This window comes from Eptesicus fuscus, chromosome 7 (assembly GCF_027574615.1).
Source record: "Eptesicus fuscus isolate TK198812 chromosome 7, DD_ASM_mEF_20220401, whole genome shotgun sequence".
Taxonomy (NCBI): Eukaryota; Metazoa; Chordata; class Mammalia; order Chiroptera; family Vespertilionidae; genus Eptesicus; species Eptesicus fuscus.
The window spans coordinates 16,409,405-16,659,501 of record NC_072479.1 but is presented as its reverse complement, the minus strand read 5'-3'; the positions used below and the strand labels follow the sequence as shown (position 1 = coordinate 16,659,501).

At 41.8% G+C, this 250,097-nt stretch overlaps 2 protein-coding genes, 2 non-coding genes and 4 pseudogenes across 7 annotated transcripts; 5 read left to right on the top strand and 3 right to left on the bottom strand.

Annotated features, from left to right (window-relative positions):
- Positions 1 to 31,580: 31,580 nt before the first annotated feature.
- LOC103303664 (40S ribosomal protein S26-like) lies at positions 31,581 to 33,040 on the bottom strand (annotated as a pseudogene).
- A 3,846-nt stretch (positions 33,041 to 36,886) lies between these two features.
- On the top strand, positions 36,887 to 40,572 carry LOC129149898 (60S ribosomal protein L36a-like; annotated as a pseudogene).
- Positions 40,573 to 47,508: 6,936 nt separating this feature from the next.
- Positions 47,509 to 151,210, bottom strand: KDM5A (lysine demethylase 5A). 4 transcript variants are annotated; one of them, XM_054718771.1, is made up of 28 exons: positions 150,662 to 151,209; positions 147,913 to 147,990; positions 146,667 to 146,789; positions 137,382 to 137,552; positions 135,050 to 135,184; positions 123,545 to 123,650; positions 122,313 to 122,404; positions 121,564 to 121,722; positions 119,448 to 119,567; positions 118,374 to 118,532; positions 111,595 to 111,776; positions 109,114 to 109,276; positions 107,913 to 108,032; positions 106,169 to 106,363; positions 98,009 to 98,190; positions 97,519 to 97,643; positions 96,919 to 97,069; positions 95,478 to 95,592; positions 92,234 to 92,589; positions 88,575 to 88,713; positions 85,537 to 85,716; positions 78,183 to 78,344; positions 74,556 to 75,107; positions 74,040 to 74,183; positions 65,965 to 66,124; positions 63,889 to 64,109; positions 58,586 to 58,996; positions 47,509 to 49,118 (listed from the first exon to the last, which is right to left on the bottom strand). In XM_054718771.1, the coding sequence occupies exons 1-28, from the start codon at positions 150,824 to 150,826 to the stop codon at positions 48,912 to 48,914; spliced, it is 5,073 nt and encodes a 1,690-aa protein (XP_054574746.1). In that variant the 5' UTR covers positions 150,827 to 151,209; the 3' UTR covers positions 47,509 to 48,911. The 4 variants fall into 4 exon arrangements, with proteins under 4 accessions (XP_054574746.1, XP_054574748.1, XP_054574747.1 ...); XM_054718773.1 differs by lacking the exon at positions 85,537 to 85,716 and having other exon boundaries at positions 150,662 to 151,210; XM_054718772.1 differs by lacking the exon at positions 135,050 to 135,184 and having other exon boundaries at positions 150,662 to 151,208.
- On the bottom strand, positions 146,071 to 146,214 carry LOC114229323 (small nucleolar RNA SNORA29). The gene has a single exon (XR_003615412.1). It is a non-coding gene; the product is annotated as a small nucleolar RNA SNORA29 (small nucleolar RNA).
- A 14,468-nt stretch (positions 151,211 to 165,678) lies between the features above and the next one.
- LOC114229322 (U6 spliceosomal RNA) lies at positions 165,679 to 165,781 on the top strand. The gene has a single exon (XR_003615411.2). It is a non-coding gene; the product is annotated as a U6 spliceosomal RNA (small nuclear RNA).
- A 15,382-nt stretch (positions 165,782 to 181,163) lies between these two features.
- Positions 181,164 to 219,856, top strand: CCDC77 (coiled-coil domain containing 77). The gene is made up of 11 exons (XM_054719709.1): positions 181,164 to 181,201; positions 183,164 to 183,407; positions 186,556 to 186,698; positions 198,196 to 198,292; positions 199,609 to 199,681; positions 203,608 to 203,699; positions 205,440 to 205,588; positions 212,753 to 212,972; positions 217,717 to 217,842; positions 217,941 to 218,093; positions 218,975 to 219,856. The coding sequence occupies exons 1-11, from the start codon at positions 181,164 to 181,166 to the stop codon at positions 219,119 to 219,121; spliced, it is 1,482 nt and encodes a 493-aa protein (XP_054575684.1). The 3' UTR covers positions 219,122 to 219,856.
- A 2,185-nt stretch (positions 219,857 to 222,041) lies between these two features.
- On the top strand, positions 222,042 to 222,388 carry LOC114226987 (hypoxia-inducible lipid droplet-associated protein-like; annotated as a pseudogene).
- Positions 222,389 to 232,395: 10,007 nt separating this feature from the next.
- On the top strand, positions 232,396 to 242,262 carry LOC103303667 (translationally-controlled tumor protein-like; annotated as a pseudogene).
- Positions 242,263 to 250,097: the final 7,835 nt, after the last annotated feature.

The window sequence follows — 250,097 nt, the reverse complement described above, 5'->3', positions numbered from 1 at the left end:
CCTTCTTGGACAAGAGGTGAGTAATGAAATGACAAGAAAAATATTACTTTCACTGAAAATTTCATCAGACCTGAAGAATATTTTTTCAAAATCTAATGAGAAGGCTCTCTTTCCTATCAGCATGTGTTCTACAATCCTCCCTCATTACTCTGCCCTCCCTGTCAAGGGAGGAAAATCATATCTTTTTTCTTTAACTCCAGAAAGTTAATTGTCACTCTTTTCCAGTTGTATCCAGTTTCTTCTGATCCCTATTTCCCTGATTTCTTGTCTGATTCCCAGAGTACAGAGAGGAAAGCTTGCAGCATTTATGTAACTAGTCTCAGCAGGAGGGCTTGGCTGATTAACAGTGATCAGGGGCTCTGAGTGAATGGAGAAATTCTCCACAGGGCTCCTACATCCCGACACTGTAGCCCGGAGCTATTGTGAGGGATTAGGGCAGGAAGACAATATCTAAAAAGAGTAATTTCAATCTTTGAAGAAAAAAAAAAAGCTCCCTGGGTGACTCTAATGAGCAGCTAAAGTTAAAAGCCCTGAAGCCTAGCTGCTCTTGCTGCTGCTATCTTGTTTTTCATGCCATCCTCAGGGAAGATGTACTGCACTGATCTTGTATTTGACACTCATTTATTTTTTTAAAGGATTTTTTAAAGTAATTTTTAGAGAGAGGAAGGGAGAGGGAGAGAGAGAGAAGTATCAATGTGACAGCAAAACATCAATGGACTCCTACTGGGGATGGAGCCCACAACCCGGGCACGTGCCCTGTCTGGGAATCGAACCAGCACCCTTCCAGTGCACAGGACAATGCCCAACCAGCCTAGCCACACCAGCCAGGCTTGACACTCTTTTATTTTTTTAAATATATTTTTATTGATTTGGGAGAGGGAGAGAGAGATAGAAACATCAATGATGAGGGAGAATCATTGATTGGCGGCCTCCTGCACGCCACCTACTGGGGATCGAGCTGGCAATCCAAGCATGTGCCCTTGACCGGAATCGAACCTGGGACTCTTCAGTCTGCACCCATGCTCTATCCACTGAGCCAAATCAGCTAGGGCAGGCTTGACACTCTTTTAAAAGCCACCCTCGGCCTTTCTTCTCCAAGATAAATAATCACAAATCCTTTCATCTTCCTTAAACATTCTTATTTATTACCCCACCCACGGTGTCACTGCTCTTCCTTGGATGCTCTCCAAGTTCTTAACATCCCGTCAAGCTGGAGTGTCCAGAACGTCATGGCTCGTCCTTTGATTGGCTAGTCTTGTGTTTGTGTCAACAATAGCTCTGCATTGCTGACCGAATTCTTGGTTTCCACCAATCAAGAAATTCAGCAATTGAGGGATTCTACATACTCACTAGCCAACTAAGAAACAAAAGCCTAACGAAGCAACTATTGTAGACAAAGAAGCATCGAACAGACCGGCCAACCTGGGGGGGAGGGGTGGTAAGAGATCAACCAAAGGACTTGTATGCGTGCATATAAGCATAGCTCATGGACACAGACAATAGTGGGGTGAGGGCATGTGCTGGGGGGTGAGAACAGCCTGGGAGAGGTCAATGGGAGAAAAAGGAGACATATGTAATTCTTTAAACAATAAAGAATTTAAATTTAAAAGAAAGAAGAAGCAACTATTGTAATAGGGTGGTCTGCTAGGTGACCATTGCAGGGGGGAGGGAGGCAAAAAGAGAGGGCATGAAGGGAGAATGAGGCTAGTGCAAAGTTCAATGTGATGGGGAGGAAAATGGATAGCTGGGGAGGGGGACTCCATAATTCTAGTCCTGGATAGGACCCTAATCAATACACAATTCACCTCTCTAGTCCTCAGCGTTTCATGTGTAAAATAAGAGGGTAAGACTGGATATCTCTTAGATTTCGCTTCAGCTCTGAATCTCCCACAGCTGTTCTCAGGCTCTAATAGCGAAAAACAGTCCGTCTGATCATTCCCCTTCCACTGGATCTGCCCATGATTCTCCCTCCCAGCAGCTATAGTCATTCCAAGAATTACTATTTCCCAATTTGGATGGTGATTACAGTCCAGACCAGGCATCCTCAAACGGCCCGCGGGCCACATGCGGTGTTTTTGCCGTTTTGTTTTTTCACTTCAAAATAAGATATGTGCAGTGTGCATAGGAATTTGTTCATAGTTTTTTTTTAAACTATAGTCCGGCCCTCCAACGGTCTGAGGGACAGTGAACTGGCCCCCTGTTTAAAAAGTTTGAGGACCCCTGGTCCAGACCTAGCCCCACCGGTATGGACGCTTCTTTAGGACAGTACAGTGCCATCCCCTGAATAGAGGGAAAAGCCTCGAGAGCTCAGTCCACTCAGCGGGGACCGGAAACATTAAAAGGAGTGAAAGATATTTTCCTCAGTCTCCAAACACCAGAGCTTGTCAAGAAACAAAATTCAACTGAGTACATTTCAAGATCTAATTGGCTTTATTCAAAAATCCATGAATGAGGCAGCATTTCATCGAGCAAGTAGAAAGGAGCTCCCAGGAGCTACACAAAATGAAAGTTAGTCCCCCTCCCCTCTGAAAGATGAAACAGAGGGCCGGAGCCATATACCCTAAACCCCCAATTCCTAATTCCCTAGGCCCCTAACCATGTACCTTACATGAAACCACCAATCAGCATGTGCTGAGTGCCCTAAGCCCCGTCCCCTCTTTTCCTCCTCTTAAAAGGCACTCTCTCTCTCAAGCTCTCTCTCTCTCTCCCTTTCCTCCTCTGGAAGGCGGCGGCAGGGTGATCGCCAATAAAGCCTGTGTCCTGGTATCCCATGGTCTCCGGCCCTCTGTTTCATCTTTCATCATGGTGCTGAACCTGGGTGAGCATGGACTATCCTCGAACCTAGCCCCGAGCTTCTGACTCCTGCTCTGGCTCTGCTCGGCGGCATGGTTCTGAGTCGATTGGCCTGCTCAGAACACTCCTCAAACCCTGCCGTGCCAGGACACGTGGGAATCTCATCACTTCCTTCTAACCGGTAGGCTTCAGGGATTTTCCCAACCACCCCCCACTCCCGGTTCCCTTGACCTGGAAAGGCCTCAGAGTTTCCCGTACACGGCTCTACGTTCTACGTTCTACGTTCTACGTTCTACGTTCTACGTTCTACTTTCTACGAAAGCCCAGGTACCTGGCCGGGAAAACTCTGTTCTACTCCACGGGAAAGGTTCAGGGTGACGACCTTGCAACCTTCTCCTGTCCTTTTTTCTACAGGTTGGCAGAGGGAAAAGAAGGACGCTTCTTATTCCTTCCCCAACTTCTCGGTGGCCTTTCCCTCCGGTCAAGGGAACCTCTCAATCCAAACCCTCTCGTAACTTCAAAGAAGCTCTACCTGGCCACAATATAAACTTAACAGTCTCTCTGTGGCCTGAAAATTCCAATTTCCTCCTAGATCTAGATGATTTTTGCCACCAGATTGGGAAGCGTTCGAGATTCCTACGAACAGGCTTTCCCCTCCCCACCCACCCTCCCGCTCTCCCCACTTGCTTTATTCCTCGTGTTCCACTCATCAGATCCTCCTCTGGAAGTCCTCTTTGTCCTCTCAAACCCCTTTCTCTGTCTTCTGACTCTTTCAACCCAGCGGATCGTTTCTCTCCACGTGTCTCAATCTTGCCACCTCCTTACAATCCTAAACCTGTCCCTCTCTGCCTAGGCACTTTTTTTCCCAGGTCAACGCTGCTGGAGTGGAGTGCTGGAGTCCTTGGAGGACTCCGGAGTACGTTTAACTTTTTTTTTCCCTTTACACACACTGGTCCAGCCCACTGACCAGCGGCAGGCAGCGGCAGCAGTGGAGGCGGCGGCATTTACAGGCCCTTCCTCTCCCTCAGGGTATTCGCTTCCTGAGTCTCCATGCAAAGCCCCTCCTGGTCCCGCCCTCATGGGAGGCAGGATGGGGCATTTCTACCTCTGAGAATTCTAACACCACCCCAGCCTTCCCCTGTACTCTTCGCCTTATCTCTGCTCCCGTGGCCTCCAGCAAACAAATTCACAGGTGGCTGGCCATTTCCCTTCTCACTCTCTGACCTTTCTCAAATTGAAAAATGTCTAGACTCTTTCTCTTCAGACCCTCTTAACCAGCAGCCGCCTTCTCCCCAGTCCCGGAGCCCAAATCCTGAGAACCTGAGCTCTAAAACAGCCTTTCCCATCTAACACTCATTCTCAGGCCCAAAGACTGCCTTCCTCAACAGATTCTTTTACTCTCGCGTCCACTCTACCCCCGAGAGAGGCAGCAGGAACTAGGGCATATTCTGAATCCATGTCCCATTCTCTATGTCCAGCCTCACAGATTGAGAGGCATCTCAGGTTTCTTTTTCCACTGACCTGGCCACCTTTACTCCCCGACATACGCCGCAACTGCAGGTCCACAAACCCCTCAAAAAGACCTCGTTAACCTGACCTTTAAGGTCTTTAATAATAGAGACAAGGAGACCCAAATCCAAAATCAAAGACGAGATCAGCCAAGGCTGAGGCCCAGTAGGGGGCCTTCCAGCTCCTAGCCACCACTCTCACGAACCCCAAACGGAGTGCCGGCCCTCCAACCGAGGGTAAGTCAAGGGCTAAGCCTCCTCCGGGCCCATGCCTCAACTGCAGCAAGGAAGGACACTGAGCCAAGTCCTGCTCAAACCCGAGACCCCCACCTGGGCCCTGCCCAAGGTGCAGAAGGGAAGGCCACTGGAACTCAGACTGTAGTCTGGCTCCTCCGGTTCTGGCCTCAGCCAGTCCAGCAGGCCACCCTCTGGATCCGGTTTGGAGCTCCCAGACCTCCTGGGACTGACCACTGAAGAAGCTGCCCAGGCCCCGACAGGGCCCCACAGACTTACATCACCAGGACAGAGCCTCGGGTAACGACTGTGGTGGCAGGTAAGCCGATCTCCTTTTAATTGACCCTAGGGCCTCTTATTCTGCCCTCTCTGAATTGGCTAGGACCCTTGTCCACTCCTCAGTCTCTATTATGGGGGTTGATGGATTAGTCTCACAGCCATTAGCCACCTCATGTCTACACAGCATCTTACTCCCAAACCACAGTCACCTACCTCAGTTTTACTCTCTTACCCCAAAAGGCCAAGCCATTCCTGGGACTGTAAACAACTTATCTCCTTATCTCCTCTATGATCATTATCTGTAGGAAGAATGTGGCCATTTGGGACTGAAGCAGCTAGAAGCCTGGCTAGCCTGGGAACAGGCTTTGGAGCCTGATCCCTCCCCCACCCCTGCCTTTTAGAAATACTCAATAGAAGGTCTGAGGCATGGTTATGCATTTTTGAAGGACATAGAAGGAAGGTTTGAAGGCTAATTTGAAATTGTGAAGGTTTTGTGAAGGTTGTGCATGTGATGAGATGGAACAGAGAAAAGTAGAAAGAAAGAAAGTTACTCTAAGCAAGAAAGTGAGGCTTCAGTCTCCAAGCCTGGCAGGACAAGGTTGCTGGATACTTCTTAAGCTAAACCAGAATATTCAGTGTTTAACCTCTTATCCAACCATCCAGGTCCCTGGCTCTCACTACTCCTTTCCTTCCCTTTCCCTCCCACTTTCACTGCAATACAATCTCAATCACTCATCTGTCACCCCTTATTGGCAGCGCCATGGTGACTACTCTCTCAGCTTGGAGTGCGGAACTAGAAAAAGGAATCTCATCCCTTTAGCCCACCTCTTCTCCCTACACCTTTCAGCTTGTCTCCATGATAGGGATTTTTCTTCCTCTGTGAGGAAAACACATATATCTGTCTCCCCATCAGCTGGACAGGAACCTGTATTCTCATCTATCTCTATGCAGCCCCCAATAATCAGTCTTTACCTGTCCCCGTAACCCATCTTGTCTGACACAAAAGAGGAGTCCAGATCATCCCTCTCCTCCTAACCCTCAGCATCACAGCAGGAGTTGGAACTGCCACAGGGAGCTTAACCACTACTCTACCTACTTTGAAACCCTGTCTCAGGACCTACAAGAAACATGTGAATGCCCAGCAAGGGGCAAAACTGGGAAAGCAAGAACCTCACTCCCAGGGTAACCTATTCTCCCCTTTCATATCACTAGTGAGGTAACTGAGACCCTACTCTTTTCCCCCTAAAAATAACATCTAGGTCTCAGTTATATTTCAGGCCCAGAAAAGCAGCAAAACCAGACAAGTGGCACTGTGACAGCCTCGGGACCAGCTTCTACCTCTCAAGTGACTCAACAGGATTGCTCCAAGACTTCACCAACCAGTCTCTTGGGGAAATTATGCTGCTGCACTCCTCGTCCAGCCTCCCATCATTAGGCCAACTGGTGTCTATTCCTTTAATTTTGCTCTTTAGCCCCCTTTCTCATGCGCCGTTTTCTAGTCTTTTGCAGAACAGAATGCAGGTGTTCGCCAACCAGAAGGTGGGAGAGATCTATCTGGCACTGAATTCAGAACCTAACACCAGAATCCTTGAGACCCCGGGTAGACGACCCTAACGACGCCCCCTCTCAGCAGGAAGTAGCTATGGAAGATGGACCTTCACCCCCTGACCCTGCCCAGACTCTCAATTTTTTTTAATATTAGCAAAAGCCTGGAATGATAGATCCTCCCTTCCCCCAACTGATGGACAGAGTATGACGTAAACTCCACCTGTAGCCGGACATTCCTGAACACCTTATATGGACTGTACACTGAACCACCAATCAGCACCTGCCATATACCCTAAACCCCCAATTCCTAAATCCCTAGGCCCCTAACCATGTACCTTACATGAAACCACCAATCAGCATGTGCTGAGTGCCCTAAGCCCCGTCCCCTCTTTTCCTCCTCTTAAAAGGCACTCTCTCTCTCAAGCTCTCTCTCTCTCTCTTCCCTTTCCCCTCTGGAAGGCGGCGGCAGGGTGATCGCCAATAAAGCCTGTGTCCTGGTATCCCATGGTCTCCGGCCCTCTGTTTCATCTTTCACCCTCCCCTCCTCCTCTCTCAGGGGGAATGTACCTCGTTTTGCGTTCTGCGGAGGGAGCTACCTTCACCCTCCCCAACTGGCGGAAGAACCCTAAGTCCCTGAGAGGGTCCGCCCCCCTGCGTGCAGGGGAGGCTGCGCCCCACGCCACTCTGGAACCCCGGGCCCCCAGAGGTGTCCTAAAACCCCCGCAGTGGGAACCCAGGGCTACTTTGAATCCCCGCGCCCCCGAATCGGGGCATAAGCCCCCGCGCTTGGGAGAGAAACCACCTCGCTACGGCTACGACCCGGGACTCCCACACGCCGGGGCCCACGCCCGCCTGCCCCCTAGGGGGAGAGCCCGGTGCCCGCTCTTGGGAGGGTGCTCTGGGGAGCTGGCTCTGTCCTGTCCACTTGGTGAGGGGCCTCCCTTTCCGCTCTAAGGAGGGAATCCCAGGCCCCTTGGGAGGTGCCCTTTTCCCTCCCTTCAAACCTGAGGCTGTGGGAAGGGGCAGGGGGAAGGCTCAGCCCCGGGGAATAGGCCTGAGAGCTGGGGCAGCAGCTTTTGGGGCACCGGGAGGCCTCCGCCAGCATTTGCCCCCATCCCAGCCTGAACACCACCATCGCCACCCCCATCTCGTTGCGGAAGCTAAGCAGGGTCGGGCCCGGTGGGAGCTGGATGGGAGACCGCCTGGGAACACCGTGCTGCAGGCTTTGCCTCTCCTCTTTTGGTCACCACACCAGCCAGGCCAAACACATACAAAAGCACACCCCACGGAACAAGGGTGCCCTGTGTGTCTTTCCTTCTGCAGGATTCCTCCTGCCCCTCAGCAGTGGTCCCGACTCCCACGCAAAAGTAAAGACCCCCTTGCACTTTGGACAATCCCGTTACCAGAGGGGGAGCCTTTTCTCCCCAGCGCAGGGCGAGAGACTCCGGTGCTAAAACTTGATGCCCTGTGGAGTGAGTTCCCTATGCTGCCGTGGAACCCAGGACCCCAAAAGTAAAGCTCTGCTCCTGCACTGGAGAGGGGGCCATGGGGCTGTGGAGACAACACCTAGATCCGGAAGAGCTTCTGACTCCAGAAATAGGGGAGGATCCCCCGTTTACCCCACTGAAATGGAAATCACAGGCCAGGCATGTACCCTCCTCCAGCCTTATTGACACAAAGGAGTTAGGGTCAAGTGATTGAATCGCTGCCCCTCCCCAGGGGAACTGACTTTTCAGGCCATTTCGCTGTGGACATTCCCTTTTGCTGAGACCACATTCCATTATCTCTCCCCTCCCAACCTGCACAGAGAATTCTCCGCCCAGAGAAAGCCCGCCTAGAGTCCTTTAAAAACCTCTGCCTCCCGTCTTTGGGAGCTGGCATCATTTGGGGGCTCAGCCCATCTGGTACCCAGATGACCTCATAAATTCATAATTCTTCAACCCTTTTGGCTTCGTGCATTCTTCCTTCGGCGACCCTAACAGTGGTCCTAGGAAGCCAGAGGGGAGTGCAGAAAGAAAACAGCAAGCCACTCCGTGTTGCTGAGCCTGGGGGCCAGGTGTGGGTTCTTTGGGTACACAAACTGCTGACAAAAGCTCATTATGTTTGGACCTGGCTAGTACGTGGAGGGGAATTTTCTGAGAATACCAGGCACTGAAAGTTTCCTCTCCCTCTCTATTTCCCTAAGTTGCAAAGCTCTTAAATGAAAGGGTTTTCAAGGCAGAAAGGGGTAGAGGAAAATAGAAGTCTCCAACTAAGAGTGGATTATTTCAGGCAAGGTCATCTTTCTGTTTAAGGAATGGGAGGGCTCTGCCGATTACCTGACTAGAGTCGGAAATGGGCTGCTGTGATCCATCTCCCGCATGGTCGGCTTTTGATGGAAACGGTTGCTGAATTTCCCCAGGGCAAACAGAATGTAGGGAGGAGGGAGGAGGATGTAAGAACAAGGAACTGTGGACGTGGGCCAGCATCATGGTGGAAACCCCCAGGCGCCTGCCTCAGCTAGACAGGGGGAGGTGGAGGCAACTAAAAAGGGCCTCAGCCCAATTTTTTTTTGAATGGCCTGATGGGAGACAGCAAGATCTAGGCGACCTATGAGGAAACAGGTGACCCCATAGTGCTCAGCCAATGAGGAACCAGAGGAGGGGCTGAATAAATGGGCTGTGTTTCCTGCTCCAGGTGTGTCTGTACACCCTTTCTGGAGAAAGTATTATAAGTCTCATTTTCGCCATGCTTCTGTCTCCCAGTCTGTTATTGAGTTCGGACAGGTGAGCATTTCTCACGCTAGCACCATTAGTAGGTAGCTAGATATTAATAAAGGAAGGGAGCAAAGGAAATTGGACATTATTAAGCCTAATAAACTGGGAAGCTGAATCCAATATTGGGCCTGCTTCACTAGGAAACTACAGCTTCACACACGCCACAGGGAACCACCGGTCCATTCCAGCAGATGACTGCAGGGAGGAACAGAACGATAAAGGGGGCGTTCTGCTGGAAGCATGCCCAGTAGAAGCCAAGATGTTGGTGACGGAGGCCTGTCTGTCTAGCCTCAGAGAAGGATGGGGTTGGGTAAGGGACATAGAACACCAGCCCCCCGACCCCCACGCCCAGATATAGGAAATAGATTGGTTAGGGGGTGGACCCATCAGAAGTCTGGGAAAGACTGGAAAATCGATTGGTTAGTTTGAAAGGGTGCCTGGTCCTTCCCAAGCCCGAGGTAATATAACTCAAGCTTAACAAAGTGCTTTGTTCCTGTGTTTTCTCTCCATAGCAACCATGCGGTTCCAGCAGAGGTAGGGACTCCGAGTGCAACTCCAGCACTGGCCGGAGCACAGCTGGGAACAGACTATGCTAGCCAGATGGGGACAGACATGAACTAAGCTTCGACATGGCACAGAACTTTTGGATACTGGCCTTTGTACTGGGCCTGATGAAGACAAGGCTGAGCTTCTTTCACACAAGACAGAGCTAAGACACCAGAGCTGAACTCGGGACAGTCCTTTGTGTTTGCTCTGGCTTCTTGAATAAATCTTACAACTGCAGCACAACCTCCCATTCATGGGGCCCTGGAATGCTTTCCTTGCGACTGTCTGAAAGGACACCATTCCCCCGGGATTTGGGGACTGGAACACGCGGGGTTCCCCTGGGCAGGATGGCTTCCCCGGATTCTTTGTTCGTTGGAGTCGAAGAATGAAACCACAGACGGAAGATGGTATAGCAAAGGTGGAAACTTATTGAAGAACAAGCACAGACTCCCACATGGGGAAGGGGAAAGAATATCACAACACAGACTCCCATGTGGGGAGGGGGAAAGAGTCCCACCAAGTTCCTTTTTCCCCTGTTTATAAAGGCTGCAGTTTTTGTGCCTCAATATCCCCTCTGATTGTCCACTATTCTCCTTTGATTTGGTCACTATAGCAACTCCTGAGCTCAAAGGTCAAACCTCACATGGGACATGTGAGGCCCTCCTTCTTTAAATATAGACCTTTGGTTACTCCCAGTTCCCTTGTCTTATGGAAATGTGACTGCTGCCTATCCCTTGTCTTATGGAAATGTAACTTCTGCCTCCCCCAATTCCCTTGCCTTATGGAAATGTAACTTTTTGCAGCTTGGCAGGCTGTGCTTTTTTCCATGGACCCCCTTAATTTTAAAAATTCCCTAAACCTCCCTATTTCACCCCTAAAAAATGCCTATTTCAACTGACAACAGTGCTGATGCGGTAATTCCAGGTTGACTGCTTAAAGGTCACATTCCTGAAAGAGTGAAACTGCAGGTAGGTTAGTTAGTAGGTCTTGGTTTACTGACATGGAGCTTAGCACAAGTGGCTCCATTTTAGGCCTGTTGTTTCTTTTTTAATAAGCTCTAAGTAATAATGAACAGAATTATTTAATGCTCATCTCTTCATCAACAACCATACCTACCAAAAGTTAGCACAATGTAAAGTCATCAATATTAGCAGGTATGGCATAAGCTAGACACTTTAACATACATTCTCTTATTTAGTCTTCATTGACAAACCAAGAAGATTAACATTATTCCTATTTTGCAGGTAAGAAACTAAGCTTCAAAGGGAAGTAAATTGCCCAAGATTCCAAAGCTACTAAGTAACAAACTAGGATTTGAATTTGGGTCTGTAACGGATCCTTCTGCTTCACCCAGCAGAGGTAGGTATGTCATGAAGTTAATGAAGGTTGAGTGTCAGGGCCTGCCGGGGTGATATCCAGCATCTAGAAGGGTTCAGGAATCTGGAGAAGGTGCTATGGCGTAAATTAATAAAGAGACTAGAAATATAACATAAATTTGTAATCCATGGGGGAGCCAGAGGAGGGCTTAGCTTCAGTAACCAAGTTCTCTGAGTCTCTGGACCCCTAGCTCTTTATTAACACAAATTGCCCTAAAGCAAAGCAGGTATACATATCAAAGGTTAAGGTTTAGTATACAGTAGGCATTGTTAGATTGGGAGAATTACCTTTGGCTGTTACTGTTTGGCCAGCAGGAGGCAATAACATGTAGATTAAAATGCCCTCAGCTGTCTGGTAGCAGGTAATAATATATGCAAATCTTTAGGTTTGGGGAAATGCCTTCTGCCATTCCAGTAGGTAATAACATGTATCTTCCGCCCTGCTGAAGCCTCAAGGTTCCATCACCCTTTTGATGAAACTTCCTGCATTTATGACATGCTGGAATTAGCCTCCGGCAAGGGCCCCTCACTTGCATGGGTACCTTCCAATCCCCTGTGCCTAAGTTTTTCAATTCTTATTTTTGCACTATTTTTCATAAAGAAGTCCCCCACTACTGTCTAAACTTCAGGTCCTGCAAAACCTAGATCCACCCACTCCTGAACACAACTTCCAAAGTGAACATAAACACTATCTTGTTTCGTAATTTCAGTCTGCGGACATTTTTAAAACATGAATGCAAAAGGAATCCTTGCTAGCTTTCTGCCCTGGGAACCTCTGCTGCTACTTTCAAATGGTTTTACCTTGTCCATGTGAACATGGGTAGCTGACTATTCACTCTCTTCCCACGTTTGCTTTGTACCCACCATAACTTCTCCCATGACCCACTGTGGATTTCCTCTCTCCCAGGAGCATGCTGCTCCATTCTGGTTTTCATAGATCTCTATTCTGCACCTAATCTTTGTGGTGGAGTCTGTCCTGTCCCTCCTGCTGCCTCTTGCATGGTCTGCTCTTTGGACCAGAACCTGCAGCACTTTGGTAGTGAACTCAGCTGCTTTTTGTGTTACTTTTAGATTACTTTGAGCTAAAGGCAATGTTTGCTTCAGGCTTCAGAGAAACTTCTGTCCCACCCCTCCACCCCCTTAACTACCTGGAAGAATTTGAATGAAAGGCCTTGCACATAACAAATTATCAGAGATACCGTAACTTCTTTTGACCTATCTACAGAGCAGGGCAAACTTCTATTTACTAAAATATCTACTCTTCTTATTATCCTGCAATGACCTTTTGAAGCCCCCACGGCACCTTCCCTCATCCATAGCTCAGCATGTCTTATATACCTCAGTCCCTCTTTCTACCTCTGAATTTCTCATGTATGTGGAGTCTCTGATTCTTTCATGTATGTGGGTTCCCATGTGCATGCTATTAAATTTGATTTCCTCTTGTCAATCTGCCTCCTGTTGATTTGATTATCTAGCCATCCAATAAGAACCAGAGAAGGAAAAGGGGAATTTTCTTCCTTCACCATAGTAGCCATATAGCAATGTTTATTCATCACTTGGAAAAGAATGACTTGAAAAGGGTAGAGGAAGAGAGGGAGCATTATATACCTCAATTTCTGATAGATAGGCCCTAATACCAGAATTCTTCACATTTCATTCCAGCTTCATCTATAACCCCATCAAAATATTTTAACACTATCTTTAACCTATTGTTTCTTTTCTTCATCTTCACCTTAGTTTTCAAATTCCTGTTTAAATTCCTGATTAAAATAAATTTCCCTCTTTCTTCTGCTCTCTGCCAATGAGAGAGAGTGCAGGGAAAAAAACTTTGGAAAAACACAGTTTAGCAGAGAAATACCTTGGAAATGGAAATTTCATATGACCTCCCTCTGCCTGTCCACTCATCTCCCATAGTCTTAATACCTCCCACACAATTGCAGCCATCTCACAGATAGAAAAATCTCTGCTTGGTAAACAAATATGTATTGTACAATGGCAGCTGAATTAGTAATATTAGAAAAAAAATAAGATAGAACTAGGCTATTTCTATAATGTTTCCCAGACACATTTTTTTATGCAAGCATTAGCCATCTTTTAGGAGTGGTTTAGATATTATCCTATTGGCAGCAGAGGCATGAAAAAGATGACATTAGGATGCCTGGAAATCTTAGGGCTATGTAATTCAAAGATATGATTTAGGATATATCTCTCTATATATAAAAGCCTAAGTGACCAGCCAACCAGTCAACTGTTCGACCAACCAACCAGTAGCTATGATGTGCACTGACCACCAGGGGGCAGACACTCAACGCAGGAGCTGCCAAGCTGTGGTGACTTGGCAGCTGTGGTTCTCAGGTGATGCACCCAGAACCAGAGAGGCGGGAACTCGATTCCAGGGTGCATCACTCGAGAACCACCCTCTCGCAATCCAGGACCCCTCAGGGGATGTTAGAGAGCCGGTTTTGGCCCAATCCTTCAGGCCGGGCTGAGGGACCCCCACTGGTACATGAATCTGTGCACTGGGCCTCTAGTATATATATATATAAAAGCCTAGGTGGTGCCCTAACCAGTTTGGCTCAGTGGATAGAGCGTCGGCCTGCAGACTCAAGCATCCCAGGTTCGATTCTGGTCAAGGGCATGTATCTTGGTTACAGGCACATCCCCAGTAAGGGGTGTGCGGGAGGCAGCTGATTGATGTTTCTCTCTCATCGATGTTTCTGACTCTCTCTCCCTCTCCCTTTCTCTCTGTAAAAAATCAATAAAATATATTTTTAAAAGAAAAGCCCAAGTGGTTCTCGCACCCTTGTGCATGACATAGTCACAAGATGGCCGCCACAAGATGGCCGTGTGCACAGTGGAGGCAGAGCCCAGCAGCTACTCCACGCAGTGAGGCCTGAGGGTCCCACGGCTCCATGTGGTGCAGAGGAGGCGGGTCCTGGCAGAGGAGGCAGGTCGCAGCAGGGGAGGGCAGTTGGGAGTGATCGGGCTGGCAGGGGAGGGCAGTTAGGGGTCAATCAGGCCGGCAGGGGAGCAGTTAGGGGGTGATCAGACTGGCAGGCAGAAGCGGTTAGGGGCAATCAGGCAGGCAGGAAGGCAGGCAGGCAGGCGAGCGGTTAAGAACCAGTAGTCCCGGATTGTGAGAAGGATGTTTGACTAAACCGGCAGTCGGACATCCCCCTAGGGGTCCCAGATTGGAGAGGGTGCAGGCTGGGCTGAGGGACACCCCCCCATGCACGAATTTTGTGCACCAAGCCTCTAGTATATAGATAGATAGATAGATAGATAGATAGATAGATAGATAGAGATAGAGATATGTAAAATCTTCATAGAACCTAAAGCTATAGAATATTAAATATATCTCATAAAAGAACTGCAAAACCAACACACAAAGCCACCACTGATTCATGCTCTTGCTGAGGTATGAACAAATCTATAGGCAGTGGATATATAGGAATTGGCTATCAGTAAGAGAGATAGCAGTCTTATTACCCTAGAAAAGAATTATTAGTTTACAAACTTAAGATGAGATACTTTAAAACTCTGAATTCTAGCCCAGCCAGACTTCAGGGGCTGAGTATTAACCTGTGAACCAGAAGGTCATGGTTTGATTCCTGGTCAGGGCACATGCCCAGGTTTCTGGCTCGATCCTCTCGCATGCCTGAGGCAGCCAATCAATTATTCTCTCTCATCATTGATATTTCTATCACTCTCTCCCTCTCCCTTTCTCTCTGAAATCAATAAATATATGTATTTTTTTAAAACTCCGAACTCTGCTTCCAGTTTTTTCTCTTGTCTTCTCTCCTTTTGTATCACATATAAAGAAATCAATTCACTGAACTCCCAATTTAAATTCCTAGGAATAAAATAGAGATTCTCAAGGTATATGGGAAAGATAATTTCAAGGATGAGGAAATCCTCACATTCCATATCTATGAATGAAAATTGGGACTGGGAAATGTAGCAATTTTGCTGACAGCCCCCAAAAGCATGAGGCTTCAGAAAAAAAAATGTACAGAGAGAAAACAAATTTGCAAAGACTCTTAACTATGTATATTGAGAATCTTATGAATTGAAAAATTCAAGATCTGATTCCTTCATCCAGATTGTAGTTTAAATATTAAAAAGAATGCTTTGCATAGGCATTAAAAAATGTGAACAGGCTTCCAGTCAAAAGAGTGGCATAGGTAAATGCAATACTCGCCTTCTCTCACAACCACATCAAAATTACAACTAAACTACAGAACAGTCACCATTCAGAACCACCTGGAATCTAACTGAAATGAAGTCCTACTGTCCTACATAATTAAAGCCTAATATGCAAATTGTTCCCTTGACCAGAGTTTGACTGGGAGTTTGACCAGGGGGCAGGGCCAGCTGGCCAACCATGGGAAGGAAGGCCCCAGCGGGCAGCAGGCAGCTGCTGGGAGAAGGGAGGCCCTGGCCAGCAGCCGGCAGCCGCTAGGGACCCTACCCATGCATGAATTTCGTGCACTGGGCCTCTAGTTAAATATATAAAGAAGCCACATAGAGACTTGTAGGAGGGGCAGAGATGTGAAACAGGCTAGTCCCAAACCCATATATGGCACATAAAAATTGGGATAGATATCTCAACTGCAGAGGTCCCCCCTTAGGAGAGAGGGTTCCCCAACCCAGGGTTTCAGTGCCAGGAAGAGAAGTCTCCATAACTTATGCCTATGAAAACCAGGGGGGATTGTGGCTGAGTGAGACTAAAGGCTGCTACAGTCCTAGGCGTTCCTCTTACAGGGCCCATGCCTGAACTCACTCCCTCTGAGTTTCTGAGCTGGAGCAGTAGCTCAGAAGGCACCAGGGACTTATGGGGAGTATCTGGCATCAGTGTGAGAGTTGGAGGGGCAACTTTCTCCCAGGCTGAAGTGCTGGCAGAGGCCACTGTTCCTTTACAGAGACGCCCAGTCCCCTCACAGAGTTGGCAGGTGGGTGCCATTATCTGAGTCTCCATCAACCTAACTTACACTGTTCACCTTGCCCTGGTGATTCCCTGAGACCCCCCACCCCACCCAGCTTGTGGGCCCACCCAAGTTGTTTCCAGTGGCTTTTCCAACAAATGCCATCTTGCCTCATGCTTCAGACTTTCCTAAAATCTCTCAAGCAAGGAGCATCTGGCCTCTGCATGCCCCTTACCTCTCACTAAGTGGCCCTGTAACTGCGCAGAAACTTTATTTTCTTTAATTTGATTTTTTATTTACTTACTTACTTGCTTGCTTACTTATTTTTCCTTTGACTCAAACTGGCCTCACCCAGCATTCTGACTCACCCACCTCTCCCCCCTTGCTTAATCATTAAGCCCTCAGGACAATGAGATTCTGGTCAGCATCCAGCTGTCTTAGAAACAAGGTCCTGGGTATATTGACTATTGAGAAAGAGTTTTCAATCAAACTAAACATAATATATTGGCCTCACTTGTATGTTAGCTCTGGACCCAGGCAAGTGGAACAATCCCACAGAACAAATCTTTGAGAAATTGGACAAAATAACTCCATGGTTGAATCAGGACCAAATGCAAAGATCAATTACCCTGTATCCTAGCACCAACAAATCAGTGGAGATCATGACCCTAATTCTATTCACTGTGATTAATGAATTTTTTCCCTATATAATCCATCCCCTGGAATCCATTGGGGAGCCAGGTTTTTAAGCATCAGCTACCTGTGGCTCTGGGTATGGCATCATCTCCTTAACAAATCCTTACTTCCTGGGCTTCAAACACCTATTCATGTCTTACTGGGCTATTTTTAAAAATAATTCTTTATTGTTGAAAGTATTACATATGTCCCTCTTTTTCATCCCTGTCCCCAGCCCCAGGCCTTCAGCACCATATTGTCTGTGTCCATGGGTTATGCATATATGCATACAAGGTCTTTAATTGATTACCTCCCTCCCCCCCCCCCCCCCCGCCGCCTTCCCTCTGAGATTCCGCACTCTGTTCCATGCTTCCATGTCTCTAGGTCCACTTTGTTTATCAGTTTATTTTGTTACTTAGATTCCACATATGAGTGCGATCATGTGATACTTGTCTTTCTCTGACTGACTTATTGTACTTAGCATGATATTCTTCCGGTCCCTCCATGCTGTCTCAAAGGGTAAGAGATTCTTCTTTTTTACTGCTGCATAGTATTCCATGGTGTAAATGTACCATAGCTTTTTTATCCACTCATCTACTGATGGGCACTTGCGCTATTTCCAGATCTTAACTATTGTAAATTGTGCTGCTATGAACATAAGGGTGCATACATTCTTTCTGATTGGTGCTTCAGGTTTCTTAGGATATATTCCTAGAAGTGGGATCACTGGGTCAAATGGCAATTCCATATTCAATTTTTTGAGGAAACGCCATACTGTTTTCCATAATGGTTGCACCAATCTGCATTCCCACCACCAGTGTACTAGGCTTCCCTTCTTTCCACATCCTCACCAGCACTTTTCATTTGTTGAATTGTTGATGATAGCTATTCTGACAGGTGTGAGGTGATACCTCATTGTCATTTTAAGTTGTGTCTCTCTGATGATCAGTGACTGTGAGCATTTTTTCATATGTCTCTTGGCCTTCTGTATGCCCTCTTTGGAGAAGTGCCTATTTAGGTCCTTTGCCCATTTTTAATTGGATTGTTTGTCTTCCTTTTGTTAAGTTGTATGAGTTCATTATATATTTTTGGACATCAACCCTTTATCAGATGTATCATTGCCAAATATGTTCTCCCATACAGTGGGTTCTCTTTTCATTTTATTCATGGTTTCTTTTGCTGTGCAGAAGTTTTTTATTTTGATGTAGTCCCATTTGTTTGTTTTCTCCTTAGTTTCCTTTGCCTTAGGAGAATATCTGTAAACATATTGCTACAAGAGATGTCTGAGATTTTGCTGCCTATGGTTTCTTCTAGGACAGTGATGGCGAACCTATGACACGCGTGTCAGCACTGACATGCGTAGCCATTTCTGATGACACGCAGCCGCTGAGGCGGCCGCATGCCAAGGATGAAACATTTGCTGCTCCTGGGGATGAAACATTTGTGAAATAATGTTTTTTCCTCAAAGTGACACACTACCCGAGTTATGCTCAGTTTTTTGGCGAAGTTTGACACACCAAGCTCAAAAGGTTGCCCATCACTGTTCTAGGATTTTCATGGTTTCACCACTTACATTTTGAGTTTATTCTTGTGTATGGTATAAGTTGGTAGTCTAGTTTCATTTTTTTTGCATGTATCTGTCCAATTTTCCCAACACCATTTATTGAAGAGACTCTCTTGCCTCCTTTGTCAAATATTAATTGAGCATAATGGCTTGGGTCAATTTCTGGGTTCTCTGTTCTGTTCCACTTATCTATATGCCTGTTCTTGTGCCAGTACCAGGCTGTTTTGGTTAAGGTGGCTTCGTAGTATAATTTGAAATCTGCTATTGTGATTCTTCCAACTTTGTTTTCCTTTCTCAATATTCCTGCAGCTATTCAGGGTCTTCTTTATTATTTATTTGTTTGTTTGTTTGTTTGTTTGTTTGTTATTTATTTATTGTTTAAAGTATTACACATCTCCTTTTTTCCCCGATTAACTCCCCCCCAGCCACTCCCACCCCCAAGGGCAAGCCCCCACCACCCTAGTGTTCATGCTAAGTGTTCACCCATTGTTCATGCTAATATGCATGCACGGGGTCTTTTTTTATTCCATATAAATTTTTGGAGTATTTGCTCTAGCTCTGTGAAATATGCCGTTGGTATTTTAATGGGGATTGCCTTGAATCTGTAGATTGCCTTTGGTAGTATGGACATTTTAATGATGTTGATTCTACCATTCCATGAACACAATATATTCTTCCACTTGTTTATATCTTCTTTTATCTCTTTTTTCAACATCCTGTAGTTTTCTGAGTACAGGTCTTTTGCCTCCTTGGTTAGGTTTATTCCTAAGTATCTTAATTTTTTGTTGCAATGGTAAATGGGATTGTTTGTTTAGTTTCTCTTTCTGAGAATTCATTATTGGTATATAAAAAGGCCACCAATTTTTAGGTGTTGATTTTGTATCCTGCTACATTGCCAAATTTATTTATTAAATCTAGTAGTTTTTTGCTGGAGTCTTTGGGGTTTTCTATGCACAATGTCATGTCATCTGCAAATAATGAGAGGTTTGCTTCCTCCTTTCCAATTTGGATGCCTTTTATTTCTTCTTCTTGTCTGATCACTGTGGCTAGGACTTCCAGTACTATGTTGAATAAGAGTAGTGAAAGCAGACATTCCTGTCTTGTTCCTGTTTAAGGGGAAATGGTTTTAGTTTTTGCCCATTGAGAATGATGCTGGCTGTAAGTTTGTCATATATGGCCTTTATTATGTTGAGATATGCTCCCTCTATTCCCACTTTGCTGAGAGTTTTTATCAAAAATGGGTGTTGGGTTTTGTTGAATGCTTTTTTTTGCATCTATTGATATAAGCATTGATTTTTGTCTTTCAATTTGTTTATGTGATGTATCACGTTTATTGATTTGAAAATATTGTATCAGCCTTGCATCCCTGGAATAAATCCCACTGGGTCATGGTGTATGATCTTTTTTGATATATTGCTGCTTCTGATTTGCTCATATTTTGTTGAGGATTTTAGCATCTATTTTCATCAGGGATATTGGCCTGTAATTCTCTTTCTTTGTAGTGTCTTTATCTGATTTTGGAATTAGGATAATGCTGGCCTCATAAAAAGCGTTTGGAAGTGTTCCTTCCTCTTGGATTTTCTGAAATAGTTTGAGGAGCATAGGTGTTAGTTCTTTGAATATTTGGTAAGATTCCCCCGTGAAGCCCTCCGGACCAGGGCTTTTGTTTGCTGTGAGTTTTTGTTTGTTTGTTTGTTTGTTTGTTTGTTTGTTTTACTGCTTCTATTTCATCAGTTGTTATTGGCCTATTTAGGTTTTCTGATTCCTCCTGATTCAGTTTTGGAAGATTGTATTTTTCTAGGAATTTGTCCATTTCATCCACATTGTCCAGCTTGTTGGCATATTGTTGTTCATAGCATTTTCTTACAATCTTTGTATTTCTGTGGTGTCAGTAGTTACTTTTCCACTTTCATTTCTGATTTTATTTATTTGGGTCTTCTCTCTTTGTTGCTTGATGAGTCTGGCTAATGGTTCATCAATTTTATTTATCCTCTCAAAGAACCAGCTCTTGATTTCATTAATTTTTTTTTTGTCTCTATGTTATTTATTTCTGCTCTAATCTTTATTATTTCTTCCTTCTACTTACTCTGGGCTTTTCTTGTGTTCTCTTTCTAGTTCTTTATGTTGTAGGGTTACATAGTTTATAGTTGATTTTGTTTGTTTGTTTTTGTTTTTTTTGAGGTAGGCCTGTAGCGCTATGAACTTCCCTCTCAGGACTGCTTTTGCTACGTCCCAGAGATTTTGGGTTGTTGTGTGTTCATTTTCATTTGTTTCCAGGAAGATTTTGATTTTTTTTCTTGATCTCATTGGTAACCCATTCATTTTTTAATAAGATGTTATTTTATCTCCATGTGTTTGAATGTTTGGGGGTATTTTTACTGTAGTTGACTTCTAATACCCACTATAGTCTGAGAAGATGCTTGATATGATTTCAGTCTTTCTTGAAGTTGTAGAGACTTGTTTTGTGTCCTAACATGTGGTCTGTCTTTGTGAATGATCCATGTGCACTTGAGAAGAATGTACCATATTTTTCCATGTGTAAGATGCTATTTTCTTCTAAAATTGTTAGACTGAAAATCGAGGGGCATCTTATACACGGAAGTCAGCCAAGGAGGAAGCCTCATGGGTGCAAAGCTGCCCACACCTTGTCAAATAGGCTTCCTCCAATCACAAGCCTTATTGTTACTGACGTCAGCCGATGCCATAATTGGAGGCGGAAGTGGAGAGTGTGCAGATGCAACAGGGACCTGAGTGTTCTGAGCCCATAAAGATGTCAAAAAATAAAAATACCTGTAAGCAATTGTCTTACTCTGCAAAATTCAAACTGAATGTAACCAGCTATGCAAAAGAGCATGGAAATAGAGCTCCAGAGAGATAATTTGGAACTCCTCCCACTGAGTGTATGATCAGATAGTAGAGAAAACAGGAAGAACAACTGCTTAAGATGCCAAAAAAGAAGAAGCCCTTAAGAGGAAAACCAGCAAAATGGGCAAACTTGGAGCAGAGGCTTAAGACTTGGATTATGGAGCAGTGCCAGAGTGGCTTATGTGTGTCAGCCAAGCTTACTCAATGTCAGGCAAGAATGTTTGCAAGTGAAATGAACATTATTGATTTTACAGGAAAGGCAAAATGGTGCTTCAATTTCATGAGGGGAGAAGGGTTGGCCATGAGAACACGAACAAAGTTAGCTCAGAAAATGCCACCAGTTTATGAGGATGATCTTACATATATAGTGACCCAGAAGACAGCAGTGATACAATAGAAGTTGAAGAAATTGATATGTCTGGAACTAATAGTGATGAAGAAGAGATCAGTGATGCAACAGAGGCTGAATAAAGTGATATGCTGCATAATATCGTAGTACTGGTATGGAAACATTACCCATGGTAATTATGAAATAAAAATGTGTTCTATTTTATGTTTAAAATATTGATTTCTTAGAGAGGAACCAAGATGGCGGCATAGTTAAACAACTAATCTGCTGCCTCACACAACAATTTCAAAAATACAGCTAAAAGACAAAAACGTCTACCACCCAGAACCACGGGAAAGCTGGCTGAGTGGAAGATTTACAACTAAGAAGAGAAAGAAGCACAATCGCTGAAAAACTGAGGTACGGAGGCACGCGAATGGGGCCGGCGGCGGGCGGCTGGGTGCGCGGCTTCTCTTCAACCCGCAGGGAGACAAGCTCCCGATCACTCTGAAATCCAGTTTCTGGGGACACTCGGGGGACCCAGGCACCTACGGGGAGAAGCTGGACTCTCGGCCATCGGGTCGGAAAGTGAGAGTGACTTTTTTGCAGTGGTGCGCCCAGCAATCATTGTTTACTGCGCTGGAGCGCGGGGCGCAGGGACTTGGAAACGGGAAAGGCAGAGACGGCTAACGGCAGCCATCGCCGTTGGCCACGCCCCAGCCTAGTGACGCCCTGAGACCCCACCCAGCCCTGAGGCCCCGCCCTGAGGCCCCGCCCCACACATTCTACAAACCCGCCCCGGCTCCACACAGCGGCTTTTGCATATAAATGGCCTGTTCTGGAGCAGCTTAACCAACTGCAGCTCCAGTCAGACTGCTCCAAAACCGCCCAAGCAAAGGAGGAGAAAACTAGCCCTTGCTGTAGCTCCTGCTGGGGGACACACAGTATACAAGGGTACACCAAGAGTGTCCACCTCAAGTAACTGGGAGGCTGACCCGTTGAACCAATAGGACACCTAGTACACAAAACTACCCTACCAACTTAGGGAAGCAGAGAATATGAGAAGGCAAGGAAACAGATCACAAACCAAAGAAATGAAGGAGAACAAACGACTGGACATAGAGTTCAAAACCACGGTTATAAGGTTTTTCAAGAATTTCATGGAAAAGGCCGATAAATTCCATGAGGACCAACTAGAAATTAAACATACACTGACTGAGATAAAAAATATTATACAGAGACCCAAAAGCAGACTAGAGGATTGCAAGAATCAACTCAAAGATTTGGAATACAAAGAGGCCAAGGACACTCTTCCAGAGAAGCATGAAGAGAAGAGAATTCAGAAAGTTGAAGATAGTATAAGAAGCCTCTGGGACAACTTCAAGCGAACCAACATCAGAATTATGGGGGTACCAGAAGAAGAGAGAGAGCAAGATGCTGAAAACCTATTTGAAGAAATAATGAACGAAAACTTCCCCCACCTGATGAAAGAAATAGACTTACAAGTCCAGGAAGCACACAGAACCCCAAACAAAAGGAATCCAAAGAGGACCACACCAAGACACATCATAATTAAAATGCCAAGAGCAAAAGACAAAGAGAGAATCTTACAAGCAGCAAGAGAAAAACAGTTAGTTACCTACAAGGGATCTCCCATACGATTATCAGCTAATTTCTCAACAGAAACCATGCAGGCCAGACGGGAGTGGCAAGAAATATTCAAAGTGATGAATAGCAGGAACCTACAACCAAGACTACTCTACCCAGCAAAGTTATCATTCAGAATTGAAGGACAGATAAAGACCTTCACAGATAAGAAAAAGCTAAAGGAGTTCATCACCACCAAACCAGCATTATATGAAATGCTGAAAGGTATTCTTTAAAAAGAGGAAAAAGAAGAAGAAAGATAAAAATTATGAACAACAAATACATATCTATCAACAAGTGAATCTAAAAGTCAAGTGAATTAAAAATCTGAGGAACAGAATAAACTGGTGAACTTAATAGAATCAGGCATAGAATGGGAGTGGATTGATAATTCTCAGGGGGAAAGGGGTGTCTGTGTGGGGAGTATGGGAAGAAACTGGACAAAAATCATACACCTATGGATAAGGACAGCGGGGGGGGGGGAGGTAAGAGAAGAGGGGGGGGTAGGAACTGGGTGGTGGGGAGATATGTGGGGAAAAAGGAGAAACAATTGTAATCTGAACAATAAAGATTCATTAAAAAAATAAAAATAATAAAATAAAATAAAATAAAATATTGATTTCTTAATTTGGGGCTGGAAAAGTGGGGGGCGTCTTATACATGGGGGTGTCATATACATGGAAAAATACGTGTATATTCTGCTGCATTGGGGTGAAATGTTCTAGAAATGTCAATGAAATCCATCTGATTCAGTGTGTCCTTTAGAGTCACTGTTTCCTTGTTATGTTTTTGTCTGAAAGATTTATCCAGTAAAGTCAGCAGGGTGTTAAAGTCTCCTACTATGACTGTATTGTTATCAATCTCTCCCTTAAAGTCCTCTAGAAGTTCTTTAAATATAGTGAGGTGCTCTTATATTGGGTGCATATATGTTTACCAGGGTTATATCCTCTTGTTGGATCGATCCCTTTAGTATTATGTAGTGACCTTTGTTGTCTCTTATGATGTAAAGGAATACATCAGCAGATGTATTTAGCCTTTTTTGTCTGGGAAGTTCTTTATTTGACCATCTATTTTGAATGATAGCCTTGCTGGATATAGTAAGGTGACCAGAGTTGATATGCGAAGTTTGAGACATGCATGGCGTGTGGAAAAGGTCTGTCACTTCATTTTGAAGTCCATTTTGTCAGATATGAGTATTACTACTCATTCTTTCATTTGCATGGAACATTTTTTTCCATCCCTTCACTCTCATCCTGTGTCTTTTGTTCTGAGATGAGTTTCTTGTAGACAGCATATAGTTGGGTCACATTTTTGAATCCATTCAGCTACCCATACCAGTTAATTACCACATGTCCAAAACGGAAACCATCCCCACATGCCACGATATTTTGAATTTAATTTAAAAAATCATCTGACTCTGGAGTTAAATAAAGGATGTCATCTTCTTCTTCTTGCGAGTTGCTTGGATCAATTATTTCTTCATCTGATGCCATTTATGGGGAATGAATTTTATTTGCACAATATAATATACTAGAGGCCCGGTGCATGAAATTCGTGCATGGGGGGGGGGGTGTCCCTCAGCCCAGCCTGCACCCTCTCCAATCTGGGACCCCTTGAGGGATGTCCGACTGCCTGTTTAGGCCTGATCCCGGTAGGATCAGGCCTAAACAGGCAGTCGGACATCCCTCTCACAATCCAGGACTGCTGGCTCCCAACTGCTCGCCTGCCTGCCAGCCTAATTGCCCCTAACTGCCCTCTCCTTCAAGCCTGGTCACCCCTAACTGCCCTCCCCTGAAGGCCTGGTCACCTCTAACTGCCCTCCCCTACAGGCATGGTCCCTCCCAACTGCCCTCCCCTGCTGGCCATCTTGTGGCAGCCATCTTGTGTCCACATGGGGGGAGCCATATTGTGTGTTGGAGTGATGGTCCATTTGCATATTACTCTTTTATTAGATAGGATAGAAGCCTGGTGCATGGGTTGGGGCCGGCTGGTTTGCCCTGAAGGGTGTCCCGGATTAGGGTGGGGGTTCCCTTGAGGCATGGGGCAGCCTGAGCAAGGGGCCGGTGGTGGTTTGCAGGCCAGCCACATCTCCCGGTGACCCAAGCAGAGGCCCTGGTATCTGGGATTTATTTATCTTCTATAATTGAAACTTTGTAGCCTTGAGCAGAGGCCAGGACCAGCCAGGGAGGGTGGGAAGCTTGGCTTCCTCAATCGCTGGAGGCAACCCAAGCCTCCTGCTTGCTCCAGCTCCATGGCCACCACCATATTTGTTGGGTTAATTTGCATGCTTGCTCCTGATTGGCTGGTGGGCGTGGCTGGTGGGCGTAGTGGAGGTACGGTCAATTTGCATGTTTCTCTTTTATTAGATAGGATTACAATGATAAATTCAATAATAAAGTAATGATAATTTTAAATTCCATGGCAATATCAACAAAAGCAAGCACGAAATAAAAATAAACTATTGACACGAAAAGCCTCAAAAATACTAAATTTTGTTGATGCTCCAAAGATGAAATCTGTAAAAAAATAATGAAGAATGCACACCATGTTTACCATTTTAGGCATGAAATTCATGATAACACAAACAAATCTCAAGTGTCGCAGTGTTTATCTCTCATGCGTCTGAGTGGCAGCCCTATATATCAATATTGGAATTTCTTCCATATGCACTGGAATATTTATGAATTTAAGTTACCATAATTTTCTTTACAAACTCAGAGATGTCACTAACAGGTCTGATTTTAAAATTAGGTGACCAGAGATAAGCAAGGTTTGCGACTAAGACATGCATGGCGTGTGGGGAAGGTCTGCTGCTTGCGTCTATAGATGCTTATGGTGTACAAAGGGTTAATTCATTTACTTTTAGGGTTATTAATAGATACTGTACTTATTTATTGCAATTTTAATTCTTATGCCTAGTTGTTTTTTTTCTCTGTTTTTTCTTCTCATTACAGCATTCCCTTTAGCATTTCCTGTAATGCTGTCTTGGTGGTGATGTATTCCTTTAGCCTTTTTTGTCTGAGAAGTTCTTTATTTGACTGTCTATTTTGAATGATAGCCTTGCTGGATATAGTAATCTTGGATTCAGATCCTTGCTTTCCATTACCTTGAGTACTTTATGCCATTCCCTTCTGGCCTGTAGAGTTTCTGATGAGAAATCAGGTGTCAGCCTTATGAGAGCTCCTTTGTAGGTAACAGTTTGCTTTTCTCTTGCTGCCTTTAAGATTCTCTCTTTGTTTTTAATTTTTGGCATTTTGATTATGATGTGTCTGGGCGTGGGCCTGTTTGGAGTCTTCTTGCTTGGGGTTCTCTGTGCCTCCTGAACTTGTGTGACTTTTTCCTTTACCAGATTAGGGAAGCTTCCTTTTTCTTTCTTTCTTTCTTTCTTTCTTTCTTTCTTTCTTTCTTTCTTTCTTTCTTTCTTTCTTTCTTTCTTTCTTTCTTTCTTTCTTTCTTTCTTCTTTCTTTCTTTCTTTCTCTCTCTTTTTCTTTCTTTCTTTCTTTCTTTCTTTCATTTACCTAAATTCTTCATTGTTTAAAGTATTACATAAGTCTCCTTTTTTCCTCATTGACCTCTCCCCGGCTGCTCCCCCCAACCCCCCAGCACATGCCCTCACCCCCATACTGTCTGAGTCCATTGCCATTATTTCTTCAAATACGTTCCCTATCCCTTTCTCCTTTCTGCCTCTTCTGGCACACCTGCTATTCTGATATTGTTAAGTTTCACATTGTCCCACAGCTCCCTTAAGCTGTCCTCCTGTTTTTTAATTGCTATTTTTCTTTTTGGTTCTCTGATTGATTTTTTCAACCCTGGCTTCTAATTCGATCCTCAGCTTCCCCTAATCTGCTGTGTATTCCTTCCAATGTGTTATATATTTGTGCTATGTCATTCTTTATTTCTGTTTTCATAGTTAACTATATCTTTTATCATACTGTTGAGCATCTTTACCATCATTTCTCTGAACTCTGTTTCAGATAAATATCTTATCTCTGCTTCATTTATCTCTTCTTCTGGTGAATTTTCTTGTTCTTTCATTTGTGGGTTGTTTCTTTGTCTCATTTTGGCTGCCTATTTGGATTTGTGACTATGTATTAGGTAAATCCTCTATGCCTCTCAATCTCTAGTGCAAGACAATGTCAAATGCTGTTTCTGATTAATTAGATTGAGCAAAGACTCAAAGTCTCCAGAGACCACCTCTACCTATAGAATGATAGGATTCTGACTTGAATTGCCCCCAGGCAATCATCCTCATATGTGATGAGAGTCTTTTTTCAACAGGGTGGGGCAATTGCTTCTGCCTGCAGGCTAATTGTTACTTTTAGTCTCTTAAGTGGCCTCAGGGCAAGGTATTTTCTAATAGGGGAGTCAACTGTCTTCTCCCCAGGCAAGGCAAATGTCTGTGTGGGAAAGATGTCCTCCCCTGTGAGAGAGAATAACTCATCCCAGGAAATTTAGGGTGTCTGCCTTCTAAGCTCTATCCCCCGAGTCCCCAGCCCTGGGTTCTGCTCATGCAGCTCCAGTACATTCTTCCCTCCCTCTGCTGGAGCACAGGTGAATGGCTCCACAGGGAATTTTTGCATTGGCCCTTTAAGAGGATGTCCAAATTTTCAGCTGTTACTCCTAGGCAGGCAGCAACCCCGCTGCTTTTCATAGCCAGATGTTATGTGGGTACCCTTCTCAGTTCTGGTGCTCTCTACTAGGGGTGGGCAGCTTGAGGATTAGATTCCAGAGTTCCCAATGGCATCCCCCAACAGCTGAGATATCTCTCTGGAACTTTAGTTGCTGTCTGTGGGCACCCGGCCAGCCCCTTCACACCTCTATCCCTCCTACCAGTCTCTGTGCAGTCTCCACTTTCCATCCTAGGGTATCAGGGTTCTCTCTAGCGAGTCTCTCTTATTGATCTTTGATGCACACAGGCAAATAGACCCCTTCAGTCCAGTAACAGACCCTGGCCTGGGACTAGCAACATCAACCTTGGTTCACAGGTGGGCCTTTCCTGGGCAACGCCAAGCCCAGCACAAGTAGCAGCCATCTTCATATCACTTTGTAGCTCATGGTAGGTGACTCCGGGCAGAACAGGGGTTGTGAATGACCTTGGCCTGTACCTTCTGGGAGGCCCCAGAGCCAGCGCACCTGACAGGCAGTTTCAGACTGTGTGAAAGTACCAACAAACACCTCCACAAGTGACACACTCAAGGGTTGGATTCAATGAGCACCAGAGCCCTGCTGAAGTAAGTCCTGCTCTGTGAGGTGGGCCCCTGTGCAGTTGATCCTCCATGGTGGTCACAGCCAGTCCTTGCTGCCAATCAGCCTGGGGAGTAAATCCATCTTGTGGATGTGCCAACAGCAATCAAGGCTCAGTTATTACAGGAGGGTGTACACAGCCCACATGGGTGGTGGGGGTGCACCTGGAGTGCCCAGCTCAGGTGAATGGGTAGCTGTGCCACTAGAACCTACAGAACACCTACTACATTAGGTCACTCTAGGATACATAGACCATGCCCAGGATACATAGCAGCTCCACCTAGTTCATAGAAACATAGGGAGGCTGCCAAAATAAGGTGACAAAGAAACATGTCCCAAATGAAATAACAGAACAAAACTCTAGATAAAAGAACTAAACCAAATGGAGAATAGCAATCTACTAGATGCAGAGTTCAAAACACTAGTTATAAGGAAGCTCAATGAACTCAGGAGTAGAGTAGATGAACTTAGTGAGAGCTTTAACAGCATAAAAAGGGACATGAAAATCAGAAAAAAGAACTAGTCAGAAATGAAGGATACACTAACTGAAATGAAGAATAATTTACAGGGAATTAACAGTAGAGTAGATGAAGCTGAGAAAAAAATCAGTGATTTTGATTATAAGGAAGAAAAAACACCCAATCAGAACAGAAAAAGAAAAAAGAATCCAAAAAAGTGAGGGTAGTACAAGAAGTCTCTGGGAAACTTCAAGAATATCAATATTCACATCATGGGGATGATGGTAGAAGAGAGAGAGCAAGAAATTGAAAACCTATTTGAAAAAAAATAATGACAGAAAAGTTTCCTAACCTGGTGAAGAAAATAGACATACTAGTCCAAGAAGTACAGAGAGTGCAAAACAAGATGCCCCAAAGAGGCTCACACCAAAACACATCATAATTAAAATGCAGAAGATTAACGACAAGGAAAACCTTAAAAGCAGCAAGAGAAAAGCAGTTAGTTACTTATAAGGGAGCTCCCCTAAGACAGTCAGAGTTTCTCAGACAAGAAAAAAACTAAAGGAGTTTATCACCACCAAATTAATATTATAGGACTTGTTAAAGGGTCTTCTTTAAAAAAAAAAAAAAAGAAGAAGAAGAAGAAGAAGAAGAAGGGGAAAAAAGACTTAAAATATGAAAAATAAAATGGCAATATATACATATTTATCAACCATTGAACCTACAAAACAAGCAAACCAGCAGAACAGAAACAGACTCAAAAATACAGAGAACATTTTCACAGTTGCCAGGAGGGAGGAAGGTTAGATCTTTATAATAATCGTTTTCATTGTGTTAGATCCTGAAAATATAAAGGCAATGATTATAATACAGTCCAGTGGTTCTCACTCTTTAGTATGCATCCCAATCACCTAGAGCTGTGGTCGGCAAACTGTGGCTCGTGAGCCACATGAGGCTCTTTGGCCCCTCGAGTGTGGCTCTTCCACAAAATACCACAGCCTGGGCGAGTCTATTTTGAAGAATTGGCGTTAGAAGAAGTTTAAGTTTAAAAAATTTGGCTCTCAAAAAGAAATTTCAATCGTTGTACTGCTGATATTTAGCTCTGTTGACTAATGCATTTGCTGACCACTGACCTAGAGGGCTTGTTAAAATACAGGTTGTTGGCTCTGTCCCAAAGATTCTGATTCAGGATGTCTCCGGTAGGGCACAAGAATTTGCATTTCTAACAATTCCTAGATACTACTGATGCTGCTAATCCAGAGACTATGCTTTGAGAACCATTGTACAATCTAACTGATATCAGAGCTCCATGAAAGAGCATCTAAATAAGATTAGGCATAATCTGAATGTTTTGGGGAAGAGCTTTGGGGATCAGCTGACTTGTGAAGAATGAAGAGATAGTAAGGAAAAAGTAGGTGATGACATGGCAATCCAAACAGAGAATAATAAATTGAGAGGGACAACAATGTACAGATGATGTATTGTAGAACTGTATACCTGAAACCTATGTAATTTTATTAACCAGGCCTGCAGACCTGGAAAGGGATAAATCCAAACATCAGATATGTTCAGGTGAACAAGTTTCAGTTTTTCTGTTTCAAACCCATGCTTCATAGACTCAGAGCACCCTGTTCTCAACATCCTGGGTGTGGAGACTCTCTGGACATTCAAAACACCGTTCCCATCTCCCTGTACATGGATGGAGTTATCTAGACTGATTTTACCCGAAAAAGGATCCTAGGGGAAGAGGAAAGAAAGAGGCGCCAGAAATAACTCTTTCCCAGATGCTGTTGACCTGAGGGGATGTGGAAGTTGAATTCTCTCAGGAGTGGGAATGCCTAGACCCTGCTCAGAGGGGCTTGGCCAGGGACATGATGTTGCAGAACTACAGGAACCTGCTCTTTCCGGGTGAGGGTAATGTCTTTCCAGAAATCAATATCTCTATTAAATGTGTGACCAAGGAATTATCATCAAACAGAATATTAACAAAAGAGAAATAGTCCAAACATTGATCATGGAAAGACACAAAATTATGACATCAAGAATTTTTATTTCAGGAAAGTCCAGTAAAATACGTATGAGTTTGAGTCAGTGTGGATATGATGAAATAAGTTACAAAGGTATGAGTACATTCCATAAGAAAAATCATAATAGAAAAAAGAAAAATCATAATGGAAAAAATTAAAATCATAATGGAAAAAAGAAAAAGAAAAATCATAATGGAAGAAGAGATCAATAGTGTAAAAACTCCTGGAATAATTTTCCTCTAAATTAGAGTGCTTCATTAAGGAAAAATACTTACCAACATTACAAATATAAGTCACATAAAAGGATTTGTTAAAGCTAAAGAATAATCAATGCAGGAAACAAGTATATAAAATGTTCTGAAAATAGGGCCTGGTTGCTCAGTGGTTAAAGCGTCAACCCATGCCCCCGAAGGGTCACGAGTTTGATTCCCAGCCAAGGGCACATACCTGAGTTACGGGTTCGATCTCCAGCACCGGTTGGGGCATGTGCAGGAAGCAACCAATCGATGTTTCTCTCTCTCTCTTCAAATTGAAGAGAAAATTTATGAAAGTAATCAAGTTGAGAAGTTTATTAACAATAGTTGTTCTGCTTCACCACTTCAAAAAATTCCTCCTAGTGTCAACATCAACATTTGTAATAAATCTGGGGAAATTTTTATACATCCTTATTACTCAGCATCAGAAAATGCATATTAGTGAAAAATCTTACAAATGTAATGTTTATGGGAAGGCTATTTTTTAAAAGTACAATTTCCATTTATTTTCCCCCCAGAGAACTTTTCTTCAGTCCTTAAGGACTTAGCTCCTTACATGGGCTTTGGTGGAGGTTGTGGGGCAGCACTCACAGGTCTAAATTGGGGTGGGGGTGTTCGGTCCTTCCAGGCTTCATGAGAATGATTCCTGACTACCTTGCTGTGAATGGCACAGCTCACACAGTAACGTAGTTTCACATACACCTTGGGAAGCACATAGGCGTCGAAGACACTGGCTTCAGAAATGTCCCTAATGGCTGCAGTCTCTACTGTGTTTCAAATGACAAACTTCTTAGTGGCCTTGTCTTTGGGCATGCATTGGGTGCAGTTGGTGCAACAAATAGGCTGCACATGGCCTCAGCCTTTTTTGGCACGACTGTTATTCCTTCTTTTCTTGGTCTTCTTGGAAACGAAGACCCACGAGCTATAGGAAAGCTTTTAGAGAAAGCTCAAACCTGATTAGTCATCAGAGAATTTATTCCTGGCAGACATCTTATAAATATAACGAGTGTAGAAAATTTTTCACCCAATTTGCAAACCTAACTAAGTATCAGAGCATCCATACCAGAAAGAAACCATATAAATGTAATATATATGGCAAGGGCTGTAGTAAAAATTCAAATATGACAAGTCATCAGAAATTTATACTATTGAGAAAACTTACAAGTGTAATGAGTGGACAAAGCCTTTTCTGAGCATTCAGGCCTTGTGGAACATAAGAGAATCCATAGTGGAGAGAAACCTAATAAATGTAAGGAGTGTGGGAACATTTTTAGAGGAAACTGAAATCTCACTAATCATCAGAAAATTCATTCTGTGCAGGGACTTTATATATGTAACTAGAGGCCTGGTGCACGAAATCTGTGCACGGGGGGGGGGGGGGGTGTCCCTCAGCCCAGCCTGATCTCGCCCCCAACTGCCCTCCCCTGCCAGCCTGATCTCGCCCCCAACTGCCCTCCTCTGCCAGCCAATTTGGTTCTGATTGGTCGATTTCTATGCCAGTCAGTGTCAAAAGCTCCGCCTCCTAGGCAGCCATTGGCTCCTCACAGTTCACCCAGATTTGGTTCTGATTGGTAGGTTTCTATGCCAGTCAGCATCTCTGGGCCTATCAACGGGGCCTGATCAGAAAGGCGAGGCTGATCAGCAGCCCCAGTGGAGGCCTGGAGAGAAATGGAGGCACGGCTGCTGGCCAAGCCTGGAAAGAAAGAGAGAGGCAAGTGCTGATCAACAGCTGCCACAGAGGCTATGGATCAGACCCTGCTTCTCTCTTCAGGCCTCTCTCCGGGCCTGATTTGCAGACCCCTCAGCAGTCAGTGCTGGGTCACTGTGCCTGCAGCCATAGCAGTCAATGCTGGGTCGCCGTGGCAACCCAGCACTGACTGCAGGACTGACTTCCAGTTGGTCGAGCCTCCGGTCATTGTGGATGTGATGGACCCAGGGTTTTTATATATTAGGATGAGTGTGACAAATCTTCTAACTGCAACTCACACCACACTAGACACTAGAGAATTCATACCGGAGAGAACCCATATAAATGTAATGTATGTAGCAAGTGGATGGTAGTAGAGAGAAATCTCACAAATGTAATGTGTATGGCAAAGCCTTTCAAGTGTGTTCAATTCTTAGTTGACAACAAATAATCAATACTGAACAGAAACTGTGTAAAAGTCCTGTATTTGTCAAAGCCTCTAACCAGGCGCACACTTAACTTGATATCAGAATATACATCTTTGAAAGAAAATACAAACATATAATGGGTACCGCAAGCTTTTATCCAAAACCGTGCCTGATGTAATGTTAAAATGCCTACTGGAGAGAAAACTTATTAATATTAATGTAAGGAATATGTTAAGCTTTTATCAAATGTTGATACCTTTGGGGGTCATGAGAGATTTCATATTGGGGAGAAAACATACTAATGTATCAAATGCGGCAAGACCAAGTGATAAACTGTTTCTCACAACAGATTACCCTTCAAATAATTATTAGCACTAGAGAAAATCTAATGCTCTCAGTTCTCAAAGACTATTCAAATTCTGTATTGTCATTAAAATAAAAATCATGAAACATATAATGGCTGTCAGAGTTGCAAGGATACTGTGGAAAGGTCCCATTCCTTTTGTTTTATTAAATTTTCATTTAATAGTTTAAGGTTTCTTTAAATAGCTACATTGCTATTTGATAATTTTCAACTTGAAGTTTTATGACTTTATTACAATTCTTTCATGTCACCATAAAGGCACATGGGGAGGGTTTACTAAGATGAAAGGACATACTTTATCAGGTGAGGTTCATTGATGTCCAAAGTTTTCTGGAAGAATAAAAACACTGAATTTGTGCCCTAGCCAGCTTGGCTCAGTGAATAGAGCATCAGCCTATGGACTCAAGGACCCTGGGTTTGATTCTGGTTAAGGGTATATGCCTGGGTGGTGGGCTCGATCCCCAGTAGGGAGCGTGCAAGAGGCAGCCAATCAATGATTCTCTCTCATCATTGATGTTTCTATCTCTCTCTCCCTCTCCTTTCCTGTCTGAAATCAATATAAAATAAAAAACACTGAATTTGTGATAGAATACGCTATAAATTTGAATGAGAACCTGATAGGAGACTGTTAGTACTCAAATAATAAAAAATTAAGTTCAAATTTTTAATTAAATTTTTTTATTGATTTCAGAGTGAAGAAGGTACAGGAAGAGAGGAATAGAAACATCAATGATGAGAGAGAACCATTGATCAGCTGCCTCCTGCATGCCCTCTACTGTGGATCAGCCCCGCAATCCAGGGATGTGCCCTGACCAGGAATAAAACCACAACCTCCTGGTCTATGGGTTAACATTCAACCACTGAGCCACACCAGTTGGGCTAAGTCAGACTTAAAAAATTTATTAACCAATGTTACCCCAATAAATTCAATGAAAAAATAAAATAAAAAATAAGAAAAAACAATACCAAGGGAGGAACAAAGGCATGAAACATCATTCAAGTTATTTATTGAACGTTTACTATATGCAGGGTATTGTTTTAGTTGCTGGGTATAGAGGGCATCCAAAGAGGGTATATAGAAAAGGGTCTCTGATGACACCATTTAAAAAAGGTAAACAGAAAAGGAGACTGATTAAAGAGCAGCAAAAGGGAAGAAAAATTAGGAAAAAGTACTGGCCAAGAAGCCAATGGAGTTTTTAAAAGGGAGAGAACAATAGTGTCAAATGCTGAAAAGAAGAACTGAATTATCCATTGGATTTAGCAATATGTAGTTAGCAGATGATTCTAGTAAGTAATTTCAAAGGAATGTTGAGGGCAGAATCAAGATTACAATGACTAAGGAGTGATTTGAAAGCAGAGAAAACGAATGGGGCTTGACGACCAAGGAAATTAGAAAGAGAGCAGAAGACAGATTCAAGGGAGAATATTAATATAGGAGACTCTAGCATAATTATATACTAAATGACTTAGAGATGAGACACTAAAGATAAAGAAGAGAGTGATCAGATGATGGAACAGGTCTCTAAGGAGTGAAGATGGACAAGACTCACTGATTTGCTCATTCATCTATACATTCATAGTGTTGGCCAGAAAACAGATACTTGAGACAGTTGAGGATGCTGATGGTAGAGGTGACTGAGGAAGCTTAGAGCTCTCCTGTAAGCTTCAATTTCTCTAGTGTTAAAAGGGGAGGCATCTGCTGAAGGAAAAGAGGTGGTAGCATAGGGGTTTGACAACAGATGAGTCTTAAATAGCCTTTAAGAATGGAAGAAGTTTTTGGAGCATTGGGGCTGCTAAACTGCTTCTCAAAGTCAATTTGTGGTGCTACCAATCAGTAGATTCAGCAGCCCATGAGAGCAAAGAAAGAAGATGGCTAAAATGATCTAGGGACAAGGTTCTGCAGGGTAGGGAAACAATAGACCATGAGTGAGTCTATGCTAAATGGAGAAGGGGTGAAGCCAGAGTGAACTGACAGATTGGGAGAAAAAAAGCAATTAAGTGGAGGTTTCTTGAGGTCAGAGTAAATATACTGAGAGGAAAGGCTCAAAGGACATTTAAAAACCATAGTAGTATGAATGGGATCTTAAAATTTAACATTTCAAAATTAAGTTTTTGAGAGTCAATGTTATGTCCTTGAAAGTGGTTGGCTAACTGGTATGAAAATGATTATTGAAAGTGGAGGTCCAGAAACTGTAAGGTCATTCATGACCAATAATATGACCCAGAATGATGGAAGGCCTAGGGGTAGACAGGCCATGAACCATCAAAGTCCTCAGTGAATGCCATGAGATGGCAGTGATGAGGATACATGGTACAGCTGAATAACAGAGGCCTCAAAGTGTGGCCATGAAAATCAGGAATATAGGGGCAACAGACTCTATAATCCACCTACTCACACCTTGTAGTAGTGAAGTGAGAAAACAAGCACCCTAGACTTGAAAAAATCCTAAGAGAAGTGTGGCTTAGAGCCAGAGATTACAGTTAATGAAAAAAAAGAAAAGTTTATTTATAAAAGAATAGGGAAGTGAGGTCTTCATAATGCAAAAAATTGGGCAGGGGCAGGGGGGCAGCAATGAGAAAATAAAGTGAAGACAGCAGGTTATGACACTGGAATATGAGGGGAGGGCTGGTCAGTAGACATGTTTCTACTTTAGATGGTAGCAATGAATTACAGGGATGAGAAGCAAAGTGAATTAAACCATCCTCATTGCTCCAATTGAAACTCTGGAGTGAATTTCTATTACAAAACAAACAGAAGCACTGAGCATTGACCAAGGCTATGGCTTGAATTGTTATTCCAGATTCCAAATAGAACACTAGTGTTAATCTGTTTGGGGGTCTCAACAAAGCTTAGCCCCAAGTAGAGAGGATGGTAGGGTTAGGCCAGGAAGACTAAAGTTGCCCAGGTCCAAGTGGCCTACCTGTTTCAGTAGGGTGTATCCTAGTATAAGCATGGGCCTATGCTATGAGTAGGGAAAAGGTTAGAAAGGCCAGGTCAATTCAGGAGGAAGTGTCTGAAAATGTGTCTGATACCCTCACCTTACCTTCAGAGTTCAGCATAGAATAGAATGGCAAGATGCGGGTTTGGGGGCACACATGAAACTGCTTCATGAACTGCACAATTCAGACACAAGTGAAGGTAAAACTATGGGTAATCTATAATATGAATTTGTTAATGACAAATACTTAAAATTTTTTCTAAAAAGAGACTAGATGTTCAATTATAGGATGTATGTTCCCTCCTCAGAAGTACTGAATAGATTTTTCTATCATTAAATGGGGACTTAGACTACATGTCTAAAATCCACTTATATCTTACTCTTTAAATTCTATAAAGTTTTATTTAAGAATATCCTTCTTTCCCTGCCAATAGCGCTCGCAAACATGGTGAATGTTCCTAAAACCCGCCGAACTTTCTGTAAGTAGTATGGCAAGCATCAACACCACAAAGTAACACTGTACAAGAAGGGCAGGGATTCTCTGTATGCGAAGGGAAAGTGGCATTATGACAGGAAGATGAGTGGCTATGGTGGGCAGACTAAGCCGATTTTCCGAAAAAAGGCTAAAACGACAAAGAAGATTGTGCTGAGGCTTGAATGCATTGAGCCCAACTGCAGATCTAAGAGAATACTGGCTATTAAGAGATGCAAGCATTTTGTTGTTGTTTTTTAAAATTTCTTTATTGATTAAGGTGTCACATATTTGTCCTCATCCCCCCATCCCCATCCCACACCCCTCCCCACAAATGCCCCCACCCCCCTGTTGTCCTTCATCATTGGTTAGGCTCGTATGCATGCACACAAGTCCTTTGGTTGATCTCTCCCCCCTACCCCCACCCTCCCCTACCCTCCCTCTGAGGCCCAACAGTCCGATCGATGCCTCCTTGTTTCTGGGTCTATCCTTGTTCATCAGTCTATGTTGTTCATCATTTCCCCTAGATGAGTGAGGTCATGTGTTACTAGAAATATACTTATAAGAACCGAATGTGAGACGAGCAATAATAGTTATGCTGACAGGCAAATGAATCAGTCTGTAGTGAGTTTCTTTCTGGACCAACAGTTCTTTTGAGACCCAATTTCAATGTCCACCAGTTCCTTATGTGTACATGTCGGCACTGACTTTTCAGTTCTGGATGGTGGACAAATGGTGGTAATGCAGGTCCAACTCCCTCTGGTTTGGTCTCGCCCGGACCCAGGGGCGTGGCCTCACCCGGTCCCAGGGGCGCGCGGCCTCACCTGGATTCAGGGGTGCACGGAATCCCCCGGACCCAGGGGCGCGCAGTTTCACTCGGACCTGGGGGCGTGCGGCCTCACCCGGGCCTGGGGGCGCGCAGCCTCACCCGGACCCGGGGGCGCGTGGCATCTCCCGGACCCATGGGCACGCGTCCTCACCTGAGCCCGGGACCCAGCCTCACCCGGACCCAGGGGCACGTGTCCTCACCCGGGCCGGGACCCAGCCTCACCCGGACCCAGGGGCGCGTGGCCTCTACTGGACCCAGGGGCGCGGCCTCACCCGGACCCGGGACCCAGCCTCACCCGGACCCAGGGGTGCGTGGCCTCACCCGGACCCGGGACCCAGCCTCACCCGGACCCAGGGGCACTGCCTCACCCGGACCTGGGACCTAGCCTCACCCGGACCCAGGGGCACATGGCTTCACCCGGACCCAGGGGTGCGTGGCCTCGCCCGGACCCAGGACCCAGCCTCACTCAGACCCAGGGGCGTGCGGCCTCACCCGGATCCAGGGGCGCGTGGCCTCGCCCGGACCCAGGGGTGCTCAGCCTCACCTGGACCCGGGACTCAGCCTCACCCTGGCCTTGGTCCCAGCCTCGCCCGGACCCAGGGGCGCGCGGCCTCACCAGACCCGGGACCCAGCCTCATCCAGACCCAGGGGCGCATGGCCTCTCCCGGACCCAGGGGCTCGCAGCCTCACCCGGACCCGGGACTCAGCCTCACCCTGGCCCGGGTCCCAGCCTCGCCCAGACCCAGGGGCGCATGGCCTCACCCGGACCCAGGACCCAGCAGGGCTTCGTCTTCTTGATCCCAATTCCTGTCGGTCAATTCCTTCTCAGCAATTCCTCCTGCCATTTTCTCAAAGTTCTGGGGCGGCTGCCGCGGAACCCGCTGAGCGGCGGGCTCGGCAAGGCTCCGGTGTGCCCGGTGCGCAGCGGCGGGCTGGTCCGAGGTCGCTGCGACAGCGCTCGGGTCTGCAGCAGTGGCCGGTCGCCGGGCATGCGCACCTGGCCGCTTCCGGGGCGCAGAGATTCTCGAATGACTCGGAGGTCAGCAAGAGCGGAGTCTCCCACCCTATGTCCCCCAGGGGCTCGTCTGTCCGTGCTTGGCAGCGAGCGGAGCCGTCCCCTCAGCTGGAGACCGCCGGGGGAACCGCACCGAGCACGTTCCAGGCCGCCATTGTGTCTCCAGAGCCATAGTTCTTAAAGAGTGATCTTTGGCTCACCGGCATCAGCATCATCCCGCATCCCCCTCTCTTTTATTCTAGTTGTAGAGCATCTGCTCAGCCAGCCCTCCAGTGGTTCTAGATGGTGTCTGCTGTTTTCCAGTTGTAGTTTCAAAATTGTTGTGGTAGGCAACAATCAGGCGTCTGCCATATGCCACCATCTTGGTCCTCCAGAAGATTCTTAAGTAACCTTATAAATGTGGTTCTGAACACTGTGTCGTCCATGAGTTTACTTTCCTTCATCCCTTCTATTCGTGACCTGCTTCGGTGTCTCCACATTTTGGCTGCCTCCCTATGTTAATGGAGTGGCTTTCTGTGGTCAGTGACCTATAGGGGCCGGTAGCTCAGCTTCCCCAATCTCCCTAGGTGGTCGCTCTTGGTACCCCCCTTTGTGGGCTGAGTGCAAAGTCTTGGTGATGTTAAGCCTTGATTGCTGTTGGTACACTGGAAGGATTTGACCTCCAGGCCAATTGGCTGTGAGGATCAGCTGTGTCTACGACAGGAGACAGCCTTATTCAACTAGACTTGCAAAATTGTAAAAGCCTCTGTGCTCAGCTTGGATGGAGCAGAGTTTCAGGGTGGAGCCTACAGCCTTGGCTACCCATCAGCCCCGCCCTATGAGGTTTCTGGGTCTCAGTGTCCCTCTGTACTCCCTGCAAGCACCTCTGAGAGAAAGGCGCCCTGGAGTTTTGCCCACTGCCAAACAGTCTAGTCTCTCCCCCAATGAATCTAGATTCCCAGATTCTTGCCCGGAACTGCGTTTCACTGTAGTCGGAACTGGGGCTCAGCGCAGTCTGGAGATTTTGTCTCCTTCCCACCAGGGCAATTCAGCGGCACAGCCAACAGTCCGTCCTCTGCGCGCATTCCCGTGCGCGCCTCTGGTGCTCTGCCTTTCGCCGCTCCTCTGCGTTTCCGCCTTACAGCCCAGATTCCCCCAGTATGAGCCTGGGTCCCCAGGGTCTCGCCCGGGAACTGGGGTTCAGTGCAGTTGGAACTGGGGTTCAGCGCAGTTGGAACTGGGGTTCAGCGCAGTCCAGAGCTTTTGTCTCCTTCCCGCTAGGGCAATTCAGCGGCACAGGCAACAGTCCGTCCTCTGCGCGCATTCACGTACGCGCCTCCGGAGCTCTGCCTTTCGCCGCTCCTCTGCATTTCTGCCTTACAGCCCAGATTCCCCCAGTATGAGCCTGGCTTCCCAGAGTCTCGCCCGGAACTGGGGTTCAGTGCAGTCGGAGCTAGGGTTCAGCGCAATCTGGAACTATTATCTCCTTCCTGCTAGAGAACGCTGGTCAGGCACTCAGCCGCCCCGTCCTCTCCGGCTCCGTCCTCCCCGCACGCGCGCGTGCCTGTGTCTCCGCCCATGTTTCCATAGCTCAGGCATTTACGGCTCCTCTGATTTTCCTTGTGGTTTTCTCTTTTATTTGTGGGCGTTTCAGTCAGCCAGCCTTCTGTGGTTCTGGATGATGTCCGTTTTGACTTTTAGTTGTATTTTTCAAATTGTTGTGCCAGGCTGCAGGTTAGGTGTTTACCTATGCTGCCATCTTGGTTTCTCCCAATGCAAGCATTTTGAACTTGGAGGAGATAAGAGAAAGGGCCAAGTGATCCAGTTCTAAGCTTCGTATTTTGTTTTATTGTATGACAATAAAATCTTGATATGTTAACTTCAAAAAATCCTTAAAATTCATCTATATTTTACCCTCTTTTAAGGAGAGGGGCTGTAATTTAAATGTCTTTGTATCCATATATAACCCCCAGATGGTAAAAAAATGACTCAAAAAAGCTAAGTAACTAACGTAAGGTAATAAAAGAATTATAAAAACCAGATTACTTGATTCCTAAATCGTGTTCTTTACCTGAAGTCCTCATCTGGGCTTCTGAAGTAAGTTTGTTGGGTGTTTTGTTTATTTTTTTAAATAAATCTTTATTGTTCAGAGTACAGTTGTTCCTCTTTTTTCCCTCCATAGTTCCCCTCCACCCGGTTCCCACCCGTCCTCATCCATAGGTGTACAATTTTTGTCGTCTCTTCACGCACCCCCCACACCCTCTTCCCCCTGAGAATTGTCAGTCCACTCCCTTTCTATGCCCCTGATTCTATTATATTCACCAGTTTATTCTGTTCATCAGATTTTTTATTCACTTAATTTTTACATTCACTTGTTGATAGATATGTATTTGTTGTCACTTTGTTGTTCATAATTTTTATCTTTACCTTTTTCTTCCTCTTCCTCTTCTTAAAGAATACCCTTCAGCATTTCATATAGTACTGGTTTGGCAGTGATGAACTCCTTTAGCTTTTTCTTATCTGTGAAGCTCTTTATCTGACCTTCAATTCTGAATGATAGCTTTGATGGGTAATCTTGGTTGTAGTTTCTTGCTATTCATCACTTTGAATATTTCTTGCCACTCCCTTCTGACCTGCATAGTTTCTGTTGAGAAATCAGCTGACAGTTATATGAGTACTCCCTTGTAGGTAACTGTTTTTCTCTTGCTGCTTTTAAGATTCTATCTTTGTCTTTTGCCCTTGGCATTTTAATTATGTGTCTTGGTGTGGTCCTCTTTGGAATCCTTTTGTTTGGGGTTCTCTGCGCTTCCTGGACTTGTAAGTCTATTTCTTTCACCAGGTAGAGGAAGTTTTCTGTCATTATTTCTTCAAATAGGTTTTCAGTATCTTGCTCTCTTCTTCTGGCACCCCCATAATTCTGATGTTGGTACGCTTGAAGTTGTCCCAGAGGCTCCTTACACTATCTTCATATTTTTGGATTCTTTTTTTCTATTTGCTTTCCCGGTTGGGTGTTTTTTTGCTTCTTCGTATTTCAAATCTTTGACTTGATTCTTGGGAACCTCTAGTCTACTCTTGGATCTCTGTATATTATTCTTTATTTCAGTCAGTGTATGCTTAATTTCTAGTTGGTCCTTTTTCATATACTTGAGGGTCTCACTAAATTTCTCAAAGGTTTCTAGAAGATTCTTGAGTAACCTTATAACCATGGTTTTGAACTCTATATCCAGTAGTTTGCACAGTCTTGTTGTAGTTAAGCCTTGATTGCTGTTTGTATCACTGGGAGGAACTGATCTCCAGGCTAATTGGCTGTGAAGATCAGTTGTGTCTACTATGGGAGAACTTTTGTGCTGAAGACACCCTTATGGGGCAAGACTTGCTTCAGTGGGCTTTGGTGCTCACTGAGTCTGCCCCCCTGAGTGTATCTCTTATGGATGTGAAGTGTCGTAATCTGGATGGTCTCACTCTGACCACTGGGTACACTGGCTCTTGGATCTCCAAGGAGGTGCAAAGTCAGCCACTGCCTGAGGCCACCCAGCAGGAGCTACAGAGAGATCTGCAGATTCCTCCTCTTTGGGGTTTGGAGGTGCCCAGATGAGGCCCAGCTGTGAAGCAATGCAAGCTGCTGTCCAGCCTTGGGCCTTCTTTTGGAGGCTCTGGGACTCCTGACCCAGCTGCAGTTCGTTAGGTTTTAGATTGCAAAAGGCCAGGCCCTTCATATGCAAAAGCCTCTATGCGCAGCTTGGGTGGGGTTGGGGTCTCAGGAAATCACAAGGGCGGAGCAAACAGCAATGGCTGTCAGCCCTGCCCTGAAGAGGTTCCCGGGTCTCTGTGTCCCACGGCACCGTGCAGGAACAATGATTGCTGCAAGCACCTCTGAGAGAAAGCCGCCCTCATGTTCCAACAGGATGCCAGACAGTCGTTTCTCCCTGTATGAGTCTGGGTCCCCAGTCTCGCCCGGGACTGGAGTTCAGAGCAGTCGGGAGCTTGTATCTCCCTCCCGACTGAAAAAGACAACAGCGTACTCAGTTGCCAGCCCTTTTCCGCGCGCGCCTCCGTACCTCCGAACCTCCTCCCAGTCTGTGTGCTTTTCTCTTTCCTTCTAGTTGTATAAATTCCACTCAGCCAGCCTTCCCGTGGTTTTGAATGATGTCTGTTTTGTCTTTTAGATGTAGTTTTGATGTGGTTGTGTGAGACAGCAAGTTCAGGTGTTTACCTATGCCATCTTGGTTCCTCTCCTGTTGTTTTATTTTTTACTACAGAAAATTCTGACTTCTTTCCTATGTCCCTTACAACTAACTCATCAGGGTCCCTTAATACAAGCTTTCAGCCAGCATCACAAGCCATCCTTAAAAGCTTCTCGTGGTGGTGCCTTTCTTTCCCATTAACAAGATATACATACTACCTAGCTCCAAAGACAAGGTTAGAGAAAAATCCTTGCCTAGTAATTTCATGGAATTACTATATGGAAATATTAAGCTCTAAAAATCACTCTTAAGTTTATTCACAATATAGTATTTGGCTATATTCTTTATATTGTTCTCAGTGGTTGAGAGTCGACCCATGAACCAGGAGGTCACTATTTGATTCTCTCGGTCAGGGCACATGCCCAGGTTGCAGGCTCGATCCCCAGTAGATGTGCAGGAGGCAGCTGATCAGTTTCTCTCTCTCCCTCTCCCTTCCTCTCTCTGAAATCAATTAAAAAAGAGTATTAAAAATACAAATCGCTTCTCAAACAGTCTTCTGGAACAAATTAAGTTTGAGAACTGAGGTTCTACTTGTACTCTGTGTGATATACAGCATATACTATATTCTTACAATAAAACAAGCTATAGCCGAAACCGGTTTGGCTCAGTGGATAAGCGTCGGCCTGCGGACTCAAGGGTCCCGGGTTCGATCCGGTCAAGGGCATGTACCTTGGTTGCGGGCAATCCCCAGTAGGGGGTGTGCAAGAGGCAGCTGATCGATGTTTCTAACTCTCTATTCCTCTCTCTTCCTCTCTGTAAAAAACAATAAAATGTATTTTTTTTAAAAAAACAAGCTATAGGAAAGAAACAATTAAGAAAATGTAAGGAAAATACATGTATAATACTTTTTGAAAAAAAATCTGTGTATAAGTGCACCTGTACAGTTCAAACCCGTGTTGTTCAGTGGTCAACTGTATTTCATTTTCCAAATTACTGGTTTGTTGCAAATGAGTAAATTGCTCAAGAATCAAAGGTGGGGAAATATCTGTTGGGCATCACTAGATTCTTGCTGAAAATAGGTGAAATCTTCAGGAATCACTTTTCCAATTTCATACTTTTTGAGAACACTATTCTCAGCAATGCAGTAGGTTAAACACACTACTGATCAAATTATTTTAAGGCCAGTTCTTTATTTTATAGAGAGCAAATACAGTATTAGAAACTGCTTTGGCACAGGTTAAAAGTGGCTCTCATATACTTGCTAGTATTCCCCAGGATCACTAATAACTCACTGCCAAAATTTACCTTCACTCAGTTACCAGAGTTGCCACCAATGTAAATGACGAAGTAGGGGGGAACCTGAGCACACATAAAAATGTTCTTTATTTTTTGGATGTAATGCAAATAACCATATCTAATATTCTTTCAGAAAACAAAAAATGCAAAACATGCTCAAAAAACAAGAAATCAGGTTAGACTTTTCATAAGGCACCACCAAAAACCCTAGCAAATTAGAATCATATTATACTTAAGTGTCTCACTAGCAAATAAATAAATATGTAAGGAAATAACCAACAGAGGGTCTTGAGGTTTACAAAACACATTCCTGCTTAGACATTTTTGAGTGCTGCAAAGGTAATAATAAGTAGGATACATCTTTAAAAATCCATCCTAACCTTTCCTAGTGCACATCATTCATTGCATAGTGGTGACTGGATATGATCCAAGCCAAGAGAAGACTGCAATTCCAAAATAGATTAACATTCATCCTTTCCTTCCCATGCTATAAATACCAGTTGGCACATCCATATCAAAAAAGTAATTATATACTTTAATTAAAAAATAACATGGAGGGCAGCAAATCATTTACCTGCTTTTTAAAATTTATACTTAAGGACTTACTGCAAAATCAACTTACTACACACCTAAACCCTTTATTGAACCTGTTTATATGTGGGACTTTAACAGCTTACTTTTTCCACAATTTACAAATTCCACTCCAAAACTGTCACTTTCTCCTTTAAAAAGTAGATAATCTCACCCTTTAAAATGGAAGGGCTTTCTGAACTTTTCCTTCCATCCTCCTATTTTAAGTACTTGCTAATGTCCACACAAATGATTATAGAATCAAAATATTGACAAGCAGGAAGTTTCTTTTACGTGCACTCAATTGCACTCAAACTAAAAAAATGAAAAACAAATAATTTCTTAGATACTTGCTAAAGACGAAAGCAAAGAACAGAAGTGAAGTACAGGAAAATTTGTTCTAATATTACAAGACTGTTAGCCTTTGCTAGAGTTTTGATTAAAGTATATTATGGTGAATCAGATTTAATGTTTGCTGCCTTTTCAATTATTCAAAGTATGATATACAGTAATTTGTAATTTTATTGAGGCACAAACTTGACTCATGCAGTGCAAAAGCTGGTTTGCAGCAATTTAGGGAGCCTAGCATCTACATCTCAACATGGCTTTGTTGCAGTAACTATCACAGTAAAATACACATTTGTGACAGCAAAATGCCCCTTGTTCCCCCAAGAAAGCTACTACCGATATATTAGTTGTACTTGTAAACTTAGCAGTTTGCATAGTTCTAATTACCCACCCTTTGAGACTGATAGGACCTAGTGCCGGAAGCTAATTCCAGCATGTCATAAATGCAAGAAGTTTCATCAAAAGGTTGATGGAAACTTGAGGCTTCTATATTCAGCAGGGCTGAGTACATGTTATTACCTACTGGAATGGCTGAAGGGCATTTCCCCACACCTAAAGATTTGCATATATTATTGCCTGTTACCAGACAGCTGAGGGCATTTAATCTACCTTTGTGCTGAACACCTGAACGGCTGAAGGCAGTTCCCCCAAAACTGACAATGCCTCTGTATACTAAACCTTAACCTTTGATATGTATATCTACCTTGCCTTAGGACAATTTGTGTTAATAAATAGCAAGGGGTCCTGAGACAGACAGAACTTGGTTCTTACAGCTAAGTCCTCTGACTCCCCCATGGAGTATAAATTTATATTTCTAGTCTCTTTATTAATTTACAGCAACCTAGCATTTCTTCATTTTTCGTTCTATAACCTTTCTAAAATAGCTTATAATGAAGGTAGTAGGAAATATCTTTGAAAGGATTAACATGTAAGTTAAAATACCTATGGTGAGGAATTACAACTTTGAGGAGATAGAAGGGGAAACATTTTAAGTTTTAAAATAAAAATGTTTTAATACCACAGAATGGGATAAGTTGTAAGTGTAATTTCTTCTAACTGAAAACAATGTCTTGTGTTAGAGCATCAGCATTTCTTTAAGTAGATGAATCTTAGTCCATTAATTCCGAATTGATTTGTGTATGTTCATATCTCTCCCCCCCCTCTCTCTCAAAAACTAATTTCATCTGTTCTTCTCAGCCTTGGTCTAAATCTATGGTCAAGAGTCAGACCAAATCCTCTGTGATTTTCAAATACAGAAAATCCTACAGTATAGATTAATTGATATATCTAAGTTTCAAAATGTCAGAAGAAAAAGAGGAAGCTATTTATTCATGATTGGAGACTGCCCTGCATTTTTCTCCCAGGTTCCTAGCAGGCAAATGCCATATTCAGAAAATAAAGCATTCCTTAAACAGCCACCTATATCCATTTATCATACTCCAAGAAGCAAAGCACCTTAGCTATCTTTCTTAGCATCCTCATGGGCTGAGTGGTTAATGGGTGACTAGGAAGGAAAAAATAGAGTATTTTAAAATGTGTTCCAAGACCGCCATCACATAAAATTGCATTCAATTTTTAACCCTCGAGTATCTGATTACTTTTACAAAGACCAAAAGGCAAAAAATACTGTGCTTTCTTCTGTAACATTGACCAAATGAAAAAATTCTTAATATCTTTATATAGTTTGGCAAAATGAAACTGGTTATCTTGCAATATCCACTGAAATCTTAAATCATTCACACACCTGAGATGAGATTCTCAAGACACATGCACAGCAACACTTATGAACCTCTCAACACGTCAAAACACTCAACATGTGACTCAAAAATAGGTAGCCTCAAACAGAGAACACATTTATAAAAACTGGATTTTATAGAAAAGCTTTTTGTGTTTCTTTTGTGTGTGTGTGTTTTAAATAAGATGGCTTTTGAGTTAAATCTCATACCCACTTAAACTGTGACTGGACAGTACATTTTACTTCTAGTTACTAGAAGACATTTCTTTCAAACAAATTGGGATAAAAGGGAAAGGAGACTAGAAGCTATTCTTAGGTCTACCCTGCTCCTGCCCTCTTTAAAAGTAAAACTGATTAAGTCAAAACAAGATGTTTAAACCAAATTAAAGGGACACAGGACAGTAAAGACAAAACACTATTTTTAGTTTGCTTGTTTTTTCTTTAAAAAAAAAAAATTAGTCCCCTTCTAATAAGTTTCCATACAGCTTACCTAACACCTTAACAAGAAAAGAGAACACAACAGGAAGGAAGAGGGAACAGCACCATAGTTTCAAACATTCACATACAAAAACAAAACAGCCATCACAGATACAGTAAGACCAAGTTTCCCAAAAGACAGGGACAAGTCCCAATGCACAAAGGAAATATAATTATTTATTTGAACAAAAACAAGATGGAAGATCTGGTTAGGCTAGGATGGACAAGGAAGTGCTAACTCCTTGTACTACACGGAGGAATGGGACTTCTTTATGAAAAAGCAAAAAAGAGTAAGCAAGCCCCCAAAAGGATTTCTGACACAGGAACTCTGTCATATGCTGCTGGTAACAGTAAATATATATATATTTATATATTCATATATGTATATTAAAAAAAGGAAAAATAATCTATTTTTAGAACAGTCAGTAGTCAGAGACATTTAGAAAAAAGTAAAAACAAGTCCTTTTTTTTTTAAAAAAAATGGATTTACTAAAACAACTTCATCACCCAGAGGTCCTACAATCCCACATCCTCTGATGAAGCCATGGTGTTATTCAACAGCATCTGGTGTGGACCACAATCAGAAATTGTCAGTATTGGAAACAGCAGACATTGGCATCGGGGCTGCAAGGCAAAATGTTGTTATTTGCTGGTCTTGTTCATGGCCATGCCTGAAGCCTGGTGGTATCTAGTATACTTGTGAATGAAGATTTCCCCCAAAAGCATGCATCTCTGTGGCTCAGTAAAACATTAACTTGTCTTCTTTTCTTTTGCTGAAGCCTGGATCCATGGACCTGCTCTGCTCTAAAATGTAGACCCAAGACAGCAAGACTTCTCTAAGCAAAAAAAGGCTCCTTGCCTTGAAATAAGAAAAGCTCTTCTTCCCTGAATACAATCTAGTCAGATTTCTGAACTACAAGACATCCTCCTTGGGAAGCTAAGGTGACCTGCCTCTCATTTGGGGTTTTCTTCTTGGTACAAACAAGCACAAGTAGTTGAGGTCTAGACTGTGCTACTATCCCATGACTTCTAACAGGAGTTAACTCTGGCCCTTTTCCTCTCCTAATTGTATTTGTAGGGCACTAAATGCCAAGTAATAGTGGAGAAAGTGGTACTCTGACTCCTTTGTAACTATCCTAACAAAGGAGAGACACATAATCAGCACCTCAGATGGTGCTGCCTCTAGGTGATAAACCTCTAACTAATACCAACTGGCCATAAGACACATCTTGCATTCCCTGATGGCACACCAATGTATTAAACCCAACCAACCACCCTGGAGGTCAATCAAATGTCTGGCCTTAATGTAACAAACCATACTCAACAGACATGAACTGAAACATTGGCTGCTGTACCAAAGAAGACACCCTCTGCACAGACGTGTTGATAGAGAATGTAGATCACACAGTCCATGCAAAGAGGAAGTCAACTGCAAGGACTTTCTCTGAAGGCCATTCGTCTTTGGAAGCAACACTGTGAGTGGATCTAAACCACTCAATTTTATGACTAAGATCTTAATGTGGTCCATTTTCCCCATGTCCCAAACTAACTTAGTATATGCTAACTGGTCTCCTTAAGATCCTCCATCGGTAGTTTGTAGCTCATTATGAAGGAAGGAGCTGGTGCTTGACCTGGGCTATCTGGCCCCTGCTTCTTTGCACAGTTTATACAGATGTAATCTTCATTTTCAGCCATTTCTGGAGATACTCCCACACAAACTTGATGAAACCACTCATCACAGCCACCATCACATTGTACCCAGTCTACCTGTAGGAGACAAGATTGAGAAATGTTTAGGTTATATAATCATTAAGCCTAAAATAAAGCAAACCAAAGACCTTTCTTGTTTAAATTACAGCGACAATTGGGATGTCCAGAGACAGACAATGACTTCTTATGGGGTTCTTTTTTAAAGAAAGGAGGTGGGAAGCTAATACCTCAAAAATATATTTTACCATAGTATGTCCACAAAATTAGGCCTGTTAGGTACTCCATTACCTCATAAATACCCGACACTCCTTGGAAGGCAGAAACATGAGAAAAACTTGACAAAAAAGGAACTAATAGAGCAGCCAAGTAGTTTTAGCTGATATTAACAATTTCTAGGCAATGCAATTATCAATCAAGAAAGGAAGAGTACAATGTGAAGGCAATCCTGTGTATTAGCTTTATTTCAAAGAGATAAGCCAAAGTACTAAGAGCATTAAATACCTTTTTAGAAAAGCAGTCACATAGGCCACTTTTAAAACTAATATTTTTTATTCTTCTCTTCTTCTGTTATAAATACAACTCCCTATAAAAAGTTAGCAAATATCAGATAAATACAAATTAACCAATTAAAACAGTCAAAGACACAGGTCAATAGATCACTCTGGAATTAAAATTAAAGTCTGGATAACTGTTAGGTCATTGGCAAATGCCAGGCAAACTTGGACCCTTCAGAGAATCTATATATCTATATATATAAAAGGGTCCCCTCAGAAGTTCAACCGGGAGACCAGGAATTCAATTGCTTGCTATGATGTGCACTGACCACCAGGGCACAGTGTGAAACGAAGCAAGACCCCAGCCAGCAGCTGGCAGCTGGGCAAAGGAGGCCACAGCCGGCAGCCAGAAGGCCCCAATTAGCTCTGATTACTGACCAGGCCTAGGGACCCCTACCCGTGCACAAATTTCATGCACCGGGCCTTCTAGTATTGTGATAATAGTAGGATATTAGAAAGGCACTATCATTTGGTGACTTTAATTAAGCCTTGGACCTAGAATTAAAAATAAGGTGATTTTGGCTTTTTATATTTGGAGGGTGACTGTGGTAGTTTTTAAAGCTGATTCCATGGCAGATGCAGTACACACTACAAAAGTTGATCATTTCACTTGGCAACATAGGAAGCCACTTAAAACAATGAGCTTTGGCCCTAGCTGGTTTGGCTCAGTGGATAGAGCATCGGCCTGGGGACTGAAGGGTCCCGGGTTCGATTCCAGTCAAGGGCACATGCCTGGGTTGTGGGCTCGATCCCCAGTAGGAGGCATGCAGGAGGCAGCCAATCAATGATTCCCTCTCATCACTGATGTTTCTATCTCTCTCTCCTTCTCCCTTCCTCTCTGAAATCAATAAAGACATATATATATTTTTTTTTTAAATGGACTTTGCCTGATACCAGAGCAAAGTAAGGCATATGAAGAGATTAAATAAGTACCTCAATACAGCTTATGAAAAAGAACAGAGGAAGGTTTTGGCTAGGTAAAGGAGTTTCAAGGAAAGTGAGCAGTTTTCAAAATTAGTTTCCATGTACTATAAAAAAAAATATATCAAAACTATGATAGTCATGTTAGTAGTTTTAGGGTTTTAATAAAGGGTGGGAGAAATTATTTAAAATATTTTTTTAAGAGAGTGGAGGGGAGGGAGTAGGGGGAGAGAGAGAAACATCGATGTGAGAGAGACCCATCGATTCGTTGCCTCCCACATGTGCTCTGACCAGGGCTGGGGATCAAGCCTGCAACCGAGGAATGTGCCCTTGACCAGGAATCGAATTTAAGATCTTTGGTCCACGAGCTGACACTAACCACTGAGAAAAACCATCCAGGGCTCAAAATAATCTTTCTGCTTTCATTGTTCCTATTTTAGACTTTTAGAGCTTAGTAAACTATGTTGTGTAGTGTAAAGATTACTGAATTCAGTCAGAAGTTCTGAGATGCATAATTTGAGGCAAGTCATTTAATCTCATTAAGGCTCAATTTCCTCATGGGTAAAAATGGAGATTACATCTTCTTTATAGAATATTTTAAAAATCAAATGAAATAATGTATAGCAAAACACCTACTTATTGCCTGGGATCCTGGAGGCACTTTTTAATATCAGTTTCATGGCTCTACTCATTATCCTACCTTTCACAAAACCACTGCATCTTGAAATAACTGCCTGCAGCAGCACACCTTAAAATGTGTAGACCACTTGCATCAAAATCACCTGTTGTGTTTTGTTAAAAGTGTAGCTGAAACCCATCCCAAACCCACAAACTCAGAATATCTTGGGTACCAACCAGAAGACAACATTTTCAATCAGCCCCTAGGGAATTCTTACATAATCTAAATTTGATGATCAGCGGCACTTTGTGACACAGCTTTCTGTAAATTAGAGCAACTTAACAATTCCTTCCTAAAATAAATTCTGGGTTTTTTTCTGTAATTGTTTGTATAATATTAGCTTCAGAAGCCGGAAATAAAGAAAATAATTGATCAAAATGTTCCTATTGTGGCAAAATATATCAGAGATAGAAAAGGGAGATGATGACTTCTGTGCAACAAAATATAAATAAAGGTCCTGCAAGCAAGTGAAGGTTTATAAAGTGCTAATTTAGTAGTAGGTGAACTCAGGATAATTGTTTTGGCTATTTGGAGCTGGTATAGGTAATTGGAAAGATAAATTGTGTTTCTTTGGGCTACCCAGATTTGAGATATTATGCCACCCTGAGCAAATAGATAACTCTTACTTCTATCTCCAAACCTCTTAATCCAGTCTAGTCCCATTCATGATAATCCATAGGATGAGAAAGTTGCCAATTTATCCATATTTGCTAAGAAAAGTGGTCTCATGTCTTTTAAAACCTAGTTCTGCACTACATTCACTGGCTTCCAGTTTCCCAAAATTAAATCTATCATCTCTCCCAAATAAGAAAAACATTTTCCCTTTGTAATTTTGGCTAGAGGCCCATTCCTAGGCCTACCTCTTCCGCCAAATTCCAAGAGTATATAAGTTTTCTTAAGATATTCATTAGTACACAGATGCTCTCCCAGGCTACACGTTATATTAGCAATTTACCCTGGTAATCTAGCAGGGAAAAAAACAGTCCTTTTTTCACTAATACCTTTTTATCACGTTCATCTACTAACAATCAAAATCCATTTGTATGAAAAGGCCCACAGGATCATAAAGCAAACTCAAGTTTGGAATGTCAACAGAATCTACAAATGATTTTGACACATGGGGATAGACTATGTAGTAGTCTGAAAACTCAAGAACACAAAATTTGGCTAACTATATACTAAGTTCTCATAGTCATTTCCCCTTTCATTACTTCTGGAGAATGCATTTATCAAATTACAAAAATAATTACTTAAAAACTTCATAGCTATGAGCTGTTTAAGTATTAATAGGATATTTAACATTACAGAACAAATAGGTTATTGGATTTGGATTTTTGGAAATGTGTGTTTAAAAGAGAAATATATTAAATAGACAAAATAATGTAAGTTTGAGAAATCAAGATGGCGGCATAGGTAAACACCTAAACTGCTGCCTTGCACAACAATATCAAAATTACAACTGAAAGACAAAACGGACACCATCCAGAACCACAGGAAAGCTGGCTGAGTGGAAATTCTACAACTAGAAGGAAAGAGGAAAGCACATTGAGACTCAGAGGAGCTGCAAAAGGCTGAGGTACAGAGGCACGTGCGTGCGTGGAGAGGATGGGCGGCTGAGTGCACGGGCGACTGAGTGTGCAGCTGGCTTTCTAAAGCAGGAGGGAGAAGGAAGCTCCCGACTGCGCTGAACTCTAGTCCCGGGTGAGTCTCAGGGAATCCAGACTCATTCCGGGGGAATCTGAACTGTCAGGAAAAGAGAAAGCACACTGAGACTCAGGGGAGCTGTGGAAGGCAGAGGTCTGGAGGCCAGCGCGCGCAGAGAGGACTCACTGCTGAGTGCACGGGTGGCTGAGTGCGCGGCTGGCTTTCTAAAGCAGGAGGGAGACGGAAGCTCCCGACTTCACTGAACTCCAGTTCCGGGAGAGTTTCTGGGAACCCAGACTCATTTGGGGAGAAACTGGACTGTCTGGCAGCGGGCGAAACTCGAGGGCAACTTGCTCTCAGAGGCGCTTGCAGCGATTACCGAGGGACACTGAGACCCAGGGGCCTCATAGGGCAGGGCTGACGGGAAGCCAAGGCTGTCTGCTCCACCCTGAGACTCCTCCCCATCCAAGCTGAACACAGAGGCTTTTGCAGTTTTGCAAGTCTTGTCTCATAAGGCTGTCTCCAGCACAGAAGTTCTCCCAGTGTAGATACAGCTGATCCTCACAGCCAATTGCCCTGGAGGTCAATTCCTCCCAGTGATACCAACAACAATCAAGACTTAACCATAGCAAGGCTGTGCAAACAGTCCACAAAGGGGTGCACCAAAAGTGCCCACCTCAGGTAACTGGGGGAGGCTGAGCCACTGGGCCCTATAGGACACCTACCACACAAAGCTACTCTACCAACTCAGGGAAGCAGCGAAAATGAGGAGACAAAGAAACATGTCATGAATGAAAGAAATGGAGGAAAGCAAACGACTGGATATAGAGTTCAAAACCACGGTTATAAGGTTTTTCAAGAATTTCCTAGAAAAGGCCGATAAACTTAGCGAGACCCTTGAGGATATGAAAAAGGACCAACTAGAAATTAAACATACACTGCCTGAAATAAAAAATATAATACAGACACCTAACAGCAGACTAGAAGACCACAAGAATCAAGTCAAAGATTTGAAATACAAAGAAGCAAAAAACACCCAACCAGAAAAGAAAAAAGAATCCAAAAATATGAAGATAGTGTAAGGAGCCTCTGGGACAACCTCAAGCGTACCAACATCTGAATTATGGGGGTGCCAGAAGAAGAGAGAGAACAAGATACTGAAAACCTATTTGAAGAAATAATGACAGAAAACTTCCCCCACCTGGTGAAAGAAATAGACTTACAAGTCCAGGAAGTGCAGAGAAGCCCAAACAAAAGGAATCCAAAGAGGACCACACCAAGACACATCATAATTAAAATGCCAAGAGCAAAAGACAAAGAGAGAATATTAAAAGCAGCAAGAGAAAAACAGTTAATTACCTACAAGGGAGCACCCATACGATTGTCAGCTGATTTCTCAACAGAAACTATGCAGGCCAGACGGGAGTGGCAAGAAATATTCAAAGTGCTGAATAGCAAGAACCTACAACCAAGATTACTCTACCCAGCAAAGCTATCATTCAGAATTGAAGGGCACATAAAGAGCTTCACAGATAAGAAAAAGCTAAAGGAGTTCATCACCACCAAACCAGTATTTCAGAAATGCTGAAAGGTATTCTTTAAGAAGAGGAAGAAGAAAAAGGTAAAGATAAAAATTATGAACAACAAATACATGTCTATCAACAAGTGAATCTAAAAATCAAGTGAATAAAAAATCTGATGAACAGAATAAACTGGTGAATAGAATAGAATAAGGGGCATAAAAAGGGAGTGGACTGACAATTCTCGGGGGGAAAAGGGTGTGGGGGGTGAGGGATGAGACTGGACTAAAATCGTATACCTATGGATGAGGACAGTGGGGGGGAGGTAAGGGCAGAGAGTGGGGTGGGAACCGGATGGAGGGGAGCTATGTGGGGGAAAAAAGAGGAACAATTTTAATAATCTGAACAATAAAGATTTATTAAATTAAAAAAAAATAATGTAAGTTTGACACTTCATGTTTTGCTATATGGATACATATTTACACTTAAGAAAAAATATTTGGCATATTATAATTTGTTCATTTTTTAGAGCATATTACTCCAATGGGAAGGGGGTGGGGTGCGTGCCTGGTGATGTAGTAATATTCTTAGCTCAGTTACCCAACTGAGCTTTTGTTATTTTGGCATTCAATCTGTTTTGTACCAAAGTTCCTTGCAAAAATCAGATTTGAAAAAAATTTTAAATCCTCTTAATTAAGTACAACATAACATATGTTCATCACACTTGTATATAATTTTTTGGTGCACTGAGCATTAAATGACTGGATCCTCTCAGTCTGCCAAAGATTGATGAGTTTCCCAAGACATAATTTCAGTGCTAAACTAGGAAAGTTGCAAGTTAAGTTAGAACATGATGGGACAAAGGTTTTTTAATAATCTATTCTGATATTTTCCCTTTCTCTTTCTAAAACATCTTAAAATTGAGGCTAGGTAACCTTTCAATGTTTTCTCAATCTGCACATTTGGGGGGAAAAGTAATAATTATTGCTTAGAAAAAATTGTATTGTAAATATACACTTACCTAAATATAAACAAACCCTGTTATTTTTTTACTGCATGATATTTTAAAGAAGACAGACTTCCCTAAAAACCATTCTTTTCTTGTTATCCATTTGTTCTGAAGATACATTAATTTGGTCCTAGAGAAACACTATACTCCAAATTGAGAACGTTGTAAAATTCTTTACACAGCTTGTAAAGAAATGTACCTTTTATGTATTAAAACTGGTATTAAGCCCTGGTCAGTTTTGCCCAGTTCTTAGATCATTTGCCCACAGACCAAAGGGTTCCGAGTTCGATTCCTCATCAAGGACATGTACCTTGGTTGCAGGTTGGATCCCTGCTCTGGTCAGGGTGCATGCGGGAGGCAACCAGTCAATGTCTCTCTCACATCATCTATTGTTTTTCTCTCTCTCTCTCCCACTCCTCCCTCCCTTCCAATCTCTCTCTCAAGATCAATGGAAAAAATATCCAAGGGTGAGGATTAATTAAAAAAAAAAAAAAAGCTGATATCAGGAACAAACTTGAAGAATCACAAAAATTGCACAACAGCAAGGATAGGCAAAATATTTAAAATCTGAAATAATGTTTAAAATTAAACACATTACAGAAATACAATATTTACTGTTTCTTTTATGTAAGGCACACACTGTTCACCTTTGTATATGTTTTAACAGTTTAAAATAGATATTTTTGCTCAGCGGCGTGGCTCAGTGGTGGTCAGGGCATACACTCGGGTTGTGGGCTCGATCCCCAGTGTGGGGCGTTCAGGAGGCAGCTGATCAATGATTCTCTCTCATTATTGATGCTTCTATCACTCCTTTCCCTCTCCCTTCCTCTCTGAAATCAATAAAAAATAAAATAAAATAGACATTTTCTCTGAATATTAAATCTCCTTTTACTCCATCATAATGTACGTAACTTTCCTATAATGTTAGGAGCAAATCTTAGGGCTCACTTAATAATAATGATCACATCTTTTTTACTTTTTTAAATCCAAACCCGAGGATATGTTTGTGTGTGTGTGTATATGTGTGTTTAATTGATTTTAGAGAGAGAGGAAAGGGGAGAGAGAGAAACATCAATGTGAGAAACATTGATTGGTTGCCTCCTGCATGTACTGACTGGGGATTAAACCCCGCAACCTGAGTATGTGCTCTGACTAGGAACCAAACCCACCACCTTTTGGTGTACAGGATGTTGTTCCAACCAACTAAATCAACCAGCCAGGGCAATAATGATCACATCTTAACATTTACATTGCATTTTTGGTTAACAAGTACTTTCATAGGGATTACCTCACCTATTCTCTTATAACCCTGAGAATAAGCAAGTTAATTAAAAAATTTTATGCTCTAGCTGGTGTGGCTCAGTTGGTTGGGCGTCTTCCTGTGCACCAAAAGGTTGCCAGTTCAATTCCTGGTCAGGGCACATACCCAGGTTGCAGGCTAGATCCCCGGAAGCCGATGGATGTTTCTCTCTCTCCCTCTCCTTTCCTCTCTCCCTAAAAATCTATTTTTTAAAAAGTATTAAAATTTTTTTATAACAGATGCAAAAAAAAAAAAAAAAAAAAAAAACCTGTGTGCAGTGTTTACATGCTACAGGAAGATAACAGATAACAATAGATGAACTAAGCCATATTTAAAATGCTGAGCAGAGAGAAAAGAGATTATTAAATGAAAAGGAGGAAAAAAAAGAGAGGGTAAAAGATTCATGATAGATTTAAACACTGTAAGGATAACAGGAAAGCTTGAAAAAGAAATACCATATTTTGGTGACTGCCATACAATTAAAGAGAAAGAAAAAAAAGTTTTTGCCAACACTGAGCTGCTAATACCCAAAGAGAAACAGCCTTTCAGCAGCCTCTTTAATAAACAAATTCAGATGAGGATAAGTTCAAAATAAAAGATAAAAACAATGCACACATATATAATGTACCTATCAAAATGTTTATAGTATATAAAAATGCTTATGAAATTAATAAAGATACAAAAGTGAATACAGTATAACATGCTATAAAATAAACTATATAAAAAGGATTAGAAGGAAACAAAAATTTTTATAGTTACTATCTTTGGAAAGTCAGACTATGGGCTATGTGTTTTACTATATAAAACTTTAATAAGTATAATTTAAATATAAATGTTATTGAGTTTTGAAATGTGTTTTTGTATTTACATCTCAATTAATGGTGGGGTAAGGATTTTAGTGGAGAGAACCTGCTCTGTGGGGACAGGTAACCAATGTTCTACTTTTAATTTTGCCACTAATTAGGTCTGTGACATTGGTCAACATCATTTATCTTCACTGAGTTCTGGTTTCATTGTTTATAAAATAAAGAATCCCAGGTACAGTGACCTCTTCAAGCTCTAACACTGATGCAGTTGTATTTACTCTGTTCATATATTCAAATTGAAGAGCTATTAAAATTCTAAATACCAAGTGGTGTAATGAACATAAAATTAGAACTATGAATTTACTAATTATCTTGATGGGAACCCATACAGATGCCTCTAGTCATTTTATGAACTGAGATTTTTCATAAAGTCCATTGCTCTTCCTCAGAACATCAATATTACTTAAAGAATGGCCAATACACATAATTATTATACTTAAAACTTAGGACTAAAATTTTTTAAACATTATCTTTAAAGGTCTTAATTATTTTTTTACAAGGGACTTCAAAGAATCATATTCCACTGAGGGGAGAACAATAGGCCTGAGTATAGATAAGACACAGACCAAAAAGAGAAGACTTAACCCCTAAGCTTTATGTCGTTAGAACAAATCCTAAAGCAATTTGCCAGAACTCTTAGAATACTGGCTCAGGATTTTCTCAGGCCACTGTGGCTAACTAACAAGATATTTAGTTCTCCGAGTCACCCGATAGGGAAGGCATAAGACTATTTTGAACTTTTTATGCCAATTGCATATGAAATGTATTGCTGCTCTGGGTAATCAATAGCTCCCCTCTACTCTTCTCATTATGTTCACTAAATATATGATTTTTAAAACACAACATTTCTTCTACTAATCACATTGATCTAAGAGCCTCATAATTCAAAACACTTTACAGAAACTATAGAAAACATTTTGTTGGAAGTCCCAAACCATGGGATCAAAAACACTCTCATTATATCAAACATGTCTCCACGCCTGCTGCTCTTTGTCCCCTCTCACACTTAACTACACCCCATTAGAACTCACCTTATCCTTGCAAGGCCTTTGACAGTTTTGTGCTGCACACACGGCATTCTCATCATCAGATTCCTCTGCTCCTGACCAGTCATACTTTGAGGGGATGTCCAGCACTTTTCTTTCTCTCTTCCTCTCAGTATTCTCTTTCACAAGTTCAACTTTGGCTGCAGCAGCCTTCTCCTTCTTTTTCTTTCTCTCTTCTTCTTTTGCTAGTTTCTTGGCCAGTTTGTTCAGCTCCTTTGCTTTTTCTGCACTTAATTTTAATTTCTTCTTTTTAGGTTTATCCATTTTCTTTAACTCTTTGGACTTCTGTTTTCCTTCTCCAAAAAGTTGTTCTACCTTTTCTAGCTTTCGTTTCCTTTTCTTCTCTGAAGAGTCCTTTCCTTTTATTTTTAATGGTTTCTCCTCCATGCTGTCATCCTTCAAAAATATAAAATTAGAAACACTTTTTAAGCAAGACATTTAAAAACAGTTTGTTCTCTTATTTGAGGTATCTTGAAGTGTCAAATACATAGACAAATAGATAGTAGAGGTTACGGGGGGAGAAAGAAATGGGATTTATTGTTTAATGGGTACAGTTTCTGTTTGGGCTATTTAAAAAGTTCTGGAAATAGTGGTGATCATTGCACAACATTGTGAAGGTAATTAATACAACTGAATTGTATATTTAAAAAGTTAAAATGGTAAATTTTGTGTAGTGTACACTATACTACAATAAATATTCTAGATATTTAAAAATCACTTGAAGAAGGCAAATGTAATATTCACTGAAGATAATCAATAGCAAAAAATAATGGCAAGCCCTAAATAAAATATTTCACTTATTTTTAACTTGCTAAGGGAAAAAAACCTCATTGTTAGCATCCTATATAATAAAAGCCTAATATGCAAATCGACTGAACAGTGGAACAACCGGTAGCTATGATGCGCACTGACCACCTAGGGGGCAGATGCTCAACACAGGAGCTGCCCCCAGCCCACAGGCCTCAGGCCAGCCAAGGTGGGTGCCAACAGGAGCCCCCAATCACTCCGCAGATCAAATCTGATCGCCGGCCAGGCCTAGAGACCCTACCCGGGCACAAATTTCGTGCACTGGGCCTCTAGTATATTAATATAACCTGTAGCATCCATTTGAGATGAAATCATACACAGAAAGCTAAATGTACTAAATGTACATTAAATTATATAATAACGTTTTTGGTTTTCATTTACTACTACAATAGTTCTTCATTAATTCAATAAATTCTAGGTGGTTAAGAAGTTATTAGAAATGTTATCAAAACATACAAAATTGTATCATGATCTCAATACAAAAGGTATGTAGTGACTTTAGCAAGAGCTAGAAAATAGTTGATATGACAAAGCAAAAAACGTATTTTTCTTTTCAACTTCTGAATATTGTTGCTCTTATGTGCCAATGCAATAAATGTTAAAATTTTAATAGTAAAGGTATGTCTAGTAACAGGAAGAACAAGGAGGGAGGCTGAAAAAAAATGAAAATACTGATAATTACCTAGGAAATAACACTTGAGCTAAGAAGCATATGATTTCTTTTATATGTGGGATATAAACTGAAACTCACAGACACAGACAAACAACAGCATGGTGGTTACCAAAGGGAAGGGTTGGGTGATAGGGGAGTAGTAAAGGATAAAGGATAGAGAATTTTTCCACAAATTCAAGACTGGAAAATCTTTGATAAGAACCTAAAAATCTTCAGAATCCAAAAAACAACAACAACCCACTGTATTATAAATGTCTAAGTCTATCACATTTTGACAAAATTTTTAACCTCTGAATACTTTATATTTCCTTACATGTAAAATAAAAGGATCAGATGAGATAATGAAGGTGAAGAAAGTGTTCTATAGACTGGAAAACATTATATTAGGCTACACCTGGGATCTGACTTCCAAACAAAAATCAAACTAAATTATAATGATTAGCAAATTATAATATGCTAAGTGAATCTGTATCAACTATTGGTGACACTGCACCATTCCATTACATGAAAACAAATAATGAAAAGAATATTAGAAATCAAATGCCAGAGTTAGAAACCAGGTCCCTCTGCTTTTACTACATGTGTGACCTTAGGCAAGTTTCCACCTCTCGGATCCTAAATTTCTTCACATGCAGAAGGGCAAAATACTTGCTCTATCTATCCTTTTCACTCTCCCTTTCAGGATTATGGTGAGGATCAAATGAGATCATGGATGTATAAACACTGAATATGTTATAAATTGTTGTGCAAGTATAATATACGAATGTGGACTCTCCCTCTACACTTCTATATAACCATTTCATTAGGAACCTTCATTTAAAAAAATAATTTTTTAAGTCGTAACTAATTTTTATGTTTCAATTACAGTTAATGTACAATATTAGTTTTAGGTGTAAAACCCAGCAATTAGATATTTATATAACTTATGAAGTGATCACTCCAAAGTGATCATCTGACACCACACATAGTAATTATATTTTTTACTATATACTCTATGCTGTACTTTATATCCCCATGGACTTTCTGTAACTACCAATTCATACTTCTTAATCACTTCACCCCTTTCACCCCCAAACCTTTTCCATCTAGCAACCATCAAAACGTTCTCTGTATCTATGGGTCTTTTCTGTTCTGCATGTTCATTTATTTTGTTTTTTAGATTCCACATATAAGTGAAATCATATGGCATTTGTCTTTCTCTGTCTGATTATTTCACACAGCACAGCACCTTCCAGGTCCATCCATGTTGTTGCAGATGGTAAGATTTCATTTTTTCTTTTTTTATGGCTTAGTCATTTTCCACTGTATATATGCACCATATCATTATTCATTCTTCTATTGATGGACACTTAGGTTGTTTCTATTATCTTGGCTACGGATAATGCTACAATTAACATACGAATGCATGTCTTTTCAATTTGGTGTTTTGAGTTTCTTCAGATAAATACCCAGAATTGAAATAGCTGGGTCCTACTTTGTCTCTATATAGTCTTTGCTTTGGTCTATTTTGTCTAGTAAAAGTATTAATACATCAGTTTTTATTTTCCTTTTCATTTCCATTGTCATGAAATATCCTTTTCCATCCCTTTACTTTCAGTCTGTGTGTGTGTCTTTTGATTTGAAGTGAGTCTCTTATAGATAGCATATGTAAAGGTTTTCTTTTGTGATCCATTCAGCCACCATTTATTTTTTGATTGGAGCATTTAACCCATTTCCATTTAAACTAATGGTTGATAGGTGGTTGTTGTTTTTTTAATATATTTTTATTGATTTAAGAGAAGAAGGGAGAGGGAGGGAGAGATAGAAACATCAATGAAGAGAGGGAACCATTGACTGGCTGCCTGCTGTACACCCCCTACTGGGGATCGAGCCCACAATCTGAGCATATGCCCCTGACTGGAATGGATCCCTGGACCCTTCAGTCCCCAGGCCAACGCTCTATCCACTGAGCCAAACCAGCTAGTGTGACAATGTACTTATTGCCATTTTATTGCTCCTATTTTTGACCCTCCTCTTCCTTCTCCTTCAAGAAGATCCTTTAACATTGCTTGTAACATTGATTTGGTGGTGATAAATTCCTTTAGCTTTTTTTTTGCCTGAGAATCTCTTTATATGTCTTTCAATTCTAAATGATAGCCTTGTTAAGTAATCTTGGTTGCAGATCCTTGTTTTCCATCACTTGGGATATTTCTTGCCAATCCCTTCTGGCATGCAATGTTTCTGTTGAGAAATCTTTTCTGTTGAGAAATCAGCTGACAATCTTATGGGAGCTCCCTTATAGGTAACTGCTTTTCTGTTGCTGCTTTTAAGATTTTCTCTGTCTTTCATCTTTGGCATTTCAATTATGATGTGTCTTGGTATGGGTCTTTTTGGGTTCATCTTGTTTGGGATTCTCTATGCTTCCTAGATTTGTATGTCTGTTTCATTTATCAAGTTAAAGTTTTCTATCATCACTTGAAGTTGTCCCAGAAGCTTCTTAACCTATTATTTTTTTTTTCTTTTTGATGTTCTGATGGGGTAACTTTCTGCTTCCTCATCTTCCAAATCACTGATTTGATCCTATGCTTCATCTACTCTACTGCTGATTCCTTGTAATGTATTCTTAATTTGCTATTGTAGTCTTCATTTCTAACTGGTTCTATTTTATGTTTCCTATCTTTGTTGAAGTTCTCACCAAGATCCTTGAGTATCCTTATAACCAGTGTTTTGAACTGGTAGATGCTTATCTCATTTTATTTAGTTCTTTTTTTGGAGTTTTGTTCTGTTCTTTTATTTGAGACATGTTTCTTTTTCTCTTCATTTTGGCAGCCTCCCTGTGTTTGTTTTTATGTTTTAAGCAGAGCTTCTACGTCTCCAGGTATTGGTAGAGTGGCCTTACATAGTAGGTGTCCTGTGGCACAGACTCCACGGTCACCTAAACTATGCACTCCTGATGTGCTCCCCATATGGATTGTGTGCACCCTTCTGTTGTAGTTGAGTCCTGATTGCTGTTGGCATGTCAATGGGAGGGATTTTCCCCCCAGGCCAATTGGCCGCAAGGACTTTCCACAACCACCATGGAGGACATGCTGTGCAGTGGCTGACCCCATGGAGTTGGACTCACTTAAGGAGAGCTCTAATGCCTGCTGAGTCCACCCCTTGGGTGTGCTGATCAGGGAGGTGGTTGGATGGTGCTTCAGCATGATCTGAAGCTGTCCACTGGGTGCACTGGCTTTGGGGCCTACCAGGAGGTGCAAGCCAAGGTCAGCTGCCATCTGTGTCCTGCCCAGGATGACCTGTCATGAGCTACAAAGCAATCTGCAGATGGCTGCTACATGTGCTGGGCTTGGGGTGCCTAGAGCAGGCCAAGCTAAGGCTGGCTGCCACTAGTGCCAAGCCTGGGGGCCACTTACCAAGAGGTATGAGGCATGCCAAGGTCAGAAGCTCCGTGAGAGATTTTAAGAAAGTTGGTAACGTGAGCCAAGACTTGGTATGTTTCTTTTTTTAACGATAATATTTTCCCCTGCCTAACTTTTGGACCTTTGATTAACAGGAGTCTGGTCTAAGAAAACTGTTCTAAATTGGTGATTTTCAGTAACCCCCTTTCTTTTTAGCAGAAATGGTCTATTTTCCCCAAAATTACATATCACATAAATTCTCAATAAAGAAAACCAGAAAAAAGAACTACTTTGGTTTAATCAGAAAGTAGGACAGCCAGAATACTACTCACTCAGCCATCTCGCCTTGCCAGCATTTATGGTTCTTCCAAGGAACTTGGACATTCTAAATAGTTTTACAATCACTGTTTTAGTAGGCTTTAAATCCATACCTCCATGATATGTAGGAATCTGTCTTCAGAGGGTGGGTGTGTGGCCTGCAAAATCCGCCATATGTGTTGAGTTTCATCTAGAGATACTTCCAGGAGATCTCCAATCATCATAAGTTCTTCCAGCTGGGCTTTAGCTCCAGGTGACAACTCCAACACTGGAGGTTCTAAACTTCGGGGCACCAAAGGGCTCTTCCGTGGCTGCTTCCTTGGGGTACTAGAACCTTTCCAAAAATTTATAAGACAAAATAAAAATGAAAACTATGAAAAAAATGTAATGTTTCTAAAGTAAATAATTAGGGGAATGGTTCTTTCACTCCCAATAATTAAGACATTCTGATTGATTGCATCAGTATTAAAGTGAAAATGAAATTTAAAACAAATACAGAACAAAAAGATCTAGAATTCTAATACGCACTCTAAAATACTGGTTTAGAGTACAAAACTGGTTCCTTATTGTTTATCCTATGACTGAAGGAAAAGGGGAATCTATAATAATAAAAGCGTAACATATTAATTAGACCGGACGGCCGAATGACCTTCCAGACGACCTTCTGGACAAAGCTGGGGCTGCGAGGGCCGAGGCAAGCCAGGGCTGCAAGGGCCAAGCCTATTGCACGAATTTCGTGCATCAGGCCTCTATTAGAAAAGAATCTCTTAACCCATGCTCTCTCTCCCTTTTAGAGAATACCAACAGATTAAGCATATACCTGCCCTACATAAGTGATTATTTTTCTTTTTCTTTTTTTTTTAAATATATTTTATTGATTTTTTACAGAGAGGAAGAGAGAGGGATAGAGAGTTAGAAACATCGATGAGAGAGACACATCGATCAGCTGCCTCTTGCACACCCCCCACTAGGGATGTGCCCGCAACCAAGGTACATGCCCCTGACCGGAATCGAACCAGGGACCTTTCACTCCGCAGGCCAACGCTCTATCCATAGAGCCAAACCGGTTTTGGCCAAGTGATTATTTATCTAATGAACAGACAACAAACACAGCTGACCCTTAGACAGGCAGGTTTGAACTACACAGATCATGGCCCACTTATATATGGATAACTGTGTCCACTTTAAAGCAGATTTTAAAAATTGGTGTATAAGTGGACCTGTGCAGTTCAAATTCAAGGGTCAACTGTTTTTTTGCTTGTTTTTGTTAATCCTCAGCCAAGGATATTTATTATTGATTTTTAGAGAGAATGGAAGGGAGGGAAGAAGGGAGGCAGAAAAGAGAGGGAGGGAGGGGGATGGGAGACAGGGAGGGAGAAACATCGATGTGAGAGAGACACATCAATTGGTTGCCTCCCACATGTGCCCTGACCAGGGCCAGGGATCGAACCTGCAACCTAGGCACATGCCCTTGACTGGTAATTAAACCCATGATCCTTAGGTGCACGGGCCAAGGCTCTACCACTGAGATACCCCAACCAGAGCAGGTCAACTGTATTTTTTATCTGAGACTGGGAATCTGTGTATGCACAGGGCTGTCTTAAGTTACATGCTAATTTTTGACTGCATGGTGAGTCAATGCCCCTAACCCCTGCACTGTTCAAAGGTCAATTGTAATATGCTGTCCCATAAAATTCTGAATTTTACTATGAAGAGATGAACACCCTCCATTTTCCAGAGGTGTAACCTAAAGCAATGTAACTTATTTTCACTGGGAAAAAAGTGAACATAACAGAGAAGTTATATACAAAGAAAAGGAAAAACTTTCTAACAATTAAAGCTTTCCGAAACTAGAATGAATATTCTTAAAAAGCAACAAGTTCCTTAAGAACTGGTAATGAACAAAAACAAAAAAAGGCTAAATGATTCCTTATCAGAGATTTTATAAAAATGAGAGATGGAACTAGATGACCTCTAAAGTTCTTCTAATTAGAATTCAATAATTCTATGTAAGCTTTCAGATTATCACCTAATGACAGAAAATGCAAATAGGGACATTTTCAGGTTCTAATAAAATTTCATGGCAAAGATTATGTATTTAAGAGGGATTCACAGTCTTGATTAATACAATGGTTTTTTTCTCACTGGTTTCAGGCTACTCTTCTCCACACTGTTTTAAAGGGTAATACCTTGAGAACAACTCTTAGAAGCAGAAGAATAAGCATGTTCTGCACAGAATGAAGGAGCTGTCCACATGTGAGTGACCACCTCCTCAGACTTGATGGGAATCTCTTCATCACAAAAAAGATTGGGTTCCAGACTACTGGAGGACTTCACACTGGCTGTGTCCTGAAGAAGAACAAAGAGGGGTATTATAAATTAGAACCACTTATGGCTCTCAAAGTCTAAAATAATTAATATACATAATGATATTACATATTAATAAACATTAATATATTAATATATTTATTACTTCACAGAAAAAGTTTACAAACACCTGGTGTAGAGTCCTATCCCCAGCAACACAAAAATTATAAGAGTGAGATAGGAGAAAGACAAAAGCTTAATGACTAATATAACACCTGATTCTCCTTGTAGGGTACATGAGATTATCCTTAATTAAGCAGGATACTTAAAAGGTTTTATAACAGGATTCTGGAAGACAATGCCACTCAATGAAAATTTAAGGATAGCAGTTCATTATCTTCTTCCCTATTCAAACAAATTTTAAAAAGCAACAGACAGTACTTTAGTTCCAAATGCTGCCTCTCCCTGACTAGAATTGGAATTGTCTTTTCTGACCTTGATTCTACTCATTTCATTGTAACTCAAGCAGGAAACTTTGTTAGGCTTTCAAAGTGGAAAGGATGGTAAACAGGAGATAATGAAGAAAAATAATAAGTAAAAAGAAAAAAATTAAAAAATTACTTTCCCAAGTGAAGTATGAAATGTGAAGAGGTACAATATTGACTTTGATAAGTTAAAGATAAATTGTTAGCCCTAGAGGAAACACTGAAAAAATAAATAAATAAATGATATAAGAAACCAATAAAAAATAAAATAAAAGAGCAATAGAGGAACAAAAAAAAAAGGGCTTAAAAAAATAAATAGCAAGAGCCCAGCCGGCGTGGTTCAATGGTTGAGAGTCGACCTATGAACCAGGAGGTCACGGTTCAATTCTCAGTCAGGACACATGCCCAGGTTGCAGGTTCGATCCTCAGTGTGGGGCATGCATGAGGCAGTCAATCAATGATTCTCTCTCATCATTGATGTTTTTTTCTCTCCCACTTCCTTCCTCTCTGAAATCAATAAAAATATATTAAATAAAAATAAATAGCAAGATGGCCAACTTAAACCTAACCATATCAACAATTATATTAAATGTAAATAGACTAAACACCCCCAATGAGAAGACAGATCATGTTACTTAAAACACACACAAAAAAACCAAGACTCAACCATATATTTTACAATTACATATATATGCAGAATACAAACAAGAAAGGACCTTATTACATGCTATCTCAAGAGACACATTTTAAATATGAAGACACAGATAGAAGAAACCAAGATGGCAGCATAGGTAAATGCCAGTACTCACAGCATCCCACAACTATGTCAAAATTACAACTAACATACAGAACAACCATCATTCAGAACCACCTGAAAGCTAGCTGAATGGAAATCCTACAACTAGAGAAGTAAAGAAGAAAGCACGCTGAAACTGGTAAGAGTGGTGATGGCATGGATCGGGCTTGTCCAGCACCCATGTAGCTGTTTTTATAATCCAGAGGGAGATCATCCCTGCCGAGGCCACCGTGAGGAGCAAAGGGTCCCAGCCCCACACCAGACCGCCCCCCCCAACCCATGTCCCAGAGCTGGGAAGAAAAGTCCCCATAAATTCAGACTATAAAAACCAGCAGGGATTGTGGCTGAGGGACACAGAGACTCAGGTGTTCCTCTTAAAGGGCCAGGCACAAACTTACTCGGACTCGATTCCTCTGAGCTCCAGCGCCAGGAGAAGTTAGGGGACCCAGACACATAAGAGGAAGAACTGGATTGTCTGGCATCAGGGCAGGAACTTGGGAGCAGCTTGCTACCAGACGGAGGTGCTCACAGGGGTCATTGTTCCTAGGCCAAGAACTCCCCTGTCCTACGGCTGACTGGCAACCATATCTGAGTCCCCATCAACCTGGAATACACTGTTTGCTCTGCTCTGGTGATTCTCTGAGACCCTGCCCAATCCAATTTGCAGCCCCACCCAAGCTGTTTGCAGCAGCTTTTTGATAGGAATGGCTTGTCCTAGCTCAGGCTTCAGACTTTGCTAAAATCTCTCAAAAAAGCTGCAACTGGTGTCAGCATGCCCTAAATTTATCAATAAAAGGCCCAAGATCCAGCACCACCACCAGCCTGCCTTACTTCACAGCTGGGTCTCACCTGGGTATTTCCAAACCTGATACAAATAGGAGGAATCTGCAGATCTCTCTGTAGCTCCTGCCAGGTGGCCCCAGGCAGGGCTGATTCTGCACCTCCCTGGAGACCTTAGAGCCAGTGCACCTGATGGACAGCTTCAGACCATACCAGATTACAACTCCACACAGCCACAAATAACACACTCAAGGGGCAGACTCAGTGAGCACCAAAGCCCCACTGAAGCAAGTCCTGCTCCATAGGGGTGTTTCCTGCACAGCAGCTCTCCCACTGTAGTCACAGCTGGTCCTCACAGCCAATTGGCCTGGAGGTCAATTCCTACCAGTGACACCAACAGCAATCAAGTCTCAACTATAAGACTGCACTCAGCCCACAAAGGGCTGCACCTAGAGTGCCCAGCTCAAGTGACTGGGGAGGCTGAGCAATTGGGCCCCTATAAGGTAACTACTACACAAGGCCACTTTACCAATTCCAGGAGACATAGCAGCTCTATCCAATACATAGAAGCAAACACTGAAGCAGCCAAAATGCATAGACAAAGCAACATGTCACAAATAAAAGAAATGAAAGAAAGCAAACCATGGTTATAAGGTTACTCAAGGATCTTCATCAGACCTACAAGAGACTTAGGGAGACTTTCAAGGATCTTAGTATAATGCCAAAGACATGGAAAAGGACCAGTCAGAAATTAAACATACACTAACTGAAATAAAGAATAATTTACAGGGATTCAACAGTAGAGGATTCCGAGAATCAAATCAATGGTTTCGAATATGAGGAAGCAAAGAACACCCAATCAGAAGAACAAAAAGAAAAAAGAATAAAAAAATAAAGATAGTGTAAGGAGCCTCTGGGACAACTTCAAGCTTACCAACATTCGCATTATGGGGGTGCCAGAAGGAGAATAGAAAGAGCAAGATATTGAAAACTATTTGAAGAAATAATGACAGAAAACTTCCATTACCTGGTGAAAGAAATAGACTTACAAGTCCAGGAAGCACAGAGAGTCCAAAACAAGAGGAACCCAAAGAGGCCCACACCAAGACGCATCATAATTAAATGCAAAAGGTTAGAGACAAAGAGAGAATCTTAAAAGCAGCAAGAGAAAAGCAGTTAGTTACCTACAAGAGTGCCCCCATATGACTGTCAGCTGATTTCTCAACAGAAACTATGCAGGCCAGAGGGAGTGGCAAGAAATATTCAAAGTGATGAATAGCAAGGACCTACAATCAAGATTACTCTACCCAGCAAAGCTATCATTCAGAATTGAGGGTCAAATAAAGAGCTTCACAAACAAGAAAAAGCTAAAGCAGTTCATTACCACAAAACCAGTATTACATGAAATGTTGAAGGGTATTGTTTAAGAAGAGGAAGAAGAAGAAAAAAATAAAAGATAAAATTATGTACAATAGCTCTAGCCGATTTGGCTCAGTGGACAGACCATCAGCCTCTGGACCAAAGGGTCCTGGATTCGATTCCAGTCAAGGGCACGTACCTCAGTTGCAGGCTTCTCCCCAGCCCAGGCCCTGGTCAGGGTACCTGCAGGAGGCAACCAATCGATGTGTTCCTCTCACATGGATGTTTCTCTCTATCTTTCCCTCTGTGTTCCACTCTCTCTAAAAGATCAATGAAAAAATATCCTCAGGTGAGGATTAACAACAACAAAATGAACAATAAAAGGGCAATAAATACATTATCTATCAACAATTGAATCTAAAAATAAAAATAAATAAGAAATCTAATAAACAGAATAAACTGGTGAATAAAATAGAATCAGAGGCATGGAAATGGAACAGACTGACAATTCTCAGATGGAAGTCGGGGTGGAGAGGTGGGAAGAGATTAAACAAAGATCTTATATGCATATATGCATTACCTATGGACAGATAGTAGGGTGGCAAAGGCCTGGGGTGGGGCAGGAACTGGGTGAAGGGGGGCAGTGGGGGGAAAAAGAGGGACATCTATAATACTCTCACAATAAAGATTTTTTTTTAAAAAAGGACACAGATAGGTTGATAAATAGCAAGCTTAAACAAATTACTCTTCCTACGGAGGAAAATTATAGTTCAGTCCCACCAATGGCAAATATGCAGGATGAATGGCCTCTCAGTGAGAAATGGGTTTTATATATAGATCTATCACTCCATCTTATCTGGTACTAGGTCAGACTAAAGTCAAGACAAAACCTACTCTATTTCCACTAAAGCGCAAGCCACCCCCAAGTATTAACAAAGGTGAGAAGAAAAAAATAAAAGAATCTAAGTATTTAACTTGTCTTTCTCTAAAATAAGCAAGTACTGGGATATAAAAAATAACTTCCTGGAAGATAATAATTGCTACTCTTTTATACCCTCCTTTCTAATGTGTAATTCTGCACATATTTGTAATTCTGAACATTTTTCATTTGTAAAATATCCTATATAATAATAGACAAATATGCAAATTGACCATAACTCTGACACGCCCACAAGCCACGCCCACCATCCAATCAGAGCGAGTATGCAAATTAACCCAGACCAAGATGGCTACAGCCACAGAGAGCAAGGTTTCCTAGGTAACAGAGAAAGGCAAGCTTTCTGCCAGCCGTTGCAGGCCTAAGCCTCCACTCAAGCTACAAAGTTTCAATTATAGAAGGTAAACAAATTCAAACAAATGGCGGCAGAATGGAGCTTGAGAGAGCAGGCCAGGGTTGCCGCCGGCAACAGGGGAAGCAAAGCTTTCTACACACCCTGGCCAGGCCCACCTGCTTAAGGCAACAAAGTTTCAATTATAACCCCAACACAAATGGCTGCCGGCAGGCCTCAGAGGGAGCCCTAGGCTTGGCTCTGCTCCAGGCTACAAAGTTTCAATTGTAGAAGGAAAATAAATTCCAGATACCAGGGCCTCTGTTTGCGTTGCCAGGGGGCGTGGACGGCCTGCAAACCACCACAGGCCCCTCGATCAGGCCACCCCACACCCCCAGGGAAACCCCACCTGATCCAGGACGCCCTTCAGGGCAAACCAGCTGGCCCCCACCCCTGTACCAGGCCTCTATCCTATCTAATAAAAGAGTACTATGCAGATTGATCATCACTGCAACACACAATATAGCTGCCCCCATGTGGTCAAAGATCTTGCCCCCATGTGGACACAGGATCACCACCACAAGATGGCCAGCAGGAGCGGGCAGTTGGGAGGCACCCGGCCTGCAAGGGAGGGCAGTTGAGAGGAACCAAGCCTGCAAGGGAGGGCAGTTGAAGGTGATCAACCCTGCAGGAGAGGGCAGTTAGGGGTGACCAGGCTGGCAGAGGAGGGAAGTTGGGGGCAAACAGGCTGGCAGCAGAGTGGTTAGGGGGTGATCAGGCTGGCAGGCAGAAGCGGTTAGGGGCAATCAGGAAGGCAGGCAGGCAAGCAGTTGGGAGCCAGCAGTCCTGGATTGTGAGAGGGATGTCCGACTGCCCGTTTAGGCCCGATCCCTGGGATCGGGCCTAAACGGGCAGTGGGACATCCCTTGAGGGGTCCCAGATTGGAGAGGGTACAGGCTGGGCTGAGGGACAACCCCCCCTCCATGCACGAATTTCGTGCACCGGGCCTCTAGTAAACTATAATATGAATAAACAGTTTCAGTAAAGGTAAAGAATATGCCTTAAAAGGGAATAATTATACAAATATCTGAAAGAAGGTTATCTGAGACACAATCACAAAAGATCTGACATATTGCTTCATTAAATATATATTTCCTAAGTAATAAAATTCTTGAATTGCTGCTCAGAGTGTTTTAGTGGTGATAACAGAATGTCATACAAAATGAAGTAAACAATGCAAAGCATAAATCATCTGTTTTTTAAATACTACAATAAGATCAAATGACTGATTTGATTTTTCTACATAATTATGTACTCTTCTTCCTAAACCAGTATGGGACTCTTCCTTAAGTCAAGACATTAAATTCAACCTATTTCAAGGATGAATTCATGGAGACATAACGAGGGGACATCAAAGGGAAAAAAATCACCAAGCCAAATGCAAATAAATTGGCAAATATAATTTTCATTACACTGTTTGTTCTATGGGAAAATACTAAAGAATATGTAATTTTTTTAATGCAAAAATATCTATATCCAGGTAACTTTTACTTTGAATTGCCATTAAGTCTTGCCACCATTCTTCCAGTTTTCAAGCTGTCAAACACATTGCTAACACTGTAAAATCCATAATTTTATTTTTCACGTTGTCAATACCCCCGGATCAAAATAGAAACTAGGCTGAGACTCATATAAATTTTACAGAAAAGGACTACTACTGCTTACAACCATATCAAACCATAGTTTTGATCCCTAGCCCTGAAGTCATGTAATACTTGTGATGTTTTTTATTCATAGGTTACCAATCTGCTTCCAAGCAAAGCCCATCCTATTTAGCAATTCTATAGTAGTGGTTGATTATTAATGTGCTAGAAAGATAATCCAAGTATTGGAGGCCTCTCAGTTATGGCAAACAGGCAATTCTAGTATTAAGTAACTAACTTATATGTGGCTTGGGCTGCATTTCCTCATAGCTGCTCCTGGTCATTCTATACAAAGATGGTCATTAACTTCAGGGTAACTTCAAGGTACTCAGACCTTATTTTAACAGGGTAATTCAAGTTTCAACTTTTCTCAAGTCTTTATTTCATATAACTATAAATTTCCTCATTAAAACATCCCCTGAATCCATTGCTTTTTAAATCCTCATCTGAGGATGTATTTATTGACTTGAGAGGAAGAGAGAGGAAAGAAGAGAGAAGAAGAGGGAAAGGAAGAGGGAGAGAACATTTCGATATGGGAGATCGAAACATCGTTGGGCTGTTGCCTCCCATACTTGCCCAACTGGATATTGAACCCGCAACTTAGGTATGGGCCCTGACCAGGAATCAAACCCACAACCTTTTTGGTGTATAGGATAATGCTCCAAATAACCAAGCGACCAGGCTGGGGCCCCCGGATCCATTTGTATCTTGAAAAAATATTTCCAGCAAATAATTTACAAGCATCTATGATGGATGGTTTTAATTTTATATTCTGGGAATTCAATGCTGATGATATTCATTGCTCTAAGAATGAGCTTACCTACCTGATTTGCATGCTGCAAAGACCAAAAAAAGATAGTTAAAGGGTAAAGAAAAGATTGCACCCTAGGTTTTCATACAAAAGAGCACAAACTCCCTGGTTATAGGCACAGACTGTAAATAGAACAACAAATAATATTACTAGGTAAACGACAAGGATTTGGGCCTGACACGAAATAACAATAAAAGGCCAATAAAATCCAACACAAAACAAACTTGCCAAAACTTTCTCTTTACCACCAGTGTGGTATCATTATCAAAATAATCATATTAAGGGCAAATAATATATTCTAACTGCAACTGTAACTGCAAATTCAAACCGTAAGGCCAAGTGTAACCCATCTCTGACTATGATATTCAATCTAGATGAGAGACTAAAACAAAGTACCCAAAGCAAGATACAATGGAATTTTAAAAAAATAACTAGATGTTAACAATCAAAGAAAAAATACTAAATCAGCCATGAAAGCTTTCAGTAACTAAATGAATAATTTTGCTAGTCCCTCTAAGCCCTAAAGAGATACAAGGTGCAAAAAATAAAGTTTAAAATTCCACTCTTAAAAGAAAAACAAACCTGTTATTTCATCATCAATCTATATTTTTTGGAGCTTTGAAAAAAAAAATGCTATCACCATAAACTCAAGATAAATAGATTACTAGCTTTCTCTTCTACTCTTAAGCCTCAATCATCTTTTTAAACAAACCCAGTGATCAGATATAAACCCACACACCTGGCCATGTAATTACCTTCATGTCATAGCCATATGTCTCCCGAATATCTTCATCAGAATCTGTTTCTTCATCATCATAATCCATTGTTTGTCGAGGGGAAGAAGATACGCTGCTCACCACCCGGTTAAAAGCAGACTGCTGGAAACTAGGTAAGTGTCCCTAAACAACAAACAATTTCAGGATGAACAGAGAGACACACCATTAAACGGTTAATATGTGATTATGACTACCAAAATGTAATGAACTTGCAAAGTGGCTAACAGAGTTCACCAGTTAGTACAGAGCAAATTATTTGCCCATGATACCAAGGTCCACTTGAATATTATTTCCAAATAATTTTTCACTAAAATGACTTAGGTATATATTCAAAATCCTATGGGTGTATATAGAAAGAAGACATTATGGATAATCTAACTGCTGGCAACTTACTGTTGTCTTCCAAATCAACTAACTGGTAAGATAGATTTGATTTACTACTTACACACTGACAACATTATCTCATGAAATAAAAAAAGAAAATCCTAAACTTGCCTGTAAGTCTGGATTGGCAGCTGCTTTTTGGAGTTCTGCACTGATGATCTTTTCAGTTTTTTCTCGAGCTGCCTGCTCCACCATACGCTGGCTCAACACAGACAGTTTGGCCAGGGCAGAAGACAGTTCATCTGTGGCTAGAGCCTGCCGGGCTCTATCCTGCCAACTCATAGCACGTTCTGTCAAACACTGTAGGGCTTCTCCTTCAGGCAACCGTACAGGCAACTTCTGAAGGGATACTAGGAGTGACAGAATAGTCTCTAGCCTTGGCCTTCGAGACCGCATACAAAGAGGGCAAAGGAATTTTACTTCCTTAGCCTGCCAACTAGACCCTTTTTTCTGGGAACTTGACTTAGGCAGGGGAACACAGCTATTATGGAACCAGTCTTTGCAGAGTTCACACTGCAGCATAAATCCACTGGCTGTCTTGCGGCAAATGCAAAATTTTACTTCTTCTATGCGGTCCACCATTGTCATCTTGGCTAGATTGGCTGCTCTGAGGGAATGCATGGCTTCAATCTCTTTTTGCTCGCGTTCTTTGAAAACTGCCACCTGTACACAAAGAACATTTAAAAGAAAGGAGTCACTGCAAAATACTCCAAAAATACCAAATCCTTAAGGCTGAGGGATCATCTCCAAATTGTGGCCTTAAAATAACAAAGCATTGTCCTTAAAAAAAAAAATAAATCAGTTTTCAATCATTTCCTAAAATGTGGGGCAGTGTGACAGTTTCCATGTAAACATTCCTGTGTGAAATGGGCAAAATGCTACCATATTTGACAATTTCATCAGTAGAGTACTTTGAATTCTTTGTAGGGTGCAGTAGACAATATGCCTTGAAGTCAAGCAACCTAAGTATGAAGCTTGGCTCTTGTACTTATATATTGTTGAACTGAGGCAAAAGTTTTCTGAATCTCAATTTTCTGAAAAATGAGGATACCACCAAACCCATTTTGTTGTTTTAAGGATTAAATAAGATAACACATCAAAATGCTTAACTTGATGCTTGGCACAAGGTAAACACTCAATAAATACTAGCTTCCCATCCACTGGCAATTCATTCCCTGGGAGGAAGTTCTATACAAATCAATTCTTATTTCTTTCTAGAAGGCATCTATGTAATAGTAGAATGACACAGCCTGATGACCAATTATAACAAGATTTTATGTAGCTCATTTCAAAAAAGTAAATGAAGGCAAGTAATATTTAATTATCATGAATACTGTCAGTAGATTTTCTTTTTAAACTTTTATCATTTTGAAATAATTTCCTATTCTATTTGCCTGGTAAGATAACCTGTTAGGCAGGCTCCCTAATGAGAAATCATTTCTGCTGGCCTCAAAATAGGATCATTTGGCAACAATATTGTAATAACTATTTATGGTACCAGGTGGGTACCTGGACTCTTGGGGGGAACACTTTGTAAAGTATATGATAACCACTATGCTGTACACCCGAAACTAGTCCTATATAATAAAACCCTAATATGCAAATCGACCGAATGGCTTAACGACTAGTCGCTATGATGTTCCGACAGGGGGTGCGCCACTCAACCAGAAGTTGGGCTCACAGCTGGCAAGCGCAGTAGTGGTGGCGGGAGCCTCTCCCACCTCTGCTACAGGCGGGCAGGTAAGGAGTGAGGGGTCCCGGACTGTGAGAGAGTGCAGGCCGGGCTGGGGGACCCCCCCCCCCCCAGTGCACGAATGTCGTGCACCAGGCCTCTAGTATAAAATAACGTTGAATGCAAACTATAATTGAAAACTAAAATTGGGAAGAAAAAAAAACAAAAAACATAGGATCATTTGTAGGCAGAAACACCATATGCAACTCCTTACTACATACTGACCAAATTCATTTTTATTTTTCTCTTTCCTCAGGTTCCTAGTCATCTTAACACACATTCTTCCTACTCGCAAACAAAAACCAAAAACAAACAGAACAAAACAAAAAACGCCACCATACTGTACATTACATCCCCATGACTATTCTGTAATAACCAATTTGTACTTCTTAATGCCTTCACCTAATTACCTATAAATATTTTATTGAGCACTCACTATACTGTTGAATGCTACTAAGAAAAGGAAGATATTTTAAACAGCAGCAGATATCAGTAAGCTGATACAATTCCTTTGAAAAGCACAACAGTATTAAGCCATTAAATTCTAACCCAGTAATCCAATTCCTAAGAGTCAAGTGTAAGAAAATAACTTGAAAAAGGAAAAAGCGCCCTAGCCAGTTTGGCTCAGTGGGTAGAGTAACCGCCTGGAGATTGAAGGGTCCCAGGTTCAATTCCAGTCAGAGGCACATGCCCAGGCTGCAGGCCTGATCCCCAGTAGGGGGCGTGCAAGAGGCGGCCAATCAATGATTCTCTCTCATCATTGATGTTTCTATCTCTTCCCCCTCCCCCGCTTTCTCTCTGAAAGCAATGAAAACATATTTTTTTAAAAAGGAAAAAGCTATATACAAAGAAGTTCACTTTATTAGTATCCATAATAGTGAACACTTAGTAACAACCAAATGTTCACTATCAGATAAAAGTTCAGCAAATTATAGAAAATTTGATAAAATATTAAACTATTAAGACAACAATAAAGAACGATATAGAAAATATTTCAGGGAGAGAACAGAATAGTAAACTTTTTATATACTTTGATTATAAATATTAAAAAAATATCTGAAATATATATAAACATAAAGCCAGAGAAAAGTATCTATACTAATAAAAGAGTAATATGCAAATTGGTCACAACGTCCTCACAGTAACAACCGAACAGAAGGCTGCATGGGATGACCAGGCCGGCAGGGGGGTTAGCGAGGGACGACCAAACGACTGAACAAGCAGGCTGCGTGGGGCGACCAGGCTGGCAGGGCGGTTAGTGAGGGACGACCAAACGACTGAACATCAGGCTGCGTGGGGTGACCGGGCCGGCAGGGGGGGCAGTGAGGGGCGACCAGGCTGGCAGGGGGGGCAGTGAGGGGCGACCAGGCTGGCGGGGGGGCAGTGAGGGGCGACCAGGCTGGCAGGGGGGGCAGTGAGGGGCACCCAGGCTGGCAGGGGGGGCAGTGAGGGGCGACCAGGCTGGCAGGGGGGGGCAGGGGGGGCAACCAGACCGGTGGAGGGGGGGCAGTTGGGGGCAACCAGGATAGCAGGGGAGGCAGCGAGGGGTGACCAGGCTGGCAGAGGCGGGCAGTGAGGGACAACCAGGCCAGTAGGGGGGGCAGTTGGGGGTGACCAGGCTGGCAGGGGGGAGGGGGCAGTTAGGTGCGATCAGGCTGGCAGGCAGAGGTGGTTAAGGGTGATCAGGCTGGCGGGGGGGCAGTTAGGAGCGATCAGGCAGGCAGGCAGGTGAGCAGTTAGGAGCCAGCAGTCCCAGATTGTGAAAGGGATGTCCAACTGCTGGTTCAGGCCAAAACTGGCAGTCGGACATCCCCCAAGGGGTCCCAGATTACAGAAGGTGCAGGCTGGGCTGAGGGGACCCCCTCCCCCGTGCACGAATTTTGTGCACCGGGCCTCTAGTATAAAAATAAAAACAGTTAAAAACGTAAAAACAGTGAATGCGCTAATATCTTCACAGAATTTTGTATTCACCATACAAAGTCAAAATGCATATCATAATTTCTTACCACCATGGCTGTATCTCTGGTTTCCTCCAATCCTTCCTCCAGATCACTCAGAGGCTCATGGTCCAGATCCTTTTCTTTTTCTTTTTCTATTAGTTCTTTTACTTTTTTCCTTCTGTTTTTACCACTCCCATATATACCAATGTCAGTTCGGGGACTTAGCACCTATAAAAATAAAACCAAATACTGAGCTCTGGTTTTAACCCTACCAGACCGCTGTACCGATTTTTTGGTAATTTCCGAATCTCTGGTGACTCCTAATTTTCAGTACTTTGCCTAGACCTATTTTCTACAATGTCTCCCAAGTTCCATCTTATTCTAATCACTTGTTTGCATGTAACTAACATTTTTCTATATCATGTTGATTTTTTCTCTTTAATGCTCAGGAGCCCAGGTATAAGGGACAGTTAGGTTCAGGGCCTCAGGTCTGGTAGGTTTAAAAAAAAAAAAATTCTTAAAACTGAAAATAATAAAAGGAACCATTTATTGACTACTCACCAAGTCCTGGGCACTTTCTTAAGGGGTTAACACACATTACCTAATTCAATTAAAAAAAAACAGCCCTCTGAAGTAAGTATTGTCTATATCAGTGATGGCGAACCTCTGACACGCGTGTCAGTGCCATTTCTGATGACACGCGGCCGCTAAGGCAGCCGCATGCCGAGGATGAAACATTTATGTTTTTTAAACTATAAATATTGCGAAATAATGTTTTTTCCCTCAAAGGGACACACTACCCGAGTTATGCTCAGTTTTTTGGCGAAGTCTGAAACACCGAGCTCAAAAGGTTGCCCATCACTGGTCTATATTTTACAAACGGGAAACTGAGGCTCAGAAAGGAAACAACTTGCCCAAGGACACAGGGTTAGTAATTACAGAGCCAGTCCTCAAACATGAAACTATATTTCAAAGCCTATGCCCTTAACTACTATTTATCATTTTTTCATTTTCAATTATAGTTGACATACATTACTATATTAATTTCAGGTATACACCCCAGTAATTAGACATTACATAACTTACTAAGTCATCATCCTGATAAACCTTGAACCCATCTGACATGATACAGAGCTATTAGGATATGATTGACTACTAGTAGCCCTGTGCATGAATCCTTGGGCCAGTACGTCGCTGCCGCCCTCCTATAGCTCTCTGCCCGCTGCCCCGCCCTCCTGTAGCTCCCATCACCCTCCCCTCATAGCTTGCTGCCCTGCCCCCTCCTGTAGATCTCCACTACCCACTTGTAGTTCGCTGCCCCACCCTACTTCAGATCCATGATCTGGTCATTAGACAGTCGGTCGTTACGCCTCACAGCGTAATGGATAATTAGCATATTCCTCTTACTATATTATATAGGATATTCCCTATACTATACATTACATCCCCATGAACATTCTGAATTAGTTTGTACTTTTTTTTAATTTAAATTCTTTACTGTTTAAAGTATTACATGAGTCTCCTTTTTCCCTCATTGACCTTTCCCCGGCCACTTCCACCCCCCAGCACATTCCCTCACCCCCCTACTGTCTGTGTCCATTGGTTATGCATGCATACAAGTCCTTTGGTTGGTTTCTTACCTCCTCACCTTCCATCATAGATTGGACAGTCTATTCAATGCTTCTATGTCTCTGGTTCTATTTCTGTGCATCAGTTTATGTTGTTCATTATATTCCACAAATGAGTGACATCATGTGATATTTCTCTCTCTGACTGGCTTATTTCGCTTAGCATAATGTACTCCAGTTGCATCCATGCTGTTGCAAATGGTAAGAATTCCTTCTTTTTCTATAGAAGCATAGTATTTCATTGTGTAGATACACCAGTTTTTTAATCCACTCATCTGCTGATGGGCACTTAGGCTGTTTCCAAATCTTAACTATTGTAAATAGTGCTGCTATGAACATAGAGGTGCATATATCCTTTCTGATTGGTGTTTCTGTTTTCTTGGAATATAGTCCTAGAAGTGAGATTACTGGGTCAAATGGGAGTTCCATTTTTAACTTTTTGAGGAAACTCCATACTGTTTTCCACAGTGGCTGCACTAGTATGCATTCCCACCAGCAGTGCACGAGGGTTTTTTCTCCACATCCTCACAAGCACTTGTAGATTTGTTGATGATAGCCATTTTGACAGGTCTGAGATGGTACCTCATTGTTGTTTTGATTTGCATCTCTCAGATGATTAGTGACTTTTGAGCATGTTTTTATGTCTCTTGGCCTTCTGTATGTCCTCTTTTGAAAAATATCTATTTAGGTCCTTTGCCCACTTTTTGATTGGATTTACTAGTATCTTTCTTTTGTTAAGCTGTATGAGTTCTCTATAAATTTTAGAGATTAAACCCTTTATATGTTCTCCTATGTAGTGGGCTTTCTTGCTGTTTTGTTGATAGTTTCTTTTGCTGTGCAGAAGCTTTTTCTTTTGATGTAGTCCATCTGTTTATTTTCTCCTTAGTTTCCATTGTCCTAGGAGCTGTATTGGTAGAGATACTGCTATGACATATGTCTGGTATTTTGCTACCTATGGATTCTTCTAAGATTTTTATGGTTTCCTGTTTTATGTTTAAGTCCTTTATCCATTTTGAGTTTATTTTTGTATACAGTGTAAGTTGGTAGTTTAGTTTTATTTTTTTGCGTATCTGTTCAATTTTCCCAACACCATTTATTAAAGAGACTGTCTTGACTCCATTGTATGCTCTTGCCTCTTTTGTCAAATATTAATTGAGCATAATGGCTTGGGTAGGTTTCTGGGTTCCCTGTTATGTTCCACTGGTCTATATGACCACTTGTACTTCTTAATGCCTTCACCTTTGTAACCCATTCTCCCAACCCCCTTCCCAGCTGGGAACTGTCAGAACATTCTCTGTATCTCTATGAGTCTATTTGTATTCTACTTATTCACTTATTTTGTTTTGTTATATTCTAATGTTTATAGAAATGTATTTATTGCCATTTTATTTTTTTCCTCCTCCTCCTCCTTCTTCTTCTTGACCCTTAACATTTCATATAAAACTGGTTTGGTGGTGATGAGCTTTCTTGTCTGAAAAGTTCTTTACCTGTCCTTTGATTAGCTTTGTTAGTAGGTACAGTAATCTTGGTTGTAGGTCCTTGCTTTTCATCACTTTGAATACTTCTTGCCAATCCCTTCTGGGCTGCAAAGTTTCTGTTGAGAAATCAGCTCTATTGTAGGTAACTAACTACTTTTCTCTTGCTGCTTTTAAGATTCTCTCTTTGTCTTTAAGCTTTTGCGTTTTAATTATGATGTATCTTAGTGTGGGCCTCTTTGGGTTCATCTTATTTGGGACTCTACACTTCCTGGACTTGTATCTATTTCCTTCACCCAAGTTAGGCAAGTTTTCTGTCATTATCTTCTAAAATAGGTTTCAATTTCTTGCTCTCTCTCTTCTCATTTCCCATGGATATGGTGGTACACTTGAAGTTGTCCCAGAGGCTCCTTACACTATCCTCATTCTTTGTACTTTTTCTTTTTGCTGTTCTGATTGGGTCTCTTTGGCTTCCTTATATTCTAATTTTTGATTCTCAGCTTCATCTACTCTACAGTTGATTGCTTGTAAATTATTCTTCATTTCAGTTAGTGTATCCTTCATTTCTGACTGGTCCATTTTTATGCTGTTGAGGTTCTCACTAAATTCACTGAGCATCCTTATAACCAACTAGAGGCCCCGGTGCACGAAATTCGTGCATGGGGGAGGAGGGTGTCCCTCAACCCAGCCTGCACCCTCTCCAATCTGGGACGCCTCAAGGGATGTCCAACTGCCTGTTTAGGCCCAATCGGAACAGCAAAAAGAAAAAGTACAAAGTACTTTTAGTAGTTAGACATTTTGAGGAAATAAATCACAAATAGATTATCACATTCTTTTTTTAATTAAATCTTTATTGAAAGTATTATATATGTCTCCCTTTCCCCCCATTGACCCTGTCTATTCCGCCCCTCCCCCCCTCCCTAGGCCTTCACCACCCTATTGTCTGTATCCATGGGTTATGCATATATGCATACAAGGTCTTTGGTTAATCTCTTCGGGCAGTCAGACACGCCTCTCACAATCCAGGACTGCTGGCTCTCAACTGCTCACCTGCCTGCCTGCCTGATTGCCCCTAACTGCTTCTGCCTGCCAGCCTGATCACCCCCTAACCACTCCCCTGCCAGCCTGATTGACACCTAACTGCTCCCCTGCAGGCGCGATTGCCCCCAACTGCCCTCCCCTGCAGGTCTGGTTCCCACCAACTGCCCTCCTCTGCAGGCCTTGTCCCTCCCAACTGCCCTCTCCTGCAGGCCTGTTCACCCCTAACTGCCCTCCCCTGCAGGCCTGGTCCCCCCCACCTGCCCTCCCCTGCAAGCCTGGTCGCTCCAAACTGCCCTCCCCTGCAGGCCTGGTCGCCCCTAACTGCCTTCCCCTGCCAGCCTGGTCAACCCCAACTGCCCTCCCCATCGGCCTGCTCACCCCCAACTGTCCCCCCGTCGGCCTGATCACCCCCAACTGCACCCCCTGCTGGCCTGATGGCCTCCAACTGCCCCTCACCAATGGCCTGCTCGCCCCCAACTGCTGGCCTGCTTGCCCCCACTGCCCTCCTCTGCCAACCTGATCGCCTCCAACTGTCCTTCCCTGCCGGCCTGATCGCCCCTAACCACCTCTGCCTCAGCCCCGCCACCATGGCTTTGTCCAGAAGGACGTCCTGAAGCTCTCCCGGTTTAATTAGCATATTACCCTTTTATTAGTATAGATATTTTGAACTCTGAATCTAGCAGATTGCTTATCTTCATTTTGTTTAGTTCTTTTTCTGGCATTTTGTTCTGTTCTTTCATTTGAGATATGTTTTTTTGTCTCATTTTGACAGCCTCCAAAATGAGACAAACTTTCTCTGAGCTCTAGCATGGGCAGCATTTAGTCCTTGTGCGGGGAAGGGGGGAGAGTTGGCCTTTGTTTCTAATGTATTAGGTAGAGCTGCTACATCTCCCAAGCTTAGTAGAGTAGCCTAATGTAGTAGGTCTCCTCTAGAGCAGTGGTCGTCAACCTTTCAGACCTCACGGACCACCAGTGGTCCGAGGACCACCGGTTGGCGACTGCTGCTCTAGAGTTCAGTGGCACAGCCACCCCGAACACCCAAGCTAGGCATTTGAGGTGCATTCCCCGTGTAGGCTGTGTAAACCTCCTATAGTATTGAGTCTTTATTGCTGTTGGCATATCAATGGGAGGGATTTATCCCCAGGTGTATCAGCTTAAAGGACTGGCTATAACAACTAACCTCCAACCACCATGGAGGATCAACTATACAGAGGCCAACTACACAGAGGAGGACTTACTTCAGCAGGGCTCTGGTGCCTGCTGAATCCACCCCTTGAGTTTATTGCTCAATTGAGGTGGTTGGATGGTGGTGCTTCAAAGTGTTCTAAAGCTGCCCACTGGGTGCACTGGCTCTGGGACCTTCAGGGAGGTGCAAGCCAAGATCAGCTGCCGCTTGTGCTCTGCCTGGGACATGAGCTACAAAGGCCACCAGGTATGAGCTACAAAGCAATCTGCAGATGGTTGCTACTTGTGCTGAGTTTGGAAGTGCCCTGGCGAGGCCAAGCTGTGACCCAAGGCCAGCTGCCACTAGGTCTGGGGCCAACTTAGTGAGAGGTGCACAGCTTACTGAGGACAGATGCTGCTTGTTTTGGAAAATTCTGAAGCATGAAAATCTGAAGCATGAGCTAAGATGGCCATTCATATGGAAAAGCAACTGGAAACAGCTCAGGCCCTGACCAGGTAGCTCAGTTGGTTACAGCGTCATCCCAATATGCCAAGGTTTCGGGTTAGATTCCTAGTCAGGGCACATATAAGAATCAACCAATGAATGTATAAATAAGTAGAACAACAAATTAATGTCTCTCTCTCTCTCTCTAAATCAATCCATCAATAAACTTTTTTTTTTTTTTTTTTAAAGAAACAGCTTGGGTGGGCCCAAAGATGGGTGGGTGAGGCCTCAGAGAATCACCAGGTTGGAGCAAACTGTGTGAGTCAGGCTGATGGAGTCTCAGATATGGTGCTGACCTGCCAGCTCCCTGGGAGTGGGGGGCTGATGAAAGGAACAGTGGCCTCTGCCAGCACTTCTGTCTGGGAGAAAGCTCCCGCCCCCTTAGCTCTCATCCTGATGCTGAACAATTCAATTCCTCCCTGTTCCAACCTGTAAGCTGCTGCCCCATGCTGGAGATCAGAAAAAGTGAGTCTGAGTTAGTCCTTGTGCAGGGCCCTTTAATAGGAACTGCCTGCGACTCTAGCAGTCTCCCTCAGCCTCAATCCGTGCTGGTTTTCTATGGCCAGAAGTTATGGCGACTTCTCTTCCAGCATTGGAACTTGGGCTGAGGGACCTGGTGTGGGGATGGGACCTTGTAGGGAGCGGCTATAGGGTTAAGCCTTGGAATGACCTGTTGGCAAAGCCACAAACAAGTCCCAGCTTAGAGGGCACAGCCCTCTTAGCATAATTAAGCCTGACCTTAAGATGCCCCCTAGATCTTATCTGGGTAGCTAATGGGCTGTGGGAGATGCAGCAAGTGCTGCCAAAACAAGTGAAACTCACAAGAACATTGTAACTATGGTGACCACTACCTTGTTTATCTCTGGCTATAAAATAAAGGCTCAGCTTGCTGTCTGGATCTTTCTCTGTGGCCTTAGCCAGGCACAGGAGATCCACCTAGACCCAGCTTATTCTCTTTGTCTGTTTTTTCTTCAATCCTTCGCCGCCCTCCCTCAGGCTCGCCAAACCATTGGCTGTGCTGGCATGGCACAGGACCTCTTGTTCCTCAGTGGGGACCTCTGCAGCTAAGATATCCCTCCTGATTTTTATCCGACACATATGGGTGTGGGACCAGCCCATTCTGTGTCTCTGCCCCACCAAAAGTTTCAATGGGGCTTCTTCTTTAATTCCCTAGTTGTAGGACTTCCACTAAGCTGAATTTCAGATGGTGCTGAATGATGGTTGTTCTATAGTTTAGTTGTGATTTAATGTGGTTGTGGGAGGAAGCAAGTACCATGTTTACCTGCGCTGCCTGCCATATTGACCAACTAGTATGTTTAAATGCTCAAGATGAAAAGGGTAATGAGTATTTAAATTTGTGCTTCTAAGAAAGATCTTTCAGGGACAGAGTCCATTAACAACAGAGATAAGATCCAGGCTAATTGACACAGCACAAGAAGAACCAGAAATAAGTTTGCCATAGGCTCCAAATGTCTAGTCAACATTTAATAATACCTAATAGGAATCACTTGTATAATCATGATCAGATAAAATGAAAACAACAATACTACTCCCTACTTCTGATGAGGAGATTGAAGTATGTATCTGTAAATTAAACTACTCTTTACCTGTAACAATGTATGGCTAGAATTCTTCTTAAGGAAGGTCCGCCCAGTCCGTTCTCTCCACGCCCGAGCCGCTGCTACTTGTGATTCTACCTGGGGCAATGCATCAAGACGCACAGGGATAGGACGCCCTTTAGCAGATAAGCTCTCCAGCTGCTCCAAGTAAGCATAGTTGCTGCCACTCTGAGAAACAAAAGTACATCCTCACACAATTTGCATTTACTTATGGAGTTTAGAGTGAATTTTTAAATTAAATATTATTCTTTAAACCTTTTTGTATCTCTTGAATAGATACTAATGTTTTTAAAAAGTTTGTGCAAATACAATATGCAGATGATGTATAGAATTGTACACTTGAAATGATATATTAACTAATATCACCTCAATAAATTTAATTTTAAGTAAATTCATGTTGTCAAAGATTTTAATTTTATTAATTAATGAGGGGACCAGTAAGATATAAAAACCAGTTCAAAGGACAATGTAAGAACAGACATATATGTGCAATTAGAAATGAGAAAAGGAATTCGCTAATGGATGGAAACAGATGTTTATCACACAGCAGCAGTCGCCAACCTTTCAGACCTCGTGGACCACCAGTTGGCGACCACTGCTCCAAAGGTTTCCTTAAACCAGTGGTCACCAACCTTTCGGGCCTCGTGGACCACCAGTTGGCAACCGCTGTCATACAGGATAATGGAATTACCTTTTCTACAGTGTGGAAATCAATTGTTTCAAATACAAGGACAAATGTAATTGCTTCTTTATGAACATAATTCATTTGTATCACTATCATTTTAAATTAACTGATAGAGTTGTTAAATAGCTTCGTCAAAGATAATTTAAGGTATACAGTCCTAAAATTAGATAATTGTGGAGGGTCCACTAGACAACATCCAATATTCCATTGAAAAGACATCCAGTAATCTCTTTCACCTGTTTCAAAGTCTTTCACAATTTTTCCAACAACTACAAAATGTTGCTTTAGTTCTGATAACCACCTCTATTTTATGTTATACAAACACATATTAGAATGGATATTTTCCTTCTAAGCCACAATGTTTCAACATTTCCATGTAATGAAGTCATTGTTTTTAAAACTCATATACAACTTTAAGTTCACTAAGTAATTAAATCATTACAACATATGAGTTAACAAGTAATCCATTCTAGGGTCTTAGTAAGAACACCTGAAGTGGGTTGGCAGCCTATTAGATTGGATGAATCTGCTAGCAGATAAACATGTTAGCATTCCGATAAGAAACTGTATATATCCCATAACATCCATTGCTATTCAGAGGCTATAAAGGAAAGACATAGTATTATGTGCTAAATATTGATATTTCCATTAAAAGGTTATTTCCCACCCTAGCTGGTTTGGCTCAGTGGATAGAGCGTCGGCCTGCAGACTGAAGAGTCCTGGGATAGATTCCGGTCAAGGGCACATGCCCAGGTTGCGGGCTCAATCCTCAGTGGAGGGGGGGCGGCGTGCAGAAGGCAGCCAATCAATGCTTCTCTCTCATTGAAGTTTCTATCTCTCTCTCTCCCTTCCTCTCTAAAATCAATAATATATATATGTATATATTTTTTTTTAAAGGTTATTTCCCATGTATTAACTGACTAATCTGCCTACAAATTCATTTTGAAAGTTATATTGAAACATGGAAAAATAAACTTTGGAAAAGAGTAATAAGGTTCTCGTCCTGAGGTATTAAAATGGTATAATTAAATTGGAATGGTGTTAGAATAAGAACAGACAGCTAATTAAAAAATAAAACCTAGATACAGATAAGGTCAAGAAATACCTTAATTACTGCTAATCTCTCTGTAGCCAACTATAGCCACTTGACTACAGAATACCTTCTGGCTAAGCCTAGATAGAGCCTGCTCCCAAGCTATGTATCCTAAAGAAGAGTTTGCCTGTGAACAGAGCTGTCCACTTATTCAAAGTCTACAAGTCAATCCTCCCACTGAAGGAAAGGGCTTGGTGGAGAAAAAGTCCTTCAAAATTAGAGGGAACCCAAGATAGCTACCTGTACTTCCTAAGTCCTTCATCCTATCTAATAAAGAGGGAATATGCTAACTGACAATTTCGCCCTCACAAAGATGGCGGCGCCCACAGCCAATAAGGAGGGAATATGCTAACTGACTGCCACACCCTCAAAGATGGCAGAGCCCACAGCCACAAGATGGCGGCGCCCAGTCCCCTCACTGCCCCCCAGCCGCCCAGGGCTGGCCCAAGGCGCAGGCAAGCCTCGGATGGTAGCTGCCCAGCTACCCAGGGCCAGCCCAAGGCACAGGTAACCAAGGCCAGCCAAGGCTTGTGCTGCCGGCAGTGGTAGCAGCAGAGGTATGATGGGGGCATCGCCTTCCCCTGATCACTGGGTCACCTCCCACCCCTGAGGGCTCCTGGACTGTGAGAGGGGGCAGGCCAGGCTGAAGGACCTCCCCTCCAGTTCATAAATAAACAGCCAAGTAAGGATTATTGGACAGTCAATTGCCTGAAATAGGTTAAAGGTGAAATGGAGGAGCTTTCCTGATGAAGAGATAATTTTAAAAACAGCATAGAAAGAAAGGCAGCTAAGCAGATCCCAGAAAAAAAGTCAACTGAAAATAAAAAAGAAGTCATTAGAACTTGACACATAGAATATGTTCTTTCTTGGTGCAGCAGTTCAGTAGAAGAGAGTTGGTTTCCTTTTTCTTTGAGTGTAGCTCTATAATAAAGAGCACTTATATCCTGAGTACTGTGCATGCCCTAATGGTTTGTATAATTCAGAAGAAATATTATGTATTCAAGCAAATTTTTATCTCTAGCACTTACTTCATTCTGTCATCTTTTATAGCAGGGAGTCAATACAGATAAATAATGTTTAAACAGGTAATATTTATTTAGAATTATAAAATCAGATGCAAAAACAAGTGAATTTTAAGTACTGTCAATATTATTTTATGATTTTTCTATTCTAAAAAATTAAAGCCTTTAAGGATTCACTTGTGAAAGAGCATTATCTGAATGGCAAGAGAATTAAAAAGCTCCTTACCTGAATAGCTTCCACTTTAGTTGTCCATTCTCGAGCCTTCTGTAAGGCTTCTTTCAGGGACAGCACATTGGGTAGAAAGGCTGGAATGTTCTTAGCTTCGTTCACAATGCTTTCTAAACTTGCCACACTGTGCCGTGGTCTAAGAAAACATAAAAATTAGGGCAGATGCATGAGAAATCAAACAGCTATCAACATTTACATAACATTTTAGAATGTATAGAGAATTTTCATATACATGATTTCATTTAATTCTTACCACAATCCTATAAGGGAGGCAAAACAGCTATTATCTTTATTTCCATTTTACAGATAACTTTAACTTAAAGATCATTTATTTCCCCCAAAGTCATGTAGTAAATGGTACAACTGAAATACTGATGTCTCAAATCCCATGTTCCTCACTACACTAAACTGCCTCTACTTGAGTTCTCCACAATATCTGAAATTGTCAGAGATGCATATTAAATAGCAATGTGGAAACAATAGTCTAGAACTCCATTAATGTTGACCATGTACATTAAATTCAACTACATTCATAATACCTAGTTACATAAAGATGAACAAAACAAACCTTTATCCTCAACTAATCGGAATATAAGATAAGCATGTACTGGGAGCTAAGAACAAATTACTATAGGGGAGGGAGTGATTAATTCTGCCTACGGGAGTTGAGAAGGGCTTTGAGTTAAGCCTTAAGGAATTGTGACATTGTCAAGTAAAAGGTTAAAGGGGGAAAAAAAAACACAGAAATATAATGAACAAAGACAAAGAGAAACAGTTAAAAAATGAGTTGGTAGTTTAGTTTAAGATCAGAGATGGTGTGAAGACTGGGGGAGCAAGAATAAAACCAAGGGATATGGCAGGAAAGAAAGATGTAAACAGATTAAGAGTCTTAAGAGCCATGAATTTCACTAGGCACTGTGCTAGGTCCAGGAGATTATTAATGCACAAGGGTGACAGCGTCCTTGCCTTATGAAAATTTTAATTTTGTGGAGGAGGGAATTACTGAGTTAGATGCACTATAAGTGCAATGATAGAGGAAAATAAAGACGCTATCAAGATATATGGGAGGGCCTAATTGACTTGGTAGGTGAAGGAAGGATTCCCAGAAGTGGCCTCTAAGTTTTCTTATCCTTTTTGAATAGGAGTGAGTCAGAAAAGCTGGGGCAGAGGGAGGGTGGGGAAGGTGAAGGTACACCACAGGGGATGAGCAGAGAGGAAGGCTGTTCCATAGGAGAATAAAAGGTGCAAAGGTCCACAGATGAGAAAGAACATGGCATGTTTGAGGAAGCAATGGTGGGAGGCAGGGGCAATCACTATGTTAGAATACAAGTGGAAGAATGGCAAGGTATGAGGCAAGATATTAAAGCAAAGGGCTAGATTATAGCTGGCCTTATAAATCAGGTTAAGGAATCTGAACTTCATCCCAAGGGGAATGGGAAACAAGGCTTTAATAAAGCAAAGGCGTCAAATAGTCATCTGTATTTTAGGAAAATACTAGTTGCAGTGTAGAGAATGGATTAGAGAGGGGTGAGCTCATAGACAGGACCTGTAGCTACAATCCAGATCAGCTATAACAGCCCAACGAAAAAGAATGAAAGTGAGAAACTGAGGAATTAGAATCAGCATGACTTGGTAGTTAACTGAGTTGGATAAGAAAATAGAACACAGGGATCAAACTTAATTTCCAAAGTACTGACTTGTTCAAATGAGTGAAAGATGGCATAATTCAGAGAACAAAGGAAGAACTTATGGGAAGGAATTATTTCTGGATATGGGAATTTGAGGAACATACAATGGAATTATAGACAAATGGTATCTATGAAAAAAATCTATAGATAAGAATTTGGAATTAATCAGTATAAAGATGGTAAATGGAATGAAGAAGTGAGCAGAAATTTCCAGAAAGGTGTACAAAGTGAGAAAAGAAGCAGTCTAGGCCAGAATACTGAGGCAAGTCATTACTTAAGAGGCAGAGAGAGAAGAAAGATTATTAAAAAAATGATCAGGCCCTGGCTGGATAGCTCAGTTGATTAGAGCATCATCCCAATACGCCAAGGTTAGGAGTTCGATCCTCAAGCAGGGCACATACAAGAATCAAATAATGAATGCATAAATAAGTGGAACAACAAATCGATGTTTCTCTCTCCTTTCCCCCCTCTCAAAAATCAATAAATTAAAAAAGAAAAAAATGGTCAGTAGTTAACCAGTACTAAGAAATGAAGAATAGTAAGAATGTGTTTCAGAAAGGTAACTTTGACAGGAGTTTAAAAAGGGAAGTTCTAGTTCCCACCATTCCCCCAACCCCATCACCCCCTACTTCTTTACCAATTTTATTTTCTTTGTGACACTATATATCTGAAATTCATTCATTCCTACACTATTCAACTGTCTCTCCCCACTAGAATGGTGGTTCTGTTTAGAGCAGGAACCTTAAATAGGAAAATATAAAAGACATTTTAGAGGCAAATATCACCAAAACTTGGTGACTAATTAAATGTAGAAAAATGAGAAAAAATAAAGTTTTTAAAGATTACTATAAACAAATTTCATTCACTTGACTATGATCAATTGCATCAGATATACCAAAATCTAATTTTGCACTCCAAAGTCATTTAGCTTTTTCCATTTAATATGCTTTCACTTCCTGAAGTGTCATGAACCTGAAGGCACAGGAATATTTTAGATAAGAAAAGCTATAAATAAATATAGTTTGTATTCTCCATAGCATCTGGAGAGCAAAATATCCAATATATATGGAGCCTTTTTTGGCAGAGCAGAACTATGTTAATTAAATCAAAGGCTTTCCTAACAAATCCATTCAAAATAAGTGGCAGGCATAGCAGTAAGTACATGGAGACTTCAGAATGAAGTGGAAAAGGCTTTAAATTTGAGCTGTGTTATTTAATAAGTATGTGATCTCTCTTTTAAGCATCCCAGTTTTCTCATATTCACAGTAGAAATTATATAAATATAAATATAAATCTTAGCTGCTGAAAAAAAGACTTTCACAAAGAACATTACAGTCAAATTAGTTGATATATAGTCAAATATGCTTTACTTAAATCTCACAAATCCAATGGGGTGCCAACACTAATGCAACTGCTTAACGTTCTTATGTCTGATTCTTATCTCCCACTATTTTCCTACATAAATCCTCCACTCCAAACAAGCCCATTTAACGTTTGTCTCACACCTTAAACTTAGCTTATGACATTTCTCTTGCCTCCTCTTCCACTTCAATCCTACTCATTTTTCAAGGCTCTAAATTCTTACATTTCTCTCAAAATTCTCTTTTGACCATCCAAGCTAACAATGATCTCTCCTCTTTTGAATTCCTATAGCACTTTTCTGTACCCCTCATTTAATAACATACTGCAATGACCTTTATAGTTCTTAGCTCCTAACTATAAAATCAGTAATGGAAGGCTCTAAACAAAATACTATTTTGTATCACTTAAATTACCTAACAAAGTACTCTGCATATAGTATGCACACAATATTACAAACTGTCTATATGTAGACTCATTTGATAACTTAGTGATTGGTCAGGGAAGACACAAAATATTTATTGAAATAAACAGACCCTTATGCTCCTCCTCCCATTCTACTATCTGGCTTAGTTATTATAGAGGCAACAGTCACCAATATGTGTTCACCTTGCCTGGAGGCAGACCTTAGCCTTTTCTTCCCATCGCTCAGAGACTGTAAGGAGCTCCTGTAGTTCAGCCATTGCTTTCTCCACAGCATGGTGGGGAGCCAACCCCACCCCAGAGTCTATCAATTTCTTCATGACATCCAAAGTGACTTGTTGTGGATCTGATAGAGTCAGTCTTACTTCATCCAACCACCGAGCCTGCTGTAGCTCTTGCTTTAGTCGGGCTAATTCAGGTAGCTCCACATAGAGACTAGAGCCCATGTCTATCAACATCTGGAGTTTAGAAGAATCTGGGGTTTCATCCATCATGGCCTCTTGAGCACGTTCATGAAACTCTTCCACATCATCCAGCAGATTCTGAAAAGGCCAAAAGAATAAAAATTAAAAATAATTTTAAAAGATAAAAAATCTGTATGTAATAAACATATCTGATGGGCAATAAAATACACAGTTTTGATAGGCAAAATTATCAATTCTAGACCACCTAATAATCTCACCATGATAGTACCAAATAGATATGATAGTTAAGGGCATAAATATGCTTCTCTATAATTACTTACATAGTCATACTTTTAACATACGATTCATTAAAACGTATGTAATGACTTCTGACTTACATGCAGGTACTACACAAATACAGCATTAAACAAAACACAAAAAGTCCTTGTCTTCCAAAAACATACATTTCAATGTAAGTGACCAGTCACTGAATACATAAATAAAATGTCAAGTTTTTAAAATGCTATCAAAACAAAATAGGGCAACACAATAGACAATGAACAGAAGGGCAGCATATTACTTTGCAAGGGTCGTCTGAACGACAGATGAACCAAAACAGAAATGAAAACGTAGATATGGGAACCTTATGAAGAGCTGGGGAAGAGGAGTTCAGGCAGGGCAAGTAATAACTGCAATAGCTTTTAAACAGAAATGAGCCTGGTGCTCAAAAGTGGATGATAGGGAGCAAAGTAGATGAAGAATAAATGTAGTTGAATAAGCAGAGGTCAGATTACATAGTGCCTTGTAGATTATGAGTTTGGATTTCAATGACTTTGGAGAATCACTAGAGGATTTTAACCATGGGGAAGTGATATGATTTGATTTTTAATATAATTTTTAATATAGTTTTATTAATTTCAGAGAGAAAGGGATAGGGAGAGAGAGAGAAAGAAACATCAATGATGAGAATCATTGATCGGCTGTCTCCTGCACAACCCCTACTGCTAATCGAGCCCGCAACCCGAGCATGTGCCCTTGACCAGAATCAAACCTGGGACCCTTCAGTCTGCAGGCAGGCACTCTATCCACTGAGCTAAACCATCTAGGGCTGATATGATTTGATTTATATCTTACATGGTCACTCTGGCTACTAAATGAAAAATAAACTGTCAGGACAAGAACAGAAAGGAGATCAGGTAAGAGGCTGTTGTCATAATTTAATGGACAGATTCTAGTGGTTTAGAGCAGTTTAAGCAATGGAATTGATGACAAATGATTTACTTTGGGATTCATTTTGGAGATAATAGTAGCACTTGTTTAGAGATTGGCTGTGGGGTAGGAGGGAAATAAAGGAATCAAAAATTTTGATTCATTAAAACACTTTTAGATGCCTTTTAGTCTTCCAAAGGGAAGCAGAGAATATGCAACTGGATAGTCAAGTCTGTAGAAAAGAAGAATGGCAGAGATGGATATTTGGAACTCAACTGAATATAGGTGATATTTAATGTCAATGTGACTGGACAAATAAGAAGGGATCAAGACCAAGAATAAAAGTAGGGCTAAGCTGCCCAGCCAGTATGACTCAGTGGTTGAGTGTCAACCCATGAACCAGGAGGTCAGAGTTCGATTCCCAATCGAGGCACACATCCGGGTTGCTGGCTTGATCCCTGGCCCCAGTCAGGGCACATGCAGGAGGCAACCAAGCGATGTGTCTCTAACATGAGACACATCAGATCCACTCTCTCCTTCCATTCTCTCTAAATATCAATGGAAAAAATAACTTCAGGTGAAAATTTAATAAAGAACTGAGACTCCTTATATACTCCACAACCAGAAATCAAACCAAGGAGAAGACAATCAGCAAAGAAAACTAAAGAAAAGGAATTATGAATGAGCTAAGAAAACCAAAGAATACAGTGTCACAGATGTTTAAAGAAGAAAATCTCTCAGGGCCCACCCAGTGTGGCTCAGTGAATGAGCTTTGGGCCAAGCACCAAAAGGTCACCGTTTCGATTCCTGGTCAGGGCACATGCCCAGGTTGCAGGCTTGATGCCCAGCAGTGGGATGCGCAGGAAGCAGCCAATCAAAGTGATTTTTCTCTCTCACTGATGTTTCTATCTCTCTCTCCCTCCCCCTTTCTATCTCTCTAAAAAAAATAATCAATAAAAACATTTTGTGCCAAAACCGGTTTGGCTCAGTGGATAGAGCGTCGGCCTGCGGACTGAAGGGTCCCAGGTTCGATTCCGGTCAGGGGCACATACCTTGGTTGCGGGCACATCCCCAGGAGGCAGCTGATTGATGTTTCTCTCTCACCGATGTTTCTAACTCACTATCCCTCTCTCCTCTTCTCTGTAAAATATCAATAAAATATATTAAAAAAAAACAAAACATTTTGTTTTAAATCAAAAGAAAATCTCTCAGGAAAGAAAGTATGTTTAATTATCAAATTGCTTATATAAACTGGAATAAGACAAAAACACTATTGATATGAGATTTCAAAGTTGTTAACCTTGATAAAAAAAACATTTTAGCTATCCCACCCACAGCCAAATCACAAAGAAACACCACAAACTATCAAAAGATTACTAACTGTGCAAAGTGATATATTTGAAATATACTACTTAATACATTTGACTTCACATTGTCATTAAACCATCAGAGCCCTGATAATGTCAGAGCTCTGCATTTTTTAAAACTCATGAACTAATAATTCACTGATATATTCAGGTTATTTTAACTAATTTCTTACATTTCAATTACATCTAAGTTAAATGGGGCTTCTGACCTAAATTTAATACAGAAATAAAATTCTAAACTAGCGTTAATTCCAGAATTTAAAAGTGGGAATTACAGGCTAAGAATGAAATCAAGAGATCCTTACTACCCACTAAAAAAACTTAAATAGCAGCACTTACGTAAGAAAAGAAAGAGAACAAAAAACTAGTCTAGACACACTACTCTGTTTACCCAAAATTGTAGCCTATACTACAAAGGAATTTACCCAATTAAAGAATGTAATACTTCACCTTTACTTGTCGAGCTTGGCTGATGACACATGGAAGGCTAAAAAGTTGTTGGACAAAGGCCTTCAATTCTTCCACTGTCAGTTTGGTCCGAGTCCTCCCACAATCAGTGCTCTGCCTGATGTAAAATAATATAGACATAAGTAAGAAAAATTCAGTTATTCTGATATCAAAAGGGCCTCTAATCTCTTTATAATTCTCACCCAAGCAATCCCAAAATACTATGTTTGATGATTCTACTTGCAATGGTGATGATCACTTCCAAATTAGGTTTTTTAGCTCTATAGTTAATGGCTCAAAGATTCAACTCTCCAAGTTCTAGTTCCTCCAATCTTACAACTACTAAATATTTTAAACATTCAATAAATTCTTCACAGTAAAATATTAAGTTCACTGATAAAATGGAATGATCTATCTCAAGAAGCTTAAGATGAGGAACAAGGGCAATTTACCTGGCTTAGGAAACAACCCTCTGAAGCTCATTCACAATTCTGTTTGTGTGTATATTTTTCTTTAAAAAAAGGGGGGGGGGAAGAGGGGCTCCTAAGCTTTCACCAGATTTTCTAAGGGGGTCAGTGACCCAATGACAGGTGAAGATTTGCTGATCAATGTCTCTAAGAAAGGTTTTCTGATAAAATAGTAGATAAAAGGTGCACAATAATTTAAAACCCAATGTAAATTGCTATAGAGAAAGCCATTCAGACACAAGGAATGTGTTAGAATAAGTATGAAACACTACAGAAAATGTAACACATATGAATTACATTAAATCAAGGGCAAATTCTTTTGTGCTCCTTAATAACAAGCTTCCACTGAATCCCACAAGGTTACCCTTTGCTGCCATCTGCCTTCAGCCTATTGTATTATATATTTACTTACAAATATTTATTGCACAGCTACTATGTGTCAGGCATTGTTTTAAGCACAATAAGTATAGCAATAAAAAAAATATAGCAATGAAAAAACATACATTCTAGTGGGTTGGGAAAGAAAGGTGATAAAACAATAAATAAGTAAATTAGTGTATCAGGAGGTGACAGGGCTAGGAGAAAAATAAAGCAGAAGGCTGCAATTTTATAAAGGGGTGTCAGTGAAGGCCTCTACGAGAATGTGACATCTGAAGAAGACTTGAAAGAAGTACGGAGACCAGACATCTGGATATCAGGGGAAGAGAACTCAAAGCAGAGTGAAGAGAGGTGTGAAGGCACTAAGTAGGAACACTTCTGGTGTGTATGAACAGTACTAAATAGAAGAGGGTTGCAAAATGAAGCAAGCAAGAAAGGAAGTAGTAGGAGATAAGATTAGCGCATGACTACAGGAGAGAGGGACATGGACAGAAGAGGTCAAAGCTGATGAAGGACCTCAAAAGCAAGCTGAAATTTTGACTTTTACTCTGAAAAAAAATAAGGAAACCATTAAAGAATTCAACTCTTCTTAGTCTTACCTGTGTTTCTGCTTTTTGCTCAGAAGCAGTTGAGCCACGGAAGCACAGGTCTCAGCCTCTTTTACAGCATCCCTGAGTTTTCTAAAGAGATCATTCTCTGGGTATTTCCTATCCTCAGCATCTTCCAGCATTACTCGTAATTCAATCAAATCTGTAAAAATAAATAAAAAAGCCATATACTATGACCATGTAGACATAAAAAATCATTTATAAATCTTAAGTAACCTCTCTTAAGTGAATCATCAACCTATTAGCAAAAATCTACTGCAGCTGTGAGAAAACCTCACTAATGCAATAAAAGCGTATTCCTAATTCTTACAATGTCTCTCAGGTAAGCCAAGTTTTCTTTCTCAATAAGCCTTTAATGTTAGCCTACTGGTAACAATGGCTCCTCAAAACATACTTAGTATATCTACCGCAAGTTAGTTATCTATCCCATTTTACAACAAATTTTTCACTTAAAGATTCTCAAATAGAAAATTAAGACTATAACCAACCAACCCATTAGACTCAAATATCATACAAAGCCTAGAATTTCTGCTTAATGAAGGAAAAACACATTAAAAAAGGCCTCTTTCAAAATGACAATTTCAGTGTAACCTTTCTTGTGGTTGAAGTTGGCAGATAATGCTTCAGTAACTCGACTGACCCAAGTGTCATAGGACTGTGCCCTGACTTTCACACCATATAGCAGAGAAGGGAGGTCCTCTAATGGGTAGCGATATCTAAAAACAAAACAAAACAAAACAACATGGAAATAAAAACTTCAAAAACCAACAACTTGAAAGTAAATTCAATTTTAAGTACAATCAGCTTAAGTAAAGTACAATGGCCAGAGGAATGGGGTCTTGGTATACATAAAGAGAAAATCAAAGAAACCACAGATAAAAAACATGTGCAATCAACTGATAAAGAAACTAATTTTAGTTGCCCAAGTTTAGGGCCAACTTTAAAGAACTGTTCTCAAAGCAGGAAGGTAGATAGGTAAGAAATTACCAGCCCAGACACAGGGGAAGGAATTACAAAGAGCAACATTAATCCTTGGTTTTAAAAGAGGGTAATGGAAGTTTAACAAGAAACTTCTGGATACCTAAGACATTTCTTCTGCATGGGGCAGGGGCACAGATCAGTTGGATGGTACAGACACACAAGCCGCTCAGGATTACAGGAGCACGTGAGAGCAGAGAGAAAACATGTGGTTCTGCATGCTGAACACTGTCGCTCATCATCAGGAACAAGCTCAAACACTTCTTCTTCTGACATCAGGACACCCTGAAATACAATTAATGTCATTAGATCAAGTCTTCCTAGTCTTTCAAGCATCCAAGAACTTACTTTTTCATTTTTTAATTTAATTTTTATCTTTTGATTTGAGAGAGAGGGGAAAGGAAAGAGAGGTGGTGAGAGAGAGAGAGAAACATCAATTTGCAATTACACATTTTTATGTATTCATTCATTGCTTGATTCTCATGTGCCCTGACCGGGGATCAAACCCATAACCTTGGTATATTCTTGGGACAATGCTCTAACCAACTGAGCCAACCAGACAGTGCCTAAATTTTTTTCTATGAGTAAATCTCTGACTTAAGATATAAATGTGGGAGGTACAATGACACTTCATCAAAATACTTTCTAAAAATAATCATTAGTAATTTTTTTAAAGTGAGCAAGACTTAATCTTGGTATCTAAGAATGCACATTTGACTGACTGATACAACTATTTTTAAAATGCAAGGAAGTTATTACTACAAAGGTCAAAACAGTCAGGGAAGCTGTAATTGGGAGATACTTTTGAGTGGCTGACAACGTTCTATTTCTTGACCAGAATTGTGATAACCAAGTTTACTGTGTAACTCATAAAGCCATATGTTTATGTTCTCTTTAAAATAAGAAAAAAAAATTACTGTTCCCATGGACAACACACCTTTGAACCAGATATATAATGTACGATCTGAAAATAATGCTGACATGTACAAACATATGCAAGGATAAAGAATATAAAATTAAACTATGCAAATCAAAATATAATCTACTTCAGAAAGGTAGCAAAAAGAAAGTTAATTTTGCACTCGGATGTCGAGTGTGACTCGACACGGTTAGCATCGAGATTAAAATTACTCTTTGAATGTATCAATAATTTGAAATATAAAAAAATCCAAATAAATAGTTTGTATGAAAAGAAACTCCAGTTTTTTATTCTACTGCCACGCTTTGTAAAATCTGGGATATTTAAAAAATTAAATCCCTGCCAAAACCGGTTTGGCTCAGTGGATAGAGCGTCGGTCTGCGGACTGAAAGGTCCCGGGTTCGATTCCGGTCAAGGGCATGTACATTGGTTGCGGGCACATCCCCAGTAGGGGGTGTGCAGGAGGCAACTGGTCGATGTTTCTCTCTCATCGATGTTTCTAGCTCTCTGTCCCTCTCCTTTCCTCTCTGTAAAAAATCAATTAAAAATATAAAAAAATATAAAAATAAAAATAAAAAAAATAAAAAATTAAATCCCGAGTAGAATAAAGGAATCGAGAAAAAAGCGAGTGCAAAGGGTTAACTGCCTTGGCCGGTGTGACTCAGTTGGCTACAGTGTGTCCCATGCACCAGAAGATAGTGGGTTCGATTCCCAGTCAAGTAGTGTACAGGAGGCAACCAATCAACTGGAGATGTTTCTCTCTCTCTCTCCTTCTCTAATATAAATAGCAATAATAATAAAGAAAAGAAAGTTAATCAGTATGCAGTTTAAGAAAATAAAAACACTTGAAGTGGCATTTTACAAAGACTTCCATTTAATATATATAATGGCTCCCTTTATGGCAGGGATGAAGAATCTATTTTCTGTGAAGGGCCATTTGGATATTTATAACTCCATTCGAGGGCAATGCAAAATTATCAACTAAAAATCAGCCTGCTATATTTGGTCAAACATTTAATTAACTCACCCTGAAGTATTGGCAGGGCCAGACCAAATGATTTCTCGTGCCTTACGTGGTCTGTGGGCTGGACGTCCCCACTCCTGCTTTACAATTTCTACTTACTTGTGCAAGGCACTTATAAAACTAACTAGAGGCCTGATGCAGAAAATTTGTGCAAGAGTAGGCCTTCACAGCCCTGGTTGCCTCAGCTACCCTCGCAGCCCCAGCCAAGCCCCAGCTTCGTCCAGAAGGTCGTCCAGAAGGTCATCCGGACTGTCATTCCGCTGTTTGGCCGTTTGGTCGATTTGCATATTACACTTTTATTATAGACTATAGAGGCCCGGTGCATGAATTCATGCACGGGTGGGGTCCCTCTGGGTGGCCTGCAGTTGGGCTGAAACACGCAGTACAATGCCGCCTACAGCTCCTACCTGCTGCTCCCGCTCATCCCAGCCCCACTGTACCTGCCACAGGCTCACGCCTAATCAGTCCTGATTCGGAGAGGCTCGCACTGCTGCAGCAGCGCTCACCAGCCACAAGACCTGGGTCTGGCACCCTCCCAAGGGGTGTGGCCTACAGGATCCATCTGAAACCAGCTGACATCCCCCGAGGGGTCCCAGATTGCGAAAGGACACAGGCAAGACTGAGGGACCCCACTGGTGCATGATCGGGCTGGGATGGAACCCTGGGAGGGCTCCAGGGTGTGTCCGGCCTATCTCGCTCAGTCCCAATTGGCCGGACGCCAGCAGCAAGCAAACCTACTGGTTGGAGCATCTGCCCCCTGGTGGTCAGTGCATGTCATAGCAAGCGGCTGAGCAGCCTTAGTATATCATTAGCATATTACGCTTTGATTGGTTGTTCGGTTGTTCTGCCGTTCGGTCTATTTGCATATTCCACTGATCATTTATTCACTGGCAGGCACAATCCAGGTCTTTATATATATATAAAGCAATAGTGCACTAAAAAAAATTGATTGGTTGATTGCTTAAGAGAGAGGAAGGGGAATACAGAAATGTCAATTTATTGTTCCATTTTTTATGCATTCAATGAGACTAAAAGCTGGTTCTCGAAAAAATTCAGTAAAATTGATAAGCTTCTAGCCAGGCCAACTAAGAAAAAAAAGAACACAAATTACTAAGAATAAAAATGAAAAAGGAGACATCACTACAGATCATGGACAAAAGGATAATAAAGGAATATTATAAACCCTATGCCTTTAAATTTTATAACCTAGATGAAGGAGACCAATTCCTTGAAAGACATAAGCTGTCAAAACTCATACAAGAAGAAACAGAAAGATCCAAGATGACAGTGGGTAGGTGGAAGCTCACCCCCTCCCAGGACCAATCTGGAATTACAACTAACTTATAGAATAATCAACCTGAATACCCAACTGAACAATAGATGAACAGAAATCTTATAACAAAGGACTCACCGAAGCAGCCATATGGAGACTGGTAGGAATGGCAGAGACATGAAAAGGGCTGGCCCCGCTCTTAAAACTGGCAGTGGAGACTCCAGAGGGATATCTCAGTTACAAAAGTGTCCCCCTGAGAAGCATGGGTCTCAATCCCATGCTGGGCTCCCCAGCCCAAAGCACCAGGGCTGGGAGGAAGCCCACAGAAACCCACACATAACATCGGGCTGTGAAAATTGGCAGGGACTCTATCTACCAGTGAGATAAAGGAGTCAGCTAGAGATACAGGCACCCTCTTAAAGGGCCAACACACAAAATTTCTATCGCAGCCACTCACCCTGGGCTAAGGCAGAGGGAGGGTGGTGGGTGGAACTCGGACTAGAGTCCTGTGAAGAGAAACTGAGGTTTGTGGATCTTGGGAGAGAGCTGTGGGGACAACCATCATGATCCCTGTACTGAGTCACTCTTTCACATCTCAGACACCATCTTTCTGGACTCCCCTCTTTACAGCATCAACCTGAGGGAAAGAAATAGCCCCACCCTCTAGACTCCCTCTTGCCCCACCTGGTGGTGCTCACGCCCTGCGGAAGAATCAGCTGCATGGGCTGGGGTATAGAGGTCTGGCAGACTCAGGGTATCAGTGACTGAGTGGTAAGGTTTTGGGGTCAGGGACATTTCCCCCCACTTTCCCGTGAACCTGACTGGCGCCTCCCCCTCATGAAAGATCCTCTAGTCCCACTTTCCAGGCTCCAGGTAACCCCACACTATCAACTTCTGGTGGTCCCACCCTGCCAAAGTCTGGGCAGAATCCAGGACAGACCGAGTGGTGTGGCTCTGAGGCATGGGCCACCCCTCCACCTTCTCCCAAGCCCAACCTGCGCTCTCCCTCATGGAAGATGCTCTAACCCCACATTCGAGACTCTTGCTGGCCACACCCTGCTCAGCTCAGGCTCCTAGCTAGGGCCATATTTCCCTCATCTCTGACCAACCAGTAAAGTCCTCACTTCGCACGGCCAAATTGTGTTTTGTTGGGCCTGATAAACTCTGCTAGCCTCACCTTAACAATTTCCTGAGACTCCACCCCACCACAAACTTCTGTGGGCACCACATGGGTGGCAGCTAGACTTGGTATACCCTGGGACTTTTGCTAAGTGGCTTCAGATACATCACTGAAACCGAATTTGAACCTGTATCAATCTGGTGAACACTGAGAAACTTCCTCATGAAACTCAAGTACCGCCAGAGGCTCTTTCAGTGACTGAGCCTAACAGGTAACTGGCAGGTGGAGGCAGGCAGAGGCGAATCTCAGGATGCCCTGAGTGTTTTTGCAGACCTGCCCAGATGCAGTGCCGGTGGAAGCCAGCCTTGGAATGCAGCCTGGTCTTTCTCACACACACCCAGGCTCAGCTGAGGTAGCCACAAACTGTGGATCACTTTGTAACTCCAAACAGGTTGCCCAGGGCCAGGTTGCACAGGCAGCGTCTGACACTGACCTGCACCAGAGACACTCCCAAGAGGTCCCAGAACCAACACACCTAGTGGACAGCTTCAGACACCATCAGAGCAGGATCCAATTAGGTTCACAAGCTGCAAAGGTAGATCTTGGCAGGCACCACACCCTACTGAGGCGAATTCCACTTAGTGTGGTCAGCACATACACAGCAGCTCGTACACTGTGCTTACGGTCGATCCTCACACTCAGCCAGCCTAAGGGTCAAACCCACACCAATAGCAATCAAGACTCAATTACAACAGGAGGGTTCACAAAACCCACACTATGGACATTTCTGGAGCACCCAACTCACCTGATCAAGGAGACTGTGCCACAGGATCCCACAAGAGACCTACTACAAAAGGTCACCCTACCAAAACTAGGATTACTATGGCCTCGTAGTATAGTTTGATATCAGGTAGCATGATTCTTCAAACTTTGTTATTTTTCAAGATTACTGTGGCTATTCGGGCTTTTTGTTTTTGTTTTATATACATTTTTTAAATATTTATTCTAGTTCTGTGAAAAACACCACTGGTATCTTCACAGGAATTGCGTTGAATCCATAAATTGCTTCAGGTAGTATGGACATTTTTATGATCTTCCCTCAAAGATACACAGTCAACTAATAAGCAAACTAGAATAAAGTTAAAAAGACCAACCATACCAAGTATTAGTGAGAATGTAGCATAAGTAGAAATCTCATACACTGCTAGTGGAAATGTAAAGTGAAACAACCACTTTGGAATACAGTTTGGCAGTTTTTACAAAAAAATTAAACATAGCCCAGCTGGTGTGGCTCAGTGGTTGAACATCGACCTATGAACCAGGAGATCACAGTTCAATCCCCAGTCAGGGCATATGCCTGACTGGGTTGCAGGCTCGATCCCCAGTGTGGGGTGGGCAGGAGGCAGCCAATCGAAGATTCTCTCTCATCATTGACGTTTCTAACTCCCTCTCCCTCTCCTTCCTCTCTGAAATATATAAAAATATATGTGTTTTTTTAATTAAACATACACATACCATATGACCCAGCCCTTCCACCACTAGTATTTACCCAAAGAAATGAAAGCATGTCAATATAAAAACCTGTACAGAAATGTTCAAAGTTGTGTAATTCATAACAGGCAAAAACTGGAAACAAACTGTGGTCCATTCAATGTAATACTCTTGGCAATAAAAAGGTATACACTACAATGGGGGAAGAAGGGGGACATATATAATACTTTAAACAATAATTATTTAAAACAAAAAAGAAAACAAAAAAAATTTTTTAAAAGGTATAAACTAGTGATACATGTAACAGCATGGCGAATCTCAAAGTAGTTATACTAAGTGAAAGAAAAGTATAAATTACATAATTCAACTTAGATAAAATGCTTTCAAAAAAGGCAAACTAGTCCTAACCAGTTTGGCTCAGTGGATAGAATGTCGGCCTGCAGACTGAAGGGTCCCAGGTTCAATTCTGGTCAAGGGCATGTACCTTGGTTGCAAGCACATCCCCAGTAGGGAGTGTGCAGGAGGCACCTGAATCGATGTTTCTCTCTCATCCATGTTTCTAACTCTCTATACCTGTCCCTTCCTCTCTGTAAAAAATCAATAAAATATATATATTTTTTTTAAAAAGGCAAACTAAAGAAAGTAGATTACTATTTTCCCGGAAGGGGTGTGAGATGGGACAAGAGGGAAGGATCACAAGGACATAAGGACACTTCTGAAGGTGATACGTTCATTATATTGATTGTGAAAAGGTTTCATTGGTGTATGTGTGTGTGTGTGTGTGTGTAGTGAGAATGTATGTGTGTGTGTGTGTGTGTGTGTGTGCGTGTGTATCTACACTAATAAAAGAGTAAGATGCAAATTGACCGTACCTTCGCGACATCCACCAGCCAATCAGGTGTGAGTATGCAAATTAACCCAACAAAGATGGTGGGTTAATTTGCATACACAGGCGCTGAACAGCTGGGGGTGGGGTGGGACGCTTGCATCATCGCCATGGCAACGACACAGGCGTTCCGCACCGTTCCTGGCCTCTGGGCAGCATGGGAAGGCGGAAAGGTGTCTCCAGGCTGGAGCGAAGGTGGTGCCAGGAGCCAGGGGAAGGCAGGCCCATTCTTGCACAAATCTTCGTGCATTGGGCCTCCAGTATATATATGGTCAAACTTCAAATTATACACTATAAACAGGTGTTTTTTGCATATCAATTATACCTCAACCAAACTACTTAAAAAATGCAAACATGCCCTGGCCTGTGTGGCTCAATGGACTGTGCACCAAAAGGCTGCCAGTTCAATTCTTGGCAAGGCACATGCCCAGTTTAAGGGCTTGATCCCCAGTGGGGGGTGTGCAGCAGGCAACTGATCAATATTTCACTCTCACATCAATGTTTCTCTCTCTCTCTTTCCCTTCCTCTTTCTCTAATATATACACACACACACACACACACACACACACACACACACATATATATATATATTAATATGGAAAAAGAATCAGTAGGGAAAGTTGGCTGTGCAGGAGCAGAAGGGAGCATGTCATAAATCCAGTAAGACTAGCTATGAAGGGAGTTTTTAGAATGGGTCAAGATGAGACTGAAGACAGATATTTTCCCATATATTTACCATTTCAATGTGATAAATGTTTAGTTTATTCTAAGCATTCAAAATCCAACCCTTGGTTATTCAGTCTTTCTACTCATTAAATTACTTGGAGTGGTGGGGGGTGGGGGAGGGGAGAAGGGGTGACAGATTAATTTACAAATTCTATTTCTAGTGCTTGACAGTCTGAAATCACATAAATATAACTTTCATTCAATTACAAAGCTCAGAGACAAAAGAATGAATTGAACTTTCTTGTTTAAAGAAATAATACTATATGTAGGAGATTTTTTCATGTAGATTTTAAATTTTTTATTTTTAATCCTCACCCAAGAATATGCTTATTTATTTTAGGGGTAGGGGGTGAGAGAGAAAGAAACATCAATGTGAGAGAGAAACATCCGTTGGCTGCCTACCTAGGTATGTGCTCTGATTGGGAATCAAACCTGCAACCTTTTGGTATATGGGACAACATTCCAACCAACTGAGCCACAATGGCCATGGCTATGTAGGAGATAAAAACATATGTGTGTGTGTGTGTGTGTGTGTGTGTGTGTGTGTGTATGTATGTATATATATATATATATATATATATATACCTAAGAAATTCTATCTAACAGGATTCTGTTTTTAAAAATGTACAGATGAGGACATAAAGATTCTTAAACTTTATCAACTTGAAGAAACCAAAATGGCAAGTATAAAAAGATGAAACATTTTCCAAACTAGTGATTTTTGTGTTCAACTTCTAAAGAGATCAAAGATAAAATGAACTTTTTTATAAGGTTCGATTTTTTTCTACTTCATAAACAATATCAAGTACAGGATATGTGCTCACCATTTGTACAACAGACTCCCTTAATCGTGTCTCTTCTTCAGTCATCAGAGTCAATTCTTTGCACACCATTGCAGCCAACCCCACATCTAAGCATTCTGGATCTGCTGCCATTTTGAAAATGAGTTCCTCATGTGAAAAGACACAATGGCGCCTTAGCCGTCGGTAATGATTGACACACTGACGCCCAATGGGCAACTGAAAACAAGACAAGATTCTCAAATTAAATTACTTGCTTATAGCATATTCCAGAACAGAACCACTATTTACCCTCCAGATCCTCTTTTTTATTATAAAGACAACAGAATAACAAACTCCATTTGAACATTTATATCACAGCCTTCTTCTAAAGAGTATCAAGAGCTTTCCCGTATATAATTTCACATGTGTGGTTTTATTAAGTAAATCTTAGCATCTTTACATACACTGGTCCAGTGAAATTTAAAAAGCTGACCAAGGTCAAATAACAATAAAAGTAAGCAAATTAGCCCAGCCGGTGTGGCTCAGTGGTTGAGCGTCAACACATGAACCAGGAGGTCACGGTTCGATCTCTTGTAGGGGGCTTACACGAGGCAGCCGATCAATGATATTTCTCTCTCCTGGTGTTTCTATCTCTTCCTTCCTCTCTCTCTCTCCCTAAAATCAATAAAAACATTTTTTTTAAAGCAAATTCAAGGCAGAAACCATCTCTAATCTCTGAATCATCTCCATTGCCCACCCTATACCTAACCAAGGGGCAAGTAAATCATAAACAGTCAATAAGTGTTAGCTGAATTTTTTAAATAGAGCTCAAACCCAAGACAAAGTCCTAAATTTGGTCTTGCTCTTGTTGCTTCCTAAGCCTAATAAGAAAGAAGTTTAAAATTACTAGATCAAATAAGATTATTCATTACATCATTTCACTCACTAGCCAAGGAAACAAAAATGATTAATCATAAAATTTAACAAATTAAGGTATCCACAGAAAGTATAAGATCCAATATTACTAAAGAATATCCTTTAAAATATTGAGAGGTGATAGAAAAATAGCATCACTAAGAAAATCAAAGTCAAAAAGACTGTATTATTAACTTGCAGTCTTTCCCCAACCAACATGACATAACTATAACTGAATATTTTTTATAACACCTTGTACAAAAACAAAATAGCAATTACTGGCATTATCATTTACAAAGAAGTTCAGCCCATAGAGATCTCAACAATACAGTTACTCTTAAAGTAATTTTTTTAAATTTCTTTATTGATTAAGGTATCACATATTTGTCCAAAGTAATTTTTTTTAAAGGGAATAAAGAAACATTAAATGGCAGGGAGAATAAAAACACCAAATTGTCCACCAGAAGAAAATAATAAAGGGATATTTAAAAATAAAAGCATAGAACTAGATATTTGAAAATATAGTAGAATTCTTAAGAAGATCTGGTCATCTTTATAAAATCCCAAAGTGCTCAGAGAAAGCAAAGACTTAAGGAACCATATTCTCTCAGAAAAGAGAAATTCAGAAAATATAAACTGACAATTTAAAATTAAAACAGAATGGGGAAAATGAATAAATAAGAACTATGAAATCTTCCAAATAAAAACCATAATGGAAACTCTAACTGAACTTCCTAAATTAGCACAGCCACTCCAGTCTCTACTGAAATATTCATGAACCCTCCCCTCCCCACCTAAGGAAATATGGCAACCAGGTGCATTTTCCAGGGATGTTAGTAGACGTACAACAGCTACTTGCTATAGAACAGACCCAGTCAGCAGTACAGAAGTTCACAGCTTCAGCGAAGTTGTAGCCCTGATTAAATCCAGAATGATAGGCACGAGGAAACGTCACAACAAACTCTCCAGCACACTGATTGGTCCTGTACACCTAAATGCAAATTCAAAACAGTGGTACAAAACAAAATAAAAACAACAAAAAAGGGAGACAGATTTGATCAGTCAGTTTCAGAAACATTTTCTAAAATTGAAAACAATAAACAATTAACCTACACACACTAGAAAAAAATATCAGGTTTAAGAAGCAGCCAGAATTTCACCTTCTTAAAGTAATCACTGATAACAAAATTATAATAATTCATGACGAAAATTAGCAGCCAAAAGAAATTCTCAAAGAGAAAATGTTACTCTCACTAAGCTACTATTTTCCAGTAACTTGATAAAATTTTACATTTAAGAGGACTTAATTCCTTTTATTCTTGTGTTGTAAATAGAGGTAAAGCACAGAACTTCCTCCTACTCTTGGATAATTTTTTGGAACTGGACTAATTGATTAGGTCATATAAATATGGAGATATCCCCAAAATCAGTTTTTCTAAATCTCACTTCGTTTTACAATACTATGTTATCTTTTTAAAAGTCCCAGATTCTAATATAAATTCACTCATAAGGACAAAGTAACACTCCCACTAATCTAGTCTCATTAAGGTTTGATGAATATTTGTATGTAACAAATTTATCAAATTTATACTTTATCAGGTGCTAGTAGCTTAAATTTAATAATTTTCAAAACTAAGTTGAAAAGTAGAAAAGATATTATGTGTTTACTTTATTGTATCATGTAGAAAACAAATCTGTGAAATCTTTATATGAAATACCATATCCAAAAGAATAAGCATTCATTACTAGAACTACCACTTAAAATATTTAAACTTTCATTAAATATGGATAATAAAGACTATAAGATTTTTGCTAAAATCAGCATATAATTGTTTACTGAGAACAGAAAGCTATTTTAATAGGTAGCTATACATAAAGCATAATTAATACTTTAAAATACCCTTTTTTCAATCTAACAGATGTTGTTCCCTTCAGAGTACAAATTCTAATTTAGCCAGAGGAGGACATGATCTTTTACTTCCAGTTATAAAACAAAGCACTGCAACTCTACTAATCAAAAGCTAAAATAACTTTAAATTTAAAATACTAAAGGGAGACACAAAAAGACTCACAGGCACACCATGCTCCATTAATACATTGGGGTTCATGATGGTGACTAACTGATGTAGAAGATCAGGCTGAGATTCAAATAACTCAGGAGCCAGCTCCCTCATCACCTCCTCCAGTTGTTCTGCAGCATGAGATGGCACACCATACCATGTCTTTGGCTCCCCCCTAGCAAGAAAAATTAACTGTTTAGCCAGGTAGAGCATGGTGCCAATAAGGCCAGGGTCTCTGATTCAAATCCACTAAATTATAATTAACTGTTTTAGTTTATGGCCACAGACTATAAGCCATGAATCCTGGCAACCATCTCATAAACCTGTGCTATTTTTCATAATAGATACACACTTATCACTGTTAAAAAAGTGGTTCCAAAACATATGAACTTTTTAAAAAATATATATTTTATTGATTTTTTACAGAGAGGAAGGGAGAGGGATAGAGAGTTAGAAACATAGATGACAGAGAAACATCCATCAGCTGCCTCCTGCACACCTCCTACTGGGGATATGCCCGCAACCAAGGTACATGCCCTTGACCGGAATCAAACCTGGGACCTCTCAGTCCGCAGGCCAACCCTCTATCCACTGAGCCAAACGGGTCAGGGCACATATGAACTCTTTAAGGTGCATCAGTAAACAGTGTCTTCAAACAGGAAAGATGCTACGTGAAAACTACACATTGTTCCAAAGGATACTGACATACCTCAATTCACAGGTCTACTGAACATTCTAATTATTCCCATAATGATGAAAGTAAAAGTCAATGCTTTCTAGAATACCTTTACATAACTTCACTCAGTTCAATTTTACTATCCAAGGAAATAAGACAAGGCTAGAAATTGTTGAAACCTTCTATCTATAAATCTTAAAGACCAAAAACTTGCCATCATTAATGTACTAGACTTTAGTGCACTAGAGTTCATTTACAATACCAAGCTGTACTCTTAGGAAATGAATTTAATTTCCTAAGAGCACTCATGCTATTTATATAATAGCTCAATTTCTTAATCCCAATACAATTTATAGTGCCATTGCTAACAGAACTTACTATAATGATGAAAACGTTCTATATCTGTACTGGCCAATACAGGGGCTCCTAGTCACATGTGACTATATAAAGCACCTGAAATGTAGTTAGTGCAATTAAGGAAGTAAATTTTTTATTTTACTTTTTTTTTATTATTTAAAGTATTAGAAATAGTAGTACATATGTCTCTTTTTTTTCCCCAATTGACCTTCCCCCAGCCTCCCCTACCCGCCAGCACATGCCCTCACTCCCCTCCCAGTGTCTTGCGTCCACTGGTTTTGCTTATATGTATGCATACAAATCCTTCGGTTGATCTCTTACCTCCCCCCTGCGCCCCAACCCTCCCCCCCAGCCTTCCCACTGAAATTTTTTATTTTACTTAATCTTTTTGTTTGTTTGTTTGTTTTTGTTAATTCTCACCAAAAGATATTCTTTCCATTGCTTTTTTAGAGAGTGAAAGAGAAGGAGGAAGGAAAGAGAAACATCAATGTGGGAGACACATCAACCAGTTGCCTCCCACATGCACCCCAACCCACCCCAGTCGGGGAGTAGGGAGGGAACCCAAAACCCAACTGCTCTTGACCAATGGTGCGTAGGCCAATGCTCTAACCCCTTAGCAACAACAGCCATGGCTATTTTGCTTAATCTTAATTAATTTAAACAGCCACATGTGGCTAGCAGCTATCACATTACACAGAATAGTGATAAAGTAGAGCATGAAAACAACTAGAGTTTTCCATTGCATGTGTGATCTAAATAGTAGTTTGGAAATGAAGAGAAAAGTATCATTTAGTTAAGATAATACTGGACAAGGAACTAAGTAAGCTGTTGGTAAGATACCAAAAAATTCAACAAAATAATTTAATGAATATATATGTAACTTGGGCATTTATAGCGAAAATATCATATAAAAAGAAAAAAAACACTTGAAATTTTCAAATACAGAAGGTTTAATCAGATAAGTATATAAACTTTGACCATCCTCCCTTGTATATCAACAGATATGCCAAAGTAATTTTCATATATACCAAACAAGTATCATTTGGTCTACAACTCTAAGCTCCTGGGCATGCATATACTTTAAAAGGGAAGATGTCTAAGATGCTGTATCCTTAGACCACTATATTTCTCTAATATATTATCCTACTTTTTAAAAAATGTGTTTTTATTGATTTTTCTTTTAGAAAGAGAGGGACAGAGAGAGACACATCGATTGATGCTTCCTGCATGTCCCCTACCAGGGATCAAGCCCACAACCCAGGCATGTGCCCTGACCAGATATCAAACTGGTAACCTTTAACGCATAGGACGAATGCCCAACAAACTGAGCCACAGGGCTATGATGCTACTTTTTGATAAAAAATACTTCTAAATTCAGCTCTCCACAATAATATAATCTAAGATTAGTAAACTTCAAAAGGTTACTAAGTATGAATGCTGTTAACAAAGATTATACATACCAGTGTAAGTAATTGATGGAATAACTCCAGTGATCTTCAATGTGCCAGCAAAAAGAAGAGAAACACATTCCCACATAGAGCCATGGTACTTTCATACCTGAGATGTCTACATTAATATGTGCAAGAACAGATTGCTCAAGGACAGGCATGTTATTCAAGTTCCAACCAGAAAGTGCATATTCCTATAAAGAAAAAAAATGTAAATGAGAGATCAGAGATGGCCAGTGGCCAACAGAAATCTCAAGGGAGTATTCAAAAAAGAAAGTAAACCTTTTATATTTACAGTAAGCTACTCCACAGAATCTGTTCTCTTTGCTCTCTCATACAAAGATATACCTAATATTTACCTAAATATACCTAAATATTTAATCCTATTTACTCTCTAGGTGGTATTTAGATTTCCTTTTAATTATTTCAGATAACTCTGGTTCATTCTGAAGAAAATAAACAAGGCTTTTTATTACTCCCTCCAGCTTACCAGTAAAATAGTGTGAGACTAATTTTCATAGGTCACTATTTTATCCCCAAGTAGCATAACCTCCCAAAATGTCTACCACTACATTTTTAGAATGGTACCAGATATTGAGGTCATAATGAGATACATAATCCTGAATTTGATAAATTCTGATTATCAGATAAATTATAATAACAAAACATTTGTTTCATAGAAAAAAGAAAAAAGAATTTCCAGTTTCCAGAAATAACAAAAGGAAGCAAAGCCAGAATGAAAAAAGAAAGCAGTTGTCTGACTTTTCATAGAAGTTTCTAACTGAATATAAGCACTGGGCACTGAGTTTCAAACACCCACCCTAAAGCCATATGAGGTAAAGACTTAAAAGTTCTTATGCTAGTGAAGAGCAGTTCTCAAAGCTGCATCTAGGGAGCCCAAAACTATTTCAGGGGATCCACAGATTCAAACTATTTTCATAATAATTCTAAGACATTATTTGCCTTTTTCACTATCATTCTTGCAGGAATGCAGTGTGAATTTTCCAGAGGACATATGATATGTGACATCGCAATAATTGAATATAGAAACAAATAACAGAATCCAATTGCCTTCCACTGGAAGGTTGATAACTGTTGAACCTGGATGGAAGGAAGGAAGTGCATTATTACGTTTACTTTTATACATCTGAGACTTTCCATAATACAGGGTTGAAAAATAAAACCCTCAATGTAAGAGGTTAAACAGCCAATGACAAAGCTGAAGAGAAAATCCGTAAACTAGATAGATTTAAGGATTTCATCCATAATGCAGCACACAGAAATTAAAACTATAAAAGTGTAAGTAAGAGTCAGAGAAGCCCTGGTCAGTGTGGCTCAGTTGGTTGAGCATTGTCCCATGCACCAAAAGGTCACCATTTGATAGCCAGTCAGGGAACATGGGGGGAAAGAGGGCTCAAGCCCCAGTAAGGGAGCATTGCAGCAGGCAGCAAACAGATGTTTCTCTAAATGTCTCTCCTTCTCTCTTCCTCTCTCTCTAAAATCAATAAAAACTTTTTTTTTTTTAAAGAATCACAGAGGATAAAATAAGAAAGTTCAACATAGGTTTAACGAGAATTCCAATAAAAAATAATAAAGAGATATGATTCTTACCCTCAAAATGCTTCAGAGAGAGAGAGAGAGAGAGAGAGAGAGAGAGAGAGAGAGAGAGAGAGAGAGAGAGAGGCTTTCCAAAATACTATTCAATATGTTTTTAGTTGGTTGATTAGCTGGTTGGCTGAAAAAATAATGAATCTAGTTGAAGAGACAAGGCCTACATACAAAAGTTCCAAGACAAGACAGGGCAATATATATTAAAATCCAAATACAGACAAAAGAATAAATTCTATAGTTCTTCAGAGGACACCAAAATACTATCATCATAGGTTTGGATTGTTAAGAAAAATTCATGGAAAATGAAGAACGTGAATAGAATTTGAAAGGATAGATCAGATTTAAAGGTAGATAGACAAAATATACTGGTCTGGCTGATGAAGGGGCAGTAGAATATTCATACGCAGTAATACAGGAAATAAGACTAGAAAAAAGATTGGATCTTTAATCTTAAGTTTCAAACTAAGAACCCGGAATTTAATCTTACATTCAAAAGGGGGAACAATGCATCTTAAACATTTTTAAACTTTTGATTATAGAAAATTTCAACATAAACAAAAGTAGGTAGATTTAGATAATCAATTCCCAAAGACATATCAACATCTTAAAATGTTAAGTAAAATTAAAACATAAGACCCAGAAAGAAGCAGTAATCAAAAACAGTTAACACAGCAAGCCTAAGACTGCTTTCCTTCAAAGGGCTTGCTTCAAGTCTGGCCCTTGGTTGGCATCTGAAAACTTGCATGGTAAACAGTTCCTCTACACTGATGAGTGACTCGCAGAGCCTAGACTGTACAATGTGGTTTATGCACACTTGCTTTCCTTCCAGGATTCTGGAATTTTGGGATGTGTTAGGCAGAGGGTGCCTAGGTCGCCAGCCCCCAATAAAAACCTTGAGCACTGACTTTCTAATGAGCTTCCTGGTAGGCAATACTTCACTCCTTGTCAATCTGATACTTAAGTAACTAAGTACATAAGTGAGTGACTCCATTGAGAGAGGACTCTTGAAAGCTTATACCTGGTTTTCTCTGGACTTTGACCACACATCTTTTCCCTTTGCTGATTTTACTCTGTACCCTTTTCACTGTAAAAAATCATAGCCATGAGTCTTCCTAGAAAATCACTGAACCCGGAGATGGTCTTGGGAACCCCCAACACGAGTGGTCATTATATAAGACCATGGCAAACATCCCAACATGATGTGATATGACCAAGACAAGGATGGTAGTAGTGAGAATGAAAAGAGGCCAAGCCTATAAAAAAATAATGAAAAATTAATTAACAGGATTCAATAATTTAATATGGAATGAGGATAAGAAGAAAACAGTATTCCCAAGGTTTTAAGTTCTATGCTATCTTTATTCCTCAGAAACCCTGTTTGTAGAACACACTGTATTATAAGACAAATATATTAACTTCAAAAGTATTTTTCCACTAAGCTATGATACCAGAGCCACATGCTATTAGATATCAAAAGGCTAACCCATACAGAAGTTCAACATAAATGTACAATTCCTGGTGAAAAACTAATAGTTATCTATTATTCTGGTAGAGTCACTTTCAGAGGAGAGTAACAAACTGACATAAAATATAAGTATAAAAATCTGAAGATTTTATACACATTTTTCTAATTAGTCCTTACAATCCTTATAAATGGGTTCTCTTATTCTAACCTTCAACACAAAAACAGAATTCTGAGTTAAGCCTTACCAGGTACAGAACCGTGTAAGTAGTATACTCCCAGTTCTGTTTTAAAGGAATGTGTAATTATGTATGCATGACATATAACTGCTTGTATAGATACACTATATCTGGAAGGATATACTAGAAGATGAAATAGAATCTTCCTCTGTCAAATTGTAAATTTGGGTAGGAGGGAAACCTTCTAATTGTAAAGGACTTTCAGCAATGGTAATGTGAAGAGGTTGGGCAATTCCTCTTCACAGAAAATAAGGATAAATTTGGAGAAAATTATCAAAATAACCATTTCAAGGCACTATAAATTGACCAAAGGCAAAAACAAATTGAAAAGCATTTGCTCTTGAAAAACAAAAGAAGACTCAATAAAGACATTCCCAGATAAGCAAAGACTACAAGAATTCACTGCTAGCAGACCTGCACTATAAATGAATGTAGTCCTCCAGGCCAGAAGAAAATGACTCGAAATGGTAACTTTGATCCACAAGAATGAAGAGCCCTGGCTGGTATGGCTCAGTTGGTTGGGCATCGTCCCATGCACAGAAAAGTTGCTGATTTGATTCCTGGTCAGGGCACATGACTAGGTTGCGGGCTCAATCCCCAACATGGGGATGTGCAAGAGGCATCTGATTGATGTTTCTCTCTCTCTAAAAAAGTCAATTAAAAAAAGGCTGTTTAAAGCAATAATTATATTGCTGTGTTGTGTTTATACACTATGTACATACAATGTACAACACACACAAGAGAGTAGGAAATGAAGAGACACTGTTTCAAAGTTGCTATATTTACCAGAATTAGGTCAATATGAACATAAAGTAGGCTATGATAAGTTAAAGATGTCAAAGTTTAAAAAGAAAAAAAAAGCTACATATTATAATTCTTAGAATCACTAATCAACTCAAAATATATAGCCCAAAAAACCCCAAAGGAATTAAAATGGTATTATGAAAAATATTTGCTCAACACTGAAAAAAATTCATAAAGGAGAAACAGGAACAAAAAGACAGCAGATATAGAAAGTAGCAAAATGGCAGACCATAAATAAACCATGTCCAAAACAACAAGAAAGCCCACTGGGTGGAAGAACATATTTGCCAATGTTATCTCCGAAAAGGGTTTAATCTCATACAACTTAACAAAAGGAAGATAAACAATCCAATCAAAACATGGGCAAAGGACCTAAATAGACATTTTTCGAAAGAGGACATACAGAAGGCCAAGAGACATAGGAAAACATGCTCTAAGTCACTAATCATCCGAGAGATGCAAATCAAAACGACAATGAGGTATCATCTCACACTTGTCAGAACAGCTATCATCAACAAATCAACAAATGACAAGTGCTGGCAAGGATGAGGAGAAAAAACCCTCGTGCACTGCTGGTGGGAATGCAGACTGGTGCAGCCACTGTGGAGAACAGTATGGAGTTTCCTCAAAAAACTAAAAATGGAACTCCCATTTGACCTAGTAATCCCACTTCTAGGACTATATCCCAAGAAAATCAGAAACACCAATCAGAAAGGATATATTGCACCTCTATGTTCATATATTGCACCTCTATGTTCATAGCAGCACAATTTACAATAGCTAAGATTTGGAAACAGCCTAAGTGCCCATCAGCAGACGAGTGGATTAAAAAACTGTGGCACATCTACACAATGGAATACTACGCTGCTATAAAAAGGAATTCCTATCATTTGCAAAAGCATGGATGGACCTGAAGAGCATTATGCTAAGCGAAATAAGCCAGTCAGAGAAAGATAAATATCACATGATGTCACTCATTTGTGGAATATAACGAACAACATAAACTGATGCACAAAAATAGATCCAGAATCAGAGAAGCATCTATCAGACCATCAAACCTCTGAGGGAAGGCAGGGGAGGGGAGGGGGAAGGGGGAGAAATCAACCAAAGGACTCGTATTCATGCATATAAGCATAACCACTGGACACAGACACTAGGGGGGTGAAAGCACGAGCGAGGGGGGTTGGTGGAGGCAATGAAGGGATAAGGACACATATGTAATACCTTAATCAATGAAGAAAAAATATGTATTAAAAAAAGTGAAAAAAATAAATAAATAAAATAAACCATGTCAATAATTACATTAAATGAAAAATGGACTAAACACTCCACAATCAAAAGACGTCAGACTAGATTTCAAGACCCAATCACATGCTGGCTACAAGAAAGACGGCTCAAAGTAAAAGAAATAAAAGATATACCATGTAAATAGTATTAAGAAAGCTGAAGTGGCCTGACTGGCATGGCTCAGTGGTTGAACTTCATCCTATGAACCAGGTCACGGTTCTATTCCCGGCCAGGGCACATGCCCAGGTTGTGGGGTCGATCCCATGGGGGGTGAGGGGGGTATACAGGAGGCAGCTGATCAATGATTCTCTTTCATCACTGACATTTCTATCGCTTTCTCCCTCTCCCTTCCTCTATGAAATCAATAAAAATATATTTTAAAAAAAGAGAGAGCTGAAGTAGCTATACTTTTCATTGTAAATCCTTCTGCACAATATAACTTTAAAAAAACACACACACAAAAAAAAAAAACTCTGTATAACTCTTTTAATAGGAGATAAAACTTCTACCCTAACCAGTTTGGCTCAGTAGATAGAGCATCGGCTTGCGGACTGAAAGGTCCCAGGTTCGATTCCAGTCAAGGGCATATACCTTGGTTGCAGGCACATCCCCAGTAGGAGGTGTGCAGGAGGCAGCTGATCGATGTTTCTCTCTCATCGATGTTTCTAACTCTCTATCCTTCTCCCTTCCTCTCTGTAAAAAATCAATAAATTATATATTTTTTTTAAAACTTCTACTCACTGCCAATCATGAGGGAAAGTGACAAGGATAAAAGTAAAGAGAAAAAGAAATAAATGATCATCTTAATTTAGCTTTATACATAGAGGTTATCTCCTATATGATGGGACTTTATTATGTGTTATAATTTAAATGCCTATTTGAAATCCTATCTCCTCAGGTGTTGAAGGAAAATAAATTGCAGACCTATCTATGAAATATAATTTTTTTAAAAATCTTAAATCACCATCTAGATTTTCAAACAGAAAGAGCTAGGTAAAATTATTTAAATGGGGTTGAAGTTTTAAACTAGTTAAATTGGTTTTTATTTATTTTATTTCTTCTACTGTGTAGAAGCAGCCTACAGGCAAAGGTCAGGTAATGGTTGAAGGCCACAGATTTACTCTGGCATGAGCACTAGGAGATCCAGGGGACGGGATGGCCATAAATCCAAACCCACGCATTTAAATTGGTTTTGAAATGCAAAGTTAAATAATATTTAAAGGTACTTTGAATTTTTTTTAACTGAAGAAATATTGTCCAAATCTTTCATATTTAATATTTTAAACAAACATGGTCCCTTATGATTAATGATAAACATAGTTTTCTACTATGCAAAGACTAAATCAGCTAGGGGTGAGGAGAAATTTAGACTACTATCTGCTATGCACCTCTTCTTCTGGCAGCATCTTTCTCCGACCATCCTTTACAGGAAATCCACTTCCAAAGTCTTTTGAGGAAATATCAGCTCCATACTCTACGATAACATCTTCTTCAATGCTGCTCACCAGCCGCCAAAATTCCTTTTCTACTAGTTCTGTGGGAACCATCTACACAAGGAAAACAAAGATTATATATTACTAACTCACTATAACCAGAATCCACTATAACATTAATACACAGATCAAGTTTAACACAAACCCATGATAAAAAAAAAAAAAACAACCTTATTCTGTCCAAGAGCTGAAAACACTGGGTCCTAGCCTTTTCCACTGAGGATAAGGGAAAAACAAAAGACAACTTAAATGTCCAGAAAAACATAGTGAACTTGAACTGCCTTTTTTTGCAAGCTGCTTCCTAACTAAGAAGACTAAAGATGACCTAAGACATCTAAGAGGAAAAAGGAAACACAAAAATCAAGGCTTAATTTTAAGAGCTTTGGCAAATTTTTTTACAGGGATTTTTAAAAGCCCAAGATCCCGCCTGGCCAATGTGGCTCACTGGTTGACCATCAACCCAGGAACCAAGAGGTCACGGTTCGATTCCCAGTCAGGGTACAGGCCTGGGTTGCGGCCTCAATCCCCGGGGGCGGGGGGGGCCTCATGCAAGGAGGCAGCATTGATGTTTCTATCTCTCTATTCCTCTCCCTTCCTCTCTCTCTAAAAATCAATAATAACATTTTTTAAAAAGCCCAAGATTCCCTAGGAAAAGAATCAGACCTTATATTACAAATAACTAAACAAAAGCAGCAACTACCACATACTTCATGCTTTTCTATAAAAGATTACTCACAGAGGGCTAGTAAACAATTTTATGAGCAAGTATTTTTCTTAACAGGTGAGTGCACACTGCCACATTAGTGAGTGAAAGAAACTGAAACAGATGCCAGGCCCCTAGTCTTTAGATGTGGTGGTCTATCAACTTTTACATGCTGTCCCTGTTTTCTACAAAATAACATAAATAGAAAGCAAACCAAAAGCTTTGGACTTCAGACCTTCCCAAACTGACTAAATATAGATACTCACATGGACTGGCATATTGAAATAGTCAGACTTAAAATTATCTGCCATCTCTCCAAAGCTCTGAAGTGTATACTCTCGTACAGCCTGTTCAAATCCAAAGGCTTCTCGAGGTTTATTACATTCCTAGGAAGAAAAAATATCTGAGATTAACTCGCTGAAACAGAACTGAACAAAGTATTATGGTTCTCTGATACTACCTTCTTTGATCATTTCCCTAGGTAAAGCTAATCCAATCAACCAAAACGAAACAAGTGTTAATTACTTTCGATATGGAATTAGGAGACAATGTTCTAGAACCTCTCCTGCATTTTTTGCAGACTTCCAGTGGGAAATTGGAAATAAGACACATTTAAACTTTGGAGTCTGGCACTATGACAAACACCAATAGGACTACTCATTTGCATCAAGCCTAGGGATGCCTATCATTCTCAGTATATTAGTGCCTCTAGCTGTAGAGAATATAAATGTTCATGGAGGAAGGAGAGATGACAGATAAAGGTGTATCCACTGGATTGCTAGAATATCTAGCTAGAAGAATTTTTTTTCACACTATCAATCATCATTACAAATATCTTCACACAAATACTCAGCGTAGAACTGCTTCTGAATCTTCTAACCTATTTGAGATGAATAAGTAATAATTCAACGTCATAAAAGACCTCTGAATACATCTATATACATCCAGCCAACTCCTTTCCTTCAATATCCTATCATATTTTGTTAAAATAAGTAAACAGACTAAGCATTTCATGACAATGACATCATTATAATCTTTCAATAAGAAAATTTATACAATCAAATCAAAATTTAAACAAGCTAATAGTTTATTTGATAGTATGAAAACTGAATGCATAATACCTAAGTTTTAGAGTTTCATGTCTGATGGGGTTTTTTTTGTTGTTGTTGTTGTTGTTTAATTTAAAAAAGAAAAATATCCCTAGCTGGTTTGGCTCACTGGACAGAGCGTCTGCCTGTGGACTGAAGAGTCCTAGGTTTGATTCCAGTCAAGGGCACATGCCCGGGTTGTGGGCTCGATTCCCAGTAGGGGGCATGCAAGAGGCAGCCGATCAATGTTTCTGTCTCATCAGTGATGTTTCTCTCTCTCTCCTTCTCCCTGCCTCTCTGAAATCAATGAAAAAATATAAATTTTTAAAAATAAATAAGAAGAAAAATATAGTATCATACTAAGCGAAATAAGCAGCAAGTCAGAGAAAAACAAGTATCACATAATCTCACTCACATGTGGAATCTAATGAACAAAGTAAACTGAACAAAATAGATCCAGATACAAAGAAGCATGGAATAGACTGTGGAATCTCAGAGTGGGTGAGTGGGGAAGAGATCAAACAAAGAACTTGTATGCATATATGTATAACCTATGGACACAGATAATAGGGTGGTAAAAGCCTTGGGCGAGGGTCGGGAGCGGGCTAGAAGGGGTCAATGGGGGAAAAAGGGGGGACCTATGTAATACTTTCAACAATAAAGATTAAAATAAAATAAAATAAAATAAATAAATAAAATAAAATAAAATAAAATAAATAAATTAAATAAAAAATTAAATTAAATATAAAATAAAATAAAATAGAAAACGAAATAACCTACATCCTTTCTTTATTTTTGTTGTTTTCCAGGAATATGAAAATTCTGAGCAAAAGTCTCATTCATTTGCACCAATAAACAGAACTGTTAAACCATAGTCAGAAAAAAAACTTTGAAAAGCAAGCTGTCACGTTACAATTTTTACAGTTCCATTCAATCTCTCTCTTTAAAAATTCTGGAGATTTTAAACAGTAAAGAACAAAAACAGAGTGGAAGAAGCTTTTGGAAATGTGTTTACTGTATGTGTGTGTTCTTAGTTTAAAAACAATCCTTAGCCCTAACCGGTTTGGCTCAGTGGATGGAGCGTCGACCTGCGGACTCAAGGGTCCCAGGTTCGATTCCAGTCAAGGGCATGTACCTTGGTTGCAGACACATCCCCAGTAGGGGGTGTGCAGGAGGCAGATGACTGATGTTTCTGTCTCATCGATGTTTCTAACTCTCTATCCCTCTCCCTTCCTCTCTGTAAAAAAAAAATCAATAAAATATATGTATTTTTTTTTAAATCTGTAAATTGTACCTCAGCAACGCATTTAGGACACCTCCAATCTCCTTTGGGCACATCAGGTAGTGGGGGAATTAAACAAAATGTATGATAGCTGTCATCACATCCATCACACAAAAGCAATTTATCTTCATTATTTCCTCGACCACAAAACATACAAACATAGAGATCAACCTGTTAAAAAAATGAAGTAAAATAAAAGTCTATTTTCTATAATAAGTAATATTAAATTTTTACCAGGAACTCCTTAATTGAAACAAAATAATGTACAATAAAAAATAAATACAACTTAAATCCTGAATATTTAAATAATTGTTCTTAGCTTTTCATAAAACGTCCTAAACTTCCTGAGCTTCTATAGTAAAGTTAATAAGAGTATATTAAGTTATTAGAATAAAGAAAGACTATAAATCTAGGGTACTTGAAAGTCAACTTATAGAAATAAAATATACCATGTCATCCTTCCTATAAACAAATACTGTTAGAGAATGAATACTGAGCACTGTCTATAATACAGCTCAAGGATTTACAGATTCATATTCATTCTCTTACTCATAAGTCTACGAGTTAGGGGAACAGTCTATGTATATGGAACAAGGTAAGATTAGCATTACATAACCAAAGCTGCAACTTCAGGTTCACCATTAACTCTTCTAACCAAATTAATTAACTAAATGGCATGCTAAGATACTAGAGCAAGGTAAAAAGTACAAAACTAAATAAAAGTAAATCCTTTCCCTCCTGACACATCTCAGAACACTTACAAAGTTAACAGAGAGAGTTCCTTTCCGTTGTCTCATTTGCATGTTAAATGCGTCTGACCTGTTGGTAACTTTTCGTCTTCGGGAGACCTCATCTTAAAATAAAAATAGTTATATAATAATAGCAAAAACTAATGTTGAGAGCTTACTCTGGACCAGACACTATTTAAAATTATTTAAAAAGTATTTAAATTAGTTAAAATCTCACAACACTATGAGGTAAAAAACTATTATTCCCCCATTGAAGATAAAGAATCTGAAGTACAGAGAAGTTACTTAACTTGCCCAAAATCACACAGCCAGTCAATGGCAGATTGGGATTCCAATCCAGGCAATCAAACTCTAGAGATTTTAACTACTAATTCTATACTGACTATATGAAGTACTTATCAGGGACTAATTTGTGACTAGTTTTATGATCACTGCCAGGTAATACAATTATTAAAAGAATGGAAACGATAATCAAAATGCTTAATTCTTAAAACATTATAATGTATTAAGTCCTATCACACTGAACTTTTTGAGAGTGATCCTCCAGAGTTCAGTCCACAATCTGAATTATGAGTTAATTAATAATATCACAAAATGCATACTTAATATGATTTGTGATTATAGTATTTCATTAAATTCTTACACATTAAAAATAGATCCAATGCAATCTTTGTTAAATTGAGTTTTAAAACTGACACGTACCTACAGGTAAAGATGGAACTTGATGTTTGCATTAGTAATTTTACTAATTAAAACTTTCAAACATGTTAAGGTGAGATTAACAGGCTTTCCTCAAACAAAGAAGTATAAAATATATCATGACTTACAGAAAAATATCAAAATTATAGTTAGAATATAAGTCATAAGTTCTCCCCACTATATTTTGATACTAAAGGCCAGAGAATCCTCTATTTCTCTTTGAATTTAAAAGTTACAAGACTTAGATCACCAGGTGAGAACCATTAATTTCACCATTCTCTCATAAACTAGCCTTTAGAAACTACAATAAATCTCTGTACCACATATTAAAATATAGAGGAGGAAAATTTCTCTCCCAAAATATTATAAAAATTCAACCTAATATGGCTCCTCACACCTTAAATGACTTCTCTAGGAACCAAGTTGCAAGTTTACAAGTCTTAGGAAAATCCCAAGGCAGACTGCAATTCAAGTATCATTTGAATCTTGCTATAACCACACTGTTATACCTTATTTCTTTTCATGACCAAACAACAGATTTTTACCTTCTTTATCTTTTGCTCCCATTGCCAGGCCCACGACCTTAGGCCCAGCCCCAAAAATTCGAAGTTTCTTCAGTTCTGTGTTTCTATTCACGTCTCCAGATTCTGACTAAAAATAAAAAATAAGACATGTTAGTCTAGTTATTCTGTCTATTCTGATTCATCATTATTTCTTATCAAAGAAATAAAGTTTCAAGGTCCTCTTCAAATATGAAGAAAAAAATTATTTAATTTCTTCTCTAAATCCAATCACTGCCTCATTACAACAGTTAAGCACTCGTCATCAAAACATTATTCAAGCCCTAACCGGTTTGGCTCAGTGGATAGAGCGCCGGCCTGCGGACTCAAGGGTCCCAGGTTTGATTCCGGGCATGTACCTTGGTTGCAGGCACATCCTCAGTGAGGGGTGTGCAGGAGGCAACTGATCGATGTTTCTAAATCTCTATCCCTCTCCCTTCCTCTCCGTAAAAAATCAATAAAATACATTAAAAAAAACAACACACTATGCAACACCCAGATTCCTTTCCACAAAAGAAAATCTTTCATAAAAGCACAATTGTCAATTAGGTTCTGTCCAGAGACAGACAGTAGTGGTAATAACTGGTTATAATATAGATAATAACTCCATAGTAAGCCTCACTTCTAACTTGCTAATGAACACCAACTTTGATTAGGAAGCAAAATGCCCACCCCAACAGATGAAGATAATTATTGTAAGCCAATTATGTCAATGCCATTTCTCTTTGTTGGTGATGACCTAGCTAGGGATGGGAATGTTATCTTGGTTTAACCAACAAGACAAGGAAAATCTACTGGAAGCCTCTGGGAAAGATTTTCATCCTATATAATAAAAGCCTAATATACAAATTGTCCCTTCGGGCAGTCGTTCCACCAGGAGACCAGGAGTTCAAACGCTCACTATGATGTGCACTGACCACCAGGGGGCAGTACGGAACATGGCGGGGGTTGGCAACACAGTGCTGGCAGCAGGCGGCAGTGGAGGAGCTGCCTGCCGGCCCCGATTAGCCCCAATGAAAGCAGGATTGTGGCGGGATGGTGGAGCAGGTTAGCAGGCGGCGCGCCAGACCAAGGCGGGTGCGAGCAGGTGCCAAATCACCCTGCCAATCGCTCACAGATGGCGACCAGAGGTGGCGGCAGTGGGGGACCCAGCCCCCAGCCCCAACCAATCGTCCCACAGGTGGGATGGTGGAGCAAGTAAGGGGGCAGCGCCAGGCCAAGGCAGGGTGCCAGGCGGGGTGCAGGGCTGCGAGGCTGAGAGTCCGAGCTGGGGCTACAAGACTGGGGGCAAGGGCTGGGGCCAGATCTCCATAGGCCACCCCCAAGGGACCCCACCCGTGCATGATTTCATGCACCGAGCCTCTAGTCTCCTAATAAAAAAGGAAGCTTCTCAAAGAGTAAGCCTTTTTGCCCCAACTTCCTTTCCTACTGCTAGGAGACTCAGGCTGGTGAAAGCATGGTGCTGGACTATACAGCAGCCACACTGCAATCAGGAGGAGATATATCATCCATACACTGAAGAAAGCAAAGCAGAAAGATGGAAAGAGGCTGGGCCCTTGAAGATAATGGGCAGTTGCTGTTATCAATCCTAGAACTACCTATATCTCTGAAAATTTTATATGAGAAATATGTCCTTATGTGAAAACTGTGTTTTTAAAGTTTAAGCTACTATCGTTTGGTATTCTAGTACTTGAAGGAGAGCATCCTGGCAACACTGCCGTTACACCTTGAATTTAGATGAGCCATAATCTCTGAATGGACACTAAGTAAATAAGCAAAATTAATTTAAAATATACTTAGTCAAGGTCAGCCGGCATGGTTCAATGGTTGAGTGTTGACCTATGAACCAGGAGGTTAAGGTTCAATTCCCGCTCAGGGCACATGCCCGAGTTGGGGGTTCAATCCCCAGTAGGGGGTGTGCAGGAGGCATCCAATCAATGGTTCTCTCTCATCATTGATGTTTCTATCTCTCTCTCCCTTCCTCTCTAAAATCAATGAAAAATAAATATTTAAATATCACATGATCTCACTCATTTGTGGAATATAAGGAACATAAACTGATGAACTAAAATAGATCCAGAGACAGAGAAGCATCGAACAGACCATCCACCCTCAGAGGGAAGGTGTGGGGGGGGGATCAACCAAAGGACTTGTATGCATGCATATAAGCAGAACCCCTGGACACAATGACGGCATGTGCTTGGGGGGTTGGGGGGGACAACAACCAGGGAGAGGCCAATGGGGGAAAAAGGAGACATACATAATACGTTAAACAAATAATTTTTAAAAAAGATAATCTCACTCTTAAAAAAACTTTCCTGTAAAATAAACTGCAAGTATTAGGTAATTAATTAATTAATTAAAATATACTTATCTAATAAAAAATAAACCAGGATATACTACAGACTCCTTTATAAATCTACTAGAGGCCCAGTGCATGATTAAATCATGCACGTGTAGGGTACCCTAGGCCTAACCTGCCATCCAGGCCATATCCACTGCCCCGCAAAACCTAGCATGCTCCGCGGACACTGCTAGCAGCCTGCTCCCCGCTTTTGATGGCAGGGGGTCCGCTGGTGCTGGAGTGGATACACAGCTCCCCGCTTTCGATCGCGGACAGGCACCAGGCCTTTTGATCTGGTGCACCAGGCCTTTCAGAAGCCTCCAGAGTGGCGGAGGCTTCTGAAAGGCCTGGTGCTGGAGCAGACAGACACCCAGCTCCCTCACTTTTGATGGTCCGTGGCAGGATGTGGGCTCGCTGCCCCAGAGGCCCCTTCTGTGCCACAGCACAGCCATGGCGCAGACGCTGAGCTTGAGTTGCCGCTGGCTACGCGAGCTCAGCGTCCTGCTGGCCCAATCAGCCACCCCGGCCACCCCAAGTCCCGCCCCTCCGCCCCTCCTGGCCAATCGTGGACATAGCGAAGGTACGGTCAATTTGCATATTACTCTATTATTAGGTAGGATGGCTACACAACAGCTGTCATATGCAGATCAGACTAATAAAGGATCATATAAGAATCAAACCAAACAAATGGCATTTCCAAAATTTATCTTTTAACTTTAGTAAACTGATTTGGCTATACTTATCAGCTTATACAGTTAATCCAATGTTAAATACAACACTACACATCCTTTACCCCTATTAAAGCAAAGTATCCTATCTAATAAAGAGGAAATATGCTAATTGACTGTCACACCATTGCAAAGATGGCAGCTCCCATAGCCAATAAAGAGGCAATAAGCTAATTGACTGTCACACCCTCAAAGATGGCGGTGCCCACAGCCACAAGATGGTGGCGCCCAGTCCCCTCAGCCCCCCAGCCACCCAGGGCCGCCAAGCCTCAGATGGCGGCTGCCTGAGACTCAGGTAACCAGGGCCGGCCAAGGCTTTCACTGCCAGCAGTGGCAGCAGCAGAGGTGTGATGGGGCATCGCCTTCCCCTGATTGCCAGGTGGCCTCCTGCCCCTAAGGGCTCCCGGACTGTGAGAGGGGGCAGGCCGGGCTGAGGGACCACCCCACCAGTGCCTGAATTTTCATGCACCGGGCCTCTAGTACATAATAATAAAAGCTAGCAGTATGTGCCATATCAAAATATTTTACTCAGTTAATCCTAACAACAATCTTCATAGATAGGCAATACAGTTCCAAAAAGCAGAAATTTAAAAAAAAAAAATTACCTGATCTTCTTGGAATAAAACAATTGAATAACAAAATTAAAATCGAAAGGCCCTTCTACCTGGAATTTAACTTTCTATGAAAAAAATGACAATTTTTTTAAATGATAATGAAAAGGCTATATATCAGTATCTCTGGAACAAATTAAAGCAGTGATCACAGGGAACTTTATAGTCCTAAACATATCAATCAAAACAAAAGAATAAAAATAAAAGAATTAAATTACCAACAGAAAATGCTAGGAAAAGAACTACAACAAAATCCAAAAGAACTCTGTGATATTAGATTAGAAGTGGAATTATCAGTATGAACTAAAAATATAAAGTCACAATGTCTTTAAAATTTACTTCCCAGCCCTGACCACTAAAAGAGCCTATAAATAACGTATCCTAGTAGGAACAAACACACTTTGTGCTCAGATTTTGGTTTCTAAATACCATTTCCCAATAAAATTACACAGGATTCTTTGGATAAATGGCTGATTCCAGGTCTAAAGCTGGCAAGAAGACCAGCCTTTTCTGTGCTTAAATAAGTGTTCAAAAACAGATGGAAACATGGTCAAAAGGACATCATGAATCAGCTTAAAGATGCTCCCATTAGCCAAATTTGAAACAATAAAAGGGCCCAACTAGTGTGGCTCAGTGATTGAGTGTCAACCTGTGAATTAGGAGGTCATGGTTCCATTCCCGATCAGGGCACATGCCTGGGTTTTGGGCTCGATCCCCAGTGGGGGGGTTGGGGAGAGGGAGGTATGCAGGAGGTGGCCAATCCATGATTCTCTTTCATCACTAATGTTTTTATCTCTCTCTCCCCCTCTCCCTCCCTCTCTAAAATCAAGAAAAATATTTTTTTAAATATATTTTATTTATTTTTTACAGAGAGAAAGGGAGAGGGAGAGAGAGTTAGAAACACTGATGAGAGAGAAACATCAATTAGCTGCCTCCTGCACACACCCCCACTGGGGATGTGCCCGCAACCAAGGTACATGCCCTTGACCAGAATCGAACCTGGGACCCTTCAGTCCGCAGGCCGACGCTCTATTCACTGAGCCAAACTGGTCAGGGCGGAAAATATTTATTTTTAAAAAACAAATATAAGGTTATAATATAAGACATGTATAAAAAAAATCATGACCTACAGTGATATAAAAGAGGAACAGTCATGGTTCCAAAGGTATAAAAATTCTCAAAATGTAGATTTAATATATACATTTTACTGTATGAAAAATATAGCTCAAGAAAAAGTATGGGTTGTTCTTTAAAGAAAAAGGATAATAAATATACAAGGAATGACAGAACTAGAAAACCATCCATTTTGCAACCACCAATAGAGTAACTAATTCAAGCAAAGATTATCAATGAATGTTAAGATTATTAGATAAATCATAACTGGAAAAGAGGTCATTCACACCTTCTCATGATTTACTCTTTTTATTATAAAGAGAATAAGCACTTTTAAATGGAGAAATCTGGCTCAAACTTAGTATCACCAATAATGGAACTTATTGGCATAATGGGCTTCATTCTCCTGTGTAAAGGTGTTAAGAACTTGCTAATTCTTGCCCTAGCCAGTTTGGCTCACTGGATAGAGCAATCGGCTGGGGACTGAAGGGTCCTGAGTTCAATTCCAGTCAAGGGCACATGCTGGGGTTTCGGGCTCGAGCCTCAGTGGGCGGCATACAGGAGGCAGCCAATCAATGATTCTCTCTCATCATTGATGTTTCTATCTCTCCCTCTCCCTTCCTCTCTGAAATAAAAGTATTTTTAAAAAAATAATAATTTGCTAATTCTTGATAAGACAAATAGTAATTTCAGCTTTCAAGTAACACACGTAGAGCAAGCATGTCAAACTCACGGCCCACAACAAATACTTTTGGGGCCCAGCCAATATAACAGCATTAAAGAAACATTTTAATAAAAATTTTGGCCCTAACTGGTTTGGCTCAGTGGATAGAGTGTCGGCCTGAAGGGTCCCAGGTTCAATTCCAGTCAAGGGCAAGTACCTTGGTTGTGGGCACATCCCCAGTAGGGGTGTGCAGGAGGCAGGTGATCAATGTTTCTCTCTCATCGCTATTTCTAACTCTCTATCCCTTCCTCTCTAAAAAAATCAATAAAATATACTTTTAAAAAATTTTTGTAACTTAATTTTTACAATATCCTGCTATACATAATCTAATCTAATAATAGACAAATATGCAAATTGACCATACCTCCGACACACCCACCAAGCCACGCCCACAAGCCACGCCCACCATCCAATCAGAGCGAGCATGCAAATTAACCCAAACCAAGATGGCTACAGCCACAGAGAACAAGGTTTCCTAGGTAACAGAGGAAGCCAAGCTTTCTGCCAGCCGTTGCAGGCCTAAGCCTCCAGTCAAGCTACAAAGTTTCAATTATAGAAGGTAAACAAATTCAAACAAATGGCGGCAGAATGGAGCTTGAGAGAGCAGGCCAGGGTTGCCGCTGGCAACAGGGGAAGCAAAGCTTTCCACACACCCTGGCCAGGCCCACCGTTCAAGGCAACAAAGTTTCAATTATAACCCCAACACTAATGGCTTCGGGCCTCGGAGGGAGCCCCAGGCTTGGCTCTGCTTCAGGCTACAAAGTTTCAATTGTAGAAGGAAAATAAATTCCAGATACCAGGGCCTCCACTTGGGTTGCCAGGGGGTGTGGCCGGCCTGCAAACCACCACAGGCCCCTCGCTCAGGCCACCCCATACCCCAAGGGAACCCCCACCTGATCCTGGACACCCTTCAGGACAAACCAGCTGGCCCCCACCCCTGTACCAGGCCTCTATCCTATCTAATAAAAGAGTACTATGCAGATTGATTATCACTGCAACACACAATATAGCTGCCCCCATGTGGTCAAAGATCCTGCCCCCATGTGGACACAGGATCGCCACCACAAGATGGCCAGCAGGAGAGGGCAGTTGGGAGGCACCCAGCCTGCAAGGGAGGGCAGTTGAGAGGGACCAAGCCTGCAAGGGAGGGCAGTTGGAGGTGATCAACCCTGCAGGAGAGGGCAGTTAGGGGTGACCAGGCCGGCAGAGGAGGGAAGTTGGGGGCAAACAGGCTGGCAGCAGAGTGGTTAGTGGGTGATCAGGCTGGCAGGCAGAAGCGGTTAGGGGCAATCAGGAAGGCAGGCAGACAAGCAGTTGGGAGCCAGCAGTCCTGGATTGTGAGAGGGATGTCCGACTGCCCGTTTAGGCCTGATCCCAGGGATCGGGCCTAAACGGGCAGTCGGACATCCCTTGAGGGGTCCCAGATTGGAGAGGGTACAGGCTGGGCTATGGGACAACCCCCCTCCGTGCACGAATTTCGTGCACCGGGCCTCTAGTTATTAATAACAAACTACATCATTCACTAATGTCTGATTACTATAATCGTGTTGCATTCATTTCCCTTGAGCACCTTATGCGAAGGCGCACCATTTCTCTCCACTAATCCTAACGGTGAATATTTTCGCAGCCGATTGCCACGTCATTAGTCTTGGACTTATTTGTTTGGAGTGTGCAACAGGAAATATTTCACTTTTGGAGAATAAGATAAATAGGTTTATTTGCGTTACACTTATTAATTTATGCAGTTATTCAGTGTCTGGTAAGTTAACGTTCAAGAAAAAAATTAATTTTTATTAAAGTGTTCTATCATTTTATGGTAACGATTATTCATTTATTTCAGCCCTTTGAATTCAGCATGTCTCTATCAAAATAAACCTACATTTCTATAGAAAGTGAAGTTTTTGTTTTTTTGCAGCCCACATAAACTTAAACCTTGTTTATTTGGCCCATGTTAGCCTTTGAGTTTGACATGCTTGCTCTAGAGTCACAGATGAAAAAACAATTAGAGTATAGACCTGGCTGGTTGTTCAGTGGTTAGACCACCAGTCTGCATACCAAAGGATCTCAGTTCAATTCGATTCCTGGTGAAGGGCTCACACCGGGGTTGCAACAAATCCATGGGTCTCTCTCACATTGATGTTTCTCTTTCTCTCTTCCTCCCACTCCCTCCCTTCCATTTTCTCTAAAAAATCAATGGGAAAAAAATATCCTCAGGTGAGGATTAAAGACAACAACAACAATTAGAGTATGGCAAGTGATGTGATAGAGATAAGAAAGGGGAGTAAGATAACTTTCATAACTTTTTTCTTGTTTGAGAGACTACTGGATGACTGTGCTTATCAATGTCACCAGGATAGAAAATATTAAAGAAAAAACAGATTTAGAAAAGATGATAATGTTTGAGATGTACTGAATTTAGCATACCTGAGCTGTGGTCAACAAGGAGCACATGTACACACGTACACACGTGTGCGGGCACACACACAGACACACATGCACATGTGCACACACACCCTCGAGACATATTTAGGATTCCTCAGTGTATAGGTGTTAATTGAAATCACAGGGCAGATGAGATCACATGGGAGAATCAAGCTAGGAAAGGACTAAAAATAGCATGTAAAGAGCAAAGAGAGAAGCCCTAGCCAGTGTGCTAAGTAGTTAGAGCATTAGCCGGTGCACCAAAGGGTCATGGGTTCGATTCCTCAATCAAGGGCACATTCCTACCTACGTTGCAGGTTCCCTCCCCACCCCAGAGGCAACCAGTCGATGTGTCTCTCTCAGATGGATGTTTGTTTGTTTCGCGAGAGCGCGCGAGCTCTCTCTCTCTTTCTCTCTCTCTCTCCTTCTCCTCCTCCTCTCTCCCTCCCTCCCTCCCTTCCACTGTCTCTGAAAAGCAATAGAAAAAGTATCCTCAAGTGAGGATTAACCCCCGCCAAAAAAGGGGGGGCAGAGAAGATATTACAAAGATAACTGAAAAGTGATCAGAGTGAAGAGGAAAACCAAGAGGTGTCACAGAAGTCAAAGAAAAATAAAATTAATCAAATTTCAAGGAGAGGAATCAACTACCATATTAAATGTATACATGACCAGAGATGAAGTAGAATAAGAAATGAAAACGGGCCTCTGCATTTGACAATTACTAACTCAGTGGTAACTTGGACAGCGCAGTTTCAGCAAACTTACTTGGCTCAAGTCAATCAATTACAAAATATAAAAATTAAACAGATATTGAGAAAAGTGAAACAATATACACTATTTTTTCAAGAAACTTGTCCCTGAAGAGTCAATAAGTAAAGCACTATCTACACAGACAGTTTTTAAGATGATAGAGATTTGAACATATATATAGCAGACAAGGAAGCAGAAGAGAAAGAATTCACGACTGATATACTGAAATCACTAAAAAAGCTAAAAAGGATGGAAGTAGAATATCCTTAGAGAGAAAGGTACACTTTGCCCATACAGATAGGCAAAGATTAAAAATAAATACCAACAGTTTTGTGCATGGAGCAAGGAGTTAAGAGTTCTATCAGAAAGCCTTTTTCTTTCTTACTGAGAAAGAAAACTAGATATGAGGCAGACTGACAATATCCTCTATACTAATAAAAGGGTAGTATGCTAATTAGACCAGACATCTTCCAGACGCCCTTCCAGACGTCCTTCCTGACAAAGCCAGGCCGGGCAAAGCCGCCCGCCCGCGGTCCCAGGTGCCAGCGCCAGCAGCCCAGGAGACGGAGAAAAGCCACCCGCCCCGCGGTCCTGGGCACCTGCAGCTGGCCTGAGCGAAGTCGCCCACCCATGGTCCCCTGTGGCTGTGGACTTCCCGGGTGAAGCCGGCCCAGGTCCTGGGTGCCTGTGGCCAGCCAGAGGAAGGGAAGCTCAGGTCCCAGGTGCCTGCAGCAGGCCAGAAGAGGGAATCCTGGATCCCGGGTGCAGGGCCGAGGCAGAGGCAGTTAGGGGCGATCACGCAGGCAGAGGTGGTTAGGGATGATCAGGCAAGTGAGCAGTTAGGAGCCAGCAGTCCGGGATTGCTAGAGGCATGTCCGACTGTCGGTTTAGGCCCGATCCCTGTGGACATCCCTTGAGGGGTCCCGGATTGGAGGGGGTGCAGGCCAGGCTGAAGGAACCCCCCCCCCCCCCACCGGCACTGTGCAAGAATTTTGTGCACCAGGCCTCCAGTATATAACAAAAGGCTAATATGCAAATTGTCCCCTCAACCGGGAGTTCGACAGGTAGTTCAACCAGGGGGTGGGGCCAGCCCACCAACCGCCCGCGGCCCCTCCCCCCAGCCGCCCCCCCCCCCTGATCGGGCCCCCCATGCCAATCGGGGCAGACCAGCTGGACCCCACCTGTGCACAAATTCGTGCACCGGGCCTCTAGCAGTAATAATAAATTATTTTAAGAAATTCTTAATTGCAAACCCTGAACTGGTTCTAGTTTCCACTCGATATCAACCAATATGACTCTAATGACAATTATTACAATGGGTAAAAGCATTCTATGTAGTCCCTATTCTTATATCAAGAAAGGCATTTTAAAAGCAAGCAGAACTTTTTCATGGTTTTAGAAGAAATATCAAAAGGGATTTCATCACAAGCTGGCAATTGATTAGATGGGCAGAGTCACCAGGGGCAACTCTTCAGAGTTGAGTCATCATGTCAACAAGACTACTCTTTAAGTGTTTCAGATCTTAAAATAAATCATGACCCCAAAGTGATCAGAACTTCTGCTATCAATCATAGCAATAAAAATCACTTAATTACTAAACCAGAGTTTACTAATCTACAATGGGGCTATCACCTTCCAACAAATTTCCATTTAATTCATATTCCCATCCAAGACAATTATCTTCCTACTATCAAAATACCCAAGACACTTAATTGATTATATCAGGAGGTTATTTAATAAGCATAAACTCAGAACAATGGAAGGAGACATGGTATGAAAGAGAGATGTCCCCTGAGCTCTAAAAAAGCAGGATAAAGTATCACTAGCCTGCCTCTACAGTGACAAGACTCCTTACCACCTAGATAGTGTCTCTTGATACAGTGTCTCTTGTCGTGACCTATCTTCCTTCTCTGATTCCCACTTTCAGTGTAAACCATTCCTATCCTTTCAACACATTATTTTTTAGATATGTTCAAGTCAATGATTAGATCCAGGTAAGCTGTATTTTGATCTACTTTTATGTTTAATTTAAATGGACCACATCTCAAGAGTTCTAAGGGTACCTCACTGTCCCAGCTTACTGACTTGTCTTTAACAAAAACCTTAAAAAAGACAACTCTGGGGCTCTGGCCAGTTGGCTCGATTCCCAGTCGGGGCACAGATTCCCAGATTGCGGGTTTGATCCCCGGTTGGAGTGCATACAGGAGGCAACCAATCAATGTTTCTCTCACATCGATGTTTCTCCCTTGCTCTTTCTCTAAAAATCAATAGAAACATATCCTCGGGTGAGAATTCTAAAAAAATATACAACTTTTGGGACCACCAAGAAATGGGAATAGTAAGGAAGAGCAGACCAAAAGAAATCAGGGCACTTCTCTGATGCATCCATTAGGCTTTGAAATTACTTTAGGTTACAAGAACAGTATAGAAGTTACACTGGAATGATCAAGACACTAAGAAACTTATATTCTGGTTCTTAAAGGAATGACAAGTGAAATACAAGACCACTCTTTCCTACTCCTCTCATTTCTGCTAACCATCATCAGCATGTCTGGAAAATTGACCCTACAATATCCAGAGTCACCCTCTGATTTGCCATCCTGTCCAAAACTATTCAAAAACTACCAAAAATCAAATCAGACTGAATTTTATAATTTCTTCCCCATTCATCTCAAAAGTAATTTAAAGATAGGTCTATTTAAATTTTAATGAATAACAATATTTGAATGACCTCCCATAACCAGATGCACCGTTATGCATTTAAAATTCCTGTTAAAAATGGCCCATGGAAATGGATACCTGAGACTTGACACGTCTTGTTCTCTTTGGCAGAATATTCATTCTTGTGCCCGGCTCTGGGGAAGTTTGGACTTCAGTGCCAAGAACCTCAGGCTCCACTTTTTCCTTAAGATCTAAATTAGGCATTTGTACACCCTAAAGAATCAGAGCACAGAAAGAGAGCAGATTCACTGATAAGAGATCCGATTTGAGACTCAAGAAAAATAGTAAATTTCCAATAAATCCCTAATACTACATGAAACAAGTTGACAATTCTCCCACCAAATTGATCTATAGATTTAAGATAATCTCTATTCAAATTCTAGCAGGCTTTTGTAGAAATTGAGAAGCTGATCCTAAAATTTATCTGGAAATGCAAAGTTTTTAGAAATCATGGAAAAAAGGAACAAAGTTTGAGGACTTACACTACTAGGTATCAAAATTTACCATAAATTTTAATAACCAATGTCATCCAATAAATTCAATAAAAAAGAAAAGAAAATGTAAAAAGAATGTACTAAAAAGCTTTAGTACTCAAGACAACATAGTATTGGTGTTAGGGTAAACAAATAGATCAAAGAACAAAACAGAGACCAGAAATAAACCCACATATTTAAAGTCAATTGATTTTCAACAAAGGTGCCAAAGGAAATCAATGGGTAAAGGGTAGTCTTTTAAACAAATGGTGCTAGTACAACTCGATATTCATACACCCGGTGCCAATCAAAAAAACGTATATACCTTTACCTTATACTGTACACAAAAAGAATTCAAAATGGATCAAAGACCTCAACTAAAGGCTAAAACTAATAAATCTAGATGAAAATAAAGAAGAAAATCTTTGTGGTCTTGGATCAAGAAAAGATTTCTTAGTTATAACAGAAATGCCATCCACAAACGGGGAGAGAAAAAAGTTGACAAATTACTCTTCAAATAGACACCATTATAAAATGAAAAGATAAACTACAGACGACAATAAAATATTTGTAAAATCATTTTCTGATAAAGAACTTGTATCTAGAACTCAGAACAAGTATAAGATGAGAAACAACCCAATAAAAAATGTCTCAACAGACACTTCATAAAGGAAAATATACAGATGCAGAACACTATTAGTCATTAGAGAAATGAAAATGAAAATCACGAGATACCACTACACACCCACTAAAATGACTATAAGCAAAAAAACTGACAATACCAACTGCTGGCAAAGACATGGAGAAACTGGAAGCCTCTACATTACTGGTGCGAATGTAAAATGGTTCAGCCACTTTGGAAAACTGTTTGGCGGTTTCTTAAAAAGTTAAACATAAACTTACCATATAACCCAGCAATTCCATTCCTAGATATCCACCCAAGAGAAATGAAAACATATGTCCACATAAAGACTTGTACTTGATTTCACAGCATTATTCATAATAATCATAAACTGGAAAGAACCCAACTGTCCATCAACTAGTACATGGATAAACAAATGTGGTATAACCATCTATCATTCAACCATAAAAAGAAATAAAGTACTAATACATGCTAAAGCATGGATGAACCTTAAAAACATTAGTCTAAGTGAAAGAAGCCAAACACAAAATCATATTGTATGATGCCATCTAGGTGAAATTTCTACAAAAGGCAAAACTATAGAGTCAAAAAATAGGTCAGGAATTGTCTAGGTTTGGAGGTAGAAGCAGGAACCAACTATAAATGAACACAAAGGAACTTTTGGGGCTGATGGAAGTGTTCTAAAACTAGATTGTGCTGTATAATTCATTAAAGCTTACAGACTAAGTACCTACAATGAGTGAATTCTATGATATGTAAATTATACCTCAATAAAGCCGTTAAAAAATACATAAAACAAAGAGGAGGAATTTTTCCTAGCCGGTTTGGCTCAGTGGATAGAGAATCAGCCTCAGGACTGAAGGGTCCCGGGTTCGATTCCTAGTCAGGGCACATGCCCGGGTTGCGTGCTCAATCCCCAGTAAGGGGCCTACAGGAGGTAGCCATGAGTCTCTCTCATCATTGATATTTCAATCTCTCTCTCTCCCTCTCCCTTGCTCTCTGAAATCAATAAAAAATATTCTTTTTTTAAAAAAAGAGGAGAAATTTTTCAAAAAGTGTAACGGACTTTATTTTAAATAAAAAAAAAGCATTCCCATTAGCTTTTATTTTGTAAACCACCAAAAATAGCTGATTTTTAAACTACACCTTGCTCCCCAAAATCCTGGTACATGGAGAAATCTTTTTCAACTTTCTATGCACAGTCAACTGCTAACTTATGGTGAACACAGTCTAAAGTTTGTACATAGCAGACTGGCTTTATCTACACAAAAAAAAATAAAGTGATGCATCTCACCATAAGGCTGACACCAGACTGGAAAAGCTCATATGGGTAGAGAATTCTTTCATAGTGTGACTTCAAAAGAGACCCAGTTCCTTTTCCTGGGAGATATCCCAAGCGGCTACCCACTTTAGACCATTTCTTTTCTTTTGTGACCATTTCAAAACCTCCTTTGCTGGCAACAATCTGAAAATAAAATAAAAATTATTTAGGGAAAGAAAGTAGATTCGTGTACTCTTGACTCTACATCATACTTGCTAAATACAAAAATTATTCTGAGCCTAGAGTTCAAATTCCCTTTCAATAAATATTTGGCAAAACTAAAACTTGTCAACATTTAAAGTATGGAATGAGAAGATTATTTTTGGAAGTTTTAAACTTTATTATTTAATTAATGTTATTGTACCTACCTTAAATGAACCAGGCATTCAAAAACATTTAATGAATTTACACTTTGTACATTATATACCTTGAGAAAACTAAGCACATATATGTACTCCTTATCCTCAAGGACCTCAAAATATAGGAGTTAAATACAGACCAAAAAGAGGCATGAGAATAAAGATTACATATAGTACAAAAGAAACATAATCCCTGAAATTAGAAAATGTACCAAATAAATTTTAAATTTTAATAAAAATGTCAAGCAAATGGATTCAGAGGATATTTTGAAGAAGAGACTATGATTTTTCAAAAGGAGAGAAGTTTTACATGGGAGATTATAAAGGAACTAGAGGCCCAGTGCATGATTGAATCATGCACATGTAGGGTCCCCTACACGCTTTCGCTTCCAATCACGGGGGAGCTGGGTGCCTGTCCGCTGGTGCACCAGGCACCCAACTCCGCCACTTTTGATGGTCCGCGGCCGCTGAGGGGGGCTACCCTGTTGTTGAGGCGCAGGGGGCGCCTCTCAACGGCCACTGAGGGGGGCTGCCACGGACACCTGGCTACCCTGCCGTTGAGAGGCGCAGCTGGGTGTCCGCAGCAGGCCCCCTTAGCTGCCGCGGATCTCATCCCCTGCGCCTCTCAACAGCAGGGTAGCCCCCCTCAGTGGCAGCGGATCCGTGCCTCTCAATGGCCGGATAGGCCACCCCGAGTCCCGCCCCCCAGCCTCCCGCCGCCCAATCGTGGGCGTAGCGGAGTGATGGTAATTTACATGTTACTCTATTATTAGATAGGATAACATGGAAAGATCGGATTATAATATTAGATTTACTGAAATGTAGCATAGAATGTATTAACATAGTAAGTAATGAAATAAATTGGCCGATTTAGCTGATGCTCACATCAAACCTGGCATTGTACATAATATACATGTATCAAGCCCCCTATCTTCCAGAAGCTGATACTGTACATCTTTCACACTCTATAAAACAGGAGTGGGGAATGTCCGGCCACCAGGCCATACAAGGTCCAAGAAATCATTTGATCTGGCCCTGCCAAGCCATTAGGAGTGAGTTAACTAAATGTTTGTAAGTTGATAATTTTGTATGGTCTGCAAATGATGTTATAAATATCCAAATGGCCCTTGGCAGAAAAAGGTTTCCCACCCCTGCATATAGGCAGTTTCCAGTTTCACTGACAACATAATAAAAAGGACTGTGACGTAGTTATTTGAACTCAAAGTAATTTTCCTTTTTGAATATACATTACTATATTTTACTGTATCAAAAGACTTAGGAGAAAAATTAAACAAAGAATTACCACATGATCCAGCAATTCCATCTCTAGGTATATACCCAAAAGAATTGAAAGCTAGGATTCAGACAGATACTTGCATACGAATAGTCACAGCAGCATTATTCACAATAGCCAAAAAGTGGAAACAACCCTAATGTCCATCAAAAGATTAATGGATTAAAAAATGTGATATACACATACAATGAAATATTATTCAGCCCTTAAAAGGAATAAAATTCTGATACAACATGGATGAACCTTGAAAACATTATAAGTGAAATAAATCAAACCCAAAAAGATGAATATTGTATGATTCCACTTACATGACATACCTAGAGTAAACAAATTCATAGAGAAAGAAAGTAGAATAGAGGTTTTTCCAGGGGATACAGGGAGGGGTAAAGTTCTGGAAATGGACAGTAGTGATAAACAGTATCATAAATGGATAGATAGTATCATACCCTTCAGTTTCTCTTATCAGGTTGTACAACATTCTGAATGTACTTAATGCCATTAAATTATTTACTTAAAAATGGTGAGTTTTATGTTATGTATATTTTACCACAATTTTTTAAAGGCTAAGAGTATGTACTCTGGAGCCAGACTGACAGAGTTCAAACCCCAGCTCTGCCAATTAATAGTTGTATGACCTTGGGTAAGTTACATAATTTGCATTTCAGATTCCTCACTATTACTTAAAAAGTTATAATAATAGTACCTACACCTTATTGTGAAGACAAATGAAATAAATAAAACATGAAAGCTGAAACCGGTTTGGCTCAGTGGATAGAGCGTCGGCCTGAGGACTGAAGGGTCCCGGGTTCGATTCTGGTCAAGGGCATGTACCTTATTTGCGGGCACATCCCCAGTAGGGGGTGTGCAGGAGGCAGCTGATTGATGTTTCTCTCTCATCGATGTTTCTAGCTCTCTATCCCTCTCCCTTTCTCTCTGTAAAAAATCAATAAAATATATTTTTTTAAAAAACAAAACATGAAAAGCATCAGGGATGCCCAGGACCAAACCAGAGACGGTCGGAACTGCATCACCACCATTTGTCCACCATCCAGAAATGAAATACCGCCGAAACCGGTTATGGCTCAGTGGATAGAGCGTCGGCCTGCGGACTGAAGGGTCCCGGGTTCGATTCTGGTCAAGGGCATGTACATTGGTTGCGGGCACATCCCTGGTAGGGGGTGTGCAGGAGGCAGCTGGTCGATGTTTCTCTCTCATCGATGTTTCTAGCTCTCTATCCCTCTTCCTTCCTCTCTGTAAAAAATCAATAAAATATATTTTAAAAAAAAAAAAAAAAAAAGCACTTAGACCACCATCACTAAGCATAGCCACGCAACTATCCCTCTCCAAGCAGAAGACTAGAGATTTACTCTCAGAAGAGTTCAAAAATAAGGGACTCTACCCTAAGAAAGAAATAAATAAAATTATAGGATCAATCTAATAGTCTAATATTGTAACATCAAGGTACTAGTCAAAAATCCAACTAATAAAGGAGTTCAAATGGAAGAAATTGTCCAAGCCCAGCCAGTGTGGTTCAATGGTTGAGCATTGACCTTTGAAGCAGAAGGTCATGGTTCGATTCCCGGTCAGGACACATGCAGGAGGCAATTGATCATGTTCCCATCTCTCTCTCTCCCTCTTCCTTCCTCTCTGAAATCAATAAAAATATTTTTTTAAACTAATACAAGAGAAGTAATAAGAAATCACAGACATGAGTTCAGATTAGAGTTTTCAAGTGCAATAAAAATATTGAATAAAAATAAACACATAGCTATGAATATCACTGTGAAATCTCAAACCACCAGGAATAAAAATTAGGTCCTAATATCTTCAAGAAAAAGAAAATCATATAGAAAGGAACAAGAATTAATATAGCACCTTTCCAACAGTAACTAACACTAGAAGCCAGAGAAGACTATGGAGTAACTAGAAGCCCGATGCACGAAGATTCGTGCTAGAATGGGCTTTCCTTTCCCTGGCTGCCGGCACCACCTTTCCGCTCAGGCCCTGGAACCGCCTCTTTCCGCTCCGGGAGCGGCCTCTTTCTGCTCCAGCCCCTCCTTCCCAAGCTGCCAGAGGCCCTGAGAGACCAGGGGTGGGGCAGAACGCCTGCATCCCGCCACCGTCACTTGGTGGCTGAGTATGCAAATTAACCGCCATCCTTGTTGGGTTAATTTGCATATCACTCTTGATTGGCTGGTGGTGTAGCGGAGGTGCGGTCAATTTACATGTTTGTCTATTATTAGGCAAGATGTTTTCAAAATACTGAAGTAAAATAATTTACAATTTAGACTTCTAAACCCCACCAAACCACCAATAAAGTTTTAGAACATTTTTAGACAGGCCAAAAATGTACATGCCATTTACCTTCTTGCTCACTAAACTAGAAAAGAAATATTTCACCAAAATAGGAGTAAACCAAGTAAAACAGACTTGAAACATGGAAAGGCAAAGGGAATCTCCAGAATAATAGTGAAATGAAGTTCCAGGCTGACAGCTGACCTTAAGAAACAACAAGTCTGCACTGGAGCAGGAAAGAAAACTCCAGAGAAATGGCTCCGAGAAAATGAAACTGACAGATTATCTGATGGGTAAAAGCATACTGAGAGATTTACACTTCTGCTGAAAAATCTGAAAATAAATTTTTGATAGTTAAAAAAAATGTACAAAATGGAGAAAGAGATTATTAACTCCAAAGAAAATAAAAATTGGTATAAAGAAACAATCATAGCACGCCATAAGGCTGGAATACAAATAATATTTGTATTTATAGTCACAGTAATAATTTTTCATTAATAAAAAATTGATCTAACTACACTATAAGGAAACAGGGGACCTGGAATTTGTGAAGATTAAGGTTTCTTACACCCATTCCCCACTTCTAATAGCAGGTAATCAGTATATAATATTTAAAACTAAAAAATGAAGAAGTAGCATAATGAACATTTTATTTTGAAATATAAATACTAAAATAGGAAACAGCTAAAAGAATTGAAAGTGATTAGCTCTGAGGAATGGGAATGGGAATGAAAATGGAGAAGGGAGAATGCTGGTTTGCAAAATAAAAAAAAATCATCTTTTAAGGGCTAGAATAAATGTTCCTTGATGCACTGATTATAAACAGAAGTTGTTAATGTAAAACTCCAATAAAATACAGACATTCCAAATAACACATTTTGTTATCTAGATAGATAGATAGATAGATAGATAGATAAGCAGCTAATATGCAAATTAGCTGGGCATCACGACCAGAGGCTGCATCACGACCCCTCAGGAGGAGCTGTGTGCGCAGATGTGCAGGAGGGGACTGCGTGCCGCCCCCCAGCCCCAGCAGACACACATACACCAGGGGTGGGGGCGCATTCCGAGTGGCCACGCGGTGCTGCTCGGAGCACGCCCCCAGTGGGTGGCGGCAGCGGCTGGAGCAAAGCAGCCCTGATCCCAGATGCCTGGCAGCTGCTGGAGCAAAACAGCCCAGGTCCTGGGTGCCTGGCAGCAGCTGGAGCGAAGCAGCCCAGGTCCTGGGTGCCGGAGGGAAACCGGTGCCAGCAGCCAGGGGAAGGAAGGCCTATTCTTGCACGAATCTTCGTGCATCAGGCCTCTAGTAAAATAATAAGGGAGAAAGACAAAGTGATTTAACCAAAACAGGGAACCACCACACTGACAATTTATGATTCAGAAGACTGAAAATTTGCTTCCCATTAAAAAGTTGTCAAAATCAAAGTGTTTTAAAATCATGTGTATAACACAAGCTCAAAAGGTGTTCATCAACTGTCAGCCAAAAATTAAAAAAATTTTTAAAGGGCATACCTAACAACCTAACAATATCAGAACTCCAGGCCTGGCCAGTGTGGCTCAGTTGATTAGAGCATTGTGTTGTACATGGAAAGGTTGTGGGTTCGATTCCCAGTCAGAGCATATAACTAGGATGCGGGTTCGATCCCCCAGTTGGAGTACATACGGAAAGGGAATGGATCAATGTTTCTCCCTCTCTTTTTCCCTCCATCCCTCTTTCTAAAATCAGTAAGCATGTCCTCGGATGTGGATTAAAAAAAGGAAAAAAATATATATATCAGAACTCTCAATGATTTTGTAGTTTTCAGCCTGAGCTTCTTGCTACAAAGTAAAATGTCATGCTAATGAAATAATCACCCAATGATAGAGATCAGAATAGTGGTAACTTTAGGAGAGAGTTCTGACAGAAGGATATAAAGGACACAACTAGAATGCTGTAAATATTCTCTATCTTGATGTGGGTGGTGGTTCCATGAGTGTAGATAAAGATTGAACCCACTGACATTTAAGATTTGTGCATTGTAAAAAAAAAAAAAAAGATTTGTGCATTTTGCTCCAAGTTACACCTCAATGTAAAGAAAAATATTCATGTGAGAGGCAACAATCTCACTATGACATTTAGGGAACAAAAGTATAATAAACAAAATATCTATAAATCAAATCCTGTCTGCCTTTAAGTCAGTTTTATAAGCATTCTCAAAGGTTAGGGGAAAGAGATGTCCATGGAGACGTAAAGACAAGACTCCAATAAACCCTAGGACAATCAAACTTAACCTTTAATCAACATATTTTCAATACATTCTGTAAGTACTTAAATAAGATATACTTTATTAGCTATATTCTCCCTTTAAACAAAAAGGAATTGGATTTTTTTCAAAACAGTTAAACAATCTAGATGATGTTACATAGAATTGTGAACAACTAGGTATTCAGATTAGTTTAGCTCCAAAGCCCCTTCCTAATTTTGAAATCCTATAACTCTATAAAACCAAGAATGCAACCTAATTTACCATCTAATTTAAACTTAATATTTACCTTTAAATTGTTAAAAAAGAAAATTCTTAAAAGAAATTATTTTTACCCGAATGGTTCCCTACAAGATACAAACCCATCCCTCAAATTCACTATATTTACCCTCTGGTATCATAGGTTTTCATACACCTGCACTAGGTAATTCTCAGCACAGTGCTTAATTATTGACATCATTACACGACTGATAAAACAAACCTAGAACTACATTTTAGCATAAGATTATACTTCTGAGAATTTTTGGCATAAAACAAAATTTTTAGAGAATTTTGACCTGATATTAATTTTCAAATTGTATCGTAAAAAATAAGTTAGCCCTAGCAGGTTTGGCTCAGTGGATAGAGCATTGGCCTGCGGACTGAAGGATCCTGGGTTCAGTTCCAGTCAAGGACACATGCCAGGGTTATAGGCTCAATCCCCAGTAGGGGGCATGTAGGAGGCAGCTGAAAATAACAATAGTAATTTAAATATCATTATTTTCACTTTTTTCCTTGAAAGTGAAATCTTCCAAAATTAACTCTGTAATTTAAATGTGAAAAAAAAATTTATTTCAAGACTAGTGGCTCGGTGCATGAAATTCGTGTATGAGGGGGGGGGGTGTTCCTCAGCCCGGCCTGCACCCTCTCCAATCTAGGACCCCTTGAAGGATGTCCTACTGCCAGTTTACAGGGAACGGGCCTAAACCGGCAGTCGGACATCCCTCTCCCAATCCAGGACTGCTGGCTCCTAACCACTCACCTGCCTGCCTGCCTGAGTGCCCCTAACCAATCTGCCTGCCGGCCTGCTCACCCCCAACTGGCCGCCGCTGCCGGCCTGCTCGCCCCCAAATGCCTCCCCCCGCCAGCCTGATCACCCCCAACTGCCCCCGGTGCCAGCGTGCTCACCCTCAACTATCCCCCCTACTGGCCTGCCCGCCCCCAACTGCCCCCCTGCTGGCCTGCTCACTCCAAACTGCCCCCCCTGCTGTCTTGATCACCCCCAACTGACCCCCACTGACGGCCTGCTCGCCCCCAACTGGCCCCCCCACCAGCCTGATCACCCACAACCAGCCTGATCACCCACAACTGCCCTCCCCTCTTGTCCTCTAACCGCCTCTACCTCAGCCCCCCCACCATGGCTTTGTCCAGAAGAACATCTACAAGGTCTCCTGGAAGGCCTCCCAGCCTAATTAGCATATTACCCTTTTATTAGTATAGATAGTACATCAATCATCTATATATATAAAAGGCTAAGCAACCATCCAAACCGGTAGCTATGATGCACACTGACCACCAGGGGGCAGGCGCTCAACACAGGAGCTGCCAAGCTGCGGTGACCAGGCAGCAGTGGTTCTTGGGTGATGCACCCCGGAACCAGAGGGTCCGAAGGAGCCCTCGGGGGATGTTGGAGAGCCAGTTTCGGCCCAATCCCCGCAGGCCAGGCCAAGAGACCCCACCTGCCTTAGGGACCCTGCTCACTCCACAGACGCCCTTCAAGTGTGGCTGGCAGGGGAGGGACCATGGGAGGTTGGCTCCAGGGCATGTCTGGCCCATCTCGCCTAGTCCCACCCCGCTGGCCACCTTCTAATTAATTTCCTTTCAATGTGCACAAATCTGTGCACCGGGGCACTAGTAGGATATAAAAGGCCACAGAAATAAGTTGAGCCCTAGTCAGTGTGGCTCAGTTGGTTGGAGCATTGTCCTGTACACCAAAAGAATGAGGGCACAATTCCCTGGTAAGAGCAAATACCTATGTTGTGGGTTTGATCTGGGCGTGCACAGGAAAGCAACCAATCAATCACTGTTTCTCTCTCACATGAACATCAGTATCTCTCTCTCTCTCTCTTCCTTTCCCTCTCTCTAAAATCAATAAGCATATCCTCAGGTAAAGATTTTTTTAAATTGTTTTAAAAATAAATAAGTTGAAAAAAAGAAAAGAAAAAGAAATAAATAAATAAATGAAAAAAATAAAATAAAAATAAATAAGTTGATTTGCAATTCTTCAGATAATCAAGCTATCTTCACTCACAAATTCAAGCAATCATAAATTTTTATTATTGTATTAACAAAATATGTCTTCAAGATAATTACTATAAACCCTGTTGCAGGTCAGTTAGTTTTCTTCACATTAGATAATGTGAAGTTAATCTAAGTTTACCAGGTTAAACAAAGTTAACCTAAGTTTAAGTAAAAATTAGTCTAAACACTTTTTTTTCCTGTTTAGTCATTTCATACAGAAGGAGGACACAAACAAATCCTCCTCCTTCAAATCATAGCAATGTTAATCTATCCTATAAGCAAGTCTAAACACTTTAACGTTACGTTTGTGAGCTATTATTCATTCCACTGGATAATGCTGACCTCAGTTAACTAATATCACTACTTAGAGGTATTAATGTAAGTGATATGCACCAAACATAAAAATGTTGAATAACATCAACCTCTTTAACATACCAAATTTACATTAAGAAGTAGAAAAAAGGACAAGCTCAACATAGTACATTATACACTCAAGACAAGATAATATTAGGTTGGTGTCATTTCTTTTCCATTATTGTGTACAAGAGAGCCTACTAATCTGAGTGTCATTAAATACGAATCTCATAAGAAACTATAAAATAGATTTTAAAGATAACTTTTAGATCTCTCATTTCTATTCATGTTTGCAGTTCACTGTTAAACAAATCCTACATAGGCAGTGATGATTCCTTTTCTATCAAGTGTATTTGAAATTCCTAATTTGATAAATTCAGAAATTTAATAAATTTAGAAATGTCCCAATTTCTAATCCCAGTAAAAGCCTCACCTTGCTCAAAGCATACAGATCCAGGATTTTTCTCTCTACCACAGGGATCTTCAAAGTAGATCCTTGTAGTTCCCAAAATTTTGCTAGTTGATCCAAGAAGTCCAGTCTCACTCTCGTCATTGCCTAAGATTATTAAAATACAGAAATCAGAAATAAAAACCACATTATGGTTGAAAATAAATGTATTTCACTTAACAAAGGTATTCATTTCTCAAAAGAAATTCAGATTTTTCATTATTGCTTAGTCCAACCTTGTAAAGTAAGCTAATAATAAAAAAGCAAAATATTTCTAATAAACTTTATTCATTAAGGCAAAAAAAGTTACTCTAATATATGTGAACGGGTCTCATATTATCACCCAAAGCAATTTTCTGGATGAAGATGGCTTAAATTTAAGCTAACCAGGAAATTTAGATCAAATTATTCTGTTTCTAAGCATTCTGCCATTTCATCTGTAGATAACATGCTTAAGGAACACCAATTCTCTACCTCACTGATATTAAAATCCTTCATCAAGTATCTAATTACAAGAGACTACAGGAAAAAGATATATATTAAAATATCCAAAAATGTTTTAGGAGCATCAAGGGGAAAAAAGCCTCACATGATATAGTAAGCCTTAGCTAAGATTTCTCTTTTGTACGCTGAAACAGTTTTCCATCAAACAAAAAAATCTCCTAAAAATCTGGCAGACAAGAACAACAATATCTAAATAGAGATTAGTAATATTTAAAGGGAGATCTTAACAATTCAAATTAATTTTAATTAATTTAAGATTTTAATTTAAAAAATTAAAAATTAATTAAAACTTTATTCCCCTGGAAAAGTACTGTTAGCCAAAGGAGGGGGGTGGGACTTCTGAAAACTAGGTTTTTTGATAGAATTTATAAAACTATTTTCCAAAGATCACAGGAGGCAATCTTCCAATAGTAAAAAAAGCAAAAAAAACTTTTAGTAAAACAAGCAATGAAGAAAGTTCAACTTAAGAATTCCGGGTTTCTGAAATTAACTAAGCTGGATATTTCAACTACAAAAAATATGGCTAGAGATAATTTCCCATAATCCCAGTTAAGTGAAAAAACAGTATTAATAACCTGAAACTTTTTTTAATCAGAAACGTCCTTCCATTCAATCCCAATTTAACAATAACTCTGAGCACTGGTACATGAACTTCTCAAAGTTCTCTACCAAGAGCCCTAACATAAAAAAATGAATCAGGAGGCAGCAATGGCTATATAATACTCACTTCAAGTTCATTCAGGCGCTGGACTCTGGGTGTGAAACGAAAACTTTTTACTTCACATGCAAATGGAGGTTGCCAATCCTAAATAGAAAGATTTTTATTTTAAAGTATATTGGCATATAAGCAAGGAATGCATTATTCCTTCCCTCGATTTAAGGGATGAGTTATCAAAAATCATGATAAGAGAACTAATAAGTCTTCTTTATTATACAACAGAAAGAGTAATATTTTTAAATATATTTTTATTGATTTCAGAGAGGAAGGGAGAGGGAGAGATAGAAACATCAATGATGAGAGAGAATCATTGATCAGCTGCCTCCTCCACGCCCCACACTGGGGATTGAGCCTGCAACCTAAGCAGGTGCCCAGACCAGGAATAGACCCATAACTTCCTGGTTCATAGGTCAACGCTCAACCATTGAGCCACAACAGTCAGGCGAAAGAGTAATATTTTTAGATAAAATTACTTATCTCTAATATTCTTAATATTAAAATTTTTATCTATAAATCCTCAAATCTCACAAGTACCACTGTTTACATCCCACAATTATGCTTTCCCCAATTAGTCAAGTACAATGCAGTGAGCTCATATATCTCAATACAATGTCTAATAAACATTCAAGTTTACAAATAAAAAAGAAAGCAGAATTTGAAAGAAACAAAAAGCGTACAATTAAAGATTTAAAAATAATTTTTAAGTACTTATATAATTGGATATGGTTTTCATTCATGTATAATGTGACACAGCACTTTACAGTCTATGTTATATAAATGGGCATCCAAATAATTTTTTCAAAAGTAAGCAAACCCATAGAACAAGGACAGTTTCCAGATTGGAGATGCAGTATAACTAAATGAGATAGCACAATGCAAGCAGGGTTCTAGAGAACATACTTTGATTTGGCCTAAATATTAGTAAATCTATTTAAAAACCTGAGTAATCAAAAACATTTTTTCTTACCTTGGAAACTAAAGAAATCCACCAATATTGAAATTAAATTTTCATTAAGGTGAAATACAAAGAGAAGGTATATTATTTCAACTTTTTTTTTAAGTAATAAAAAAAAACTTGTGTTTTGTTTTGTTTTACCAAAAGGGACCTTGAACAGAATTTCTAATTCATGAAGGCAACAGTAAAAAATATGATTCAGGGAAAACTGCAGTGCTTAAGGCTTTGTCAATATTAGGTAATTTTGATAGAAAAATGTTAAATGAAGCTTTTGGAGGATGGCAATGCCTATAATCGCTCACCATAGCAACTATCTGTTAATGCTTTACTTGCAACTGATAGTCTATAATCTTAAATTCATTTAGCACAATGGGAGTAGCATGTCTGGATATTAGAAGCAAACAGATGGATCTATGTTCAAAATCTACTTTGCTACTTGCCCAAAATCATACATTTGATAAGTTGTTTAACTTACCCAGACCTGCCCCATCTGTAAAATGGACTTTAGTTACCTCCTAGAGCTTCAAAGAATATTAAATGAAATAGTTTGTAGGTGCTATATTAGCTCCTCTCTCCTCCCTCCCATCTTCTCTTTTTATTCACTGTGGTGCACATCATCATGGTAGTCTGTAGTGAGAGTAGATGCTTTTTAAAATGCAACACGGGTAAGAGTACTTAACATTTTAGTTGTATTACTGGTAGACAAAACATAAAGCAAGGTGTTCCTTTAAGAAGCACTAAGGCAATGGTTCCCAAACTTTAATGTGCAGTAAGAATCATTTGCGAGTACTTGCTAGAAAAGCATATTCTAGGTCTTCCACATACAGACACTGATCCGGCCCGGGAATGAGGCCGAGGAACCTACATTTTAACACGCATCAGGCTGACCTTGGTGCAGGTGCGCCAGGAACATCATTTGAAAAGCACTGGTCTAATGGGTAAAGACTCTTTTGACCTTGAACAAATCACTCAGCTTCTCGGTGCATTAACTGCCTCAAACAAGTAGGAGTAATTGCTTTCTCTACCTTAAAGATTGATGTAACTAACCTATAAGCAAAGCCGGTTATTTGCAGTAATTGCGATTCATAAATCTTTAATCCACCGTTCCTAACATCAAAATATTTCGTTTTCTTTCACGTCTATCACTGACAACTCTTCCTAAACCTCCATGTTTTCTTTCACGTCTATCACTGACAACTCTTCCTAAACCTCTATATTTATTTTAAAAATAAATGCTGCCCCTCATCTTCCCCAGGGAAGACTTTTTCATTGCAGCAGTAATTAGTCTGGGGTTCTTGTTTGGTGATACCATCCTAGAGGGACAACTAGAGCTCAGATTACTGTTTAAGAAACCTTAGCCGTGAGATAAGGCCTGCAAATATTTAACAAATTAAGCATTAGTAAGGCTTGGATAAAGAAAAAGCCGACGGAGGAGTTTTTACTCTCGTACTGTAATGACTGTACAGGAGTGTAGGACAGACACATCATGCCATAATATTCCCAACATCTCACCGGCCAACAAAAACCTAAAGCCTTTTGTTAGCCTTGCCCACAATCCAGGAAGAAAAGTATCAGTTCCCAAGTTCGAAGCGGAAAGGCCTCGGGGACACTACTCCCCTGTTCAGACAAGCGTACAAAAGACCGCAAAAGAAACCAAGGCAAAAACATCCAGAAACTTAGCTTCTAGTTGTTGAGAAATGAAGGAGGGCGAATATGAAAAGACAGAAGGACCGGAAGAGTAAAACTAAACTAAATGCATCGACTCCCCCACTCTCCTCTTCTCCCCTCTCCTCAGACAGGTACCTTGGGCGGTCGAATTTTGCAGATGCCCGTTTTCTCGGCCAGCGGCCGGATGCGGCCGATAAAGCTGAGGGGGTCTGTGAACTCTTCCCAGCTCGGCTCAAAGACCGGGCACTCCGGCGGTGGCACGAACTCCGCCGCGTAGCCCCCCGGCCCCGCGCCCGCCATGGCCAAGCCCAGGGGGCCCCGCGGGGAAGCAGGTGGGCGAAGGCTGGCTGAAGCCCACCGAACTCTTTCACGTCCCCTGACGGGGCCCGAAGCTCATCTTCTGGGACAAAAACTGCTCAACACGGGAACCGCAGAATCGCTTCCTCCTTCGTTTGTTATTGTTTCCTTCGGGGCTTCTCTTCACAGAGCTGGGACTTTTCCGGAAGTGAACGTGCTGTCAAATCCCTCCGCCACCGCAGGGACAGAATCCCTCCGCCCCAGCACGACGCCTCGTCCTACAACCTTCCTTCTCCCTCCCTTTCCCGGCAACTCAGAGTTGTTCCCGGTCTCCTTGTCCGTGAAAGTTCCGCGCTGTCCTACGACTTCAACCGGCACACCTGGGAAGTTCCATGATCTCTCCTGGAGGGCGGAGGGAAGCACACGGAAATGAGGTGAGACGCGCTCTTCCGGCGCGGAGGAATGTGTAATGCGCCAGAGTGCAAAGGTTCTGCTTCCGGTGTGCCGGGGGGGCGGGGGCGGTAAACCAGTTTCCCTTTGTGTATAAATGGACGGAAAAACAAGCCCGATCTAACCTCAGCCACCCTACCTCGCTGCTGCTTCACTTGCCTTTTCCCAAGTAACCTTTTCAGATTCTCTTGTTTTTAGCCCTTTGGCTCTTAGTGCCTCTTATAATAATCTCGGCCACTTTATATTGCCCCATCTCCATGGCAAGTTTGGGTGGAACCCCTGCCCCAAATCCTAACGGCTGGCAGAATTGCTTTTTGTCCACCTAGAAGCAACGGCTTTGAGCTTGCTTTTCCAACTGTTGCCAATCCCCAGGTCATCTATCTCAAGAGCAGCCACTTTCCTCTAGCACCACATCCTCCGTAATCCTTTCTCAGTTAGCTGTAAAAGCTATGACAACTGTTCTGACCCTGCTTGTCAAAAATCTCTGTGCCTGTGTCCATCTCCACTTGCTCCAAATTGTGGAGAATCATGCAGAAATGTCTAAAGAAACCATGAGAGTGTATTTCTTAGAATCAAATATTTGTGGAAGGAAGACTTAGCTTCCCAGGGCTGTTCTCCTCCCTGTTCGCTCTGAGCTTCCCCCCGGGACCAGAATTGCCAACTATGGCTGATGACTCTGAAATCTGTATTTCCAGCCTGGGCTTCTCTCCCGAGTTGTATCTAGCTACTTACTGGACAACCCCACTTGGTAAACTTAAAGTACCTTAAACTCATAGTTCTCCAATGTTTTTTTCAGTGTCTCCAGTTTCCATGAATGACTTCAACCATTTTACTCAGTTGCCTGCGCCAGAAATATAAAAATAATCCTTAACTCCTGCTTCTTTTTTTTTTTTTTTAAAGTATTTTTTATTGACCCCAGAGAGGAAGGGAGAGGAGGGAGTGATAGAAACATCAATGATGAGAGAGAATTAATGGGTTGCCTCCTACACACTCACTACTGGGGGTGGCGCCCACAGTCAGCATGTGCCCTGACTGGGAATCCAACGGTGACTGGCAACCACTGAGCAACACCTGCCAGGCACTCCTGCTTCTTTACTATCCATATATAATTACTAGAGGCCCCATGCACGAAATTCTTGCAAGGGGGGCTCGGCCCTCACGGCCCCGGCTTCATCTGGAAGGTTGTCCGGAAGGACGTAGGTCCTTTGGCTGTCCAGTCTAATTATTATTATAGATGTATCAAGTCTGGAGATTTTATCGCCTAAAAATCTTAAATCCATCCATGTCTCTCCATCCCTTTTATCACTTTCCTAATTAAAAATTTTTCTCACCTGAACTGTTGATAACAGCTCAGTTTTTGCACCTGTCAAATCCCTCTCTACTCAGTTGTCATATTGCTTCGTCTAAAAGCAGTCATGTCATTTTTCATCTCCAAATTCAACAGTTCCAAACTTTTTTACTAGTTGCTGCCCTACTCCCAAGCTTCATCTCTTGTGCTTTTCCATATACATACTACACAGAAATTATTGTGGTGGTTTGAATGCACCATGCTTTTTCTCACCTCTGAGCCTTCATAGGTAATGTTTCCTTCGTTGGAGCATATTTGTAGTCTTCGGATCCCAGTTTCCTATACCCCTTTCTGGCTAAATTTCTACTCATCCTTCACCTATCAGCTTAAAGATCACTTCCTCTGGAAAGCCTTCCCTAATGCTCTAAGTTTGTTTAGTGAGCAGCAACCTGTGCTTTCTTATCAAACTTTTTGAAATTACTTAATTACTTTCTTCCTCAGACTATAAACTATACGAAGGCAGGGGCAGTGTCTGCTCCATCTCCTAGAATATAGTACTTGGTGTTTAGAATGTGTGCAATAAATATTTGTTGAATTAATGAATTAATACATTCACCCAATAAATTCGCTTTGTGTTTGATTGCCTCATCTTATGTTTACATTTAATAAATTGTATTTGAGACTCTACTAGGATGTGATATATCCCTCCACTTGATTATAGCATCCAAAAGTTGATGCCCAGTTACTTATACCCACCAGTCTAATTTTCATACACAAACACTTTGAGGGGATATTTCTGCTTCAGTTAGCCTTTGTTGTGTAACAAACTACCTCAAAACTTTGTGGCTGAAAATGATAATTTTATTATTACTATTCTGTGAGTTGGCAATCTGTTCTCATGGCTTGACCTGTGATCACTCATGCAGCTATAGTCATCTAATAGCTTGACTGGAGTTGGAGGATGCACGATGATCTCACTCACATGGCTGGCAGTTGGTGCTGGCTGTTATCTGGGAGGTCTCAATTCACATGACTTCTCATTCTTGGTAGGGTTATAGGGCATTTTTATGGCATGGTGGTCTTCGTGTTCCTAGAGCATGAGAATGGAATCCTAGATCTAAAGTCTAGCCTCCAAAATGTACAAAATCACTTCTATGACATTCTATTAGTGAAGCAAGAGGGTGGTAAAATAAACTCTATTTCTTGACAGGAAGAGCAACAATACTACATTGCAAAGAGATATAGAGAAAGAAAGATGTGATTCATTGCATACAACTATGATTTACAACAAAATTTTAGATTTTTTATTACTTAAATTTGGACAACCATGTTATTCACACAAAAAGGAAAAATAATTAAATTCTAAGTAAAACAAGTAACAATTAAATAATTCATTTCATTAAACATAGAATTAAAATACAATGGTTTTGCTTTAACATTATTAGAGCAGCAAGGCCTTGATAGACCCTCAGTACAAACACAAACTCCCAAAAGTTTGTATTGTTCCTATTTATTTCCTATTATTCCTTCAAGTTATACTTATTATCTAAACTCTTCCTAGTAGAATATAAAATTATAAAGTAATGATTCTCAGTCTTTTTTTTAATCTTCACATGAGGGTATTTTTTCCATTGCTTTTCAGAGAGAGTGGAGTGTGGGACAGGGAGAGAAACAGGGATCAGAGCACGAACCCACAATCCAGGTGTGTGCCTTTGATCAGGAATTGAACCCGAGACCCTTCAGTGCCCGGGTCGATGCTCTAACCACTGATCCACGCTGGCCAGGGCAATTCTCATTCATTTTTATTTGCCTCATACTCCTGAGAAATCTGTAGCAGTCACACTAGCAGTGAGTCCGTATGAGAAGGGCAGTAAATATCTCTGCTGGGAATGGAAAAACCTCCAGTTGCTCCCACCTCAGATTCAGATGCTACCCTCACCCTCACACCCACCCCTTTGAGAACCACTATTGCAAAGATCCAAAACTTGTGTTTTATCAGCCCTTATGAGGGCATTCTTCACACATGATGTTAAATTGACTGTCAAGTATTTGGGTTTGGGGCAGTATAGTTGAGTATAGCTGTAGTCTAAAGGTGTTTTCATTATTTAAATAGTTCTTGAAATTAACTTTTCAGTGAAAATAAATAATATTAGAGTGTTATGTATTTATCTTAGTGCTAGAATAGAATAAAATGAATACTTAACTGTGGTCATCATTGGCTAGGCTGTGGTCTCTGGATTTTTTAAAAATGCAATAAAACTTCATAAATTTAGATTCACTGAGGGAGGGCTAGTTTTAAAGAGCAAAATTACTAACTTTTTAAAGAAAGGCCATTGTATTTTAAATATAATTTACCAGTGGTTCTTAAACTTTTTGGTTTCAGGATCCCTTTATACTCTTAAAAATTATTGAGAATGTTAATAATATCTTGTTTATATGGATTATATAGTATAGATGTTTACTATGTTAGACATTAAAACTAAGTGTTTAAAATATTCATTTAAAAACTAGAGGCCCGGTGCACGAAATTCGTGCACGGAGGGGGGTTGTCCCTCAGCCCAGCCTGTACCCTCTCCAATATGGGACCCCTCAAGGGATGTCCGACTGCCCGTTTAGGCCCGATCCCACCGGTGGGATCGGGCCTAAACGGGCAGTCGGACATCCCTCTCACAATCCAGGACTGCTGGCTCCCAACTGCTTGCCTGCCTGCCTTCCTGATTGCCCCTAACCGCTTCTGCCTGCCAGCCTGATCACCCCCTAACCACTCTGCTGCCAGCCTTTTTGCCCCCAACTTCCCTCCTCTGCTGGCCTGGTCACCCCTAACTGCCCTCTCCTTCAGGGCTGACCACCTCCAACTGCCCTCCCTTGCAGGCCTGGTCCTTCTCAACTGCCCTCCCTTGCAGGCTGGGTGCCTCCCAACTGCCCTCTCCTGCTGGCCATGTTGTGGTGGCCATCTTGTGTCCACATGGGGGCAGCTATATTGTGTGTTGCAGTGATGATCAATCTGCATAGTACTCTTTTATTAGATAGGATAGAGGCCTGGTACAGGGGTGGGGGCCAGCTGGTTTGCCCTGAAGGGCGTCCCGGATCAGGTGGGGGTTCCCTTGGGGCGTGGGGCGGCCTGAGCAAGGGGCCTGTGGTGGTTTGCAGGCCAGCACACCCCCTGGCAACCCAAGCAGAGGCCCTGGTATCTGGAATTTATTTTCCTTCTACAATTGAAACTTTGTAACCTGGAGCGGAGCCAAGCCTGGGGCTCCGGCTGCCATTTCTGTTGGGGTTATAATTGAAACTTTGTTGCCTTAAGTGGGTGGGCCCGGCCAGGGTGTGCGGAAAGCTTTGCTTCCCCTGTTGCCGGCGGCAACCCTGGCCTGCTGTCTCAAGCTCCATTCTGCCGCCATTTGTTTGAATTTGTTTACCTTGTATAATTGAAACTTTGTAGCTTGAGTGGAGGCTTAGGCCTGGCAAGGGCAGGTGGAAAGCTTGGCTTCCTCTGTTACCTAGGAAACCTTGCTCTCTGTGGCTGTAGCCATCTTGGTTTGGGTTAATTTGCATGCTCGCTCTGATTGGATGGTGGGCGTGGCTTGTGGGTGTGTAGGAGGTATGGTCAATTTGCATATTTGTCTATTATTAGGTAGGATAATAAACCCATTACATGTTAGGTTAGTCAGCATTCTCCAGAAAAACAAGACCAGTAGGATGTGTATAGAGATGGAAAGAAATTTATCATAAGCAATTGGTTCACATACTTAGGAAGGATGGCAAGTCCAAAATCTGCAGTGTTGGCTGGCAGGTTTGAGGCCCAGAAGAACTGACAGTACAGATAAAATCTGAAGGCAGTCTGCAGCAGATCTCCATCTTGTTTTGGGGAAGCTGGCTTTTTTTCTATTTAAGCCTTCAACTGATTGAATGAGGTCCTCCACATTATGGAGGGCAGTCTGCTTTACTAAAAATTCATTAATTAAATGTTAACCTCATCCAAAAACTCCCCAAGGTGACACATAAAATTAGCCATCATGCATGTGGTTGTTTTTGTTGTTGTTATTGTTGTTTTTAAACCTCACCAGAGAGAGAGCAAGGGGGAGAGAGAGAGAAACATTGACTTTAGAGAGAAACATCAATAAGTTGACTGGGAATCAAACTCGAAGCCTGGGTATGTGCCCTGATCAGGAATCAAACCGGCAACCTTTCAGTGCACAAGACAATGCTCAACCAACTGAGCCACTCTGGCCCAGCAGCCATCATACATGTTAATACAAATATATTTTATTAATGATAATATTTTCAAACAATCCAATCAAAAAATGGGCAAATGACCTAAATAGACACTTTTCGAAAGAAGACATACAGAAGGCCAAGAGACATATGAAAACATGCTCAAAGTCACTAATCATCCAAGAGATGCAAATCAAAACAACAATGAGGTACCATCTCACACCTTGTCAGAATGGCTATCATCAACAAATCAACAACAAGTGCTGGTGAGGATGTGGAGAAAAAGGAACCCTCCTGCACTGCTGATGGGAATGCAGACTGGTGCAGCCACTGTGGAAGACAGTATGGAGTTTCCTCAAAAAGTTAAAAATGGAACTCCCATTTGACCCAGTGATCCCACTTGTAGGACTATATCCCAAGAAACCAGAAACACCAATCAGAAAGGATATATGCACCCCTATGTTCATAGCAGCACAATTTACAATAGCTAAGATTTGGAAACAACCTAAGTGCCCATCAGCAGATGAGTGGATTAGAAAACTGTGGTACATCTACACAATGGAATACTACCCTGCTATAAAAAAAAGAAAAAGAAACTTTTACCATTTGCAACAACATAGATGGAACTGGAGAGCATTATGCTAAGCGAAATAAGCCAGTCAGAGAAAGATAAATATCACATGATCACATTCATATATGAGATATAATAATGAACATAATTTGATGAACAAGAATAGATCCAGAGACAAATGGCAGGGGAGGGGGTGGTTAGAGAGCAACCAAAGGACTTGTATGCATGCATATTAGCATAACCAATGAGGCGGTGGGGGCTTTTCTGGGGTGGGAATGGCTGGGGGCGGGGGTCAAGTGGGAAAAAAGGAGACATATGTAAAACTTTAGGCAACAAAAAAATAAAATAAAATAATCATAATATTTTCAAATAAATGTAATGAGAAGTGTGGCATTTATTTACATTTTTGAAAATTTTTTAAATGTTCAACTTAGTGAGATCGAGCTGGATTCTCATATCTGTTTCTGCTTTCAATCTGTTGTGATATGTTTTGGTTGAAATATATGAAGAAAATCCAGAATCACACAAATGGGTAGTTGAAAAAAGAGGAAAATATATTTTAAATATTTAGCCTTTTCACTAATATTCTACTTTATACAGTGTTTTCTATATATTGGCTCACAGTTTGGAAGTTAGAGCATAGAAAAAAACAAGAAAGTTATTGGCCAGCTTCCACATCATACTACAAAGCATGGGAAAAAAGGGAATCTATGTCAATGTTGGAGAATTGTACAATGTGTATTGAAAAATTTAAAGTGAAGGATGTTTTCAGAATTTGCCATGCAAGCATATTTTTCATAGAATTTGCGTTGACCCATGGCTTTTGGATCATCACACATGTCCAATGTGTAAACTTGATGTCATCAGAGTCCTGGGATGTTGGGGAGAGCTTGAGGATGTTCAGGAGATGTCCACTCCAGAATCAGGCCCTGGAAGTGTTTTGGCTGCAATCTGAGAATTACTGCACAAGGCTAAGACAGAAGTTAGGAGCAATTCACCATTGTCCTCCACTAATCTGTGCCAAAGTGTGATGCCAGTTGTAAAGAAAATGCAGGTAAAAACTAACAGCCTACTAGAAACAGGCAGGAACAACCTTCAGGAGAACCAGTCTCTAGCACACTTCCCACTGACAGCAGCATCAACAGAGCTTTGAATTAAAAGAAATTTTATATTTATTACTTTAGTACATCGTTTGTGTATTTGAAAATATGTACATTCTTGACCTTTCAGGTTCTAATTTGATGTACAAAAGGCTAGATATTTTATTTTTAAAGAGAATTTTTTATTAGTCTTCATATAGTATTTATCTACTAAAATATATTGTTTATGATTAATATGTTATTTCAGACTATTCAGAGATTACTAGGGAAGGCACTCTAATATAAAGGACGGTGATGTTTCTAAAATACTAGACTAGCTCCTACTGTACTATATAAACAAGAGCAATTTTGTCTCTCAAGGATGAATTTAAGCCTAGGTAAAGTGGAATTGTGTTATTAAATTCTGTAATTGATCAGTTCAGTTTTCCCTGGAGGAAATACTTTTTAGAATATTAAACTTAAAAATGAGATGAGAGAAATCTATAGCTTTCTTGCACCTGGATATTATTTAGAGAGATTTAAAAATCTGAGAACATTTTTTCATTGTTGTTTTCTATTTGGAATTAGAAGAAAAGCACTAGATGACTTTAGGATTTACATTTTTGCTGTTATTACCTAATTTCTTGTGACACCTTGATGGAGACAGAAATTTGTTTATTTTTTCTACAAATAAAAATGCTAATATTCTGTAAAAATATAAAATAAATAAATATTTTGCCTTGTCAGATAATTATAATTTCTTAAAGGTTGGCAATGTGGAATCTAAAGCTTTAAAAATAAACTTTTTTTACTCTGTTACATTAAAATGATAATCAACATTGTCCTTGAGTGGATTTTGTTTACTCGGTTATGATTTTATAACATTAAAATAAATATAATAATTTTACAATGTATAGTTACTAGATTCTTCTATAATACAATAAAATAAGTTCTCCTACATTCTTTAACAAACTTTTAAATTCATTTAAAGCAAAGTAATGAGTTTATTTTTCATTTGATGATCTGTGATTGAATTCAATTGAGTTCAACAATTCAATTCAGTAAACATTTCTATTTAGTTCTCACCCAATGCTATGTTTGAACATCACTTTAAATTAGTGCTTCTTAATGTGTGTCAGAATGAGGTTTGGGAAAGGCCTTATTGCTAGATTTAGCATTTAGAAAACAGACAAAAATGGTTATTAGTACTACAAACTACAGAAAGTAAAAGTCAAGAAATTCAATATGAATACACATATGATATATTTAAGACTCATTTTAAGTGGGGTTTGGAAAACAGACTATCTACTTTATAGGAGACAAATCAGAATAAGACAGAGAGATTCAATTTTTATAAACTACTAGTGGCCCAGTGCACGGATTCATGCACATTGAAAATAAATTAATTAGAAGAAAGATTTGTGAGGTAATTATGTTACTGCAAAAAATTACATGTCAAAATAGTATATATAATATAGTATTATAAAATTAAAACACATGTGCGATTGGCGCCAGTGAGAGCTTTATATGTATTGTGCATGTGTGAGTCAACATTTATTTTCAAATTACCAGTGTGTGTCATATGTACCGGCTGGTCAGTCGGTCGGACAGTCGGATAGATGTGTGGTCAGTCACTTAGCCTTTTACAATAGTATAGATAAAGTTGGAAAGCTATGATTTAAAATATTCCTTCTTCCTTTATCATGACATTAATAAACAATAATTTGAAATATGGCATTAAAATTTTTTAGATCATTTTATTTAGCAGAGTCATTGAATGTAACATAGGCCTGAGATTTATGTTATCTCCAAATTCGTATGAATTGCCACCATGGATTATTGAACTAATCCCTTCTTTTATAACTTTCTTTTTATATCTTTATGTTTAAATGGAAGATCTGTTAGTCACTATGTTCAAAATTCTGTTATAAATGTACTCTCTCTTTTTTTTACTTTAAATTTTTTTTCAATTACAATTTACATTTAATATTATTCTATATTAGTTTCAGATGTACAAAAATGTAGTTAGAAAATCATATACTTTACAGAGTGGTTCCCCTGCTGCTTCAAGTTCCCAACTGGCCCCGTACGTATTTATCATGATACTAGAGACCCAAGGCACTGGGAGGAGGATGTCCCTCTGCCTAGCCTGTGCCCTCTCACAATCCGGTACCCCTTGCTCCTAACCTCCTGCCTGCTTGCTGCTCCTTACCACTCGGCTCACTGCTCCTTAGCACTTTCCCTCCTGCCACCACCACTGCACTCACCAGCCATAAGCCTGGCTTCTGGCTGAGGGGCACTTCTCCTGTGGGAGCGCATTGACCACCAGGGGGCAGCTCCTGCATTGAGTGTCTGCCCCCTGGTGGTCAGTGCACATCATAGTGACTGGTCGTTCCACCAGTTGGTCTGTCCATTTGGCCAATTTGCATATTAGGGTTTTATTATATAGGATTATTGACTTTATTCCTTATGCTATAATCTACATCTCTGTGACTATACTGTAATTACCAATTTATGCTGCTTATTCCCTTCAACTTTTTCATCCAGCCCCTCTAAATGTAGTCTCTTAACCAAAGTTTTTCTGTATGTGCATTCTTTCTCTTCTTCTGGAATACTATTTCATATTAATTAGACTAATTAGACTATTAGACTGGTCCTATAGTTTGATTACCTATTTCTTTCATAGGGTATAATCCCTTCTTATCATTGACTTCACCATTGCCTTAAAGTTCCACAATTCTTGAAAATAACTTAAACCTTTGTATATTCCTCATATGTAATTGATAGTGTTATTTTATCTTTTCTTCAACATAATGAGTAAATATATTTGTACCTAAAATTAAGGTCTACAGAAACTATTGTGAATTATCACTGTCTGTTTCCTCCCTTAATTAAAGTAACAACTACTCTCCAATCAGATTATTTGAACATTCATATTTAGTCTATGTCTACCTTCCCTCAAAGTGCCTACAGCTTATGTCTGCCCAACATATTAATATTATTTATTTGAATTTTATTTACATTTATAGTTTAATGTATTCCTTATCAACTATTCTTTTATACTGAGAAGATAAAGGGCTGTTGGAAGGCAAGACACAAGATTACCAATGAATTTAAGTGCATGATGAATTGTTTCAGCAGTAAGACCATGGATATGTATCAATGAACATCTTATTACTGCTTCAAGGAAAATAATCTGTATTTTTCAGTTTACAAGGTCCTTTGCTATTTTTCTGGATTATGGTTCAGTTTTGGAGTTTAATTTTATATCCCCTATTGCAAGTGTGGGTAAATGACTATTTGAATTTATTCCATATGAGTAACTAGTGGGACTTCAAAATGTACTGTAAAAAAATAATTTAGCTAAGTAAAATATGTCATTTGAATCTCTAAATCTATATTTACCAAAATATTTGTGTAGTTTGTAAAGTAATGTACCAAGAGCTTCTAAATTTAAAAAAAAATGGGTGAAGTATTCTCTCATAATTGTTTTATATTAGCCCAAATTTATTTCAAAGACGTTATCAATAATTTTCTATACCACATATGACTTTATAGAGGACAAACAACATAGACCTTTCTTTCTACTCTATACCAACCTAGATGTGAGAGTCAAAATAAAAATAATAATTATGGGGAGGAGATGGTAAATAGCATTCTTCTACCTTCTCTCTGCCCTGTGGTTTTCAATATTAAAAGAATGGTTACTAATTACTTCTTTGTTTTCTTGGTGTAGATTCCCTGGACAGGCATGTACTTTTTGTATACTCATATTTCCTTTAATGTATTTGTATGTGCTTTGTCTGTTTTTCTGTGTGCTCTCAGAGGAGAAGAGTTATTACTTCTTTAATATAGCATTAAGCAAATATAGAAGCATACTAAATATGTGCTACTTATTATATCAATTCTTACTCTGAGATATATTATTGCTGTGAAGCCTATGATTTCTACTGACAACTAAGAGAAGCCAGAAATTTACTCTTCAGTTATTTGTATTGAACTAATTAAAAGTTAATTTTTTTCCAGAAAGGTAATGATTCTTTCACTAGAAAAAGAAAACCTACCTAGTACATGATTCTAAGAATGAATAAAGGGAGAGATTTGGAGTAGTTTCATAATCATCAAGTGAATAAAGCTTGGAGAAAGGTGAAAATTGGCAACAGCGTAAAATGCCAGAAAGAGATCATGTGAGATAAGACAGATGATAAGTGATCTTTAAATTGAGCAATTAGTAGGTCATAGAGCAATTTAAATAAAGTTACAGAGTCAAAATGCAGTTCCTAGTGAATTGGGGAGTGAATGGGAGGTGAAGAAAAGGAGTCAAGCACACACTGAAGATTCCTTGGCTGTAGAGGAAAAGGTGGGGTATCCTATCTAATAATAGACAAATATGCAAATTGACCATGCCTCCGACACACCCACAAGCCACGCCCACCATCCAATCAGAGTGAGTATGCAAATTAACCCAAACCAAGATGGCTACAGCCACAGAGAGCAAGGTTTCCTAGGTAACAGAGGAAGCCAGACTTTCTGCCAGCCATTGCAGGCCTAAGCCTCCACTCAAGCTACAAAGTTTCAATTATACAAGGTAAACAAATTCAAACAAATGGCGGCAGAATGGAGCTTGAGACAGCAGGCCAGGGTTGCCGCCGGCAACAGGGGAAGCAAAGCTTTCCGCACACCCTGGCCGGGCCCACCCGCTTAAGGCAACAAAGTTTCAATTATAACCCCAACACAAATGGCTGCCGGCCTCGGAGGGAGCCCCAGGCTTGACTCTGATCCAGGCTACAAAGTTTCAATTGTAGAAAGAAAATAAATTCCAGATACCAGGGCCTCCACTTGCGTTGCCAGGGGGCATGGCCTGCCTGCAAACCACCACAGGCCCCTTGCTCAGGCCGCCCCACGCCCCAAGGGAACCCCACCCTGATCAGGGACACCCTTCAGGGCAAACCAGATGGCCCCCACCCCTGTACCAGGCCTCTATCCTATCTAATAAAAGAGTACTATGCAGATTGATCATCACTGCAACACACAATATAGCTGCCCCCATGTGGTCAAAGATCCTGCCCCCATGTGGACACAGGATGGCCACCACAACATGGCCAGCAGGAGAGGGCAGTTGGGAGGCACCCGGCCTGCAAGGGAGGGCAGTTGAGAAGGACCAGGCCTGCAAGGGAGGGCAGTTGGAGGTGATCAACCCTGCAGGAGAGGGCAGTTAGGGGTAACTAGGCCGGCAGAGGAGGGAAGTTGGGGGCAAACAGGCTGGCAGCAGAGTGGTTAGGGGGTGATCAGGCTGGCAGGCAGAAGCGGTTAGGGGCAATCAGGAAGGCAGGCAGACAAGCAGTTGGGAGCCAGCAGTCCTGGATTGTGAGAGGGATGTCCGACTGCCCGTTTAGGCCTGATCCTGAGGGGTCCCAGATTGGAGAGGGTACAGGCTGGGCTGAGGGACAACCACCCTCCGTGCACGAATTTTGTGCACCAGGCCTCTAGTGGGAAATTATAAAGGAGGATAAAAGAAAGTTTTTACAAGCTAGGAGAAATTAGTATATCTAAGTGCAGTGGAGGAAGAACTAATGGAGAAATGGAGGTTGAATATATAAGAGAAAAATCAAAGTCTCTGAAGAGATAATAGAAAGAGAGCATGATGAAAAGAGGAACACATCTGTCTGCAAAGCAGGGGAAAGAAGGAAGGAAATACAAGTACAGAGATGGTAAGTAAATGGGTAAGAAAACAAGCAGTTGAGGCAGGTGGTGCCTTTGAGAAACAAAGAGGGAAGTACTGGAAGGGCTGCATTAGGGGCTTGAAGTAAATGGTGAGTGTCCAAAATGGTGATTGTGGAAATTAGGAGAAGGAACAAACATATCCCAGGAATTGTTGTTCTTTACTTCTGAGGGTTTCGCTAAAGTTAGGGAACATAAATTTATAGTGGTATTGTAACTGAACAAAAAAACAGAGGTTCAGCTGCCTGCCATGAAAGCCAAACACTGAGGCAGGTGCTGGTGCAAAAGGAAAGAGGTTTTATTCAGGTGCCATGACCTAGGAGAATAGTGGACTCCTGACTCAAGCCCACTATTCTTATAGAGATAGGCAGGGAAGAGCTTTTTTCTATCCAATTATCTTGCTAGCTTTTGGCACACATGGGGCTCCTGTCCATTCATATTTCTAGCTTTTGGCGCTCAGTGTAAAAACCTCCCCTTGTCTCCATCTTGGCCAATGGGGGAGGCTCCCCCACACTTCGACTGATTGTTTACAGTAACAGTATAATCTATATTATAAAGAGGTAATATGCAAATTAGGCCTGGACTCCATAACGGGTCACAACCAGACAGGAGGAGATTGTGCGCGCAGGTGAGGCCCCGAGTGGAGATGGAAACAGAGTCAGGGGGGCCTGCCCAAGCCGGCGCAGTGGCTCGGGCGGCCCCTGAGCGGACACATGTAAGGGGGCCAGGGGACGCTGCAAGTCAGACGCAGATCCCGGCCCCCTGGGGCGTGCCTCCTCGCGCGATTTCAATCACAAGCTGGGCCTCTAGTTTTCCATAAATGTGAGCCATTCTCCAGCTGCATACATAGAAGGCAGATGGTAAGAATAATCTCAAGTGACGGGATTATCAGCACAATTACAACAGGAAGACAAAGAAAAAGAGGTGAGATAATTGGCAACAACAGTCAATGTTATGCACCCCAGAACTAAGCTGAGTGGGAAAGTAAAGCCCTGGGGCCAGAGAATATATCAAGCTAGTATTCCCCAAGCTACTCTTCTCACAGCTTCCAAATATATTCTTCCTCTTGTATTTTTCACTCTGATTAATGTCAGCTACTCTAGCTAGCTTCCCTGTCCTGGATCCAGTCAGTTGGAACTTTAGAATATTTCCCATTTGCTTCATCATATTCCCATCATTGACACTCTTGTTTAGACCTTTAACTTCATATGAATTATCACTGTAACCTCCCAAATCTTCCAGCATTGTTCTTTTAAAAAAAATAATTTTAGAGAGAGAGAAGTAGAAGAAGACAAGGGGGAAGAGGAGGAAGGGGAGGAAGGGAGAAACATTGACTTGTTGTTCCATTTATTTATGCATTCATTGGTTGATTCTTGCATGTGCCCTGAATGGGGGGCAGGGGGGGTCAAATCTGCAACCGTAACGTATCAGGACAACACTCTAACCAGCTGAGCTACTGGGCCAGGGCCAGCATTGTTCTTAATTCATCCTCTGCCACTGGAATGATTTTTTTAAAAATTATCGTGCTTGCTTCAGCAGCACATTTACTAAAAAATAAAATTGGAATGATACAGAGAAGATTAGCATGGCCCCTGCGCAAGGATGACACACAAATTCACGAAGTGTTCCATATTAAAAAAAAAATTACCGATATGTTATTAGGTGGTTGTAAGAGACAGATGGTTGAGAATTAACTTTTGGCATTTGAGTGAATGATGACACATTACCTAGATATAGAAAGAAAGGAGATGGCAATGGTAAAATATGTACACATATAATACCTTAATAAAAAATAAATAAATAAATAAAATAAAATAAATAAAATAAATAAAAAAAAGAAAGAAAGGAGAGCAATCTAATAGGAGAGGCAATACACATGTAGAGAGAAATGTTATGTATGCATCCAAAAACAATTAGGTACCTGCTATGTGTCAGGCACTCTTCTAGATGCTGGATATATGACAAAAAGACAAATTATCTCCACTCATGGAGCTTACATTCTAGTGGTGATGGGAGATAATATAATAAACATAAGCAAATAAAAATATACTATTTTAGGGGAGAAACCAAGATGGCAGCATAGGTAAACACCTGAACTTGCCGCCTCGCACAACAACTTCAAAACTACAACTAAAAGACAAAACGGACATCATCCAGAACCACAGGAAGGCTGGCTAAGTGGAAATTCTACAACTAGAAAGGAAGAGAAAAGCACACTGACACTCAGAGGAGGTGCGGAAGAGCAGAGGTACGGAGGCGCGCTCGCGGAGAGGGCTGGCAACTGAGTATGCGGTTGGCTTTTTCAATCCAGACGGAGATACAAGCTCCCAACTGCTCTGACCTCCAGTTTCAGGTGAGACTCTGGGGACCCAGATTCATAGGGGGAGAAACTGGACTGTTTGGCAGCGAGCGGAACTCGAGGGAAGCTTTCTCTCAGAGGTTCTTGCAGCGATTACCGAGGGACACTGAGACCCGGGGGCCTCTTAGGGCAGGGCTGAGGATCAGCCATTGCTGTTTGTTCTGCCCTGAGACTCTGCCCCATAAAAGCTGTGCGCAGAGGCTTTTGCATATGAATGGTCTGGTCCTTTGAAATCTAAACTTACCTATCAAACTGTAGCTGACTCAGAGAGACCCAGAACATCCAAAAGAAGGCCCAAGGCCCCACAGCAGCTTGCATTGCTTCACAGCTGGGCCTCATCTGGGCACCTCCAAACCCCAAACAAAGAAGAGGAATCTGCATATCTCTCCATAGCTCCTGCTGGGTGGCCTCAGGCAGAGGCTAAATTAGCACCTCCTTAGAAATCCAAGAGCCAGTATACCCAGGGGTCAGAGTAGGACCATCCAGATTACAACTCCTCAGATCCATAAGGGACACACTCAGGGGGCATACTCAGTGAGCACCAAAGCCCTACTGAAGCAAGCCTTGCCTCATAAGGGTGTCTCTAGCACAGAAGTTCTCCCATCGTAGACACAGCTGATCCTCACAGCCAACTGGCCTGGAGGTCAATTCCCCCCCAGTGATACCAACAACAATCAAGGCTTAACTACAACAAGACTGTGCACACAGCCCACAAAGGGGTGCACCAAGAGTGTCCACTTCAGATAACTGGGGAGGCTGAGCCCCTGGGCCCTATAGGACACCTAACACACAAAACCACTCTATCAACTCAGGGAAGCAGCCAAAATGCGGAGACAAAGAAACAGGTCACAAATGAAAGAAATGGAGGAAAGCAAATGACTGGATAGAGTGTTCAAAACCACGGTTATAAGGTTTTTCAAGAATTTTCTAGAAAAGGCCGATAAATTTAGTGAGACCCTCAAGGATATGAAAAAGGACCAACTAGAAATTAAGCATACATTGACTGAAATAAAAAATAATATACAGAGATCCAACAGCAGACTAGAGGATTGCAAGAATCAAGTCAAAGGTTTGAAATACAAAGAAGCAAAAAAACACCCAACCAGAAAAGCAAAAAGAATCCAAAAATATGAAGATAGTGTAAGGAGCCACTGGGACAACTTCAAGTGTACCAACATCCAAATTATGGGGGTGCCAGAAGAAGAGAGAGAGCAAGATACTGAAAACCTATTTGAAGAAATAATGACAGAAAACTTCCCCCACCTGGTGAAAGAAATAGACTTAGTCCAGGAAGCACAGAGAACCCCAAACAAAAGGAATCCAAAGAGGACCACACCAAGACATCATAATTAAAATGCCAAGAGCAAAAGACAAAGAGAGAATATTAAAAACAGCAAGAGAAAAACAGTTAATTACCTACAAGGGAGCACCCAGATGAATGTCAGCTGATTTCTCAACAGAAACTATGCAGGCCAGAAGGAAGTGGCAAGAAATATTCAAAGTGCTGAATAGCAAGAACCTACAACCAAGATTACTCTACCCAGCAAAGCTATCATTCAGAATTGAAGGTCAGATAAAGAGCTTCACAGATAAGAAAAAGCTAAAGGAGTACATCACCGCCAAACCAATATTATATGAAACTAGAGGCCTGTTGCACGAAGAGATTCGTGCAATAGGCCTTCCTTCCCTTGGCTTCCAGCACCGGTTTTCCTCCAGCACCTGGGACCCAGGCCTTCGCTCCGGCCAAGTCTGCCATCTAAAGTGAATCTAAAAATCAAGTGAATAAAAAATCTGGTGAACAGAATAAACTGGTGAATATAATAGAATCAGGGGCATAGAAAGGGAGTGGACTGACAATTCTCGGGGGGAAAGGGGTGTGGGGGGTGCGGGAAGAGACTGGACAAAAATTGTACACCTATGGATGAGGACAGTGCAGGGGAGGTAAGGGCAGAGGGTAGGGTGGGAACCGGGTGGAGGGGAGCTATGGTGGTGAAAAAGAGGAACAATTGTAATAATCTGAACAATAAAGATTTATTTTTAAAATTTTACTATTTTAGGTGCTGTAGAAAAGGGAGGGAGTGGAGAGAGTGGAGGGTGGTAAGGGAGGATAGGGTATTAAGAGAAGGACTCAAGATTGATGACATTTGCCTCAGCCTGGTAGCTCAGTTGGTTAGAGCATCATTCTGATACACCAAGGTTGTGTTTTGTTCCCTGGTCAGGGCACATACAGGAAACAACCAATTAAAGCATAAATAAGTGGAAGGACAAATTCATGTTTTCTCTCCCTTGCTCTCTAAAATAAATAAATAAAATTAAAAAGAAATATTGATGGCATTTGGATATAAGCTATGCTATAATAATACAATGACAATTTGCTACATAAATATCAAAGCAGAAGGGGTTACTTTCAATCAAGAAGACAGTATTTGCTTTGGCTTTGGTAGGGATTTTCTGGATGTAAATTAATGGAAAGGGTCAAAGCAAATAAAAGGAAGAGTATGAGACAAGGCTGAAAAGTGCCATGTTACATTCATAAAATAACCAGTTATCTATAATCTATAATAATAAAAGCGTAATATGCTAATTAGACCGGACAGCTAAACAACCTTCCGGACGTCCTTCTGGACGAACTTCCAGACGAAGCTGGGGCTGTGAGGGCCAAGGCAAGCTGCCAAGGCTGCGAGGGCCAAGCTCCTTGCACGAATTTCATGTATCAGGCCTCTAGTAATAGAAATAATGAGGTCTGGCTGTAGCAGTGTTTGAATGCCATATTACTCTCTGGACTTCATTCTCTACTCTGTGTGGAATCACCAAAAGTTTATAACCAGGAGTGTGACATATCCAGAAGAGTGCTTTTAAAAAATCATCTTTTATTTGTTTATTTATTTTTTAAAATCATCTTTTATAGAATAGGTTGGAGTAGGAAGAAACGAGGCAAAAAAAACACACACACTAATTAAAAACTTATTGTACCCCGCCGCCCCCCCCCCCCCCCCACACAATGGGTTTGTCGCCAGAATACAGGTGTGAAAACCACCACTAAATCTAAACCAAAATGGGAAAGAAAAAGACTCATAGCTCCCTAGGTGGTTTGGCTCAGTGGATAGAACATTAGCCTGCAGACTGAAGAGTCCCGGGCTCAATTCTGGTCAAGGGCACATGCCTTGGTTGCATGCTCGATCCCCAGTGGGGGGCATGCAGGAGGCAATTGATCAGTGATCCTCTCTCATCATTGATCTTTCCATCTCCCTCTCCCTTCCTCTCTGAAATCAATAAAAATATAGTTTTAAAAAATGACTCATATCAACATCATTGTTATTGGACAGATATAGTCTGACATTACTGGCTATCTGATCTACAAATGTGGTGGGATCAACAGAAGAGCCATCAAAAATTTGGGGAAGGAGGCTGCTGAGGTGGGGAAGGGCTCCTTCAAGAATGCCTGGGTCTTGGATAAACTAAAAGCTGAATGTGAGCAAGATATCACCATTGATATCTCTGTGAAAATTTGAGAACAGAAAGTATTAAGTGACATCATGGATGCCCCAGAACACAGAGACTTCATCAAAAACGTTATTACAGGCACATCTCAGGCTGACTTTGCTGTCCTGATTGTTACTGGTGGTGGTGGTGAATTTGAAGCAGGTATCGCCAAGAATGGGCAGACCTGTGATCATGCCCTTCTGGCTTAACACTCTGTGTGTGAAACAACTCATTGTTTTTCTGAGCCATCCAACGGCCGAAAGAAATATGAGAAAACTGTTAAAGAAGTCAGCACCTACATTAAAGACAACTGGCTACAATCCTGAGACATGTAACCTTTATGTCAATTTCTGCTTAGAATGGGGACAACATGCTGGAGCCAAGTGCTAATATGCCTTGGTTCAAGGGATGGAAAATCACCTGTAAAGACGGCAATGCAAGTGGAACCATGCTGCTTGATTGCATACTGTCACCAACTTGTCCAACTGACAAGCCCCTGTGTCTGCCCCTCCATGATGTCTACAAAATTAATGGTATTGCCCGGCCGGCGTGGCTCAGTGATTGAGGGTTGACCTAGGAACCAGGAGGTCACGGTTCGATTCCTGGTCAGGGTACATGCCCAAGGTGCCAGCTTGATCCTCAGTGTGAGGCATACAGGAGGCGGCTGATCAATGATTCTCTCTCTCTCCCTCTCTGAAATCAATAAAAATATATTTTTTAAAGAAAAAAGTTTAATGGTATTGATACTGTCCCTGTGGGCCAGGTGGAGACTGGTGTTCTCAAACCTGGCATGGTGGTCACCTTTGCTCCAGTCAATGTTACAGCTGAAGTAGTCTGTTGAAATGCACCAGGAATCTTTGAGTGAAGCTCTTCCTTGGCAAAATGTGGGCTTCAATGTCAAGTCTGGGTCTGTCACCCTGGTCAGTGTGGCTCAGTTGGTTGAACATTATCCTGTGCACTGAGAGGTCACTGGTTCGATTTGAGGTCAGGGCACATACCCAGGTTGTGGGTTCAATCCCCAGTTGAAGTGGATATGGGAGGCAACCCATCGATATTTCTCTCTTCTCTCTCCCGCCCTTTCTAAAATAAAGCGAGAGAGAGAGAGAGCGAGAGAGAGAGAGAGAGAGAGAGAGAGAATCTATCAAAGATGTTCCTAATGGCAATGTGGCTGGTGACAGCAAAATGACCCCCCAATGGGAGCAGCTGCCATCACAGCTCATGTGATTATCCTGAACCATCCAGGCCAAATCAGTGCCGGATATGCACCTGTGTTGGATTGTCACACAGCTCATATTACTTGCAAATTTGCTGATATGAAGGAGAAGATGGATTATTGTTCTGGGAAAAAGCTGGGAGATGGCCTAAAGTTTATCTTTATTAGTTTTTAACATTAGTACTTTTTAAAACAAATATATTTTTATTGATTTCAGAGAGGAAGGGAGAGGGAGAGAGAGATAGAAACATCAATGATGAGAGAGAATCATTGATCGGCTGCCTCCTGCACTGGGGATGGAGCCCACAACCCAGGTATGTGCCCCTGACTGGAAATTGAACCATGACCTCCTGGTTCATAGGTTGATGTTCAACCACAGAGCCATGCTGGCTGGGCAACATCAGTACTTTTTAATGGAAACAACTTGACCAGAAATCTGTCACAGAATTTTGAAACTCATTAAAATAAAGTTAATGAGGAAAAAAAATATTTATTGTAGTAGTTTAAGTGAAAGGTAATGAGACCTGCAGTGAAAATAAATAGGAAGATATATATTTAATAACCAACATGAAGATAAGATCACCATGATTTGGTTTTTAAAAATGTAGGGGCACCCTAGCCAGTTTAGTTCAGTGGATAGAGCATCAGCCTACAGACCGAAAGGTCCCAGGTTCAATTCCAGTCAAGGGCATGTACCTTGTTTGCAGGCTCCTCCCAGGCCTGGGCCCTGGTCAGGGCATATACAGGAGACAAACAATCAATGTGTTTCTCTCACATCAAAGTTTCTCTCTGTCTCTCCCTCTCTTTTCCACTCTCTCTCTAAAAATCAATGAAAAAATATCCTGGAGTGAGGATTAAAAAAAAAACAAAAAACCACCTAGGGGCCAAAAGAGAGAAAAATATATTGAACCCAAGTATATGGGAAGATCATGATGTAACTAATAAAGAATATCACAAAAGGGGAAAAGGCAGGTTTAGGAGAAGATGGTGAGTTTCTTTTAGACATCCTTAAGTCTTATATCAGTGAAGTCTCAGCTTTTCCATAGCAGTTGGTGCAGCTCTGAGACTAAAGTTTCTTTCCCCTGGCCAGAAACATTGGTTAGAGCATTGTCCTGATACACCAAGGTTGTGGGTTCAATTCCTGGTCAGGGCACATACAAGAATCAAACAATGGATGCATAAATAAGTGGAACAACAAATTGATGTTTCTCTCTCTCTCAAATCAATTTTTTTTAAAAAAATAAAAAGATTAAGTTCCTTTTCCTCTACTCCTGAGACACCTTGCTTTTCTGGAAAGATGAGACCACAATTGGGTTTTTAACTAGCTTATATTATTAAAGCCAAGTTTTCACGTCTCAGGAATACAGAATCTGCTATCTAACAAAAATAACAGCATTTACATACATAATCCCCTGACTATATAAATTGAGCCACAGGCGCTATCTTGGCTCAGGACACCAAGGCATGGAAGGAGAAACTATCTTCTTATCTTCACCTTCTTGTAGGTTACAACACATAATAATCCTGTGGTCCTTTCCATGACTATGCATCGCGTTTCTGCATCATTTTTTTTTTTCTCGTGAAAACAACGTAGTTGAGCAAAAATAAACTTGGAGTACCCAGAACTGGTTCGTTCTGACCTCAAACATCACACTGGGAGAGCTGGGTTACAGGCTCCTTACATCCTCCGCCCAGAGAGCAGTGTGCAGAAATAAACTACATTTCCCAGCATCTCTGCGCGGTAAGAGGTGGGCAAGGGTGGAGTGGGGGCGTGCCTCTATGTGAATAGCCTTCCTATTGGTGCGCACACCGATTGGTGTGTAAGGTTGTGGGCGATTGGGCGAATTCGTGCACGTTCGGTGGCGCCGCGACGCTCCCTGATTTAACTTTGTTTTTCCGTTGGGTTCTGTGACCCGGTGGCTTAGCGCGGCGTGAGTACCGTTTCGGTTTCCGGGGAGGGGGCTAGGCTAGGGGCCTTGGGAAGGAAAGCCCGGGTGAGGGAGAAGTAACTGCGGAAGAGAGGGATGTGAGCCTGTAATACGGAGGGCAGGGGGGGTCGTCGGGAGGGCTGGGGACCGGAAGGGGAAAGTTACCAGATGCAAAGATTTCGAGGTGCTAGAGCACTGAGGAGCTATAGCGACGAGGGAGTTGAAAACGGGGTGGAATTGAAAAAAAAAAAGAGTACAGAATTAGGACGTCCTGGACTTTGGTTCCGGTATTCCCTCACGCCAAACTAGTCTAAGTAAGCTTCAATCTCGTTTGTTAAATTAAGGGATAATAAAAAATACTTCATAGAGTTGTTGTGTGCTTAGATAAAATAAATGCCAAAGTGCCAAACAAATGTTAATTATAAGTAGATAGGCTATAAAAAATATATACCTAAACAAGGATGTCACAGAGGAGTAGGAATACAAGCTAGCTGAAACCCATTAAGCAAGGGCAAGGCATTCGTTTTTGGAGGGAGGGGGTACAATGAAGAGTGAGGGGGGTACAATGAAGAGTGAGGGGGGTTCAATGAAGAGGGAGGCACAGTTTCTATCTGCAAGGAACATGCACTGTCATGGAAGAAATGATAGCAAGGAACTCTAATAAGTTCACTTTTAGAGAATCACAACTGCAGTTCTTTTGCAGTTAGATAATTTTGATAGATCATTTTGGATGGAGAGACTCAGGAAAGAGATGAAGGAGGTAATATTTGAGTTTTTATGTACAGACTCGATTTCATTAAGTGAAATTATGAAAGTGGAGGGAGCTCTGGTCCAGTTGGAGGAACTGGAGGTGAGCAGGCGAGAAAGTTATCTGGAAACCAAGGATATGCTTAGGGGAGCATAGGGAAATAAGGCAGGAGAGGTAGGTTTGGTCCTTAGAAAGAAAGCAGTGACCTCTAGGCTGAGTTTGATTTAATGCATTTGGCTATGCGAAGCTATTGATGACTTTTATGATGTTTAAGAAGATGGTCCAGGGGAGACCAGGTGTGTGTAGAACAGTGAAGCCATTGTAGTAGAGTGGATAAGAGGATAGGGAGATCCTAAATTAGCATGGTTATTGTCGAGATAGACTGTAGATGATTTTTATATGGTTGGATGGGAGGGTCAAGAGAAGTAATAATGAAATAATGAATTAAAATTTTCAAGTTCAGGTTGCTTGGAAGTTGCTGAATTAGTACCTAAAAGAGGAAAGTCGGAAGGAACATGTTAGGATGAAAAAGATGATGTTTTAGGTTTAGGAAGTGTTCATTTTGAGGTGCTAAAAAATATATGATTTGAGTGATTTTTTCTCTCTTTTTGTTAAACATTTCAAGGTCCAATGGGACATAAACATGAAAATGTCCATTACATAGTTGGAAATTCAAATCAGGAGATTGAAAGAGATGTATTTGTTCATTTAACAAGTAGTTTTTATTCTATGCCAGGTAGTGTTTTAATGATAGAGATAATCACAAAAGCAGTGAAAATAATGATGTTTCCAAAGAAATGGATAGAAGAAGTAGAAAAAGAAAGTTGAGGACAGAACCTTTTGAACCAAGGGAGGAACATTTTCAGTAAAAATAATCTGCAGTTATTGGGTGCCTGTTGTGCACCAGACACGGTGCTCAGTCAGCCCTTTTATTCATTAGTTCATTTAATCTTTACACTGACCTATGACAAATATGCTGTTCTCCCTATTTTCTCAGAAGTAACCGAAGTTTAGAAAGATTAAGTAACTTGCCTGAAGTCACACAGCTAAAAAGGGACAGACCTTGGACTCACACTCAAGTCTGTCTGATTTCAGAGTCCACGCTCTCAACTACAAAGCAATATTTTTTTAAAAAGGTGATCAACACTGACAAATTAAGCATACAAATCAAGAAGTGACTTCTTGGATAATAGATAGGAACCCAAAAGAACAACGGAATTCATTAATTTGTATGTCTGCTGACCAAGAGCAGATGTAGTAGAAGTCAGATTGTTAGCGATTATAAAACAAAATAAATGTGAGTATAAACAATTTTTTGTAGATTTGCAATAGTCCAGAAGGAGGAGTGAGACTGTCTGTGAGGGAGAAGAGATTGCAGGTTGTTGGAAGGCTGCTTTAAAGTTTCAAGTTACTCTTAAGTAGTTTCAGAACAGTGATATTTATCTTTAAAATGTCACCCATATTCATAAAATGTAATGTTATTTGGACATAAAAAGGAATGAAGTACTGACACATACCACAGCAAGTACTGAAAACATTATACTGAGTGCAAGAAGCCAGCCACAAAAGACCACATACTGTATGACTGCATTCATATGACTGTCCATAATAGGAAGGTCTATAGAAACAGAAAGTAGGGTAGTGGTTGCTTCGGGGAGGACTGGGGTGGAGCACAGGGGTGATAGCTAAAGGATATATGGTTCCTTCTTAAGTGATAAAAATGTTGTACAATTGACTGGTGATGGTTGGGCCTATCTGTGAATATACTATCATTGAATGATACACTTTAAACGACTCTATTGTATGGAATGTGAATTATATCTCAGTAAAACTATATTTTAAAATGTCACCTGTATCTATCATACCAACCCTATTAACATTTTTATTTTCTAGGTTATTTTCTACTAGAGTCAAATTGGCCCAATTTGGAGTTTTGTAGAAGAACGTAAGTTTGAAGAAGGAAGGTAATCTTTTAAACAAGAGAATAAAAAGGGAAATGGTGCCCTAGCTGGTTTGGCTCAGTGGATAAAGTGTTGGGACTGAAGGGTCCCGGGTTTGATTCCAGGTCAGGGCACATACCCGGGTTGCAGGCTCAGTCCCCAGTAGGGGGCCTGCAGGAGGCAGCCGATCAATGATTCTCTTTCATCATTGATGTTTTTATCTCTCTCTCCCTCTCCCTTCCTCTCTGAAATCAATAAAAATATATTTTAAAAAAGGGAGGAGGGGGCCGCTGGCTGGTTCGGCTTAATGGATGGAACATTGGCCTGCGGACTGAAAGGTCCCAGGTTCAATTCTGGTCAAGGGCACATTCCTGAGTTGTGGGCTCGGTCCTCAGTGTGGGGCATGCAGGAGGCAGTCTATCAATGGTTCTCTCTCATCATTGATGTTTCTGTCTCTCTCTCCCTCTCTGAAATCAATAAAAAAATACTTTTTAAAAAAAGGAAGATGGCATATTTGGAGGGTTGGCTGGTAGAAGAAAGCAGGTGGAATGACAAAAGCAGATAGACATTTTCTAGCTAGATTGGATAGTAAAAAAAAAATATTTTGAATAGTCAAATTCATATTGAGGATTAAGATTATTTATTTTAAAAAATGTGTTGAGCCCTGGCCAGGTGGCTCAATTGATTGGAGCATTGTCCCATATACCAAAAGTTTGTGGGTTTGATTCCCAGCCAGAGCACATACCTAGGTTGCAGGTTTGATCCCCGGTTAGGGTATGTATGGAAGGCAAACGGATTGATGTTTCTCTCACATCAATGTTTCTCTCTTTCTCTGCCTTCCTTCCTCTCTCTTCCTTCCTCTCTAAGAAGCAATAAAAACATATCCTCAGGTAAGGAAAAAAAAAATGTATTGAGCATTTACTATGAACTAGGCACTATTTTAGTTAGTGGGGTTGCAGCAGTGAACACTAGAAAAAAGAATGCCTGCATGCCCTGGCCAGTTTGGCTCATGGTTAGTGTGTTTGCCCGTGACTGAAGGAAGGATTGATGGTTCAATTCCCGGTGAAGGGCCTGTACTTCGGTTGCAGATTTGATCCCAGCCTAGGTTGGGGCTCTTGGCGGAGGCAACCCATTGATGTGTCTATCTCACATCGATGTTTCTCTCTCCCTCCTCCTTCCCTTCTACTCTCTCTAAAAGTCAGTGGAAAAAATATCCTCAGGTGAGGATTTTTCAAAAAATGCCTACCCTTAGTGAATTTCCACGTTTCAGTGTGAGGAGTCAATAAATAAAATACGTCAGATGGTGATAAGTGTTGTGGAGAAATGAAAATAGAGAAGGTGAGTGAGGGAATGCGAGAGTGTCAGGGAGGACTTCACCAAGAAGGAGACTTCAAGCCCTGAAGGAGAGGGACGGAGCCATGCAGATAAATGGGAAAAGCGTATCATAGACAGAGAACTGCAAGTGCAGGAGTTCTGAAGTAGTTCACCTGGTATGTTTCAAGAACAGCAAAGAGGCCAGTATTGTTGGAGCTGTGAGCAAGGGGGAGAATAGTAGAGAGGTCACAGAAGTAATGAGATAGCTGGACCCATGGAGGACCTTATAGGCCATCTTAAAGAACTTGGCTCTCGGAGTAAAATGAAAAGTTATTGGAGGCTTTTGAGCAAAGGAGGTTTGTGTTTTGACATATTTTAAGTACTCACTTTGCTGTGTTGAGAAGATACTGCAGGGGATGGAATTGAAAGTGGAAGCACACAGGCAAGAGATTATAGTAGGTTGGACTAGGGTAGTGATGGGCAACCTTTTGAGCTTGGTGAGTCAAACTTCGCCAAAAAACTGAGCATAACTCGGGTAGTGTGTCACTTTGAGGAAAAAACATTATTTCGCAAATGTTTCATCCTCAGGAGCAGCAAATGTTTCATCCTCGGCATGCGGCCGCCTCAGCGGCTGTGTGTCATCAGAAATGGCTACACGTGTCAGTGCTGACACGCATGTCATAGGTTCGCCATCACTGGACTAGGGCATGATTAAAATCTGAGTGGTTGGCCCAACCGGCGTGGCTCAGTGATTGAGCATCGACCTATGAACCAGGAGGTCACGGTTCAATTCCCAGTCAGGGCACATGCCCGGTTGCAGGCTCGATCCCCAGTATGGGGCGTGCAAGAGGAACTGATCAATGATTATCTCATCATTGATGTTTCTATCTCTCCCCTCTCCCTTCCTCTCTGAAATCAATTAAAAATATTAAAATAAATAAATAAAATCTGAGTAGTTGTCAGATTTTAGATATGGTGGTGATAGAGTCGTTAGGATTTGCTAACAGGTTGAGTATCCTACATAATAAAAGACTAATAGGCAAATTGTCCCCTCGACTGGGAATTCAACTGTGAGTTTGATCAAGGGGTGGAGCTGGCCGGCCCTGCCCCCAAGTGGCCCCCCCACCCCGATCGGGGGCAGGGCCAGCCCACCAACCACCCACGGCCCCTTCCCCTAGCCATCCACAGCCCCTCCCCCTGGCTGGCCTGGCCCAATTGGCCCCGATTGGGGCAGGCCAGCCGGACCCCACTCATGCACAAATTCGTGCACTATGCCTCTAGTAACATATAAGACAAAGAGACGAGTAAAATTTCTCTTAAGTTTGTTGTCCTAAACAATTGATGGAATAGTATTAATCATTACTGGGATGTAGAAGTCTGAGAAAAGGTCAGGTTTGGTGGTAGGAGGTATATATCAGGAGCTCAGTTTTGGACTTAAGCTTGTGAGACCTGTTAGACATCCAAATGGAGATATGAAGTGGGTGGTCAGATATGTGTGAATTGAGTGGAAGGCAGAGGAAGGACTGGAGGTGTACACTTGAAAACCATGAGATTTCATGAGGTCACCAAGGCAATCCTATGTAATAATCCTATATAATAAAAGCCTAATATGCCCAAGTATCCAACTGTTTGTCTGTGCGACCAGTCGCTATGATGCACACTGACCACCAGGGGGCAGACGCTCCGACTGGTAGGTTAGCTTGCTACTGGGGTCTGGCCCATCAGGACTGGGCGAGCCAGGCCGGACACGCCCTGGAGCCCTCCTGCGGTCCCTCCCCAGCCCCAGTTGTGCACCCGTGGGGTCCCTAGGCCTGGCCTGTGCCCTCTCGCAATCCGGGACCCCTTGGGGGATGTCGGAAAGCCAGTTTCGACCCGATCCTCACAGGCCAGCCCGAGGGACCCCACTGGTGCATGAATCTGTGCACCAGGCCTCTAGTAAGTATAGATAAAGACAAGGAAGAATTATCAGTGACTGAAAATTAATGTCCTGTGAGGAAGGTGGAGAATCAGGAACATGTGGTGTCCTGGAAGCCAATGAAAAAATGGTTTCAATGACTATGGGGAAGCACTTGAGTTTGTAGCAGGAAAATGGTTACAGAATTAACAATAGTAATTATCTCTTCACTCTTTTTCACAAAAATCTTCCCCAAAGGACTGAAGATTGTAAGCAGATATATACTAGGTAGAACATAAGAACAGGACATTACATCATCTCTTTTTTTTAAAATTATTATTATTTTTTAAATTTCTTTATTGATTAAGGTGTCACATATTTGTCCTCATCCCCCCATTCCCATTCCCCCACCCCTCCCCACGGATGCCCCCACCCCCCTGTTGTCCTTAACCATTGGTTAGGCTCGTATGCTCTTTTTTTTTTTTTTTTAATATATTTTCATTGATTTTTAGAGAAAGAGGAAGGGGGAGGGGGAGAGAGAAACATCAATGAGACAGAGAAGCATCAATCAGTTGCCTTCTGCACCCCGACTGGGAATCAAACCTGCAACCTCTTGGTGCATGGGTCAGTGCTTAACCACTGAGCAACACTGGCCAGGGATACATCATCTCTTGACTGGCTCAAAATCATAATGGATTGATAAAGCATGCTTGATAAGAAAGCTTTCCCCAAAGCTAATTTTATTTTTTATTTTTTATTTTTTTTATTTTTTTATTTTTTTAAAATATATTTTATTGATTTTTTACAGAGAGGAAGAGAGAGGGATAGAGAGTTAGAAACATCGATGAGAGAGAAACATCGATCAGCTGCCTCCTGCACACCCCCCACTGGGGATGTGCCCGCAACCAAGGTACATGCCCTTGACCGGAATCGAACCCGGGACCCTTGAGTCCGCAGGCCGACGCTCTATCCACCGAGCCAAACCGGTTTCGGCCCCAAAGCTAATTAAAAAAAAAAAACTCTCCCTCTCCCCTTTTCTCCCCTACTCTCTCTCTTCCCCTTGTCTCCTCCCCCTCTTTTCCTTCTCCCTCCCTCACCTTGGTATTCCTTCCCTGAGGTTTATCTTCCTGTAAATCTCTGTGATAAGATTGTTCAAAGTAGAGGAATTTAGGATCTGTCTTCACAGCAGCTCTCCATCTCAGTAGCACTCAGTGCCTTTCCCTTCCCCCTCTTCTTCCAAGGGCTCTTTTTTGCTTCTATAACTTGTTTTCTGAGCCTACACAGCCTAGCTGGCTCACTTCTGCTACCTCTGTAACTTTCTAAATAATCTTTCTCTAAGAAAAAAAAAAAATCTATCGTCAATTGGAATGGGGATTGTGAATGAACCTTTTAAAGCTTATAAGTAATATATTTTCTTTCTCTAAGATAAAACAGTAGCTACAGCACACACTAAATAAAGATAATATCAATAGCCCGGCCGGCGTGGCTCAGTGATTGAGCATCGACCTATGAACCAGGAGGTCAGGGTTCGATTCCCAGTCAGGGCACATGCCCGGGTTGCGGGCTCGATCCCCAGTGTGGGGCGTGCAGGAGGCCCCACATTCTCTCTCATCATGGATGTTTCTCTCTCCCTCTCTCCCTCCTTCCTCTCTGAAATCAATAAAAATATATATTTTTAAAAAGATAATATCAATAGCTTTTTATTTATCTTAAATTTAGCATAATGGGTCCTCTACCTTAATTTCCACTTACTATCTCTTGCTTATTATAAACTTTTTGCATCTCCCTCTCCTATAATTTCAGCAGAAGGATTGTAAGTTTGTTTTGCCTTGTTGCAGATAACCTTCATACTTAGGAGGGTTTTCTTTTTGTGCTTATCCATTTAAAATATTAAATGCCATTCTGATTTTATTTGAAAATAATAATAACAAAGAATACCTTATGAAAATTCAAGAGTCATAGAACTTCAGGATTCAGAACTACTTTAAAGAATAGTACTACATTTTAAAACATCACATTCTACCAGCAGGCACGTGTAATGTTGGAGAGGGAACCGGTCTGTGTGTTCTATACTGTTTTGTTCTGTTCCTGCCCTCTCATTCTGAATTTTTATGTATTTGACAGGTGTGAAAAGGACAGCATGAACTTTACCCCCACATGTACCCCTGTCTGCAGAAAGTAAGACATTTGCTTATTTTTTGAGTTGTTAAAGAATCAAGGCTGTCCCGACATTGTGGCTCAGTGGTTGAGCGTCAACATAGGAACCAGGAGATCATGGCCCGGTTCCCGATCAGGGCAAATTCCTGGGTTGTGGGTTTGATCCCGTGTGGGGCGTGCAAGAGGCAGCCAATCAATGATTCTCTCTCATCATTCTATCTCTCTCTCCCTCTCTGTTTCTCTTTGAAAACAGTAACGATATATTTTTAAAAAAGAATCAAGCCCTGGCCAGTTTGGCTCAATGAATAGAGCATCAGCCTGCGGACTGAAGGGTCCTGGGTTCGATTCCGGTCAAGGGCACATACCTGGGGTTGCAGGCTCCTCCTCAGTCCTGGTCAGGGCTTGTGCAAGAGGCAACCAATTGATGTTTTTCTTTCACATTGATGTTTCTCTCTCTCTTTCCCTCTCTCTTCCACTCTCTCTAAAAAAGAAAAATCAATGGAAAAATATCCTCCAGTGAGGATTAACAAAAATAAAAATAATTAAAAAAAAAAAAAAGAATCAAGGCTTCTAACCAGTGCCACCCCAATAAATTTAATTTTAAAAAATTCAAAATTTCTGTAGCCTTAGTGCAAGTTAGTTTAGGAACTAGAAGAGTTTTGGCAACATACTTCCAAACTCTGGATTTGAACTATATTAGACTCATTTCTCTATTTTTATGTGGAATTTAGATTAAAAAGTAGTACATTTATTAAAAAAAAAAAAAAGTAGTGCATATGAAATGGTAATACCAGAATCCAGACAGTTTGAGTGGGCCTAGTAGGTGCCAGTCCTCCTGGATTACAGAAGAAACAGCCAGCATATACAGGGGACTTGGAATTCTGGTTCTGCCGCCACCTTGCTGCATGACACATTTCCTCATCCTCACTGCCACAGTCTCATCTGCAAAGTCTCAGAAATGCCTTAGTTCATCTGTTATTAGGCAGCTGCCTTGGAAACATGAAACATCAAGTAAAAGACTATTTCTGTCACTAGGTTTGGTTTTTTTTAAGATTTTTAAAATAGATTTTGAGAGAGAGGGGAGTGGGGGGCGAGAGATAAAAACATCAATCAACTGCCTCCTGTACACCCCGACTGGGGATGGAACCAAACCAGCATCCTTTCTATACACGGAACCATACCCAGCCAACTGAGCCACACTGGCCAGTGCGCTCACGAGCTTTTAATGATTAAGATATAGTATTAGTTTTTTTCTTATTATTAGTTGAAAGTAATTTTAATATCTCTTTTATACATGCTCACTTATTAAAAGTGCTGACCATGATCATTAACTACAACTCTGGACTTCTGGAATCAAGTTTCTTTACTCTGCTGTCTTTTTTCTTACCTTATAAATTGCAGTCAGCCAAATTGGAATAATATTCACATGAGGGTTCCTTCACTTCTGCATCATTTATTTTCTAACTTTCATTGTTTTAGCTTAAAAATGCTTCTTGTTCAACCTTTGGTTACCCTTAGAACTTGAATAGTCTTAGTCTGTGTCATTCAAATGTCTCCGTGGTACAGATTATAATCTGATGTGGTTGTATGGTTAGTAACTTGGCTGTAGTTCCTAATGCTGACTCTTACATAATGTTACTATGAACATTTTCTTATGTGTCACCTTGTGCATATGTGCATGAGTTTCTTTAGAACAAGAAGAATTGCAATTTTACTAGATTCCACCAATTCATTTATCTGTAGTTTCACCAAGTTGTACTTCACCAGCAGTATATAATTATTCCTGTTAGTGTATATCTTATAGTATTAAATTTTCTAACTGTTACTATCTGGTCTTACTTTATATTCCATTTTTTAAAAATAAATTTTAAAAATTCATTAATTATACACACTTCAAGAACATAAACCTGTTTTTTTATTTAAGAAATGGTTTTATATATGTTTAAACAATTTCATGAATATGTCCTTTCTAATTCCACATAGGCCGAGAACTCTTCCCAAGCATGGTGCTGCGTGTGGCTTCAGTGGTTCTACCAGGTGGAAGGGAGTGTCTTTCTCAGATTCAGTGGAGTCAACTCCTTTGCCTTCCATCAAAGATCGTCTGGCTGTTCTCTGCCCTTCTCAGGAGCTTCTGGAATATTATCAAAAGAAGATGGCTGAGTGTGAGGCAGAAAATGAGGACCTGCTGAAGAAACTGGAGCAGTACAAAGAAGCTTGTGAAGGACAGGTAAAACAGAGATGAGCCCTAACTGGTTTGGCTCAGTGGATAGAGCGTCGGCCTGCGGACTGAAGGGTCCCAGGTTCGATTCCGGTCAAGGACATGTACCTTGGTTGCGGGCACATCCCCAATAGGGGGTGTGCAGGAGGCAGCTGATTGATATTTCTCTCTCATCCATGTTTCTAACTCTCTATCCCTCTCTTCCTCTCTGTAAAAAATCAAAAATATATATTTTTTTAAAAAAGAGATGATACATTTCCTTTTAGGACTCTGATGAAGTGTAGTTATGACTGAAAGAAGATCTAGAAGTGACAGCTTGTATCACAAACAGATATTTTTCAATTCCCTTCTACCCCAGCCTCGCAACCTACCCTTCGGGTCCCTCATTAGACCATAATCCCCCAAAACTGCTCCACCTCTAAAATCTTAAACTTTTATGTCTCGGTCTCTCTTATATTTCTAGTTCTTTCAGACCTGTACACCTGACTTTATTATTATCTCCGTGGCTCCTTGACCTTTCAGTTTTCCAAGTGTTGCATGTCAGTTTCTAACATCATGTCCTTCCCTTCTAACCTGAACCCCGTCACACCTCACTTTGGTAATAACTGTACTGCCTGCACAGGACCCCTTGCTTATTCTTTTGCTCCATGTGCATAACTAAAACTCTAGCTGTAATTGAATCCCAGTCTCCTGGAGCAGGGTTTGTCAATCTTGGCACTATTAACATTTTGGCATTGGTAATTCTTTACCGTGGGACTATCCTATGAATTGTAGGATGTTTAGTAGATACCAGTAGCACACATACGCACACACACACCCTCACCACACCCCCAGTTGTGACCATCAAAAGTGCCTGCAGACATTGCCAAATTTTTCCTGGGGCACAGGAAAAATCGCCTCTAGTTAAGAATCACTGTCTTAGAAAAGGTCACATTGTTATAAAATAAACTCATGGTAAACAAATTCATCTGTATTCTCAGTCACTATACAGCAATTTCCTTACCTATCCCTAGTCAGTTCCTTCTCCCTCCCCACCTGTGCTATTGTAACTTCTCTACTCTCTTCCAGCCTGCAACCCCCATCTTAGCCGTCTCTTCTCAGGCAGGCTTGCTTCCTGGTTCACAGAGGAAAAACCAGCTGTCATGAGTGACTCCTTCCCACCAATCCACAATGTTACCTACCTGTGTCCATCTCTCTTCTTTCTTATTACTTCAGGGACAAGATATCTCTGCCTCTTTGAGCTGAATTGATTCAACACTTTCCCTGGCCCACATCCCTTTTTCTTCTAATAAACCCTTCTTCATCATCTCTCTTCTCTTTGTGTTTTATTTTTAACCTTTTGCTTAACATGGGCTTTTTCTCCTCAGTACTGTATATAAACATACTCGCGTCTTTCCCAACTTAAAAACAAAACAAACACACAAAGCCATACCATTCTTTTTTTTCTAGAAGGATTGGCTTTTGAGTTGGGCCATAATGTGGAGGCCTAGAATTTATAGGATAAACACCATTCTTGAGCTGTGCTTACCCCTCTAACTATTCTCTTGTGTAGATAGCTCTTTCTTTTCTTAGCCCCACTACTTCTGGAATAGTTTGACTTTATCACCCACTCAGGACTCTGTGCTGCAGTTTTGTCTCTCTCCTTACTGTTCTATTAAAACTACTCTTGTGGTCTCTAATACCCATTTGCCAAAATGATCTCTTCTCTTTGTGACCTCTGTAGTATCTGTCACTACTGACCTCTGCTTTCTGAAAAAACTCTTCCTTTTGATTTCCAGTTTTTATCTCAGCTCTCAGTCTCCATTAATGGTTCTCCTTCCTTAATCTAAAATGTCAATGTTTTTGCACATTCCACCATAAATGGTCTTATTTTTATCCATACCACCTCATATGGAATGATAACATCCAGATAGCTAATGTTGAGTCTTTTCTCCTGAACTCCATGTTAATATGTTTATATCTGAACTAATCTCGCTTTTCAACTCTATCCACACATCCACGTATACCCCTACCATTTTCTTTCCCTCCATTTCTTATCTCTTAGCTTTTTTCTTTATTCTTTGTCTTACTCAATGGTATGATTTCCTGTAATTATGCCCAGCCCCCATATTCAATTATTTAGTAAGTTCTATTGATTCTGCTTCCTAAATATCCCTTAATCCATTATATCTTCATCATATTGCCTCAACCCTAGTTAAAACTCTCATTATAACTCACCTGCATTATTGCAATATCCTCTTTAACCAGTATCCCAGCCTCCATTCTCAGACCTCTTCAGTCTGCCTCTCACTTTTCACTTCAGTAACATTGAAATACTTGTAGTTGTCCAAACATTTAAGACTTTTTGATGGTTCGGTATTTACTGTTCTCTTTCCTGAGAGTACCCATCCTCATCTTGTCTCTAGCAGTCTTCATCTTGCAAGTTTCAACTTTTTTTAAAATCCTCATCCAAGGATATGTTTTTTATTGATTTTAATCAGAGAGAGAAAGAGAGAAAGACCCATGAGAAACATTGATTTGTTGCATCCCATATGTGCTCTGACTGGGAATTGAACCTGCAACCTAGGTATGTGCCCTGACCGGGAATCAAATCCGCAACCTTTTGGTGTATGGAACGATGCCCCAACCAACTGAGCCATTCAGCCAGGGCCAAGTCTCAACTTTTTGATGGTGGTCTCTGACTTTCCAAAAAGGCTTCAGAGATTTTACTCCTGCTGTACTTTCTCCCTCTATCATTTTACCAGGCATATTCCTCCATTAAATAATTATTTTGTTTGTATGTCTGTCTCTCCACAAAATTCCTCAGGTCTAGGTAGGAAACATACTGTTTCTTCTTTGTGTTCCATAATTTCATAATGCTTATTGAATAGAAAGCATTTTTTAAAAATTGTGAATAGAACAGGTGAGTCATCTGGCATTCTGGATTTTATAGTCTGTAAAAGGAAGATATGAGAGCTTTGACATTATATGCAAACATCATACTCACCCTGTAGCTTTTAAACTCAAGTCAATATACAACTTATTATTGCTGTCATTGGACATCTGTATTGGTGAAAACATTCACATTGTAATATTTCTACAAAAACTCACTTTTCCATATCCAATAAGAGATACTCTGTGAGGCTCAATCTTTTCAACTACTTTTTTTTCTTCCCAGCACAAACTAGACTGGGATTTGCAGCAGAGGGAAGAAGAGATTGCTGAATTGCAGAAAGCTCTAAGTGATATGCAAGTCTGCCTCTTCCAGGAACGGGAACATGTTTTGCGCCTCTACTCAGAAAATGATCGACTGAGAATCAGGTACCAAGTAGGAGAAGGGAAATGTGGGGGTTATATTTCTAAATTAAGATAAGTTTCTCTGTGGTAATCCTGTTAGGTTGTATTTCCCAGGAAAAAGGCTCTGAGATGGAGATTTGCCTGCAGGTTAGTAGGGAGGAGACTTGAGCAGGGGAAGAATTTGAACTGTGTGTGATACAGTGGTAACAGAGGCTTTAGCCAACCCTATAGGAGCTCTGAGGCTGGGACAGCTTTTCAGAGACAAAGGAGTCAGACTTTTCACCTTCACAGCAATCAGTCATTTGATGTAGCCTGCCACCAGGGAGAGGGGGTAAACTTGAGAGAGGCAGCCCCCTTCAGCCAAAGGCAATCCCTGGAGAAGGACTCAACAACTGAGGGATAGGGGTCTTGGTCTTGAAGATGGTATCTGAGCAGTGTCCACAGCATCCACTATAGTACACTTTTAAAAAATAATAATTTTGTACTTTTCAGTTACAGTTGATGTACAGTATCATTAGTTTCATGTGTACAACCCAATGATTAGACATTTATATAACTTACAAAGTGATCACCCCAATAAATCTAGTACCCACCAGGCACCATATGCAGTTATTACAATATTATTGACTATAATCCCTATACTGTACATTATATCCCATAACTGTTCTGTAACTACCAATTTGTACTTCTTAATCCCTTTGTTTTTCACCCATTCCCCAAACTCCCTCCCATCTGGCAACCATCAAAATATTTTCTTATTTATGAGTCTGTTCCTATTCTGCTTGTTTGTTTATTCTTTCGATTCCACATATAAGTGAAATCATATGGCATTTTTCTTTCTCTGTATGATTTATTTCGCTAAGTACAGTACCCTGTAGGTCCATCCATGTTGTTGCAGATGGCAAAGTTTCACTATTTTTTTATGGCTGAGTCATATTCCATTGTATATTGCAACATTTCTTTATCCATTCATCTATTGATGGACACTTAGGTTGCTCCCGTATTTTGGCTATCGTAAATATGCTGCAATGGAACATATGGATGCATATGTCTTTGCTTTTTTTTAATATATTTTATTGACTTTTTACAGAGGGGAAGAGCGAAGGATAGAGAGCTAGAAACATAGATGAGAGAGAAACATCGATCAGCTGCCTCCTGTACACCCCTCAGTGGGGATGTGCCCGCAACCGAGGTACATGCCCTTGACCGGAATCGAACCTGGGACCTTTCAGTCAACACGCCGACGCTCTATCCACTGAGCCAAACCGGTTTCGGCTTTTTTTTTTTTTTTTTAAATCTTTATTGTTGAGAGTATTACAGGTGTCTTTCTTTCCTTCCCCACTCCCATTGCCCCCCTCCACCCATCTGCCCCACCCCAGGTCTTCATCACCCTATTGTCTATGTCCATAGGTAATGCATATATGCAAATAAGTTCTTTGGTTAATCTCTTCCTGCCTCCTCCTCCCTTCCCTCTGAGATTTGTCAGTCTTTTCTATGTTTTCATGCCTCTGGTTATATTTTATTCATCAGTTTGTTTTGTTCATTAGATTCCTTGTTTGTTTTGATTTTTAGATTCAATTTCTTTTTAAATACATTTTTATTTCAGAAAGGAACGGAGAGGGAGAGAGAGATAGAAATATCAATGATGAGACAGAATCATTGATTGGCTGCTTCCCCCACGCCCCCCACTGGAAATCGAGCCTGCAACCCAGGCATGTGCCCTCGACCGGAATCAAACCTGGGACCCTTCAGTCCGCAGGCCAATGCTCTATCCACTGAGCCAAACCAACTAGGGCTAAATTCATTTTTATTTTTATCTGACAGTTTATTAATTTATTTAAAAAATTTTATTTAGTCCCAGCCACTTGAAGCCACCTTGCTTTCTTTTGTTTTTATATATATATATATATTTTATTGATTTCAGAGAGGAAGGGAGAGGGAAAGAGAGATAGAAACATCAATGATGAGAGAGAATCATTGATTGGCTGCCTCCCGAAAGCCCCCACACTGGGGATCGAGCCCACAACCCAGGCATGTGCCATTGACTGGAATCGAACCAGGGCTCTTCAGTCTGCAGGCCGATGCTCTATCCACTGATCCAAACCAGCCAGGGCTAGATTCAATTTTTGATAGATAGGTATTTATTGCCATGTTATTGTTCTATTTTTTGTCTTCTCCTCCTCCCCTTCTTCCTCCTCCTCCTCCCCTTCTTCCTCCTCCTCCTCCATCTTCTTCTTTTTCTTCTCCTCCTTCTTGTCCTCCTCCTCTTTCTCCTCTCTCCTCCTGCTCCTTCTCCTTCCTCCTCCTCTTCCTCCTCTTCCACCTTTCAACATTTCATGTAATACTGGTTTGGTAGTGATGAACTTCTTTAGCTTTTTCTTGTCTGTGAAGCTTTTTATCTGACCTTTAATTCTAAATTATAGCTTTGCTGAGTAGAGTAATTTTGGTTGTAGGTCCTTGCTGTTCTTCACTTTGAATAGTGTCCTTGCCACTTCCTTCTGGCCTGCAAAGTTTCTGTTGAAAAAACAGCTGACAGTCATATGGGTGCTCTCTTGTAGGTAACTAACTGCTTTTCTCTTGCTGCTTTTAAGATTCTCTCTTTGTCTTTAACCTTTGTCATTTAAATTATAATGTGTCTTGGTGTCGGCCTCTTTGGGTTCATCTTGTTTGGGACTCTCTGAGCTTCCTGGACTTGTCTGTCTATTTCTTTCACCAGGTAAGGAAATTTTCTGTCATTATTTCTTCAAATAGGTTTTCAACTTCTTGCTCCCTCTCTTCTCTTTCTGGCAGCCCTATGATGTGAATAGTTTGCTTGAAGTTGTCCCAGAGGCTCCTTAGTCTTCATATTTTTGGATTCTTTTTTCTTTTTGCTGTTCTAATTGGGTGTTTTTACCTCCTCATATTCCAAATCGCTGATTTGAGTCTCGGTATCCTCTACTCTACTGTTGATTCCTTCTAAGTTATTCTTAATTTCAGTTAGTGTATCCTTCATTTCTAACTGATCCTTTTTTTATATTGTTGATGTTCTCACTAAGTTCCTTGAAGTACTCACTAAGTTCCTTAAAGTTCTCATTAAGTTCCTTGAGCATCCTTATAACCATTGTTTTGAACTCTGTATGTGGTAGTTTTCTTGCTTCCATTTCTTTTACTTCTTTTTCTGGAGATTTCTCCTGTTTTTTTCATTTGTGACATGTTTCTTTGTTCCCACATTTTGGCTGCTTCCCTGTGTTTGTTTCTATGTATTAGGTAGAGCTGCTATGTCTCCTGAAATTGGTAGAGAGACCTTGTGTAGTAGGTGTCCTGTAGGGCCCAGTGGGCTCAGCCTCCCCCCCTGAGCTGGGCACTCTAGGTGAGCCTCGTGTGGGCTGTGTGCACAGTCTTGTTGTAGTTGAGCCTTGATTGGTGTTGGCATCACTGGGAGGAATTGACCCCCAGGCTAATTGGCTTTGAGGACCAGCTGCGACTATAGAGGAAGAGCTGTGTGGGAGACACCCCTATGGAGCAGGACTTGCTTCAGTGGGGCTTTGATGTTCACTGAGTCTGTCCCTTGAGTGTGTCGCTCGTGAATGTGTAGAATTGTAATTTGGCATGGTCTGAAGCTGTCCACTGGGTGCACTGGCTTTGGGGCCCTGCTGGAGGTGCAAAGTCAGTCACTGACTGGGGCTACCCATGAGGAGCTACAGAGCGATCTGCACATGGCTGCTACTTGCATTGGGCTTGGAAGTGCCTAGGAAAGGACAAGCTGTAAAGCAAGGCAGGCTGTTGCTAGTGCTGGCCTGGGGCCTCTTATTGAGTGGTATGGGACACACTGACACCAGCTGTTGCTTGTTTGAGAGCTTTTAGGAAAGTCTGAAGCCTGAGCCAGGACAGGCCATTCATATGGAAAAGCCACTGCAAACAGCTTGGGTGGGGCTGCAAATTGGGTGAGTCAGGGTCTCAGTGAATCACCAGGGCAGAGCTAACAGTATGAGCCAGGTTGATAGAGACTCAGATATGACCCCTGCCAGTCAGCTCTGGGATGGGGGGGGGAGGTCTCAGCATAGGAACAATGACTGCTATGAGCACCCCTGTCTGGGACAAAGCCAATCTCAAGTTCTTGCTCCAATGCCAGACAGTCCACTTCTTCCCTGTATGTCCCTGAATCCCCCATAGCCACAGCCCCGGCACTGGAGCTCAGAGGGAGTGAATCTGAGTAAGTCCGTGCATGGGTCCTTTAAGAGGAATTGTCTGGGTCTCCATTAGCCACCTTGTCACTCAGTCACAATCTCTGCTGGTTTTGTTTTTTTTGTTTTTTTGTTTTTGTTTTTTTTACCCCTTCCCCGCTCTGCTGTTTTTTATAGCCTGAAGTTATGGGGGCTTATTTTCACAGCACTAGAACCCTAGGCTGAGGAGTCTGGTGTGGGGCTAGGATCCCTTGCTCCTCAGGGGAGGCCTCCGCAACCTCCCTTCCAATTAAAGAAACACATCTGGCTGGCATGGCCCAGTGGTTGAGAATTGACCTATGAACCAGGAGGTCATGGTTCAATTCCCAGTTAGGGCACATGCCTGGGTTGTGGGCTTGATCCCCAGTGTGGGGCATGCAGGAGGTAGCCGATCAATGATTCTCATCACTGATGTTTTTCTCTCTCTCTCCCTCTCACTTCCTCTCTGAAATTAATAAAAAAATATATATATTTTTAAAAGATATGATTTAAAAAAAAAGAAACGCCACACATAGGTGTTGGACTAGCCTGATACATGCCTCCACCCCTCCTGCCATTCTCAATGTGACTTCTTCTTTAATTCCTTAGTTGTAGGGCTTCCATTCAGCCAGATTTCAGGTGGTTCTGAATGATAGTTCTGTATTTTAGTTGTAATTTTGATGTAGTTGTGGGATGTGGCGAGTACCGAGTTTACCTGTGCCGCCATCTTGGTTCTTTCTTTGTCTTTTCAATTTAATGTTTTGGATTTCATCAGATAAATACCCAGAATGGAATTGCTGGGTCAAATGCTGTTTCTATGTTTAATATTTTTGAGGCACCATGATACTATTTTTCATATTGGCTGTACCAGTGTACATTCCCGCCAGCAATGCAAGGTTTCACTTCCTTCATATGCACACCAACATTGGTTTTCTTTTTTTTTTTTTTAAATATATTTTATTGATTTTTTACAGAGAGGAAGAGAGAGGGATAGAGAGTTAGAAACATCGATGAGAGAGAAACATTGATCAGCTGCCTCCTGCACACCCCCTACTGGGGATGTGCCCGCAACTAAGGTATATGCCCTTGACGGGAATTGAACCTGGGAACTTTCAGTCCGCAGGCCAACGCTCTATCCACTGAGCCAAACCGGTTTCGGCGGTTTTCTATTTTTTTAAATAATAGCCATTATAATGGGTGTGAAGTAGTACTCAAGTGGTTTTGATTTGCATTGCCCTAATTAGTGATATTGAGCATTTTTCACATGCTTATTGGTCATTCATATATCTTCTTTAGAGAAATGTTTATTCAAGACATTTGACCATTTTTAATTGGATTATTTGTTTTATTATTGTTGTTGAGTTTTAAGAATTTTAAAATATATTTTGGATATTAACCCCCTATCAGATGAGTGATTTGCAAACGTTTTCTCCCATTCTGAGGGCTGTCATTTTACTCGGTTGATACTGTTCTTTGATGCACAAATTTTAATTTCCATATGGTCCAATTTGTATATTTTTCCTTTTGTTGCTTCTACCTTTCGTGTCATATTCAAGAAATCGTCTCCAATGTCACTATTTTTTCTTCTAAGAGTTTTATGGTTTTTGCTCTTACATTTAAGTTTGTGGTCAATTTTGAATTATTTTGTGAATGTGTTGTTAGGTAATTGTGCAATTTTATTGTTTTGCATATGGATGTCCAGTTTTCCTGGCACCATTTGTTGAAAAGACTATCTTTTCCCCCATCTAAGTTGAAAATAATGTGACCTTATATGTGGGACTTATTTCTGAGCTCTCTATTTTATTAGTCTACCTATATGTCTGTCATTATGCCAGTACCACACTGTTTTGATTATTGTAGCTTTATAGTAAGTTTTGAAATTGAGAAGTGTGTTTTCCAGCTTTGTTCTTTTTTTTTTTTTTAATTTTTTAAAAATATATTTTATTGATTTTTTATAGAGAGGAAGGGAGAGGGATAGAGTTAGAAACATCAATGAGAGAGAAACATGGATCAGCTGCCTCCTGCACACTTCCTACTGGGTATGTGCCCGCAACCAAGGTACATGCCCTTGACCGGAATCGAACCTGGGACCTTTGAGTCCACAAGCCAACACACTATCCACTGAGCCAAACCAGCTAGGGCCAGCTTTGTTCTTTTCTCAAGATTGTTTTGACTGTTTTGTCTCCTGAGATTTAATATGAATTTTAGGATGAATTTTTTTATTTTTGCAAAAAATGTCATTGGGATTTTGATAGGAAATGCACTGAATCTGTAAAATGCTTTGGGTAATATTGACAACTTAATATTAAATCTTCATACCATGGACATGGGATGTCTTTCTATTTATTTATTTGTTCTTTAATTCCTTTCAGCAGTGTTTTCAGTGTAGAAGCCTTTCACTTAAGTTAATTCCTGTGTATTATTTTGATGCTATTGTAAGTTTAATTTTTTTTTTTAAATAAATCTTTATTGTTGAAAGTATTACATATGTCCCTTTTTTTTTCACCCGTTGCCCTCTCCCACCCCTTCCCCCAAGCCTTCACCACCCACTGTCTGTGTCTCTGGGTAAGTTTAATTCTTAATTGTTCATTGTTAGTATATAGAAATGCAGTTGATTTCTGCATGTTGAATTTTGTTTTCCTACTTTGCTGAATTCAATGATTAGTTCTAAGAGTTGTGTTTTGGATTTTGTTTTGTTTGATATTTTTGGTGGAACCCTTACGGTTTTCTACATTTTTTATCATGTCATCCATGAACAAAGATGATCATATCTCTCTTCCAGTTTGCATATCTTTTCTTTTTTTTGCTCTACTTGCTCTGGGTAGGATTTCCAATACTATCCTGTTTAATAAAAGGCTAATATGCAAATTGACTGAACGGTGGAACGACCAGTCACTGTGATGCCCACTGACCACCAGGGAGCAGACGCTCAATGCAGAGCTGCCCCCTGGTGGTCAGTGCACCCCCACAGGGGGAGCGCCGCTTAGCCAGAAGCCAGGCTTATGGTTGGCAAGCCCAGCGGCAGTGACGGGAGCCTCTCCTGCCTCCACTGTAGGCGGGTGGTAAGGAGCGAGGAGTCCTGGACTGCGAGAGCCCCGGACTGTGAGAGGGATGTCCTCCTGCTGGCTTAGGCCCTATCCCTACGGTGATTGGGCCTAAGCCGTCAGGCGGACATCCCCAAGGGGTCCCAGACTGAGAGAGGGTGCAGGCCAGGCTGAGGGACCCCCTCCCCAGTGCACAAATGTCATGCACTGGGCCTCTAGTTTTAAATAAAAGTTGCAAATGTGGGCACCCTTGTCTTGTTCTTGATTTTAAAGGAAAACTTTCAGTCTTTAACCATTGAGTATGATGCTTGCTTGGGTTTTTCATACAGGGCTTTTATTTTATAGAGGTTATTTTCTTCTATTCCTGGTTTGTTGAGTGTTTATATCATATAAGGGTGTTGAATGTTGTCAAATGCATTTTTTTTTATCAATTGATGATTTTATGTTTTTCCCCCTTCATTCTGTTAATGTGGTATATTATATTGATTGATTTTTATGTTGAACTATGCTTGTATTCCAGGAATAAGCTGCACTTAATTGTGGTATATATCCTTTTAGTATGCTGCTGAATTTGGTTTGCTAGTATTTTTGCATCAGTGTTCATAACAGATATTAGTCAGTAGTAGTTATCTTTGTCTGGCTTTGGTATCAGGGCAATGCTGGATTCATAGAATGAGTTAGCAAGTGTTGCCTCTTTTTCAGTTTTTGGAAAAGTTTGGGAATGGTTGGTGTAGACCTTTAAATGTTTGGTGTAATTCACCAGTGAAGGTATGAGGTCTAGAGTTTTTGTTTGTCAGGTTTTTTATTACTCATTCAATCTCCTTAATAGTTCTAGCTTTGACCTAATGCAGAACTTCTTTTCAACTGAAAGCTCACCTTCCATGTCACTTAATATATGGGTCAGAGCATTATTCAAAAGTATGGAACATGTTTTCTCCAGAACATGAAGAGTCCTTCTCTGCATTATGCTTCCTTCTTGGTGATGGTAGGTGTGAGATGCAGTAATTTGTCCTTTACTTTGAAGGGAATGTTCTGGCATGACTAGAGTGGACCTCTAAAACTTCACTGATGTGCTTTGTAAGGTTTGCGTCAAACCTTCTGGAGCACATGTATCTTACCAAGGGTTCTAATGCATTTGCCATTTCTTTTATTTATTTTTTTAGTGATTTCAGAGAGGAAGGGAGGGAGAGATAGAAACATCAGTGGTGAGAGAGAATCATTGCTTGGCTGGCTGCCTCCTGCAGGCCCCCTACTGGGGATTGAGTCCATAACCCAGGCATGTACCCAGACCGGGAATTGAACTCTGACCTCCTGGTTCATAGGTCAATGCTCAACTACTGAACCACACCAGCTGGGCACCATTTTTTATCTATCCAGTCTGATTTAATATATCACCAATAGTGAACTAATGTAATCTATAGCAGTGTTCACCAACTGGTGGTCCGTGGACCACTGGTGGTCTGTGAGGTCCAAAAGGTTGGCGACCACTGATCTATAGGATGGCCAGATCCTGGTCCCTTTGTGTAAATATTTCTCTCTTCTGCGTCCAGTGTGGCTAGAGAGCGGTCCAGTTCCTGAGTAGGGGCGGCTGGGGATTGAGAAAAATGAAAGAAAAAGACAGACACAGAGATAGAAATAAAAAGCTGGGGCTGGGTGGGACCGCTGCCCTCTTCTGAGAGACAGTGACCCAGAGCTGATGCAGCATGTTTATTTTATACCCCAAATACCAGGAAGTTTTACTAAAAGTCAAGACAAAGGAGATTATTTGCATTCTAGGGTGGGCCTGGGTCGTATTCATTCCTGGTGCTTGGCTGGATTTACACAATAGAACCCACTCCCTGGCATCTGGGCAGAAATGAAGGTCAAGCTGACAACACTTCTGCCTTTTGGCAGAATGTGTTTCCAGGGCGTGGCTTTGCTGACGCCACTGGATTCAGTGACAATTTAAAGAAATGCCCATGTGCCTTCCCAGGCGCGCTCTACACCTTTGGACTGATTTTATGAGCAGAAAAGACTTAGTCCTAGAGAAAGACTACAAAGGTATACTGTTGTTCACCACACATGAATGAGAACTGCTTATGGTCCTGTTAGGAATGGGTAGGAATACATGAGCTTAATCAGTAGCCACATACCATATACCTAAAACCAAGGTAATCTGCTATAGCAAAAATAATACATTGAGCATAGTTACTGAATTGGGACCTACTAGTACTTCGTAGTTGTCTACTATTATCAATCTGGTTTTGCATAGGTCATACTTGTGAATGAAATGAGGGTTTGATGGAGGCCTTCACCTGTACATTCTTTGGGTCTTTATTTACGATCTAGGGGTGAGGAGAGGCAGTTAGAGAGGCTTCCAACTTAGCATAACCCAGAAGCCAAAAAACCAATTTGGAGGTTTTGCCAACTACCAAATATGTTCATTCCAATTACTCATTTGGAGATGGGGGAAATGGTCACTGATTGAGCCTGGATCCAGTGAAACCATTGTGAGCTGGACCTGGACTAAAATTCCATTTATTACATGGTTCCCATATGCCCTACTGCCATGATAATGCTTCAAGTCACCAGGTATCAATGTCAGCTCAGTCCATATATCTAGCAATCTTTGAAATGCCTGGATATTTCTTTTTCCCCATTGTACAATTACTTGAATAAATGGCCATAAGCCCTTTGGGGAAGGACCAGGGAAATCATTATCATGTACACTTGATTTGGTGTCACTGGATGACCCAGTTCATCCTTCAGGTCATAGTCTCTGCGTCTTAAAACTGTCTGAGGTGTGGAAAATGGGGATTGTGATTTTACATAGGGCACCATGATCAGCCTCCCTCCCTCTTCAATTTATTTCAGTTGTTTAAGTTATACCCTGTTTACCTGTTGAGCCTTCCCATCTGTCTTGCTGCTAAAAATTTTATGTTCCATAAATCATCTCGATATCACTGGCTCTGAAATCTCAGTTTAGAGTTTATGTCCTTGGTCCATATCTATATATATAAAAGCCTAAGTGACTGTTCGACTGTTCGACTGGTAACTATGATGTTCTCTGACCACCAGGGGGCAGACGCTCAACGCACAGGCATGGAAACATGGAACAGACTGATGAATCTCAGAAGGAAGAGGGGAGGAGAGAGAGTGGGAAGAGATTAACCAAATATCTTACATGCATACTAGAGGCCCAGTGCACCGATTCATGCACTGGTGGGGTTCCTCATCCTGGCTTGCAGGGAGTGGGCCAAAACCAGCCTGGTGCATGGATTCGTGCACCAGTGGGGTCCCTCAGCCTGGCCTGTGGGGATCGGGCCAAAACTGGCAGTCTGACATCCCCGAGGGGGTCCCGGATTGTGAGAGGGTGCAGGCCAGGCCGAGGGACCCCACCAGTGCACAAATCCATGCATCAGGCCTCTAGTCTGATATAAACTGTCTTAAGTTGGGTTCCCTGGAAAACATACTCTCAATGGAAATTTACTTGCAGGAGGTTTATTGGGGAGGGTTTTCAGGAATAATTACTTATGAGGGAATAAGGAAAGTTTGATTGGGCAGAAGTTTAACTGTGATTCAATTACAGCCGGACTCAGCCAATGCCACAGGGTGTCTCAATATCCTGAATTGAGACAAGGGGATTGGGCTTTTGTACCCCTCCTTAGCCAGGCACTGGGTACAGACTGTTCTTTGGCTAAGGCAGTCCCCCTTAACTGATGTCAGTTCTGGAGAGAGATTCAGCTGTGAGCAACAGCCTGCAGTGCTGCTGGTAGTTGGGAGAATCCTATATACCAGCTAATATGTAAATTGTCCTCTCAACCAGGAGTTCAGCCAGGGGGCAGGGTTGGCCAACTTCCCACGGCCCCTCCCTGCTGCTGGCCCCGTCCCCAACCGCGCCCCCTCCCCCCCCCCATTGGGGGCGGGCCGGCCAGCCAACCTCCCGCATCCCCTCCTCTGGGCCGACGGGGCCTGATAGCCCCGATCAGGGCGAGCCGGCCGGACCCCATCCATGCACGAATTCGTGCACCGGGACTCTAGTGAACTTATATTAGTCCTGAAGAGGAGCAATGTGCCTACCACCCACAATAATGCTTTTCTAGAACCAACTAAGAAATTAGTTTCTGGCCCCTTCTCTCTGAATTCCTAAGTATAAGTACCTGATGTTTTCAAAGTTAGTGCTGAGGTATAAATAAATCCTATTCAATTTTAGTTTGAGGTTACCATTATTTAAACAAGTAAGTCAGAAGGGAGGTCCTTTAAAAAAATTTACTTACTCTGGACATAATGTGTGCTTACTCTTTATGAGAATTACAGGGAGCTAGAAGACAAGAAAAAGATTCAGAATCTCTTGGCTCTTGTGGGAACAGACACTGGAGAAGTGACCTATTTTTATAAGGAGCCTCCCAACAAAGTAAGTAATCTTTGGTATAGATAGCATGGTAAACATGGCTTTAACAAAATATGGTCTTGGATCCATAATCAGAGATATTTTGGTGCTTGCTAAAGAAGTTAGAATTAGTTATCATACTCCCATGTCTACATAAGTTCTCAAAGCATTTTCTATAGTTACAAAATGCTTTCTGATTTTATTCTTTTTCTTCAAATTTTTTGGAAAGGAGCATTATTTACCCATTTCACTACTTGGAAATCTAAAGCACAGAGGAGTAGATGTTTTGGATGAGATTAGAAAGGAAAATTGGTTGTTTTGTGGTGGTTGTTTTTTAATCCTCACTGAGGATATTTTTTCATTGATTTTTAGAGATTGGAAGGGAGGGGAAGAGACAGAGAGAGAAACATCGATGTGAGAAAGACACATCGATTGGTTGCCTCCCACATGCACCACTACCAGAGTCAGGGATCGAGCCTGCAACTGAGGTATGTGTCCTTGACTGGAATTGAACCTGGGACCCTTTTGTCCATGGGCTGACACTCTATCCACTGAGCCAAACTGGCTAGGGCCAGACTTAAGTTTCAATACTCAAGTTTCTTTATTAATCTTTGTTTATGCTGACTATAAAAATAATGCATGGTCTTTACTAAAAATAAACACAGAAATCTAACATATAAAAATGGCAGTCTCCCATATTGTAAACCCTAGACATAAAGCTGTTTTGCCATTCATATAGGAATATATGTGTATATACTATTTACATTTTTTTTACTTCTCTAAACAGTGCCCCAGTGAGCATCTTTATCCGTATCTACATATGTATACTTCTGTGTTTCCATTACTTTTCTAAAGGCCCTTGTCAAAGACCACTTTTTAAAATATATATATATATATTTTTATTGATTTCAGAGAGGAAGGGAGAGGGAGAGATAGGAACATCAGTGATGAAAGAGAATCATTGATCGGCTGCCTCTTGCACAGCCCCCACCCCGGGACATGTGCCCTGACCGGGAATCAAACTGTGACCTCCTGGTTCCTAGGTTGATGCTCAACTACTGAGCCACACTGGCCAGGCAAAGACCACTTTTTTAAAAAGCAGATATTACTAAATTACCCTGAAGGTTTTCTTTGTTTGTTTATATTACCAACACTGGGTTTTATCTAGTTTGTTACTTAGTCCACTTTGATCTCATATTTGTGACATTCCCATATGAGTATATCAATTTTAACCAATTTAATTTATGAATAGTGTTGATCTGTGGCACTAAAGCTCAAAAATGAAACATCATATATATAGGAAGGCTATTTCTGTACTTTTTTTTTTTTCTCTTTTTCAGGTCAGCATTCTCCAAAAGACTATCCAGACTGTAGATATTTGTGAACAGAATGAATCTTCAGCTTTCAAAGCAGGTACCAACCATATTATAAATTCTCACTGGTGCAGAATTCAGAAACATAGTGCAAATAATTAGGATTTTTTTCTTACTATACAGTGGTAATGAATGTTTATAATGATGCCTTTTGGTAAGCTTGAGGTTGTGTGTGTGTTTTTTTTTTACCTTTCCATGATGTTTTTGTTTGTTTATTTAATTAGTTTTATTTATTGATTTTAGAGAGAGGGGCGAAGGGAGAGAAAGAGAAAAACATCAACCTGTTGTTCCACTTACTTATGCATTCATTGATTGCTTCTTGTATGTGCCCAGCTGGGGATTGAACCCACAACCTTGGCATACTGGACCAACACTCTAGGTGGTTTGGCTCAGTGGATAGAGTGTCAGCCTGTGGACTAAAGGGTCCCAGGTTCAATTCCGGCCAAGGGCACATGCCCAGGTTTTGGGCTTGGTCCCCAGTATGGGGCCTGCAGGAGGCAGCTGATCAATGATTCTCTCTCATCATTAATGTTTCTATCTCTCTATCCCTCTCCCTTCCTCTCTGAAATCAATAAAGATATTTATATATATATAAAATTAACATGCTTATGGTGACAAGTTGTAAAACAGACTTAGAAAACTTCTGGAAGCACAGAGTATTACTTAGCCTCTCTAAGCCTCAATCATCTTATCTCTCTCTTTTAATGGAAATCTTAATTTTCTTTTTTTCTATATACTAGAAGCCCAGTGCATGAATTCGTGCACGGGTGGGGTCCGGCCAACCCGCCCCAATCAGGGCTGGCCAGGGGGAGGGGCCGTGGGTGGTTGGCTGGCCTACCCTGCCCCCGATCTGGGTGGCGGGGCCAGTAGGGGGCAGGGCCAGTTGGGGCGAGGGGCTGCAGGCAATTGGCCGGCCGGCCCCACCCCAGATCAGGATGGGGGTGCTTATCAGGGGTGGGGTCATCCGGGGGGAGGGGCCACAGGCAGTTGGCCGGCTGGCCCCATTCTCTGGTCAAACAGCCAGTCAAAGGGACAATTTGCATATTAGCCTTTTATTATATAGGACTAGAGGCCCAGTGCACGAAATTCATGCATGGGGGGTGGTGTCCCTCAGCCTAGCCTGCACCCTCTCCAATCTGGGACCCCTCAGGGGCAGTCAGACATCCCTCTCACAATCCAGGACCGCTGGCTCCTAACCACTTGCCTGCCTGCCTGCCTGCCTGATCGCTCCTAAACACCTCTGCCTGCCTGATTGCCACCTATCCGCTCCCCTGCCAGCCTGATGGCCCCCAACTGCTCTGCCCTGCCGCCCTGATGGCCCCCAACTGTCCTGCCCTGCCAGCCTGATGTCCCCCAACTGCCCTGCCCTGCCGGCCTGATGGTCCCCAACTGCCCTGCCCTGCTGGCCTGATGGCCCCCAACTGCCCTCCCCTGCGGGCCTGATGGCCCACAACTGCCATTCCCTGCAAGCCTGAAGGCCCCCAACTGCCCTCCCCTGCTGGCCTGATCGCCCATAACCACCTCTGCCTCGGCCCCCACCACCATGGCTTTGTCCGGAAGGAAGTTGGATGTCCGGAAGATGGCCGGTCACTCAGTCTAATTAGCATATTACCCTTTTATTAGTATAGATAATTGAAAACATTATATTAATTTCAAGTGTACAGCATAATGGTTTGAAATCCTACCCAATAAAATGGTAATATGTAAATTACCATCACTCCGCTACGCCCACGATTGGGCCAGCGGGAGGCGCAGGGGGCGGGACTCGGGGTGGCCGGGGTAGCCGATTGGGCCAGCATCTGCGCCATGGCTGTGCTGCGGAACAGAAGGGGCCTCTGGGGCAGCGAGCTCACGTCCCGCCGCGGACCATCAAAAGTGGGGGAGCTGGGTGCCTGTCTGCTCTGGCACCAGGCCTTTCAGAAGTCTCCGCCGAGCCGGAGGCTTCTGAAAGGCCTGGTGCACCAGCGGACAGGCACCCAGCTCCCCGTGATCAAAAGCGAAAGCCTGTAGGGGACCCTACACGTGTATGATTCAGTCATGCACTGGGCCTCTAGTTTCTATATATTACAAGATGATTACAACAGTAAGTCTAGTTGACATCCATTATCACACATAGTTATACATTTTTTTTCTTATGGTGAGTACCTTTAAGATTTATTCTCTTAGCATGAGCTTCTTGAATTATCCAAGGAATTAAATTTTGTTCTGTACAATTTTAGTGTTGCTTTTTAAAATATCCTATAATAGAGGCCTGGTGCACGAATTTGTGCATGGGTGGGGTCCAGCCGGCCTGCCCCAATGGGGGCCTGTCGGGCCCAGCCAGCAGGGGGGAGGGGTTGTGGGTGGTTGGCCGGCTGGCCTCGCCCCCAATCGGGGTGTTGGGGGCCGATTGGGGGCCGGGGGGCCTGATCAGGGCCCGGAGCAGGCCGGTTGGCTGCCGCAGTGCATGTCATAGCCACCAGTCATTCCGGTCATTCTGGTCGTTCCGCCATTCCAGTCCCTGGGCTTTTATATATATAGATAATAAAACCCTAATATCCAAATCGACCAAACGGGGGAACGAACGGTGGAACGACCAGTCGCTATGATGCTCACTGACCACCAGGGGCAAACGCTCCACACAGGAGCTGCCCCCTGGTGGTCAGTGTGCTCCCACAGCTGGAGCACTACTCAGCCAGAGCCGGGCTCATGGCTGGCAAGCGCAGCAGTGGTGGTGGGAGCTTCTCCTGCCTCCACGGCAGCACTAAGGAGCAGCGAGCCAAGTGGTAAGGAGTGAGCAGGTGGGCAGTTAGGAGTGAGGTGTCCCAGATTGTAGTCGGACATCCCCCGAGGGGTTCCAGATTATGAGAGTGCACAAGCCGGGCTGAGGGTCCTCCCTCCCCTTGCACGAATTTTGTGCATTGGGCCTCTAGAATCTATAATAATTAAAGCATAAAATGCTAATTAGACCGGACAGCCAAACGACCTTACAGACGTCCTTTCCAATGAAGACGCAGCAGTGGAGGCCGAGGCAGAGGTGGTTAGGGGCGATCAGGCAGGCAGGTGAACAGTTAGGGGTGATCAAGCAGGCAGGCAGAGTGGTTAGGGGTGATCAGGCAGGCAGGTGAGCTGTTAGGGGCAATCAGGCAGACAGGCAGAGTGGTTAGGGGCAAGCAGGCGAGCAGTTAGGGGCGATCAGGCAGGCAGGCAGGTGAGCGGTTAGGAGCCAGCGGTCCGGGATTGCAGGGTCCCAGATTGCAAGAGTCTTCAGGCCAGGCTGAGGGACACCCCCCGCCCCCCACCCCCCACCCCCGTGCATGAATTTTGTGCACTGGGCCTCTAGTGTTTATATGTGTGTGTGTGTGTGTGTGTGTGTGTGTGTGTGTGTGTGTGTGTATATTTTATTGATTTCAGAGAGGAAGGGAGAGGGAGAGAGAGCTAGAAACATCAATGATGAGAGAGAATCACTGATTGGCTGCCTCCTGCACACCCCCTATTGAGGATCAAGCTCAGAACCCAGGTATGTGCCCTGACTGGGAAGCAAACTGTGACCTCCTGGTTCATAGGTCATTCATTGCTCAACCACTGAGCTACACCAGCTATGCAGTGTTGCTTATTTATTAACAATAATTTTGTCTTTTAAAAACTGGGTGATACATCATAATCAAAATGTTTAGACTTTTTTTTTATTCCTTGCCCTTTCTGATTAAGATTTTGCAAAAATAGACACAGCTTCAAAGGAAAATTTAGTAGTTTGTTTTTCAGAAAGATGGGTATTATTATCCAGGTGACATCCAAGCAGAGTTCCCTTATAGAGACACCTATTTGAAAAATTAAGCATTAAAGTTATTATATGTTTTCCTTTTTCTACCTTTCCTTCTCTTTTAGGTAAAGGAAACCAATCTCCTCTGCAAAAATAATGCTGAACTTGAAGAGCAAAAAGAAAAGCTAAATAAAGGTCTTTATTATTTTTGTTTTCTATTTTAGATTCTAAAGTAAGCAAAAGAAAACCAGCAATGAGAGAGAAGGAAGAAAGTTCTGAGCAGTACCAAAGAGACATACAAACACTCATCCTACAGGTAAAGAATTTGTTTTGACAGACAGAACAGTTTCTACCCATGAAACTGTTAGCTTAGCTTTGCGTACCATGCCTTCACTGCCATGTAAGTATCTCCTTGCACACATGTTATATCTAGGCATCATGTGATTAAGAAAATTGAGGTTATTCCTACTTTACAGAAAATAATTATTCTGTATTAACCATTCTAGAGATGTTATTCTGAATCTTCATTTCACTCAGCTTGTGTGCTAGGCCCTACAGAACAAAACCCTCATACAGTAAGAATTCCCTTTACGGTTGCCTGAGGGATACACAGAGTAGTTGCAGTTGTCTGTGCTGATAGATCAGCCTTTGGGAGGTATATAAATTTATTTAGTGTTTGTGTTCTAAGTCTGGGAAAGTAACAAATCTTCCTCTTACTACCTGGTAATACTCTATCATTTGAAACCATGATTTTTTTCATCTACTCGCACTCAAGTTCCTGTCCTTATCAGGGGGTGGCTATTGATTTAAATGACAGTTTCTGTCTTTGGCCAGTACTGTATCTCCATTAGTTATCAGACAGCCAGACTCAGAGAAGGAAGGAAATTACATTATACTCATTTTGGTCCACTTTTTAGATGAATAAAAGAAAATAATCATTCTGTTCTGTGCAACTAGGGAGTATTTAAAAGGAGACAGTGCTAAAAATTAAAAGGTGAAGAGGTGAGAATCTTAGGGCATGGGAAACTGGGCTTTCATGCTTTCTCTGCGTGATGCAGATGCTTTGCTCTGTGTGAACAGTCTGCTCTTGCGTAGCCTAACCACATTTACAAGTCACTAAATAAAGAGGAGTGCCAATGAGGCTTTTCTTCTATTTGTTTTGCTGCTCTGCTTTTGTTTTTTTTTGTGTGTTTTTTTAAAAATATATTTTATTGATTTTTTACAGAGAGGAAGGGAGAGGGAATAGAGAGCTAGAAACATCAATGAGAGAGAAACATCGACCAGCTGCCTCCTGCACACCCCCTACCAGGGATGTGCCCGCAGTCAATGTACATGCCCTTGACCGGAATCGAACCTGGGACCTTTCAGTCCGCAGGCCGACGCTCTATCCACTGAGCCAAACCGGCTTCGGCTGCTTTTGTTTTTTTTTTATTTGTGGGTTGTTGTTTTTGTGTGAATCTTCACTGGAGGATATTTTTTCCATGATTTTTTAGAGAGTGGAGGGAGTGAGGGAGGGGAAGAGAGAGAAAAACTTCAATATGAGAGAGACACATCTATTGGTTACCTCCTGCACACACCCTGACCAGGCCAGAGATGGAACCTGCAACCCAGGTATGTGCCCTTGACCAGGAATCGAACTTGAGACCCTTCAGTGTGTGGGCGGACACTCTAACCACTGAGCAACACCTGCGAGGGTTGTTTGGGGAGGCGGGGTAGTTAGTTTTTTAAATTTTTTTGGAGAAAGGCTCACTTTTAGAGATAAGGACCAAGAGGAGGCAGGGAAGAGTGGATACCTTGCCCTAGCTGTTTTGGCTCAATGGATAGAGTGTTGACCTGCAGACTGAGGGGTCCCAGTTCGATTCCAGCCAAGGGCACATGCCTGGGTTGCGGGCTTGATCCCCAGTAGGGGGCATGCAGGAGGCAGCCAGTCAATGATTCTCGCTCATCATTGATGTTTCTATCTCTTTTCCTCTCTCTTCCTCTCTAAAAGCAATAAAACATATTAAAAAAAAAAAAAAAAAAAGAGTGGATACCTCACCCTTTATGGCCTGTCTAGGTGGAAGCCCTGCAGGCTCAGCTGGAAGAACAGACCAAGCTTTCTAGAGAGCAAGTTGAAGGGCTCATGGAGGATAGACGGATCCGCATTGAGGAAATACAAGTTCATCACCAAAGAAATCAGGACAAAGTCAAAGAGCTTACCAAAAAGTGAGTATTCAAGAAAGCTGTACCCAACAGCTTTTTAAATTTTTCTGAGTGGCTTAAAAGTTAACAGTCTTATACTTTTAGCAGCGTAGTGTCATAGAACTGACAGGGACCTTGAAAAAATTGTCTTTATCAGACATCCCTGCACCTAGGTAGGTAGGTATCCAGACTTTTCTAGGAATGCTATTCATTCTTCTCTTGAAGAGCTGTTGAGTATTTCACATGCTTAATTTAACCCATTTTAGTACTTCAGCTTGATATTAGTGATTAAGAACTGTACGTTATCCACTGATATGTTATCTGAAAGTATAGTAGAGCCCTTTTCTTTTATTTGGCCCTTCATGAATCTGGGAAAATGTGAGTTTACATTGTTTCTGTATTCACTGCTTTTGTTTCTTACCTGCCTGCCTTTCCTCACCTTTCTGCAGTGTGATTTCATCCCCATCCTTTTCTAAGCATACCCTTTCTAGGGTCATCACTGACTTCTTAATTTCTCTGACCAGTTCTCTTTTTTTCTTAAATAATTTTACTTTTTAAACATTTTTATTGCTTTCAGAGAGGAAGGGAGAGGAAGAGAGAGATAGAAACATCAATGATGAGATCGTTGATTGGCTGCCTCCTGCATGCCCCCTGCTGGGGATTAAGCCTGCAACCCGAGCATGTGCCCTTGACCAGAATTGAACCCGTACCCTTCAGTCCACAGACTGATGCTCTATCCACTTAGCCAAACTGATGCTCTATTCACTTAGCTGACCAGTTATCTCTTTACATTCCTCATTGTAATTAGTATCTTTTTGCATATTTGGCACCTTGGATAACTCTGTCTTTGAAGTTAATCTCTTTTGATATCTGTAACACCTGTCTCTTTTGGTTCTTCTAACCCCGTGGTCGGCAAACTTTGGCTCGCGAGCCACATGAGGCTCTTTGGCCGCTTGAGTGTGGCTCTTCCACAAAATACCACGGCCTGGGCGAGTCTATTTTGAAGAAGTGGCATTAGAAGAAGTTTAAGTTTAAAAAATATGGCTCTCAAAAGAAATTTCAATCGTTGTACTGTTGATATTTGGCTCTGTTGACTAATGAGTTTGCCGACCACTGTTCTAACCTATCTAATCCTCAGCATTTTTTTGTCTGATTCCAGTGGCCTGACCTGTGCTCTAAAGACATCTTTAGTTGAATATGTTTGAACACCTCAAATTGACCATGAAACCAATCTGTGTTTTTTTCCCCAACAAGCACCCTTCCCCCATCTGAAACCTCCCACTTCATTCTCTTTCCCATTTAGTTTAATGACATCACATCCAGTTTCCCAGGCTTGAAACTTCAGGGTTATCTTCAACCCCCCCACTCTTATTCCCTAATTCCAGGCCCTATTGAGTGCAAGTCTAAGAAGCCTCTCAAATCATTCTCTGCCTTTTCATTCTTACTATATTGGTTCAAGTTATATTCTTGTTTATATTGTTGAAATAATCTAAGTGTTCTTCCTAGCATTGGTCCCTTTGTATTCATTCTATAGTCTTCCTCACTATTACTAGTAGCTCCTGCATTAGGACTTACCAAGTGCTTAAAAACATTTGATAATTCCCTGTTTAGCTTATGATAAAGGCCCAATACCTTAGCATAAATTAATAGGTACTTCATCTGGCACTAAATTAACCTTTCAGTCTCACCTCCTTTTCTGTTGCTGTAATTCACCTTGTTATTTAAAATAATAATATCTGTGTTTATGGAACACTTGCTATGTGGTAGATACCTTGCAATGCAGTGTTACTTCTTCTCTGAAGACTTCCCAAGGCAGAATTAAATTATTCCTCCTCCACATTCCCATAGTGATTAGCATGCCTCTGCGATGACACTTTTCATCACCTATTGTAATTACTAGAGGCCTGGTGGGCCTTCAGCCCGACTGTGCCCTCTCACAGTCTGGGACCCCTCGGGGAATGTCCCACAGGGGGAGTGAGCCTAAGCTGGCAGTTGGACATCCCCCGAGGGTTCTTAGTGCTGCCACGGAGGCAGGAGAGGCTCCCGCCACTGCCGCTGCGCTCGCCTGCTGTGAGCCCGGCTTCTGCACTCCCCCTGTGGGAGCACACTGACCACCAGGGGGCAGCTCCTGCATTGAGTGTCTGCCTCCTGGTGGTCAGTGCGCATCATAGTGACTAGTCATTCCACCGTTTGGTTGATTTACATATTAGGGTTTTATTATATAGGATGCCTTTGTTCCTGCAAGGTCTTGCCCTGTGTGCATAATAGGTGCACAATAAACATCTGTTTAATACTTAGTGATGCTTATCAAGTTGCATCTTGCCACCTCTTTTCTATGTTAAACATTCCTACATTTAAAAATATTTATTCATGTTATATTCTTTATCTCTTCATTTTTTTTATTGTCTTCTCAAACTTTCCTAGTGTATCTTCCTTCATTTTAAAATGTTCATGATTAAAGTTGTGTATTCAAATTAAGATATTCAAATTAAGATTTATGACCAATGCAGGCTAGAAAATTTCCTATTTTAGGTGTTTTGTACTTATGCATAATAGCATTTTTACTTTTCACTGGATTATAATTGTTTTTAAAGGAACAGTATTTTTTTAGCTCTTTATTGTTGAGTATTACAGATGTCCCCCCATAATTTTTCCCCCAATTGTCCCCCTCCACTGGATCCTGCCCCACCCCAGGCATTCACCACCCTATTTATTGTCTATGTCCATGGGTAATGCATGTATGTATGTAAGTTCTTTAGTTAATCTCTTCCCATCCCTCCTCTTCCATTCCCTCTGAGATTTGTCAATCTGTTTTATGTTTTCATGCCTCTGGTTCTATTTTATTCATCAGTTAATTTTGTTCATTAGATTTCTTGTTCATTTATTTTGATTATTAGGTTCAGTTATTGATAGCTATGTATTTATTGCCATTTTATTGTTTATACTAGAGGCCCGGTGCACAGAATTCATGCCCGGGGGGGCAGGGGTGTCCCTCAGCCCAACCTGCAACCTCTCCAATTTGGGACCCCTCCAGGGATGTCCAACTGCCAGTTTATGTCCGATCCCGGTAGCCAGACATCCCTCTCACAATCTGGGACTGCTGACTCCTAACCACTCACCTGCCTGATTACCCCTAACCACTTCTGCCTGCCAGCCTGATTGCCCCCTAACTGCTCCCCTGCTGGCCTGATTGACACCTAACTGATCCCCTGCTGGCCTGATCACCCCCAACTGCCCTCCCCTGCCGGCCTGATCGCCCCCAAGTCCCCTCCCCTGCCGGCCTGATTGTCCCCAACTGCCCTCCCCTGCCGCGACCTGCCTCCTATGCCAGGACCCGCTTCCTCCATGCCGCGCAGAGCCACAGGACCCCCAGGCCTCACAGTGCGGAGCGGCCACCGGGCCCTGCCTCCACTGTGCATGCGGCCATCTTGTGGCAGCCATCTTGTGATGATGTCGCACAAGGGTGTCGCACGAGGGCGTGACGCCACCTAGGCTTTTATTATATAGGATTGTGATCTTTTTCTCCTCCTTCTACTCCTCCCCTTTCCTGCTTCCTCATCCCTCCTTACTTTCCTTTAAGAAGACTCTTTAACATTTCATGTAATACTGGTTTGTTGATGATGAACTCCTTTAGCTTTTTCTTGTCTGTGAAGCTCTTTATCTGACCTTTAATTCTAAATTATAGCTTTGCTGAGTAGAGTAATCTTGGTTGTAGGTCCTTGCTGTTCTTCACTTTGAATAGTGTCCTTGCCACTTCCTTCTGGCCTGCAAAGTTTCTGTTGAGAAATCAGCTGACAGTCATATGGGTGCTCCCTTGTAGGTAACTGCTTTTCTTTTGCTGCTTTTAAGATTCTCTCTTTGTCTTTAACCTTTGTCATTTAAATTATAATGTGTCTTGGTGTCGGCCTCTTTGGGTTCATCTTGTTTGGGACTCTCTGAGCTTCCTGGACTTGTCTATTTCTTTCACCAGGTAAGGAAATTTTCTGTCATTATTTCTTCAAATAGGTTTTCAACTTCTTGCTCCCTCTCTTCTCTTTCTGGCAGCCCTATGATGTGAATAGTTTGCTTGAAGTTGTCCCAGAGGCTCCTTAGTCTTCATATTTTTGGATTCTTTTTTCTTTTTGCTGTTCTAATTGGGTGTTTTTACTTCCTCATATTCCAAATCGCTGATTTGATTCTCGGTATCCTCTACTCTACTGTTGATTCCTTCTAAGTTATTCTTAATTTCAGTTAGTGTATCCTTCATTTCTAACTGATCCTTTTTTTATATTGTTGATGTTCCCACTAAGTTCCTTCAAGTTCTCATTAAGTTCCTTGAGCATCCTTATAACCATTGTTTTGAACTCTGTATGTGGTAGTTTTCTTGCTTCCATTTCTTTTACTTCTTTTTCTGGAGATTTCTCCTGTTCTTTCATTTGTGACATGTTTCTTTGTCTCTGCATATTGGCTGCTTCGCTGTATTTGGTTCTATATTAGGTAAAGCTGCTATGTCTCCTGGAATTGGTAGAGTGGTCTTGTGTAGTAGGTGTCCTATAGGGCCCAGTGGCTCAGCCTCCCCCGTCACCTGTGTGCCCCTGTGTGGGCTGTGTGCACCGTCCTGTTGTAATTGAGCCTTGATGGCACCACTAGGAGGAATTGACTTCCAGGCTAATTGGCTGTGTGCACTGGCTGCAGCTGCAGTGGAAGAGCTACTGTGCAGGAGATGCCTCTATGGAGCAGGACTTTCTTCAGTGGGGCTTTGGTGCTCATTAAGTCTGCCCATTGAATATGTTACTGGTTGATGTGATAGGGTTGTAATCTGTTGTGGTCTGAAGCTGACTACCAGGTGCTCTGGCTGTGGGTTCCCCAGCCTGTGTCCTGCCTGGGGCCACCTGGCACGAGCTACAGGGTCATCTGCACATGGCTGCTACTTGCATTGAGTTTGGAGAGGCCCAGGAGAGGCCAAGCTGTGAAGCAAGGCAGGCTACTGCTAGTGCTGGGCCTGAGGCCTCTTATTGAGTGGTATGGGACATGCTGATGCCAGTTGTTGCTTGTTTGAGAGATTTTAGGAAAGTCTGAAGCTTGAGTAGGACAGACCATTCATATGGAAAAGCCACTGCAAACAGCTTGAGTGGGGCTGCAAATTGGGTGGGGTGGGGTCTCAGTGAATCCAACCAGGGCAGAGCTAACAGTGTGAACCAGGTTGAGGGAAGCTCAGATATGGCAACTTCCTATCGGCACTGTGGTGGGGAAGTCTCAGCAAAAGGACAATGACCTCTGTCAGCACTTTTGTCTGAGAGAAAGCTGCCCCCCAGTTCTTGCCCTGATGCCAGACAATTTAGTTCCTCCCTGAATGTCCCTAGATCCTTTCAAGCTGCTGCCCCAGCATTGGAGCTCAGAGGGAGTGAGTCGGAGTAAGTCTGTGTATTGGCCCTTTAAGAGGTACTGCTTGGGACTCCAGCAGCCCCCATGTCACTCATGGTTGTTACAGCCTGGAGTTATGGGGACTTCTCTTCCCAGCATTGGAACCCTGGGCTGGTGTGGGGTTGGGACCCCTTGTTCCTTACAATGAAGCGGGGAGCGGGGGTGGGTCACTCTGTAGCTAAGATATCCCTCTGGATTAAAAAAACTCTACATGTGGCTGTGGGACCAATCCATTCCACGCCTCCACCCTTCCTACCAGTCTCAATATGGCTTCTGCTATAATTCTGCAGTTTTGGGCCTTCCATTCAGCCAGATTTCAGGTGGTTCTGAATGATGGTTGTTCTGTGGTTTAGTTGTAATTTTGATGTGGTTGAGGGAGGATGCAAGAGCCGTTTTTTACCTATGCCGCCATCTTGGCTCCTCCTCTTGGGAACAGTATTTTTTAATTATCATAGTAATTTGTACTTTTATATTTGTTTTCCAGAATATTAATAACCATCCTAGTTTAGCATCATCTGCATGTCTGGCCACATGATCAGTTCCTTCCATTATGTCATCCTAAGGATATTAAATGGCATGAAATCCAAGTGCCCTTTTGGTATCACTTTCAAACCATTGGTACATTAACAAGACCATACTTTCCCAGTCTGTAATTGAGAACATAATGTCAGATAGAATAAAATAACTCATTGAAAGGAAGAGATAACCTTGTGGTAACTGAATCAGTCTCTTCCTCTTTATACACACATACATATATCTAAATATATATATTTTAACTTGCTGACAGTTATTCTACTTTGTGCCTGGCATTAGGCTATCATTTTTCTCTTATCTTTTACTCATGCAAAGAACTAAATGGATCTGACATTATTTGTTCAGTGGAAAATTATAGTGATTGTCTCACAGTATTTAATACTCTTTGCAAACAGCTAAATTATTTGAATCAGTATTTTTCTAGGTGTTGCTATTAAATTGATGGGTAGCTTACTTCTAGGGATATTCTTTGTTGTAGAGAGAAACCTCATTTTTCTATTTCTATATTTCAATAGTCAGTAGGAATCTGTTTAGTACCTTGTGTATGTCTATTAGTTGCTACTGTCCTAGAGAGTTTGGTGATAGCAGGACAAAGATATATGATAAGTAAGTATATGCTTTCACTCAGGTTGGAAAATATGCATGTTGACAGTTAGAACATGACAGTTTATAAGCAATTATAACACACACAGGAGACTAGATTTAAACTGATAAGGAATTTCAAACAATGGAGAAATTAAATGGCCTGAAGTTGTCGAGATGACTGCATAGAGGAAGTTGATCTTGAAAACAAAACAAGATTTGATATTTGGCAGTTTACATGTGGAGCACAGCATAAAGAAACACAAAGTGGTTTTTGATATTTTAGAATTTGTGTTAACCCTCAGTCAGAACACTATGAGTTACTTCTTTATCATAAAGTCTATTGTCTTGGGATAGTCCATACTTATGCAGGGTATGTGTAAATATTTCTGTAGTCCTAATAATTATATAACCTGCAATTAGCACTTGAAAAAATACATGTAAAGACCATTTGTGAAACAGTGAGCATGGGTAGATACATTACACTTTGTTCAGTAAAACATCTGTGGTTGTAAGTAATCAGATTATACTTTTAAAAACTGCTAATAATATTTTACATAATTTATTGTACAACTTTTAAAGAACCTGTGTCTTTTCTTTGTTTGGAATAACTGTGTCGTATGTGCCATGTAAGCATCTTCATGTCCACTTTTGTACTTTCTTTCATAGTCTCCATCACACCCAAGAGCTGCTCTATGAGAGCACCAAAGACTTTTTGCAACTCAGATTTGAAAACCAAAATAAGGAGAAGTCATGGATGCTTGAAAAGGATCAGTTGATGTCAAAGATTAAGCAATACAGGGCACAGTGTAAGAAGAAAGAAGATAAAATTGGAAAAGGTTGGCCAGTTGTTCATGAGAGTCATCGCAAGCAACATGAATATATTAAGGTAGTTTCTGTGTATTTACAGAAATTCTTTTTTGTTTTTTCTGCAAGAATTTGAAAGAACTCAGAGAATTAAAAAAAAAACCCAGAATTATCATACAAGATCCATTCAGTCCAGGAGCTGATGTAGCAACAACCTCAAGAAACAGGTTTCAAAGAATAGCTCATCATTACAGTGTTTAGAGATTTAGAAAATGAAATGATTGATTGATCAATCAATCAGTTGATTTATTCATTCACTCATTCATTTCATTCAACAAATATTTTTTTTGTAATTCTCACTGGAGGATACCTTTCCATTGACTTTTGAGAGGGTAGAAGAGAGGAAGGGAAGGAAGAGAGAGAAAGAAAGAGAGAGAGAGAGAGAGAGAAACTTAGATGTGAGAGACACATTAATTGGTTGCCTCCCACACATATCCTGACTGGGACAAAGATTGAACCTATAACCCAGGTACGTGCCCTTGACTGGGAATCAAACCCACAACCCTTCAGTCCTTGGACCAATGCTCTCCCACTGAGCCATACCAGCCATTCATTCAACAAATATTTAATGCACTCCTATTGTGGGCTAGGGTTCATTCAACAAATATTTAATGCACTCCTATTATGGGCTAGGCTCTGGGTCTATAGCAGTAAATAAGCTTGACCAGGTCTGCTATCATGGCATTTACATCTTTTTTTAAAAATAGGTTTTTATTGATTTCAGAGAGGAAGGGAGAGAAAGAGGGAGATAGATACATCAATGATGAGAGAGAATCATCTATTGGTTGCCTCCTGCATCCCCCCTACCTGGGATGGAGCCTGCAACGTGGCCATGTGCCCTGATTGGGAATTGAAGTGTGACTTCCTGGTCCACAGGTACAGGCTCAGCCACTGAGCCACACCAGCTATGCATGGCATTTACATCTTAATGGGTGAGAAAACAGAAACATTAACAGTCCAAAAAAGGATAGCCCGGCCCTAGCTGGTTTAGCTCAGTGGATAGAGCATCGGCTTACAGAATGAAGGGTCCTGGGTTCGATTCCAGTCAGGGGCACATGCCCAGGTTGCAGGCTAAATCCCCAGTGGGGGGCGTGCAGGAGGCAGCTGGTCAATGATTCTCTCTCATCGTTGATGTTTCTATCATTCTCTCCCTCTCCCTTCCTCTCTGAAATCAATAAAAAATATATTTTAAAAAAGAAAAAAGATAGTCCAGCTGGCATGCCTCAGTGGTTGAGTGTTGACCTATGAACCAGGAGGTCACAGTTTGATTCCCAATCAGGGCACATGCACAGGTTGCAGGCTCAATCCCCAATGTGGGGCAGGCTGGAGGCAGCCGATCAGTGATTCTCTCTCATCATTGATGTTTCTATCTCTCTCTCTCCCTCTTCCTTCCTCTCTGAAATCAATAAAAAAATATTTTTTAAAAAAGGATAGATTATGAGCCTGGGCCAGGTAGTTAGAGCATTGTCCTGATATACCAAGATTGTGGGTTTGATCCTTTGTCAGGGCACATATAAGAATCAACCAATGAATGCATAAATAAGTGGAACAACAAATAGATATTTCTCTTTCTCTCTTTTTCTCTTTCTCTAAAATCAATAAATAAAAATGAAATATTTAAAAGAGAAAATTATGATAAATTGGTATTAAGGAAGTAAAAGGATTATATGAAAACTAGAGGCCCGGTGCATGAAATTCGTGCATGGGGGGGCGGGTCCTGTTAACCCAGCCTGCACCTTCTCCAATCCGGGACCCCTCAGGGGATGTCTGATTGCCGGTTTAGGCCCAATCCTGGGGTTCGGGCCTAAACCAGCAGTTGGACATCCCTCTCACAATCTGGGACCACTGGCTCCTAACTGCTCACCTGCCTGCCTGCCTGATCGCCCCTAACTGTGTACCCTGCTGGCCTGATCACCCCAACTGCCCCCCCCCCCCCGCCGGCCTAGTCTCCCCTTACTCCCCCCCCCACTGCCAGCCTGGTCATCCCTAACTGCCCTCCTGCTGGCCTGGTCGCCCCCAACAGCCCCCCATGTGGGCCTGGTCGCCCCATGCAGCCTGCTGCTCGGTCGTTTGGTTGCCCCTCACTAACCCCCCTGCCGGCCTGGTTGCCCCACACAGCCTGCTGCTCAGTCGTTTGGTCACCCCTCACTAACCCCCCTGCCGGCCTGGTCACCCCACGCAGCCTGTTCGGTTGTCCGTTCGGTGGCAATGGTTGCTTAGGCTTTTATATATATAGAGATTATATGTAGTTGCTGGAAGTCTAGTTTTATGGAGAAGCATAGGGACACTCTCTTAAGCCTAGTGTTTTTACTGAGACCTGAAAAATGGGATTTAGCTTGCCATTAGATTTAGGGGGGAGCATTCCAGGGAGAGGGAAGAGCAAGTTTAAAGGCCCTGGAGTATGTATGTTTAAAAAGGAAGTGGTATACAAGTAGGTTGGAAGGGTGGCCCTCCATTACTGGCTGCTACACACACCCTCAGTTTCCTTGTGTACCATTTCCTCCTTGCTTATTTCTCTTTAACCTCAATATTCTTCCTTTTCCTTGATCATACTCCAGGACCTTTAAACTTATTCTTTTCTCTGCCTGGAATGCTCTTTCCCCAGGTCTGTATTTAAGGAAGTAACATGATCTTATTTAGCTTTTTTAAAGATCATTCTGACTTCTCAGTGGTTCATCCTGTATAATAAATAGGTAATATGCAAATTGACCATCACGCCCTTGCACAAGATGGCCACCCCCATGTGGTCAAAGATGGCCACCACATAATGGCCGGCAGGGGAGGGTAGTTGTGGGAGACCAGGCTGGCAGGGGAGGGCAGTTAGGGGCGACCGGGCCTGCAGGGGAGGGCAGTTGGGGGCAATTGGGCCCGCAGGGGAGGGCAGTTGGGGACAATCGGGCTGGCAGGGGAGCAGTTAGGCGTCGATCAGGCTGGCAGCGGAGTGGTTAGGGAGTGATCAGGCTGGCAGGCAGAAGCAGTTAGGGGCAATCAGGCAGGCAGGCAGGTGAGCGGTTGGGAGCCAGCAGTCCTGGATTGTGAGAGGGATGTCCCAGATTGGAGTGGGAGCAGGCTGGGCTAAGGGACAACCCCCACTCAGTGCACGAATTTCATGCACCGGGCTTCTAATGTATAATAAGTATTGTTGATATTTCTTTCTTTTTAAAGAACTTTAGAAATGTGCCCCAAACATGTACAGTAGTCCCTTGGTATCTGCAGGGAATTGGTTCCAGACACCAAAATCCATGGTTGCTCAAGTTCCATATATAAAATGGCATAGTATTTGTATTAATCTATACACATCCTCCCATATACTTTAAATCATCTCTACTCATAATACCTAATACAATGTAAATGCTATGTAGCCCGGCCGGTGTGGCTCAGTGATTGAGTGTCGACCTATGAACCAGGAGGTCATGGTTCAATTCCCAGTTAGGGCACATGCCTGAGTTGTGGGCTCCATCCCCAGTTAGGGGACGTGCAAGAGGCAGCCGATCAATGATTCTCATTGATGTTTCTATCTCTCTATTCCTCTCTGAAATCAGTGAAAAAAAAATTTTTTTTAAAGAAACAACAATGTAAATGCTATGTAAATGATTGTTATACTGTATCATGTAGGGCAGTGATTATCAACTGGTGTGCTGCAAGAATTTTTAAAACATTCAATACCTGACTATTTGGTCAGGGCACTGACCTCTTTTCCTTTACATTGTCAAATTAAAAAATTACCATAGCCGCCCTAGATGATTTGGCTTACTGGATAGAGTGTTGGCCTGTGGACTAAAGGGTCCCAGGTTTGATTCCGGTCAAGGGCACATGCCCAGGTTGTGGGCTCGATTCCCAATAGAGGGGGTGTGCAGGAGGCAGCCGATCAATGATTCTCTTTCATCATTGATGTTTCTATCTCACTCTCACTCCCCCTTCCTCTCTGAAATAAATTAAAAAATATTTTTTTTAAAATGACAACAGCCAACACGACAATTGCCATCTGATTAAACCAAAATTATACTTATTTTTTTCTCAAATCAGCAAAAAATATATTTTTGGTGTGAGGCAGAATTTTAGTCATTAGTTTATGTGTGCTATGAGATGAAAGAGGTTGAAAATCATTGGTTTAGGGCAGTGGTCGGCAAACTCATTAGTCAGCAGAGCCAAATATCAACAGTACAACGATTGAAATTTCTTTTGAGAGCCGAATTTTTTAAACTTAAACTTCTTCTAATGCCACTTCTTCAGAATAGACTCACCCAGGCCGTGGTATTTTGTGGAAGAGCCACACTCAAGGGGCCAGAGAGCCGCATGTGGCTCGTGAGCCGCAGTTTGCTGACCACGGGTTTAGGGAATAATGACAGGGGGCGGGGGAATCTGTACATGTTAACTACATAGGCCTAACTACATAGTATGTGTCAGCAACAGTGTACCTTTTGTTTGTTTGTTTGTTCCCTGTTTGGTTGAATCCATGGATGTGGAACCTGCAGATAGGAGGGTCGACTATATTATTATGCCTTACTTGGGACAGTTCTGAACTTCATTATCTATTCTTCAAAGAACCAAAAAATATTTGTTTTATTTTAAAGGATTTCTACTGTGTGTACTTTAGAAAAAGGCTAAGAGAATCATCTTTCAAATGTTCCCCAAAGTTCCTTACTATCTTGTTACTTAACTCATTTGTACTGGAAATCTTTTCATTCCTTTTTTTCTTTACCTAAATGCTATTTGAATTATCTAAATTATAGAACTGAGTGTTGTTTTTCACTTTTGACCTGCAGTCCCTAAAGGATAAGTTAATACAAGAGAAAAAGCTGTCCAACATGTACCAAGAGCAGTGCATTTCCCTAGAAGAAGAACTTGCCCGAATCCGTGAGGAAGAGGGAATGAGGAGAGAGATCTTCAAGGTACAATATTCTCTGCCACTTACAATGGTGTGTGAAGTCTGATGGCTCAGGGAATGCTCCCCTCATCTTCATATGCCTTCCCATTTCCCTATATTTAGGATCGCTCTAACAAGATGGGGAAGCGTTTACAAGTAATGACAAAACGCTATGAGGCCTTGGAGAATCGGCGTCTCTTGGAAGTAGAAGGCTTTAAGACAGATATTAAGGTTCTCAGGCAGAAACTGAAAGACTTGGAACAAATGCTCTATAAGGTAATTCCTGATCCTGAATTACTAAAAGGGATAAAAGGGGTACAAGTGAGAAAACAGGTCAACAGGGCTCCTCAGAAGAAAGATGTGCTGTTTCCCTAATAGTAGGTGCTGACGGATCAGCATCCTTTCAGTCTCACTAAAATTAGTTTAACAAGTACATACTAGCCCGGCTGGCATGGCTCAGTGGTTGAGCGTCCACCTATGAACCAGGAGGTCATGGTTTGATTCCCATCAGGGCACATGCCTGGGTTGCAGGCTCGATCGATCCCTAGTGTGGGACGTGCAGGAGGCAGCTTACCGATAATTCTCTCTCATCATTGATGTTTCTATCTCTCTATCCTTTCCCCTTCCTCTCTGGGATCAATAAAAATATATTTTTAAAACAAGTACATACTAAAGAGAAGACAAAAATAATTGAATGACTGCATCATTATACTTTAAGCTAAAATTAACAGAAATTTTCATCCCTCCCAATTCAAGAAGTAGGTTAAAAGAACTATGGGGGTTTTTTTTACAAGTAGGGAAAGTGAGTAATTGAGTAATAAAGTAATTTTTCCCTACCAGACACAGCTTTGTTTAGAAACAGTTTCAAGAACCTTTTTACAGAGACTTAACCAGTTGTCCACCTATCATCACTATGCTCCAAAATTGATTGTAAAAATGAAGAGGTACTTTCTTTGACAAATTTACCAGTGATGTTTATATTGGTCTCTTTTATTTTACATTACTACCTTTTTGTTAGTCACTAAAACTAAGAATTGGATTTACCTTGTATACCAAATGTCTCATAAAAAAGAGCCATCATCGTTTGGTCTTTATGACTGATTTCTCTCCACTGGCATATGCTGTAATCATTTCTTCTTCTTTTTTTAAATCTCTAGGCAACAGTGAATGCCCGGGCAAACCAGGATCTTGCCATTCTGTGTGAGGTTCGTGACAGCAATAAACGAGCACATAAGATACAAGGAGAACTGAAGAACCTAAAGTCCAAAGTATTTGGTCTGGAGAATGAACTTAGGCTCTGTTGATATTTACTTTTAGAAATGGCCCTGGTCTGTAGTGAGTCTTTTTCCTGAAATCTGAGAAAAATATCATCTTCTCCCAGAAACTGTGGGCAGAGTTGACTAGAACGGTGGTACCCATTATTATAAAGACAGGGTGAAGAATCAGGGACCACTAAAAAAGCCGTTATTGCGTACTAAACTTTATAATTTTTGTTGTCCTATTCACCGTTTTTGCTTTTTTGTATGTGTGTTTTTGTGTGTGTTTTTTAATCTGAATTATAACCTAAATTACTTAGAGACCACATATTTTTCCCATTTATAATGAGAGGCTTTTATTTTTTTAAGAAGACAGTGACCGTGAAAACTTAGGAAGGAAGGATGTTTGCTATGAGCGTGGCTGAGTGTCATTAGGAGGAACACTTTCCTTGAGGAGACAAAGGTATCCACCCAGGTGGCCTTCTCCTAGGCAGAGGGACAACGGTGGAGTGTGAATAGGCAGTAATTCTGCTATGTAATTGTCTTCAGTGGAGAGTTGGGAGGCCTGAATTACTTTTATGGACACCCAATCTCAAAGTTTCACCAGAGGGCGATAGAGACCCTGCTCTTAAGCAAAATGTATCTAGGAAAATAAAGTTGCCACTTTGGTTAAGAGGGAGTAAAACTTAAATAATCCTTGTATGAAAAGTTCAGTATTGTACCAATAACATTTTTAAATAATTTAAATATTTTAAATTAACTATTTTTCAATAAAATATGTAATTGAAAATATTCTCTGAGTTTTCTATAATTTCATGTTAAAAGAACATTTATACTTTGTTAGTGACTTGGTTTACTTACTTGTTGCATGATCTCTACAGTCCTGTACAGATATTAAAGTTTTCCTAAATGTGTCCCTTGAAGTCGTCTAGTATTGGAGGTAGCAAAGATAGTACTAAAGATGATGACACTAATACTTTTCCATTTTTCCATCTACATCCTCTTTTAGGCAAATTGCTATGCATTTGAGACAAAGTAATTGTGTGTGTACCTGAACAGCCTCTGGGAAATCAGTTGGTCTTAGCTTAGTATGGCATCTTATGATTTACCCAGGACAAACCAATAGAAAGAACTCGGGTTTTCATATTTGTGTTAAGGAAAGGGGTAATTAAATGATCGGTAGGAGATGCTACCTTAAAAAAAAAAAAATAAGAGCTGATGATAGCAGATCAGGTTTTTTTCTCTAATAAATTGGGACAGAAATTCCCAGAGGGACCAGTCCTAAGCTTTAGAGGGATGTGCATAGTGGATGGTTCTTCCTTTTGTCCTAATACTTTAGGAATTGGCTTTTCATTACTTACTGTTTTGATGCTAGGTAAAAAACAGACTCTATTGAATCATAATTTCAGAGTAAGAAGGAATTAGAGATCATCTATATATATAAAACCCTAATATGCAAATAGACTGAACGGTGGAACAACTGAACAACCAAACAACCGGTCGCTATTATGTGCACTGACCACCAGGGGATGCGCACAGAACATGGCGGGCTTAGCCACAGCGGGATGGTGGAACAGGTGAGCGGGGCGCCAGTCGCTGTCATCAGAGCAAGCCTCTAGTGCTTATTGAAAATTCTTTGCTCCCGTGTGCCTGGTCCTGCCCGGCACTCGCACCTGCTGCCGGCGCTGGCCCCGCTCACACCTGCTGCCAGCATCCGGCGCCAGCCCCGATTGCTCGGCGCTGTCAGCAGGTGTGAGCGGTGAATGCTGGCCCTGACCGCCCCTCAGGACGTCTCCACCTCCCCCTGCTCCTGAGGAGCAGTTGGGGCAGCAGCTGCTGCTTACACCCACTGACGGCACCAGCCCCACACTACTGCTGGCGCCGGCCCCAAACGCTCCGTGCTGTCAGTGGGTGTGAGCGGGGCTGGCGCCATCAGCGCATGGGAGTGGCAACGGCAGGAGTGGGGCTACCAATGGGACCAGGGACCACAGCGGGAGGGGCCTGGCGGGGCATGGAGGATGGGCTGAGACTCGCCCCTGTGCCCACCGCAGCCTCGATGCCCACAGTTCCTTTCAAGGTGCATGAATTCGTGCACTGGGCCCCTAGTCTATATATATAAAAGCCTAAGCAACTGAATGACCAAACTACTGAACAACTGGTCGACCGGTTGCTATGACGTGCACAGACCACCAGGGGGCAGACACTCAATGCAGGAGCTGCTCCCTGGTGGTCAGTGCACTCCCACAGCAGGAGCGCCTCTCAACTGACGTATGGGTGCCAGACACACAGCTCATGGCTAGCCACCGCAGCCTGGAGACCACAGTGGAGCGGCAGCGAGCCTACCGAGAGATGGCACAGTGAGATCAGGATGAGTAGGAGTGGCAGGCAGGAGTGGCAGGCGGTGTTGGACTGCCGGTTTTGGCCCAATCCCCGCAGGCTATGCCGAGGGACCCCACCAGTGCACGAATCCATGCACCAGGCCTCTAGTATAATAAAACTTTTTAATTTTATGATTCTGAGGCCTACCACCATTGACTTCAGCTATCAGTTGATAGTTACTAACACCTGGGCCTCAATTCCAATGCCATTCATTTTCATATTAACTGCCTACTAGTGTAGTCAATCTCTAAACATCACCAGTTAAAACTACACTATCATCAATAAGCAGTATAGAGTAGCGGAAAGAGCCTGCCTGGGCTTTGGAGAATCACACATAGATTCAATCATGCCTCTTCTTAAAACTCAAGGCTCTAGTCTCTTCACCTGTAACTTAGAGATGAGTCTACCTACTTCAGCAGGGTGATTATGAGTATTAAGAGAAAATCTAGTATCCAAAATATATAAAGAGTGGCGTTGTCTATTAGTGAGTGGTACACACGGCCTTGCCCTGTGACTTGCTGCTGACTGCGTGCTTGTCTTCTGAGGGTCGTCTGAGTCGCCTCCTCGCGCTCCCATTGGCCGACTTTCCTCCCGACTCCTGCATGACCTGCTGTTACAGTGAGCCGGCCGCTCCCGGCCCTTCCTCCAGCAGGACCCAGAAGTTGTCCAGAAGCAGAAGGCAGCTCTACTGTTCTGCAGAGGAGTGGGATCCCTTCAGCTATGAAGCATATATTGAACCTCTATCTCTTAGGTGTGGTGCTGACCCTGCTTTCCATCTTTGTTAGACTGATGGAGTCACTGGGAGGCTTACTGGAGAACCCACCACCTGGGAGCTCCTGGACCACCAGAGGTCAACTAGCCATCACAGAATCCCCAAGAGCCTTCCAGAACATCCATCCAGAGAGGTGTGATAAGACCTCCCTCCACCAGCTATAACCTTGGAACACTGGCCTAAACCTGTCCAGCCTGGTGTCCCAGTTCCTGGGCAGACAAGCTCAGCATCAGTGTTAGCAGAGAACTTACTAGGCCGTGGAAGGGCCCCTCCATCTGGATGCTTTTACCCTGGAAAAAGACTGTGTAATAGGCAGGTGTGAGTGGGTAGCCTATGGTTGTGGAATGGAGTGATTTCACTCTTCTCCCCAGAGTCTGCTGTGTGCTTTGATGTCCTTGGCAGCGTGGCTCTGACCTCTTAGATAAGGGCTTGTGCTGTAACTTCAGCTGTTAGGAGATGATGGTGTTTTCAGCCCTACTTCCTAAACATCTGTGAAGAGTTCCTTTGGACTTGGGTGGCTTATGGTCAATTTCTTTAGTGTTCAGCTTCTCTTGCGTGTAAGCTCCTCTGTGTGTGGGTAACAGTTAAAGAAGTGTGAGTTGGATGTAGGGAGGGGAAGATAAGAGTGTTCAATGTCCAGTTCTCACTTTTATATTTTTAAGTCTTCCAATTTAGTGTGTATGTAGTGGTCTGAAGGGGACAGTGGGATAAAGCCTTCTCAGGACATGGGCATTATAGCCACCATGTGGCTTAAGTGAATTTTTCTAATGAAATAAAATTGAATGCATTATATATATATATATAAAGGACTCTTACAATCTATACTAATAAAAGGGTAATATGCTAATTAGAGCGGATATCTTCTGGACGACCATCCGGATGTCCTTCCGGACAAAGCCGCGGTGGCTGCTGCAAAGGGCTCAGGCTCAGGCCAGCAGTGGCAGCAGCAGTGGGGTAATGGGGCTGGCGCCTTCCCCTGATCCGCCAGGTCGCCCTCCGCAGAGGGAGGCCAGACTGCGGCTTAGGCCAGGGGCCAAGGCAGAGGCAATTAGGGTTGATCAGGCTGGCAGGGGAGCAAGGTAGGGGTGATCAGACAGGCAGGCAGAAGGGTTAGGGGTGATCAGGCAGGCAGGCAGGCAAGTGGTTAGGAGCCAGCTGTCCTGGATTGTGAGAGGGTACAGGCCAGGCTGACAGACTACCCCCCCTACCCCGTGCACGAATTTCATGCACCAGGCCTCTAGTTCAACAATAAAAGGACAACAACAAAAAATGGCCAAGGGATCTGGATAGACATTTCTTTAAAGAATATATATAAATGGCCAACAAGCACATTAAAAGATGCTCGCCCTGGCCAGTGTGGCTCGGTTGACCATCATCCCGTGCACCAGGAAGTTGCTAGTTCGAATCCTGCTTAGGGCACTTGTGTGTGTTGGGGGCTCAGTCCCCAGTAGAGGCCATGTAGGAAGCAGCCAATCAATGTTGCGCTGTCACATTGATGTCTCTCTCCCTCTCCTTCTCTCTAAAAATCAATAAAAACTTATTTTTTTAAAAAAATTATGCTCAACATCATTAGTTATTAGGGAAATGGAAATCACTAATGAGCTACCACTTCACACCCACTAGAAGGCTATAATACAAAAGATGCTAATGAGGGTGTGGGGAAACTGGAAGCCTGATATACTGCTAATGAGATGTAAAATGGTGCTGCTGCTTAGGAAAACAGTCTGGCTGTTGCTCAAAAAGTTAAACAGTTACCACATAATTCAGTAATTACACACCTTAGGTATATGCCCAAGAAAAATGAAAATATACATGCCCACAAAAACTTGTGCACAGATGCTCATAGCAATATTATTCATAATAGCCATACATTGGAAACAACCCAAATGTCTACCAACAGGCGAAGAAGTAAACAAAATGCAGCACATCTATTCAACAGAATATTATTCAGATATAGTAAGGAATGAAATACTGACATCCTACAACATGGGTGAACATTAAGAACATTTTGCTAAGTTAAAGAAACCAAACACAGAAGGCCACACAAGCCCATATACATGAAAAGTCGCAATAGGCAAATCTATAGAAACTAGAGGTCCAGTGCACGAAATTCGTGCATGGGGGCGGGGGGGCGGCGGGGCGGGTGTCCCTCAGCCCAGCCTGCACCCTTTCCAATCTGGGCCCCCTCGGGTGATGTCTGACTGCCCGTTTAGACCTGATCCCACTGGGATTGGGCCTAAACAGGCAGTCGGACATCCCTCTCACAATCCAGGAAACATCCCTCTCACAATCCAGGACTGCTGGCTCCCAACCACTCGCCTGCCTGCCTGCTTGATTGCCCCTAACCGCTTCTGCCTGCCAGCCTGATCACCCCCTAACCACTCCACTGCCAGCCTGATTGATGCCTAACTGCTCCCCTGCCAGCCTGATTGACCTCAACTGCCCTCCCCTGCTGGCCCAATCACCCCTAACTGCCCTCCCCTGCAGGCCTGGTCGCCCCCAACTGCCCTCCCCTGCTGGCCTGATCGCTCACAACTGCCCTCTCCTGCCAGCCATCTTGTGGTGACCATCTTGTGACCACATGGGGGCAGCCATCTTGTGTGAGGGTGTGAGGGTCAATTTGCAAATTACCTATTTATTATATAGGATAAAGTAGGTTAGCAGTTGCCAGAGGCTGAGGAGAGGGGTTTGGAATGATGAGTGACTGCTAATAGGTGAAGGGTTTCTTTTTGGGGTCATGAAAATGTTCTAGAATTAATGGTGATGGTTATAAAACAATAAAAGCCACTGAAGTGTATACTTTAAAAGGGTGAATTTTATGGGTTGTATACTTTTTAAAAGCTTAGTGAAATAGCTTAGTTTTGTGCCTCTCATATAGTGGGTATTCAATAATGGTTAGCTATTATCTATACTTTGACTTGAATTGGCTTCCTATCAAGAGCCCACCATTGGTAGATTCCAACATGCATTTATCTTTTTAAAAAATATGTTTTTAGCCATAACCGGTTTGGCTCAGTGGATAGAGTGTCGGCCTGCAGACTGAAAGGTCTCAGGTTCAATTCCTGGTCAAGGGCATGTACCTTGGTTGTGGGCACATCCCCAGTAGGAGGTGTGCAGGAGGCAGCTGATCGATGTTTCTCTCTCATCGATGTTTCTAACTCTCTATCCCTTTCCCTTCCTCTCTGTAAAAAATCAATAAAATATATTTTTTAAAAATGTATGTTTTTATTTATTTTTGAGAGAGAGGGAGAGAGGGATAGAAACATCAATGAGAGAGAAACATAGATTGGCTGCCTCCTACACAGTCCCCACCATGGATCAAGCCCAAAACCTGGGTATGTACCCCTGGGAATTGAACTGGCGACTTCTTGGTGCATGGGTCGACACTCAGCCACTGAGCCACACCAGCTGGGTGCAACATGCATTTAATACCATTCATTTCTTCATTCAGCATCTTATTCTGAGGTGTTTCTATGTACTAGAAATTGTGCTGGATCTTTAATTTATAGAGAACGTGAAAACAGTCTTTGGTTAGGGCACATGCAGGAGGCAACCAATCAATGTGTCACTCTCACTTTGATGTTTCTCTCCCCCCGCCTCTTCTCCTCCTCTCTCCTTCCCTCCCTTCCTTCTACTCTCTCTAAAAATCAATGGAAAAATATCCTTGGGTAAGGATTAAAAACACACACATACACACACACACACAACAACAGAGAAGGTGACTTAAATGAGGTCATATTTGAGTTGAATTATAAAAGTGAATTTGGCCGAGACCGGTTTGGCTCAGTGGATAGAGCGTCGGCCTGCGACTCAAAGGTCCCGGGTTCGATTCTGGTCAAGGGCATGTACCTTGGTTGCGGGCACATCCCCAGTGGGGGATGTGCAGGAGACAGCTGATCGATGTTTCTCTCTCATCGATGTTTCTAGCTCTCTATCCCTCTCTCTTCCTCTCTGTAAAAAATCAATAAAATATATATTTTTTTAAAAGTGAATTTGGGCATTCTAGGTAGAAGGACAATATGTGTGAAGGCATGGAAGAATGGAATGTTTTGGAAAGTGCAAGACCAGGAGACAAAGTTATGTAATATAGGACAAAAGAAATACATGAATTTCATTTAATACAATAATGTGAAGTCAAATATTTCATTACCTTTTGCATGAATTGAAAACTTAAAATGGGAATAAATGGCATCAGAAATATTTAGTGACTAGAGGCCCAGTGCACGAAATTCATGCACAGGGGGAGGGGTGTGTGTCCCTCAGCCCAGCCTGCACCCTCTCTAATCTGGGACCCCTTGAGGGCAGTCGGACATCCCTCTCACAATCCAGGATTGATGGCTCCCAACTGCTTGCCTGCCTGCCTGCCTGATTGCCCCTAACTGCTTCTGCCTGCCAGCCTGATCACCCTCTAACCACTCCCCTGCCAGTCTGATTGATGCCTAACTGCTCCCCTGCCGGCCCGATTGCCCCTAACTGCCCTCCCCTGCCGGCCTGGTCACCCCAAACTGCCCTCCCCTGCTGGCCTGGTCCCCCACAACTGCCCTCCCCTGCAGGCCTGGTCCCACCAAACTGCCCTCCCCTGCCGGCCTGGTCACCCCTAACTGCCCTCCCCTGCTGGCCTGGTTGCCCCCAACTGCCCTTCCTTGCAGGCCTGGTCCCTCGCAACTTCCCTCCCCTGCTGGCCTGGTTCCCCCAACTGCCCTCCCCTGCAGGCCTGGTTCCCCCGCAACTGCCCTTCCCTGCAGGCCTGGTCACTCCTAACTGCCCTCCCCTGCAGGCCTGGTTGCCCCCAACTGCCTTCCCCTGCAGGCCTGATCGCCCACAACTACCCTCCCCTGCAGGCCTGATAGCCCACAACTGCCCTCCCCTGCTGGCCATCTTGTAGCGGTCATCTTGTGTCCACATAGGGGCGACCATCTTTGACCACATGGGGACGGCTATCTTGTGTGTTGGAGTGATGGTCAATTTGCGTATTACCTCTTTATTATATAGGATATTCATGCATTGAAAGAATTTGAAGTGCAAACTCACTTTTGTATCACACATTAATAAATAAATGAAATGTTTATTTCCTAGGAAATCCTTACACTGCAGATCAAGGCAAGGAACAATCAATACCAGGATTCACTGCAGGATCTTCAGGAACAAAGCAAAGGATGGTGCAAAAGATCTTTACAAAAGAGCCATCAGTGTCATGTGCTTTGCCTTTTAAATTTTCTCTTCTAGCCTACATATGAGTAACTTAATAATAAGTTACCTTTAAAAAATATATTTTTTTTATTGATTTCAGAGAGGAAGGGAGAAGGAAAGAGAAACATCAATGATGAGAGAGAATCATTGATTGTCTGCCTCCTGCATGCCCCCTACTGGGGATGGAGCCAGCAACTCGGGCATGTGCCCTTAACTGGAATCAAACCCAGGATCCTTCAGTCCCCAGGCAGACACTCTATCCATTGAGCCAAATCAGCTAGGGCAAGTCACCTTTTTATTCACTGAAATATATGTGATTTTCCCCCAACAGAATAGCCTATGATTATGTTATTTTTGGTCCAGTCTTATGCTTCTCACTGCCTTTCCTCCCACACCACACTAATTGGGCTACTAAGATTTACTGTAATATTTGCAACAGAGCAGATAGTACTGTCACAGCTCACTGCATACAGAAAACAGACAAGAGGAGATGGCTACAGTCCCTATCCAGAACAGAAATTCAAGGCCTGAGCTAAAGAGACATTGGGAATAGAGAGGAAGGGACAGATTTAGAAGTAGAGTGAACATCACTTCCCTATAATGGATGAGATATGAGGGTTAGGGAAGAGTTAAGGATAATTCTCTAAATCCAAAGTTTCTGGCTTGGGGAACCATGTGTATAGTGACAGCATTAACTGAGATATAGCATATATGAGAAGCAAATTTCCAGTAAATTTGAAATTAGGTATTAGTGATAAGGGAGGTCAAAAGAGAAGTTAAGATTAAAGATAGAGATTTGGAATTATTGTTATACAGAAGATAATTTAAATCATTGATTCAAATTAGGCTGTGGATGAGACAGAGATGGGAAGCATATAGAATAAGAAGAGGGCCAAGAGGGGAACCCTAATGGTCAGAGGAGATACCTAGTAATAAAAGAATGGTTTGAATAACAATTTTTCTGGAAACCTAGAGGAATGAAAAACTCAAGAAGTAAAAGGCTGGCAGTATTGTTACTTTCGGGGAGGGGAGGGGGGAAACATAAATTAGAATTGAGTATTGCCACTTCATAGAAAAATAAGGTAAGTTAGAATTGAGATTTGGCAATTTAGTAACAGGTGAATTTAGAGCAATTTCAGTGAAGTGGAGATTGAGGTCAGCCCATATTAGGTTGAAAGATGAGACAAAGAGGAAGATGGAAGTAACTTGAGAATTGATAAAACCAAGGAAAGGAGTTTTGATGGTTTTAGGTTGGAGAAGATGTAACATACTTATAGACTAAAAGGGAAAAGCAGAGGAAGGTATTGAAAACAGAGTAATGAGCGGGGGTGTTTGGGGAAAAGATGCTGGAGGAGAATGAGAGCCAGTGTTGAAGGAGGCAATAAGAGTAGATAAGGGGTGATTGCATCATTTTTAATAGAGGAAACAAAATCAAGGCCATCCACTGAAAGAGATGGGCATTGATGTGATGGGGAACTTGATGAAAAGAGTGAACATTTGGAAATATAAGAGGGAGCTGCTAAGGGGCACGTGATAGAATTGTGAGGGATAGGTCTTCATGAGGGAGGGGTTGAGTTAAGTTGCCTGCCAATGGAAAAATGTCTAGGATTGCAGCAAGTCATAGTCTGCTCATGTAGCTTCCTAACTTCCCAAAAAGGTAGGGACACAGGGGCAAAATGAATCTAAAATAGGCAGACCAGCTGGGAAAAGGGCAGGTGAAGAGATGGAGCTGGAGGGGGGATTTGGCTGCTAAGTGAAAGGAGACACTGCAAAGAAAATGTTTCAATAGGGTGTTTTTTGTTTTGTTTTTTTCCTTTCCTTTTTTTTTCAGAACAGTAAGGTCAAAATTTGTTCTTAAAGCTGGAATGGAAAAAAAACCACACAAAATAAAAACCCAAGCTAAAGCAATGACTGACATAATTTTTCCTTTTGTAGATGTACTGTTCCATTTGGAAGTCAAGGTTGGTGCCACTTAAGTGGGTTCCTGCAAGGGTTTTGTGTTTGTTTGTTTTTAAGTCTCTACATTAAAATATTACTTTATGGTTTAAGCTATGAAGTATTCCACTCCTGGATTGACTAGTGGCTTAGTTTCAAGTTAACCCTACAAAAGGCTATTTTTCCATTGATTTTATTTTATAGAGAGAGTGGGAGAGGGAAAGAGAGAGAAATATCGATGTGAGAGAAACACATTGATTGGTTGCCTCCTGCAGGAGCCTCGAGGGCCCTGGCCTGGGAGGAGCCTGCAGTCTTTTTAAAAATATATATTTTTTTATTGATTTCAGAAAGTAAAGGAGAGGGAGAAAGAGAGAGAAACATCAATGATGGGAGAGAATCATTGATTGGCCCTCGTAGGGGGGATCAAGCCTGAAACCCGGGCATGAGCCCTGACCAAGAATCAAACCCTGATGTCCTAGTTCCGTGGTCGGCAAACTATGGCTCGCGAGCCACATGCGACTCTTTGGCCCCTTGAATGTGGCTCTTCCACAAAATACCATGGCCTGGGCGAGTCTATTTTGAAGAAGTGGCGTTAGAAGAAGTTTAAGTTTAAAAATTTTGGCTCTCAAAAGAAATTACAGCCGAAACCGGTTTGGCTCGGTGGATAGAGCGTTGGTCTGCGGACTCAAGGGTCCCAGGTTCGATTCTGGTCAAGGGACATGTACATTGGTTGCGGGCACATCCCCGGTAGGGGGTGTGCAAGAGGCAGCTGATCGATGTTTCTCTCTCATCGATGTTTCTAGCTCTCTATCCCTCTCCCTTCCTCTCTGTAAAAAATCAATAAAATATATTTTTTTAAAAAAGAAATTTCAATCGTTGTACTGTTGATATTTGGCTCTGTTGACTAATGAGTTTGCCGACCACTGTCCTAGTTCATAGGTTGATGCTTAACCACTGAACCACGCTGGCCAGACAGTTGTGTGACATCCTGAATAACATGATGAAATCTCCTGACCATTCTACTGCCTCCTTCCTAGGACATTAGCCATCCCTTAATCCAGCATCTCTAGGATGTACACACATGGAAGCCATCTCAGTTATTAGATTGACTCTTATGGTATCGCAGTGCTTGTGTTCAGGTAAACCTTAGTTTACTTAACAATGGCCCCCAAGCTATTCACATAACTTTTACTACAGTATCTTACTATACTTGTTCTATTTTTTTAAATATATTTTATTGATTTTTACATAGAGGAAGGAAGAGGGATAGAGAGTTAGAAACACCCATGAGAGAGAAACATCGTTCAGCTGCCTCCTGCACACCCCCTACTGGGGATGTGCCCGCAACCAAGGTACATGCCCTTGACCGGAATCGAACCTGGGACCCTTCAGTCCGCAGGCCGATGCTCTAACCACTGAGCCAAACTGGTTAGGGCATAATTGTTCTACTTTTTAAATTATTGGTAATCTCTTCCTGTGCCTAACTTATAAATTAAACTTTATCATAGGTATGTATGTATAGGAAAAACAGTATATATAGGGTTCAGTACTATCTGTGGTTTCAGGCATCCTCTGATATCTTTCTGTCTTAGATAATTGTAGATTCACATGTGGTTGTAAGAAATCATACAGAACAATCCTGTGTACACACCCCCAGTTTCCCCCCGTCAGCCACTCCATGTTGACATGATTAGTCTGTAGTTTTTGCAACCCACTGACTCCAGATTGAACTATGATGTTTCCAATGGGCCTGGTATTGGTTTTGTGACATTTTCTTCCCTTTTGGCTCATAATGGCCATATCCACTAAGCACTTAGTATTTAACAATATCAGGGCTAATTTTAAATTAGTACAAGTTTGATATTGCTATATTGACTGTTCCAGAGCCTCTTAATTGGCAATCTTGCCTTGACATTTGGAAAGGGATAATCAAATATTAAGAAAAGGGATCTAGAACCTGAATGAACCTAATGTAGTATTGTCATGAAGACTTTAATAAGATTTAATTTGATTCCAAGTTAAAAAATGAGTCAAGACTGCCTGGCCTGCGTGGCTCAGTAGTTGAGCATTGACCTATGAACCAGGAGGTCATGGTTCAATTCCCGGTCAGGTCACATGCCCGGGTTGCGGGCTCCATCCCTAATAGAGAGTGTGCAGGAGGCAGCTGATCAATGATTCTCTCATCATGAATGTTTCTATTTCTCTCTTCCTCTTCCTTCCTCTCTCTCCCTCTTCCTTCCTCTCTCTGAAATCAAATTTTAAAAAATGAGTCAAGATTGAAATGGTCGGTCTAGAGTTTTTTTACTTACATTAGAGTGATTTTCCCACTCCAGCCCTACACCTCCTGAACCTGATAAGCTCCTTCAGAAAATAGCTATGTTCTCTATGTGCAATCAGTTCTGTTCTTTTTCTTCATATGCCGAAGTAATGAACTCCTTTCCCCAAAAAATGATCTTATAAGAAGCTCTTATTTCTCTACATGTTCTCTGCTTAAATCCTCTATAACATCTTTGGGATTCTGCATTTTACATCAGCTCAATCTGACTAGACCCCTCTTGAGTTTATCCCTCCTGTCTCCTGGTGCATCACAGCTGGTCTCCCAGCCTTACCTCCTGGGCACTGGCATTTGGGGGTGCTTCCATGTCCACATTTGCACGGACATTGACCCTGCTCTCCTGCTTCTTAGCTTTCTGTGCTCATCTGACTCCAGTGTCTGCTGGGCATGCCACTCCTTATCTTTGTCTTCTCTTCCACTTGTCTCCTCAATGTTGCTGTTCCCAGGATTCTGACTTGGACTCTCTCCACTAGTAACCTGTGTCCTCTCTCTACATGATCTCATGATTTTCCATGACTTCAACTGATAATGGTGAGAATGTTTTGGGGTTTCTTTTCCTAAAGGTCTCTAAAATCAGGAGTAGAGAAGAGGCAAAATGTGGGTGCCCAGCCCAGAGCGATGTGGAGAGGGCTGTGGCTGGGGTTCTGCAGAGGCACCTACCGTTTTCCCCCCTTGGTATACCTGAGGAGCACCGGTGGGGAAGTGGGTGCCATGTCTGCCCTGGCCCCCAAGAATGGCCCCCTGGGCCTGTCTCCAAAAAAGGTTGGTGATGACATCGCCAAAGCAACCGGTGATTGGAAGGGTCTGAGGATTACAGTGAGTGATCATTCAGAACAGATAGGCCCAGATTGAGGTAGTGCCTTCTGCCTCTGCCCTGATCATCAAAACCCTAAAAACATCGCCAAGAGACAGAAAGAAGAAGAAGAAAAAAAAAGACATTAAGCACAATAGAAATAAGCACTTTTGATGAGATTGTCAGCATTGCCAGACAGATGCAGCACTGATTTTTAGCTAGAGAACTCTCTGGAACCGTTAAAGAGATCCTGGGGACTGCCCAGTCTGTGGCTGCCACCCTCATGTCATCATAGATGCTATCAACAGTGGTGCAGTGGAATGCCGGGCTAGTTAAGAACTATAAAGGAAAATGTTTCCATTAAAGATTATTTGACAGCCAAAAAGTAGCCAAAACCGGTTTGGCTCAGTGGATAGAGCATCGGCCTGCGGACTCAAGGGTCCCGGGTTCGATTCCTGTCAAGGGAATGTACCTTGGTTGCGGGCACATCCCCAGTGGGGGGGTGTGCAGGAGGCAGCTGATCAATGTTTCTCTCTCATCGGTGTTTCTAACTCTCTATCCCTCTCCCTTCCTCTCTGTAAAAAATCAATAAAATATATTTTAAAAATTGTTTAAAAAAAAAAAGATTATTTGACAGCCAAAAAGTAAAATAAAATCAATAAAATAAAATCAGGAGAAATGTCTCTTGAAAATACTATGGAATTTAGGGGAAACTTACCTAAAAGCAAAATATTCAACCTAGACAGCCCAAATAACACAGGGATTGGACATTGTATAGCAAAGGGTAGCTGATCTAGATGAGAAAAATAATTCAGAGACTGATTGGAAGTATCTGAGTTTACTTTCTAAATACTCTGAAGGAAAATGGAGAGTGTGAACTGTTTTCTAAAAAGATGTGGGGTGACAGCATGCAAGGTTTCCCATGCACATCTCTCACTGACCTACACTGACAGTCCTCTTTGGAGGGTAAAATGCATGGTTGAAGAGTAGAATCTTTGTTAAGCATAAGACTTGGAAGCACCAGGAAATATGAATGTTTAGAAAGAACTCAGCACTTTGCTTTAAAAAAAAACCATTCTGATGCCAAACACCTGCCCTGACCACCTTGCAACACACACACACACACACACACACACACACACACACACACACACACACAGTGTATGTGGCTTATACAAGAGGGAGCAGGAAAACAAAATAAAGCTTCCTTGCCCTGGCCAGTTGCTCAGTGGTTAGAGCATCAGCCCTCGGACTGAAGGGTCTCGGGTTCAATTCTGGTCAAGAGCACGTACCTTGGTTGTAGGCTGAATGAATCCCTGGCCCCGTCAGGTAGCATGTGGGAGGCAACCAATCAATATGTCTCTCTCACATTGATGTTTTTCTCCCTATCTCTTCTCTCCCTTCCACTCTCTCTAAAAATCAATTTTAAAAAATACTTCTGGGGTGATGATTAACAAACAAACAAAAAATTTCAAATCACTAAATTGAGTTCATCCCCTTTCTTCATAGCTTAGCCAAACGAGAATGTTCTATTTCAATTATATTTTGCAAATTGACTTTAAATCAGACACTCCCGAAAAAAATATCTTTCTTGAGAAACCAAGATGGTGGCATAGATAAACACCTGAAATTGCTGCCTCGCACAACCACTTCAAAACTACAACTAAAAGACAAAGCGGACATCATCCAGAACCACAGGAAGGCTGGCTGAGTGGAAATTCTACAACTAGAAGGAAAGAGGAAAGCACACTGAGACTCAGAGGAGCTGCGGAAGTAAGGTGCAGAGGTAGGGAGGCACGTGCGGGGGAAGGGCTGGCAACTGAGGATGCAGTTGTCTTTCTCAATCAGGAGGGAGACACAAGCTCCCGACTGCTCTGAACTCCAGTTCCAGGAGAGGTTCTGAGGACCCAGACTCATACGGGGAGAAACTGGACTGTCTGGCATCGAATGGAACTCGAGGGTGGCTTTCTCTCAGAAGTGCTTGCAGTGATTACCGAGGGACACTGAGACACAGGGGCCTATTAGGGCAGGGCTGAGGATCAGCCATTGCTGTTTGCTCCGCCCTGTGGATTCCCTGAGACCCCGCCCCACCCAATTTACAACCCCACCCCAGCTGTGCGCAGAGGCTTTTGCATATGAATGGCCTGGCCTTTTGCAATCTAAAATTACCTAACAAACTGAAGCTGGGTCAGAGAGACCCAGAACATCCAAAAGAAGGCCCAAGGCCCCACAGCAGCTTGCATTGCTTCACAGCTGGGCCTCATCTGGGCACCTCCAAACCCCAAACAAAGAAGAGGAATCTGCAGATCTCTCCATAACTCCTGCTGGGTGGCCTCAGGCAGAGGCTAAATTAGCACCTCCTTAGAGATCCAAGAGCCAGTGTACCCAGTGGTCAGAGTGGGACCATTCAGATTACAACTCCTCAGATCCATAAGGGACACACTCAGGGGGCAGACACAGTGAGCACCAAAGCCCCACTGAAGCAAGTCTTGCCCCATAAGGTTGTCTCCAGCACAGAAGTTCTCCCATCATAGACACAACTGATCCTCACAGCCAATTGGCCTGGAGGTCATTTCCTCCCAGTGATACCAACAACAATCAAGGCTTAACTACAATAAGACTGTGCACACTGTCCACAAGTGGGGTGCACCAAGAGAGTCCACCTCAGGTAATTGGGGAGGCTGAGCCACTGGGCCCTATGAGACACCTAGCATACAAAGCCACTCTATCAATACAGGGAAGCAGCCAAAATGCGGAGACAAAGAAACAGGTCACAAATGACAGAAATGGAGGAAAACAAACTACTGGATATAGAGTTCAAAACCACGGTTATAAGGTTTTTCAAGAATTTTCTAGAAACCGCTGATAAATTTAGTGAGACCCTTGAGGATATGAAAAAGAACCAATTAGAAATTAAGCATACACTGACTGAAATAAAGAATAATATACAAAGATCCAACAGCAGACTAGAGGAACGCAAGAATCAAGTCAAAGATTTGAAATACGAAGAAGCAAAAAACACCCAACCAGAAAAGCAAAAAGAAAAAAGAATCCAAAAATATGAAGATAGTATAAGGAGCCTCTGGGACAACTTCAAGCATACCAACATCCGAATTATGGGGGTGCCAGAAGAAGAGAGAGAGCAAGATATTGAAAACCTATTTGAAGAAATAATGACAGAAAACTTCCCCGACCTGGTGAAAGAAATAGACTTACAAGTCCAGGAAGCGCAGAGAACCCCAAACAAAAGGAATCCAAAGAGGACCACACCAAGACACATCATAATTAAAATGCCAAGACCAAAAGACAAAGAGAGAATCTTAAAAGCAGCAAGAGAAAAACAGTTATCTACAAGGGAGTACCCATACGACTGTCAGCTGATTTCTCAACAGAAACTATGCTGGCCAGAAGGGAGTGGCAAGAAATATTCAAAGTGCTGAATAGCAAGAACCTACAACCAAGATTACTCTACCCAGCAAAGCTATCATTCAGAATTGAAGGTCAGATAAAGAGCTTCACAGATAAGAAAAAGCTAAAGGAGTTCATCACTGCCAAACGAGCATTATATGAAATGCTGAAGAGTATTCTGTAAGAAGAGGAAGAAGAAGAAAAAGGTAAAGATAAAAATTATGAACAACAAATACATATCTATCAACAAGTGAATCTAAAAATCAAGTGAATAAAAAACCTGATGAACAGAATAAACTGGTGAATATAATAGAATCAGGGGCATAGAAAAGGGAGTGGACTGACAATTCTTGGGGGAAAGGGGGTGTGGGGGGTGCAGGAAGAAACTGGACAAAAATCGTACACCTATGGATGAGGACAGTGGGGGCGGGGGGGGGGGTAAGGGCACAGGGTGGGGTGGGAACCTGGTGGAGGGGAGCTATGGAGGGGAAAAAAGAGGAACAACTGTAATAATCTGAACAATAAAGATTTATTAAAAATAAAAATAAATCAGACACTCCCACTTGGCACTCAGTGTTGACCTAGGGAGGAGATGAGAGCCACTTTCATTGCTGACAGGGTCAGAAACCATTCTTGTCGGGACCCTAACCCCTTCTCAGTCCTGACAGCCTCAGCGTTAGTGAGGTTTGCAGCCTGCAGAGGGCGTTAAAAGTGAAGAGCAATGTTGCTTTTTCTTTTTCCCTCTCCAGGGCCAAGTTAAATTCCGGACAACCACATACAGTGGGGATTTTTGTTTTCTTTCTTCCATCCCCAGTCCGGGTGGCGGCAGAGCTCAAAGAGTAGTCTGTTCTGGGGAAAAGACGGCGTCTGCCTCTCTCCCAAACCAGCCCTGATCAAATCCCAAGCAGCCGGTCCTTAGATAACAAGACTGAGAAACCCGAAACCAACAGCTCTGACTCTCATCAGTGCCCAGCATCACCGTCTGGAAACCGAGACATGTTGCTGAGATGCCACAGTGATTGAGTGTTAAGTGGCATGGCTGGGGTTCTCTCACTGGAGTTTATAGCCTGGACCTATGAACTTAGACAAAGAAGGTTTTCAAAAAGTCTGTATTGGGTTTGAGCACTTGAGCTGTTTTGTGGCACTCTGCACATGTACTGGCCTTTAGGATCATTGTTCTCCCTTAGCAAAGCCATGAGGTAGGTTAATCCAGCCTTGCTGTCCACTGGGCGGGTTGCCTGCAGCCATCCCAGCAGGTGAGTGCATTCAACTGTGTTTGAGGCAAGGGAAGGAACATCCACGCTCCGTTTCTGCTTTATTAGGGGAAGGCATCCTTAAATGAATGGGCTCTAGAAGAGGCAGAGCCTCATATGAATGGGGAAAAAGAACATTTTCCATGATTACGGATTACAGAATGTAGAACCGACAAGCCCTATTAGGGAATGGAGAAGTTGTGAAGTCAGAGGCCTAGAGACCTACAGCTTATCCTGAAAATGCTGAGAACACCCTCAGTGCTACAGAAGGTGGTGCCAGAGAGCTAAGACATGCAAGCAAGCTGCCCCTGAGTCCACCATCTGTGCAGCCTCACAAAGGAGAGTATGTGTACAACTGTGTGTCTTTGTACTTGTGGGGACCAAGCTTGTGGGATGTATTCTTGGGAGAAAAGAAGGAAATACCAAGAGTTCACTCAAAAGTATGGGCACTAAGGACCAAGGGCCTGGAGCTGTGGTGAGCCTCACAGCTTCTAACAAACAGGTGCCAGGACTTGGGAAGCTCCTCTGAGTTGTGGGTCTTATGCCTTAGCTTCAGCTGCAAGCCCTTCACCATTATTTGTAGGGTGCAAACAGGAGAGGGTGTCTTTCTAGAGAAGGGTGAGAATGATATTTTAGTGGGGTTTACTGGTCAGAGAGAGGAGGGGCTTCAGGGAAGGCTCATTTAGCCTTTGTCTCAGCACCATTTAATGAACAAGCAAGAGTGCTATTCACCCTTTCTCTTCGTAGGTCTCCCAGCAACAAAGCAAACCTAAGTGGAGGGAAAGAATTGGTTATTACTCCGTTGAAAATCCCACAAGTCAAAGTGAATTTTTGACTTGGATAATTGTCTACTGACTTGATGGGGAATCCTTTACCCTGGGGGAGGAAGACAGGAAGAGAGATGGTAATAATTAGAGGCTCTCACACTGCAGACTGGAAAAAGAAGCAAGACCTATCCACAGATGCCAAACTTAAGCTTCAAAGCATATAGTTCTGGTCTGCGTCATCTCGCTTGAGGATCATATCAACAACTTGTTTGCATGGGAGAAAGATGAAGTCCTAAGCTCTCAGTAGGTGAATTGCCTGGGATCTTTTCTACCCAATGTGCTTTGTTCTGACCCTTCAGCATATCATCTCTGCCCCTCTTTATCTTTTCTTTGACTCTCCACGATGCAATCTTGCACATAATCTTCTATAGGGATGGTAAATTGTTATTTGTTTCCCTAACTAGTATGCAAATATTTAGGACTGCAGATGGTCTAACCACAAAGAAACTTCTTTTCTTTAATATGACCTTTCTCCTTTCTTTCCTATTGATTCAAGAAATCTCATTCCAGCTCCCTGACTTACCCACCTCCCTCTCCCTTGCACAAGCTCACTGGTGACTCTAGGTTTGGCACCATTTCCTTAAAACTAAACCTTTACTATATATATATATATATATATATTAATCCTCACCCAAGGATATTTTTTCCATTGGTTTTTAGAGTGGAAGGGATAGGGGGAGACAGAGAGAAACACTGATGTGAGAGAGACACATTAATTGGTTGCCCCTTGCATGCCCCCCAGGGGTGCAGGGATCAATCCTGCAACCAAGTAGTAACCTTGACCGGAATGGAATCTGGGACCCTTCAATCTGCAGGCTGACATTCCAACCACTGAGTCAAACTGGCTAGTGCTTAAGTATATTTTTATTGACTTCAGAGAAGAAGGGAGAGGGAGAGAGAGATAGAAACACCAACGATGAAAGAGAATCATTGATTGGCCACCTCCTGCATGGCCCACACTAGAGATTGAGCCCGCAACCCAGACATGTACCCTGATGGGAATCGAACCATGACCTCCTGGTTCATAGGTTGATGCTCAATCACTGAGCCATGCTGGCCGAGCTAAACCTCTACTTTCTTGGCTGCAATGTCCTGTTTGGGTTTGATTGTGCTTTGAGCACACAGGTGAATGAACCCCTTTTGTTCGGTAACAATGGAGAAAGTAAGGCTTGGTCAGAGCTCATAAAACTCCATCATCCAGACAGATGGACTCATGGAAGGAAGGAATAGGAAAAAAGACCTTTTCAGTAGAGAGCAAAGCAGGCAGCATTGATGGGGTGGGGGCGGGGGGCAGGGGAGGAAGAGAAGAATTGTCATGTGGCTGGATGAGTTATAGATGTGCTGAGAGTGAGCTCAGAGTTTCCAGGTGAACTTCCAGGGAAACAACATGTGTAAAGAAAAAAAAAAAAAGCACTGGATCTGAAGTTAGGAAGCCTGAGTTTAAGTCCCATATAAGATACAGGTTACTGACATAACTTTTTAAAAAATTGATTTTTAGAGAGAAAAGAAGAGAGTGGGAGAGAAGAACATCGACATGTGAGTGTAACATTGATTGACTGCCTCTTGCACATACCCCAACTGCGGATCAAACTGCAACCTGGGCATGTGCCCTGACCAGGAATCCAACCAGCGACTTTTCGGTGGAGGGATGATGCCCAACCAACTGAACCACACCAGCCAGGGCATTTGAGCAAGTTATTTAAAATCTCTAAGCCCATTTTCTTATCTGTAAAAGGAAATCAATGAAACCTGCAACTTTTGGTATGAATGATTTACATGTGTTTCAGTGGTTAGAACATCAGCCTGCATACCAAAGGGTCCTGGGTTTGATTCCCAGTCAAGGACATGTGCCTGAGTTGCAGGGTCAATGGTTCTTGTTGGGGCACATATGAGAGGCAACCAATCGGTATGTCTTTTTCACATTGATGTTTCTCCCTTACACTCTCTTAAAAAACAAAAACAAAAAAACCCAATAGGAAAAAAATATCCTTGGGTGAGGATTAACAACAGAAAGGGAGAGAGAGAGAGAGAGAGAGAGAGAGAGAGAGAGAGAGAGAGAGAGAGAGAGAGAGAGAGAGAGAGAGAAAGAGAAAGGGAGAAAGAGAGACACAGCAAATAAATACTTGCCAAGAGGACCATGACCATAGCACTTGGGATAGCTTTAGCACTATTCTTTCTCTCTTAGAAATTCTTTGAAAGGAATTCAATCCTCCCATGCCTCAGTCTAAAACATTGGCTTAGTGATGGCCCAGAGATCCTCATTGAGTTATTATCAGACTTTCCACTACCAAGATATCCCCATGAGATACATTTGAATAGCTGAGAGGCTCCTGAAGTAAAAAAGAGAAGAGAAAGAAGGTCTGTGTGGGCATAAGGGATTATGGCCAAAGAAGGAGACCTCTGCATACAATGGAAAGAAGACCAGAGGCTAAAGATCTGGTTCTAGTTCTGATCCCATCATTCACTGGTCATGTGAACTTGGTGCAGGTTATCTTAAGAAATGGAGGCTTCTGAAGTTTGTTTGCTATTCTCATTTGGTTGTGAGAAATAAAACACGTGATATAGATGTAAAAATGCTCAGTGAGCTCAAATGTGTCACATTATAACACGGACATCAGGTTTTAGGAAATGGGAAGGATGCTGGGCTCATAGAGTTACTTATATTCTGATATCCACATAGACCAGAATAAAAAGTGCTCTGGATACAAGACTTCTGCTACCATACCTAATGGTCACTGGACACCTTTCCCTTTGAATTCTCTACAAACCAGAATTTTCTGGTACCTCAGCTAGCCTTGGCCCATTTTAGAAAGCTTCGCTTGACCTCTCTAACAAAGCCTCTGTAATTTTGGAGAAGAACCTTTGTGGTTTGACCTGCCATCTTTGTGGTTTGACCTGACTCTGGCATTCTTGATAAGCCAAAGACCAGAGCCCATCCCATCAGCTTTACAGATGACATGATAAAAATTCTTCTTTCTCATCAGGTGTGATTTCTACAATGACCCTGGGCCATTCTGAGTCAGGTGGTAGGGCTATAGTGGGAGAGCAAAAGGACAGTGAAAATCATCGGAACGACCAGTGAGTGTACAGTTAACTTGACACGACAAAGAACAGACATTGGTGGTAATATTATGCCACCAAAATTTGTCACCATGAATACCTCCACCCACATGCTTATCTCTGGACCTGAGGAGGATGACAGCTAGGACTGAGCATAGAATTTGAGTCTCAAAAGTCCAGATCCTCTGCTGCTGTGAAATCACTAGGAGTCAAAAAAGGATTTGGAGCAAGCAGTCTGAACACAAAATCTGCATGTGAGGGCTATCTTAGTGCTGAGGAGGCAACCATAACAGGAAAGAAAAGAAAAGAGGGAAAGAGTAGACCCACAAGAAATGGTCTGTTCAAGGCTCCCCCTGAGTGCTGCTTCGGCTGCTCTGCACTCGCTTTGAGCTCAGGACTCCTGTTAAGCCAGTGTCCCAGTTTCCATCATCTACTGGTACCTCACCAGCTGTGATGAGATGTTCTCTGACATCTACAAGATCTGGGAGATCAGGCTGTCTGAAAGTGGAGTGGACGATGGTCAGTAGGACAGAGGGTAACATGGATGACTCACCCATTGGTGGAAATGCCTCCACTAAAGGCCCCAAGGGTGAAGGTACTGAAAGCACAGTCATCACTGTATTGATCTCGTCAAGAACCATCCTTTGCAGGAAATCTACTTCACAAAAGACCAGCTTACAAGAAATATATAGAAGATGACATGAAATCCATCAAAGGGACACTTGGAGAACAGAGACCAGAAAGAGCAAAGTCTTTTCAGGGGCTTCAGAACAAATCAAGCACATCCTTGCTAATTTCAAAAACGACCAGTGCTGTGGCTCAGTGGTTGAACATTGACCAATGAACCAGAGGTCATGATTCAATTCCTGGTCAGGGCACATGCCTGGGTTGAGGGCTTGATCCCCAGGAGGGGGCATGCAGGAAGCAGCCAATCAATGATTCTCATCATTGGTGTTTCTATCTCTCTCTCCCTCTCCCTTCCTCTCTGTGAAATCAATAAACAAACAAACAAACAAACAAAAACTACTAGTGCTTTATTGGTGAAAACTTGAATTCATATGGCAAGGTTGCTCTGCTGGACCACCATGAGGATGGTCTGATCCCATATATGATTTTCTATAAGGATGGTTTAGAAATGGAAACATGTTACCAAATTTGGCAATTTGAATCTATCATCTGTCATCATATCTGGCTGCTGCTTTTCATCTGCACACCTGGACTAGGACAAATGGATTGATGTTATCTTGAGATCTTCATTTCTTTTGACCTTGATTTATTTGTAGTGGAGGCATTGTTTTAAGAAAAATATGTCATGTAGTTTGTCTAAAAAGAAAATGCAGGAGAAACCAAGATGGTGGCATAGGTAAACACCTGAACTTGCTGTCTCGCACAACCACTTCAAAACTACAACTAAAAGACAAAACGGACATCATCCAGAACCACAGGAAGGCTGGCTGAGTGGAAATTCTACAACTAGAAGGAAAAAGAAAAGCACACTGAACTCAGAGGAGGTGCGGAAGTAAAGTGCAGAGGTATGGAGGGGTGAGTGCGGAAAGGACTGGCATGTGAGGATGCGGTTGTCTTTTTCAATCGAGAGGGAGCCACCAGCTCCCGACTGCTCTGACCTCCAGTTCCGGGTGAGATTCTGAGGACCCAGACTCATACGGGGAGAAACTGGACTGTCTGTCATTGGGCTGGAACACGAGGGCGGCTTTTTCTCAGAGGTCTTTGCAGCGATTACCACAGGACACTGAGACCTGGGGGCATCTTAGGGCAGGGCTGAAGGTCAGCCATTGCTGTTTGCTCCGCACTGTTGATTCCCTGAGACCCCACCCAACCCAATTTACAACCCCACCCCAGCTGTGAGCAGAGGCTTTTGCATATGAATGGCCTGGCACTTTGCAATCTAAAATTACCTAAAAAACTGCAGCTGGGTCAGAGAGACCCAGAACATCCAAAAGAAGGCCCAAGACTCCACAGCAGCTTGCATTGCTTCACAGCTGGGCCTCATCTGGGCACCTCCAAACCCCAAACAAAGAAGAGGAATCTGCATATCTCTCTATAGCTCCTGCTGGGTGGCCTCAAGCAGAGCTAAATTTGCACCTCCTTGGAGATCCAAGAGCCAGTGTACCCAGTGGTCAGAGTGGGACCATCCAGGTTACAACTCCTCAGATCCATAAGGGACATACTCAGGGGGCAGACACAGTGAGCTCCAAAGCCCCACTGAAGCAAGTCTTGCCCCATAAGGTTGTCTCCAGCACAGAAGTTCTCCCATCATAGACACAACTGATCCTCACAGCCAATTGGCCTGGAGGTCATTTCCTCCCAGTGATACCAACAACAATCAAGACTTAACTACAACAAGACTGTGCACACAGCCCACAAAGGGGTGCACCAAATGAGTCCACCTCAGGTAACTGGGGAGGCTGAGCCACTGGGCCCTATGAAACACCTAGCACACAAAGCCACTCTATCAATACAGGGAAGCAGCCAAAATGTGGAGACAAAGAAACAGGTCACAAATGACAGAAATGGAGGAAAGCAAACTACTGGATATAGAGTTCAAAACCACGGTTATAAGGTTTTTCAAGAATTTTCTAGAAACCGCCGATAAATTTAGTGAGACCCTTGAGGATATGAAAAAGGACCAACTAGAAATTAAACATACACTGACTGAAATAAAGAATAATATACAAAGATCCAACAGCAGACTAGAGGATCACAAGAATCAAGTCAAAGATTTGAAATACGAAGAAGCAAAAAACACCCAACCAGAAAAGCAAAAAGAAAAAAGAATCCAAAAATATGAAGATAGTGTAAGGAGCCTCTGGGACAACTTCAAGTGTACCAACATCCGAATTATGGGGATGCCAGAAGAAGAGAGAGAGAGCAAGACATTGAAAACCTATTTGAAGAAATAATGACAGAAAACTTCCCCGACCTGGTGAAAGAAATAGACTTACAAGTCCAGGAAGCGCAGAGAACCCCAAACAAAGAGGACCACACCAAGACACATCATAATTAAAATGCCAAGAGCAAAAGACAAAGAGAGAATATTAAAAGCAGCAAGAGAAAAACAGTTAGTTACCTACAAGGGAGTACCCATACGAATGTCAGCTGATTTCTCAACAGAAACTATGCAGGCCAGAAGGGAGTGGCAAGAAATATTCAAAGTGCTGAATAGCAAGAACCTACAACCAAGAGTACTCTACCCAGCAAAGCTATCATTCAGAATTGAAGGTCAGATAAAGAGCTTCACAGATAAGAAAAAGCTAAAGGAGTTCATCACTGCCAAACGAGCATTATATGAAATGCTGAAGAGTATTCTGTAAGAAGAGGAAGAAGAAGAAAAAGGTAAAGATAAAAATTATGAACAACAAATACATATCTATCAACAAGTGAATCTAAAAATCAAGTGAATAAAAAATCTGATGAACAGAATAAACTGGTGAATATAATAGAATCAGGGGCATAGAAAAGGAGTGGACTGACAATTCTTGGGGGAAAGGGGGTGTGGGGGTGCGGGAAGAGACGGGACAAAAATCGTACACCTATGGATGAGGACAGCGGGGGGGGTAATGTCAGAGGGTGGGGTGGGAACTGGGTGGAGGGGAGTTATGGGGGGAAAAAAGAGGAACAACTGTAATAATCTGAACAATAAAGATTTATTTATTTATTTTTTAAATATTTTTAATTGATTTTTTTACAGAGAGGAAGGGAGAGGTGATAGAGAGTTAGAAACATCGATGAGAGAGAAACATCGATCAGCTGCCTCCTGCACACCCCCCAATGGGGATGTGCCCGCAACCAAGGTACATGCCCTTGCCCGGAATCGAACCTGGGACCCTTTAGTCCGCAGGCCGACGCTCTATCCACTGAGCCAAACCGGTTTTGGCAAGATTTATTTTAAAAAAAGAAAATACATTTAAACTAATAAATAAGTAAATAAATAAATAAATCCTATCTAATAAAAGCATAATATGCAAAATGACCATCACTCCAACACACAAGATGGCCGCCCCCATGTGGTCAAAGATGGCTGCCCCCATGTGGACACAAGATGGCCACCAAAAGATGGCCTGCAGGGGAGGGCAGTTAGGAGGGACCAGGCCTGCAGGGGAGGGCAGTTGGGGGCGACTGGGCCTGCAGGGGAGGGCAGTTAGGGGTGACTGGGCATGCAGGAGAGGGCAGCTGGAGGAGACCAGTCCTGCAGGGGAGGGCAGTTAGGGGTGACTGGGCCTGCAGGGGAGGGCAGTTGGGGGGGACCAGGCCTATAGGGGAGGGCAGTTAGGGGTGACTGGGCCTGCAGGGGAGGGCAGTTGGGGTGGACCATGCCTGCAGAGGAGTGCAGTTGGGGGCAACCAGGCCTTCAGGGGAGGGTAATTGGGGGGACCAGGCCTGCAGGGGAGGGCAGTTGGGACCAGGCCTGCAGGGGAGAGCAGTTGTGGGTGATCAGGCCAGCAGGAGAGGGCAGTTAGGGGTGACCGGGCCTGCAGGGGAGGACAGTTGGGAGGGACCAGTCCTGCAGGGGAGGGCAGTTAGGGGTGACTGGGTCTGCAGGGGAGGGCAGTTGGGGTGACCAGGCCTTCAGGGGAGGGCAGTTGTGGGGAACCAGGCCTGCAGGGCAGGGCAGTTGGGGGCAACCAGGCCTTCAGGGGAGGGTATTTGGGGGGACCAGGCCTGCAGGGGTGGGCAGTTGGGGGGGCCAGGTCGGCAGGGGAGGGCAGTTGGGAGGACCAGGCCTGCAGGGGAGAGCAGTTGGGGTGACCAGACGTGCAGGGGAGGGCAGTTGGTGGGGACCAGGCCTGAAGGGGAGGGCAGTTGGTGATGACCAGGCCAGCAGGGGAAGGTAGTTAGGGGCAACCAGGCTGGCAAGGGAGGGCAGTTAGGGTTGACCAGGCCAGCAGGGGAGGGCAGTTGGGGGTAACCAAGCCTGCAGGGGAGGACAGTTAGGGGCGACCTGGTTGGCAGGGAGGGCAGTTAGGGGCAATTGGGCTGGAAGGGGAGCAGTTAGGTGACAATCAGGCAGGCAGGGGAGTGATTAGGGGGTGATCAGGCTGGGAGGTAGAAGCGGTTAGGGGCAATCAGGCAGGCAGGCAGGCAGGCAAGTGGTTGGGAGCCAGCAGTCCTGGATTGTGAGAGGTATGTCCGACTGCCCGTTTAGGCCGGATCCCACTAGGATCGGGCCTAAATGGGCAGTCGAACATCCCTCGAGGGGTCCCAGATTGGAGAGGGTGCAGGCTGGGCTGAGAGTCACCTCTGCCCCCATGCACAAATTTCATGCACCGGGCCTCTAGTAAGGCTATAACAAGTGATGAGGAAGGCACAGAATTGGAAGATCTAAAGTGATTGCTTTTCTTTTCTGAATTTCTTTGGAATTCACTTTTTGGACCAGAAGCTCAGCCTTTAAAGTGTCAGATTTGTTTTTCTGTGGGATATATTTTCTCCTCAACTAATGTGGCATGTTCTGTTTTACATCTCTCCTAGTTTCCACATAATAGATACTTCAAGGGTTTGGCTGATTGAAGTGATTGCATATGTTCTCTTGGGGGAGTGGGGGGTAGTCTTGAGGCCTATTTCCATGACAAAATCTTGAAAGTGACTCAGCCTTATATCCAGTCATGCAGATTGGTATCCCCATTGAGAGAGAGACTCTATTTACAGGGACCCTGGTCACCTCCCACCTGCCTCAGCTATGCTTGTGCATACTGGCTGCTTCTGCCTTGGTCTTTTGGAGAGAAAAAGCATGGGAAGTGCACACAGCTGTGGTTTGGAATATCACAGAGACATTTCTCTGGGGCTGTTTATTATTAGAGAATTGTCCTTCAGGTTCACCTTTTGCTAAACAACTACACTGAAAATTCTGAGGAATGTTCACTCCAAGTGCTACCTTCATCCTCAAACATTACTGAGTGCCAAATGGGCCTTGTGCTATGAAGAGGAGCAGAGTTTGCCACCCCCAAATATGCTACTCCGGGATACTGATTCTTTTAGGCTGGTTACTTTTAGGAAAGAGCACACCTGGGAAAAGTCTGAAAACCAAGTAAAAGTTCTCCCTTGTAAAAGGACATTTACATTTACGAAGGAAATCTCCATTTGTAATGGTGTCCCCTTCACTGTACCAGGCCTGCCCTCACTATCACGGGAGAATGCATGGTCTTACATCTACTTAACAGCCTTACCCTTGCTTACTGTGCTTGTCCTGGTAACCTCCCTTAACTGACTCTCCACCCCCAACATCTTTGTCTTTAGCTGAAGGTGACAATTAAAAGGCGGTGGCTTCCACCATTTTGGTTACTCAGCTTTCCTGGGTGTCTCCCATGTATACAAAAGGTATACAGATTATTAAACTTTAATGTCTTTTCTCCTGCTAATCTGTCGTGTGTTAATTTGATTAGCTCAGCCAGAAGAACGTGAAGGGTAGAGAATAATTTTTTCTCCCAGACATGCTACATATTGAGGATGCAAAGTTCCCACTTTTGAAGCCTCACAGTGAAGCTGGGGGAACAAGGTTTACACTAAAAAGTGAGTCTGAAAAAGAAAGTGAGTCTGTACACATCACTGGGTGGGGCCACTGTAAATTCTTCTAAAGCTCCAAGGAGGGTGGAATTGCTCAGGATTGGGCTGGTCCAACAAAGCTTCATAGAACCCAAAATGGAACGTGAAGAAAGCGTCAAACCTGACCAACTAGAAAAGAAAATGTGTTGGAAGGCAGTGAATAAGCTCATATAGCTGAGGCAGGTTTCAGATGGTCACTAAGTTGTAAAAGGTTTTGGAAGACCTTGAATTCAGATTTACAGTTTGTGTTTTATTTGTTTTTATGTATTTTTAAAAATTGATTTAAGAGAGGAAGGGAGAGGGAGAGAGAGATAGAAACATTCATGATGAGAGAGAATCAATGATCAGCTGCCTCCTGCACACTCCACACTGGGGATCTAGCCAGGGAGTCAGGAAGCCAGCAACCTGGGCTTGTGCCCTGAGCGGGAATCAAACCATGACCTCCTGGTTCATAGGTCGATGCTCAACCACTGAGCCACATCAGCCCTTTCCTAAGGATTTTAAGGGTGGAGATTTTAGGGGAGGTGCCAAGGGGAAGATCTCAATAGAATATTCAGCAGTTTTTCAGGTGTGTCCTTTCTGGGTTGTGGTCTCCACTAATTGATTGCCCGGCACCAGGGCAGGGGGTCATTGTTTAATGCAGCTGGTCCTGACATCAGCTGGGGCTGGTTTGGAGGTGAAATACAACTGAGGCCCAGATGTTATCTTTAGGGAGGAAAAGTCAGGGGGTCCAAACGCATGACCAGCAATAAGCTAGGGGAAGAAAAGTTACCCTGGGGACGAGGTCCCACCCTACAATTGATGGTCCGTTGCTAGGTACCTGGGGCTTTCTACTCTGGTGACCTTCTGTACCTGGCCCACTGTCCTTGCTCTGCTCATGCCTACAACATATGGATGTGTAAGATAATTTTATAAGGACTATTTGGTAGGTGGCTCAGTTGGTTAGAGTGTCATGTCATGCACCAAAAGATTGTGGGTTCAATTCCCAGTCAGGGCACATACCTAGGTTGCAGGTTTGATCCCTGGTCATGGAGCGTATGAGATCTCTTTCTCAGCATATCCTCTGGTGAGGATTGAAATGAAGAAGAGGAAGAGGAAGAGGAAGAAGAAGAAGAAGAAGAAGAAGAAGAAGAAGAGGAAGAAGAAGAAGAAGAAAAGAAGAAAGAAAGGAAGAAAGAAAGAAAGGAAGAGAGAGAGAGAGAGAGAGAGAAGAGAGAGAGAGAGAGAGAACAGAGAGAGAGAGAGAGAGAGAGAGAGAAAGAGAGACAGAAAGAGAGAAAGAGAGAAAGAAGGAAAGAAAGAAAGAAGAAACTATCTGGTAGTAGTGGAGAGGATGGCTGGGGTGGGGGAGGGAGCCTGGGGCCCAGGGAGCTAGTTGAGGAAAAATTACAATAGTCCAGTGGAGACAATTGGACTATTGAACATCCAACTAAGGTGGTAGCAGAGAGAAGGGAAAACAGAGCACTATATTCTGTGAACTTGTCTTGAAACAGTATTTGCATGTTATTAATTTGATTTTAAAGTATCTGGAACACTTTCGCACCTCCACTTTCTCCATTGTCTGCTGATCCTTTTCTGCAGGAGTAATAGAGGAAAGTAAAACTGCATTATTATCTGCTGAATGGCCTGAGGCAATGGTCGGCAAACTCATTAGTCAACAGAGCCAAATATCAATAGTACAACGATTGAAATTTCTTTTGAGAGCCAAATTTTTTAAACTTAAACTTCTTCTAACGCCACTTCTTCAAAACAGACTCACCCAGGCCGTGGTATTTTGTGGAAGAGCCACACTCAAGGGGCCAAAGAGTCGCATGTGGCTCTCGAGCTGCAGTTTGCCAACCACGGGCCTGAGGCAATTCACTCTGCTCCTTGGACCTTAATGATCTCATTTAAATTAGATAATGTTTTACCTGACTGAAGGCAGAGAGCTGGAATACTACAGAATGCCTTGATGATCTTTTGGACTTGAGTGAGTTTCTTTTTCTTTTTAAATTTTAATATATCTTTTTATTGATTTCAGAGAGGAAGGGAGAGGAGAGAGAGAAACATCAATGATGAGAGAGAATCATTGATTGGCTGCTTCCTGCACGCCCCTTACTGGGGATGGAGCTCGCAACCCGGGCATGTGCCCTTGATGGGAATCCAACCTGGGACCCTTCAGTCCGCAGGCCTATGCTCTATCCACTAAGCCAAAACCAGCTAGGGCTATTTTTAATTATTTTTCAGAACCTTCCAACATCTACTCTTCCCCAACAGCTATTTCATCATGGTCTGGGAAGTTACCTGGGGCTCTCTGGGAGCCATATAACTTCCCAGTGCCTCCTAGAGTTGTGGTTGAGGCTGGGAAGGAAGCCTCTTCAAATCCGGCCTGGAAGAGGAAACTATGGCTGAATTAAGTGACCACTGCACCCCAATGAATATTACGTCTACTCTTGTCACCTAAAGTAGGGAATAGGGTCGGTGTAGGCCACGAAAGGCCCTGATGCCAAAATCTCAGGCGTCACCCCAACACGA

Coding starts and splice junctions, on each gene's coding strand:
- KDM5A (XM_054718771.1), bottom strand. CDS start 150,826: ATGGCGGGCGCGGGGCCGGGGGGCTACGCGGCGGAGTTCGTGCCACCG. Junction 135,185..137,381: donor AGTCTGGTGTCAGCCTTATG/GTGAGATGCATC, acceptor CTGATTCTTTAG/GGTGTACAAATGCCTAATTT. Junction 85,717..88,574: donor CTAAAGTGGAAGCTATTCAG/GTAAGGAGCTTT, acceptor TTTGTTTCTCAG/AGTGGCAGCAACTATGCTTA.
- CCDC77 (XM_054719709.1), top strand. CDS start 181,164: ATGAACTTTACCCCCACATGTACCCCTGTCTGCAGAAA. Junction 181,202..183,163: donor TGTACCCCTGTCTGCAGAAA/GTAAGACATTTG, acceptor AATTCCACATAG/GCCGAGAACTCTTCCCAAGC. Junction 205,589..212,752: donor GTCAAAGAGCTTACCAAAAA/GTGAGTATTCAA, acceptor TTTCTTTCATAG/TCTCCATCACACCCAAGAGC.